Source organism: Camelus dromedarius, chromosome 34 (genome assembly GCF_036321535.1).
Source record: "Camelus dromedarius isolate mCamDro1 chromosome 34, mCamDro1.pat, whole genome shotgun sequence".
In the NCBI taxonomy this organism is placed as follows: Eukaryota; Metazoa; Chordata; class Mammalia; order Artiodactyla; family Camelidae; genus Camelus; species Camelus dromedarius.
The window spans coordinates 3033214-3321571 of NC_087469.1; the positions used below are offsets into that span (position 1 = coordinate 3033214).

Here is a 288358-nt window from a genome sequence, read left to right on the forward strand (position 1 = left end):
ACACACACACACACACACACACACACACACACACACACACACACACACACACACATACAGTCTTGCTCACCAGCAAGGAAAGAAGGATGTTTTACTCCAGTTCCCAGTTTTTCTACCTCCAAGCTTCATATCTGCAAAGGTTTAAAACCCCCGAACAAACAGTTCTGGAGCCCTCACTATAGTTTTTACACCAAACAACTGAGTTTCTAGAGGGTGGACTACAAGGAGGTCAAGCACTTAAGCTCTGGAGGCTGGCTATTGAACTTGAATGCTAGCTTTGCTGTTTACTAGCTAGTTAACTATTGGCAAGTAACTCATCCACTTTGTCCCTTAGTTTCCCCATCTGGAATATGGGGAGAAATAGTACCAACTACTTTTATGGCTATTGTGACAGTTAATTAATACCTTTAAAGCACAGAGTAGGGGTCCTGGTACATTGTAAGTCCTCGGGAAATTTCAGCCACCGTTATTATTACCACTGTACAGATCTCCTGAATAGATACAATTTTAAAAAGCAATGGCGGGTGTAATGGTCTTAGCAGTAGGATTGGAGCTAAAATGTAGAGGTTATTTAATGGTAACTCCAATGCTCCAATGAACTTAATGGACTGTGAAAAGGGATTCTTACTTGAAGTGCTGAGTGTGATTCTGTTGCAGGGTACAGGAACCGCCCAACATCCCCGCCACCTTTTGTATTTGTGTTAGCATTCACCTGTCCAGGAAAGTACCCGCCAAAGTTATTTCTGTTTATGACTAGTTTTCCAATTCAACAAGCTCACTTTGAATTCAGATTCCATCTAACGTGGGGTTGGCCTAGTCTATGCTTAGTGTCAACTGGGCATGCATGTTGTGGACTATATCATCATCCAGGACCCTGATTAAAATGTGGATGTGAGAGATTCCAAGAATATCTGTTGCAAAAGACCTAATAACCAGTCTTATGGGATAGATCAGGTCTTCCAAAACATATCCTAAAACATCCGTCATCAGAGCTAAAACTCAGATGAGAAGTTTCACTTTGCTTAGCATGAGTAGATGCTAAAGCAGTAGCATTAATAACACTGCTGAGCATGTTCCAATACAAATGTACCAACCAAAAGGTGAAAGACAGGCACTTAACAGCGCAGAATCGGTGTGATTTCTCATTATAACAGTGACTGTAAATATGCAAACGTATATGGAGTCAGGCTTCCCAATGGAAAAGAACAAATATGCATGTGAGAATTTCTTTGAATCATTTACCCATCACTTCCTTCTCCACTTTTCCCCTTCAAAAACACACGCTCTTTCCCAGAGCATCCGCACAGAACTTTTGGTTACAAAGGTTATAGCTTTTTCTCCCTCCGAAACCACCTTATCCACCACTGTCCCAAGGAAGGGTATTCAACTGATCTAAAAGGACTTTTTTTTTTCTTTCGATTTTTATTTCTCTTTTTTCTTCTTTCCTTCCTTTTAATACACCTATGGATTTTAGGGTGAAAATATTCAATCTTTCACCATTAAGTATCATATTAGCTGTAGGTAACTCTAAATATTGGAGGTTTTCTAAATTTCTTCCTGTTGTTGACTTGTAATTTGATTACATTTAGGTCAGAGAACATAGTTTGTATGATTTTAATCATTTTTAACCTATTGCAACTTGCCTTAGACCCTCGCAAATGGTCTCTACTAGAGAATGCTCCCTGTGTGTTTGAAAAAAACATGTATTCTGCTGTTTGAGAGCAGAGAGGTCTCCATGTATCAGTAAGACCAAGTGAACAGTTGGTGATTCTGTTCTTGTCTTCTGTCTACTAATTTTTTGTCTACTTGCTCTATCAATTACTTTGAAAAGAGTATTGAAATCTCCAATTACAATTGTTGAATTGCCTATCTCTTCTTTTGATTCTGTCAGTTTTTGCTTCATGTATTTTGAGGTTGTCTTAATGTGTTACACATTTTTAACTGTTAAATCTTCTTGGTGTATTGAGCCTTTTACCATTACAAAATGTCCCTCTTGGTCTGAGAAATATTTCTCTGAATTACATAGATACATACCTATGCACCAGCTACCATATAGTTTCTGTTTGCATTGTGTACATTTTTCCATATTTTATTTTTCCTTTGGAGCTTTTGAATCTACAGCGTGTCACAAAGACACATAGACAAAGAAAATGTTATTCATTTTTTTCTTTAATTTTCAAGATTTTCTCTGTGTAGGTGTGGATATCTTTGTGTTCATCTTACTTAAGATTATTTGAGCTTCTTGGATCTATAACTATATTTTGTCATCAAATTTGAGTTTTTGGCCACTATTTCTTCAGATAGATTTTTCTGTATTTTCTATCTTTCCTCTCTTTCTGGGATTCCTATTATATGTTTGATGCTATCCCAAAGGTCTTTAAGACTCTGTTCCACTGTTGAGTCCACTTAGTAATTAAAAAAAAATTTTTTTAGTGTGGTATTTTTCAACTTTAGCATCTCATTTTTAAAAATAGTTTTTGTTTTTCCATTGGTATCCTTTGTTTGCTGAATAATTGTCATAATATTTTTCTTTAATTATTTGAACTTATTTGTAATAGTTTCTTTGAAGTCTTTTTGTGATAAATCCAACATCTGGGCTCACTAAGAGTTCCTATTGATTACTTTTTTCTCCCATGTGTGGGTCACACTTTCCTGTTTCTTTGTGTATCTCATATTTTTTGTAGAAAATTGCACATTTTAGCTAGTATGTGGTAGCAAATATGGATTTTGAGGGATTTTTATTTACTTATTTATTTTTGGCAGCTCTCCTGGACTTGAGTTGCAGATTTTGTCTAACCCACAGTCTGCAGCTTTTGATATATCTGCTGAAATTCTAAGTGCAATTCTTATTCCTTCAGCCTAACCTCTTAGGGTTTACTTTTGTATCTGCATGGCCTAGAGATTTGGACAAAATTTGTTTTTAAACACCCCAAGCCTATAAGAGTTCCACACTCGGTTGATCCATTTATGTGATGATTGGGTAGCACATTCAAAGCTTGGCCAGTTGTCAAGTGTCCCTTGGCTTTTTTTTTTTTTTTTTTTTCTGTTTGATGTTCTTTTTTTTTTATTTTTTTTTATTGAGTTATAGTCAGTTTACAATGTTGTGTCAATTTCCACTGTAGAGCACAATTTTTCAGTCATAAATGAACATACATATATTCATTGTCACATTCTTTTTCACCATGAGCTACCACAAGATCTTGTATATGTTTCCCTCTGCTGTACAGTATAAACTTGTTTACCTATTCTATATATACCTGTCAGTATCTACAAATTTCGAACTCCCAGTCTATTCCTTCCCACCCTCCTCCCTCCTGGCAACCACAAGTTTGTATTCTATGTCTATGAGTCTGTTTCTGTTTTATATTTAAGTTCATTTGTCTTCTTCCTTTTTTTTTATTTTTTAGATTCCACACATGAGCGATCTCATATGGTATTTTTCTTTCTCTTTCTGGCTTACTTCACTTAGAATGACATCCTCCAGGAGCATCCATGTTGCTGCAAATGATGTTATGTTGTCATTTTTATGGATGAATAGTATTCCATTGTATAAATATACCACATCTTCTTTATCCAGTCATCTGTTGATGGACATTTAGGCTGTTTCCATGTCTTGGCTATTGTAAATAATGCTGCTATGAATGTAGGGGTGCAGGTATCTTTTTGAAGTAGGGTTCCTTCTGGATATATGCCCAGGAGCGGGATTCCTGGGTCATATGGTAAGTCTACTTGTAGTCTTTTGAGGAATCTCCATACTGTTTTCCACAGCAGCTGCACCAAACTGCATTCCCACCAGCAGTGTAGGAGGGTTCTCTCTTCTCCACAGCCTCTCCAGCATTTGTCATTTGTCCTTTGGCTTTTGCTTTCTACTGAGTTCTCTTGGATCTCCTTGGTGTGTATGTAAAATTCCCCAGTCATCCAGGGATGTGTGAAGAATTTATTTAGCATATATGTGATGAGTAGCTTTTCAGCGATGTCACATTCAAATCAGAAAGAAGTAGAAACCATAGAGATGGAAGGCATTGACAGAATTATAAAGAAGTATGTTTGGGAGAATAGAAGTTGTAAAAAATTACCTGTCAGATATAACTGGAAAGGGGGCTACCATGAGGTCACTTAATCAAATGGAATTGAGATGGTTTGTGTATGTCTCTTAAAAGATAAGCTTAGCTTATCATATTAGGACCTAGGGGTCCTACACCTAAAGTTCAAGTTTTTAATGTGGTATAAGTTGCCCTTTAAGATCTGGCCTGGTGTCTTCTTATCAGCCTCATTATTCACTTCCCATTCATTTTCATTTCTCCTTGCATCCCACACATCATTTCATATGCCTCAGCTATTTCCCACCACACATCTCTACTTGTCCAATCATGTAAGACCCAGAGAAAATGTTATAAATTTGTGATGCAATTTCTGATTTCTGAAAGCCAACTATACTCCTCCCTTGTGCATTACAAACAAGAGAAAAGGAAAAGATGTTCAATAAATGATGGAGGAGTTTTGGCTAGCTCTGGTACGGCTTATATCCCCATCTCCCTTCACACAGCAAAATAAATATTTGATAGACCAAAGATGACTTATTTTTCCTTTGAGGGGCAATTTAATGTTTTTGTTTTTTTTTTTAATTTTTAAAACTTTTATACAATGTTTAAATGTTACTTTCCATTTACAGTTGTTCCAAGATATTGGCTATATTCCCCATTTTGTACAATACATCCTTGAGCTTACCTTATACTCAACAGTCTGTACCTCCCACACCCCTACTTATAATGCCCCCACGATGGTAACCACTAGTTTGTTCTCTATATATGTGAGTCAGCATCACTAGTTTGTTCCAGTTTTTAGATTCCACACATAAATGAGATCATGCAGTATTTGTTTTTCACTGTCTAATTTATGCCCTCCAAGTCCATCCATGTTGCTGCAAATGGCAAAATTTTTTTCATTTTTTTATGGCTGAGTTGTATTCCTGTTTGTGTGTGTGTGTGTGTGTGTGTGTGTGTGTGTGTGTGTGTGTACTTTATCCATTCATCTGTTGATGGATATCTGGGTGGCTTCCATATCTTGGCTAGTGTAAATAATGCTGCTATGAACATTGGGGTGCATGTATCTTTCTGAATTAGTGTTTTCGTTTTTTCAGATAGATACCTAGGAGTGGAATGGCTGAATCATATGGTAGTTCTATTTTTAGTTTTTTGAGAAACCTCCGTACTGTTCTCTACAGTGGCTGCACCAACTTACATTCCTAACAACAGTGTACAAGGATCCCCTTTTCTCCATATCCTCGCTGACATTTTTATTTGTGTTCTTTTTGAGAATAGCCATTCTGACAGATGTGAGGTGATATCTCTTTGTGGTTTTGATTTGCATTTCCCTGGTGATTAACCTTGTTGAGCTTCTTTTTGTGTGCCTGTTGGCCATCTGCATTTCCTCTTTGGAAAAATGTTTATTTAGTTTTTCTGCCAGTGTTTTAATCCGGCTGTTTGTTTTTGTTTTTGTTTGTTTTTTTTTTGATGTTGAGTTGTATGAGTTGTTTATATATGTTGGATATTAATCCCTTGTCAGTCACAGCATTTGCAAATATTTTCTCCCATTCAGTAACTTAACTTTTCATGTTGTAGATGGTTTCCTTTGCTGTGTAAAAGCCTTGAAGTTTAATTAGGTCCCAATTGTTTATTTTTGCATTTATTTCTTTTACTTTAGTAGATGGACCCCCAAAATATTGCTGCAACATATGTCAAAGTGTGTTCTGCCTATGTTTTTTTCTAGAAGTTTTACAGTATCCAATCTTACATTTAGGTCTTTGATCCATTTTTGATTTATTTTTGTATATGGTGCTAGAGAATGTTCTAATTTCATTCTTTTACAGGTACCTGTCCAGTTTTCCCAGCACCACTTATTGAATAGACTGTCTTTTCCCCATTGTATATTCTTGACTCCTTTGTCATAGATTAATTGACCACAGATGTATGGGTTTATTTCTGGACTCTCTATCATGTTCTGCTGACCCATGTGTCTGTTTTGTGCCAGTACCATACTTTTTTGATTACTGTAGCTTTGTAGTATAGTCTGAAGTCAGGGAGCATGATTCCTTCAGTTCTTTTCTTATTTCTCAAGATTGTTTTGGCTATTCGAGGTCTTTTGTGTTTCCACACAAATTTTAAAATTATGTGTTCTAGTTCTGTGAAAAATACCACAAGTATTTTGATAGGGATTGCATTGAATCTGTAGATTGCCTTTGGTAGTATGGTCATTTTAACAACATTGATCTTCCAATCCAAGAACAAAGTACATCTTTCCATCTGTTTGTGTCATGTTCAATTTCTTTCATCAGTGTCTTATAGTTTCCCAAGTACAGGTCTTTTGCCTCCTTATGTAGGTATATTCCTAAATATTTTATTCTTTTTGATGCAGTGGTAAATAGGATTGTTTCCTTAATTTCTTTTTATTATATTTCATTGTTAGTATATATAAATGCAACAGATTTCTGTATATTGATTTTATATCCTGTAACTGTCAGATTCATTGACGAGCTCTTGTAGTTTTCTGATGTCATCTTCAGGATTTTCTATGTGTAGTACCATGTCATCTGCAAACAGTGAGAGTTTACTTCTTTTCCAGTTTGGATTCCTTTTATTTCATTTTCTTCTCTGATTGCTGTGGCTAGGACTTTCCAAACTATGATGAATAATGTGGTGAGAGAGGGTATCCTTGTATTGTTCCTGACCTTAGAGGAAATTCTTTCAGCTTTCCACTGTTGAGTATGATGTTAGCTGTGGCCTTGTCAAATGTGGCCTTTATTATATTGAGGTATGTTCCTTCTTTGCCCACTTTCTGGAGAGTTTTTATTATAAATGGATGTTGACTTTTTTCAAAAGATTTTTTTTGCATGTACTGAGTTGGTCATATAGCTTTTATTCTTCAATCTGTTAAGGTGGTGTATCACATTGATTGGTTTATGAATATTGAGTGATCCTTGCATCCCTGGGATAAATCCTACTTGATCATGGTGTATGATCCTTTCAATGTATTGTTGAATTGGGTTTGCTAGTATTTTGCTGAGAATTTTTGCATGTATGTTCATTAGTGATATAGACCTGTAATTTTCATTTTTTGTGATATCTTTGTCTGGTTTTAGTATCAGGGTGATGCTGGTCTCACAGAATGAGTTTAGATGTGCTCCTTCTTCTGAAATTTTTTGGAATAGTTTCAGAAGGATAGGTGTTAAGATCAGGAGCAAGATAAGCATGCCCATTCTTGCCACTTTTATTCAACATAGTATTAGAAGTCCTAGCCACAGCAATCAGACAATAAAATGAAGTAAAAGGAATCCAAATTAGAAAGAAAGATGTAGAACTGTTACTGTTTGCAGATGACGTGATGTTAACATAGAAAATCTTAAAGATACCACCAAAAAACTAGCAGAACTCATCAATCAATCTGGTAAAGTTGCAGGATGCAAAATTGATATACAGAAATCTATTGCGTTTCTGTGCACTAACATAAACTGTCAGAATAAGAAATTAGGAAAACCATTCCATTCACAATCTTATCAAAAAAAGAATATAATACCTAGGAATAAATCTAACTAAGGAGGTAAAAGACTTAACACAAGAAAACTGTAAGACACTGATGAAAGAAATTGAAAATAACACAAACAAATGGAAAAATACACTATGCTCATGGATTGGAAAAATTAATATTGTTAAAATGACCATAATACACAAGACAAACTATAGAATCAATGCAATCTCTATCAAAATATCAATGGCATTTTTCACAGGACTGTTAACAAATAATTCTAACAATTCTAACAAATAATTTTGTATGGAAAAGACTCCAAATAGCTAAACCATCTTAAGAAAGAACAAAACAGGAGGTATCATGCTCCCTGACCTCCAACTATACTGCAAATCTATGGTAATCAGAAGAGTATGGTACTGGCACAAAATAGACACATAGATCAATGGAACAGAATAGAGAGCCCAGAAATGAACCTACACTTATATGGGCAGTTAATCTATGACAAAAGAGGCAAGAATATACAATGGGGAAAAGACAGCCTAGTGGTGTTGGGAAAACTGGACAGCTACATGTAAAAGAATCAAACAGGACTACTTTCTCATCCCATATGCAAAAATAAACTCCAAATGAATTAAGGACATAGCTGAAGACTTGAAACCATAAAACTTCTAGAAGAAAGCATTGGCAGTATGCTTTTTGACATCAATTTTAGCAATACTTTTTTGGATATGTTTTTTCAGGCAAGGGAAACAAGAGCAAAAATAAGCAAATAGGTCTACATCAAACTAAGACGCTTTTGCACATCCACCATCCACAGTTAGGTTGCACAAAAATCTAACAGCCTGTGAGTAAACAGGAGGTCTGGTCCTTATGAGATCGGTCATATGTGGAATCTAAAAAAACAAAACAGAACAAAACAAAAGATAAATACAAAACAGAAATAGACTCATAGACATAGAATACAAACTTGTGGTTGCCAAGGGGGCAGAGGGGTGGGAAGGGATAGACTGGGATTTCAAAATGTAGAATAGATAAACAAGATTATACTGTATAGCACAGGGAAATATATACAAGATCTTGTGGTAGCTCACAGGGAAAAAAATGTGACAATGAATATACATATGTTCATGTATAACTGAAAAATTGTGCTCTACACTGGAATTTGACACAATGTTGTAAAATGACTATAACTCAATAAAAAATGTTTAAAAAAATAAAGAGAAAGCTCTGGGTTCTCTCTTTAAAGGAAGCCATGTTGTGGTGAGGAAATTGCTATGTATGCTTTCATCTGCAAATAACAGGAAAACCACCTACAGTTGCTGGAAATACAGAGGTTCATTTTTCTCACTTATCAAGAAGTTAAAGGTTGGTCCTGGTTCTCTGATTCAGAGACATCAGTGTTGATGCATCCATGATTCTCTTGACTTTTCTCTCATGGTTAGAATATGGCACTGCAGATCCAGCCATCAATTCTGCATTCAAGAGAGAAAGAATGGGGTAGAGGGAAAAAGGCAACACTATTCTCATCTGTTTTATTTTATTTTATTTTATTTTTCAGGAAAGCAGAATCTTTCTCTGAATCCCCTCTCTCTTGATCAGCAGGCTCCAGTTTTGTCCCATGGCCCAGACCTGGGTCCTTTGGCCAACTCTAGATGCAAGGAAAAATGGAAAAGCAAGTATTGTGCTTTTTCAGGTTGCGTAGTGGAAGGTATAAATGGACATGAGGTTTGGGGATGGCTCTTTTAGGAGCCATTTAACATGATCTTCCACAACCCCACATTCTTTCCTACTGAGTAGGAAGCGAGGCAGAGTTAATTTCTCAAGCACAATATGCTGGCACTTGTGCCATGGCAGTTTATTACATAAACGTGATGTCCAGACACAGCAGACAGGAGCCACTGTACTCCACGAGGTCACAGAAAAGAAAGAGCACAGCATATTGTGCACCAGAAATGGGGGGAAAAAGTGGCCAGAGGACAGTGAGTGTTGAAAGAGTTAAGAGTGAAATGGGGAAGAGTCACAGAGACGTTGACACAGAGCAGCATGCAGAAGACAGCAGCCTGAGGACCCACGTCGGGAGCAGAAAGGGAAGAAACGCAGATGCTGTAGCCAGGGCATCACATTTGAGAATATGCAGAAGAGCATCCTCTGTGCAATGCCTACACCTGGTTGGAAGGGATTAAGGAAGTCTGAGGGTGGAGTCAAGTTGATACTGTGTATCACTGTCATTTTGATCTTACCATACACCTGGACTGGTGTGGGAAACCAATCTGATGTATCATTAAAGCTGTACTTGACAAATACAGTTCTTTTATAATTTTGAAGAAAAAGATACTTTGACATAAGTAAGAATCATCTGGTAGTTGAGAGATCACTTAAGAGTAAAAACATAGAAGCCAGAGCAATGGAGATAAATTCTCCACTCAATTCTATGTTCCAATTCCCTAAATTTCAATTCTTTTTATGCTATTAATTAAATTAATTTTCTTCATGGGCCCAGATCATTGCAAATCATACCTGTGTGTGTATACATACAACAAAGCTTTCTTTCTTGTTCTCTTTTATTTTACTAATTTATCAATCCAAAAACTACTTACAGAGCACCCACTCTTTCCTTCTACACCTTTCCTACTTCCCGCCCTACAAACCTTAAGGGAGTCATGATGGGAATTACAGGTGGCGGTGTGGGTTGAGAAGATACAACAGAAAACACATCCAGTCTGGATTGATACGCAGAAACTTCTCTTCTCCCCTCCTCCCTCCGAGAACCCCGTCTCAGGTCCAGGAAGCGGATCTCAGTAATAAGTCAGAAGGATTAATTACATGTCTAGCTCTACCCCTGCCATGCTGGGTAGATCACAAGACTTCTCTCTGTTTATTGCCTTTTTTTTAACTAAGACAAAACTAGTATTATTCTTTTCTTTTTCCTTCTCCTTTCATCTCTCTTGTCTGACTACCTAACAGATTTGTTACACAGATAAATGAGATATTGCCGGTCACATTTCTCTGGGAAAAAGCAAAACCAAACTATACATGAAAATCTTTTCCCTTCAATTGAGCTTTTATGCCTACCACCAATGGGTCCGCTCGGAAGCAAGGATGTGCAACTGTCTTGAGAGTATCAGAGAACTCCGTCATCTGCGTTCTCAGGCTGCCTTTTCTATTGATAGATGGTAACTGAATGCATATTTGCTTTCTTCACTGTCTTCACTGATACCTCAGTCTAAGGCACGTCTATGTATGACATCACATTGTTCTCTGTAATTTTCCTTTTTACTATCATTGCATTCATTTGCATAACCTATGTTTGTAGAGTACTTACACTGCACCCAACACTCATTGTTCTAAGCTTTGGGATACAAGAGTGAATGGGACAAAATTCTATGTGCTCTTAAATCTTGAATCCCTTGGAGAAACACACAATAAACCACACACACACACACATACACACATACACAATGTCGGGGGTGATAAAAACTAAAAAGAAAATAAAGCAGGACAAGAGAAAGAGATGGGTAGGCTGTGATGCTTTCGTGGGTTAATAGTTTATTTTAGCAGTCAGGGAGGTCCTCTCTGAAAAAGTTACCATTTGAACAGAGACATGTATGAGTGAAGAAAGAGCCATTGTAATATCCAGGTGAACAACATTCTAGGCAGAGGGACTCAAATGCCAAGGTCCCAAAGTGGAACGTACAGGGCAAATGCAAGGAATAGCAAGAAGAGTAAGGGGGAAGGTGAGCAGAGAGGCAGACAAGCATCGGGTGTAGGAAGCCTTGTATGTCATGGCAAAGAATTTACTCTAGGTGTATGGGAAGCCATTGAAGGGATATGAACAAGGAAATGACATGATCCGACCTATGTTTCAAAAAGTTCCCTCTGGCTGCTGTGGGGGAGAATAGAACAAAAGGGTAGAACCAAAAAGGTGAGTTTGGAATCTCAACAGATGATAGAAAATGATGTCTCGAACTAAGATGGTACTGACGAAGGTGGTGAGAGACTGTAAAATTGTGAGGTAACTTGAAAATAAATCCAATGAGATTTTTTGGTCAGTTGAATGAGGGCTATGAAAGAAAGAAAAATTATGGCCAGTTCCAAGATTTTTGTACTCATGAACTGAATGAATAGGGGTTCCATTTAATAAAAGAGTGAACACTCGGGGAGAAGCAGAATTGTGGAGAGTGGAGAAAGGAACTCAGAGTTCAGTTCAGGATGTGTTTAGTTTGAGATGCTATTAGAAATATGAGAGGGGATGTCGAGTAGGCAGATAGATACAGAAGTGTCAAATTCAGAAAAATGGTTGGGCTGCAGATATGAATTTAGGAGTCATATCATGAAATTGGAAATCAATTGAAGAAAAGGAGGGTGTGATCAACTGTATCAAATGCTTCTGAGAAGCTAAGAAAGATTGACTGAGAACTGTCCATTGGATTTAGCCATATGAAGATCAGCAGTGACCTTGACCAGATGGACATTGCTGATCTTGACCAGATCAGTACATTATCGGGATCAAAATCCTTAGAGTTTTGACTAGACAATTATTATATAAAGATCTGTTACATCAATCTCTGCAGCCAAGTTGTAAATTTCATGGAAGTAAGGATGCTGTCTCTTTTAGTCACTATTTTATCTCTGTTGTTTGGCCCAGTGCCTGGTGCCTCGTAAACCCTCTGCAAATATTTGTGGAATATTCCATTCTGTTCAGATTATTTCAAAAGAATTTATTGTCAGCAATTCTCTTGAGGTTGTACAGTGTTTGGGGACTTAGCAGCGGTTACAACGGATTGGAAAGGGTAATTTACAAAGTTGTTAAAGGACCAGTCTTTTCTTTTGATAAATATTGACTTTCTAAGTTTACAGTGGTGAATGTGTCTCAAGACTGCATGGTAAGCAAGAAATGCCTGATATTTGGTAACCTGAGGTTTAAAAATACATGCATGTTTTAACTACTAGTTGGTGTATAAAGTAAAAAATTAACTTTGAGAGAAGTCATGAGAAAGAAACAGAATTTCTCCTATGGTTATTATCTTGCAGGAGGAAAGGAACACCCTGCAGTGTTCAGAGGGCTGGACTTCTATCTTTGAGCACATTTTCAGCACTGATTTAGGACAGGTAAGAGCTAAGATTTCCCATTTGTTCATATTAGCTCAGATTATCCCTTTTCCTAAATTCCCAGAAGCAAACTAAATACCATGAAAAACTCAGCAATTTTTTTCTCAGCTCCCCGAGGAACATTCAGTAAATTACTGCTTTAGTGCCTGAAACAGCTCCTTCTATCCCCAAAGCTTTAATGCGGATCCCCATTTGCTCTGAGTTTATGGATTTGGTAGTCTGGCTCAACGAGTCACTACATAGACACAGAAAGCTGGATGTTTCCCCATGACCAGGTGGAATAATAATTAAAATCAGGGCAACCAGATTCAAAGATGATCGAAATACACCCAGGAGGAACTAGAGACCATTTGGAAAGGCTACAAGACTCCCGTCATATAAAATCTACTTTTGACAATGATGGTGGATAAAAATGAGCCTCTTGAAAAAAAAGCATTTTGGAGGAAAACAGAAAGGAAATCGCAATTTCCCAGAATTTCACGTGCTATTAATATACAGTGTGTATTGGTATTAATATACCAAGCAAATGACCAGACCTAGGGAAACGTTAGGGGAAGGGAGAACTCAGTCAGTGAGTGATTGAAGTCTGTAACAAACATGCAAACTGCGAAATACAGCAATAGCGCTGAACTCCTCCCACTCTTAATTACCACTGAAACTGAAAACGCACTGCAGACTACCGTGTGGTGTGTTGTTCGACTTCCTCTTGCCCTTTGACCAGAAAAGAAAGAGGAGACTCACAGGGTCAGGGCCAAAGGTAGAGAAAGGCTCACTGCTTATTGCTATGATGTTTTTGGACCCACAAGCCTGGTAGCTTTCTCCCTTAAGTACTGAATCTGAAAAATAGTTCTATTTTACATGTTCTGGAGGACAGAATTAATTCTGGCTCTAAGTGCCTGTGAGTATAAGCTTTAGTTATTTAGAGCAGACTAAACCTAGAGGAATATGGGTCCCATTGAAAGCCTATGGCTGAAAGTCATATTCTCAGCCTGCTTCTAACACTGGTGATTCATTAGTTCAGTCCACACGGATCACTGAGCACCTACTATGTGCTACTCTCAGTGCCAAGCCTGAGGTTTTAAACATACAAATGATAAGCAGAAACAAACGTGTAAACCTATTACGGCAATGGAGTATTAAAGGGCTCCTCCATAAGGAAGGAGGGAGTGGTCGGTCTTGGTGGGCACATACTTGTGAGGCTTCAGAGAGGACTGTTAGGCGGAATCTCAAATGGTAACAGGTGAGCAGCTGTGGAAGGAGGGGGAGGCTGAGCGCAAGGTGCCAGTGGATGGAGGCAGAAAATAGCCTGATGAATTGAGGGACGAAATCAAAAAAGCAGAGAGAGAATTGGAGAGAGTTCCAAGGGCCAGGAGGTAGGGGATGAGGGGGAGAGAAGGGAGAGCAAGACAAAAAATAGCAGGTGGTACTTACTACTGGTAAGCAAGAAGATGTGTCCTCCTCCTTGAAACTTGAACAGACTTTGTGCTTAAGATGGGGATATATTGCCACGTTAAAGTTAGTCAGTCTGCTTCCTGGGAGTCATAAGCCAAAGTTACATTTATACTATCTTGAGACTGTAAAACTAATTCTTTCCCCTTCACGTGTTCTGGCACTGGTTGGGGTTCTTAATTGGTTGAGGTGACCCAACTTCAAGGCATCTGAGCACACGGTGGTCCTGCTGACTTTCAACACTAACCACAGAGTATGTGGGGGTGCCTTTGGGGATCACCTTGCTGCCCCTATTATGCTGCAATGATGCTCTTTCTTTTTATAGTCAGAGTGAATCACCATTCTACGCTTGAACTGTCTTTTCTGTGTGCCAAGAAATGAACAGGTAAGAGTTGCATTTTCCAATTCTTTGGAATCTTTACTGTGTCCCTTGACTGAAGCCTTTCCGCCTTGGATTCTAAACCCAAGGGCCATGGCTCGTTCCAGGAAGGTGGGCAATGAAATGTACCAGTGTAGTGTAACTAGCGTTTTTGTGTCTCAGGGAAGAGTCCATCTGAAAACCAGTCTTGAAAACCTTCTTTAGTCAGCAAGTCACAGGGAGTTCCCCACGAAGCCATGTGTGTGAGCTGGGGGAGAACTGATCTCCTAGCCCCAAAGGCAAGGCAGTGTCCTCTTTCACACCAAGACCACTCACAGCGGAGAATCCCACCCTTGGGGAGCAGTGCCGGGATCTGATGTTAGAACAGCCAAGTGTCAGGGCTTTAAGCTCTCCATCACTTAAACGTTATACAAATGTTCAACTGAAAGTTTTTAGTTCTCTAAATCTTCATTCCATTTGGAAGTTCAAGGTAGGGATTCAACTTTATTCTTTTCCCAAATGACTAACCAGTTGTCCAAAAAACACAATTCTTTTCACCACTTTGTTACATAATCGAAACTCATTTATATCTACTTCTGTACTCCATATTTTGTTTTATTCATCGCCTGTCTATTCCTACAGCAGTGTATCAGAAGTAAATACTGCAGTTTGAATAACTGGCAAAGTCCTCCCCAATATCCTTCCATATTAGGGTCTTCCTGGCTCTTTTGGCATATTTTTAATTCTCTCAAGTTTTAAAATTGTTTTGCCAGGTTCCAAAAGAATGACATTAAAATTTTATTGGGCTATAATAAATTTATATGCTGGTTTTAGGAGAAACGGACGTCTTTACAACATATATCTTTCAAGCCAAGAATACGAGATGCCTCCTTGTTTATGTAGATCTTCTTCCTCATTGGACACTGATTCTTAGTGATAGCAACTAGTTTATTCTCAAGAGAGTTTTTTTTTTGTTTTTTTTTAATTACTAATCTTGCTGTGAGAAGCAAGTTCAACAGAATGAAGTCATTTCCTGCTGGGTCACCAAGTACTCTTGACAGTTAGCATAAACTCATTCATGTATTGTTGAAAACAGTGTTGTGATGATTAACTATCCAAGATTCCAGGTTGGAGTTTTTGGGGTTTTTTTGAACTGAATATAGGCGGATGGCCAGTTGAAAAAAAACTGCTTGGAAAATTCAAGACATTCAGAAACCACCAATGTATATTTTTGTTATTTGCCTGTGAAGAATTTCTTTTGTTGAAAGATTGTGTCATTATTCCAGAGCAGGAATGGAGGCTATAATGTTAACTTGGCCACAAATTTGTGGCACCTCTGAGAATTGTTTGCGTAAATGCGCTGGCTCAAAGCCGCATCTACTGGTTCAAAACCTATTCCAATATTGACAAGACAATAAAGAAGAACAGTGCATGCCAAGTTATTTATCAAAGCTTGCCAGAGAAGTCACCATGCCTGCTTTCCTTTTCTGTTGCGTATTCAATACTTAACACAGTGCATTGTGTATAATTGGTGCTTAACTATCTGTTGCAGGAATGAGTGGAGTCTTCAGCAAGGGTTATATGCATGCTTTTAAAGGTAAAAATTTGAAGGGTGTAATTTGCTTCCAGCCTGGCTGACTACCGTGCCCTCTGCTTCCAGGTAGCTCAGACTGCTGACATCTCCTGCCTTTGCCTCCCTGATAACCTTCTCACAGCCTGCTTTTGACACTTGGTCAGCAACTCCCAGTCAACCTTCCAGTCCAGTGCTGGGTGTTCCCAAGAAGCTGGCTTCTGTTTTCCTTCCCATCAGCCTTCTGTCACCAAAGGTCCTTTGTGCCTCCTACCCAGCCAAGTCCCAATACCTTTAACAGCCAGTAACATTTTGCTGCTGGCACCAGAATCAGAGAGTACCACATTATAATTTGAGTGTTGGGATGATACCTTCATGAAAGATTTTTGCCTGGTCTCCATGTCTTGAGGAGTAGGCTAGTGGGCTAGAATGAGTCACTCATAGCCAGAATGAGGCAATGAAAATACTTGAGTTTACGAGTAAGAATGATGTTAAGTCAAAGAGAACACACAGTGAAAGAGAAGCGTGTCTACACAAGTAATCAAAGCCAGGAGAGTCTGTGACTGGCGTTAGGAGCAGGAAAATTATGTCAAGGGATGGGAGACTAGAACATATTGAAGGATCTATTCAAGAGAGCTGCAGTCCGAGCTGAGTTTTCCCATACTCTCAGAGACACATGGCACGGGCAGTCTGAATTTATTTAAATTTATTAAAGGATGAAGAAAATATATAAAAGAATGATTGTTAAAGAGGCTATTACATCTAAGTGAGAATTATTAAAAGGCTAGGAGAGTCACAGGGGGAATAGAAAGGCCAGGAATAGATTCCAAAATCATTTCAGAAACAGAGTCAGTGGGAATGAATGGCTATATGGCCAAAAGTTATGAATTCTTGAAGTACTAGTTGAAGTAGGGAGAAAGTGCAAACAGAAAAAATTCAAATGTAAGAATATGGCCCATAAAGATCAATAGACTTTGTAAAAATTCAGAAGGTGCCATCACAACTTCACGGGTCCTTTTAAAATTGGCTATTTAAAATGCATTATCATTTCTGTTTATGAAAATTCTGTAAGACTGACATCCTTTAAAATTATTTCCATTTTAACAATACTGAGAGTGTGACTTACCCAGGTTTACATAGCAGCTTGGAGACACATCTGTAAGGAGAATTTCGGGCTTTTAATCTCCATGGCCTGCTATTGGACCCCTCGCAGTCCCAGGCCAACTCAGACTTACACACACACACACACACACACACACACACACACACACAATCTCCTAAATTTTTAACATGATTTCTGAGACTAAAATTAAAGTGATTTCTCTATTATCAATACTTCTAGATATAAGTAGATAGATAAATAAATGTATAAATAAATATTGTTCAGTGTTTCTGGAACAAGGGAGGCGGCCCCATTTTTACACCTTTTTCAGGAAGTCTAGAGTGACAAGTAAGATCACTGGTACCTCCCTCTCCCCACCTCCTTCTCCCTCCCTTTACCCTTTTCTTCCTTCCTTCTTCCTTTCAGTTTTTTTTTTTTTTCTAGCAAACATTTGTGGAGTGCTAATGAGTGCCAGCTCATGCTGGACTCTGAGAGATATGGAAATAAAAAGACTGAGTCCCCTAACCTCTGGGGCAGTGGGGGTCAAGCTTGCAAGAGCTGTCTCAGAGAACATTTGAGGGTGCTTGAGGGGAATTTGAGTGCTGAAAAGCCTGCTCTCAGATACTGGGGTGAAAAAGGGTAAAGGTTTTTCCCAATCCTGGCAGGAGCCGCCTGAGATGGGGGAGGGAGGGAAGGGGACGTGCCTTCCCATGGGACACAAGGTCACAGTCATATGAGTACAACAGAGGGTTGTGTGACACAGATAGGCGGCCACTCTGTCCCACCCCCTCCCCAGCACACAGGGGCTGTGAACTTGGAAGAGTCAAGTGGCATTCTTTGGCAGAACAGCAGAGATGCAGCCATTTAGAGGCCTTATCATTTGAAATTGGCTGACAGAGCTGTCCTACTTAGGGAGAAAATCTTTCTTTTGGTTGTGGAAAGAGCTGGAACTTTTAGCGAAGCTACATAGATTTCAGTTTTTGCCTCTACCACGTACCAGCTGAGCAATCTTGAGTAAATAATTGCTGTGAGCCCTGGCTTCTCCATCTGTGAACATCCCAGGAGATAACGATGAATGATCCTGTTTCCTGAATTATGTGAATTACTTTTTAATCCTTACAACAGCCCTATGAAATAATTACGCTGATGATTCCCATAATACAGATGAGGAAACTGAGGCTTAGGGAGGTTGTGCATATTTTCAAAATTTACATACCCAGTAAATGGCAGAGCTGGAATTTGAACTTATGTTGTGACTTAAAATGCTATGTCTCTAACCATTTACGTTCTTCTGCCTCTCTTCCAAAGATCTGTATGAGGAACTAAGTGAAATCAAGTTTTACTGAAATGTTGGTAATTAACTTGACTATGAAATGCCTAACTGTTCTGATACTTACAATCTTAGTTTTAGTTAGAGAATAGATTTAAGCCTATGTATTTATACTATTTTTTCAAGCATAATTCCCTTTCTAATTAAAATTTTCCCTTAATTTTCACATTTTTATTTTTTAGTTTGTTTTGTCACATAATTGCCTTTTAAAAAAATTCATTATTTTTACATAATTGCTTCTTTTGTTTTTAATTGAAGTATAGTTTACAATGTTGTGTCAGTTTACATAACTGCTTTTTGAGGAAGGAAAAATCTTTTGAACATTGTAAAAATGGTTAAATAATTAGCATACTCTTATCAGGGTAGTATATACCTTTATTAACTGTGATCAGCCATAAATGGTCATTCTTTTCTTGACTCAGCAGTGACACGGGAAAGGATCGGGTGACTGGGAGCTGGGAACCTGGGTTCTAATCCAAGGTCTGAGTTCACTGGCCTGTGTTTATTTTAGGCCAGCCGCTCTTTTTGGGCTGCTATTGCTTCACATTAAAACAAAGATACTAGATGAGATGACTCAAAAAGTCCTTGTAGCATGAACAGACTGTGATTCCTTGTAATTTTAAAAGAGGATGTAGTTCAGAAGAACAAAATTAAAATCAATTTCTGTTTTAAGACTCTTGACAGTAATATACGAAGTGGCTCTCAGCAAGTGATAGACGAGAAACAGAAACTGAATTTAAGAAATTTGACTTGATAATTTCTAAGTTCTTTCCAGCTTTGAAATTCTATCATCCAAATCATACTAAGTGACCTCAGAGTACTTTGTAATATTTCAAAGGACTTTCAATTCATTTATCCTTTCTGATTCTCATAGGGACAGTATGGAGTAGTGAGGGGCCTTCTGGGCCAAGCTCTGTCCACTACACCACAGCATTCTCCTGACTCAATAAATATCAACTGTTAAAGAAGATTGCTTAATTCAAACTATATTTTATTCTAGTCAGCGAGATGAGTAATCCCCAGTGATGAATTCCTTTTTTTGAAAGTCCAAAGTCCTTAGTTCATCAGTTTTTGAGTCATTTGTCAGGTCAACAAGGTTAGGACAGACAATATTTGCAACTTTCCCCAAATTCAAAATCAGAAAAGCTGCAGAGTGAGTTTTGCTTTTTCTTTTCAACTTAAAAAACTCAAGTAGTGGGGAAGGATATAGCTCAAGGAGTGGAGTGCATGCTTAGCGTGCACGAGGTCTTGGGTTCAATCCCCAGTACCTCCTCTAAAAGTAAATAAATAAACCTAATTACCTGCCCCCCCCAAAAAAAAGATTAAAAAAAAGTCAAGTGAATAATATACTAAACTATCTTATCCTAAAAACCATGAGCCTATGAAGATATTTAGCATCTGTGTCTGAGCAGCTTGTCTTTCAATTACAGATACCTGTATGAAACATTTGGTTGTGTTTGTAGAAAAGATTAATTAAGCATGTTTCCACTCTTTCAAAATATTAATATATTCATTATTGTTGAAGTAGCTTGTTACTTTTTATGGCAGTTTTACACACACATAATAAGAAAAAAATTTTATCCACACAGAGGAGTATACAGTGACTATAATCTCCATACCATGTGGTCCAGGCTGCTCTTCAGAAATAAGCCCTGTTAACAGCTACTGTTGCTCCTTCATGTCGCAGTTGCCATTTTAATTTAAAATTATATGCTTACAGCTCTATTTCTCAATTTTTCAGCTTTAGAAAGTATCTCCTGACTTCCGCCTAGGAAAGATGAGCAAGTTCTTGTGTTTATAGATCCTCACAATTTCTTGTGTTTATAGATCCTCGCAACTTCCCTGTATCCTTCCACCACCTAATTTGTGTTAGTTATATTATTTATAATATAGTTATGTTATAGTTCTAATTTTTCTAACAATTATATTTTAAATTAGTCTTAGTAACTTTAAATAATATACCTAAATTTCTACTTCTGGATTTCTTTATTAAGACAAACTTAAAAATAAAGATAGGTTTTTTTTTTTAAGTATTTGCATTTCTTTTTTTTTTTATGATTTCTTTGTTTTGGGGATACTTAGATTTATTCATTCATTTTTTTTTTTTAATTTAAATGGAGGTACTGGGAATTGAGCATAGAACTTCGTGCATGCTCAGCACGCACTCTACCACTGAGCTATACCCTCCTCTGCTAAGATAGACTTTTTTAAAAATTGAAAAATAGTCAGTTACAATGTATCAATTTCTGGTGTACAGCACAATGTCCCAGTCATACATATACATATATATTTGTTTTCATATTCTTTTTCATTAAAGGTTATTATAAGATACTAAATATAGTTCCCTGTACTATATAGAATAAATTTTTTTAAAATCTATTTTTATATATAGTGTAAGATAGACTTTTGATTTCCAGTTATATAAGAGTGTCCATCTGTCAATACACCTCTCATGTATAGATATATCTGTATCTATATATCTATACGTGCATGATCAAGGTTTAATATATTTACATTTTTCTCTGTAATTATAACTAAAAGTCTTCTGAAGAGTAAAAGAGCCAGTCCGTATAAAGCATTCAGCATGGTGCCAGGAACTTAGGTCCTCTATAACTACCAGCTCTTATTATCGACTGAGTAGTTGGATGATCCTCCTTTGAGAAGGAAATGTAAACTTATTTATGAAACATTTGCAGCTTAAATGAGATTCTTCTAAGCTGGAAGAACAAATAGATCCTCCCTCCCTCCTTCGTTTACTCCTTTTCTTGATTTCTTCACTTCCTCTGGCTCCTACTCAGAAAGCATTGCTTCTTGTTTTCTTTCATGGGCTGCGATTTGTTAGATTGTTTCTTTGAGGTTTGTTTGTTTTGTCTTGTTTTATTTTGTGTAGGAAGTAAGCTTTTGAATTCTTGAATGTCTAAAAATAGGCAACTGGCTACCTGGCTGTAACAAGTTCCCCTTAGAAGTGCCAGGTCCAGACTGGTTCAAGATTGAACTCCGCAGGGAATGAGATTTATTCCAAGGTTTATTAAATTTCTGGTTGTCACTCCCCCTCCTACTTCTGCTTAGGTCTTTTGCACCGAAACAGTGGACCAAAGGGCAAAGATCTTAATCATGCAAGACTCGGACCCAAGACCTGGAACTCAGGAATACTTCCAATTTAGTGTTCATTCCCCAAACTAAGGCAGAACGGTGCCCTGTTTCAACAGGAAGTAGTCAGAACAGTCATCACCCCACTCCCTCAAAGATTTGGTGAAAATTAAAACAGGAGGGGGGACTGAAACAGAGCTCCAAAAAAAAAAAAAAAAAAAAAAAGGAAAAGAAACAAACAAACAGAGTTCTCCTGCTGAGTTTATGATTAACTTCTCCATACAAAACTTTATTCTCTTTCTTGTCCTGCCCTGTTCCTCTCATGATTGAAGAGTATCAAAAAAAAGGTGGGGGGGGGAATGAAACCAAGTAGGACCCTGAGGGGCCCTCCCTGATACATAAGCCTCTCTGTGTCCCCGTTTTTTATTTGTAGAAAAAGGCGTTCGTCTCCTAGGCCTTCCCCAAGTTCCAAAGAGCAGACTCAAGCGGTTACTAATTAGACATGTGAGGATGCAGAAACAAAAGAAAAGCAGTCAAGCAAGAGATGTACTGACAGCTTAAACAGTTCAGCAATAAAACAGTCACAGGGCTCCTCATGTCTCCTCAAGGGGTACACACAACAATCTGATGCTTTAAGTTGTTCTGCAGAAAAGAAGTCAGCCCCCTCTCCCCCCACCGCTAACCTGGTGGAGGATGGTGACGGCAAGCTGACCACAAGCACAGACTCCTGACTGGTTGGAACCAGAAGGTTGATGATTCAGATTCCTCGGGAAACATCACTCTGTTACCGCAGCACCAACTAATCAGAAAAACGCCCGTGAGCCGACCACACTTCCTGTGACCTCCACGTCCCCCCCGCCCCATCTCTAATGTTGCTTTTAAAACCTCTTGCCTGAAAGCCGTCAGGGAGTTTCGGTCTTCCAAGCAAGACCTGCCAGTTCCCCTTGCTTGGTGCCCTGCAATACATGCTGTAAAATGGTCTTTTCTAGCCCTCACATTTGATGGACAGTTTGGCCAGCTTTCGAAGTCTAAGTTTCATTTTATCCCCTTAGAACTTTGAAGACATTTTGCCAATAGAATGCAAGATTCACAAGGGTAGGATTTTGGTCTGTTTGATTCTCTGACATATTCCAAGGACCTAAAATAGTGTCTAGCACACAGTATACACTCAATAAACATATTTGTTTCATTAGTGACTTGTCTTCTGATACTAGTATCGCTGAAAAGAAGTTGCATGATAGTCAGATTGTCATTCTTTTTAACTACTCCCCTCTTTGAAAGCTTTTAGGGTTTTCTTTCTGTTCTTCAGAGTTCTAAAATTTCACCAAGGTGTCTAGATGTGCTTTTGTTTGCTCGTTTTTTCTGCTCTGTAATTGATGGGCTTTGTTAATCCAAAAACTCTTTAGTGTAGGAGATTTATTTCATTATTTTCTTGACTATTTCTTTTTCTCCATAGTCCCTCTACCATCTAGAATCACATTTAGATAAATATTAGATTTTGTAGTACTAAATTCCACGTGTCTTAATTTTTTTCTCATATTCTTTGTTATTTTACTTCCTATCTCCCAGGTAACCAACTTGATCTTTTTGTATGGCTATATTATTATTTAGCAATTCCACTGAAATTTTTATCTGTAGTTTCCAAGAACTCTTTCAGGTTCTCTGACTGTTACTTTTCATCACAAACTGTAATTGTCCTATGCATGCAATAGATTATAAATTCCTCTGATGATGCTAATTAGCATTTTATTGCTTTTATTGGAATTGTTTTAAATATTAATTTTCTTAAGTGGCTAATGTAGGTGTTAGCAATATGATTGATATGTGTGTAGGTGTAGATTAGGTTTTGAAAAATTCTCTTTAACTGCTTGGATTATCTTTTTTCCTTCAGCCTCCGTTATTTGTTTTTCCAAGGCTTTCCTTTAACATTGTTTTTTCTTACAAGTTTGATGTTCCCTGTTGTCCATTTATAGGAGTGAATGAAACAAACACCTTAATTTAGTGTAGGTAGCTTGTGGGTTTCCTTTTTAATTGTTTAGACTTGTTTTTCCAAGAAGCTTCTTCTCGTGAATAGAATGACAGCAGTTTTTGTGTTAGTAGGTGGGGTCTGTGGACAGGAAGGCTTCTCTGTAGGGTTTCCTGTGGGCAGAGAGCAGGCAAGCAGGCCGGGGAACCAGAGGTTTCCAGATGGAGCGGGGGAGGTGCATTTTAAGTCTGATTTAAGCACAGTGAACTCTGAGTTTGTTGTCAAAATCCAGAATTCCTTCATTGTCATGATCTTGTATACCTGAGGCCACAAAATCCTCACCAGGAACCCTCTCTGGCTGAGAGCTTGCTTTCTAGAGGGCAGTGGGGCTGGCTTTTAGCTTGAGGGCAGAAGTCTCAGCTGCCAGGCTCTGTTTGCCCAGGTCAGAGGAAAGGGGCCTGGCTGTCCCTAGGCACTGAGCCTGGGTTTTTAATGAGGCCACTTAGGATTGTCCCACGCCCATCGCTGTATTGTTGACTGTGAGCTCCCCTCTGGGGCCCCCTTAGGAAAACACATGCTCATTTCTTGTGCCCTGGCCTGCAGTGTCTGATACACTTTCTCTCAGTCCATCCATCTGTCTTCTGCCTTTCAGAAATTTCTCAGAACTTCTGGTCTGCTGATGGCACACTTTCTTGTTTCCTATTCCAGTTATTATCTCCTCTTTAAAGAATTTTTTTCTGTCACCCCGATGGCCATATGGGAGGTCGCAGAGGTAAATGCATGTGCTTCCTCCACCATTGTGTGTGTGTGTGTGTGTGTGTGTGTGTGTGTGTGTGTGTGTGTATTAATATGCATTTGAAAAGCAAATACAATAGCACATCTAGTTAATTCTTTTGAGGAAGATGGAGTCCAGTAAATTAACAGACTAGGATCTCTGAATTCCTTCGTTGGTTCAAATGTTTTGCTCAGTGTATGCTTATTAAAAACCTTAATGTGGAACAACATGTCAGAAATTACAGTTATAAAGTCTGAAAATTAAAAAAAAAAGTGGTATTTTAGAATTATTTTACAGAATTCTTTGTACACCAAAATGAGTATTTGGCCATTGTTGCTTTTCCAGTTCCCTCACCTCTGGCTTTAGACTTGAGTACCCCACCTCCACCGTAAGTCTGAAGGACTGCTTGCCAAGGCATTGTTTTAAGTACATTTCTGTAATAAGTGCTGTTCAACTCTTCTGTCCTCTGGCTTATCCACGTTATTTGGATTCTCCTGATTCAGATTGCTATCCTCAGAAATTTCTTAAGTGTTTGGGTTTCTTAAGGTTAGGACAAAATATTAAGACTAAGACAATCAAAAAACTCTTTATTAGAAAAAGCAGAATCCAAATCTGAACAGAGCAATGTGCTTAACAGTAATAAATCTGGCAAACCTAGGCTCTACCATGCACTAACCCTGTACCCCGGGCAAATGATTTAAACTTTCTAAGCGCCACTTTTCTGAACTTGAAAATGACCATAATAAAAGTACTTACCTCAGAAGTTTTGGGAATTAAGACAATATACATAAATCCCTCAGCACAGTCCCTGACTTATTAGATGCCTACAATCATTATTAACATCCACAAATAATTCACATCTCTGTTACAGGGCAGTTCTGGAATAAACATCCAATTTCTTCTTGTTAAGATATTGCTAAAATGTAAGGAAACATTTCTTACTTTCCTGTTCCATCTTTAGGCATTTTTTTTGGTAGCAAAATAAATATAACATAAAATTTACCATTTCAGTCATTTTTGAGTGTACAGTTCAGTAGCCATTGCCACCATCCATCTCCAGAACTCTTTTTATCTTTAAAAATGGAAGCTCTGTACCTATTAAATAATCATTCCTCATTTCCCATTCCCTTCATCCCTTGGCAACCAGCGTTCTGCATTCTGTCTCTATGACTTTGACTACTCCAGACACTGCAAATAAGTAGAATCATACAATATTTGTCCTTTTGGGACTAGCTTATTTCACTTAGTATAATGTCCTCAAGTTTCAGTGTAGCATGTGTTAGAATTTCATTCCTTTTAAAGACTGAATAATATTCCATTATTTGTATACACATTTTGTTTACCTGTTCGTCTGTCGATGGACACAGGTTGCTTTTTGGCTGTTGTGAGTAATGATGCTATGAACACGGGTGTACAAATCTCTTTTCAAATCTCTGCTGTCATTCCTCTTGGGTATAAACCCAGAAGTGAAAGTGTTGGGTCATATGGCCCCTGACTTTTTAATTCTCACTCTTCTCCTTTGGGGTACCATGCCAGTTTGCATTCCCGTATTGGAGGAGTTTATCAGTCAGTCACATACCAGATTTCTTTTCTTCTCTGTTTCATAGATAAAAATGCTGGTACCTCTTTTCATAGAGGGGAGATGGGGTCCTTCTCCTCAGCTGGCACAGAGTCAACCTGTGCTGTTTCACCAGGATGACTCACCTGGCAGATCCACTCACCGGTTCCACAGGCTCCTCCGAGGACCAGGAGTCATTCTGAAGCCCTGTTCATTTATTTTTTCAGTTTTCAGTTTTATTAGGTAGAACTGTTACAATTTGACTGCACATATACAACATATTGCATGTAAATACGTATACAGAATATACTGCACATATCTTTTAAAATTTACATATATGTACTGTTCATTGTTACTGAGAATGTTTAGAGCTTTAGCTTTTTAAACTTACATAGTTATCAAAGGGATAAAGCCAACCACAAAATAAGAATTAATTCAAAAACATGCATACATCCCACTATTAACAGCAACATTCTTTATAATTGCCAAGATATGGGAGCATCCTAAGTGCACATCAACAGATGAATGGATAAAGAAGAGGCAGCATATATACGTAATGGACTTCAACTCAGCCATTTGTGGCCCTGAACCACTGTTTATTTGAGAGGGGAGCATCCTTTCAGCAAGCCACCAGAAACACTTCCACAAGGACTACCCTCAACTACTCTAGGAGTAAGGAAGTAACTAGGAGGCCTTCTACCTCTCCCTGAAAACTCACTGCCATTTAACAGTGCTACCAACGGTATCCGGGTACCGGAAATGCACCAGTTGTGTGCTAGGCAACAGGGGTGCAAGGGTTCGTGAGGGTTGGCCTCTCTGTTTAGCGGGGAGCTTGTAAGTCTTCCTCCACATCCCCTCAGAATAGAGTATAACCAGACTGTCTCACCCAAGGATGTTAAAAAAGTTGTCAAAGAGTATTTTCATGTGCTTTGACAATGGTGGATCTTGGTATAGCAGGTTCTGTAATTGGACATGTTATAGCCCCTGTAAGGAAAAGAACACAAAGTTACAGATTCAAAATGAGATATAACGTTTTAGAAAGGATCAGAGCAAATGAAGGGGGCTCTCCTGAAACATAAAAACATAAGCTTTATTAACTTCACAGTAAGTCTGCTTCTGGATTTGAGTTATATTAAGAAGATCCTTTATCCTCGCCGTCTCTCCTTTAATAGTCCTACAATGTGCCTAAAGTTTCTGCCATGATTCTCATTCCACAGTTAAGAAATGAAAGAGTTTAGTGATATTGGAAATGTTTGGGTACCAGAGAACACTTAAGCCTATCAGGCTTGGAGGATAAACAAGGTTTTTGTTTTTTTAAATGTTCATTGCAGAAAATTTGGAAAGGCACAAAGAGAAAAACAGATTCATCTATTAATTTTTCTACTGCCCAAGGATAATCATTCCCATCATTTTGGTATCTTCCCAGTCTATTTTATATTTCCTCAAATTTGTAACCTGCTCTTAAATTGATGATGATGATGATGATGATGGTGATGATGTTGCACAACAATACTCAGTAACATTTCCAAGTCATGCATTTCATCAATATATACTTAAACATTTAAAGAAATTTTTTCTTAAGAAAAGGAAAAATAAGACTTCCAAACACTATTGTTGAACTGATCCTCAAAGCTAGACAGATGGCTAGCACCAAAAAAAAAAAAAAAGAAAAAAAAAAAAAAGGCAGCTGCTGCCACCTAGAGGAAAATGCTAAAAAAGTACTGAAATGAGATTTTAAGATGATGTTTATTAAGCTGAGATTTCAAGGGGGCCAATTCTGTTGCTGTTTTTCTTCCTTTTGCCAATTTGGCTTTTCTCTCCTTTTAAAAAATTATTTATTTGAATAGGCAATAGCTTTACTAGCTTAACATTTTAAGTAACGAAATGGTGGACAGTGAAAAGTAGGTATTTTCCCATTCCTGCTGGCCTGACCATAGTTCCCGTCCATAGAAGTAGTCACTGTTGGCAATTCTTTGTGTATCGTTCTAGAAATTGTACATACATAAGATTCAGTGTCTGTGCATGTGAACATATGGATTCATATATTTATTCCACTCCCCAAAGTAGTAGTGTATTGAACTCACTTCTCTCCACTTTGTTTCATTTTCATTATCTGGTTATTCATGTCAGCATATATTGTTTAGCTTTTTTTAGTGCTTGCATTGTTCTCCATTTGACCATGATCTCTTTCACCAGCCTTCAGCTGACAGATATTTAAATTGTCTCTGTTTTTCCTATTTCTTGTCTGGTGATGTAGTGAGGTTCTTTGTGCATAAATCCTTGTACATGTGTCAAAAATATGTATAGATTATAATCCTGGAAAGGAAATTATTGAGGCTTTTGATTTCTTATCCAGCTCTCTCTCCCCTTCCCTTCCTCCCCTTTTCCCAATATAATTATATCAGAATGTCTAGTTAAGTCGAAAGTCAGTGTTTACATAACTGACTGTCAAGTATTATTCACCACTGAACCAAGTAGTGTATTTCAATCATATCTTCTTGCTTAACCTTCTGCTTTTCCTGGCATTAACACTTGCTAATCACCCCTGGCCAAATTGCTTAGTTTTCTACATCCCATCACTATATTTTGACTTGGCAGACTTTTAGTAATAATTTTTGCCCAAGTTCTCAAACACATTAAATAATCTATCAGTTCTGTTTTTCTCCTTAAATGTCTCCCTTCCACACTTGCACAGGCCTCTGTTCTAGGGATGGTTGCTTGCCAGGTGCGATAAACATCTATCATCTGAGGACTTCCCCTCTGCCACTCTCCTGGGTGCATCTTCTGTTTTTTTCTGGTTCTAATGTCCTCCTCTGTCTTGTTTACTCCACATTGTGTTGTATTACTCTCTTTGGTAGTTTCCTCCTAAATGATGCAAGGTAGGCAGATTATTCAAGACTTGCATGTCTGAAAATGTCTGAAATGCCTTCTTTTCCCCTTACTTTTGGTGGGAGTTTGGCTGGATATAAAGTTTTCAGTTATGAGAAGTTTTATCTCAGAATTTTGAGGGTGTTGCCCTATTGTCTTCTAATAGTCTGTGTTGCTGTTTTAAAGGCTGAAGCCAGGCAGATTGCTGATCCAAGTACAAGGGGTAGCCTGGTTTTTCATTCAGGAAGCTTTTAGGATCTTTATTCCGGTGTTCTGAAATTTTAGCATGATGTGCCTTAGAGAGTGTGGCAGGGCCAAAAAGTATGCCTGCCTTCTACTGTGCAGAGGGCTTGTGAGAAAGCCCTTGCCTGGCCCTGTGGGACATCCCCCAGCCCCCTTGCCTCCAGGAAGAACCTTGTGACCAGTTCTCTCCAACAGAAGGAATGTGGGTAGAAAGGATCACATGGTGGTGAGATCAGAGGAACTGACTGAGGTCAGGGAGGAGAGAAACACGGATACACCTCACTCTTGGCTGACCATTATGGAGCAAGTGTGGGGAGGGGGACCCAATGTCGCTTCTTACTTCCACTCAGCCTCCAGTTTCAGCCCCACTCCGCACTCCTGCCCCTGCGCGGTGCTTGGCGACCCTGTGCTGTCCTCTCTGGGAGAAATCACTCAATTATTTCTTTCACAACCTTTTCTCCAGGCTCCTATGTTTGCAATTTTCTCTACTCTGATAAGTAAATTGGCTCTCATTCATTCATTTTTTCCACCTTCTAAAAATTCATCAAAATTCTTTCCTGCTGTTCTCTTTGTCTTGATGAGTTATATCATTTTCTCTCCTTTAACTATAGCTTTGGTGCTGTTTGGGTGGATCCACAAGTGTTATTAGTTTCCTAGGGCTGCTAAGCCAATTACCATGAAATTGGTGACTAAAAACAACAAAAATATATTCTCTCACATTTCTGGAGGCCAGAAATCTGAAAATGGTTTCACTGGACTGAAATCAAGGTGAGTGAGGGAGGGCAGGGCCGCGTTGCCCTGTAGACTCTGGGGGAGAATCTGCCCCTGGCTCGTCCAGCTTTTGGTGGCTGCAAGCATTCCCTGGCTCATGGCTGCGTCACTCTGATCTGCACCCCTGCAGTCACACTGCGTTCCCTTGTGTCTGTGACACATCTCCCTATATCTCTCTCCAATGAAGACGCTTGTTGTTGCATTTAGGGCCCACTCAGACAATTTAGGGTAATCCCCTTATTTCATGGGGCTTAACTTAATCACATCTGCAAAGTCTTTGTCATTTACAGTAACATTCATAGGTTCTGGGGATTAGGATGGGGACATATCTTTGGGAGCCATTATTTATCCTACCACAGGGAGGGAAGATAAAAGCATATGATCAGTCTATTGTTTTTAATGGAGATCCTTTCCATGTTTTCTTCTAGTACTTTTATTTCTATTTTGGGGGGCATGGGGGGAGGTAATTAGCTTTCTTTCTTTCTTTCTTTCTTTCTTTCTTTCTTTCTTTCTTTCTTTCTTTCTTTCTGTACTGGGGATCAAACCCAGGATGCCATGCATGCTGAGCTTGCACTCTGCCACTGAGCTATATACCCTCCCCACCCTCTTCTAGTACTTTTAGATTTTCTTTTATACATTTAGATCTTTGATCCAGTTGGAATTTGTTTCAAAATGGAGCGGCTCTATTATCCCAAACAGTAATTATTAAATGTTTATTCTTTCCGTTTTAGAGAGAAAACAAAGGTAGCTCACTCTTAAGAGGAATAAAAAATTAAAACGCTAACATTTATTTTACTGGAATCAGTTCAAGAGCATAAAAAAAAGAAAGCTAAAAAATAGATATAATTTTGGAGAAATTACCTCTGCTCACTTTGGATTCTGGAGAATGTGAGTGATGTGCGCCCACCCCCTAGGCATGGAGAACAGAAAGCCCCCTTCTGCAGTATCATTCCTCAGCTGATGGGAACACCCCAGCCTCAGGCAGCAGGATGGAATATTACAGGCATTAGCATTACTCCTACAGACTAACAGTGGGAGAATGGTGTGGGGCGGGGATGGATGTCCTCAGCTTCCTTCTGGCTTTTCAGCTTCACAAAGAACAACACACTTTGAGGCCTGCAAAGCCTGTCACTGCAGAGCATGTAGCTGGTGGTAAGAAGACAGAGCAAGCCTGGTCCCCAGTCAGACTTCCCAGGGACCACAGGCCTGGCTGTGCCCCCACCTAACCTGAACAAGTACAAAATATTCAAGCTTCACCCCATTTCAGACACACCCTGGGGCAAATAGCCCGTTGCCTCCTCTGGGCTTTCTGTGCAGGCTGCGAAGAAAGATTTTTCTATCTTGGCCTTCTTTTCACTTATTTAAGGACAATTTAGAGTAGACCAGGAATAATTGTTTTCTTGTTAAGCACTATAATTTAGCTCCTTTCTGGACTTTGTGTGTGTGAGTCACTTTTTGCGGCCGTGCCAGGAGATGCAAATAAAAGAATATTATTTCTGAAAACTTGAGATTTCAAGCTGAGTCTTTCATTTCTATTGGCTTGTTAGTTTTTGTCTTCATTGTGACATTCATTTCATTGAAGAATGACAGAATCTGAATCATGTTTTTGTTCCAAGTGCTAATGCAACAAGCTCCTTCTCAGCTTCACATTATGTCTTTTGTATATGGGTCATTAGCTGTTGGCTTTCTTCTTCTCCACGTCCTCTTTCTTACTTACACATCTATTTCTGGGGTCCTAGATCTGTCTCTATGGGTGATATAAATTTTTGTGTGCGTTTTACATATATATATTTCTTTTACTTTTCTTACCTCTCAGTAACCCTCTTTATCAAAGTTTGACTATTTTTACTTGTCCAACACCTGATCTTCCTCCTTGTAATAGTACAAAAACTCCATCTAATTCTGTATCTTTCTTTTCAATGTGCTCAGTGAGTGAAGAAAGGAGGTAGTGAGTTGGAAGGGAGAATGAGCTGTGGACAAAGAAAGAAGAAAAGAAGAGGGAGGTATATAATAAGAGCTGGTGGCTCTTAAAGAAGATCTTGGGAAGAAATTTGAACCCAATATCAGAAAGCACATTTAATTTTGAACTGTATGGAATGCCTGGCACATGAACAAATGTCAGAACAGTAATAAAAAGTTAGGACCAGCAGGAATAAAAAGTTTCCTCACATCTCCTATTTTTAACCTTGGCTTTTTGTGAAAATCTTAGCAGAAAGCACAATTGCCTGGTTTACAAACTACTTATCTGTTTGTAAAAGTTGTTAAGGTGGGAGCAGAGATTTTAGAATCAAAAAGACTTGGTTTTAATTTTCAGCTTTGGTATGTGATCTTGGTCAAATTACGTAAAAGCTTTAGCTTTTTCGTAGTAACTTCATCTCCGGAGTGATAAAGGAGAAAATGTATGTAAAAACCTTAGTGCAGTGCTTGGCACTTTAACTGACCCAGAATGTCGATTAATTCATCTTACAAATATTTATAATATGTTTGCTGTGTCTGCCGGGTCCTAAGGATGCTGTGGGGAATGGAACAGATAAGATCCCTGCCCTTACAGAGCTTACACTCTAGTGGAAAAGGCAGATAATAAACATGTAAGCAAATAAATAAAATGATTTATTTATTTATGTGGCCGGGAGCAGCAGAGAGGACCTATGTTAGCTGAGGAAGTCACAGAGGCTTCACCACAGCCTGAAAGATGAGAATGAGCCAGTGGACCCAAGTGTCGTTTCAGGCAGAAGACTCTGGATCCCTGGCTTAGAGACTGGGCTCCACTCGCTGTCAGAGGCCATCAGGGCAAGGTCCCCCCTAGCCTTCTTGTGGCCTTTCTATAGCCCTGCTCTGAGAATAGGCTTTGACTGGGCCTATGACTTTCCATCCTCATCGAGCTCCTTATCCAACTGAAATTCAGTGGTCAAACATTATAATCATCTCCTTAAACATACTCTAAACTGCCTGGTCCATCTCGTGGAACTTTACTCTCTTGGCTCAACCTAACCTTGTTAAATCCAGCTGTCCACCCTCCACTGCGTCTGCACCCACTGAGTGTAGCCAAAGAGCAGCGTGCAACCTCATTGACTCATCTCATTTCACATTCCTGGAGGTCCTTGTGCAGCCTAGCCAATCATATGAGATTTCCCGGGACCTTCTCTTCCCCACTCTTGATGAAGAGAGGGGATGGCGCATATGATCCCTGCCCTCCCTCACCAGGCGGATAAGAGAGGGGCAGCCCTGGGAGTCCCAGCTCACTGAGTCCTGGGCCCCTTCCTGCCACTCTCTCTCCACCAACACCATGTCATCCCACTCCCCAAAGCCCAGCTCCCTTCTCTCTAGAAATGTATCCTTATTCAGTTAAACCCACAAATCCTGTTCAAAGAATCAAGGGGGCAGGTGACTCTTGGTAACTGACAGGAGCTTACATCAGAGGAGTAGGGGTACATAAGGTCATTTTAAATCAGTTGTTGCATTAATCTTGGGGTAATCATCAACTTCTGTCTCTGAGGTTTGCTATGATGATGATGTGTGGCGACCGTCTTAGACGTGGTAGAGTATTAGCGCATCCGTGAACTCTAATCCAATATTTGTAATTCAGTCAATTTTATGAACATCACAATGGTCAAATTTTTCAGAAATTTTATGAGTCTGGTTATTAATTCGTCAATTAATTAGAATCCCAAGCCTTCTTTTTACACGTCTTTTGCTTTCTCTGCCTCTAGTGCATGCGTATTCACCATAAAACCACACCCTTACGGCTTTAATTAGAATATAAAGGCTAGTTTTATAATTTTAAAATAACTATTAATCTTTTACTTCTAATCCAAAGAGTATCACAAATCCACCTCCATCCCATCTTGGTTCCTAAAGTTCAAAGTTTTGCACACTTGCAAAAATAAACCCTTGGTGTTCAAATTAAAATCAGACCGGTTTTCTTCCCATTTCACGTTGCTTTTCTCTGCTGTATAATCTATGAGTTCATCGTGGGGTTCATCACCTCCCCTCACTCCAGGTGACTAGAGACACAGCCCTGGCTGCTTGCCGAATGGGCTCTCAGGGGCTGGAATCCACAGTGGATTCCCAATTCAAATCCCCTCTTTGTGAGATTTCACAATCTGTCTAAGACTGTTTCCTTCCTACTCTGGCTCCATCTACTGGACAAAAATGACCAAAGCTGCCTACGTTTCTCCATTATGGCTTTGTTCACAATCTTCATATTAAGCAGAACTCTAATACATCTTCCCTTAACATTGTACGTGAATTTGACTCTGTCAAGTTCTATTCCTGGACAGAAGGAGTTTAAGTGGTTTTTGATCATACCTGCTGGACACATTTTCTTCCTTGGAGGAAAGTTGCAGTGTTCTTAAGAGCAACTAATGACTTTGGTTAGTGGGGGCTTATGGAAGCTAGAATCTTCCATTCATTTTCACTGATCCTCAGGTACTGCTTTCAATGTGCAAAAGTTCCCTTTCTGGAAGATCTTCCATTGATCATTGTCACCTCTACTAGAACCACAGGGACTGACCTGGGTCTTGGGTTCTGAGGGAACATGTTGCTTATACAGATTTCCAGTCACTTCGCCCTCCTTATCTCAGGGAAATCTGGTCTACCAGGTTATCTACGTATTTCTAACACCACTTGGAACCGCATTTCTGGCTGTTTCACTTTACTTGTACTCTCAAGTCCAAGGATAAATATCTTTAGTTCATTAATTCTTTCAACTAATATTTATTGAATACCTACTATGGTCAAAACATTGATTTACTTAAACTCGAGTGTTTACTATACTCTTATTGGGAGTGTATTAAAGTTGCTACCCTCCTGAAGAGTATATTCTAGGAGGTGGGGGGAGGGTGAGCATGAAGGCAGACAATATAAGTAAGTAAACATAAAGACTGTCAGATGACCAGTAAGTGCTATAAAAAACAATAAAGCAAGGGAAGGAGATGAGGGGTGAGGGGTAGGCGGTTGTTATTTTACGATTTGCCAAGGCCTCACTAAAAATATAACATTTGAAAAGACACCCAAAGAAAGTGAGGGAGTGAGGCATGTGGTTATCAGGGGGAAAAGCATTTCAGATAGAAGAAACAGCAAGTATAAGGCCCTGAGGTAGAAAGCCTGAAACAGGAAATAAGATCAGATGGGAGCAGATCGTGGGGGATCTTGTAAGCCATTGTAAAGCTCTTACTTCTGCATGGAATGAAATGGGAAGCCATCTGAGTATTTTGAGCAGAGGTATGACATGATCTGACTTAAATTTTTAATAAAATTGGTGTTGAAAAGAAACTACAAGGATAGCAAATGCAGAAGCAGAGGAATAAGCTACGGGGATATTGCCACAGTCCAGGCAAGAAGTGATGGTGGCTCGCTACCAGGGAGGTAGCAGCTGAAGCGTAAGAAGTAGGCTAATTTTAACAGATCCTAAGGATAGAGCTGACAAATTTGCTGATGGATTGATTACATGGGGGATGGAAGAGTGATGGCTGTGAGGTTTTTAGCCTAAGAAAACCAGAGGAGAGAGTTTCCATTAGTTGAGTCAGAGAAGACAATGGGAAGAGAAAATTTTTCTCGTGGAGGATGATTCAGAAATCAGTTATCTCATTTAGCATATGTTAATTTGAGAGCCCTTTTAGACAGTCAAGTAAAGATGTCAGGTAGGTAGTTGGAAAATCAGATTTGGAATTCAGGCTACAGGCCTGAGCTGAAGATACAAATGTATACTTCAGCAGCATATAGGTGTAGAGATGTATTTTTACAGCCAAGAGTCTCCATAAGATCCCCCAGCAGAAAGAGGGCAAATAAAAAGTTTGAGGACTGATCCCAAGGGTGCTCCAATATTTAGAGTTGGGGACATGAGGACAAACCAGTAAAGAAGACTGAGAGGGAGTAGAACCAAGAAATGTGTCTTTAACAGCCACATGTAAATCAATGAACTTAAAACACCCCCTCACAGCACACACAAAAATAAACTCAAAATGGTTTAAAAACTTAAGAATAAGACATGACACCATAAAACTCCTAAAAGAGAATATAGGTAAACATTCTCTGACATAAATCATAGCAATGTCTTCTTAGGTCAGTCTCCCAAGGCAAAAGAAATAAAAGAAAAAATGAACAAATGGAACCTAATCAAAGATAAGTTTTTGCTCAGCAAAGGAAACCAGAAACAAACAAAAAGATAACCTACAGAATGGGAGAAAATATTTGCCAATGATGCAACCGACAAGGGCTTAATTTCCAAAATATATAAACAGCTCATACAGCTCAATATCAAAAAACAAACAAACAACCCAATCAAAAAATGGGCAGAAAGATCTAAATAGACATTTCTTCAAAGAAGACATGCAGATGGCCAACAGGCACATGAAAAGATGCTCAACATTGCTAATTATCAGGGGAATGCAAATTGAAACCATAGTGAGACATCACCTCATTCCTGACAGAATAACCATCATCAAAACATCTGTAAGTAATAAATGCTGGAGAGGGTGTGGAGAAAAAGGAATCTTCCTACATTGTTGGTGGGAATGTAGTTTGGTGCAGCCACTATGGAAAACAGTATGGAGGTTCCTTAAAGAACTAAAAACAGACTTACCATGTGATCCAGCAATCCTACTCCTGGGCATGTATCTGGAGAGAACTCTAATTTGAAGAGACACATGCACCTCAATGTTCATAGCAGCACTATTTACAATACTCAAGACATGGAAGCAACTTAAATGTCCATTGACAGATGATTGCATAAAGAAGATGTGACACACACACACACACACACACACACACACACAATGGAATACTACTCTACCATAAAGAAGAATGAAATAATGCCATTTGCAGAAACATGGATGGACCTAGAGATTATCATACTAAGTGAAGTAAGTCAGAGAAAGAATATTATATGATATCACTTATATGTGAAATCTAAAAAATGATACAAATGAACTATTTACAAAATAGAAACAGACTCACAGACATAGAAAACAAACTTATGGTTACCAAAGGGGAAGGGGGTGAATAAATTAGGAGTTTGGGAGTAACAGACACAAACTACTGCAGATAAAGTGGATAAGGAATAAGGATTTACTGTACAGCACAGGGAACTATATTCAATAACTTGTAACAACCTATAATGGAAAAGAATCTGAAAAAGAATATATATGTATAGCTGAATCACTTTGCTATACACCAGCTAATACAACACTGTAAATCGACTATACATCAATTAAAAAAAAATGTGTCCTTAAAGATGAGGGGAAGAAGCATTTGTAGAAGGAAAGAATAGTTGGCATGACAAATGCCACTGATGGATCAAAAAGAGGACTGAAAATTGACCATGACATTCACCATGTGGAAATCATTGATGTCCTTGACTCAGGCAATCTCAGGGAAGTGATGAAGTGGAAGGCTGACTTTAATGGTTTAAAAACAGAATGGGAGGAGACAAATGGAACATAGAATACACATAACTCTCCTGAGGAGTTTTTCTGTAAAGAGGGACAGAGAAATAAAACAGTAGCTGGAAAGGGATGTGTTTTTAAACCAAATCCATAGAGGTATTTTACATACAATAAAATGCTTAAAATTTAAGTATATTTTTCTGTGAGTTTTGACAAATGTCTACAAACTAGTAACCACCATGGCAATCAGCGTACAGGACACTTGCTTCATCCTAGAAAGCATCCTCACACTTCTTGCTATCAGCACTTCCTCATCCTCAAACCCAGGCAACCACTGATCGCGTTTCCATTACTATAGATTCTGCCAGTTCTGGACTTAATATCATGGCATCATACGATATGAAATTGTTACTGAAGGCAGGTTCGTGTACCTGCCACACCATGAGGTCAAAAAAACATTGAAATTGGGAGCAGAGAAAGGTTTATTGCAGATCCGAGCAAGGAGGACAGGGTGGCTCATGTCCAAGAAAATCCCAAACTCCCTGAAGGGTTTCAGCAAAACATATTTAAAGGCCAGTTAAAGGACGGGGCTGTTGCAGGGTGCGTGATCAGCTCAGGCACAATTCTCTGGTTGATGTTGCGGTAACCAGGTCAACACCATCAACCTCCAGGCGCCAGAAGGTCTGGAGGCTACACGCTTTCAATCATCAAGTAGTTCATTTCTTCCCTTTGGTGGTGGCTTTTAGCATCAGAAAAACCCAGAACATATACATGAGATACTATTATCTGGGTACTTCAGAGAGGAGCTACAGCAGAGGATATGGGTGGGGGTGTCCTGATCCTGGAAGGCCTCACAGGTCCTGCTTGGTTACACAATCTTTTGAATCTTGAGACTCATCCTTACTGCTGTGTTTATTAGCAGATTATTCCTTTTTTATTGCTGACTTATATTCTATGGTTGGACATACATGATTTGGTTATCTACTTGCTGATGGGACACTGAAGTTGTTTATAAATTATATAAATATATGTATTTATAATGTATATATGAGTATAGTAGACACAGAGGCAAATAAAAGATTTTTAACCATGTGTGGTGATGGATGTTAACTAATTTAGTGATAATTTTGCAAAATATCTGGTAGCAAGCCTCTGACAGCGAGTGGAGCCCAGTCCTTAAGCCAACTATAGAATCATGTTATATACGTGAATGTTAATTTCTTCACATTTTTGTAATACAAAGATATTTTATTGAATTCTGCATGACCACTTTAAGATGATTTGTGAACATGTAAACATTTATGTATACTATATCATTATATGTAAGTAATATACACCATTTATATGTGGATAATCCATTATATCATTTATGTATAAATAATTTTTATATAATTATATTTACATGTATTATATATATTTAATTTTGTCTGGATTAACTTGGTCTTTTTATGTGAGGAAAATCTTTTCTAAACTACCACTTAGATGTCAAGGAATATAATGTTAGCACACACAAAATAATTAGTAATTATTTATACTCTGTGGTAATAGATAATAGATACTATGATGAAAATGAATTAAAATCTGATTGCATACAAGAAATGTTTTTGCTTTTCTTTCATCCAAATATATCAGGCCATTCTCCTTTCTTTTGTGTACAAAGGCTCATGTTGACTGAGCAAGCCAAAGTAGAAGAACTACTCGAATGAGTTAAAGGAAAACCAAGTGCATTGAATCTCTGGATTATATAGCCATGGAAGGGATATGAGATCTTTAAGTGAGAAAAGTAGATTGAGTTCTTGACTCACCACTTGTAAACTATGTGTCCTTGGGCAAGATACTCAAACATTCCCCTGAATTCCAGTTTTTCATTGTAAAATAAAAGCAGTAACAGCGATAATGTAATAGGGAAGAACACATCTGACTCCATGATAGATCTGTTCCTTTAGCTCTGTTTAACCCTGTGCTCTGTTTCCTGTGCTTAGTCATGCTGGTTCTGCACCTTTTGTGAAAGAATTTTTCCTAGAGCCAGAGACAGACAGGGGAGCCTAAGGCCCTGACCTTTCAGGGTATAACAGTTTTCCATTCATATAGAGATAAAGAGTTGCAGAACAGAGAATAACATTTGTCTTGTTGGAGGTTTACGGAAATATCATGACATGACCTATGTGGACAGCTGCAAGAACAAAGGACTCCTACACCAAGAAGTTTGCAACAACCAGCAACATCCACTCCCCTTTTTTATAAAAGGAGCCTGAATTCTGACTCGGGGAAGATGGATCTCCAGGCCATTAGTCTGCCATCTTCTCGGTCTGCTGGCTTTCCAGATGAAGTCATTATTCTTTGCCCCAACACCTCCTCTCCTGATTTATCGACCTGTTGGGCAGCAAGCAGAATGAGTATGGGCTTGGTAACAATAACATGCACAAGTTAGGTGCCAAGCTGGTCCTGCATGTTCATCACCTTCTTTAGTCTTCACATCAACCTTCTGAGGTGGGAACTGTTATTTTCAACCTACAGATGATGAACCTGAGGCTTGAGAAATTAGGTAATTTGTCCAAGATCTCACAGTAAAGAAGGGATGAGGTAAGGATTCAGTTTGACTCCAGAGCCCACAATGTGAACTATTACACTATATACCTTACCACAGTAATATAATGTGATAATCAGAGTAGCTAATGTAAGTGAAAATGCTTAAATTGCTTTACACATGTTATTTTCACCTCATTAGAGTGGGTATCGTTAATCAAGATACAAAGAAATGAACATTGAGATTGTTGGTCCTGGGTCCTGGAATTCGAGTCCTGAGAGCTCCATAGATTAGCTGAGTGATTGTAGCAAGTCACCTTCAACTTTATTAATCTATAAAAATGATTAAGTATCATTTAGATCCTTCTAGCTAAAAGATTATGTCGTTTTGCTGTTTTATTGACCTTCTGGATGTAGCCATCTCTCCTCTGCTGGCTCGACGGTTTCCTGCAGGAGACTTCGTTGCATTCTCCTTCCTTGTTCCCACCTCCTGAATGCCTTGAGTTCATATACAAGATTATGAAAAAGCACTGCATGCTTAGAAATACCTGTGAACAATTGAATGACACATCTTTTTTCCTTTTGAAAGTTTTGCTTATTCTGTTTTGTCTTGAGGTGATGTATTTACACTGTCCAAAAGTCAAAATGAGTCGTACACTGAGGAGTCTTGTTCCCTGCCCTGCCCCATCTACTGTATTTTCCTTTGCCCCCATTTATTTCTTCCTTATGACTCCTTCTAGAGGATCATCTATGCAAGTTCAAGCAATAGGAATATAAATATTTTTATCTTTTCCCCTTTCTTAACACACAAAAAATGGTGCATTATATTCCCTGTTATAAAATTTGCCTCTTTCATTTAACAATATACTTTGCAAATTACCTTGTAACTGGGCCAAACCCTATGGGGCTTTATCGGGACAGACTCCTCCCCATGTCCTCTGCTGTGGCTCCTCTCTGAAATACCTAGATAATAGCATCTCCTGAGTTGTTTTTCAGATGCTAAAACTCCCACCAAATGGAGGAATTTAACTACCTGATGATCATGAGCCCTTAGACCTACTGGCACCTAAGGACTAATAATGTTGACCACTAATAATGTCAACCAACCAGAGAATTGTGTATGAGCTGATTACCATACCCTGCAAGCCCCCTCCCTCATCTGGCCTCTAAAAATGCTTTGCTGAAACCCTTCACAGAGTTCAGGGCTTTAGGGCACAAGCCACCCATTCTCCTCGTATTGGCACCTTTATAATAAATGCTGCACTTTCCTTCACCACAACTGTGTCAGGAGATTGGCTTTCCTGCACAGGGGCCAGCAGACCCAAGTTTGATTCGGTAACCTTACACCAGTCCACACAAAGAACTTCCTTCACCTTATTATTTTTTTTCCAGCTGTGCATTATTCAGTTGTGGGGCAATGCCATAGTTTGTTTAACTAATCTTCTAACGAAGGACACTTGAAGAGCATTTCTAATGTTTTGCTATTACAGACGATGCCGCAAGTGAGTAACGTGGTACACAAATCACTTCATATTACACACGGCTGTGTCTGTGGGACAGATTCCCACAAGAGAGATTCCTGGGTTTAAGAGTAAATGAATTTATAATTTTTATAAGTATTATAGTTTTAAGACTATTATAGTTACATAACTAAGTTGTATAGAGGTTGGATCATATACACCAACTAGGACTATATCGGAGTGCCTGCTTCCAGTCATGCTTCACCAGTTATGCTGTCAAATGCTGGATTTTTAAGTAATCTGATAAGGAAAATGGGAATATGGAGTGATTTTCATTTGCATGAATATGTAGCTTTTGGAAAAAGAGTTGGGAAGTTGAAATATCCATCAAAATTCAAGGTAAGTTTTGGTACAAGTGGATTCCTCAAAGCAGACCCCAAGTCTGAAGCTTTGCAGCAGACTGATACACAACAACTCACTCTGGAACAAAACAAAAGTATTTTTCTGTAACTCAAAGACTTATGTTAAGCAAGTTCAAGGAAGTTTGGCAATTGCTCTGTAGTTACTCAATCTTAATCCAGAAAGAGCAAATGCTGCATTCCTGGAAACTGGCCTTGAGCTCCCTCTCAGCCCTGTTAACTGAATTTTATTTATAGTTGGGTTCTAGTTGTGCCCACATATTAATAACCCCAAATTAATAACTGCGTATTAATAAACTCCAAAGGCAAAATAATACACAATGTCTTCAACAGATATTGTAGAGCAAAAATGGTACAAACAAGATGGAAACTGGAGGAAATCCCTTCTGATATTGAGTCAGTCTCTCTCTTTCTCTCTCTCTCACATATACATACACACACACACACACACACACCCCGGCAGAAGCATTTCTTTCAGAATTAAATAAATGGAACACTGTTGGTGGGAATGTAAATTGGTGCAGCCACTATGGAGAACAGTATGGAGATTCCTTTAAAAATTAAACATTGATTTACCACATGATCCAGCAATCCCATTTCTGGGCATATACCCTGGAGAAAAATATAATTCAAAAAGACACATGCACCCCAATGTTCATAGCAGCTCTATTTACAATTGCCAAGACATGTAAACAAACCAAATGTCCATCAACAGATGACTGGATAAAGAAGCTGTGATATATATATCTCTCAAATTGTACATTTGAAATATATATATGAATATATGTATATGGTTGTGATATGTAAGTGTGACACACACACACACACACACATACACGCACAATGGAATACTACTCTGCCATAAAGAAGAATGAAATAATGCCATTTGCAGAAACATGGATGGACCTGGAGATCATCATTCGAAGTGAAGCAAGCCAGAAAGAGAAAGAAAAATGCTGTATGACATTACTTATATGTGAAATCTGAAAAAAGGGACGCAAATGAACTTATCTACGAAATAGAAACAGACTCAGAGACATAGAGAACAAACTTATGGTTACCAGAGGGTAAAGGGGGTAGGAAGAGATAAATTGGGAATTCGAAAATTGCACCTCTTGGGGAGTGATGGCAATGTTAACTCTCTTGATTGTGGTGGTGGTTTCAGTGGTGTAGACATCTATCAAAATTCATCAAATTGTACATTTGAAATATGTGTAGTTTTCTATAGAGGAATCATACCACAATAAAGGTGTTAGAAAAAACAAAGAAATGGAAATGTGTAGATTCTGTTCTAGTTTTCCTCTCAACTCCAAGGGTGAATAAATCCACTTTTTGTAAGGATGTAATATAAAATATGTCATGTTTCTATTATGTGTGTATGTTATAAAAACTACTATATTGAAGGCCATCTAGTATCATTTCCTTTGGTAACACTTCACATTTAATTTAAATATAAACTGTGCCTCAGTTTATTCATCAATAGAATGGCAGTAATGCTGAGAGCCACCTCATAGGGTTTTTGTGAAGATTTAAAAAGCCCAAAAATGTAAAGTGAGTGCTTGGCCCAGAGTAAGCATTCAATAAATGTTAGCTATTATCATATGTATTCCTTTGTTAGTAAGAAATTTCATGGAACTACCGAGTCTTTGGACATGGTATCCATGGAAGGCACACATTACTTCCATATATTCAGGAAAGTCTTCAAGCCTTAATTAATGCACAGTGGTCAAAATCAGCACAGAAAGTATGAGTGGTGGTGGAAAAGAGTCCTCTAATGGTTAGTGTTAATGCTAAGCTTGTTTGATATTTAAACCCAAGTGTGGGAGGCAAAATAATGGTGCACATACACGTCCATGCCCTAGTCCTTGGACCCTATGAAAATGTTCACTTGCAGGGCAACAGAATTTTTGCAGATGTTATGAGGAGTAGGAACCTTGAGAATGATTATCCTGTATTATCCAGATGGGCCTAAATAAATTGCATGAGTTCTTAAAAGTGAGGACTTTTCCTGCTGTGGTCAAAGAGAGAGATGTTGATGGAAAAAGCGTCAGAGAGATGTGAATGAGGACTCACCAGCAGACCAGTTGTTGTGGGCTCTGAAAAGGAAAGTGGGCCAAGGAATGCAGGTGGCCCCTAAAACTAGGAAAAGGCAAGGAAGCAGGTTTTCTACTTAAGCATCCAGAAGGGAATGAGGGCCTGCCCACTCCTTGATTTTAGCTCAATTTGGATCCATCCTATACAACCATGAGGTAATCAATTTGTTACAGCAGCAAAATGAACGGATAAACTGTTGACTGAAGAAAACCATGCAATATGAGAGCTGTGAGTCTCAGTGTTATTGGGGGACCTAATGAGGACTACAGTTGGGGAGACGGCCTCTCAGGTAGCTCTGAGGAGCTGCTCTGGAGAGGCTGGGGGTGAGGAGCTCAGGAGATCCATGATTTTGGAGAAGGGGGATGTGCAATCAAGCACATCTTGGTACAAGTTTACTGTTAGTCATGAGGAACAGACACCTCAGTTAATGATTTTAGTGCTTTTCTAAGTATGGGAAAACACAAGAATCTGGGTTCATGAAACTTCTAAAAATATCTAACCATCTAAGGGGTCTGTTCTGTCAATTTTCCTGGAGCATGGAGAGCCTGATCCCCAATCTTCACCCTGAATTCTTTCCAGGGTGTGTTGCAGATCAGTGAGTGCAGTGGCTAATAACTCAATTTCTGTAGAGCTGGGTGGTGAGCGACATTCCTTAGCTGGCAACACCAACGTAGCAACCTTTTGCAAGGACATAGAACTTAAGTCCATTTATTACATGCTTTGTACTAAAAGAATTCAAATGAAACATCATGAACCTACAAATCATATGAAAACTATACATTCCACCGGCTTGAACCACAGATGAATTAGGCACACAAAATGCTGCTTTGCTGTGCTGCAGCATTCTAGATGGCTTAGCTCAGGCCTGAGGATGAAGAAGGCTTCTGAGGTTTCAACAAGAGCATCAAATCATTGGTCCTTCAGGACAACGCTGAATCTGTCTCTTCTGGGAGACTCCCACCTAGAGGTATAAGGGCACTGGGTGATTTTATGGTGTTTGGTGAAACTGGATCTTTTGGAAATTCTTTGGGCAAGAAATAGTTCGGCCCAAATTTCAGAAATTTTCAAGTATAGCATACATCACATTACTAAAATTGTAGTGTGGAAGGAATTCCAACAACTTTATCTGATAAAACTAAATGAAAATAGGTGGATATTTTGCAGTTCACCATTTTTTTTTATTAATAGACTTTATTTATTTTAGAGCAGTGTCAGGTTCACAGCAGAACTGAGCATATCTACAGACAGTTTGCACACAGTCCTCCCCACCCACACATATATACTCCCCTACCCTCAACATCCCCCATCAGTGCGGCGTATTTGGTACAATCGATGAACCAACATGGGCACATTATTATCAACCTAAGTCCATAGCTTACAGTAGGGCTCACTCTTGATGTTGTACATTCTATGGGTTTTGACAAATGCATCATGACATGTAGCCACCACTATAGTATCCTACAGAATACTTTCATTGCCCTAAAAATCCCTTGTGCCCCATCTATTCATTCCTTCTGCCCTCCCTCTCCCCAAGCCCCTGGAAACCACGATCTTTTTATTGTTTCTGTAGCTCTGCCTTTTCCAGAATGTCATTTGGTTGGAAATGTACAGTTTGTAGCCTTTTCAGACTGGCTTCTTTCATTTAGTAGTATGTCTTTTAAGTTTCTTCCATGTCTTTCATGGCTTGATAGCTCATTTCTTTCTTTTTTTTTTTCACTGCCCGTGTAGTTTTAACTTACATATGTGTACTCTTCATTGTTTCTAAGAACGTTTAGAGATTTAGCTTTTTAAACATACATAGTTATCAAAGGACTATAACCACCACAAAATAAGAATTAATTCAAAAAGATATATACACCCTGCTATTGCAGTTGCCAAGACATGGAAGCATCCCAAGTGCATATCAATAGTTGAATAGATAATGAAGATGTAGCATATATATATGTAATGGAATACAACTCACCCGTAAGAAAGAAGGGTATTTTGCCATTTGTAGCCCTTCATTCACTTCAAAAACCAGAATTTTATAACTGGCATAAACATTTCCATTACATCAAAAACATAAAAATACCCAGAAATAAACTTAACCAAGGAGGTTATTTATACTCTGAAAACTGAAATGACACAAAGAAATGGAAAGATTTCTTGTACTCTTGGATTGGAAGAATAAACACTATCAAAATGGCCATACTACCCAAAGCAATCCACAGATCCAATTCAACCTTCATCAGAGTACTCACGACATTCCACGACGGAACTAGAACAAACAATTCCAAAATTTATAAGGCACCACATACACAAAAAAGACCTAAAAAAGATTGCTTTGGCTGTTTGGGGTCTCTTGTAGTTCACTTTTTTCAATAGCAATCATGGAAATAAAGACGGACTAAAGTATGTTACTGACTTGCAGTGCAATATGGTCCAGAAAAAATACACTAATGTTGAAATATCAGAATTTTATAAATATCTCAGGGGCAACTAAGTTATATGTAAATCCATCTGGAAAGTTTCTGTCTTCTGAAGTACTTATATTGTAGAACCAAGATAAGTAAATAACTCTTATTCTAACTTATTTCAATGGCACTGTGGTCTCCATGACATCTTTTTTTTTTTGAGATTTACTGATACTTTATGACCCAGTACGTTGTCAATTTTATGTGTTCTCTTTGAATTTGTTGGAAAATTGGATTAGTCAACAAAGTACAGTTGACTGCCCATGTCAGATTTACTATATTCTTACTGAATGTTTGATCTATTAGTTACTAAGAGAGGCATGTTAAAAAAATCTCACAATATGTTGCATATTTGCCCATTCCCATGAAGCTCTGTCTTATATAATAATGTATACATATATAATCACATATATAAGCTATGTTGTTAGATACTTGTAAGTTTAGAATCATAAGATATTGCAGGCTAATTTAAATGTTTAGCATTATAGAGCGGCCTCATTTATCCTTTATAATGTATTTTTCCCCTGAAAGTCTATTTAATCAAATAGCGACACAGCAAATCAACTTTCTTTGCATTGTATTTGCATATGATTTCTTTTTCTGTCCTTTTTGTCTTTAACCTTTTTGTCTATATAATTTTGATGTGTCTCTTCTAAATGTGGTGAAGTCAGAATTTTTCCTTCCTATATGAAAGTCTGCCTTCTCATAGGTCAATTTAACTCATTTACTTGTGATATACTAGGACTTATTTTCAAGATTTCATTGTATCCTTTTAAAATACATGCTTTTTAAACGCATTCTTCCCTCCTTTTATTTTTTCTTTGGGAGCTTACATGGCGTATTTGTCAGGATAGAGGCTAAACTATAATAATAACAAGGAAACTTTAAAGTAAGTAACTTAAAGTGCATAAATGGTAGCTTCTCAGCACTAATGAATTTATCTACAAAACAGAAACAGACTCACAGACATAGTAAATAATCTTATGGTTACCGAGGTGGGGAAAAGGGATGGGAAGGGATAAATTGGGAGTTGGAGAAGTGCAAATACTAACTACTATATATAAAATAGTTAAAAAACAAGTTTCTTCTGTACAGCATGAGGAAATATATTCAATATCTTATAGTAGCCTATAATGAAAAAGAATATGAAAATGAACATATGTATGTATATATATGACGTAAACATTATGCTGTATAGCAGAAGTCGACATGTTGTAAGTGACTATACTTCATTTAAAAAAATTAATATGCAGATCAAGAAGACTGTAATAAAGATGGAAAATAAAAACAAAACACAGTATCTGTGAATTGCACGAAAGTGCAATATAAATGAATGAATGAATAAGCAAATGCTAACTCCTCACTCATGGAACATTTCAGAAGTGGGCCAGGATGGGGATGGGGTGAGGGGAGACCACAATAACACAGGTAGGCAACTCTGCTACATGAGGTCCTTTAGGAATTGGCCCTGCCATTGTGCTCTCTGAATGCTTAACTTTCCTTTATTTTTGCATCTCACGTGACCACTCTGGTTGTTGTCATTTTCTAGCCAGTGGGAGAGGAAAACAGAGAAGGCTTCCTTATAAAAAGATTATCTGGTTGCACACATCACTCCCACTTGTGTACAACCAGCCGAAACTGTAATAGGGACACGCCCAGCTGAAAAAGAAGCTGAGAAATGTGGCCTCTGGCTGCCAAGTCATGTGCTTAGCTAAGATCCAGGGTACTCTGTTACTAAAAAGAAGGAAGGGAAAAAGGATTCTGCCAATAACACTTTGATCTTATTACTTCTCTCCTGATTTATATGATATATTGGTCCAGCAGTATAGTTCTATCTTGCTTTTATCTTTATTCTCTGATAAGATCAATAATAATGTTATAATCAAGTGTTATTTAGAGTTATCCACACAGTTGCCAGTTTTTTTGCTTATCATCTCTTCTTGGTTTTAGTCCTTCCTTTTGGGCTCCATTTCAGTATTCTCGAAGAATGCTGTTAATTGTCCGCTGTTGCAGAACAAACTGCTCTAAAGTGTAATGAAGTGAAACAACATTTATTGTCTCACAGCTTCTGGCTGTCAGAATTTGGTGCGGCTTTGTTAGGCCCTCTGCTTCGGGGTCGCTCCCAGGCTGTGATCAAGGTGTCACTTGGGGTTGTGGTCCTCTCAAGGCTCAACTGAGGGAGTATCTGTTTCTCACCTCCCTCAAATGGTGGTTGAGAGGGTTCAGTTCTTTGTGAGTGGACATCTGGACTAAGCTCTTGGTTGCCTGCTGACTGTTTGCCCAAAGCCACCCTCTGTTCCTTCCCCTGTGAGCCTCTCCAACATGCCCGCTTCTTCATCAAAGCACATCAGCCAGGAGGGCAATAGAGGAGGAAAGCTGGCAAGACAGAAATCCCAGCCTTTTATAACCTAATCATAGAAGTGACATCCCATCACTTTTGCTGTATTTGTTAGAAGTAAATTGCTAGGTCCAGCCCACACTCAAGAGGAGGGGATTACACCAAGGCATGAATTCCAACAGGTGGCGATTATTGGAGGCCATATCAGAAGCTGCCTACCACAAATGTTCTCCTTAAAAGTTCTTTTAGTGAGAGTCTGAGGGCAATAGTGCTATCAATTCTTGTCCGTTTAAAAATGTCTTTATTTCAGCCTCATCTATTTCCTCTGAGACTTCGAATAGAAGTATGTCAGACCACTCAGTATTGTAACACGGGTCAGTGATGCCTGGTACGTTTTTCCCCCTAGCCTTTCTTATCTTTGGATGTCATTTTGGAAAGTTTCTATTGCTATGTCTTCAGGCTAGCCGATCTTTGCTTCTGCAATACTACTGATCTCTAACCTTTGTACATTTAGACATTTCAAAATATGCTTCCAAATGGCTCATCATCAAAGGGTAAACAGCGTGGAAACTTGAAAATCTTTAAACTCAAAGATAAAGAAAATATTTTGTCTCACGCTCTGGATGCAGCCAAACATACAATTTAGGAAGATTTAAACACTTAGAGAAATTTAAATACTTCTTTTAAGAAACAAAATTGAAAATTAAATAGATAAACGAGTTTATACTGTATAGCACAGGGAACTATATCTGATATGTTGTAGTAGCTTACGGTGAAAAAGAATATGAAAACGAATATATGTACATTCATGTATGACTGAAGAATTGTGCCATACACCAGAAATTGACACGTTGTAAACTGACTATACTTTATTAAAGAAAAGAAAAATTAATGAGCTAAATATCAAAATCAGGAAGTTAGAAAAAGAACAAATAAGTAAATCTAAAGAACTTAGAATGAAGAAAATTACAAAGATGAATGAATAAATAAATTAGAAAACAAAGATACAACAAAAGATCAACGTCCAAAGCTGTTAATTTGAAAAGATGAATAAAGTAAAGTTTTGAAAAGATTATTCAGAGAAAAAAGGGAGAAGACTCAGAAAATAGATATGAAATATAAAAATAATATAGCTATAGATATATCAGAAATTTTTTAAAAAGATAAGTAAATACTAGGAAGATTTTTATGCCAATAAGTATTGCAAATTAGGTAACATACACAATTTGCTAGGAAATTATAACTTTCTAAACCAGCTTTTGGTTTTGGGGGGTGGTAATTAGATCTATCTATTTATTTATTTTAACGGAGGTACTGGGGATGGAACCCAGGACCTCCTGCATGCTAAGCACGCACTACCACTGAGCATACCCTCCCCCCTAAACCAGCTTTTGAATAGAGAACATGAATAAACTTGCAAGTGTGACAGATAAGTAAAGGGAGGTAATCAAGCATTTATCCCACTTTTCCTATACAGCTCTATTTCAGGATATCTGAAGAGGAAATGAGTGCCAGTCTGTCTTTATAGAAGTAGCCTAGGTAATCAAAGAAGAATGATTGGTAGAATTGGAACACCAGCATTTTGCATCCCCAAGTGAACTGTCCTCAGGGTCACAAAAAAGACAACCAACAATTAACATTCAAGGGATGTGTTTACAAGTTTAGAAGTATCTAAAAAGTAAACTTAACAAAGAAATGGGACCCGAAACAAGAGCAAGCCAGTTGCTGTTCTTATTTGCACATAATGATTTAATTGTAAGCAATGACAGAGGAATTTATAGTGTGTAAGGTTCACAAAAGTTGTGTGTGTCAGAGAATGGTTCTTGCAAAGACTGACCTGAGTCCTGGAGGCTGGCTACAAGTTAGCCAGGCGCAGGCAGAGGAGTACACAACATAATGCAGGGGAGAAAGGTAAGAGGCAGGACCAATGGGAGGTGGAAAAGGGCTTGATCAGCATTGAGGGTCCAGCTGAGCACGTTGTTTTATTCTACTACTGGTGATAGAGTATACTTTCAATGGTGATGGAACATTCAAGAATTTCACTGAAAAAGTGAAAATAATGGAAACCTCATTTAAAATGGAGTTGGGGAGCCCTGAATGGGGAGCTCTCACACATCACCACTCATTGCCCTTTGCAGATCCCAGCAGGAAGAAGCATACGTTGAGCTCCCTAACAGGAAGCAGCTTAGTTTACACACCCCAGTAAGAGGAAAGATTTTCTCCTCTCCCAGCAACAGCCCAGCCAATGAGAAACCACTACACTCAGCCAATGAGAAGCTGCCACTACAATGAACTCTCATTCTCCTCTAATGAACTTTTGCTCTAAACAACCCCTCTTAACTTCCTCCTCTTCTCTGTAAAAGCAAGCCCCTTTTCTTTGTTCTCTGACCTTGCCTGTGTTTGCCATAGCTTTCTTGAATTGCAATTTCTGTAAAGTTTCTGAATAAACTCACTTTGCTGGTTATTTTATCTCTAAATTTGACAACAGTAATATGATCAGATCAATATTTTAATAAGATTAGCCTACTGGCAGTATGGAGGATACCTTAGAGCAAGATAAGCTTGCAGGCAGGAAAACCAATAAAGACAAATACAGCAATTTATTTAAATATCAGTTATACCTTTAAATTTAGGAAACTCACCAATATCATCAGCCTTATTAATGAATCACCTGGGGGTGGAGTGAGTAATTTCTTGGAGTGAAATATGCTTAGATTTAATTTCATACTCCTTTTTAAAAATTTAGAGAATGATAATTTCTGACCTTATTCCTAAATTCTACAGGTTGTGTAGAATCTTAGCACCTACTACCGAATATAGAGTTGAAAACCATATGTAATATAAATATATATTTACAATATAACATATATAATATAATATATAATATAATATAATATAATAATAAAGTTTTATGAAAAACATGTGTAAATATATAATAAAAATAATAAAGTGGTCATTTCTTGTGCTTATGCCCTGGACTTGGGACCAGGAATTCAAATTTTGGATTTACAACTCAACAGCAGTATAATTCTAAGTCACAACCACTGTGTACCTCGGTGTCTTCACTGTAAAATAAAAGGGCACCGATTATTTTGTTCACTGCTCTCTCTCCAGCACTAGCATAGTGATTTGCACACTGCTAACATCAATAAATGTTTATTCATTAAAGGCATATTTACTCTACAGAGTTGCTGTGCTAGTGAAATGAGATAAAAATCGTGAACATTGCCAGAACAAATAATCCCAAAATTTATATGGGACCACAAAAGACCCAGAATTGCCAAAACAATCCTGAGGAAAAATGACAAAGGTAGAGGCATAACCGTTCCAGACTTCAGAGAATACTACAAAGTTACAGTAATTAAAACAGCATGGTATTGGCATAAAAACCGACATATAGATCAACGGAGCAGAAGAGAGAGTCCAGAAATAAACCTACACACCTACTTCATTTAATCTATGACAAAGGAGGCAAGAATATACAATGCAGAGAAGACAGTCTTTTCAACAAGTGGTGGCTGGGAAAACAGGACACCTACATGTAAATCAGTGAAGTTAGAACACTTCCTCACAACATACACAAAAATAAACATGAAATGGCTTAAAGACTTAAATATAAAACATGGTACCATAAAATCCCTAGAACAGAACATAAGCAAAACATTTTCTGATATAAATCGTAGCAGTATATTCTTAGATCAGTCTCCCCAGGCAAAGGAAATCAAAGTAAAAATAAACAAATAGAAGCTAATCAAACTTAAAAGCTTTTGCTCTGCAAAGGAAACAATCAAAATGAAAAGACAACCTACTGAATGGGAGAAAATATTTCCAAATGATGCAACTGACAAAATATACAAACAGCTCATATAATTCAATATCAAAAAAAAAAAAAAACAACAAAAAACAAAAACAAAACCCAGTTAAAGAACGAGCAGAATACTTAAATAGACATTTCTCCAAAGAAGACATACGGAGGGCCAAAAAGCACATAAAAAGATGTTCAACATTGCTAATAGTCAGAGAAATGCAAATCAAAACCACAGTGAGATAACAGCTCACTCCTAACAGAATAGCTATCATCAAAAAGCCTACAAATAATAAATGCTGGAGAGGGTGTGGAGAAAAGGGGACCCTCCTACACTGTTGGTGGGAGTGTAAATTGGAGCAGCCACTATGGAAAACAGTATGGAGGTTCCTTAAAAAACTAAAAATAGAGTTACCATGTGATTCTGCAATCCCACTCCTAGGCACATATCTGGAACACCCTTATTCAAAAATATACATGGACCCCAATGTTCATAGCAGCATTATTTACAATAGTCAAGACATGGAAGCCACCCAAGTGCCCATTAACAGATAACTGGTTTAAGAAGATGTGGTATATATATATACATTGGAATATTACTCAATCATAAAAAAGAAGAAAATAATGCCATTTGCAGCAAGATGGATGGACATAGAGATGATCATATTTAGTGATGTAGATCAGACAGAGAAAGATAAATACTGTGTATCACTTATATATAGAATCTAAAAAGTAATACCAATGAATCTATATGCAAAACAGAAACAGACTCACAGACATAGAAAACAAACTTATGGTTATCAAAGGGGAAAGGGGGAGGGAGCTAAATTAAGAGTATGGGATTGACAGATCCAAACTGCCATACATAAAATAGATAAGCAACAAGGATTTACTGTATAGCACAGGGAACTGTATCAAATATCTTATAATTACCCATAATAGAAAATAGTCTGAAAATATATATAACTGAATCATTTTGCTGTACACCTGAAACTAACACAATATTGTAAACCAACTAACTATACTTCAATTTTAAAAAATTGTGAAAGCTCCTAATACAGTTTTTAACAAAGATACTATGAAATGGCTGCTTTGTGCCAGGCACCATGCCAGGTGCTGCGAATATGCAGATGAATAAGACAGCGTTCCCACTCTTGAGAGCATCAGGAGTGGGAGCTACACAAGTACTTGTAATAGAGCATGTGGTACCTTGAAGCTCCGTAGGTGCTCAATAAACATTGAATCTGAATTTTTACAACACTTTACAGTTTACAAAGTACTTTCATGAACATTATCCTATTCGAAACGATGGGTACCGAATGTTTTACAAGAATAAACAAAGGTCTTAGGCATTCCACAGAGGGAGGAGTAGGCATGATGTCATGGGAAAGATAGAATTTGAGATGGATTTCAGAATACAGGTGGATTTTGACAGAAGTGTAAGATGGAAGAGTGGGAGTTTTATAAGACAGAAGAATACTTAAGCAAAAGCTTGTCACAGTTACTTCATATTGCTTTTTTACCCGTGTTCATAAATTATATGTTTATAAATTCCTTCTGGAATACTGCTGAATACTGATATCTGTAATTTTTGGAATCTACTCTAACTGGCCTTTGAAAATCTGGAGAACATTTTCCCCCCATCTTTAATCTTCATGAATTCTGATGATGACTAATGGAAATTACATGAGAGTATTCATTTATTCACACTTACTGAAACCCTGATATGCTCAAGGCCCTGTCCCTGGCAGTGTGGGGGCTACTAAGGTGAACTGTGTATACAACCACCCCACGAGTCGGAAAGCTGTAAGTGCCAGAACAGAGCTGAAGCTAGATTTACACTAGGAGGGCCAAGAGGAGAGCAATCATCTGCAGGTCCACCCCCCTTCCCCCACCCTCTGCCCCCACCTCTTCCTACAAGTTATTCATCTGACTTTGGAGATTTGATTTTTTTTTTCTTTTAAATTAACTGTTCTTTTACAACCTCCTCTTTCAGATTACTTGCAGGGTTTGTTGTGACCTTTCCAACTTGAACACTTTTCTCTTTATGGGAAGATTGAGGCAATTTCAGAGCCAAATGACTACCATCTGTCTACCCTTAGGTTCAATACCTACCATACACTGCCCTGAGGGAGTTGACTCAGGTCTCTACTTTATTGTTCTGAATATTCTTTAAAGTAGCTTTTATCATGTTAGCATATTGCAATCAGCCACTTAACTTTAGCCTTTAAAGAATAACCTTAGGCAGGAAGGCCCAAGAAGAGTTACGGTTCTTTGTGACGCACTATACTTTGTCTAACCCTCAGGATGGCCCTGAAGGATGGAACATTTTATCCCTGTAGAAGTGTTACGGAAATTCTGAGCCTCTACGAGAGTAATTTATCCAAGGCCTCAGAGCTCAAAAGTGGTAGACCTTGGATTTTAGCATCGCTGTTTATGACCTCAAAGCCCACGCTTTTCCCACCACAACATATTAACCACGATAAAGTGTACTTTTAAATTCATCTTTCTGATTTTGTAAAAGTCTTTAAGAAAAATCTTGGTTCATCAAAGTTCAGGCTTACGGATTTCAGGTACTCACTCAACGAGCATTTATTTGCCATGCAAAGACTAGAATCATTCCTGCTTTTTCTAGGATCCCTTGTTTATTCATTACTGTGATCATTTATAACTTTATAGTCACAGTTATTCTTCTGTATATTGGCATTCTGAAATTTCTTAAGTTTCCTACTGTCCTTGTTTGACAATGGCTAGAATTCCCTTTCATCAAAGATGACAATCACCTATAGGTTTTTTTTTCTTTTTCCTAATGGGCAGGAGGAGGAGGGAAGTGCAGAACAAAAGTAAGTGGTTTTACTGTGTCTTCCCGTCAGACGTTCAGCTCTCTTTTATATATTTATTTATTTGTTTTCAGCTATCTTAAGATTTATTATTCCTGCATGGCAATCCCAGACGCAAACAAAGCACCAAGGTTAACACAAGACCTGGTCAGTAGTTAAAACGAAGCGCAGAGCCCCGCCCCTAGAAAGCCCCGCCCCCAAGGCGGGGAGCCGGCGGGGAGTGGGCGGGTCGGGTCGGGGCGGGGCCACACGCCGGGCGCTCCGGGTTTATAGGTCACCCGGAAAGCGAGCGGGCTCTCAGCGGCGCTCGGAGCAGGCCCTCGCCGGGATCCCTTCACGCGCCCCTCGCCGCGTTCCCAGGCGTCAGGCTCCCGTGCAGCGTCCGCCGGCCCGCCCTCGCCGAGCCTCCCTCTCGCGGCCGTTGCCGTGCGGCCTGCGTCGCCTCCCGTAGTTACTTACCCGACAGGCTATGGCCGCCCGGCTCCTGCGCGCCGCCTCCGCCGCCCTCGGCGACGCGGCCGGCCGGTGGGTGCTCCTCGCCGGGCCCCGCGCGGCAGCCGGCGGCCTCCGGGAGAGCCGGGTGCCGGGCCGGGGCGCCGAGCCGGGCCTGGGCAGCGGCGCGGCGGCGACGCGGACCCTGAGCGTGTCGGCGCGCGCTCGGAGCAGGTAAGGCGTGGGCGGGTGGGCCCCTCGGTGGGGCGGCCGGGGTCCCTCAGCGCGCGCTCTCGTGCGGGCGGCTCTGGCTTGGCACTGCCCGCCTCACGCCCCGCCTTCGCCGTGGACCCCGCTGGGCGCTTGGAGCGGTCGCTGTCCCCCTCCGTAACGCGACGAAGTTGCCTTTCAGACCCACCGACGCCTGTCGGGGAACGGGCACCGGGACCCCCGCTCTCCCGTCCCAGCGCGTCCTGTGCCCTCGGGAAAGCCGGGCGCTCCGCTGCCGCTGCTTCTCCGCGTGATTTGGCGCGGGTCTAACCTTTGCTCTGCCCGAAACCCGGGGTGACCTTCGTAAGATGCGCCCGGTTCATGTCCCTGCCGGCAGTTTCATATCGGGCCTTCCTCCTGCTCTGTTAGGACGTTCTGTCCCCAGGTCTTTGTCCACTTAGGTTTATTGATTTATTTTTTTAAACAGAGGTACTGGGAATGGAACCCAGGACCTTGTGCATGCTGAGCATGCACTTACCACTGGGCTATACTTTCTCCTCCCCGCACTTTGTCCATTTAGAATCCACCCGCTCTGTCCCCCGAACTTCCCAGCGTGCTCTCTTCTGCTTGGCGTCGGACTGGCAAGGCAAGCTTTTGAGCTGGGCTTTGCCACTTATTGTCCAATTTGCCATGTTTGTAAGTGAAGGATAGCAATCGTGTCAGTCTCACAGGGTTATTTGAAAAACAAATAAGAAAAAACAGGTACTGCAGGTAGTCTTGTGACTGGCTGATAGCGAGGGCTCAGATGCCACCTGTTAGCATCAGCAGCTTCCTAGGCCCGCGGTGTGGAGTGTTTTGCAATATATGTTGAAAGAGGTGTGAAAAAATTTCCCCGAAATCTGTTGCAGTTTTATATTCTTGAGCATGTTTGTTTTTCAAAGACATAATCCCCTTAGATATAATAGAGATATAGTTGACTCATAATTTCAGAGCACGGCAGCACGGTGGAGCCTTACTGTTCTCTGACCTCTTGCTGTCGTGTAGCAGGAACTGCAGGGAGAAAGTGTTGGATTTATTTTCTTATTTGATTTCTTTTTGGGGGAGAGGGAGATGGGGGGGGTAATTATGTTTATTTAATTTTAGAGGCGATACTGGGGATTGAACTCAGGACCTGAGCATACACTCCACCACTTGAGCAATACTCTCTCCTCTTACCTGGTTTCTTCTTGATGAGGTTTCTGAGAATAGGAATGCTCATCTTCTCCCCCTTAATCCCATAAATGGAGTAGGTGCTCAATAAATTTTTGTTGCATGAACTGTGAGGGAGATAGTGGGGAATGCAAGCCGGGTTTATTTTACTCCCGTTTTCTCTACGCTTTTCCTGTCTTTGACCTCCCTCTACTTGGATGCCTTGTTTTCTTCACTGGATGCTTTCTTGAAAAATTGGGTATAAATTGGGATAGATACTGAGAATCTTTGTGCAACTGCTATTTAAAGGAACATGAAAGCTCTTGTAAATGGGAATTATCTGCCCCAAATTTAGTGTTTGATGTAATATAGCAAGTTGTCTTAAAGGGCAGCACATCTGTTCCCTCATAAACCTGCTCTCCTTGTCATGGGTACAGTTTCTGTTGATGGCCTGTGCTTCCTGTCACAGACTTTGGAGCTACAACGAGATTTTCCAGCTCTTATTAATCTGAGACTTAATGCTGTCCAGTATGGTCACCACTGACCACAGGTAGCTGTTTAAGTTTAAGATAATTAAAGTTAAGTAAAATTAAAGCATCAGTTTCCCAGTCCCATGGGCCACATTTCAAGTACAGGATCCCCTTATGTGGCTAGTGGCTGCTGTCTGGGACATCACAGCCACAGAACATCTCAGTTATTGTGTAAAGTTCAGTAAAGTCAGACAGAGCCGTCTGGAAGCTGTAGTTCTGACTTTGAAGTTTGTTTAGATAAGCTTTCAGTAATTGAGAGTCGAAAAACTCCTTTGACTCCAAAATACCCTGACAGTGCTTTATATTTGGTAGTGATTTAGGTGGCAAAGGACTTTCACATACATTATTTCTTGACTCTGAAGACAATCCTAGGTAGGGTAGATAAATGAGAAGAGGAATTTTATATTAAGTAGCAGACAACTCTAGAACTAGAAGTCACGTGGTTTTTGTCTTCTAAACAGTGTAATAGTTGATAATTCTTTAGCCTGTAGGGTCATGTGTGAGAGTTAAGGTGTCTGTGGAAGTGGGTAGCCAAGACGGGGCCCTTTTCTTGGACCAGTTGCCCAGGGCCACCCCATACAGTGAGAGGGTGGGCACCAGCAGCTATCACTCCTCTTGCCATTAGAAGTCTGTTAAGAGCTTTACCAGGGCAGCCCCTGACAGCTTTGTCAAAAGAGCTGCTGGGGCTGAGCAGAATACAAGACAGTGCATAGTGGGTAACAACTGAAGAAAATAGTTGTGGTGCTGGCTGATTGATTGAAGGTGATAGAGGATTTGGAAGGATCATATTTATTTCCCAGTGCATGAAATCCTGTCCTTCTTGGGAGCAGCTAAAAGCTTTTTGTCAGTTCTTAGAACTGGGGAAGAAAAATCTACAAAACTCAACAACACCAATTAAAAATTTTTTTGTCTTCTTTTTAAAAAACTTTTTTTCTTTTACCAACACCAGTTGTTAATAGTGAATGGATTGAGTTACCTGGGTAAAGTACATGTGTATAATGCTTTAGGGAACAAAAGGTTTCTGCAAACTTTCTCTCCTTTAATCCTCTCAGCAGCTTGGTCAGGTCACTGTTTTCCCCATTGTACCCATATGTGTACCTGGGGTCATTTAACATTTGCATGTGTCAGAACCAGGGCTAGAATCTAAATCTTCTCTTTTTTTTTTTTTTTTTTAAAGTTTTTTTGGTAGGGGGGAGGTGATTAGATTTTTTAATGGAGGTACTGGGGATTGAACCCAGGACCTCATGCATGCTAGCATGTGCTCCACCACTGAGCTATACCCCCCAACATCTTCTGACTCTTAAGTCGTATATTCCGTACTTTCTCAGCTGCAAAATTACTTTTTCTCTCTCATTTCCGTTTCCTCTTCTGTAAACCTGTTACTGCTCTTAGTCTGCAGTTTTTTCTGGGGCTGTGCACCTGTAATGTGTAGCAGCCGCTCAGGCTCCTTAGTAACAAAAGGACTGGGGCTTTAAATAAGTTATTTGTTGAGCCCTACTCTGTGTTAGGAGTTTTGCGTAGGTTGTCAGAACTATAGATACATGTTACCCTGATTTAACAGAAGAGGAGTCTAATGTAAGGGTTGGAATTCCTTTGCCAGAGCCTAGCTGTCGAGTGTTCCAGAAGAGTAACAGCCCCCACACCTCCGGCCTTCAGTGGTGTGTCTAGCCACGGGGTTCCTTCCTCCTGTTGTACTTGTAGCGTTAGCTACCAGACGTTTTTTGATGTCAAATCTCTAGATTTCTGCGGCGCTCAGACCTGTATTTCCATCTGGCCTCTGGACATTTGCACTTGTTTTTTATCATTAAATTAAACAGGTCTAAACTTGAACTCATTTCCAGTCTTCCCCAAAGCTCCTTCTCCTCCTTCACTAACCCTGGGTTAAACTGTACTCTCTAATTGCCCGAGCTGGAAATTTCTACGTTATTTCTTCCACCTTGTAGAGCTGGTCACCAAAACTTTTAAATTCTGCCTCCTGCATGTCTCTTGAATCAGTGTCTCCTACATCCTTGCTTAGTTTATGCCCTTTTAACAACCTCCAACATGGTCTCCCCGTCTCCAGAGTATCTTCATTTCTAGCTGTTCTTCCCTGCAAAAATGTTAGTTGCCTCTTTGAAAATCATGAGTAATGTTTGGGAATACTTGCTTTAAAAGCATTTTTTGCTGTGAAAAATAGTTGGAGAGCACAGGCTGTTTTGAGGGACATTCTCTCCACCCCCCCATCTTTCTCACACACACACACACTTCTGATCAAAATTTTTAATTAATAGAATCCCTTTTTTCAGCATTGAATTATCAGGGAGAACATTATCTGATAGGGGCTTCAGCTGCCATGTTTGTGAAATGAGATGATTGGACTTGATAATTTGCAAGATATTTATGGCTCTGAAATTACGTAATTTCAGGTTTTACTTACATGAAGCATAGTTTTCTTTGATTACCATCTATTGGCAGTAGTGACAATTGCAAATAATTCTTTTAGGCTGAAGTATATCTTTTCAATTGTGAGGTAAACATGAAAATGATCAGTAGTGGAGGATAAGGAATCTAGTTGAAAATATGATTTCTTTTGCCAGAGTTTGGACTGATGTTTGTGAGAAGGGTGGGAAATTTAAGCTAGTCAGCTGACTGATAACTAGTAACTAACTGATAGGTTCCCTGTAATGAAACATGTAAGGAGGCATTATATTTATCTTCCCACAGATTCAAACAACAGCAACAAAAAAACCCTTTTGTAGTCCCTTTGTTTTTGAGTACACAGCATGGACCAAGATAAGATGTTCAAATACTCAGAAAACCATCAGACTGCTGCCTCTCAGTGACCATACTCATCAGACACTTGCATAACAGGTGCCTTATCAGTGTAGCAGAATGATTTCTTTTTAAAGTTCTCCACAACCGGGGTCTAGTCTTTTAGGGACACATTCATAGAGATGCACCACAGGTGACCTTGATAGGGATGAGTGTTAATGATTGCTAAACATGTTCATATAACCGCGACCTGATGGTGACCACTGGGGCAGCACATACCACAGGTGGCCTTGATGGGACGTACTTACTATTTCCTCTGAGGTGCCAGAGCTCCCCTCCTGATAGGTGTGCAGATAGCTAGGCCTCTGATTTGTGGTGTCTCCTTCTCCAGTAAATTTTGGAAAGAAAGGAAAACACTATGGAAGAGGATATTTGTGTGCATAGACACACACACAACATAGTTCTCTGACTTTACCGGTTCTTTTTTTAATTTAATTTTTTTTTATTGAATTATAGTCAGTTTACAATGTTGTGTCAATTTCCAGTGTAGAGCACAACTTTTCAGTTATACATGAACATACATATATTCATTGTCGCATTCTTTTTCACTGTGAGCTACCACCAGATCTTGTATATATTTCCCTGTGCTATACAGTATAATCTTGTTTATCTATTCTGCATATGCCTGTCAGTATCTACAAATTTCGAACTCCCAGTCTGTCCCTCCCCACTCCCTTTCCCCACCAGCAACCACAAGTTTGTATTCTATGTCTATGAGTCTGTTTCTATTTTGTATTTATGTTCTTTTTTTTTTTTTAGATTCTACATCTGAGAGATCTCATATGGTATTTTTCTTTTTCTTTCTGGCTTACTTCACTTAGAATGACATTCTCCAGGGATATCCATGTTGCTGCAAATGGCGTTGTCTTTTTTTTTTTTATGTTGTCATTTTTTAATGGCAGTATTCCATTGTGTAAATATACCACATCGTCTGTATCCAGTCATCTGTCGATGGACGTTTAGGCTGTTTCCATGTCTTGGCTATTGTAAATAGTGCTGCTATGAACATTGGTGTGCAGGTGTCTTTTTGAAGTAGGGTTCCTTCTGGATATATGCCCAGGAGCGGGATTACTGGTCACTCTACCAGTTCTTAAAACAGTTAAAGTACGTTTTGAAATTACTGAAAATAATAAAGGACTGCTTCCTTTTCCAGCTCAGAAGATAAAGTAACAGTCCACTTTATAAACCGCGACGGTGAAACATTAACAACCAAAGGAAAAGTTGGTGACTCTCTACTGGATGTTGTGGTTGAAAATAATCTGGATATTGATGGTTTTGGTGAGTTTGGAACATTCCTTAAAACTTATAAGTGGAACTATCAAATAAATACGTTTCAACTTTTTTTTTTTGAAGAATTTTAACCCATATAGCTTGCTAAGTAAAATATTAAAATTAGGATGTGTTAGTGTTATAGTCTCACTTACAGAGAGTAAGAGTGATACTATGTTTCTATCCTTGGAACATTTAATTAGCTGTGTGCCCAAAATTCCCTTGCCTCATTACTTTATTGATTATGTTTGTGTTGCAAAGCTGGGAGTAGCAGGTGGAGTTGAAAGATAACAGGTTAGTGATAATAAATGTCTTATCACAGTGGAGTAGTTAAATAGTTTTAACTTAAGCCTTTTTTAAAAAAAATTTTTATTTTGAAATAATCTTAGACTTACAGAAAAGTTACTAAAATACTATAGAGAGTTCCTGAAAATCTTCACTCAGTTTCCCCTACTTGTAACAGTTTTTATAACTATAGTACAATAATTAAAACCCAGAAATTAACATTGATTCAACAACTTAAAAACTACAGATTTATAGAATTTTTCTAGCTTTCCTGCTCGTGTCTCTGTTTTGGGATTCAATCCAGGATCCCGCATTGCAGATAGTTACCATATCTTCTTAGTCTCCTTCAGTCTGTGACATTTCCTCAGTCCAGTTTTTCATGGCTTCGATACTTTTGAAAAGTGCTGATAAGTTATTCTGTAAAATGTTCCTCAGTTTGAGTTTGACTGGTTGGTGTTTTGTTTTTTTTTTTTTTTTTTTTTTTTCAGTTTTTGCATATGCGTTTTTTTGTTTTAAGGGAATTTTATTTTGCTTACTACTTTTATTTCATTTTTATTAAGTTATAGTTGACATACTGTATTAGTTTCAGGTGTACAACATAATGGTTTGATATTTCTGTATATTGCAAAGTGATCACCGTGGTAATCACCACGGTTAGCACCATGGTTAGCAGCCATCACCATAAGTAGTCTTAAATGTCATCTCACCTTCGTACCAGGGTAGTTAGTCTACCTCTTACTAGAGAAGGAAGTGTTTTGTTTAGGAAGTTTTCTCTTCTAGGCTTCTCACCATATTCCTTAATCACTCACACAAAGCCTATCTTAGAGCCCAGAGGTACTTTGTATATCAGTTGCCAGTTTTGCTCAAGCACTCTCTCTGTCTAGAATGGTGATTCTCAAAGATGGTTCCATCAGTGTCACTTGGGAAATGCACACTCTCAGGCCCCGTTCCAGACCTACTGAATCCGGAAGTCTGGGGTAGGGCCCAGAAATGTGTGTTTTAACAAGCCCTCCATGCTATTTCGATGCCCGTTGGAGTCTGAGAACCACTGGTCTGCAGTGAGGTCCACGGAGCGTAGCTGACAGTGCTTCTTCCAAGGCGCGGTTCACGGTGCACTTTGAAGGACTGTTTGAGGTCAGAACTATGTCTCCTCCTCTGTTTTCCTATGATATAATAAATATTCTTCTCTATGTTAATGCTCATCTCAGTTTTCCTTTTTAAAGAGAAAATCCCTCTCCTCTGTTAGATTGTGAGATTTTGGAAGGCTCTTATCACTCAGGTAACCTCACAGAGCAGACTTTGTCCAGAGCTGGCGCTCAGTAATATTTGCTGAATTTCTGAATCTAATGTCAGTTTCAGGGATAACTAACACAGCTGCCATTTGAGTGCAGGCTTCATCCCAGCATATGTTACCTGTTACTGTAACAACTCTAAGAGGTAGATTTTTTTTCTTTTAACTTCTATTTTATAGATGAAGAAACTAAGGTCGGAGAAGTTAATGTTCCTTTGGTCATACATATAGCAAATGAGAAGGTTAACATTAAAACCTAAGTCTCACTCCTCAGCCTCTGCTTTTTCCTTTATGCTATATTCTCTAAGAAGCGTCTTTCCTTTGTGGACGCTTGTTACAGAAATTAGGTGATGAAATAGTCAATACAGTTTTAGTTTAAGAGTTTTTTTAGTCTAACGTAGTGCTCACCTGAGTGATAACCCAGAGAGTTTCAGAATCTCTGAAGAATTTTAAAATGAAGATACTTTTAAAAATTCAGACATCTGTGTTACGTCCTTGATGGTTCAGGGAGTGAGGGAAGTTGTGCAGGTATCCTTTTAAGAAGCTCCATGTGATTCAGATCCATGCTGTGTTAAGAATGACTAGGGAAAAGAACCCATTGATAATTTATATATAATGTGTATTCTGTAAAATTTGTATGTAATTGATCTCCCTCACGAGTTCATATTCATAAAGCAACACTTTTAACTAAGCTTCGTTTCTCTGAGTTACTCTCTCACAGATGAAAAGTAATACATTGCACAGTAGTTGAGAATAGACTCTGGAATCAGACAAATTATGGTTCATAACCCAGCATTGAGGGTTATGAGGCCTGGAGCCAGTGACTTTGCCTCTGTATGCCTCAATTTTCTCTTCTATAAAATAGGACAGTAATAGTTCTAACCTCATAAGGTTGTTAAAGATTAAACGGGGTATTGGAAGTGAAGTGCTTAGCACAATGGCCGTGCTGGGAAGAACAGTAGGATTTGTGGCATTTTAACTTGGCCTACTCTCCTCCTCCTCCCCCCAGTTCAGCAGCAGCCTTGAAAACGAGCAGCCTTGTGGCCACTGGAGGGACAGACTGGGTTAGAGTTCCTCGGGAAGTCGCATCTCCAGAATGTCATCACTTGTCTTGCAGCTTCCCAGAAAAGCTGCATTCCAGGGAGTTGTTAGTGGATCCGCCTCAGAGGTTGCTCTGTCTGGAGGCTCTACCCCCAGGACTTGTGTCTGAAATAATTACCTGCAGTTGTTTAACACTGTGCTGCCCGAGGCTGTGACACTGCTTGGGGCAAAAAAGAGCCTGGCCAAAGATCTGGGGAACGAGGTGTCCCTAGTGTGCTTTGAAATACTTCGGGACCTTGAAGGCCATGCACACGTGTAGGACTGTGCTTGTACCCTGAAAAGACCTGACAGGGCCGGGTCTCTCATCTCTGTCTGACTTTGAGGTCTCATGCAGGTGAAGGCCAAGACTGCTTGAGCATGAAGGTGTGCCTAATCACATACTGAGTTCCTCTGCAAGCAGTAGAAGACTTATGGTTCAGAGTACTGAAGGAAACCTCTGTCCTTTCATCTCACTGACCACTAAGCTCAATGAGCAGAGACATTGGTGGCCACACACTGCAGGGAATACAGACTTAAGAGAATTAGTCTGGGAAAGTCACTAGAGAAATAACAGCAACCAAAAGCCAGTAACGACAAACCCAGGGGAGAGGGTGGTGATCCTGATTTCCAGAGTTGCCATACTGTATTATTCAAAATGTCCACTTTGCAATAAAAAAATTCAAGACACCCAGAGAAACAGGAAAGTATGGCCCATACTCAGGAAAAAAAAAAGCAGTCAATAGAAACTGTCTCCAGGGAGGCCCAGGTGTTAGACTTACTGGACAAAGATGTTAAGTCAGCTATTGCAAAAGTCGCGAGAACTGGAGGAGAGTAGGTGGAGATGTTCTTTGGCCTCTGTGCATCAGTGCAGTGGACTCTGTCACCACTCTGAGTGACGACACATGAAAAAAATACTGAACGTTGTTCCTGCCCTTGTGAAGGCTGATCTTGGTGTTCTGGGAAGGCCAGCATGGAGGCTGTGATCTGCTTGACCTGGTTCTATAGTTTTCTCCACAGATTCAATCTCAGTTTTAGGAAAAGACACGTATAGTAGGCTCTTCACTGCAGAGATGCTGGTAATATCAAACGTTTGAAAAGCTAATGCCCGTCAATGGAGGACTGATACAGTCGTACAATGCGGTTCTGTATGGCTGTGTTAAAAAAAAAAAAAAAAAAAAGGAAAAAAGTATCTGGAAGGCATCTTAAAAACAACCATCAGTGGTTACCTGTTGGTAGGAGGTGGGCAGGAGGGAGACCTCCGTTATAAAACTTTCCATCCTTTTTGATTTTTGAACAATGTGAAGGCATTACCCATTTGTAAATGTATTTAAGAAAAAAATTGAAGGAGACAACCTGCATGTCTAACAAATAGGAATTGTTTATCTGTGATGCGTTTTTAAGTTGCAGTATGCATCCCTTACAAAAATCATGTTCACAATGGATTTGTAATAACTTAAGTGGATACCTATAAGTGAAGAACACAGTGTATTTACTTTTAGTTCCTTTCAATTTTTTAGAAAGAATTGAAAAAATATTAGATGTTTGATTTTGATTGTTTCTTCTTGATCTGATTGTGAGTTTTTCATCTTTGTGTTGCTTTTCTCTATATTTTAACTTTGTATAGTGACTTACAACCTTAATACCCTGTGACTTTGAGTAAGTTACTGACCTTCCCTGTGCTTTCATTATCCTGAGATGAAGATAATAATAGTACTTACCTCACTGAGCTTTTATAGGAGTTAAATTACATCTTCAGAACAGTGTCTGACACTAGGAAGCGCTTTAAGTATTTGCATTAGTCTGTTTTATTGTATAAAAATAATTTGCACAGTGATACCACTTTGCACCCATTAGGATGGCTATTGTCCAAAAAAATGGAAAATCACAGATGTTGGCAAGGAGGAGGAGAAACTGGAGCCCTGGGTCATTGCTGCTGGGAATGTAAAATGGTGCAGCTGCTGTGGACACCAGTAAGGCGGTTCCTCCAGAAGTTAAATGTAGATTTGCCATGTGATCCAGCAGTTCCTCTCCTGGGTTTTTACCCAAAGAACTGAAAGCAGGGACTCGGGCAGATACTTGTGTACCCATGTTCACAGCAGCATTGTCCACAGTAGCCAGAAGGGAGACACAACTCAAGTGTCTATCAGTAGTTGAATGGAAAAGCCCAATAGAGTGTACCCACACAATGGAATTTTATTTAGCCATAAAGAGGAATGAAATTCTGACACGTGCTGCGATGTGGATGAATGCTGGAAATGTTATGAAAGTGAAATACACCAAAGGACAGACACTGTTTGCTTCCAGTTACGTGAGGTTCCTAGAAGAGGCAAATTCATAGAAACGGAGAGTAGAAAAGAAGTTACCAGGGATTGGAAGGAGGGAAGAATGGGGAGTTAGTGTTTAAGGGGTACACGGTGTCTGTTTGGGATGATAAATTTCCGGAAATAGATAGTGGTGATGGTTACACAACATTATGAATGTACTTAATGCCACTGAATTGTACACTTAAAAATAGCTGAAGTAGTAGGTTTTATATTATGTATATTTTACTACAATAAAAAGATTAGGATAAAACTATAAATATGGAAAGTAGCATTGTTATCTGATTAAAAATCAGCACATTTATTATAGAAAATTTTGGAAAATTTAAAAAGCATGTAACATAAAAATCATCCATTCTAGTCTGCATAACCACTAATAACATTTCTGTGCTTTTTAAAGCCTATATTGTGGTTACATTTTATGCAAACATGAATTACATTAAATAAGGGCAATATAAAAATGTCAAAGTTTATTATGTACAACTTTTGAAATTGTGTGAAGCTATGCACAGTTTTAAAATGTGAGGAGATTCGCTTAGTTTTAAAGCTGACGGTTGTGAATTATGAACTGTGTTTGCACTAACGCCATATAGTGGAGTTGCTTTAGCTGATAAATAGATTAATATTCCCTGATCTTTGACAGGAGCAGGTGAACCATGTTGTTTGTGTGCATTGAAACTTGTGATTCCTACGCTGCTGAAAAAATTTACATCTTAATATCCCACAACAGCGTCAAATAAACTTTTAAGTGATGGTGTAGTGCTGAAATGCAGCCCCAGGTCGGTCACTTTGGAGTGCAGGTTATAGATGACATAGCCCTCTGCAGGGAGTTACACATCCACCCCGACCCTCGGTGCTGTTAATTCAGGAGTGGCTAGTGTTCAGGCACAAGCGCTTAGAAAATACAGTTTTAAAAAAGAGGAATATTTTTAAGTTCACAAAAGTTTCTTGGGCAAAGGTGTTAAAAACTAAGACTGGTGACATGGTTGGAGGCGCAGCGCTGAGGAGTGGTCTTCAGTCCGCAGGGGCTGACGCTTGGCTGTGCCGGGCTGCTGGGCACGTGAATGTGATCCACGCCTCGGCCCTGCCCCCGTTTGCATTTATTTCTATGAGAAGGTGTTTCAACTTGAGCTCTGCCCAAGCCTGAAGCTGGAGAGTGCCTTTTATTCTCCCTCCTTGCCTGTTCTCTACCTTGTTCCATCAGCAGCCTCGGTTGGTTAGCGTGTCTCCGGTGTGTCCTAGTGTCTCCGTCCTGCAGTCACTACCTGGGGCTGCCGCGCTACTGTGTGCCTGGCCCTGCCCTGCTCTGCTGCTGCTCTTGAGCCCAGCAGCTGGGTGACTCTTGATTAAAAACCACGGATAAACTTCCCCTTTCGTTTGGAATAAAATGTGCATTCCTTACCGAGCCTGAAAGGCTCTGCATTATCTGGCCCCATCTGCCCCTCCCCTCCCCCCATCGCTCATTGTTCTTTCTCGCACTTTAGCCCCACTGGCGTTTTATCAAGAGCTGAACTCATCCAGAGTTTCTGGCTTTGAGACTTTGTACACACTTTGCATTTTTTTCTGCCAGGGACACTTCCCTCACTCCATCCTGACAATCTTGCGCGTGATGCTTGTCATCCGTGTCATCTCGGTGTGCATTCCTTCCTTAGCAGGGCTTTTCCCAACCACCCAGCCCAAACTAGGATTCCTGTCATTGCCCTGAACCTGTTACTCTCTGTCACAGCATCCTGTTCGTTCCTTTCAATGCGTTCGTCAGTCTTACTAATTGTAGATTTCTTTGTTTACTTGTGCATCTTTCTCCCAAGGCCTTGTGATGAAGAATGAAACCATTCTTGTTTTATTCCTCATTGTGTGTGAAGTAAAGGAATGAATGGATAAATGAATAAAAAGGGACAGTTTTAAGTTTTGGAGGCAACAAATGTATAAACATTCCTATTTCCAGCTTTTAGAATTAATATGGATCATTTGGATGATCTTTAGGGTGTATTATAGTATTCTGTCGCTAGGGGGCAGTTACACCTCTCTAATCCAGTTTACCTAACATCTCAGGCTTACTTTGTTTTTTTCCCTAAACACTACCTATTCTCTTCATGTGGTTGTTCTGAGGGCAGTTACTTATGTTGGGTGATCCTGATAATGGTCGTAAAATCTCTGTTTATTCCTGTCATGTTTATTGACTCCCTACTAATACAATGTATATCTCACTCTGCTGGATCAAGCTTTACTCTAGAAAATTAGCTTTTATATTTGTATGTAGTTTCTTATTTTTAATATATAATATTCCCACACAGCTGTGGTCTGGAGTTTTGTTTGGGAAAGGGGTTAGGCAGTCTGTCTTGTAAGCATCATTATAGACCTACAGATTATCTTAGTATAAGTTACACCCATGTGTATGCGTGCACACGCATGGAACAGTTTCTTCCTGATGGAAAACTCTCAAATTATGTGGCAAGAAAGGAGCAATAGTCTGCAGAAGGCTTACTTTCTCTGGAAATTAATTAATTAATACTTTCTAAGCATTTGTGCAAAAGCTTAGTATTAGTCTTGCTTATGAAAAAATACCTCAGTCCAGAAGAGTTTTTTTCATCAACCTTGAAATAAGCCAGTAACCTTGCCTTCCTTATTCTTAATGTAATTTTAAAGTATACAAATTTGAAATCTTGCAGATTAACAGGATTAAGGTTCTTAATCTAGCAAAATCAGAAGTACAGTAAAACCAAAACTTATCAAGAATCCCGTAATTTCAAGGTGGCAGGCTGTGTGAATTATAAATTTTATATTCGTTTCATTACCTTTCACAATTGTAAACAAATACCTGTCAGCCTTTGTCAGTATCGTGTGAGCCGTGCTGTTTAGAGACGTCTGATGTCTATGTGATTTGTTGACTGTAGTGCAGGTATTTTAAACTGTGGTTATAATTTAATATCATTTTAAAAGCCTATAACAGTTTCAGCCAAGCATTCATTAAGTGCTAATGCTGAAAAATACATCTGAAACTGAGTAATTTTGGAAGAGACGTTAAATGTGACAATGCTACAAAGAAAGCCAAAAACCTGTCATGAGTTGTATTACTATTAATTTAGGAGAAAGAACACTGAATTATTAGTCAGAATGCCAGCAAAATTAGGGCAGCACTAAACTGTACGTACCTGTAAGTTCGTGCAATTGTGTAACTAGGCAAGGATGAAGGGGGAAATGCTGGCACTGGGGGCTAGTATCAGTGTGGCTGTAATGTTTCCCCAGGTCGGTCAGGTTGTCATCTGTGCTCAGGTTTGGCATATTTTTGATTATTTGACAGGTAAATAATCTTATAACTACAAATAAAGGTAATAATAATGTCAAAAGTTTTAACTTCAAATGTTTGTCCTACCTAAGTATATGTTACAACAAAAATATGTTTATAGATTTATGAGCTATAGGAACCCATCTTCCTACTTTACATTTTGTCTCATTGAGAAAATAACTCCTGAATTAAGAGATTTCAACAATTTTTAAAATCTTTGAGAGTGCATTCCTGTGTGTATGTGCACATATACACAGATACACATATGTATACATGTATACACATTTGCCCCATTCATTTACTCTTTCATAACCAACCACTTATAAAAACACCGAAAGCTGTTAGTGGTCAGTGTTGCTTTGGGGCTGTGTATAAGCATAAGTCACATAACTTCTGCATTTTCAATCCCCATCTCTCCTACTAGCAGATATAATCTGCTATTATATCAGTGTACCCATATTTTGATTAGCTATCAGTTTTGGATCAAAGGTCCTGTGTTGTTGTTGCTTTTGTGTCCTTTTTCCTTTTTTTAAGTTGCCTCCCCCTGCTTGTGTTGTGTCGCTGTGTATGTGATAAGCCTAAAGACCAGCAGACACTCCTCATTTTGGGGGTAGGTTTTGTTCACCAAATCCATTTTCTGGTCAGCCACTTGGCATTTGGAATTTGTTTCACCAAGGAATACTTGGTGGCTAAATTTTCAGCTCAACCACAGAATCTATTTCTTCAAAACTTAATCACCATTTATAGCCTGATTTCTATGGAAAATGCATTGCAGCTTCTCCCTTCTGGTACCAGATCAAGAACTCCTTAACTCCTGGGCCACCCTGCTGCCCACACACACACCCCACATGCACAGTAGGGTGTGACTCCAGAGGCAGGGCAGGCACAGGGAAATTTGTTTTGAGTGATGAACCTGTTCAGTATCCTGATTGTGGTGGTGGTTATGCAGACCTGCACATGTGTTAGGATTCATAGACTTGTATATCAAAAGGACCAAAGTCAGATAGATGCTTTATAATTGGGGGCTTCCTCTAACTACAAGACCAGGAAACTAATAAGTTGGAGGAAATAGCCATCATGAAATCATGAGAGGAGAGGAAAAAACAGAAAAGGAGTCACTTTTTCTTAAAGCTTTCTTTTTCAGTTTTAGACTCTTTTAAAATCTTTTTTCCTCCTAAATACTTTTCCAGAGACATGTCTTCACTATGTTCTAAAATTCTTCTCTTTTGTATAGACCATACAGTTTAAATGTAAAACAATGCAAAACAAAACAAAACAACAACCTCCCCAAATTGATCAGATTGTCTTCTTATTTTGGAGTTTTGCATGATTGTTTCTTTTTGCAAGTGCTCCCCATAGGATCTTGTAAATCTTTGCTGCAGACTTTTTTCTGTAATGATACTTGTACCACAGTATGACCATATGCTTCTGTGGTTCAGTGATAGCCCTCTTATACAGGCTGAGTTGATGTTATTTTGAGTCTGAAAGTTTCTATTATATGTGAGTTTCTTCATAGTACAAAGAATAAGAAAAGCATACCTGTTGACAACCTGTGGTAGAAAAAGTTTGAAAGGAACTGTTGAAAAACAAGGGATCGTGGTTGTGGTGCATTTATGTAAAGAATAAATATGAGACTAGAATGTATAGGAGGAATTTGCATGTAGGAACCAAAAGTTAATTTTCTGTACATATTCAACATTTGTCAAATGTTTATTAGGATGCTCTCTTCAGCTCTGAGCTTGGCAACTTAAGCAAGATGTGGAAACAGTTGGCAAGGTTCCTGGGAGGAGGAATGGAAAGTATTAGAGACTGACAATAAAGCCTGTAAGGGAGGTTAAAAGAATTGAAATTTCCCAGGGAAGAGAGAGTGTAAGCACGTGAGGGACTGGAACACTGATGCTAACTCTTCATTTAGACTGACCAGGTGGTACAAAAAGGGATGTCCTGAATTTTCTGGAGGGCTTTATTGGCATGTGAACTTTTCTCTTCACTCCAAGACGATTGAGGCCATATCGCACCCATCTCTTCTTCCCGGGGCTTTTCTGACATCGCTCTTTTCTGGTTCTCGCTCTGCCATTCGGGACATTTGTATTTTGACTCCTTTCCTAGGAGGAGGGGGTCTCTCCTTGGCTCTCAGCTTCGTATCCTTTTCCCCTCTTTTCCCCTCCCCGTTGGTGAAATCTCATGGCTTATTGCTTCTGTCTTGTTCATCTCAAATCCATCCTTTACACAAGGCCACCAGCAAGATCCATCCAGAATAAGCCTGCCATGTCACCTTCCTACTCAGTTCTTTAGCAGCTGCCTGTAACTTCAGCAGCGCCCACTGTCTCTCCAGGGGCTGGATCTGGGCGAGGAGGGGTAGTGTGACGGTGCTCATAACCTCCCGCCAGTGTCGTCTCTGCCAACCCACCCACAGTGGGTGTGCGAGTTACCTGCCCAGTGTGTCAGGAAACAGGGAATATGGTTTTAGGACAGCTTCAGGCTCCTGAGGAGAGACCCTCCATGCCTGATCCACTTTCTGCCTCTGTGGCTCCCAGGAGCCTCATGCTGCCCTGGACTGAGTTTTGTTTTTCTTGCTTCTTCTGTTACACATGGCCTGTAGTTCGTAGGATGTGTTCTTTCAATAACAAAAATCCGAAGGAAAGTATAAGCTTTTTAAATTGGGAAGATTGCTGGAATATTTTATAAGGAGGTTTTACTTACATTTTAAGACAAAAGAAGCTGGATTTCCTGAATATTGTCCCACAGGACCTCCAGAGGGATTTGCCGTTTTAGTCTTGAGTGTGTCTGGATTGGGTATTGATGAGATAAAAATAGAGAACAAGGTTAGGATGTATTTACTGAATACTGGTGAACAAATCCATTAAGAACTCTAATGCTTCTTTGTGGAATCATAAAATATTAGGGCCAATAGGCCCACAGGGAGCATCTGTCTCAACCTCTGCTCTCACTGTGCAGATGAGAAGAAAACTGAGGCCCTGGACGCGGCAGCCAGTGTGGTGGATCCATCTGAGCCCCAATGCCTGGTCTCAGGGTTGCACTACACCAGCTCTCCTTCTGCTGCAGGGATTTTCAAACTGTCTGTCTATCTGTCTGTCTGTCTATCTATCTGCCTATCTATTTATCTGTCTATCGACCAGTTGATCTATTGATCTATCTTTTTTTAAAGCAGAGGAAGCCCACTTCCTTTTAAGTAAGATATATCCATTTACCTTTTTGTGTGAAATGCTTCAAATTTACACAAAAATAGAAAAGTAAGCTGCTTGTTCAAATAACTAGTTGGTACGGGTATATATTTCTATATTATGTAAATGTACCATATATGCATTATATGTTTATATACTTAATATTCAAGTAAGGTGACTTAAGACTATTGAGTGGCAGAAATTAGTTGTCTTCAACGTCGGGAAACTTAGCTGAGGTCACGACTCATCTCTAACTAGTTGTATGACCTTAGTATATTCTTTTAACTTCTTAGGTTTAATTCTTTTTAAAAATTATTTTCTATTTTTTAAATTAACTTTTATTTTTTATATTTATTTTTTGGGGGAGGTAATTAGGCTTATTTATTTTTATTTACTTTTTAATGGAGGTACTGGGGATTGAACCCAGGACCTTGTGCATGCTAGATATGTGCTCTACCACTGAGCTATACCCTCCCCTCTCTTAGGTTTAATTCTTACTCTCATGTTTAAAAAAAGTTGAATTACTCTGAAGTTTTATTATACCTCCCAGATAATAATAATTACCAACACTTAAATAGTGCTTACTATCTACCAGTCACAGTCATAAGTAAGTTTGTTAAGTACACCCTGGTAGGTGGTTCTTGCAACTATCATATGAGGTTGTCTAGTTACTGTTGAAGAAACTGAGGCATGGAGGGTAAAGTAGCCCAAAGGAGGTGCCATAGGTAAAGGGTAGAGCTGGGATTGAAGCAGGAAACCTTGCTCCAGAGTCCGTGCTTACGACCCCTGTATGTCACTCTGTGGTCCCACTCGTTCATCCTGTTACTGATTTGAATGAGACTTAATAAAAATGAATGTATAAGGAAGCTTCTTTTTTCTTTCTTAACCTTTTTAGAATAGTAAAATACGAATAATAAATGTTTAAGAAAGAGCAACTCTTGTTAAAATGATAAATTCATTCAGAGGGAAATTAAGAAGGTTATTGTCAATATTGACTGTAGTTCTGTTACATATTTTAAGTGGTATTTATTGACCAAGAGAATCTAAATCAAACTGAAGTTATTCCTAGGACTCTCTCATCTCTACAATTGTATAATGGCTTTAAAAATTATTAAAAAACAAACCAGAATAACTTCTTTTGATAGAATATAATCAGAACATGATTCTGGATGATTCTGTTGTGTCAGATTTTCTTCTGGATGCCATATTTTAAGAAAAGCTCAACCAGACTGAGGGAAGGGATTTAGAACTGTGTTATTAAAGAGGTATGCCCAGCCTGGAGAAGGAAGAACATTCTCAAATATATACAAATTTATTGTTTAGAAAGACTCACTAAATAAACAGTCAAACTCATAGAAACAGAGTAGAGAGTGGTTGCTGGCGGATTAGGGAGGTTGGGGCAATAGGGAGGGTTGTAAAAGGGCACAGAATTTCAGCTATAAGATGATTAAGGTCTGAGGGTCTAATGTAAATCATGGGGACTATAGTTGATAGCACTGTATTGCTAAGAGAATGGAATGTAAATGTTCTCACCAAAAATACCTACATACCTACATACATACATACATAAATGTATGCATGTTACATGTGTTAATTAGAAAGGTATCAAATCATCATGAAGGGTGCTTTAAATATCTTACAATTTTATATGTCAGTCATACCTCTAAAAAGCTGGAAAGAAAAAAAGGATTTGACTCCATGGGATAGAGTAGGTAGACAGTTACAGAGGAACAGACTTGAACTCAGTAGAAGCTGCACGTGAACTTAACCTCTGGGAAGGGGTGTTGCAGAACAGAGTAAGGTGTAGTTTGGTTGGACTAGATGACTTTTCAGTTCCCTCTTCACAGTACCCAGCATGTGACATGTGCTCAATAAGTTAACGGTTCAACTGATGACTTTTATTTTTTTTTAATTTTTTTGTTTTGTTTTGTTTTTTAACATTTTTTTTATTGAGTTCTGGTCATTTTATAATGTTGTGTCAAATTCCAGTGTAGAGCACAATTTTTCAGTTATACATGAACGTATATATATTCATTGTCAAATTTTTTTTCGCTGTGAGCTACCATAAGATCTTGTATATAGTTCCCTGTGCTATACAGTATAATCTTGTTTATCTATTCTACATTCTGAAATCACAGTCTGTCCTTTCCTACCCTCTGCCCCCTTGGCAACCACAAGTTTGTATTCTGTGTCTATGAGTCTGTTTCTGTTTTGTATTTGTACTTTTTTTTTTTTTTTTCAGATTTCACATATGACTGATCTCATATGGTATTTTTCTTTCTCTTTCTGGCTTACTTCACTTAGAATGACATTCTCCAGGAACATCCATGTTGCTGCAATTGGCGTTATGTTGTCGGTTTTTGTGGCTGAATAGTATTCCATTGTATAAATATACCACTTCTTCTTTATCCAGTCTTCTGTTGATGGACATTTAAGCTGTTTCCATGTCTTGGCTATTGTAAATAGTGCTGCTATGAACACTGGTGTGCAGGTGTCATTTTGAAGTAAGTTTCCTTCTGGATATATGCCCAGGAGTGGGATTCCTGGTTCATATGGTAAGTCTATTCCTAGTCTTCTGAGGAATCTCCATACTGTTTTTCACAGTGGCTGCACCAAGCTGCATTCCCACCAGCAGTGTAGGAGGGTTCCCTTTTCTCCACAGCCTCTCCAGCATTTGTCATTTGTGGACTTTTGAATGATGGCCATTCTGACTGGTGTGAGGTGATACCTCATTGTAGTTTTGATTTGCATTTCTTTGATAATTAATGATACTGAGCATTTTTTCATGTGCCCATTGATCATTTGTATGCCTTCCTTGGAGAATTGCTTGTTTAGGTCTTTTGCCCATTTTTGGATTGGGTTGTTTGTTTCTTTCTTATTAAGTTGTATGAGCTGCTTATATTTTCTAGAGATCAAGCCTTTATCGATTTCATTTGCAAAAATCTTCTCCCATTCCGTAGGTTGTCTTTTTGTTTTACTTACGGTTTCCTTTGCTGTGCAGAAGCTTGTTAAGTTTCATTAGTTTCCATTTGTTTATTCTTTCTTTTATTTCTATTGCTTGAGTATAGACTGTTCTAGAAGAACATTTTTGAGATGTATGTTAGATAATGTTTTGCCTATATTTTCTTCTAGGAGGTTTGTTGTATCTTATCTTATGTTTAAGTCTTTGATCCATTTTGAGTTTATTTTTGTGTGTGATGTAAGGGAGTGTTCTAGCTTCATTGATTTATACGCTGCTGTCCAGTTTTCCCAACACCATTTGCTGAAGAGACTGTCTTTATTCCGTTGTATATTCTTGCCTCCTTTGTCGAAGATTAGTTGACCAGAAGTTTGTGGGTTCATTTCTGGGCTCTCTATTCTGTTCCATTGGTCCATATGTCTGTTTTTGTACCAATACCATGCTGTTTTGATTACTGTAGCTCTATAGTATTGTCTGAAGTCTGGGAGAGTTATTCCTCCAGCCTCTTTCTTTTTCTTCAGTAATGTTTTGGCAATTCTAGGTCTTTTGTGGTTCCATATAAATTTTATTATGATTTGTTCTAATTCTGTGAAATATGTCCTGGGTAATTTGATAGGGATTGCATTAAATCTGTAGATTGCCTTGGGCAGTATAACCATTTTAACAATATTGATTTTTCCAATCCAGGAGCATGGGATATCTTTCCATTTTTTAAAGTCGTCTTTAATTTCCTTCATCAGTTTTATAGTTCTCTGTGTATAAGTCTTTCACCTCCTTGGTTAGATTTATTCCTAGGTATTTTATTACTTTGGGTGCTATTTTAAAGGGGATTGTTTCTTTACTTTCTTTTTCTGTTAATTCATCATTAGTGTAAAGAAATGCAACTGATTTTTGAACGTTAATCTTGTAACATGCTACCTTGCTGAATTCTTGGATTATTTCTAGTAGTTTTTGTGTGGACACCTTTTAGGGTTTTCTATATATATGTATATATATATAAAAATATGTCATCTGCATATAGTGACACTTTTACCTCTTCTTTTCCAGTTTGGATCCCTTTTATTTCTCTCTCTTGCCTGATTGCTGTGGCTAGGACTTATAAGACTGTTGAATAGGAGTGGTGATAGTGGGCATCCTTGTCTTGTCCCAGATTTTAGTGGGAAGCTTTTGAGTTTTTCACCATTGAGTACTATGCTGGCTGTAGGTTTATCATATATAGCTTTTATTATGTTGAGATATGGTCCCTCTGTACCCACTTTGGTGAGAGTTTTTATCATAAATGGGTGTTGAATTTTATCAAATGCTTTTTCTGCATCTATTGAGATGATCATGTGGTTTTTGCCCTTTCTCTTGTTGATGTGATACATTACATTAATTGATTCGCTTATGTTGAAGCACCCTTGTGTCCCTGGGATGAACCCTACTTGATCATGATGTATAATCTTTTTTATGTGCTGTTGGATTCATTTGCTAATATTTTGGTAAGGATTTTTGCATCTGTGTTCATCAGTGATGTTGGTCTGTAATTCTCTTTTTTGGTGGTGTCTTTACCTGGTTTTGGTATCAGGGTGATGGTGGCTTCATAGAATGAATTTGGGAGTATTCCCTCCTTTTCAATCTTCTGGAAGAGTTTGAGAAGGACAATTATTCTTTGCATGTTTGGTAGAATTACCTGGTGAAGCCATCTGGTCCTGGACTTTTATTTGTAGGTAGGGAGGTTTTTTATTGCTAATTCGATTTCATTTCTAGTGATCGGTTTGTTCAGGTGGTCAGTTTCTTCTTGGTTCAGTCTTGGTGGACTGTATGTTTCCAGAAACTTGCCCATCTCCTCTAGGTTATCCATTTTGGTTCCATATAGTTTTTCATAATATTCTCGTATGATATTCTGTATTTCAATGTTATTTGTTGTAATTTCTCCATTTTCCTTTCTTATTTTGCTTATTTGTGCTCTTTTTTATTCTTCGTAAGTTTGGCCAGAGGTTTGTTGATTTTATGTACTCTTTCAAAAAACCAGCATTTGGTCTGATTAATTTTTCTATTTTTTTTTTAATCTCTATATTATTTATTTCCTCCCTGATCTTTATTATTTCTTTTCTTCTTTTGACTTTTGGACTTTTTGCTCTTCTTTTTCTAGCTCTTTTAGCTGGTGGGTCAGATTGTTTATTTGAGATTGTTACTCTGAACTGATGACATTTAGAAATGTGGAGCAGGAGAAATATTCTTCTCTCTTTATTTTAAACCAGTGTGACTCTTAAAGTGACTTATTTGATTCTGTCCTGATTACAAGGAGAGGTTGAGAAGAAATATTTAACTTTATTTAGATGTTTGGTTGCTTTCTAATTCCTCTTATATATCATGAGGCTTCATAGATCGTATTGAGTTCTCCAGGAGAAGATAAGTAACTAGCATAGCTGCTGTATAAATTATTACTGTATATGTTTTAAATGCATTCATTTTTATGTGTATGCATGTCTCAGTTTATTAACTTGTAAGCTCTTTGATAGTAGGCTTTATTATTTTTGTGTCTCCCCTCACAGCACCTAGCCCACAATCTTTTTACAATAATAAAGTGATTTCAAACTGTGTGTATGTGTGTGTGTGTGTGTGTGTGTGTGTCCTTAATTCTCATTATTATTCAGAAAGAGTTCTGTCATTTATGTATGCTAATGTTGACTTTTAAATTTAGAAATTATGTAATGTAATTGAAACCGGCCTTGCATTGTGTCCGCTGTGGAGGGGAATGTGCTTAGTGTTTCGCTTTTGCAGGTGCGTGTGAGGGAACCTTAGCTTGCTCGACCTGTCACCTCATCTTTGAACAGCACATATTTGAGAAGTTAGAAGCAATCAGTGATGAGGAGAATGACATGCTTGATCTGGCATATGGACTAACAGACAGGTAAGATTTTAGGGCCACTTTGCCGTAATAATAATCTGGGAGGATAAAAGTTGTCTGAGTTCAGGTCTATCTGTGACCAGGACCATGTGGATAATAGTGTTATCCCAGTGTGGATGGATAGTAGTTACAAGTTTTAAATATCAAATATGTGACATTTCTCTATGTATTCTACAGTTTAACTCGTATGCAACTTTCCTTTTAACAAAAGTTGAAAAAAATTAATTGAAAGTAGTAGAAGTATAAGTTTTAGATCCTAATAATCTACTTTAGTCTATTTTTATTCCAGGAATCAATATTTATCACAGTTTAATGAGTTAGGTTTAAATTGAATGTTTTTTATGGTATTCTTGGAAGACAGATTTGATAATTGAAAGGAATTATAATGGAAAGTTTTACCTACTTGGAAGAACAGAATTTTCAAAAACAAACAGGTAATAGTACTTATGTTAGAATGAATAGCTCTATTTCTGCATGTACGTTAGAGTAAATTAATCAGAAGTTATTCTTATTAATTAATAGGTAGTCTTAAAAGTGGTAAGATTGATAGTAGCAAGTGGTATCAAGTGATAACTTATTTTTTTTAAAACTTATCTAGTCCTTTGGTTGGCGTTAGGGAAGATAGCTAGTTGATTTACTGTCTCAAGTGATAAGATAATTCGAGCTTACTTAATTAAGGTTATCTTTGGTGTTTAACTGTAATTTGATGACCTTAATGAAAAATAATTTTTTAAATTAAAAATACTAGTAATAATAATAGCTTTATTTCATGTGTATTATGGGACCACAATTTTGTTAGAACCTGAACATAAACTATCTCATCTAAGCGTCACAAAAGTTGTAAGATCCTTGGTATTTATTGTGTCTGTCATCTGCCTGTCTCCCCTTACATCTTCAGGTGTCACATTCTCTATCAACACTTCCTTTTTCTCTAAATGATTATGCACAGAATACACTCAATGGTTGTGTTAATTTGGTTCTGAGAATTGTTTCTCTCTTAATGGAAGGGGTAAATCACAGCTAACTGTTTGCCCTTTTATTCAGATGAAATTTTTAGATGCATGTAACAGATAATATTCTAAGTGGAAAGAAAGAAAAATGAGAAGGAAGGGAGAGATACATTTAGGAAAGATACTTGAATGTGAGAAGATAGAAAAGACCTATTGTAAATGTAGACTAGCCAAGAATTTTGATAATAAAATTCAGAATCTTAGAATGAGACAGTGGAAAGCAGGAAATAGCTTTTATGGTGTTTTATAGCTGGTGTTCTTAAGGAGAGACAATTTTAATAGAAATGCTTTGTGCAGAAAGAGTATGATGCTTTTCACAGGTAGGATTTAGAAAACACTGACATACTTGGGAGTGGACATAATTTTGTTCAAAAATAGTAACTGCATGTAAACTTCTATTTCTAGGGTACCTTATACTTCCAGAGAAAGAAACAAGAAAACTCAGTCTTTAGTTCATAGGTTTACTTTATTTTATCTATTTAATTTTTTAAAGTTTTAAACTTTTTTTATTGAGTTATAGTCATTTTACAATGTTGTGTCAAATTCCAGTGCAGAGCACAATTTTTCAGTTATACATGAACATATGTATATTCATTGTCACATTTTTTTTCGCTGTGAGCTACCACAAGATCTTGTATATATTTCCCTGTGCTATACATTATAATCTTGTTCATAGGTTTATTTTAAAATTATGTGCTGTGTATTAAGTGTCCTTTAATTTTTGAGATAGAAGAGCATCCTTTTAATATTTGCTGTAGGGTGTCCTTAACCTTGACTGTTGGTGGCCTGATGATACGCGGGCTCATCTGGCACTTACCGTGCTGGTTACTTGTCTCCTTTTCCCATTAGGGCAAGGGCTATGTCATATTTCCTCATAGTATCTCCAGTGTCTGACTTACAGAGGGTGTCACCAGCTCTTTTTGGAGTGAATGGTTAATAGATTCAGGAACTATCTGTGAGTCTACTTTTGATGGCTGTCATTGCTTCCTGCCATCAGAGTTTCCATGGGTAATCTTCACAGAGGCCTCAGTTTTCACATCTGTGAAATAAGGATACTAATAGCACCTACTTCCTAGGGTGGTTGTGTCGAGTCAGTGAATAAATACACGTGAAGCTCCTTGAGTAGTGCCTGGTGGAGAAAGCATTTACTAAATGGCTGTAGTTGGCCTTCCAACTATAATATCAGTTTAAATGCTGGGACTTGCTATGTGCCTAGGAACTTAACAAAGTTGACTTCTAACATGCAGGGTTAGGCAGTGTTATCACCATTTTATAGAACAAGACAGTTCTCAGAGACTCACTCAAGGCCACACAGCTGGAAAATGACAGAGCCTTGGTTTGAATTGTTACACTGGATCCCAAAGCCCTTTTTTTTTTTTTTTTTCACTGTTTTAAGCTGCTTCTCTGCATTGAAAACCAAACCTTAGAAGTAAAGTTAACACAACACCTAGTGTATTTCTTCCGTCAGGTATGTGCGGCAGTGGTGACTGGAGAAAATGTCTTCAGGGTTTGCACAGGTGTGAGATTTTGTGAACTAGTAGTGAAATCAAGGAAGACTTGCTGTCCCCTCAAGATGTGAGACCCTTTCTACACCTGTAGATCTTCAGGCTGGAGGCCTTCCATGCGGAAGGCGGGCCGTGAAACAGCCACGGCACCACTGCCTCATCTGGGTCACAAAACCAGCAAGGACTCCCAGTGCCCCACCTCCCTGTGTCCCCACACACTTGTGGTTCCTCGGTTACTACCCTGACTAGTCTGCCCTGTGTCATTGCTAGCTGTTTCCAGCCCACTTCCCTTACTAAATCAGAAGTCCCCTGAAGACTAGCATTGCCTTTGTGTGAACTCTAGGACACACCCTAGGGCTCACCACAGCCCTAATGAATTCATCTGAACTGGCTTGCCTCGTTTTCCCTCTTGCAGACAGAGCTTAATGCATAATTGAGTGTTGTCAAGGCTGTTTCTGGTTCAACGAATAGGAATTACTGGAGGAAGAGGGTGTTTTCTGTCAGCAGTCAGTATTCCCCTCACTCAGAAACCTCCCCGCAGCCCCTCGTTGCTCACCAGTTAGAACCGGGACCCCTTCTCTGCGTTCAGAGCTGTCGCGGCCGGGCCGCCTTCCCAGCGCGTCACGCTCCTGTCCTCATCCGGCCTGCACAGCACCCGGCTGCACACCCGTGCTGCCTCACATGTGCCTTGGATCCCTGCTACCTTTGCCTCAGATGCCTTTCTCCCTTGTCTTTTATTAAATGTTAAATCTTACCCGTCCTTCAAAGCCCTTTCTAAACTCTGTCTCCCCTGGCCAGAGTAAGTGCTTCCTCCTCAGCCCTTCTAGCTTCCTCTCTCTGCCATTTGTCACAATCTCACACATTAATTATCTGCAAATATGTCTCAGCTCTTCTATTTGACTGAAAGTTCACTCCTTAGTACTGATGTTAGCGACTGATCCTCGCCGCAGGCCTGTGAGGAACCCGCTTGTTATCCATCTTTGGGACGAGATTAGGAAACGGATGTTTGACAGGCTTGAGAAAGTTGCCTGGGAACACACCATGTTCAGTGCTGAGTTCTGGACCCCTGGTCTGTTTGCCTCTGGCCCCCATGCTGCCTCCTTGTAGCATTCCCGGTGCCCAGCATGTAAGAGGTGTTCAGTAAGGATTGGAATGAGTTGCTGTTCTTTGCCTAGGCACTGATGTGTGGTACTGTGCCTTTAAATGCTCAGTAAGTGCTTGAAGAACATGTTGATGAAACTGAGACCTGCAGATCACAGTCCATCAAATTTAAAGCAATTTGATTATAATATTAATACAGTATTTTTACGTGCCACTCAGAAAAAGCACTGCTGATTAAAATATGGTGCAGTTATCACTTAAAATTTTATGCATATTGGAAGAGCTATTTATATTTAGAGCTATTAAGACATAGATTTGTACATCACTGTTAAAAGAAGAAAATATAAATAAAATTAGTCATAATTCTGAAAAAAAGAAAAGAAAATGAAATTATATTTATTTTTACAATGAGTTATTTGCTTTCCTAATACCAAATTTATGCTGTGTTTCTGCACTCTTAATTTTTGTTTTGTAATCTTCTCGGACTTATTTTGACTGGTAATGAAATTCAACACTTGTAGTGTTAACATACTTCCTATAACTCAGCTGAAGGGACACCTATATAAATATTGTAGCCAAGCTTGCAGCTCTGATGTGACTGCCGCCTCACAGTGGCAGTCATTCTAAGATGCATTTATTTTCAGAGATGCCAAAAACGTTGGAAAAATAAATGCATCTGGTAATTGATGGACTTATGTCTGTATGTTTATTCCACGTTTCTTATTTTAAAGGCTTTAGAAAGTCTAACTTTCCTTTATAGTCTGTGTGGTTTTAATTATCTGGGAATTGACCATTCTCTAGGTGTTGCTAAAACCTTAGTTCTCTCTCCACTGTGTCTTGCCTTCTCATTATTTCATTGCCTGTTGGTCCTGTCATCAAAGAGCAGAAGTTCTGATAAAACCATTAGTAGGTGATAGAAACTAAAGATTAAAATGAAGCTTTGGCACATCTCACTTTTCATTTTTCACAGTTATGTTCTGTTATCCTCTAGATGAAAGGGTTAGGTATGTCTTTTTCGACTAAATGGAAATATAAAAGGTAAATAAATCCCTAATTGCTTAGGGGTAAGAAAATGTCCTACTAACTTCATTGTTTTGTGAATAATATATACTTAACACTAAATCCTATCTCCTCCCTTTTTTATGAAGATCCCGGTTGGGCTGCCAGATCTGTTTGACAAAGTCCATGGACAACATGACTGTTAGAGTGCCGGAGGCCGTGGCCGATGCCAGAGAGTCCATTGATATGGGCAAGAACTCCTCCACGCTAGAATAAGTAGGACTATTTTCACAAAATTTTACCTATTTTTATAATTATTATTTCTTAATGTAATTAAGTGAGAACATGGGTGAATGAGTTTATTATTATGACTAGATGTACTGCTTTAATTCACTGTGGGTAACTGTTGGATTTTGTAGTTCTGAAAGTAAGCGGTCTTTATTTTGAATAAGTTATAAAAGCAAATCAAATATTAGAAAGTAGTTAATATGATAAAACCTTACATATTTTACCTGTGTTTGGTCAGCAGTGTTAGCAAATGTTTTCACATAAATCTTATACCTATTTACTTATAACATAGGTTAAAAAAATTTTATTATCTCTATTAAATGTGGTGGAGGTAGAGATCTGAAACCGTCTGTCTAGGGCCACACAACAAATTAGAAGACCTGTTCTAGAGCCGTATCTTGTTACTGCAAGTTACGTGTTCAAATTGAAACTGGAGAAATTAGGAATACCCTCCTTATAGCAGTACTTAACTGTGACTGTGTATGGACAGTTTAATCATTCAGTAAGCTACATAATTTCAGAGACGGTTAAGACCTTATAAATAAATATTTAAAATTTTGATTCAGTGAAAAGTCCAAGGCTGAACACAGGTGATAGAGCACTGTCAAAGAAATTTGGTTTACTTCTGGCCCCAACTGGAGGAGTAAACTAAAACTGAGGTGTATTTTTTTTTATCCCAATCAGAATGGTCTGTCTTTGTAACCTTTTAGAAATAATACTGATTTATAAATCTCTGCCTGTAACCGAAGGGACATCTTACAGCTTAGATTTTCTCTGTCCTGAGCTGCTGCACTGCACAGCCTGGGGTGCTGTCCCCTTGGCAAGGACAGAGCCACACTGTGTGGTGAGCACAGCGGGGCAGGGCCCAGGGTTGGGGGAGGGCTGGAGCGCCGCGGATCCATGAGCACGGCAAACCTTTGTACTTTATCTTCACTGTGAATAAACTGTTCAGTGATAATAAAGGGGTACAAAGTATGCTCTTGGAAGTGTAATAAAATATCAAGTAGTTTGGACTATTGGTGGGGAAGGGCAGAGCTTAGTAAAAAGTGAATTATAAGGCGCTCGTTAGCCTCAGATGCACCTGTGCAGCTTGAATGTTTACACAAATATTTGTCAAGGATGGTATTTGACCTACAATATTTTGTCATGTCCATTGAGGATACAGAGATGAACAAGATTAGGAGCTCACCTTTTATTAGGAAAAGATAAAATACATGTATGCTTCAACTGAACTAAATGCCAAGTAGGATACTTTTATTAAACTAATTATCATGTAAAAGTGATGAAGGAAGAACTCAGGGCGTCTGATGTTCGTCTGACACTCAATAACTGTCGAGTGCTTTCCATGTGGAGCGCAGTCTACTTTTAAAGCACTTCAAAACAATGTGTTCTCTTAATTAGACTCCATATCCCCTTGTATTCTTGCGTGGATTTCCTAAATTCTCCTTTCCAGAGCACTTAAATGATGACATTCAGCCCAAGCCCTCTGAAATTTAGTCTAATTATGTCAGATTTTAAGAGAGAGCTTCATATTAATGAAATTTAATTGTATTACTTAAATAAAACCTACAAAACTTATTAATTAATGATACATCCTATAATTGATTTATATAAATGTTATTTTTTCAGTTTGAAAAAAATCCTTTCATATTCAGTGAGTGTGTATTCGAGATAACAGCATTAGTTATCTCTTGCTGCAAAACACATTACCCCCAAACTTAGTGGCTTGAAACAATGTTTCATTGTCTCAGTTTCTGTGGGTCAGGAACTCAGAGTGCAGAGCAGGGATGCTCATCTCTGCTTCACGATGTCTCTGGCCTGAGCTAGAAGACTTAAAAGGCCAGGTGCTGGCATAATCTGAAGACTTGGGATTCCCTCATGTGTCTGGTAAATTGATGCTGGCGTCAGCTGAGGGTCCAGCAGTGGCTGTTGACTGAAACACCCACATATGGCCCTTCGGGTGTCCTGGGCTTCCTCACAGCATAGGGTTGGATTCTGAGAAGCCAGTGCCCTGAGAGAGAGAGCATGTCAGCATGCCAGGCAGAAGCTGTGTCTTTTTAATGACCTTGTCATTTAAGTCACACAGTGTCACTTCTGCCTGGTTTTTTGTTTTTGTTTTTGTTTTTGGTTTTTTTTTCACTAGAACTGAGACACTGGTCTGGCTCATCATTTGAAGGGAGAGATGTCAAAGAATTTGCAGACATGTTTTAAAGCCATCACAGTAACCATTATTTTCAGATTAACTTACTGGCACGTTATTGCCTGTGAAAATTGGCCTTTTAACTAACAGTGTTCTAAACTTTTTAAGAAGGACTAGATTTTACTCTTGTGCTTTGAAAGATTCTCATGTCTTTATTATGATGGTTCATTTGTTTTATTCCGTAACTCTGAACAGTTTTCTTCTTGATAGTTGATTTCAATTAGAGGGAAGAGAGGCAGGCTTCCTCTCAATGCTGTGTAATTTCAGTTTACATTTCTCTGTCATTCTGCCACCAAGAAAGGCATCTCCCCTTGGCATAGTGCTCTAAATAATCTTTGGTTATGTGCTGATATGTAATATCGTATTTGGTCTTCACAGGTGAAACCAACCTGTAATTATGTAAGTAATTCAGAACTGCTGAATTCACTTTTACAATGAACCATTCTAAAAATTTTCAAGATCTTTTAAAAGTAACTATTTAAATATATGGTGATCCATGTGGTTTTTATAATGGTCATTCAGCATTTATTAGAACAATTACATTTCACTTGGAAAAATGTTTTCTAAGGGAAACTTAGTTCATCATGTGTTTTTGCATCTTTTCTTTTTCTTCCTTTTTACGACTACCTGAAATTTTGTGGTAAGTCACATTTTAGATCACAATTTCTTAGATGGCTTTCATATTTATAGGCTAACATCATTCTATAAGTAAAAAATAGAAATAATTGTATGTACATTTCTAAAAATAGTCTGAAACTTTAGTCTTAAAGTATAAACCATTCAAGGACATAACAACATTACATATGAACTCTGTTTCCTATTTGAGAAATATTTAAGAACAGAAGCATGATCTTGGTTAAGCAACAACAGGACTCCTTTTGTATGTCAACATGTCACATGATACCAGGTTAATTTTATCAGATTATTGTCTATTTAAAAGTTTCTAGCAACTGATAAATTAGAAAACAAGCTGGCAGGAGGAAGGCATGATCACTTGCAGACACAAATAAATGTGGCAATAATAGAACAGAAACAGGACGTTGAAAGATAATTTAAATCGACCAGAAGCAACTTAAGAGAAATTTATGGGAAAGATCTCAACAGTGAGAGGCACTCCTTCTGCAAAAACTGTTAGTAATAAATCGCCTAATCAATGTCTTATTCCTCTTTCCTTTTGACTTCCATTTGCTTATCTTAGTATCTCAATGTGTTGTTTGTCATGTAACTTTTAGGCTTGATTTGGTAGTGATTTATATAATTAAGCAGAGCCACTGTGCCTCTCTGGCTCCCGTTGCCTGCCAGCCACTGCTGAAGCCGTTAAACCCCCGGCTTGACGGCACAGTCTTTGTTGCTCCCTCATCTTTGTCCTGGCCTGCCTCTCAGACTGTCCTTCACAGCAGCTCCTGCGTGTGGCACTTAACTACATTTTTCTCCTGATAGATTAAGCTTTTAGGAGGAAGGACTGGGTTGTGTTCACCTTTGTAACTGCAGTTTCTATTGTAGTAGTCAGCCCACAGTAGGCGTAAAATACATTGTTGAATTAATCAAAACTTGGTCTGATAAGGAATATGCTTCTAGCATTTTGCTCTTTGGCAAAAGAGCAGTAGCAGTCACCTGTTCCTGATGAGATTAGTGAGCTCAAGACAGGCCTGTATTCTGTGCCTGCATCCCAACTCCGGCTTTTATTTTTAACTGAAGTGCAGTCAGTTACAGTGTGTCAGTCTCTGGTGTTCAGCACAATGTCCCAGTCATGCATATACACACATAGATTCGTTTTCATACTTTTTTTCCATTAAAGGTTATCACAAGGTACCGAACATAGTTCCCTGTGCTGTACAGCTCCACCTTAACAGGAGTCAGGATACAGAGGGGTGTTTCCTTGGGAGATCAGATAATCTTCACTATATTTAAAAGGATTGTGTTCAACTTATGTTTTTATTTTTTTAATGTTTTATTGAAGTATAATTGGTGTACAATATTATGTAATTTATAGATGTACAGTACAGTAATTCAAAATTTTAAAGGTTATACTCCATTCATAGTTATAAAATATTGCTCATATCCCTTGTGTTGTGTAATATATCCCTGTAGCTTATTTTATACATAATAGTTTGTACCTCTTAATTCCCTGCTGCTATACGGTCCCTTCCCCCTTCTCTCTCCCCACCAGTAATCACTAGTTTGTTCTCTGTATCTGTGAGTTTCTTTTTTGTTATATTCACTAGTTTGCAGTATTTTTTAGAGTCCACACATAAGTGTTAACATAACAGTATTTGTCTTTCACTGACTTATTTCACTTAATACCTTCCAAGTCTATCTGTGTTGTTGCAAATGGCAAAATTTGGCATAAATCATAGCAATATTTTTTTGATGTTTCATAAAGCAAAGGAAATAAAAGCAAAAATAAACAAATGGGACTTAATTAAACTTAAAAGTTTTTGCACAGCAAAGGAAACCATTGACAAAATAAGACAACCTGAATGGGAGAAAATTGCAAATGATATGACCATTAAGGGGTTAGTATCCAACATATATAAATAGCTCATATAATTCAACATCAGGGAACCAAACAGTCCAATTAAGAATGAGCAGAAGACCTGAATAGACATTTTTCCAAAGAGGACATGCAGATGGCCAGTGGGCAATGAAAAGATGCTCAAACATGCTAATCATCAGGGAAATGTCAAAACCATGAAGAGAGATCACCTCATACTTGTCACAATGTCTGTCATCAGAAAGAACACAAATAACGAATGTCGGCGAGGAGGTGGAGAAAAGGGAACCCTTGTAAACTGGTGCAGCCACTGTGTAAAACTATTTGAAGATTCCTCAAAAAACGAGAAAAGGGAACTCTCTTACACTGGTGGTGTGAATGCAGAACCAGAAAACAGTATGGAGATTCCTCAAAATCCTGAAAATAAAACTCCTATATGACCCAGTAATTCCACTCCTGGGTATATATCCAAAGACCAGAAACATAAATTTGAAAAGATAACACACCCCAATGTTCATAGCAGCATTACTTAAAATAGCCAAGATACAGAAGCAACCTAAGTGTCCATTGAAAGATGAATGGATAAAGATGTGTATATAAACAATGAAATACTACTCAGTCATAAGAGAGAATGGAGTTTTGTCATCTTTTTTTTTTAAACTTACCTTAGCTGAAAAAGTTTTTGAATGAGCTGAATGCAGGTGCTTCTGCTAGCCTTAGATCTTGTAGGTCATTGATTCTTGCCATCTGAGTGCTGAAGACCGATAAGTGGTACATGAGCTCCATCCCCTTGAATCACGTGACACTATTAGGACCACACTTGCTAACGGGTGCTGCTTCACCTTGGACGTGTCTAGCATCCTGTGTTTCTGACAGCCCTCAACAAGTTCCTATCAGCACTAGCTTCCCATTGGTCCTGAAGACGACTCTTCAGGGCAGTGGAAAGGGGATGGGGAGTTCACAGAATCATTTCCCAAAGTAAGTCAAAGACAGGTATTGAGAAACACTCTTCGTAGTTTTGTTTTAATGTTCTTCTTTAATTGACTCTTCATTTTGTAACTGAAGTCTGAAGTCTGAGAGAGCCTTCGAGAGACAGCAAAGTAAGCTCTCTCCCATAATGGGGGAAAAGTCTGGGATTTATCATTTGAAGACTTGGGTACTGTTGAAAAAATTATCTGAAACTTGGAAATAAAGCAAAAAGATTACTGAAGCTCTCTTCAGAATAGGGCTTAGAGGATTGTCTGACGGGGCCACCTAGGGATCATCTGAAATTTAGGGCAGGGGAGTGGGCAGACTGTGTCCTGTGGGTCAAATCAAGCCCAGCACCTGTTTCATGTAAATGACGTCTTAGGGCAACACAGCCATGCTCGTTACTTACTGCTTCTGGCTGCTTTCCCACTGCAGCAGCAGGGCAGAGTAGTTGTGACGGGGATCAAATGGCCTGTTACGCCTGAAGTACTTGCTCTCTGGTCCTGTACAGAAAAGGCTTGCTCAGCCCCGCTCCAGCAGAGGTGACTCTGACTTGGTACTTACTGTTGCTCAGGACCCAGCCCCTCTAGAGTTAGATGTTGAATAACTTGGAAAAGATGCATACGTTGCCAAGGATTTGGTAGAAAATATGACTCCAAGAGTTAGTTTCCTTGCCTTGTAAGGCATGATCCAGTTTTGTATCTGTTTCTGCAGTTGTACTACAGCATTCTTTGCCTCTTCTGCGTGTGTGTGTGTTTGTGTGTCAGTTTCTCATGTCTTTCTTTGAACCAGCTTTGTCATTCTGCTGGTCCCCTGGCTAATGAGTTAAATTGTCAACACGTGCTCACCATATATTTGCATGAGAGTGCTTGCTTTATAATTTATGGAAAATTACACAGTGACTGACTGAGGCCTGGCTGGGCCTCCTTGTCAGGGTTCCATGATGAGATAGTCGCTTAACTCTGCTGAGGCTCTGGTTGCATATCTGGTGAGTGGAGATAATTTTACCATACCTCAGCCAAACTCCTCTCTCATCCATAGAGTAATAGCCACTGGACAGAGTTTAGTAATTATTTAAATTAAAAGATGACGTGTATGAACACTTTTGTTAACTGCAAATCACTATGTGATTGTTGGTGGCTGCTTGTTGACAAGGTTTAAATCTTAGGTATGAAAGCATAGGTAGAATTCCTGTTACGTATGAATTACAAACTGAGATTTTTGGGGGAGGGTAGTCAGGTTTATTTATTTATTCATTTTTAATGGAGCTAATGGGGATTGAACCCATGACCTTAGCAGGCTGAGCAGGCACTCTACCACTGAGCTATACCCTCCCACCTCAGAATAGTTATTTTTAAAAGCAAATGTATAAAGAGATTAATCTTAAGCCTAACTACCCATCTGATGAATGCACTGAAAATGGAAATGTTTTATTATATTTTCTGAAAATGGATATGCTTTATTATATTTTATGTTAGAGATGTTCTGTTGATAACCACATATATTCAGTCCTTAAGAAGTAGTTACAAGCTGAAATTTTCTAAGCTGTAATAACTACAAAAGGAAGCAAATAAAAGAACACAGCTGTGTTACATGGACTGGCAATCACCCTGCCTTTTTAATTGAAAGGAAGAATAAGCAGCAACTTCCAGTAAGGGTAAAAGAAGAGAAGGACCTGTTGCTGAAAATGGAAGCATACAACTTGTTTACTTTTTAGAGCAACATGAGTTCTTTCAAACCACACAGTTCCTTGTAATGCTCAGATACAAACTGCTGTGTGGATAATAGCTTACTCCCCACCCACTAAATTCAGACATACATAGAGTTTTAATACAGTTTTTCAATCAAGTTCAAAATTTTTTTACACATTTCTTGACAGCCCAATTGATTTTTTAAAGTATGATCACTGGATGGAGCTTGCATGATAGATAAGCCATTCCTTGATCATAAGCTGAAGCACGTTGGGGAAAGTTTTGTGCTTCCGCTGTGGGAGTAACGTAGTGGGCTGCGGCTGGCTGCTCAGTTGTGAGCCGGAAGGGGTCCCGTACAACCACGTGACCCCGCCAGTCCGATTCTCATGGATACAGTAATTTCAAGTTGATGAGATCAGATTTGAAGACCACAGCTCCACAACTCCTGTGATTTTTTTTTTTTTAAAGTTCAGTCCCTTTTACTCATTGTTCTATTCCAAATTCCTCCAAGGGAGTATCTGGCACATATAGGTGGTCAGTAAATATTGGCTGAATTTATTGAATGATGCTCTTTTGAAAAGACCTACATCCTTTGCCCACCAGTGTGCTCTGAAAGATGTCTGGGGTAAAATAACAGAGGCTTGAGAGGAGAAAATCTCCAGTTAGTCTTTGGATTAAATGAGTATGATTATGTTAAATGAGTCCACTGAAGCAAACAAAAGAAAAGCAAAAAGTTTACATACCATTAACAGCTTTGGAGGTTAAAGTCTTGGGTTATATCTCTTATCAGGATGATGAGGAGACAAACTTGCAAGTGTTTTAAAATCTTTATTTCTTTTGCCAGATAGTTGAACTCCTAGAGGGACACAATGATTGTTTCTTTTAAGAACGGTGCCAGAATCTACTAAGCTGAAAGTGAAGTGTTCATATACCCAGCAGGGGAGTGGGCATACTTTGACCTGACACCCTGTGCCTGGCCATCACACCCTTAAGGGTATGGAGGCTTCTTTTATTGGGAGGATGAAGAGAGCGTAGCATCAGGAAGCTGACTTCTGTGGCTTTTTCTTTCTCCACCACGGACTAAAACATTCCTCTAACCATTGCACCAGCTCTCAGCCAGCCTGGCGGTTACGTTTGTGTGTGATCCTGTGCAGTCTTGGAACTCTTCCACAGCCCCAGTGAGAACCCATCTTGTGTGGGTGAGAGCCTTGTCTTGATGTGGTTAACATGCATACCTCAAAGTACCCATCATCAAGCCCAGAGTTCATGCCGAGCAGTGGGATAGTAGAACATCACACGACATTAGATTGTGAAACCACCTGTTGGCACTCACGCTCCATTATTGCACAACTTTTTTATGCCACAAGTCCAATTTTGTGGACTGACTATAGCCTTCCAAACCAAAAGTTGTTTGGAGAGAGAGCAAAAGAAAAACTAAACAGGAAATAAGAAACCAGCAGTCATCACCTAATGCAACTGTGCAGAAAAATATTTTAAGTGTTTTCAAAATGTTTGTAGATATCAAAGAGCCAAACCATCTGGGTGAAACATTCCCATACTCTCTATTTTTTTGCAGGAGCATTCATTTTGAGCTGGAAAAAGCTCACCACTGCCCAAGTTAACATACTTTGCACTCAACACCTCATCCCAAACTCCCAAGCATGTTAAATTCTAATTAATAATAAAACTTAGAAGTGCATGGCTATTCTATTAATGCTTTTCTTTTAAACGTTTGACCATGAAGCTTGAGAAGGAGAGGAATCCCTCCTTGTCCCACTCACACTTCTTGCCAAGATACTAATTCCATTCTAGCTCTTTCCCCTAACCCACCCCCCCATTCCCCCTCCACCCCACTCCTTCCACCCCTCCCCCTCCCCCTCCATGTCTTCTTTTTTTTTAAACTCCGCTCCTTCAAGCCTTCTGATCTGATTCTTTGGGGTCACTCTGCCTACCCCCACTCCTCACCTGACCTTGTCTCTTTCCTCCCCTTTGCGTGGTACCTGTTATGTCCCCCTTCACCATCCATGTCTAACCTAGTACCAGCCCCAAGTAGTTGGCAGGAGGGAGCAATTGATACTTTCACAGGGGGGTGAAGGGGTAATTAGGTTTACGTTTTTACTTATTTCAATGGAGGTACTGGGGATTGAACCCAGGACCCCATGAATGCTAGGCATGCACTCAGCCACTGAGCTCTACCTTCCCTGCAGGACTTGTTAGTCTTAAAAGAAATTTTCAGTTTGATCACCCGATAAACCCAGACTGCAGGTGAGGGGCTATGATTTTGACGAAGGTGGAGACACCTAAGAATGTCTAGGCTAAATTTCTGAAGACGCAGAAGTCACCCAAGCAGGGACCAGCACTTGGGGCCATGGCCATCCACAGGGGGAGGACAGGAGGGTGGCAGCAGCTGCGATGTCCCTCCAGCCACTTGGTGCCAGTAGGAGGGCAGGCCTGTATTTGCAAATTTTTTTTTTCCTAAGAGCAGGTGGGGCCCATATTTTTATGTGAAATCTCTTGACTGTTGTATGTTTGCAAGGATCTAAGTTGTGTTAGGGTTAGCTTTTGTTTTTAATATTATGTGAGATGAATAAAACAGCCATAAGCAGATAAAGTGGGCTGCCACCCTACAGCCTCTGGTCTAGAGAACCCCCTGAGAAGCGGGTCAGTTGAATCCTAGTTACTAGGACTTCCGTTATACTCAGAAGGCTCTGAAATGTCAACACGGGTCTCTTAGTCAATCTGATTTTCAAGGAGCCTCAAAATTAATTCACTTGCTACAGGTTCTCTAGTCCTAGGAGGCTGAAGCAAGCCTGTAGGTTGACCACGGACTGCAGTGGATCACCTGGCCTCTCTAGGCAATTCTGCCTGATTCTAAGATGCCCTCTAGGCCACAGGGGTTTCTGAACAGTCCTTATCCTCTCCTGTCTCCATGTGGAAAGGGCCAGGTGTGTCATCCAAGATCGCACCAAGTCTTGTTTTAATAGGCCTAAGAAAACTTGAACAAGCCTGGAGTAAAACTATGCTCTATTAGGATAATCGGTCTGAAAATTAACTGTCATTCCACCATCCACAAGTGAAGTCTGTGCTCCTGCAAACAGCATGTAAGAGACTCTGAGTCTCCTATCTTAGGCTCTAGAAACACAAAACCCTGTTGGTTCCCTGGATACATCATACAGTTTCATAATTCTGCATTTAGACTGATCCCTGGAGCACCCTCCTGCCCTTCTCGGCTTGGCGAACCCTTGATCCTCTTCTAGACGTCTCGGGAAGTCTTCTCTGAATTCCCCCTTTCTGGGTCGCCCACAATATGCTTTCATCTGAGCATCTCCCATGTTAGACTGTACTGAGATGGGCTGTTGTGGGTATCTTCCACTGAGCTGCATCCTGCCTGTGGTGCTGCCCAGAGCACAGTGCTTGACGCACACCGGTCAGTCAGTAGATGCTTGTGCTAAAATGTTGGAGAGCAGAGGGTGGGTGCCTTCCTGCTACGGGGACAAGCCATGTGAGCGCTAAACACAAACCCCCAAACCAAAAGGGCTAAATATCCCAAGCCCGACAAGAAGTCAAAGTGTGAATAAAGAGGTACCAGTAACAGTATTGGACCCTGGTTTGGGCATGTTTTTTGGCTTGCCTTTGAAATGTGTTACATAGTTACGGTTAAGGTGTTTTTTCCCTGTCTTTCTCATATTTTGGAAGGGCAGAGATGTCTGATCTAATAAGGTGTGTGACCTTGGAAGAGGAAGGAAGGGAGGGAGAAAGGAAGATCATATCCATTTATTCATTTAGCAGATATTTACTGAGCGTCTATGAGGTGCTGGAAATTCAACAAGGATAAAAACCAAACCAAACCAAACCCCACAAATTCCTGTCCTCACAGCTTACTTCCCAGGGTGAGGGTGAGGATAGAAATAAAAATATAGGATATTTCTTATGATGATAACTGCTTTGGAGAATAACAGAGCAGAGAGAAAGGCATTGAGGTGGGGAGAGTGAGGAGCTGCGTTTTAAGTGATGTGGTCTCGGGTGGACGGGGAGCCCGGGGGTGGGGCAGCAGTGGCTGGAGGTGGGGGCCAGGACGGGGGTTAAAAGGTCAGTGAGTGAAGGGCTTTCAGATGGAGCCACCCCCACCCCCACCCACCCAGGAGGCCACAGCAGGGACTCACCTTTATTCCTGGGGGATGGAAGCCACTGGAGGGCTTCGGTTTAGGGAAAAGCAGATGTGATGCTCTGACTGATGTATGCCCGCCTTTCTGTGCTGGGCGTTCACATATGTTACCCCATTGAATCTTGTAAAGGACCCCGCAAGGTGTGTGGCATCAACATCATTTTTGCAGGTGAGAACTTGTATGACTTTTTCCAAAGTCACACATGCAGGAAGTGGGGGAGCCAGGGAGGCTTAACCTCTGTACGAGCCCTGGCTTCGTCTTCCTTAAGACGGGAATGACACCTGTCAACCCTACGCAGTTACTGTGAAAATCAAACACCACTATATATAAAGGGCCCAGCAAAGTGCTTCAGGAACATAACACATGTCAATTAGTTTCCTTCTTTGTCCCAAGGTCACACTCACAATTAAGAACAAGGTCAACAGCAGCTAGGAGGCCTCCACAATCAGCCTAAATTGGACACATCCATGTGCTTCTGAGATCTTAGTTTCCTTGTCTCTCCTTTCCCCCTCCTGTCTCGGGGTTCAGTTCCCTTGTCTTCCTAAGGTGATTTCCAGTTAGAAAGCTCTTTATTGGTTCTCCATTGTCTTGGGGGAGTATTACACCCTCTTGACCACCAGTGGAGGCTGGTGCAGGCAGTGGGAGCTCCATCCGCCCCCACGGATTGTTTGGGAGATGTGACGATAGGATGGGCAGGTTAAATGCCAACGTCGTGGTCAAGTTTGATTGGGTCAGCGGTCTTGCCAGAGGGCTGTGCCTGAATGCCCCAAGGAGGATCTTAGAGTTTCTGAAAATGAATGCAAAATACAAAATGTCACTGCTCCTCAAGCGGTGCTGGAGTGATTCTGCCTCTTGTATGTCATCCTTATTACTTTATAATTACCTTCTGACCTTTACTGACTCTGACAGTTGTGAGTCTTTAAAAAAAGATGCAAGAATATTGCCATTATGCAGTTGCCTGGAAACAGGGCCCAAAATACATCTGGCTTTAATAGAAGAGCTAAAATGAGTTTTCAGTTTTTGGCTTTGTCTCTCTTTTCTCTCTTCTCTCCTCCCTTCAACCCCATCCCCCCCCCCTTTTTTTATTGTATCAACCATGAATTGCAAGAGAATTTCAAACTAATCCTTTCTGAACTGTCTGAAGCCAAGATGCTTAATGTGGAGAGCGTTTTTCCATCCTGAGAAGCTGTAACAACACTAACTGGGAATTAGGAAACCCAAAGCCGGGGTCACTTACGCCCAGCATGTGTAGAATCTGGATTGTCAAGTCACTCGCCACTCTCTCTGAGGAGGCTTTGGCCAGCTGTCCTTGAGAAAGCCAGAAGGACGAGATGTCAGTTGTCTCTCCATCAAGGCATGTCCTAGTACAGTTTGCCAAAGGGCTACAAACATCATTTTCTGACCCATAAAAATGTCTCTTCACCACTCCAACCCCTCTTCCAGGATTCATCCTCTCTCCCATCTACCCTTTTTATGACGGCAATAGCCAGTCAGTCCATAGCTCGTGCCCATTGCAAACACAAGAACTCACAACCTAAGAAAAAGAGAAGAAGAAAGAGTGGAAACAAGAAACAGAATATATTCCATTGCTACTGTGCCCGCTGTTTGGTGTCTGCCTATGGGAATACACTCGTCTGCAAAGGTCACACACAGCCTTGCTAGGTCATGAGGGCCAGAGGTCTGCAGGCCGGGCCAGCGTGCCAAGCCCTGCTTCTCCTGTGACACATGGGGAGGTTCAGGGACACGGACTTCTGCAAGGGGAGGGACGAGGATGCCTTTAGTTAAGAACTGGTCTCTAATTAGCTCTTATTGCCCAACATCACTCCCAGGCTGTTTCCAAACCTTCCTGGTCATAACCACTGGAGGGCTTGTTTAAAGGACTCATTTGAAGCTTCACTTCTGAAGATTCTGATGCACCGGGGTGATTCTTATCAGGCAAGTTTGGGAAACACAGGGGTCAACAGGGTGGCGTCTAGGCACCTTGGAGCGGCAGACAAGGCCTTCTGTGAACTGGCTGCAGACTCTACCATCTCTTGTGCACACTTGTGGCTCCAGCCATCCCACCCACGTGTACCACCCCGTGCCACAGCACCTGCCCGCACTTACTACGGTTTACCTGCCGCTACCCCATGTTCTGCTTTCTTTAGTTCACCTCTCCCTCATGCTCCTCGTTTTGAATCAAGAGACTTGACTGGTTTCATATACCTGTGTGCTCCATCCCACACTTCTGCAAGAGGACCTGGCACCTGGTGGGCACTCGACAACTCCATCCGTTAACCTCTGTTTGCAACTCTAGACTGTGAGCTCCTGGGAGCCAGGCCTTCGTCTCTGCTACTCTAGCACCTCGTTCAGTGCCAGTCGCTCGAATGTTAATTGAATGGATCATTGAGAAACCTGACTTTATAACCAGGCGTGGGTCCACTCAGGACTCTTAGTGGAGGAGGGGTGAAGCAAATGTAACTTTTAAGGGGGAGAAAGGAGCCAAGTGGTTGGAAACCATGGAAACCTGAAGAAAGGTAGAGAAAAGAGAGACACAGAGGACAGTGGCTCAGAGCCCGGGCTTTGGAATGCGATATGTGTGGTTTACAGACCTTGCCCCACCGCCTCCTGGATTTGTGCCCTCAGGCAAGTTACCTAACTTCTTGGAGCTTCACCGTCTCATGTACAAAGTGGGGGTAATCACTTCTGTTTGTTGAGCACTATGTGCTGAGCGCTTTGCATCTATTCACTTGCATGAGCCAAACAACATCCAGTAAGAAGAATATTACTCCCATATACCCATCACCCAGCTTCAGCAAGTATCAGCTCTCAGTGACTGCTGTCCAGCTGTGACCTCAGCCCCTCCAACTCCCACCCTCCATCCTTCTGTCAACTGAAATAAAAGCACGTAGTGTGAGAGCTGTGAGTTTCAGTGTTGTTGGGGGACTTACTGAGGACCACAGCTGGGGAGACAGCCTCTCAGATAGCTCTGAGAGGCTGCTCCGGAGAGGCTAGGGGTGAGGAGGTCAGGAGAAGGGGTATGTGCAATCAAGCACATCTTGGTACAAGTTTACTGTTAGTCACAAGGAACAGATACCTCAGTGTTTTTAATGCTTTTCTAAGTATGGGAAGATGCAAGAATCCGGGTCCATGAAATTTCTCCTGAAAATACCCGACTATCTGAGGGCCTGTTCTGCCAGATTTCCCAGAGCACGGAGAGCCTGATCCCTAATCTTCACCCCGAATTCTTTGCAGGGTGTGTTGCAGGTCAGTGAGTGCAGTGGCTAATGACTCAATTCCTGTAGAGCTGGGTGGTGAGCGACTTTCCTTAGCTGACACCCCTCCCGCCCACCCTCACACCCTAGTTATTTCCAAGCTGGCCCCAGAAAGAATATCGATATGTTTCATACTGCTTTGATAGCTTCACCACGCCAGGAGTTACTCTAATCTAAGTAAACACACTCAGTTCTGGATAGGAAACACAGTTGGACGGCTTGCCTGTTCTTGCCATTCTTGTCTTTCAGCTTCTGAACCTCCCTTCTCAGCCCACTGATGAGCCGATATGGCTCAGGCTGCAGGTGGCCCTGGAGTTCGAGAATGAATGAGGCTTAGCGCCCCGCTTGCCCAGGGAGAAGGTGGCTGATGGAGAGCACAATGGGAAACGATCTCTCTGGGCTCAGCTGTATGAAGATGGCAGATGACTGGTCCAGGCCACAGCCAAGCCAGGCTGTCCCTGTATAATAGGCCTCCAGTCCCAAAACCCCAGCCAGGTGGCACACTGCCACCATTGCTAGGAAGACACTAGGGTTCTCTTCTGGGGATGGTTCCGAGGCCACCGAGGCCTCATTAGAACCAGTGTCCTTCAACAGCAATGAGATTTAGCAGCTGGACCAGCAGAACAGCAAAAAGAAAAGGTGCTTTTGACTAAATTGTCACTTGGTCCTATCACATCAGGCTGTCATTTTGGCCAATTTTTTAAAGTTCTTCGTGCCCCAAATCTGAAAATTCTAAAATCCCTGAGCTCTTTGGTGAGCAGAAAACTGTCCTGAGTATTTTTTCTTCTTTCAGACCTAGATGTCTCTGCCATTTTGAGACCAATGTGCTGTTTAAAATTTCCTTCTCTTCTGTTTCTCCCAGCGCTTACTTTGCTACTTAAGCAATTAGCTCTAAGTTGACTGGTTCACCACTGCTCCAGAAGGAAAAAAAACCAAGTAATCCTTGTGTAAAAGGACATATGATCAAGCTGCCACCTCCTAATTCTCTCTAAAGGTTAATATCAGTTCCTCTCGAATGAGACTCCAACCTGATGAGACTCCAACCTGATGGAATCCCCTAATGTATTCTCTGTGATCTAAGGTGAGCCTGGAGCCAGAGAGAGAACTTTGTATATTTACTTATTTTTGGTAGTGCTACCAATATTCCTACTGCAATGTAATTTCTGAGGGAGGCAGTATTATGTGATCAGATAACAACCACCCCAAGTCCTTCCACTGGGTCAGAGCTCCTCTTTCCTCCTAATAATGAGCTGGAGATTGTCAGCGGTGGGGAGGCAAGTATCACACTGCTTTCTATTTGTTGCAGGAAAATTTTGATGTCAGCCGCTGGCTTGCAGGGGAAACTGGTAGGTCTCTGGGAGGAAAGCCTGCTTATCTGGGCTCTGCCTAAGGGCTAGCAGAGGTGTCTACACCTCCATGTCTGCAATTCAAAGCACAGCAAACAAGTAGGTGATGCGGGCCTCACTGGGGGGGTTACTGAAATTCCTGTTCCGAGACGTCATTTAATCAACCTGCAGAAGGGCTGCCTCCACCGTCTCTGGTCCTCGTTCTCTGCGTGGTGTCTGTGAGCCCACTTTCAATTGCTATTTCAGGAAAACCTAAGACAAAAAGGTGGCTCTACTGACTCCCTCCAGCACCTGATGCCTGAAAGCTCGACTCACCCTGACCCACATCTTGTCTGGACACTGTTTTCTCTACCGCGTTAAGAAGCATGGCTACATTCACTGACGTGTGACAGTAGCTGCCTTACCAGACAAGACCGCAAACCTCAGTGACAATACAAACAGGCTTATTTCTCATTTACAGGGGTTCCAGTGTGGGTCTGGCTGCCCCCTCTATCCCGAAGCAGGGCCATCTGGAACACAGGGGCCCAAGGTCTCTGCGGCAAGGGAAGAGAAAGATGAGGAAGGTGCCTGGCTCACAGCCCATTGGCCAGAATTAGCCACGTGACCCCAACCCAACTTGCAGGGAGGCTGGGAAATGTAGGCTGGGGAATGTGAGATACCTGGTGGGCACTGATTTTCTCTGTCACATTCGCTGCCATGATTCCATGATTTTCTGTATTTTCCAGCAAGTCGCTGACAAAAATGTTGAATAAATCAAAGTCAGGACAAAAGCCCGCCATGAAGTGCCTTCCTTCGCATGTTTTGGCTCAGTGAGAGCCGTTCTTCACACTCCAAATATTCAGCTCCCCTGTGGGGTTCAGGGTAGGCTCTGTGTCCCGGCAGGGGGACTTTCAGGGAACTCCAGGGCCCTAGTCCTAAAGGAATGTTACTCTGCACAAGGCTCACGCCAAGAAGGATGCTTTTCCTTTGCAAGAAACCAAGATCATTCCTAGAAGGAAGAGACTAGGAAAGTAAGTTCAAACAGTTCTCTTTTGGGTGGCTGAAGCTCATACGCTCAAACTCCTCTGTTGGAGTAGGATTCCAAGTCCCAGCTGGAAGGTGATGCGTTTTGTCATCCTGTTGCTCAGTTCCTAATGAACACAAAGAAGGCAGTAGCTAGAGAAAAATGTTGCAGGCAGCAAAGGAACTACTGAACAATAAAATAGAATCCTTGTTCAACTTTTACCCTGGCAGATCCAGAGACCGTGAGATGGAGACTAGCCGCATGATAAGAGTACAGACAGGGAAAAATTGAGCACAGGTCAGAAGTCAACAGTCTTCTGCAGCTTGGGAAACACATAGAGATGGGTGAACCTTCAACGGGGTGCATCAGCTTTGCGTGGGTGGTAAGCGAGAAGTCGAGTGAGAGAAACACACTCCAAGGGCACACTGGAATCTTAAGAGAGGACGGTGAGGGGCAGGTAGGATTTTCTTATTTATTAATTTGTCAGAAGAGAACTTAAATTGAAGAAGGAAAGACAAATGAGGGGGAGAAAGAATGGAAAGAAGGAAGAGCGAGAAAGGAAGAAAGACTTCCTTAACTGATAGTTCGCAGCCTTCCAAACCTAAGTAGGACTATAAGATGGCTGGGTGCACACGCATAGTTACTCGCTGGGAAAGCAAGTTGGGATCCAATGCTACAGACGTCATATCATGTGCCGTAGAGATGAAGAGATTTTCTGGAGTGCTGTGGTTGGACTTTTATCACTGGAAGGAGGGACCAAATCCAAGGTGCCATGATGAGGGGGCTTCTTTCTCCTTCAAGGAGTTTTCAGTCTATGACCTAGGTGTCACCAGAAGCCCTTCTGGCTCCTAACATCTAGGTAATATCTTCCCATAACATATTAACATAACACAATAACATCAGTTTTACTGCTTGTGGAGGCCCACTGCCAAATTTCTATCAATTCTTTGGGACTAACCCTCCCACAGCCCTACGCTCTTGGCTTCACACAGGCTGCTTTGGCCTTTACCATGTTGATCAAACCATGAAACTTCACCTTTTCAACAGTTTTCAAACACATACACGCACCCCACACAGCATTTATGAGCATATATTTATCACTTTGTGACTTTACTGAAGTTAGAACACAGCAGTTAACATTTAAAAAATCCCTTTTAGGATAAATTGGGAGTTCAAGATTTGCAGATGCTGACTGGTACATATAAAATAGATAAACAACTTTATACTGTATAGCACAGGGAGCTATATTTGATATCTTGTAGTAGCTTACAGTGAAAAAGAATATGAAAACAAATATATGTATATTCATGTATGATGGAAACATTGTGCTGTACACCAGAAATTGACACAACATTATAAACTGACTATACTTCAATTAAAAAAAAAGGCCAAAACAAATCCCTTTTATGGAGATGTTTACCAATTTTGTCAGTGGAAGACTCAATAGTGTTAAAATGCTGACTCTCCCTAAATTGATCTGTGGATTCAACACATTGCCAGTTAGATTCCAGGAGGCTTTTATGTAGAAATTGACAAGTTGATTCTAACATGTGTATAGAAATACAGAGGACTTAGAATAGCCAAAACAATGTGAAGAGGAAAAGTTTGAGAACTTACATTACCTAGTTTAAGACGTATTATAAATCTGTAGTAATCAAAATGATGTGATATTAGATAGATACATACAGATCAATGGAGCAGAATAGAGGGTTCAGAGATAGACTCACACATATATGTTCAATTGACTTTGACAAAGTTACAAAAGCAATTCAGTGGAAGAATGATAGCTCTTCAACAAATGGTGCTGGAGAGATAGATGTCCATAAGCAAAAATATGATCTGTGATCCATTTGGAGCAAGTATGGATCACAGATCTAAATGTATGACCTAGAAATATAAAACTGCTAGAAGAAAAGATAGGAAAATATCTTTGTCACCTTGAGTTAGGCAAAGGTTTTTTAGCTATGACACCAAAAGCATGATCCAGAAAAGAAAAAGAATGGATCCATTGGACTTCATTAAAATTAAGAATGTCTGCTTCAAAAGACACTTTTAATAGAATGAAAGGTCAAGCCACAGACTGGAAGAAAACATTTGCAAATCACATACCTGATAAAGGATTTGTATCCAAAACACAAATAACTCTCAAAACTCAGTAAAACAACTCAATAAGAAAAATGGGGTCATAATTTTAATGGACATTTCATAAAGGAAGATATGTGGATGGAAAATAAGCACATGGAGTGATGCTCAACATCGTTTGCCATCAGAGAAATGTGAATTACAATCACAGTGAGATACGACTACACATCTTTAGAATGTTTAAAATTAAAAAAGACCGATGACACTAAGCATTGCTGAGGATGTAGAGGAACTGAAATTATCATACACTGCTGGTACAACCACTTTGGAAAACAATTTCTTAAGAAGTTAAACATAAATCTAAAATATGATCCAGCCATTTCCCTCCTGGTAGAATGAAAACATATGTTTATGCAAAAACTTGGATGGGAATGTTCAGAGCAGCCTTATCTGTCATAGCCCTGGACTGGAAACAATCCAAAGGCCCATTAACAGGTGAATGGATAAACAAAGTTTGATATATCCATATAATAGAGTACTTCTTAGAAATAAAAGAGAATAAACTATTGATATACATGAAAATATCAGTGAATCTTAAAATATTACACTGAGTTAAAGACACTAGACTGTAAAAGAGTACATACTGTATGATTTCATTTATATAAAGTTCTACAAAATGCAAGTTAATCTATAAAGACTGAAAGAAGATCATTGGTTACTGGGGTGGGCAGGGGGATGGGGCACGGGGGAACTCTAGGTGTGATGGATGTGTTCACTGTCTTGATCGTGGTGATGGTTTCAAGTTATCAAATTGTATACTTTAAATGTGTACAGTTTACATCAATTACACTGCAATAAAGCTGTTGTTAAAAAAAATGTAAACATTCCTGTTCTCCAAAGTCCTATGTCAGGCTTCCCCGCCATGAGGAGTTCCTCTCCTGGCCCTTTCCCACATCATCCTTTGACCCTCTCTGCTTCCTTCATCTTTCCTCCCTGCCCACCTTCTCATGCTTCAACAACAAATTTCTTTCCTCATCTTATGTTGAACAATGTACCTCGTCCCTCTGCACTCTGAACTTTTGACTCTAGCTCAAACCTTGACCCTTACTGTCCATCTCATGGTGGTTCAGTCCCCAAGTTCCAGAGCCAAAGTGGATTCAGAAGCCCTGCTCTCTCCTTCTAGCCCAGAGCTTCAGCAAGTTACTCACCTCTTCTCGGCCCAAGTCTCCTAATCTATAAAATGGCTGTGAAACCAACAGTATTCTTTCAAGATTTGCTGTGAGGGTCAAATGAGTTAATAAATATAGCACATTGAGAATGTGCTGGCATGTCACCATTTAATACATGTTAACTGTTGTTATTTCTTCTAGGACTTAAAAGCATTTGTTTAAGATTAGATCACTCTTTCTTAAGGAGTTTGATTAAAAATGGGCAGAGGAGCTGAACAGACATTCTTCCAAAGAAGCCATACAGATGGCCAATAGGTACCAGAAAAGGTGCTCAACATCACTAATCCTCAGGGAAATGCAAATCAAAAAGGTGCTCAGCATCACTGATCAGATCAGGAAAAGCACAATGAGCTATCACCTCACACCTGTTAGAATGGCTATTATCAAAAAGACAAGAAATGACAAGTGTTGGCGAGGATGTGGAGAGGGAAGCCTCATACACGTTGGTGGGAATGTAAATTGGTGCATCTACTCTGGGAAGCAGTGTGGAGATTTCTCAAAAAAAAAAAAAAAAAAAGAACTACCATATTATCCAGAATTTCCACTTCTGGGCATTTATTTGAAAACAAAAACAAAAACAAAAACACTAACTCAAAAAGATGAATGCACCCCTCATATTTGTTGCAGGATTATTACAATAGCCAAGCTATTGGAAACAACCTGTGTATCCATCAGTGGGCGAGTGGTTAAAGACTGTTGTATATATACACAATGGAATGCTATTTAGCCGTAAAAAGAATAACATCTTGCCATTTGTGGTAACATGGATGGACCTTGAGGGCATTCTGCTAAGAGAAATAATTCAGACAGAGAAAGACAAATACCATACGATCTCACTTATATGTGGAATTTTAAAACAAACAAACAAAACCCCAAGCTGACAGATACAGAGAACAGATTGGTAGTTGCCAGAGGGAGGGGATGGGAAGTAGAGAAATGTGTGAACGGAGTCAAAGGAACAAACAGACTCCTAGCTATAAAATAAATAAGTCACGGGAATGTAATGTACAGCATAGTGACTACAGGTAATAATACTGGAATGCGCATTTCAAAGTTGCTGAGAGAGTAAATCTTAAAATTTCTCTTAAAAATTTTTTGTAACTATGTCTAGGGATGGATGTTAACCAGACTTGTTGGGGTAATCATTCTGCAATGTATACAGATGTCAAATCAGTATGTTATACACACCTGAAACTGATAGGTTATATGCCAATTATACCTCAAAAAAATTTCTTAATTAAAAAAGAGGAATTATGACAATAGAAAAAGAGTTAAGTAAAATATGGCAATGGAATATTATAAGAATGTGAAAAATGGTTCCTCTTATGAATCTATAATTTGGGGGAAATGCTTGTTAAATGAAAATAAAGCAAGCTTCATCGTCATGTACACAGTGTCATCTCAATCATGCTCAAAAGCTCAAATGAAAATTATGCACAAGGTAAAGAATGGAGGGAATTATATCAAACAATTGAGTGTTATTGTTCATAATGGAAAAAAATTTTTTTTTCCACAGAATCCTCTAATTACTAGTGCATACCTCTGCAGGGGCTCTGAGGCCAGTCTGCTCTTTTATTAACGACCTCTTATTTAGCCAAGCCCTTGCAGGAAGCAGCACAGTGCAACCCAGGGTGGAGGGACATGTTGGAAAGGGAGGGGAGAGGATAAAAGCAGAGATGTGTGAAAGAGGAAGAGGACACTCTAGGGAAGGTGGGAAATGCCAAGGGGATGTTTGCTTTCCCATTGCACCTGGAGCCGGACGGGTTCACTCGCATGCCCACCCTCCTGTGGGCACGGCCAGCCAGTCTATGGCTGAAGATCACTCTAGCACCATCCTCTGCGGCGACCCCTAATGTGGAGACCTGGTGATGCCACGGTGGCCATGCACATGTTTCTCTTTGGCTCCGGGTCTTGCCTGTGGGAAATGACACATTCATGTTGATAACTACAGAGACCAGGATTTAATTATTCATTTTCTGCACAAATCGTTTCCTGGTTTTCCATCCCCAGCAGAAAGTCAGCTTTGGTCACGCTGACAGAATTCTGAGCCTCGTGTATGCTTTAGTTATATGTATTTAGTTGCAGGGAGAAGACAACATTTTTCTTTTGTCCTTTCCTAATCTTCTCTTAATTTTGATTTCTGTGGGGAGTAGTCTGTTTTCCTGATCACATGAGCCTGTGAGGTGAGGCAAGGCAAGGAGTTATCTCAGGTCTTGGGTGCTGGTTGGTCAGCCAAGACTTTGTGGCCTGGAGCAGTTGGTAATTTTAGCTGGACATCTCTCTTCCTCATACTGATTAGGCCCCCAGCACTGTGGACGGAGCCCATAGGCCACAGGGACATGAGTTTTTCCAGGGACTCTGGGTGTCAGACTTTCGTTTGCTACCTGCGCCTCCAAGCTGGGGAACTGGAGACAGTCCTAATGCCTGTGGACCCCTTTTTACTTTTTCTCAAGAAATCAAGAAAATGGATCTACTATAATACAGTGGCAGAGCAGGAAGTGGGGCCTTATTCCTCAAGTGAGCCAAATGATGAAAAAACATTTGGACCATTTCCATGGGGCAGCCTGGCTGTAAACCATCCAAAGAACCCTGGCGGCCAGACTGCCATGTGCCTACCTTGTCTGTCCAGGGGAGGCTTGGGGCCAGCTAGAGGGAGAAGGTCCAGGCTAGGAGAGAGTGTTCCTGGTTGCCATTCTGCTACCACACCAAGGAGAATTCAGCACCGAGGGCAATCTGCAGCTACAGGTTTTTAAAACAAAATTACTTTAATTTTCATGAAAGTTAATTATTATTACTATTAAGACATGAAATTACTATTAAAACACAAAAGCTCATTCATTGTTGAGTTAGAAAATACAGAAATAAAGACGAAATCGTTACCCTTAATATTTTGATGTATTTTAAAAAATAATACTTCATTGTCTTTTTTTACATCACATACAAGGTATACAATTTTTGTTTCCTGCCTTTATTACTTTATATAACATGACTATTTTGCTGTAGTGTTGAGGATACTTTGCAGTCATCTATTTTTTTTTTTAACTGATCTTTTTTTGTTTTTTGGGGGAGGTAATTAGGTTTACTTATTTATTTTTAAATAGAGGGCCTGGGGATTGAACCCAGGACCTTGTACATGCTAAGTATGCACTCTGCAACTGAGCCATATCCTCCCTCTGCAATTATCTGTCTTAATGGTTGCTTAATATTCTTTCCTACTATAGCTTCTTTAGCCGTTCTTTGATGGGTGGATATTTAGAGTATTTCCTATTTTTTCAGTGTTATAACCAGTACAGCAATAAACACCTTTGATGATAAAACTTTTTTTATATTTCAGATTATTTGCCTAGTATAGAGCACCCAAAGAGGAGTCTATGAGTAAAGATAATAAAAATGGCTACCATTTATTAAGCACTTACTCTATACCAGGCACTTTTTTCTTTTTGCATTCTCTTTTATTGAAGTATAGCCAGTTCACAATGTTGTGTCAATTCTGGTGTACAGCACAATGCTTCAGTCACACATATAAATACATATATTCATTTTCATATTCTTTTTCATTACAACATATTGAGCATAGTTCCTTGTGCTGTACAGTAACAAGTGCTTTATATTCATTATATGATTTAATTATCATAATCCCAATAGATTTATATTATTATTTATATTTTACAGATACAGGAAGGCTCAGACAGTCATGCAGATATTAAGTGGCAAAATTGGGATTAAAATGCTGTTGGGTCTAACTGTGAAATACATCTGTGATGGTTAATTTTATGTGTCAAATGGGCTGGGCCAGAGTGCTCAGATATTTGGTCAAACATGATTCTGGATGTTTCTGTGAAGGTATTTTTGTATGGGATTTAAACTTATTTATTATATTTATTTATTTATTTATTTAAACATTTTCATTGAGTTATAGTCATTTTACGATGTTGTGTCAAATTCCAGTGTAGAGCACAATTTTTCAGTTATACATGAACATATATATATATTCATTGCCACATTTTCTTTGTGAGCTACCACAAGATCTTGTATATATTTCCCTGTGCTATACAGTATAATTTTGTTTATCTATTCTACATATGCCTGTCAGTATCTACAAATTTTGAACTCCCAGTCTATCCCTTCCCACCACCCTCCCCCTTGGCAACCACAAGTTTGTATTCTATGTCTATGAGTCTGTTTCTGTTTTGTATTTATGTTATTTTTGTTTTTTTAGATTCCACATATGAGCAATCTCATATGGTATTTTTTTCTTTCTCTTTCTGGCTTACTTTACTTAGAATGACATTCTCTAGGAACATCCATGTTGCTGCAAATGGCATTATGTTGTCAGTTTTTGTGGCTGAATAGTATTCCATCATATAAGTATACCACATCTTCTTTATCCAGTCATCTGTTGATGGACATTTAGGCTGTTTCCATGTCTTGGCTATTGTAACTAGTGCTGCTATGAACATTGGGGTGCAGGTGTCTTTCTGAAGTAGGGTTCCTTCTAGACATATGCCCAGGAGCGGGATTCCTGGGTCATATGGTAAGTCTATTCCTAGTCTATTGAGGAATCTCCATACTGTTTTCCACAGTGGCTGCACCAAACTGCATTCCCACCAGCAGTGTAGGAGGGTTCCCTTTTCTCCGCAGCCTCCCCAGCATTTGTCACTTGTGAACTTTTGAATGATGGCCATTCTGACTGGTGTGAGGTGATACCTCATTGTAGTTTTGATTTGCATTTCTCTGATAATTAGTGATATTAAATTTGAATTGGAGGACTTGAGTAAAGCAAGAATGCCCTTCATGATGTAGGTGGCCCTCACCCAATCAGTTGAAGGCCTCGGAGGGACTGGGGGAGACTGACCCTCCACCAAGCAAGAGGGAATTTTGCAGTGGATGAGTTTAGACTTGAACTGCAACCCCTGGCTTTTTCCTGGGCCTCCAACTTAATGACCTTTGAGCTTGAACTACAGCATTGACTCTCTTCTGTGTCTCCAGTCTGTGTCTCTAGCTCACCCTGTAGATTTTGGACTGTCAGTCCCCATAACTGCATGAGCCAAGTCCTTAAAATACATCTCTTTCTCTCTATATATACACATTGTATCAATTGTGTTTCTCTGGAAAATCCTGACTAATAGAACTTTCTCTCACTAGGATATTTTCAAAGTTTTTGATAGCTATTTTCAAATTGCTTCTCAAAAGGCTTAACAATGAATATCGCTCCCAGCAGTGGGTGAGCGGACATTCAGCAGAGAGGAGAAAGGCACCGTGTCCGCCTCACCCACATCATTCAGCATTCGGCTTTCAAAAATCCTATTTATATTCTCTGTGGAAAAGGACATTTCAGTGTTGCTTGAATTTACATTTCTTTTTCTAACTAAAGAAGTTGAGCGTTTCTTTACCTTTTTTTTTTTAGCAGATAAATATGCACATATACTTCTTTCTATCTTTCTTTTTTAAGGATTGAGTTTTTTACATTTACGTTTCTGGAATATGTGTCAGTGCATAAGGCAGGATGAGGAACTGACCTGATTTCTCCCCAAATGGCTCATAGACGGCCCAGTATCCTTTATGGTCTAAACCCCTGGGCTGTGGTTTCCTCATCTACCAAATGAGAGTGTTGGATTAGAAGTGATTCTCAACTCTTACCACACATTAGAATCACCTGGGGGTACTTTTTAAAAACATAGTTGCTTGGGTTTCCCTCCATAGTTTTTGGTTCAGTTGGTATGGAGTGGGAACTGGGATTTTTTTTTTTTCTCTCTCTCTTTCTCGGGTCTTTTACATTTTAATGTGCCCCCAGGCTTGGGAATGACTGAGCTACCTGACCACTGAGATCATTCCACCTGTTTACTCCAAACTTGAGGAGAAACCATTGGTGACAGCTGTGAGCCACGATTCTCCAGGTTAAAACCCCCACCCAGCTGTGTGGCTGGGGGGCCGTGGGTCAGGGGATTCCCTTCCCCTCTTCCCTGCTCCTTGGGGCACCTCCTGAAGCTTCCCGGTCCATGAGGATGCCAGCCCAGCTCTGCTCCCCATGAGGACTTCAAAGTGGAGAACTCAGTGATTCTCTGCCAGACTTGGATCTCTACAGAAACTTTGCCAACAAGAAATCTAGTAGCAGAGCAAAGCGGTGCATGTGTCCTGTAAGGAAAACCCAGCTCTGGCTGACTTTGCTGGCTGACTGTTGGCCTGCTGCCTGTCTTTACCCAACCTCGTAATCCACGCATTCTCCCTGGTCCTGCATTCCTGCCAACCACCACACTTCACTCAGCTCAACTGGGACACCATCTTGGAAAGTTGTTCTCAAGCCTGGCTGCACATTAAATCCCCTGGGGAGCTTTTAAAAATGCTGATGGCTTGGTCCTACCCTCAGCGATTCTCAATTCATGAGTCTGGATGGGATAAAAATATCGTATCATTATCCTATTTCCCCAGGTAACTATGTGTGGTCAGATTTGTGATCCATTGCCTGGTAGATGATGGTTGGATTCAAGCTGCATTTAGAGAGAGAAATACTGTTACAAAAGAAAATCCTAGTCAAATTAATTTTTTTTTTTCAGAGAGGTGGGCAACCAAAGGGAAAAGAAAATGAAATTGATGGCCCAGTATGGGAAACCACATTCAATGGCCAGGACTATTGTAATGTGAACTCAAGCAGGAAGCACAGTGGGGTGTGAACTTCATTATAGCTCCAAAGACACTGGCAGGATGGAGGAAGGAGAGCCTGGACAAGCTCGCAAGGCAACCAGGGGGCCAAGGGCTTGGAAAACCCAGAAAGAATCCCGGCTAGGATTGGAACTCAGGGAGGCACAGTGGAGGGAGAGGCTGGAGGCAAGTCAATGACCCAGTCGGTGTTTGGGCACTTGTGGATCAGGTTACAACACCCAGGGTGAGTCAGAGAAGAGCATGGTGTGGTGGCTCCATCTGTGGGAGAAGTGGAGTTGAGAACAGGGGCTGCTGCAAGAGCCTTCATTCCTGGGGAACTTACTCGTCTCCTGTTCCTCTTCTGGAACGTAAGTGCTATGAGGGCAGACGCACAGATGTTGTCAGCCCCTCTATCTCAGCACAAACCACAAAAACTGGTGCATAAAAATAGGTTCTCTGGTGCTGGTCTGTTTTAGCGCATCCTAAGTCTGCTGACTGCAAGGCTCCCATCCCCTCCTGACAGTGAGGAACATCTGCTCTGCTCTGGGATCCAGCGGGCAGGTCCAGGCTGCCAGGTAGAGCCTGTTGACCGATACCTACATGTCGGTCTGGGAGCAGGGTCTGCAAGTGGGGAGTGGCAGGATGATTTCTGCCAGGTTCCCACTACCCCTAATCCTTGGGGTGGGCAGACCGCCCACCTCACTCCTCACTTCCCCCAGCCCCTTACCGTCTGCCAGTGACGGAGGACCCTGAAGAGAGTTCCTGAAAAGGAAATGCCTGGGGCTACCTGTTTTGACTTTCTGGGGAAAGAGTCAGTAAGTCTTCAAAAGGGGCGGGTTTTTCCTCCAAACACACATGAAAAGCTTTCCCAGCGCCTGGGTAACAGTTGGCAGTTTAGCCAAACACTTTCAAGGACTGCTTTTCCGACTTGGAAGAGGATGTCCTCAACTTTAGAAAAGCTGGAATGAGCTATTGCCAAGGCAACCAATAGAACCCATAATATTTGGCCTCACCCACTTCCAGCAGCCTCCAGTCAGCTGGAGGGGTCAGCGGCAGGAGGGAGCAAGCCCTTCTAAGTGGCTGATCCCTGCTTCCCTCCAGCCCCTTCCCTGATTCTCTTCAGGTAAATGCAGTTTATTACATCTGACAGCAGACTCTGCAGCAGTGGTACACACAGGCCATGTCATCTTTCATCTCAGTCTGAGGCTGCTCCCTTATTCAATCCACATCCTGATTCAGAGAAATGGAGTTTTAAAACAGGCTTTCAGGGAAGTTCAGAGAAATCAATCTTTCCCGTTGGCTTTTCCTGGATTAAGGCAACAGCCTCTTAAAACCTGCCTCTCTGCTTCCATTTTCACTCTCCTACAGGCCAGCCTCTTCACAGCTCAGCCAGAGTAATCCTTTAAATGATAATCTTGTCATGTCACTCCCCGGCTTAATTTCCATTAGTGGGTTGAAAAATCTTGATCAGAATAAAATCCAAGCTCCTTCTGAAGGAGGCCCAGGGCCCAATGACACTGGGCATCACTGGCCCCCAGCCCTGGCCCGCAGTCCCTCACCTCACCCCCTCAGACTAGCCCACTCCTGCATTCTTCTCTGTTCCCAGTTACTTCATGAACAAAATCCAGCGTTAATAGATATGCTCAAGTCCGTAAGATGGGGCTAAAATCTGGTCTTACTATTAGATCATCAGGTCCTGGAAAAGATGGCAAAAATATGGGGGGAGAAAATGGGAGGCTTGGGGGAGAGACTCTAGAAACTGTTTACACAAAAGATGAGAGTGGAGTTCACGAAGTAATATTATTCTAAGATTTATTCATTACATGTGAAATGCTATAATGTTATGTGGTAAGAATTCCTAGAACAACCACTTAAATATATATACATAAAAGAAAGAACTAGAGATAAAAAACCAAGGGGAAATAAAATGGAATACTAAAAATTATTATATCACTAAATCACTATATTCATTAAAAATAAAAAAGACAAAAGAGGAAAAAGCAAAAGATGGGAAAGAGAAAAACAAAAAGCAAGATGGTAGTTACAAACTGAACCATGTTGATAACTACAATAAATGTATTAGTTTCCTAGTGCTGCTGTAATGAATTACCACAAATTAGGTGATTTACAGCAACAGAAATTTTTGTTTCTGTGGAATCTAAAGAAAAAAAAAAAGAAGACACTAATAAACTTACCTACAAAACAGAAACAGACTCACAGATATAGTAAACAAACTTATGGTTACTGGGGGGAAAAGGGGTGTGAAGGGATAAACTGGGAGTTCAGGATTTGCAAATATTAACTACTATATATAAAATAGATGAAAAAAACATATTTCTTCTGTAGAGCACAGGGAGCTATATTTAATATCTTGGAGTAACCTATAATGAAAACGAATACAAAAATGAATATATGTTTATGTATATGTATGCCTGAAACAGTATACTGTACACTGGAAATTGACACATTGTAACTGACTATACTTCAATTAAAAAAACAAAACAAAACAGAAATCTATTCTCTTACAGTTCAGGTGGCCAGAGATACAAAATCAAGGGGCCAGGCAACATTGGTGTCTTGCAGGGCTTCTGAGGGAGAATCTGCTCCCTGCCTCTCCCCTCGCTTCTGGGGATTGCTAGCAATCCTTTGTTTCTTGTCTTGTACCTACATCGCTACATCATGTGTCTTTGTCTTCACATGGCCTTCGTCTCTCTGTGTCCTGTTCTTTTCTTATAAGGACACTAGTCATTGGATTTAGGCTCTCTCCTAATTCAGAATGACCTTGGCAAATTACCATCCCCAAAGACCCAATTTCCGGATGATGTCACATTCTGAGGTTCTGGGTAGACACAAATTTGGGGGTGACACTATAATATTACAAATAGTGAGTCATTGAATATTAATAAATTAAATACTCTGATTAAAAGGCAGAGATTATCTAGATTTTTTAAAAAGCAAGACTCTACTAGTATATGCTGTTTATAAGAGATGTATTTTTTCCCAGCTTTATTGAAATATAATTGACATACAGCGCTGCATGAGCATAAGATGTGCAGCAAAATGATCTGGCCTACAGATACTGTGAAATGATTGCAACAAAAAATTTAGTTAACATTCATCATCTCATTCAGATCCAAAAAAAACAAAAAACAAAAACAAAATAGAGTGAGAAAGATTTTTTTTGCTTGTGATGAGAACTCAGAATTTACTCTCAACAATTTTCAAATATACCAGACAGCAGTGTTAACAGTAGTTATCATGGTGTACATTACATTCCCAGTACTTATTTACCTCATAACTGGAAGTTTGTGCCTTTCGACAACCTTCATTGAATTTCAGGCCCTACCCGCCGCACCCACACTCTGCTAACAACAAATCTGAGCTCTTTTTCTATGAGTCTGGTTTCCCTTTCTCTCTCTTTTTCTTTTTCTACTTATAAGTGAGATCATATATTTGTCTTTTTCTCGCTGACTTATTTCACTTAGCATAAGGCCCTTAGGGGCCAACCATGTTGTCAAAAATGGCAAAATTTCCTTCCTTTTTTATGGCGGAATAATATTCCATTGTATAGAAAACCACAACTTCTTTATCCATTCATCCATTAATAGACAACTTAGGTTGCTTCCATGTTTTAGCTGCTGTAGATAATCCTGCTATGAACATGCGGGTACAGATATCTCCCCAACACAGTGGGGTATTTTTTAGTATTTTTTTTAAATTGAGGTAGAGTTGATGTACAATATTTATAAGTTTCAGGTGTACAATATAATAATAATTCATAAATTTTAAGTATTATATTCCATTTATAGTTATTATAAAAAATTGGCTATATTCCCTGTGCTGTGCTAAACATCCCTGCAGCTTATTGATTTTATATGTAGTACTTTGCGTCTCCTAATCTCCTGGCCCTATTTTGTCCCTCCCCCTTTGTCTCCCCCCTGGCAACCACTAGTTTGTTTTCTATATTTGTGAGTCTGTTTCCTTTTTGTTGTATTCAATTGTTTGCTTTATTTTTTGGATTCTACATGTAAGTGATGTCACACAATATGTCTTTTGCTGTCTGACTCATTTCACTTAGCATAATACCCTCTAAGTCTATCCATGTTGTTGCAAGTGGCAAAATTTCATTTTTTTTGTCTGAGTAGTATTCCTACACACACACACACACACACACACACACACACACCCCTTTATTCATCATCTGTTGGTCAACACTTAAGTTGCTTCCGTATCTTTGCTATTGTAAATAATGCTGCTGTGAACATTGGGGTGCATGTATCTTTTCAAATTACAGTTTTCATTTTTTTCAGATAATTACCCAGAAGTGGAGTTGCTCAATCATATGGTAGTTCTATTTTTAGTTTTTTGAGAAACCTCCCTACTGTTTTCCACAGTGACTGCACCAATTTGCATTTCCACTGACAGTATACAAGGGTTCCACATCCTCTCCAGTGTTTGTTACTTGTGGTCTTTTTCTTAAGAGGCATTCTGAGAGGTGTGAGGTGATATCTCACTGTGGTTTTAATTGCATTTCTCTGGTGATTAACGAAGCTGAGCATCTTTTCATGCATGTTTTGATTATCTGTATGACCTTTTTGGGAAAAATGTTTATTCAGGTCTTCTGCCCATTTTTTAATCAGGTTATTATTTTTTGTTGCTTTGATTTTCTTCAGATATAGTCCCAAAAGTAGAATTGTTGGATCATATGGTAATTCTATTTTTAGAAAAACCTTCATACTGTTTTTTCCTTAGTGGCTGCACCAATTTACAATCTCACTAACAGTGTGCAAGGGTTCCCTTTAGATATAAACTTTAAACAAAAGACAGATAGGTTAAAAGTAAGAGAGTGGAAAAAATGTCTACAGTGAAAATTGGTGTGACTATAATAATATAAAAAAAGCAGACTTCAAAATAAGGAATATACCTAGAGATAAAAAGGGACATTCCATAATGATAAAAGGGTCATCAAGAAGACATAAAAATACTAAAAGGGTATGCATCTACCAAAATAATACAAAAATAGATGAAATTGGAGAAAATAGACAAGACCATAATTATACTTCACGATTTCTTAGCAAATTATAGAAGTACATTTGAAAAATCAGTAATTATATGGACAACTTGAAAACCAGTATCAATCAACTTGTCCTAAGTGTCATTGACAGAACACTACACTCAACAACAGAAAAATACAAATTATTTTCAAGTGCACATGAAACATTTACCAAAATAAACCACTAAAGAAGTCTCTTGTTAATATGAATTTTGTGATGACTAATAAGATTTAACAGTTATTCATAATACCTTTGACTGTATTCTCTGGAAAATTATATTTTTGTGTCCTTTTCCAAGATTTTTTACTGGGCTCAAACTGCAGTAGCTTTTTGACTTTGAGCACATCACTTTGTCTGTCTGAACCTTCTTTTTATGTAATTTTTGATCATTCATTCATTCCTGCATCTGGCTAATATTCATTGAGTATCAATATTTGTCAAGCACTGTCTAGAAACACAACAGTGAGGAAAATGTAAAATTCTTTTTCTCCTGGAGCTGACATTCTGATAAGAGGAATAACTATGTATCTGACAATGTGATGTCATATATATATGACATATATGAAGGCAGTTTTACACTATAGAGCAAAAACATGAGTGGTTATAATTGTTATTATTTTGCATTTTCAACAAGGGTGTGATTAGTAGGACACTAAAATGTTCTCTATGTCTCTACATAGCAAACCCCATGTCCCTGCCTTGGACTTTATATGACCGATTTCTTTGGGCTCAATAATTTTATCTAAGAAGAATGACAAAGAAAATTCAGTAAACTTCCTAGTTTACCAAGTGAACCAGCCACCTAACAAAGAACAGACGGTCCTAAGTATTGGTCAAGGTTAATTTTTGTGTCATGAGAAGGGACAAAAAAGGGCAAGAGCATGGGGAACTCCCAGAGAGGACCAAGCTGAGAACTGAAGTTAACACCAAGCTCCCATCCTGGGAACTGAACGGAGAAGAGAAAAAGAAACAGGCATCTTTTTTTTTTTTTTTTTTAAATTGAAGTATATAGTTAGTTACAATGTGTCAGTTTCTGGTGTGCAGCATAATGTCCCCATCTTACATACCCATATGTGTATTTGTTTTCATATTCTTTTTCATTGAAGGTTATTGCAAGATACTGAATATAGTTCCCTGTGCTATACAGAAAAAAACTTTTTAAAAATCCATTTTTATATACAGCAGTTAGTATTTGCAAATCTTGAACTCCTAAATTTATCCCTTCCCATCGCCTTTTCCCCCAGTAACCATAAGACTGTTTACTATGTCTGGGAGTCTGTTTCTGTTTTGTAGATGAATTCATTAGTGTCGTCTTTTTTCTATTTTTAGATTCCACATATAAGCAATATCATTCCAGGTGGAGACAGGCATCTTTATCCTCCAAAACCAAAGCCTCCACTGAAGTCTCCAATGAGACTGCAAGCTTGAAGAGGGTGGGGAACAAGATGGAAGCAGGGATATCACTGTATTCCCAATACCGGCCACAGTGCCTGGCATAGAGTCACTCAATAAATACCTGAGGCATGAGGTAAAACCTCCATTCCAGGTATTATATTTCAGATTTAGCAGAAATCCCTATGAGGGGACATGAGACAGGATTTTTTTTTTTTTAAATCAGACTAAAGAAAACTGCTTATCTGAACCACATAATCAGTCTTTCTGGAAAATCACAGAATCTACAAACTATCTTTAAAAGGTCATTCTTTTTCAGGGTCAAGCATTTGAAAAGGAAATAAATTCCCAGAGACCCAGTCACATCAGAGATAGAATTGAGTTTAAGGAAGGATGTCAGAGGGTTATATAGTTTTGTTTTTTGTTGTTAGTTTAATTCATTTAGGTTCCACTCACCATTATAAATACATGCATCAAGAGCACTCAGTAAGAGAGAACTCAAGTTTTTGTTTTCCTCGCTTTACTGAGAAAAGTTGCTATTCAAAAGTTGCCAGCACTCAGTAAGAGAGAACTCAAGTTTTTGTTTTCCTTGCTTTACTGAGAAAAGTTGCTATTCAAAAGTTGCCAGCACTCAGTAAGAGAGAACTCAAGTTTTTGTTTTCCTCGCTTTACTGAGAAAAGTTGCTATTCAAAAGTTGCCAGCTGCTTCTCTGTATCGGTAGAGATAAGTCATCTTGGAAAGGACAACTTGAACACTCCCTCCACCCTTTTTTTTTTTTTTTTGAGGTTGATGAAGCATTTCATTTTATTTTATTAATTTGTTTTAATTGAAGTACATTTCATTTAAAAAGTTCTTTTCAGGTGCACAGCAAAATGTTTCAGTTATATTGAACACTCCCTTTATTCAGTTACAAATTGTAACGAATAAAGGGCAAACTTTTCTTGTTTAGTTGAGGAAGGCTATCCCTGAAGGATCTCTAGGGAGTGAGCGGACAAATTTGCATCAGAGCCAACGAGCCCTCTGGGAGGAAACAATTTGAAAGTCTCACCCTCCTCTTTTTCACATAACAGCTTTATTGAGATCTACTTCACATATCATAGCCTTCATGCTCTTAAAGTATAAAACTCAGTGGCCTTTTGTATATTTACAGAGTTGTGTGATGACCACCATCATCTCCTTTTAGATTATTTTCAGCACCCCACAAAGAAGCTCCTGCCCTCTGGCAGTCACTCCTCACTCGCCCGGCCCCAGCACCAGGCAGCCACTAATCTATTGTCTGTCTCTATAGACTTTGCCTATTCCAAACATTTCATATAAACAGAATCACACAAAATATGGCCTTTTGTTTTGTAGTTTTTTCATTTAGTATGTTTTTAAAGTTCATCCATGTTGTAGCAGTATTTCATTTCTTTTTGTTTTTTTACTCTTTTTTTTTTTAAACATTTTATTGAGTTATAGTCAATATATACAAGATCTTGTGGTAGCTCACAGTGAAAAAAAATGTGACAATGAATATACGCATGTTCATGTATAACTGAAAAATTGTGCTCTACACTGGAATTTGACACAACGTTGTAAAATGACTATAACTCATTTCTTTTTTTAAAACAATAATTTCTTTGTTTTTATTCATAGTTTTATCAACTGAAGATGATAGAAACTAAGTTTCCTAATCAACATTGTTTTATTTTGCCTTTTAAGTAAATTTAAAAAATTGTGGTGAAATATACAGAACATGCAGTTTTTAACCATTTTAACCATTTTAAGTTCAGTGGCATTAAGAACGCTCACATTATAACACAAACCATCACCACTGTCCACTTCCAGAACTTGTTCATGATCCCATGCTGAAACTCTGTACCCACTTACTGTATTTAACTATTCTGGGTACTTCGTATAAGTGGGATCATACACTATCTGTCCTTTTGTGTTTGCCTTATTTAATTTAGTGTAATGCCTTCAAGATTCATCCATGTTGCAGCATAGATCAGAATTTCCTTCCTTTTTAAGGCTAGATAAACTTGCCTTCCATAAATATACCATATTCTGTTTATCCATTCATCCATTGGTGGGCATTTGGATTGCCTCCACCTTTTGGCTATTGTGCACAGTGTTGTTATGAACATTGGTGAACACTGGTGTATGAGTATCTGTTTGAGTCCCTGCTTTCTGTTCTTTTGGGTATTTATCTACAAGTGGAATTGCTGGATCATATGGCAATTTTATGCTTTTTTTTTTTTTTTGAAGAACAACCATACTGTTTTCCACAACTTCTATATATACCATTTTACATTTTCACTAGCAATGCACCAGGGTTCCAGTTCCTCCATGTCCTAACCAACACTTGTTATTTCCTGATTTTTTGATATATAGCCATCCAAATGGGTATGAAGTGGTATCTTATTGTAATTTTGATTTGCATTCACCCAGTGACTATTGATGTTGAGTGTATTTTCATGTGTTTATCAGCCATTTGTATATCTTCTTTGGAAAAATGTCTGTTTAAGTCCTTTGCCCATTTTTGAATGAGTTGGATTTTTTTTGTTGTTGAATTGTAGAATTTCTTTATATATTCTGGATAGTAATCCCTTATCAGAAATATGATTTGCAAATATTTTCTCACATTCTGCGTTTCCTTTTTGCTTTGTTGATAGTGTCCTTTGATGCACAAAAGTTTTTGATTTTGATAAAATCCAGTTTGTTAATTTTTTCTTTGGTTACATACGCCTTTGGTGTCATATCCAGGAAATCATTGCCAAATCCAATGTCATGAAGATTTTCCTCTGTTTTCTTCTAGGGGTTTTATAATTTTAGCTCTTACTTTTGGTCTTTGATCTATTTTGAATTAATTTTTATATATGGTATTAGGCACTGGTCTGTTGGAGAAGAAAATGTTTTCCTCTACCCTTCTAGGTTTTCAGCTCATCTAATCAGATTGACCTAAGGGATTAATAGGAGGGGGAAAAAAACTAATTGTGCATGTATGGGGGTCCCACAAGGACAATGAGATGCAAAGAAAGTTGGGCAGTTGACTTACACACTCCTCTGAGCAAAGGAATGGGGTAGGGGCCTGGGGCTTCACTGGGGGGGAGGGTCATTCACAGGATGATAAGATGAACAGATGTGTAGGAGTCAGGTGTTTGTTCTGCCATGCAGATATTTCATTCAGCTAAAAAGTTGCTTATCTTTATGGGCCAGGCTCCCATCTAAATTCTTTAAGGTAATTAAGAGAGGGGTAAAAGTTTTTTTTGCATCTGCTGGGTCTTGATTGCCTTCAGCTCAAAATAGTCTATGTGCCAAAGTGACATTTGGGGGAGGCTCATTCTGAACCCCTTCAGGTCTAACTTTATTATTTTGAGTATGGATATCCAGTTTTTTCCATTGCTATTTGTTGAAAGGCTGTCCTTTTTTCATTTCATGATCTTGGCACTCCTGTTAAAAATAATTTGACCATATATGTGAGGGTTTATTTCTGGGCTCTTAGTTTTATTCCATTGGTCTATATGTCTTTTCTTATATCAGTGCCACACTGTTTTGTTTACTATAGCTTTGTAGTAAAATTTGAAATCAGGAAGTGTGAGTCCTTCAACTGTGTTCTTCTTTTTCAAGATTATTTTGGCTCTTTGAGGTCCCCTGAGATTCCATACAAGTTTTAGGATGCAGTTTTCTATTTCCACACACACACACACACACACACACAAAAGTAATTTAACTAGGGATTGCACTGAATTGTAGGTCACTTTGGATTGTGTTGACTCTTAATATTAAGACTTTAAATCTGTGAACATGAGATATCTTTTCAATTATTTAAGTCTTCTATAATTTCTTTCAGCAATATTTTGTAGTTTTCAGTATTTGAGTTTTTCACTTCTTTGGTTGTGTGAATTCTTCAGTATTTTCTTCTTTTTAATGTTATTGTAAATTGGATTTTTCCTAATTTTCTTTCCAGATTGTTCATTATTCATGGATAGAAATATGATTGACCTTTGAGTGTTGATTTTTTATCTTGTAACTTTGTTGAATTTGTTTATTAGTAACAACAGGGTTTTTTTTGTGTGTGTGTAATCTTTAGGGTTTTATACATAAAAGGTCATGTCATCTGCGAAAAGAGATAATTTTATTCTTCTTTTTCAATATGGATCTCTTTTATTTCTCTTTCTTGTGTAATTTCTCTACCTAGAACTTCCAAAACTCTGATAAATAGATCTGGGGGAAACAGGCATCCTTTTCTCATTCCTGATCTTAGAGGGAAAATTTTCAATCTTTCATTATTATATTGAAGGTGTTTCCTTCTATTCCTAGTTTGTTGAGTGTTTAATCATAAAAATGTTGAATTTTGTCAAATGCTTTTGCTGTATGATTGAGATGATCATGTGATTTCCCCCTTTAAATATGTTAATGTAGTGTATTATAATCAATTGATTTTTGTATGTTGTAACTATCCTTGCATTCCAGGAATAAATCCCATTTGTCATGGTGTATAATCCTTTTAGTATGCTGTTGAATTCAGTTTGCTAGTATTTTCTTTTTTTTTCTTTTTTTTGAGGATCTTTGCATCAATATTGATAGAGATATAGGTCTATAGTTTTCTTTTATTGTAATATCTTTATCTGGCTTGGTATCAGGGCAATGATGGCCTCATTGAATGAGTAAGGGCGTATTCTCTTCTCTTCAATTTTTGGTAAAAACCTGAAATGGATTGGTGTTAATTCTTGTTCAAGTGTTTGGTAGAGTTCACTAGTGAAGCAATCTGGCCCAGGCTTTTCTGTGTTGAGATATTTTTGATATTAATTAAATTTCCTTACTAGTTATAAGTTTATTAGATTTTTCTATTTCTTCATAATTCAGCATAGAGCACAGCCAGGTGTGTTTATTCTTTGCTATTTGTTGAGTGGATGAATAAACAAAGATGTTGTATGTTAGGGATGGAGGCAGGCTAAAGGGCTAAGTCTGGAGGCTGAGGCACTGCCTACAGGAGAAACAGTAATAATAATGATAATGGTGACCATTTATCGAGTCTTTACTCGTGTTGTGTTATACACATTGCATGCATTAATTCATTTAATCCTCATGAAGAGCTGTGAGGTGGATGTTATATTTCCCCGCTGAGGAAACTGAAGCTCAGAAAGGGCACCTAGCTTGCCCATGGTTACACAGCCAGCAAGACACAAGGACTTGCAGGCAGCGTTTCCAGCCTCTTGTAGTAGGAAGGTGCAAGCAACGGATTTTTCCTTCTATCACAGCTGTGCTCAGGGTCAGTCACTGCCTTAGGCACTGTGTACTGAAGTTCAAAGCATAAAAAACCTGACTGTCCTTGAAAGTGTAAAAGATGGGAAGGATCTGGTGGCTGATCGAGGAACAAGATATGACCATGAGGCAGCAGTAGCACACAGTCTTTATTTGGCTGATGCTTTAACACATTTGCATGTAGGGGAGCTCCCTTACGATAGGAGACCCTCCAGGCTACAGTGTGGGGACCTCCACTCAGACAAGGAGAAGAGAAAGGGGACTCCCAGGGGAGAGGGGGTCAGAGAAGGGGTTTACATGTCTAGGTGATGTCACTCAAGTGGAGCCTCTGGGTCAGAGAACTTGGAAGGGCGGTGACGGCTTGGGGTCTTTTTAGCCACAGGGTCCATCTTATCTGTGGCTAGTTAATGTTGGGCAAGTGTCATAGGTTATGCAAAGCAGACAGGCTCTAAATCTGCTTATTTGGGGTTGAGGATTAACAGACACCCTCACTATATATAAAATAGATAAACAACAAAGACCTACTGTACAGCACAAGGAAGTATATTCAATTTCTTATAAATAACATTCAATGGGAAAGACTATGAAAAGAAAAAAAATATATGTATGTATATGTATAACTGAATCACTTTGCTGTACACCTGGAACTAACCCTATATATCAACTACAGTTCAGTTAAAAAAAAAAAATCTACATATTTGGGCTATGTTTAAGACAATTGGAAGGGTACAAATTTGAGTTCGGTGTTATCAGGATTTTGAGTTAATGGGTCCTAGCCTTCTTTGCAGATGTAAACAACCCAGGAACCAATATACAAAGGCCATGTTTTGGCTCATTAGTATAACCCTCAGGGAGTTCTTAAGCCCTAAGAGAGAATCAGACCAACATTACAGGCCCCTAGAAGCCCATCCAGAGCTGCAGCAGCCCTGTTACACAGGGCGCTTCAGGAAAGGAAATGATTCGCTTAAGATGACCACTAAACATGTAGAAATTAAATAAACATTCTAAATAGAAATGTCAATAAATTTAAGCAACAAATTTTAATCAGAGCCCTCTGAATAAAAAGTAAATAAATAATATTACTTAGAAGACTTTTTTTTTTCCCTCTCAGTGCATTTGCTTGATGAGACTTTAGAAAGTCCAGGCGCCTCTCTAGAGTTGACCAGCGCCATGTATGTGCAAAAGTGGGCCTGAGCTTGGGGAGCATCGGAGGGGACTCATAATCATAGCAGCTGACAGTCACTCACCCTTACTCTGTGCCAGACTCTGCTTTTCAGAGTGTGGTCTGTGGATCAGTGCTGATCCATGATCTGTTTGTTAATGGTCTATGACAATGAGTCTAGAAGTGGAGAATAAGCACTTAGATCTAACATTGCTCCAGCTTCCAAGCATTGTTCTAGCATTTCATCTTCCTTGCATTTTATAAAAGCACCCGCCCAAGTCTGAAAAAAGAAACAACCAGAAACAAAAACAGGTTGTTTACATCAGATAGTTTGAGAAGCACTGTTTTGCAACATTGTTATTTCCGAAGGACTGATGAGGAAACAGAGGCTCAGAGGGATGAACTATTGCCCCAGTTTATACACTTGGCAAGAAGGTGCTGGGATTTGAATTCAGGTGAATGAACTTCTGTCTGCGGTCTCGAGGACCATGCTGTGAGCCCTGAGATGCTGTACCTCCCCCCATCGCGATCATGTGGCTGCAGCGACTCTGAGCAGAGTCCTTCCATTTAATGGCTCCAAAGCCCTTTCTAGAACTTGAGCTGAACTGTCACCAGGCAGGAGGTAGGCAGGGAGCTGCTGGTGGGGTCTGGCCACTGGGGTTGGGAAGGCGAGGGCAGAGGTATTTGGGTTATTCATCACTTGAGGCCAGGAAGCCAGGGGTTCCAGCCGCAGAAACGAGGGCTTCAGCACTTCGCACTAATTACTGCGGTTTCACAGCTGTGATCAATTCACATTTTCTCACTTTCTGCTCAAGTCTGGTCTACAGGGACCGATGTGAAGAGGTGTAAAAATAAGTTCTGTTTCCAGCCAGATTAATGACGGGCTCTGCCGAGGCCGCCGTGCGCCTGCCTGGCCTGCAAGATGGATTGGCTCAGGCCCCCCCAGGGCCAGCTGCAGGAAGGCCACGCTGGCCGGCACAGGGCTGCCCGAGGGGGCACAACTGAAGCCAAGAGGCGGCCACCCTGTCCAGAGCCCGGTCATGACTTGGTCTGCAGCCCCCACTTGAAGGCCCTTCCTCCCTTTCCCCACCCACCCAGCTCAGTGATGTGCTGGGAAGATGCAAATGAGACAAGTCTGTAAAACACCCAGGACAGGAAGCAGGAGGTTGGTGATGCCCAGCCAAGGTAGCTGTTACTATTGTTAGTGGTATTATTAGCGCTGCTTACTTTTATTACTAATTTTTGTAAACACCTCTCTCCTCCTACTAAACGTTGAGCTCTTTGGGAGTGGGGACTGTTCCTAATTTCCTTTTATCTCTGGGACCTCGCCTGGTGCCGGGCACACCATAGATGCTCTGTAAATGCTTGTTGACTGAATACATCAGTTGATTAAATCAACTCCAGTTCCCATTACTTCTTCCTTCTAACGCCTTCATTTCACTTGTTGCTGGCTTTCTTCCCCCATCATATCCATGTCCTATAAATAACTCACTCGTCCCCAGGCGGGCTTGCCCCACTATTCCTGGGAACCTGGCCTCCAGTCCCTTTGTTAAGCAAAACAGCTTTCAGTCAGGGATGCCCCTACCCTTTCTGTTCGTTCACACGCATCGATTCAGTCCATCATGAGTGTGTTTGGATCAGGCACTGAGTTAACAGCTGGAGGACACAGTCCCTGCCTTCATGTTGTGTTCTGATTTGGGTGAGCACACAGCAGGGCCCCGATCCCAGGCTTGAGGGGCTGGGGAAGAGGTCCCAGAGCGGGGAGGGTGGCTCGGCGGAGGGGCTGTGGGATGAACTGGAGGAGGGGAGAGGGGGGCTGGGGAGGTGAGCAGGAGCCAGACAACAAAGGCCTTGTGAGTCCCAGCAGGAAATTCAAACTTTATCCTGGAACCGGTGAGGAAAGTCAGGTTGGGTGGGGGCGACACACTCGAGAAAGAGTCTGGAGGCTGACTCTACTGGATTTGCAGGGTAGACAGCTCACATTCACTGCAGAGTGGGGGATGGGCTGGAAGAGAGAAAGTCTGGGGGACAGAGATAGAGGTTAGATTTTGGTAGATTGGGTTTGCTTCTACGAACAGCCTGAAAATCCAGCACCCTCTTGGCTGCCACAGCCAGAATCCTGACAGGCTTTTTTTTTTTTTTTTTTTTAACTGAACAAACAGCTGCACAAACTCTGATCTAATCCACAAACTACTTAAATAAATTATGTGTGTCAATACTCCAAAGGCAGGCAATATGACACAATGTATTTCATAAGGTGGTGAGTGAGGGGGCTGTGGGCATCACCCACTGCATGTGTGTGTGTGTGTGTGTGTGTGTGTGTGTGTGTGTGTGTGTGTGTGTGTGTGTGTGTTGGGGCAGAGCCCAAGTCAGTGTGCAGTCCTTGCATGAATGATTTTCAAGCTGCTCACTGAATTATGAAGTCCAGAAATGACACTTCTGAGAAACAGCTATGGAGATTGGCTCACTCCGCCTCAAGTCAAGAAGTCGCAGGTGGTGGGGCAGAGGGGAGGCCGGGGGCTACTTACAGCCTCCTGTGTGTAAAGAGACAGATTTGCCGGTGACAGAGGTAAACCAGGTTTCCTATTCCTGCTGACAACAGGGGATCAATACACTTAAAATTCAATTGTTGGAATGAAATATTTTGGCTGAAACAAAGTTTTCCTGGGAATTTGTGAGGTCTCCTTTTGGGGTGTCCTGGAGGAGAGGACAGGGAGTGGCTTCCTGAGAGCAGGAGTCCCTGCCCCTGCTGGGAAGGCAACTCAGAGCCTGAAAGTGGCCAGAACGATCCAGGTCGTCCTGCAACAACCAGAATGGTCCAGAATGACCCAGAGCTTGCAGAGAAGCCGCTGCCATGGCCAGACAAAGGATAGGGGCGGATGGGGGGGGGGTGACACCTCGAGACAAAGGTTTGGGTCATCCCAGAATGGGCTGAAGTGCACTGAGCACCAGCTGTGTGCCGGGCGCCGGCTGAGGTATCTGCCCTGCCTGGTTTTACTGATGCCTCCGAGCAACGTCTTGTGATCAAACTATGAATAACCCCAGTTTACAGAGGAGCAAACTGAGGCTGAGATAAGCTAAGTAGCTATTCTACGTCCCCAGGGTAAGTCCGTTCTGGGGTTCTGTAGCCTTCAGCCTCAGTCTGCTTCTTCCTTCTGGGGAAACACGTGGATGGGGGAAGGGGACAGGGCGGACTGGACTCTCTCCAGCAGCAGCTCTGGGACAAGATGGCCTAGATGTCAGGGGCCATCCTGGCTCCTGTCCTGGTTCCCGAGCCACTATCCAGCACCCATCTAATGAATTTCCTTTGGGCTGATGTTAGCCAGGATTCTGTCCCTTGTAGCCGGTGAGCGCTGGCTGACAAAATTGCAGGTTGGCCAGCAGAAGCACCCGGGTTTGGATCCAGGCGACCTGACTCCGAAGCCTCTTGATGGCTCCAGACTGTGCCGGGGGCAGAGCTGCCTCTGTGCTCCCCTCATGTGGAAGAAAGAGACCCTGCAAGAGCCCAGGAGACTCACTGGGAGTTGCCCAAGAGCCACGGCTGCTCTGCCCATCAGTGCGTATTGACAGCTAAGATTCCAAGTTTCCAAGTTACGTGCTCGCCTTCCCGCTTACATCTTCGGAGTGTTTATATCTTATGAGTGAAGCACAGGGGTGGTGACCTCGGTCCCATCTCCTAATGGCTATGCCCCTGCTCAGGCCAAGAGTTCAGCCCTTAGAGTGGTCCCCGGAAGCCACAGCCAGAGCCCACCTTACCCTCAGCACTTTGCTGGGACTTGCCTTCCCCACAGAGTCCATTGGCTTCTTTGCTCCCTCCCTCTGGCTCCTAAGCTGTGGTGTGATGCCATGCACGGTCAGCAGCTTCCTGCCTGCCCTCTTTCCTGGAAGGAAGGCTTAGTTCCGAGGTGAAGGAACGTGGTGTTTCAGGAAGCCCGTGGGAGACAGAGAGTGGTTGGGGCTGCACTTGAACTTGCCTGTGAGATGTTGGTCTCACTCTGCTGCCTCCATGCAATGGTTTTCCACTTGTGTCAGCGTCTCTGGTTCCCCTAAAGATTGTCCTGCCCAGTTGGCCAGATCTGCTCACAGGCAAGCCGATTTGGTCAGGAAAATGCCAGTTTGATCATTTTCTAGCCTGGTGTGTTTCCTTTGCCCAACCTGAGTTTCTTCCGTCTGGCTCTGAATTTTTTCCTATTTTTCCTGGCTTGTTGCACGGCTCGCTGGCCCATCTCTTGGGCATGAGGCTTCCTCGAGTCCAGCATACTGTGTCCTGGGAAGCCAGCAGGGAGGCCTGAGGTAGAAAATGGGACTTTAAAAAAAAAAAAAAAAAAACCATTTACTTCAAGAGCAAGCAGGCTCTTGAATTTGTGATTCAGCGAACTCATCCAGCAATGTGGAAGAGATTAGCTCTCCATTACTCCAAACTTGAAAAGCAAAATAAATACTAATGGACCGAAGCAATCAGTTCATTAATCTTACGATGCCGTTTCTTTTCTTTGATACCCTGTATAATTGATTACATTCTATTTACTTTTATTTCATTTTTGAATAAGTGATATATGCACATGGTTTACGAATCTGTAAGTATAAAAACTTTGTGTAGTGATAAATTTCCCTCCCAACTTTGTTCCTCATCTGCCCTGCCCCACACAGTCACAAATTTTAATGTTTTAAAATGACTAAAGTCTATCTTTCAGACTTATGTTTGTTCTCTCTTAGGCTTAGTTTTAACTTAATTTTATCTGACAGATTTAAAAAAGACTCTGTTTTCTCACATTATCTGCTGAGATGATCAGTGCTTTGAAAATAAAGAAAGTTACATAACAGAGAGCCTGCAATCTTTGAAATTCTTGTCTCGGGTGTTTTTACAAAGCAGAGTCTCCACTGATTTCAGATGACCTGATAGGAAGTTTTGTGTCTCGAAATCCCAGAAAGATGCATTGAGTGTCCACTTGAATCTTAAGGAACACAGATCAATGGCCGATACCATGGAAAAGTTATCCGCAGTGGCGCTCACATGGTAAAAGCCCTAAGGAGAATCTCTGGCCAGTCATGCCCTTTGTCCACTCAGGGTTTCAAACTGTCAGCAGCAGCATGTGACCAGAGAGATGTCAGGGGCGACTGTCTCCTTGGGAAATGCCTTCAGTTGGGATCAACAAATATGTCCTTCGCATCATCACTTACCACATGCTGCCCAGGTCAGTGAAGGGCAGAAAATGGCTGAAAGGTAGTTCGAAAGTTGGATGTTTTGGCTGGAAGTGGGTGTGGAGAGGAGGAGAGAGAAAGAGAGAGGATGGGAGAGAGAAAGAACAGCAGGAAGCAGAGACTTTCCACGCTGGCAACACAGGAGAAGCAGCTAGGGAACCTTGAAAAGCTCTCGGTCCCCAAGTCTCACATCCTAGAATCCTGATTTAGGTGATTTGGAGTGGAGTCCAGGTATGACTATGTTTTTAGAGCTTCTCTAGATGATTCTACTGGGTCGCCAGATGACAAGCCACTATGCTGAGGTCATCAGAGTCCAAAATATTTACCTTGAGTGGCACCGAGATACAAAGGCAGGTTATTCCAACTTGTGTGGTGTGGGTTTCATAGACATCAACTTGCTTTGCTACCAGAGAGTAAAGTGAACAGTAAAAATGCTTTTTCCCCTCATGGATCTAGATAAAGTCATCTGCTATTTATTTGACTTTGAGTGTGTACCCCAGAGCCAAGGACAAAACTAAAAGACGCAGCACAGGACTCAGCTCCCTTGCAGTTTGGCATAACGTGGATAGTCTGAACCTTCATGGTTTGGTGTCTTGCTCTTCTCCTCTGGGTTTCCCTCCCTGCCCTTCTCTGTAAGATGGTCATTACCTTCTTTTCTTCCTACCTGTAAAGAAATCTGTTCGGAGCTCCCTGCACCCCAGGGAGAACCTTCCAAACTGGTCCCTGCTCTTGGAGAATCAGCGTGCATGGCTCCGAGAAGATGAATAAAGGGTGTAACTTTATTTCATCCAGTGTTTCCCAAGCTTATTTGACTTCAGATCACTGTTTTGTGTTCATGGGAGAGAAATGAGATGCTCCAAAGACCGAAGCTCACATCTTTTTTTTTTTTTTTCTTTGAAGTGCAGTCAGTTACAATGTGTCAATTTCTGATGTACAGCACAATGTCCCAGACATGCATATACATACATATGTTTGTTTTAATATCCTTTTCCATTAAAGGTTATTACAAGATATTGAATATAGTTTCCTGTGCTATACAGACGAAACTTTTTAAAATCTGTTTTTATGTATATATTGGCTAACATTTGCAAATCTCCAACTCCCAAATTTATCCTTTCCCACCCGCTTTCCCCCAGTAATCATAAGATTGTTTACTATGTCTGTGAGTCTGTTTCTGTTTTGTAGATGAGTTCATTAGTGCCCTCTTCTTTTCTTTTTTTCAGATTGCACATATGAGTGATATATGGTATTTTTCTTTTTCTTTCTGGCTTACTTCACTTAGAGTGATGATATATAGGTCCATCCATGTTGCTGCAAATGGCATTATTTTTATTCTTTTTATGGCTAAGTAGTATTCCATTGTATAAATATACTACAGCTTCTTTAGCCAGTCACGTCGATGGACATTTATGTCACTTCCATGTCTTGGCGATTGTATACGATGCTGCTATGAACTTTGGGGTCCAAGCTTACATTCTGAATGAAGCACTTACTAGCGTGTTAGCTGGTTTCTAAGATGGCCCTCAAGGACTGTCACTTGTGATGTTTATGCCCCTGTCTGGTCCCCTTCTATGTTGAATCAGGGCTGACCTGTGTGGCCAGTGTAACACTGTATAAGTGATGGTGCATGATTTTCAAAGTTAGCTAACAAAGGCAGTTGTGGCTTCTGCCTTGTCTTCTGGGTTTGCTCACTCTGGGGGAAGGCAGCCACCAGGATGTGAGGGCACTCAAGCAGCTCTGGGATGAGGTCTACATGGGAGGGGAAGCGAGGACTCCCATCAACGGCCAGATCTTCCCTGATTGATGTCTTGACTGCAACCTCATGAGAGATTCTGAGCCAGAAGTGCCATCTAAGCTGCTCACATATTCCTGACTCACAAAGATTGTGAGAGATGGTAAATGTCTATTGTTGTTCTAAGCCATGATGTTTCGGAATAATTTGTTATTCAGCGATAGATAACCAACATAATGAGAGATTTTACCTTTGGGTCTCAGTTTCCTCACCTGTAAAGTGGGTACTACAGTACCTTTCTCATGAAGTTATTGTGCCAAATTTTAAAGGAGAAAATACCATTCACTGGTGGGGACCCTCCAAAGTTTAATAGGTATTTCCTCCTGTTAGGTGGCAGAAAACTGACGTGGGGTGAGTGGACGGGGCTTGGAGAGTTCCACACCAGTTTCTAGGCATTAAAGACCTTATTGTCCACATGAGTCCCACAACCATTCCAACTCACTGGGAACTGTGGCAGATTGGGGTTTGTGGGTAAGAATAGTGAGAATGAAGAGAAAAAATGCCAGGTTAGAGTTCTGGATCCAGGGACCCACACATGGACCACCACCTGGCCTCCACCCATCTTCTGAACTCCAGGCCTGGAAAGCCAACCACCAATTGGACAGCTCCATAACCAATTCATCGCAGGCTCTTCTAAACTTTCTCCTCCTCTGGTGTTTCCTGTTTCGGTGAATTAATGAGCCATTAACCACCCAGTCCCTGAGCCAGAAACTCGAGGGTTACCCTGTACCCAGCTCTAAACCTCAGTCACCCACCATGTCCTGTACATTCTCATGTTAAATATCTCTTCTTAGTCGGTCCCCCTTTTCTATCCCCACTGCTCCTGCCTTGGTTCTGAGGATCCTCCTCTCTTTCCTAAGCTACCAAGAGCTTCCCCAGAGTTTCTCTGCATACACTCCCCTAATGAGCTTTGGAAAATGCAAATCTCTCCGGGCTAAAATTCCTCAGTGACTCCTGATCCCATAAGACTGAGTCATAGATCCATACCATTGCACACAGGGACCTGGCGATGGGCCCCTGCCGCCTTCTGTGGCTTCACCTTTGACCTGCACCCAGCTCACATCCTTCAATTCAGCCACGATGAACTCCACGCTATTCTACTGTGAGGTTTCATGCCTGCCCAGGGCCCTTCTCCCACCATCCTCCCTGCCTAGGAAGTTCTTTCTTACTCACTGTTCCACCCACCCTACAAACACCCCCTCAAAAGCACCTTGAAGTCTTCAAAGAAAGTCTTGAAAGGTCTTTTAAGATGCAGTGCAAGCACCAGAGGCTTGTCGAAGCCTTTCCCGACCACCCCCCGTCCTCTCTGGGTTGGATGAGTGTCTCCATGGTGGGTGTTCCCCATTTCAGCAGTAACTGGCTGACTGGGGGCGGGTGTAGGGGGATGGAGTTTGAGTCTGTTAGGAGATGGTATGAAAAATTTGCTCAGCGGAAACTGTCAGTGGGAGGGAGGGTGATCCAGGATTAACTCTATTTTGGATTTGGCACCAGTACTTTGGCCCCTGGCCTACGTGAAACTAGAGGGAGCCTGGAGGGGGTGAGGCCGCTGGCTGGGAGAACTCTGTCTGTGAGACAGCAAAGGCTGACAGACACCCGCTCTGGCCCCTACAACCCTCCATGCTCTGGCCCCTCCAACCCTCCATGCTCTGGCTTTGGGGTTTGTGGAAATTTCAATGTGAATGTGGGAGAAGGGAGTATGGAGGCAGCAGAGAGAAAAGGAGGAAGAAGACAGATTCTTGAGCAATGCAACCAGCGGCTGGGAGCAGGCAGCCCTCAGAGGGGAGTGCAGGGACAGGACTCTGGGTGGGAAAGGGGTGGGAGAGCATCACCCCATTTAAAGACCCTTTTCCAGGCTACTGGACATTCAGGTTTGCCCCTCCTTGCACCACCGGTCAGAATCCTATGTCCAGGTTGCCTTGAAAAAGCAAAGGTGTGCCTGGAGCACATTCACCTCCTGACTCCAGTCACTTATCCGAGACACTCTGAGGCCCCTTTCTCCACAGCGGACACACTTATCTTGCAAACGAGAGAAAATTGGACATCAGAAAAGGAACCTGCCGCGTGTGCTCTCTGCTGGCTTGGAGAGGGTCCAGCGCAGGCATTGGCTGGGAGGCCCTGGCTCCGTTCTGCTGGGATGCGCTCGTGCGCTGATGGAGGTGCCTGCCCGAACATAACCAATTCAAAAAGAAGTTAACTTCTCCTGAAGAGTTTCACGTAATTGGAAACATGCATCCTGGCAAGGAGGGATGGAGAAATTCTTGGTACGGCTCCAGCCTAAAGGCCAATCTATCAACGGCAGGGTCCTGACAACGGCTGGTGCACTGCAGCCTGGCGGGTCTGCAGGGAGATGCAGCCTAGTCTCAGCCCGCCCGGAGGCAGCGCGGGAGCAGGGCTGCAGCTCCTCACAGAAAGGCAGAAGAGAGAGCTCCATAAAGGAAAAAGGGAGGATGGAAAATATGGAATTGTTTTCCCTACAGTGATGGCAAACTCTTTTCCAACGAGAAATGTGGCTTAGACTGGTGACAGGTCAATATCATGCTGTGGTACGTGGGTGACAAGGATGTTTGTTGTCCATATCGTGTGGCATAGGAGAAAGCAGTGGGGTTCTCTGCTACTTGTTAATGAGTCTCTCTAAGCCTGCTTCCTCAGAGATAATTGAGGCACTGGTGCTGTCCCTGGGTTAAAAAAATGACTTAACACAACATGCCTAGTGCAATTACTGGCATTCCAGAGTAATGATAACCTTGCAAGTTGATGACTTGACTCCCTCCCACTAGTTGTAAGATCTCATCAGCCAGCTAATGGGGGGAGAGGAGACACCACTGGACCAAGCCGGAAGGTCCCTGGGCCACGTTGGTGCCCTGGGGCTCTGCGCTGCTCACACACTTTCCAGGCCTCTGGGCTCCCTCCTGAGGGCTCTGTGATGCTTCTGCTGGGCTGGGCTCTCCGCTGCTCCTGGCCTCACTCTCAGGGCTCCGGCTCAGCCTCCCCCGGATCCTGACGGCCACACCTCTGTTCTCTGTGCTTCTCACCTGACACTAACCAGGCTGCTCTGACCTCCCAAAGCTGCGGGGGTCTTCACTCACCCCTTCTCCAGCTGCTCCCTTCCCCCAATTTCAAGAAGTTTCCAGGAACCATTATAGGGACCAACTTCCTAAGGAAATAGAAAGTTCTCCTGAGGCAGCCTGCCCTTTCAGGCCTGACGACATTCCTGGATTGGAGAGAAAGAGTGAAGTCCTAATCTTTGGGACGCCCAGGCCTGGGTTTGAATTCTGCTCACTTACGGGCCAGCTGTGTGACTTTGGGCAAGTCATGTCTCTGGACTTTGGTTTCTTCAATTGTAAAATAAGAGTAAAAACAACCTCATGGTGATAGTGTGAAGATTTAATTAGGATCCAACACTGGGGAGATGTTCAGTAAGTGTACTCCAGGAAGCCTGGGTGAACAGCAGCATGGCGGGTGGGAGTGGGGTCCTCATGGCAACACGCTGTCCAGGATGAGCTGTGGGAGAGGATGGAGAGGTGTGCTGTGCTCTGAGCCTGTCTCCCCTCCAGCTTCTTCCCAGGCCCTGCTCTGGCCATGGCACCTGTGTGGATGGAGGGACAGGGGCCTCTGCAGCTGCCACAGCCTTTCCCTCTCTGAGCTGGAGCCAGGCTGGCTGTTTCCTCAGAGCCCCGGTGCTCCTGCCCACGTGGCAGCGACCTCCCGGGTAACAGCAGATCCTCCAGCCCCGGCAGCCCACCATGAAAGGGGCTGTGACGGGGCTTTTATCACTTGGCTGAGGCCCTGGGGCTGTGGTGCCCCTGGTGTCTAAGTTAGTTATTGGGACCCTGGTTCTGACACAGGGACACAAAGCTTGGAAACCAGGCCCGGGAAAACCAGCAGTCAGATAAAGTTGAGATGCAGGGAGTGGGTCCAGAAGAATGTGAACTAAGAGAAAGGGGAAAGGGCCCGTGTGTATAAGGCCCCCTTGCTCCTGGCACTGCACGAGCATTTTATACATATTTGCATCTCATTTATGTTTCTACACCAATTCTATAAAGTAAGCACTCTCACCAGTCCCATTTTAAAGATGAAGTTAAGGCTGAGAACTTATGTGACTTGCTCAAGGTCACCCAACTCTAATTCCTAGGGTCAAGATTTGAATCTAGGTCCTTCACAGCTTAAGCACGAACCCACTAGGCCATATGGGGCGTCAATTCTCTCAATAGCCTTGCAACGTGTGGGCATCACCCTCTTCTTACTCTTGTGAGAACTAAGACCCAGACTTACCCAGGGATTCCCAGCAGGACTTTGAAGCCAGGTCCGGCTCATGCCGGAGCCTGAGTGAGAGCAGTACCCTCATCCTTCTCCCGGGTTCCCTCAGGACAGGGCACGCACAAGTGGAATTTTGTGGTCCCTGATTACTGAAGACTTTGAATCATTTTCAATAATACTGACCACTTCTGTCCACTTAGTAAAATAAATTTAACATCAAGAGGAAGCCTAGAATTTATGAGGGATTTGTTTAATCTGGTACCTTATTACAAGAGCCATTTCAACTCACTGAAAGTATGTAAAGTATTTTGCATTTAAGCAAATAAAAGTCTTATGAGTCCACTGATAATTATGCAACCTCAAATTTATGGTTCCTAGGTTTCATTAGATGAAATGTGAAGTATAACAACAAACTTGTAAGATTATGACACATTGAAAGAGGAATGTGAAATGTTTATTAAAGCAACAGGCATTGTTGAAAGCGCTTGGGGAATCTTAATACTTGAGGATGAGAATGAAGAATTTTGAGCAAACACCAGCATTACTTTCTCCTCTGTTGCCATATTCATTAACGTCTGTCACAAAAGGTCAAGAGACCCAGACAATTTGCATAAAAATATAATTAACAACCAGAAGAAGGTGAGTCGGGGAACCAGGCCCAGGGGAGGTACGAAATACCTTTAGAACGTCCAGAAGTCTCCCTCTTCATTTGTGTGGGCCAGGAGCTCAGAGTCAGTCTGGGGCTATTTCTCAGGTCAACGTTAGAATATGCCTCTATGAAGGCCCTGAAAAGGTGAGTTTTCACCAATGTCCCCCTCTGAAGGTGGTGGTGAATGAAGTCTTTTACAAATCCATATGTTGCCATCACTGTGTCCCCTCATCTCAAAAATCATACAATTTTGGACCTTTTCTTCAGCGAATATTATCTTTTAATAGGTACATTTTAGCGAAACTGGGGCCCACCTAGACTAGTCTTTGGAAGGCAGGTGATGGGATTACTTGGAGCAGCGCCCCTTAGCTCTTCAAGTCACTCCTGCTGTTTGAGTTTTCCCCACTGAGGTCCATCTGGCAGGGCCCAGAGATCAGCCCCACCACTCACTCCCCATCCTTGAGCTGTGCCCTGTCCAAGTGCCTGCCCTGCACGATCAGAACCCATGATTGTGTTTTATGCCACTAAGTTTGGGTGGTTTGTTAAGGAGCCACAGATAACCAGAACACGGTAAAGTCTCCTCAGTTTTCAATGCAACAGCTAATTCAAGATTTTAAGACAACAGTCATGCAACCCTGCCGCTCAATGCAGCTGCCCAATCTGTCCCCTAGGACACCAGTGTGAGCCTTCAGCTTGGAGAAATTATAAATGGTGGGCAGTCGATGACAAATGGGACTGCAAGAGAACCAGCAGGGAATGCAGACAGGTCTTGCAGAGAGGTGGCAGGCCCAGTGGGGTACCCAGAATTACAACAGGTTTTTAAAGAGTGATGTTAAATAAATGAGGGCTCTCACTGGGAGGCTGGAGAACACTGACCATTCTGCAATACACTGGGTCTCAGGCATCAGATACTTAGGCCCTCAGGAATCCATGCCAGCAAACCACTAATAGCTGTTTTTTACTCCACAAATACCAAATATTTGTTCCCTGCAGGGAACTTCAGTCTGGAGGGTCTCATTTGTGTCTCCTTTGCCAGGGAGTAGCCAACTGCTCAGTTTTCCCAGGTTTAGTTGTGCAAAAGCGCTGTGTTGGACAAGATAGGGACCAGTGTCCTAAGGACACTGAGTCATTGCAGTAGAATCTGTGTCAACAAAGCTGCATGGACTCAGGGAGGCATTTGTCACACATTCCTGCCTGGGCAGGCCTGGTTCATCTTATGGTTAGCTTGTTTCCAGTCACCCTTAGGATTGTGAAATCCGTTTACAGAAGATCGCACATCAGCTACAGTTAACAAAGTGTGAGGGCCATTCCTAAAGAGCTAAGTCTTGGAACAAGGAGAGAGCTGCTCATTCAGCCTCTTTTGTTTTATAGGCTGAGAGATCCAGACCCACGGTGGAGAAGGAGCTGCCCCAAGGCCGCACAGCCAGTTGCTGAGCAATTGGCCCCGGAGCTTAGCTGGCCCGACTTTTGTTGTGCAGCCAGCTCATTCTTCTGTGCCTTCACCAGCTTGATGTGTGACTTCATCTTAAAGGTCTTCAGAGAAGACTTTGTAGCCTTCTTCAAGATTTCAATAACATGTGAAGATAGCAGAGTTTTCTAAGAAGCCTGATTTTTTCTAAACCACTCTTTCATATTTCACTATCTGTACAGGACTGTTGTGGAAATATTTTATGTTGCCTTCCCAGCTCTGACGGCCACTGCTGATGCGGTGGGCTTATGTGGCTATATTTGTTCCATAAGACCTAGCTTTCTACTCCCCTCCAATTCATAACTTATTGGACCCAGGAGAGCTAGTCCATCAACTGGGCGGAAACCAATGCTTCTCTCCCTCAAAACTTGTTGCTTGAGTTGGAAACCATGGATCGGTAGTAAGGAGCATCTGATTGGAAAGGCCATACAGAATAATAGCCATTATTTTCTGCCACATGCCAACTGCAGGGCAAGCAGTAAGATCTGCAGACGTGCACTGAAAAGTGATGGTGGCAAAGGGGGATGGAAACCCGCAGAAAGAAGTGGAGGCAGGGATCTTGGGGGCTAGCGGGGGTGAAGGAGAGCACAGTTGTCTGGGGCCCTGGGGCTCCCAGTGCCAATTCTGTACCCAGGGGTCCAGATGGCCCCACTCTGCTTGACCCAGCTCTTTCTCACAGCCAGCTGACCCATCCCACATTGCACCTTCCCTGAGTAGGCTCACAACCTAACAGTGGAGATAAATTATGTAATTGAATACCTGTAGATCCTAATTTGGCAAGTCTGGAAAGGAACTGAATGGTGTATTTTAAGACTCCTCTTCCCAATTCTGAAGACCAGCCAAGATCAAAAACGTTGCCCTCTACACAGTGGAATACTACTCACCCATAAAAAAGAATGAAATAACACCATTTGCAGCAACATGGATGTCCCTGGAGAATGTCATTCTAAGTGAAGCAAGCCAGAAAGAGAAAGAAAAATACCATATGATATCACTTCTATGTGGAATCTAAAAAACTGACACAAATGAACTTATTTACAAAACAGAAAAAGACTCAGACATAAAGAACAAACTTATGGTTACCAGGGTGGGAAGGGAGTGGGAAGGGATAAATTAGGAGTTCTGGATTTGCAGCTACTAACTACTATATATAAAATAGATAACAAGTTTCTACCATATAGCACATGGAACTTTATTCAATATCCTGTAATAAGCTATAATGAAAAAGAATATGAAAAGGAATATATGTATGTATATGTATGACCAGAATATTATGCTGTATACCAGAAATGGACACAACATTATAAACCAACTAAACTTTAATTAAAACAGCAATAACATGTTAATACACATCCCACAGCCCCCCCTCAATTGCCCTGAGGAACAAAGTCCTGGCCTCTTGTAAGCCCAACTTCGATACACTTACCTCTCCACCAGTCCTGCCTCAGAATTTATGGTTTTGAAACTCAGATACTATCACTGAAAAAACTTTCCCCTTTCAGAGAGAGACTGTCTCTGACACCCAGCAGCATGGAGTCCCCTCAGGAGTGTCCTCCGGGGGAGTCTCTATCCCTTGCCACCAGCTGCATGTGCCCCTCCCCCTCCCCTCCTCCCACCATTAAGTGTGGTTTCTCCCCCTGCCCCAACCCCTCCCCCTCCCATTTACAACTGAGCCTTTCTGTGCCCCAGGACCACCTCTGTTAGTTAACAAGAGTTTTTCTTGAGAAGCTGGGGCAAAACAGAAGACATTCTAGCCTAAAGGGGGAAGAAGTAATGATCTGATTTTTCACTCTCTGGACTTTCCTTGTGTCCTAAAGGGCTTGTGTTTCCTTGTGTTTCTCAGGGGCTACCCCAGGTCCTCCCCTGCCGCTTGCCCTGTGTTTCCTGCATCAAGCTGATTCCCAAAGAAGTTCCACCCACTCCTTCTGGAATCCTTGTTCTTTCCCACAGGGAGGACCCCACTCCCCACCTCTCCACATGTCTCCCCCCATCTGAGTCATTTAGGCTGGAAGAGCATCCTGCTGTCACAGGACAGAGGAGTCTGTTGACAGGGCTGTGCCTGGCAGTGGGGCAGGGGAGACTGGTGTTCCTGGATGCATCCCTCACGTCTAATTTTTTTTGAAGCTGCAGGCTCACTTTTATTTTTTTTGAGCCTCATAGTTAATGAAAACACCTGTCTTTTCAGGGAAGCTGTTTAGTACCATCTTAAGCCAAAATGAGAAAGAACATATTTCCTTAATTAGCAAGACACCTTCTAATTCCTCAGAGCCCTGAGCACCTGTTAGGGTGTGAAAGCATTCAGCATGTGGCTTCTGTCCTAGCCCCAGGTGGCTCCTTTAACAACACAGAAGCTATCGTATCCTCTCGGGTTGCTCTGTGACACCGGGAGGGTGTCCCACTCACACTTTTTAAAAAAAATTTTTTTTGGGGGGTTAATTAGGTTTATTTATTCATTTATTTATTTTTAATGGGGATTGAACTCAGGACAGCATGCATGCTAAGCACGCACTCTACCACTGAGCTAAAGCTGCCCCTGCCCCCGCTCTCACTTCTGATTCCTGGGTTATCCCACCTTTCCAAACGTGCTTCTTGCAGCAGCTTCCCTCCATCCTGCCTCTGTTCTAGCTGTCCCTGCTACCTTGGATACTCTTGCTCTCGTAACTTTCTACCATGCGGACTCCTGTCTCTTCTCCTGGACAGAACTAAGCATTTTATTTCCCATACAGAACCCTGCTAGGTCACTTAGTAAAAGAAAATTCTAATGTGTGATCTAGCACCGCCCCATGGAGCATTCCCTGCTGTTCCCCCTCCTCCATGAGTTTCCCCTCTGCTCCCGTAGACTCCACAACCACCTCCATGGTGCATGGATTAGAGGCAAGTTCAAGGGCTTGATGATGGAGGGGCCATGCCTTAGCAGAAGCTTAGAGCGGAAAGAATGGCAATGATACTGGGGAGACCACAGCATGATTCTAGGTGGCCCAGAGGAGCACATGGGAAGGGATAGAGCGACAGAGAGGCAGAGGAAGATGGATGGCATCAGAGCAGAGGGGGAGGGGCCGCAGCCTGGGAAGGAGAATGCTGTCCTCTAGGGACAGAGCTGGGTTCTGACACAGGGACACCTTGGAGAGAAGGGAAGATCTGAAGAGGGTGCCACATGGGTGTCTTTGGTTCTATAGATCCATGAGTTGCAAATGTTTTTGAACCGGAACTCATAACAAGAAAAACACTTTACGACCCAGCAAACACACATCAAACTCTCCCTTAAAACAATTTTCACAAAACGTGCTTATGAAGCATGGATATGTTCCTTTCTAATCTGCTCCACTCCACGTGACTCCAACTCCACTCCATCCCATTGTCTTCCATTAAAAAACTGCTGACTAGGCTCTCTGAGTTGATTGTACAACCCACTAACACGCCACAAGTCACCATTCGTGTGTGTGTACCTATGGTCTATTCCAGTATTTTTTTTTTTCTGAAACAGGCAAAGGCACAGAAAAATAAAAGACTATACTCTTCACCTAGACTCACCAGCTGTTAACCTTCCACTACATTAGCGCACACTGTGTGTCAATGTAACACACAGATATATGTGCACATATGCACATCGTCAATTGCCATTAATCCTAGTAGTCGTGGTCTACAACGTGGCAGCGAAGCCTGAATTAGCAAATGCTGAATAATTGTTTCTAAGGGAAATAAACAGTTCGGTTCCTGTGAGCCTCTGGGTACATCTTTATTACCCTTGTTTTAGGCATGTTGCTGTGTAAAGATACCATATTTACTCAGTGTAGTTGATTTATTGACACTGAACTCACAGCCAACAGCACTGTAATTTATGCCTGAACACAGCTTATCTAACCCATGTATTTCTCTGTAAAGCACATCACAGCCTTGCTGCACTCGGGAGCACCGGACAGCACTTCAGCTCTAAGCTTGAGGCCATTTTAAAAAGCAAAATCTACCCCCACCCCCCAAAAAAGGTGAAAACCGTGGCACTAAACAGCCCTTGAGGGGGACACTTGTTTACAGCCTGAAACACGTGTGAAAAGGAGGCAGAACATCGCCTTGTTCAGGAACGTGTGCCCTGGGTGATCCCAGTCCTCCCCTGCCCTGCACACAGCTATAGGTGGCCACAAAGTCACCGTAAGAATCGATTTTGAGCTTAAAAATAAATTTTAGCAAGTAGGCAAATTTGCAAGTATGGAATCTGTGAATAATGAGGATGGACTGTATATATGTTTGAAAGTTGTCGACATGATATCGCTTTACCCTTGAATGCACTTTTTCAGAGTAAGGACACCCCCGCACAGAACTCCCCTACCATTTAACCACCCAGGAAAACTAACCTTCACCCAGTAATACCATCTAATAGTCCAACTTGGCCAAGGTTCCTCAAGAATTTTAAGAGCAATTTTTGGGAGGACCAGGATCCAATCAAGGTTCATCCACACGTGGCATTTAGTTCTGTCTCTTTAGTCTCCTTTAATCTGAAACAATCTCCTACCTTTTTTTTTTTTTAATGACATTGACACTTTTGCAGAGTCCAAGCCAATTATCTCTTGGGAATGTTCCACATTCTAGATTTGTCTGATTGCTTCCTCGTGATGTGAGCTGGTGAAACCTTTTTGCAGGATTACCACCGAGGGGATTTGGGTATTTCTTTTGCTTCCCAGAAGAGGGCTCATGACGTCAGCTTCTCCCTCCACTGATGAGGCTAACTTGGATTCCTTGGTGAAGGTGATGACCCATGATTTGGAAAGCACAGCTCTAGGTAAGGTAAGTAGCCCTGTCCGCTGCCAGAGAGGGGAGACAGAGGGCCCGGGGAGGGGAGACAGGGCGGGGGTTACTGCTGGGGTGAATGGGACAGGGAGGCCTGGGGCTGAGTCCCAGCTCTGAAGAGCCACAGCCTTTCCCTGAGGGCAGAGCCCTGCACTGTCAGGGAGACTTTCGCTTGCCAAGATCGTGAAGAAACAGTGTCTGTGCCTGGGGGCTGAGTTTTAATTTCCAGCGAAATTGAGACAAAGTTCCTTTAGGCTGGATATAATTTATTTTTAAGCTTTGGGCTTGAAGTTGGAGCATGCTAAATACTTAGGAAATTGTTATGGATAGTAACAAAAGACAGAATAGCTGACACTTGACATAGTGTTTTTCCTATGCCAGGGTCACTGGATGATTTAATATTTAATATGATTGTGGTCAAACCAAGTCTGGAGCGGAGCAAGCCTGAAGCATTTCTAGCACCGCGGCCAAGTGGCCGGGAGCCCAAAGTGATATAACCGTGGTTTACTCACCAGCCTTGAGAGTCACCTCTGGGGCTGGTTGAACTCTCAGACACTGCTTGGTATTTCCCAGCAGTGATCTGTAATGCATTTGGGAAGCCTGTTTGAATCATCCAATTAGATCATGTTTTCCAAGGGGCCTGGATGGAGGAATGTGGCCCACGGCTCTGGCAGAGTTGAGCAGAGCCCCCTTCCCTCTACAAGGCGGCATCCACTCTCATTTGAATGTGGTTCATTTTGAAATCTCACAACAGCCCCATGCAGAATCTGGGGGCCGATGTTACTACTCCAGTTTGCAGATGAGGAAACTGAGGATCACAGAGGTTAAGTGACTTGGGAAAAGTCACAAAAATCCTTGAATGGCTGCCATGAACCCAGGCCTTAACTTCCTACTGTGTTTCTGGGTGTTGAGCAGGAGTGAGAGGTCATTACCTGCTTGGGAGATCCCCTCCACGAGCTGGCGTCAGCCTGTGGTCTGTGCTGGACTCCAGCAGGCCTTGTCTGGTCAGGGAGGGGGGCTGTGTAATCCGGTCAGAGGGCATCCACTAACGGTCTCTAACGACTTTCCACAGGGTCAGGAGGGCTCGCTCCAGGGGTCCCAGGAAGTTATTTAACCTTCCTCAGGATAAGTCTTCTCATCTGGGAAATGTGGCTTAAGACTGGACCTAGCTCTGGGCTCTATTATTGATGAAGATTGAGTCATTAAATGTAGAGTGCTTGCAAGATATCGAATATAGTTTCCTGTGCCATACAGAAGAAATTTGTTGTTTATCTGTTTTATATATACTAGTTAATATTTGCAGATCCTGAACTCCGAATTCATCCCTTCCCACCTCCATTCCCCCTAGTAATCATAAGATTGTTTACTATGTCTGTGAGTCTGTTTCTGTTTTGTAGTTAAGTTCATTAGTGTCGTCTTTCTTTTTTTGATCTCTTATAATGAAAAAGATGAAAATGAATATATGTATGTATATGTATGACTGAAACATTATGCTGTGCACCAGAAATTGACACATTGTAACTGATTATACTTCAATAAATGAAAGGACAGAGCTTACATCTTTATTGAGCACTCTATTGTTGTGAATCGTTATTGTGTAATGTGTTTAGTAAACACTCAGTAAGTAGCCATCGTGGAGGTGCTGGGACATTTTCACGAACCGTGGTTGTTATTTGAGGATGGTGTCATTGAACAGTCCTTGGAGAGGTTGAACACGCTTCCCCAAGGATAGAAGCCCGCGATTGGTACTTGTACATCTGTGATATGCTCCATGAGATAGTTTTCCATCTTGGTGTCAATGTGCATTGAGGTAAGTGCTGGACAGACAGTGGTAAGAGACTTATCCCTTGCCTTCAGGGCACCTGCAATCTAGCTGGGGTGACAGGTGGGGAAGGAGTGCAAAATCCCATGCATAAAAGCTAAAAATCATCCATCTGTCCTTCTTTTCACATTTCTATTTCCCATTTCATTCTACAAAAGATTTGCAGAAAACACACACCATGATAAAAACAAGCAGACACCTGCACAGAGGATTAGGAGGGTGTAGGAAGCCAAAAAGTTGAGAATGGGAATAGGGAACTCAAACTCCAAATATGTTGGAAGGACGTAACTGGTTGCTGCTATGGTTGAGCCATCAATTTGTCTCCCAGTTATTTTTACGGTTATCTTCACTGAAGTGGAGACAATCTACCATGTGTTCAGGGGAATGAAATCTTTTTCTTGTTCTAAGTTCAAAAAGGACTTGATCCCATGAGGCTTCCCCCAGTTTCCGGGAAAGGCAGCAGCCTGGTGCTTCCAAATGCTGGCTTCTAAATCAGACAGGCCAGAGGTCAAGTCCATCACTCAACAACTGTGTGACCTTGGGCAGGTGACTGAGTCTCTCTGAGCCTTACTTCCCTCATCTATAAAATGGGATAAGCATGGTGTTCATCCTCAAAGGGCTGCAAGATGGATTAAATAAGATGGTGTGCATCGGGTTTAACAAGGTTCAGGACATGAGAGTAGCAGTTGCTACTACTGAAGTCTGGTGAACGGGGTTGGGTGTTGGCATTCACTTAGCTTCTGTGCGCAGAGACCCTGGGGAGAGTCAATGCCGAGGGCCTGTTCCCAGGACGGGGCCTGCTAGCCCTGGATGAGGAGCCTCACAGTCTTCCCTGCAGACTGGCAAGCTGCTTTCCCCATCTTCCAAGGTCTAGGCAACGGGGAGGTCTTGGCCAAACTGCTCGGACCGCATGGCCCCAGCTGGAAAGCAGAGATGTAGCAAGCTGCAGAGACTCACCTGATGTCCCAGTGGCTATCCCTTTGCACTGACAGATGATTAATTGCATAGGAGAGCAAGTCTGCCTCCCTCTCCTTGGCTGGGATTCCTCCCTATCCCTCAGGCCCCTTAGAGCAGACAGTAACTCATCTTAAACCTGCGGTCTGCCCGGGCCTGATTTGCATCACAAAGTCTGTATGCTCCAGATACGAGTTGAACACATCTCTCCTTAGAGGTGTGGTCAGGGGAGGCAGGGGCAAGCAGGAGGCAGTGCGCTGCTTCTGTCTGAGAGCAAGAGCCCATGAATTGGAGGTGAGAGTGTATATTTGTGTGTGAGGGAGGCTAGGGTTAGAGTAGAACCATTTCATTTTGTTTTCACTTTGAGAATCATACAAATCGTCTCTGGAATCCTCTGACAGCTGGTGGACTTTGATTCAGCAAGCGATGAATTATATCCTCCAGTTGTGAGTAAAATTACAAATATCTTCAAGATGTTTAGTGCTCTGGGAAAGGGTAGCCAACTCCTGTTGGCTCTGTGGGCTGCTTCCTGTCCACGGCAGAACACAGCCCCTCTCTCTTTTAAAAGGGAAAATGGGGAGCAGGGAGAAGATGTGGGAAGAAGGCACCCACAATGGGGAGACCAGAGAAGAGTACGATTTAGGGACACATTCTGAGCCATATATGGGGAGACAGGAAGGGGAAGGCAGAGTGAAGCACCATCGTCCCCTCTCAGGTTCTGCAGGTGAAATCTACAAAATTCGAGTCTGGGGAGCGGCTGTGTGCCCACCAGCACTCAGTAGCGTGGACCCTACTTGACAAAGCCGCCTTCATCTCAGCAGCAAATACTTACCAAGTCCCTCCATGTGGGAAACAGAGAGCCTAGAATTTGTAGAGCAAGACAATAGAGGATCCCCAAGGATCATTTATTTGACAAAGATTCATTTAAAGAAGGACACAATGATATATGTTAATACTGAACAATGCTTTCAATTTCTGTTATTTGAAAAACCAATGCAGTCAAGGCACGTGGCACCCAGGCCCGCAGAGCACCCCTTTGCACCGCTGCTGAGGACTCACCATGTTATTTCTGGGCTATCTGCGGTCTGACTGTTGAGGGCTGGTGTCCCCTTCCAGCCCAGGAACAACACGCGGGAAAAGACTGGATTTGGTTTGTCTGGCATTACAGTGGCCTCGCCTCTCTTCAAGGCTTTTCCAGCCTTGGTGACTAGTAGCGTTTAGTACAGTTTGCCAAAGGAGTGAGCTGAAGATAACTGGTCTCTGTTGATGGGGTCAAGCGAAAGCAAAGATGAAGTACAAGTGAGCAGCTCCCAGGCATTGTGACTGACTTTGTGGCCCCACCCAGCTGGATTCTACCTCTGGCCTCTTGGCATCCTTTTGGGCAGAGACAAGAGGGGGTCATGAACACACATTTGATGATGATGTCGATCCAGCAAGTGTTTACTGAACAAGACCACGGGCCCGACACTGTGCTGGGCTGTTGGGGCAGGGAGAGGAGAAGTATATTAAAACGAACGCTCCCTGTTCTCGGACGGTGAGCTTGGAAGCTGGGTCTAGCAGCCCGATAAGTGCCTGGTGTGTATTTGATCCTCACAGCAGTTTTGAAGTCTATTTGTTCAGTATTTTCAAAAAGCTCTGATCCTCTTGGTTCAACTAAGTGTATTGGAAAAGGGGTTGAAGGCAAAATGTTGCGTTTGGAAAGTCAAGCAAAGGGAAATGCGGGGGACGGTGCCTTCAGGTCCTCCATGTTTCAATATTCTCCTCCATAAGGAGGTAGAAACTGACTTTTATTAACAGAACAAATATAAACAAAGATGCCAGTCCTGTACACACTAGCCTTCTGCCCTCTCGGGGAGCAGAGTGAAGACGAGTCAGTTTTATTTTGGGTTATGCTCACTACTCTTCTGTCACCTTAGTGTTTAACAGCACCTCATGTGTGAGCTGTGTTTTTCCCCTGGGGTCCTTTACGCCAGCGACACTGCTGGTTTTATTTTTGATGAGAAAGGCGGTACATTGGATAATAGTTCTAATTCTCCATTCCCTGGTCATAGGATTAGACACCCACACTCACTGCCCCGCAGCTGCTTGGCCTCTGGCTGCGGGCAGCTCCTCCCTCCCCATCCATGTTGAGCTTGGCCACTTGACGGGACACAGCAAAGGCTTGAAATGCATTTGTGTCCTTTGCCTTGGTCTTGTTTCCTTACCTGAAAATCAGGTACCAATTCATTTCTGAGGAATAAAGTGATGTTTGCAAGTAACCTACCACAGTGCCTGCCCCGTAACTCTTGGGAAGATGCAGTTTTTATCATTATTTTTGTTATTTGTAGGCCTGGGTTCATTCAGAGAGCAGCATCTGGCATGGTTTTTTCCTCAAAACCTTTGCCACCAGCCCTGGGGGACACCCAGCCCTGGGACCCCTGGGTGATGCCTGATCTGTTGGAAGCCTCTTCCCACGATGAGCCCCTTTCCTGGTCTGTTCTTGGAATTCTCAGCTCTTCTGACCTGCTTGCTTCAAGTCTTGAGCAAGGCTTTACACTTGAAAAAAAAATAAAAGGTGTATCGGTGTGGTTTTGAATGGAATGTCCTGTAATGTCTCTTAAGACCAACTGGTCTATTGTATCATTTAAGACAACTGCTGTTTTAATGATTTTCTGTCTGGATGGCATGTCCATTCATTTAAGTGGAGGTGTTAAAATCCCCTGTTATTATTATATTATTGTCAATTCTTCCTTTATGTCTGTTAGTATTTGCTTTTATATTTATTTAGATGCTACTGTTTTGGGTGCATATGTTGAGGGATGTAATACTTTTTTTTCTTGTATTGGTCCCTTCTTTGTCTTTTGTTATAACCTTTGTTTTAAAGTTTATTTTGTCTGATAGGAATACTGCTTTCCCTGCTTTCTTGTTTCTGTTAGCATGAAATACCTTTTCCATCCTCTCCCTTTCAGTCTGTGTGTGTCTGTAGCTTTGAAGTGAGTCTCTTTTAGGAAGCATAGTGATGACTCGTTTTTTTATCCAAACAGCCACCCTTGTCTTTTGATCAAGAGCATTTAGTTCATTGAAATTATTGATAGAGATGAACCTATTGCCATTTCATTGTTTGTTTCCCAGTTGGTTTTGTAGTTCTCCTATGTTCATTTCTTCTTTCTGTTCCTTTCCTTGTGGTTTGATGATTTCCCTTAGCAGAATGTTTGTGTTCCTTTCTTCCTAGTTTTTATGTTTTATTGTAGATTTTTTGTTTTGTGGTTACCATGGGTTTCATATATGTTGACTTATAATTATATCTACTTGTTTTAAACAAGATAGTCATTTAAGTTCAAACATACGCTAAGTGAGCTACATTTTTAACTGCTCGCCCCCACATTTGTTTTTGATGTTATAGTTTACATCTTCATGCTTATCTTTTATCTGTTTATTATAGTTATAGTAGTTGCTTTTGCCATTTTTTGTCTTTAAACTATGTACTGGCTTATTTAAGCAGTTGACCCTCAGTCCTTACTACGTATTTGCCTTTCCTAGTGGGCTTTTCCTTTTCCTGTAGATTCTCATTTCTTTTCTAAATTTTTAATATACTTTTCCACCAACCCCCCCCAAACCCCCCACAAAAACCAACCAACACACTTACGTGACTGCAGATAATTTCTTTTGTCAGGACACAGACCTTATTTTCCCCCAAAGTTAACATACTAAGTTCAGGAATTAGATCTAAAAGTAAAGGATGCTGCTGCTGCTAATATTGTCATTAGCCTGTGCAGTTTGATAATTGGCTTTTTCACTGTTGAGATTATGTGGGTGCCTCCATTTCTGCTTCTGAGAGGCCCAGGCAGTTGGGGACCCCTGACAGGGAACTCCTGCTCATCAGTGTCTTTGAGAAAACCTATGCAGAGGGCATTTTTTTTTCTTCAAAGCACAGTTCTCCTTTTTAGAAGGAGCAAAAAAGGCAGGCAGAGAATCTCTTTATAAAGTAATCTGTTTATTTTGATGGGAATGATCTGTTTCCAAACTTGGGACACTTGGAAAACACTCTCATTACATTCTCACTGAGCCAGCAGCTTAGGAGTCCTCAGACCCAGAAGTGTTGACCTGGGCCGGCCCTGTTATAGCTCGTCACCAAGCCACCTGCTCCCAAATCCCCACCACCACCAGCTGTGCAGCCCCGGGAGATGCCGTCTCTCTTGGGCTCAGCCTGATGGCACAGGGGTCTTTGTTATCCTCCAAGCATCAGTCTAAGAAAGTCAGCAGTCTTGTTTTTCATCTCCTGAGTTTATGTAGGAGTGGAAAAACTTGAAACAAAATATTCAAATCTAGGCTCTATTCTGGCCCCGAGATGGGTCCTCCTGGCTTACGGGGGCATGTGACCTGCCTGAATAAGTAACCTTAGACTAAGGTTGGAGGCAGGAAGAATGGTCCTCAACTGGCTACAGTATCACTAAACAACGAGTCCAGCAAACAGAGGGATGGTAAGGGAACTGGTGTGATCCTCCAGGCTTCAAAACAGGAGGGGTCTCTGTTCTCTGTGCGAGTCTGAGGAGGAGATTTGGGAGGTGGGGGCAGGTAGCAGAGATAAGAAGCCAGCAGCTGGGTGTCATGTTACAAAGTTGAAAGGAAGTAGAGAAACCACGAACAGGCAGAAGAAAGATCAGAGAAAGCTATCATTACGCAATATGCCCATTGCAGACAGACAGGCGGCCCCTGCCCTTCATCTTTCTTAACCTCAGATTCTGAGAAAGCCTTTGTTACAGCCTGGTCAGTCACACACAGGAACATGCTGGGGTGATGTCAAGGTCTCTGCCAACCCCACTCTGGACAGGAGGGTAACTAAACTTGGGAAACCCCTGAGACCTTCTCAGGTTAGCCCCATCCTAGTTGTCAGTTTCCCAGTCTTAGCTTCCTTCTGTTGCCCCCAACTCCAAACCAAACCCCTCTGAGGGCAGTGGGAAAGCGGGGCTGCCTCCAGCATGGCAAACAGCAACATGTTTGGGGCCCCAATTTGCCCACATACTTGGCAGGCATTCATGCTGACTTGAGCTGAGGGAAGTGAAAAACTCACTCATCAAAGACTTGTTTTTTCCACATGACACCAGCCCAACCACTGGTTGATCTAGTGTGACAGGGCGCGGAGAGCTGCCTTGACTGAAATCAGCTCCTCTGACTTTGTCCGTCGCCTGTGGCCTGTGTTGGACGCCAGGTCGGGGATAGGTAGAGCCTTAGGTCAGAGCATCCCTCAGACCCAGCCCGGCTGAGAGGGGCTCTGTTTGCTTGTCCCCCTCTTACAGCTCCAATTGCTGCTCTGTCCGCTGCCACAGCTCTGAGTGCGTGTGTGGCATCAGCAGGTGTCCCTGTTGGAAGGCGCATGGAGGGGAGGGCATTTTCTTAGAGTTATTTAGCTGAGACACAATAACTTAGTAAGGCTTGGATGGGTCCTCATGTACACGCCTTGTGTCTGCTTTATTATGGAAGAAGTATTATCATGCCTATTTTAAGAAAGGGTGAAAAAAAGAGGCTGGAGTCAGAGTGAGGTTCTGAAGGTACCCACCACATAGGGTATTGTGAACATTAAGTGAAATAAAACAATGCACTGATCACCAGTGCACAGAGGCAACAGTAAGTGCCCAGTGGTTGTTTACTGCTCCCCTTCTTCTCTGCAGCCTAATTTTCCCAAGTTGTTTTAAAGTCCTCAAGGACAGAAACAATCTATCCTTTTTTACCTTGTATCCTAGGGTCTAGAATAGTACCTGGCAATAAAAATTACACTGTCTGACTGGCATTTATATCATTTGTAACACTTCTATCTCCTTCTGGCCATATTCTTTCCCTTTTCTCAATTTTCTTTTAACTCCTTGTGATTCAGTTTCTTGCTTGGATTAGCTCATCTCCGGCTTTCCTCCCCCTCTATTCATTTGCTGTGCCTTCAAACAGTAAGCTTCTCTGTGTTCATGTATTTTGAAGATTCTCTGCTTCTTAGTCATCTCATTCTTGGGGCAAAGATAGAATGTTTCTTTTCCTTCTGAAAATTTTAGGCAGTAATAATCACCATCCCTATGACCTGGGAAAGATGGGGTATTTCTTTAAAATATCTATTTTACTTGCTCAAAGTAATGGGCCTGCCTCACAAGTATAGGTTTTTAGCTAATTTATTCACTCCTCACAGCAGATGAAGAGGCTGTGAGGAGTTCTAAATTGAATTCCAAGTTGCTGTAATCTAAAAATCAAACCTAGATAAAACAACTAGCATTTAAATCTCAACATCTCCCAAACCTGCATCTCACGTTGTCGTATATTATCAAACTCCAGAAAACATTTACTTTGCCTTAACAAATTAAAATAGGTTAGAGAAGCACTTTGAACTATCTACCTACGTACGTACGTGCACTCTGGCACTGCACAATGAGCACACATGCTGTACAAATTAAATAACAATATATATCTAATACCATCCTGTGTATATTTTTTGGAGGATTTGGAAGCAAAACTTTCCAAATCACACCCCAGAGCCTCCTGCCAATTCTATCACACACCTGACATCATGCAAAACGGAAGCTTAAGGAGTTTACTTAAAACAAAACAAAACAAAACAAAACAAAACATGAAGGGCTTATACCCATAAGTGGCTCAGAGATAAGAGAGATTCATGATTGGTGTAGAAAACCCAGAACTCAAGAGTACTCTTCCTTTAAGCAGGAAAGTTAGCTTATGAGATATCCTCATAACCAGAACAGATGATTTTTTTAAAAAGTCAACATTTTACCCAACTTTATGGTTCAATTTTTTTTCTTTGTATTGAAATAAACACTTTCCAAAGACTTCCTCTCAAGTGATTAAAACATGACCAGGGATGAAAAGATCAGTTAAACATTTACTACCATAAGTTGGACTAAGATACATAATAGTCTCAGTTACCTTTCAACAGACAAAATATGCTACTGGTTCAAGGATACATTAGACGCTTTCAATTCAATATCACACCATGAAAAGCAGAAAAATACAATGTGAGATAGTTTATTCAATCCAATGGTTTCACAGTAGATTGAGATTCTTCTTTAAAAGCAAACAAATACATTATTTGTTTAACATTAAGGAGAAATCAACATCAGTATATGTGTACATTGCCCAAATTTAATCAGTGACATTTCTGACAGTGGGTTGTAGGCCTTTACTGCTCAAAGCAAATCAGTTTTTTTTTTCTGGACTAAGGTAGTATATATATTTTTGAATCTCTTTGAAATGGTGCTTAGACTCACACAGAGTGAACTCTGTGAACTTTGAGGGGGCAAAAATGCAGCAGTCACAAGAAACCAGTAATACTGCTTAAGTTTACATGACCTTAGAAGTACTGATGTCTTGTAGTATCTAGATCCAGACATCCTGGGATGCCTGGATGTGTCTGGAATCAAGTGGACACTCTGGTCAGAATGGTTCAAATTTAGATAAGAAAATCTTATACAATCAAACCGAGTGTTTTTGGTTTTTTTTTTGGGTTTTTTTTTTTTTTTTTTTGCTATAAGAATGTAGACTATATGTGCATCTGATTCTAGGAGCACCGTGAGAATGTAATACCTAAGAAAATGAAGACTTTGTGTCTCAAGCATGACTTGTTTGGTAAATGATAAGATTAGAAAAATATCTTTTTCTGGAAAGACTGACCATGGCCTATGACGAAAAGTTCAAAGTTCCAATTCATCATTAATTACATTTTATGAAATCCTCAATGTTAAGCAGAAATTGAGTTCATTAGCTAAAACAATTGCACAAAGGGCAGTATTACTCTGGAGGGATTGTTAACTTTTGAAAAATGGTGTTTCATTTAATACATTGCATGGACTTCATACATATCTATTATCAGTGCCTTGAAAAATCAAACAACTTTAAAATTTAGCAGCGGTTTCTGCAAATACAAAAATACACATTTCTTACATAACATATGTAGTAAAATTTGTCAAGATATATTATACAAACTCAAAAGCATCTTAGATAAAGCATCAGTCTGATATATTATAGATTGACAAGAGTGTAATAAAATGACATGTAGTCTGTCTTCAAATCATACAATATAATACTTTACAGCAATATTAAGTATTCACATTAAGTATGTAAGGAGTATCTAAGGGAACACAGAGTAGAAATGGTTATTAAAGAACTCGAGTGTCTATTCTTTTCTCTGCTTCAAACTGGGCGTATGATTTTTCTCTCGCCACTACAAAAGAAAAAAAAATGACTAGAACTATTATTTTGTTAAGTAGAGAAGCAGTTTGCTTCTGGAAAAGACACTCCAAGCCATAGAGCTTCATTCACATATTGCAGTTCTGACAGTAGTGTGCCCGCAGGGTGAGGGGAATCCCTGCTGCTCTCATATATCGTATCACGTGAGATGCATATGGACACTTAGATTAGTCTAAATATAGGAGTGGTTGGTGATAAGGTAAAATCTACTTCACATCTGTGACTGAGATGGCCAGTGTCATAAAGGAGCTCTTTGGACAGAATTCTAAAGGTTTATTATACTGCTAAGGACAAAAAGGGCCATGTCCCCAAGAGGTAGGTAGCACCTATGGCTAATACTGAAAGGACTTCTAGCTTACAGAAAAAATATTTTTTTTTTACAATGAAAAAATGCAATCGTTAGGACAACAGGGAAAGCATATTTGGCATGAAAGTTTCTGGGTGGCTAAGAAAAGTGATTTGGAATAAGCAAGTTTGTGGGAGAAAGGGCCATCGGAATTTGAATTAAAGAGGTCAAATGGGTTCTAAGCAATTTCTAATAAGTAAGTGTTTAAAATGAAGGAAGGTGCACAGCCATTCCTGCTTGTCCCTTCGTACTGTCTGGCAAGGCCTAATAATCCATGGAGGTAATCCAGGAGAGGTGTAACCTTTGAGAGAGAGGGGCTGGCAGGTTGTAAAGAGTCACAGAACAGAAGAGCCACCACAGTGGCTGTCGGGCCTTCTTTCAGACAGTCCTCGACGCTGGATTTTCTGACCTCCAGAAGTTTTTACATCTTTTTGTCCCAAGATGATTCACAGTGTATACCCCACTGGAATAAACCAATGGGGTATACACCACCGTGTATGCCCCGCTGGAATAAACCAATGGGGTATACACCACCGTGTATGCCCCGCTGGAATAAACCAATGGGGTATACACCACCGTGTATGCCCCGCTGGAATAAACCAGTGGGGTACGTACGGTGGTGCATACCCCACTGGAATAAACCAGTGGGGTACGCACGGTGGTGTGTACCCCACTGGAATAAACCAGTGGGGTATACACCGTGAATCATTTTGGGACAAAATGATGTAAAAACTTCTGGAGGTGAGAAAATCCAGCGTCAAGGAGTATCTGAAAGAAGGCCAGACAGCCACTGTGGTGGCTCTTCTGTTTTGTGACTCTTTACAACCTGCCAGCTCTCAAAACTGCTCTCTCGGCTGTTAAATGGCCATCAGAAAAGGGAGGATTTATCAGCAATTTTTTTTCTGGCTGATTAATCCAAGAGGCAAGGCTGCAGAAAAACATTTCAGCAAAGAGGAGTCCTGCTTTGATCACCTGTTGGCAACAGTGACCGTGTAACAAAGGAAGGACTGTTGTTGCAGACTCTTCCTCCTCACTAAGAACAGCCAATGCTGTCAGGAGGGCACCTCCTAGGAGGAAAAAGTACATTTCTGGAGAATGTTCCTGGCTCAGGCACCTCTGGGAAGAACACTGAAATGAGCACCCATTTCCTTCTTTCTCCCCATAGCTGTGTCCAGGGGCCTCTGCAGAGCAGTGAAACGCTCATGGAAAAACAAACTGACCAACAAAAACTATGATGTCATGGTACTCGTGGCTCGAATCCCTCGAGTTTCTTCCACACTAGCTGCCTTAATGGGCTGGTACCTGGAATGATTCTGTGAGGGCACATGATTGACTATGAGATGTCTCAGAACTGGCCACTCGCTTGGTTTCGGGGAAAAGTCTGACGTGATTTCCTTGATCATCTGACATGCTTTCCTTCTTAATGCTTTGATTGGTGGCATTTTTCTTGCTACTTATTACAAACATTTCATGGAATGTGGATGGTTTCTTTGCAGACTTCCCCCTCTGTCCATGGCTTTTATTCTTCACTTTTGATATCCTGGCCTTCTTAGCGTCATCGAAGGCATGTTTCCTCTAGAGAAGATGATGCATCTTTAGCCCTCTGCTGGGATCTCTTAAAATGCATGACAGGATCAATCCATGCTCCAAAAAGGAAAAGCCTCCCAGTTAGGTGATAAAATCTTTTAGCCTTGACTTTTTGCCAAATAGTCTCAACAAAGAGGATTCTTTTGTTGTTCTAAGTATCAGCAGAGATAACCCCGATGCTACCTGTCTCGGTTATTCTATACACAGGGGTCATAGTAATTATTATCTTTATGTTATTAGTAGCCCAGTTTCTGTCCTTGCAGATATTAGATTCTGATTGTGGTTAAATGTCTTTGGTTACAGGCGTGTCCTCAGCATCAGAAACCACTGTTGGCCCTGAGTCTGGGCTGGACACGTCATCCACTGGCAAAGAGCTGGGTGAGGATCCTTCTAGAGGCAGAGTACCAGGAGAGCACTGCCCATCCTTCTCTCCTTCCTCAGGCGACTTCATACAAAGCTCAAGTCCGTCTTCTGCCAGGCTGGATGGAGAGCTACCATCCTTCTCTGAGTCCTGGCTGGGGTAAGAACTACAGGACTGGGCTGTTTGCACAGCTCCAAGCCCTTCGGCTGCCCTTTGGGGAATGTCTGTCTGTCTCTCTTGCAGTGCGCTGGCTTCTGGAATGCCAGGAGCGCGTGGACGTGGCTCCGTGGGTCCTTTTAGAGAACCTGTTTTATTGTTTTCTGGTCTTGGTGCCTTTGCCTTCTTTTTGAGAGACCAATTTTTCAAACTGGCTATACCATTTCTCAACCATGTGCTGGGGTGAAGACTTACAGAACGCATTTGTGAATGCCCCTCTAGGCTGTCCTTTTTTGTATGAGCCTGGTGGCTGCTGGCCTGCCCTGATGAGGGACCGGGAATTCCAGAAATGAGGCTGGAACTGCTAAAGTCAGAAGAAAGCTCTTCCTGTTTTCCTTGAGCTTGAAAAGTGCAATCTATTGGAGAGGATGTTTCAGTGGGTGTAAACACCGATTGTTCAGAAATCTGAGAAAATGCGCTGTCTTGGGAGCTTACTGGTGAGCCAGATGTGGACGTGTCCGGGGAGGACAAGCTGGAACAGCTACTCCTCGGGCAAATGTTTAATCTTGGAGGGAAGACCTTCTCAGTGTTCTGGTTTGCGGCACCACTCTTGCCAACCTCGATCCCCATGACCAAGCTCTGATTGATAAGCTTTTGCCCCTCCATCTGCAAAGACTTGTGCCGCTTGAGATAATCCTCCTCTCTGTGCAAGAGACTGGTGTCACAGCTCGTGTTGTGCTGCTTCTTTTTTGAATAAAGTCCCCTGAGATAGGTCAGTTTGCAGCGTCGGTCATCAGTGCTGGGCTCTGAGCAGCGCCGCTGCCTCCTTGAGCCCTTGAGGGGCTCTGCTGTGCATGGTGGGGAGTACCCAGCCGTGTCCACAGTGAAGGGCTGGTTCCTGGGACGATCGTGTGAAGACAGGTGGCTGTGAGAAATGGTCACTGGCTTGGATTTAGGAAAAAGGTTTACATGATTTCCTTCGCTATCACACCAGCTTTTCTTCTTATCATTTTTATCAGTGGCATTTTTCTTGACATCAGTGTCTGTGACTAAACTTGTTTTAAAACCTGTCTTACCCTCTTCCTGGAGGGGTGGATTCTGACTCAGATGGTTCTCATCTTTTTTCAGGAGAATCGCATCACAGCTCGACTTGCGTATCCTTTTCGGATAAAACGCCCTGAGAAAGGAAAGCTTTGAGCCCAGGTAGCCGATGCTGGGCTCCGAGCAGCGCCGCTGTTGCCTTGGGGTTTTTGGAGCATCTTCCATAGCTGCGGACAGGTGGCTGGGGGTGCTCATGCCAGAGGGGGCACTGGCCTGGTCCTGCAGCGAGGACTTTCTGTACACTGCCGCCACGGTCACCGGCTCGGGCTCACCGGGCTGTTCCACCTGAACGTCTTCATCTTCAGGATGGTCTAAGTCAAAGTCGCTCAGGGTTAAAATGCTTTCCACCTCAGGCTGCTCGAGGTCATAGTCACTGAGGGTTAACATGGAGTCCATGCTTCTGCTGCCCAGACTGAGTTTCTTTACCAAGTCACTGCACGGAGCATCGACTTCTTCGTTCAGCTCATTTTCCAGGCTGTCATAGGAGGAGTCATTCAGTTGGAAGAAAGAGTTATCTGTCGAAAAAAATCAAACCATGATTAACATTTGCACTTGCCTCAAATACACGCTGCCTTAAAAAAAAAAAAAAAACTAAACAACTATGCTGTTCAGTTTAATTCTGTTTTCATGCAGATTTTTTAAATTCCTACTCTCAAGAAAGAAAGCATCTTTCATAATCTTTCTAGTTGTTAGTGCAGAAACTAAAAGTAAATTCTTGGGGTATACTAGATTTACCTCAGTCCCTGAAGAAATAGCCTTTCTTTAAGTAAGATTTCCTCAAAGCAATGAAGACATGTCATAATACCAGGTAATGGTAAAAAATATGAAGAAATTAATGCAGATACACTCAGGTTCTGAATAAGACTGTCTTTTAAATGGATTAGCTGGTGGATACACCTAATTAACTCTATTAGTCTCAGAGAAACCATTTACCAACCTTATCAATTTCCCTTTGACAAAGTTCTTTAATATCTATTACTTTGTTTATTCTTTACAGCAATCATACCAGTTAGATGTTATGGTTTCCCACAATTACAGGAGAAGATACTAATGTTATGGTGGCACAGAATAATTGTTCAAAGATAACCAAGAATTGGTGGTACAGGCATTCATATTTTGGAAGGCTGAATGTCTTCAAGCCCCACACACCCTGCCCCGCCCCATGAAGCTAGCTGTTTTCTCAAGTGTTTTGCAGGGTGCTGGATTTCTGAGAGGTGTCAGGGACCTCGGAGAGGAAGATGAGGAGGAACCAGACCAGGCCTGCTTCTGGGTCTCCTACTCCAGTTTCAACCACAGCAGTTCTGTTATATTGTAAGATATTGTAACAATATGTTGTAACAATATTGTTATATTGTAAGTCTGTTAATTGTTCTATTGTATATCCTTGTAAGGTTTTATTTAAAAAAAAAAAAAGTTAAAATTCTGCCACTAACAACTTCTTGGAGTTTGGGAACCTTGTCTTATACACTAGATAACCCGACCACAGTGTTAACACAGCCTGACCTACGAGCAGGCCTTCTAAGGAAGGGGCAGAAGCCCTCAGCCCCTGACTCAGGTGAGAGGCCCCTTCACCCGAGTTGCTCTGGGCTGCAGGGTAACCGGTGCCCTCGCTGACCTTCACATGTGTGTCTATTTCTCACACACAAAAACAACCCCATTATTCACAATACCTGAGACTTTCTCTTTCGTATCACATGTCACTGAAACCTCTTCCAAAAGGGAAGTGATTTCTTCTCCAAATATTATACAGCAATTTTCAATCAGAAATTGTATAAGCAGAGAAACCTGCACAAAAAAGGAACAAAAATGAAGGGCTACTTTTCACATAGTGCACCTATAAATCACACTTCATATACGAATCCTGGTTCAAACCCCCCCCCCCCCCAAAAAAGCGAAAGAATCCTGAGAAAAATTCAAAGTTCATGTCTGCTTGGAAACTAAACAGAACCATTTCCCCTAAAAAAACAAGAGTAGTTTGAGTATAGAAATCAATTTTAACCAGTGGCTTAAAGTTATTATTTGTGGCCTTGGTTTAATGCTAACATTTTGATACTAATGTTCCTGTCTTTAAAATTAGGGTAATTTAAATATTCTCTGTACAGGGCATTTGGGATGAAGAAATATACTTTCTTATTAAAATTCATGAAGCATCGTTAGATAAAGACTTATAAAATATGTTTCTTATGTAAAAGGCAGGTGTCATAAGTGTGGGAGGTGGGCATCCTCTGTGGATTTACTGTGAAGGAGAGAGACGGCTGGAGAGAAAAGCGTACATGTTCCCTGACCAGCCTCTTCCTATGCATTTCCCTCCCTGAGGAGACAGAACTGGAGATGCTTGGAGAAGAGCTCACTGGGGAGCGCTGTGCCTCCACTGAGATATACTGGAACCTTTCCATAGTCTTCTTGCCCCAGTAGCTGAGGCAAAGGAGCAGGCAGAACTTTGAGAGGAAGAGGAATCAGTGCCCCATCCTTGTACTAACCACCAGGTACTGCAGGAGTGTGATTTCAAGTACGTACTGAGTGAATGAGGTACCATCCCCACCTCCATTGTGTTAGATGAGGAAACTGTGGATCAGTGTAACTAATTCTGCCCTAGACTGTACATCTGGCAAGTGGGGAGGGTTGAGATTTCCACCTGCGCCTGTTCAATTTCAAAGTCTTTTGTTTCTTTTTAAAATCTTATCAACTGCTCTTCCCCCTCTATGGTTTCAGTCAGTCACAGCTGTTTTGCCTCCTTAAAGGGAAAACAGAAGTAACCCAATTACTATCACTTTCTTTGCTTAAGAAATCACCTTTCTGCAGTCTACCAGGAGAGGACAGAACAGTCGATGAACTCAAACTTATAAGAAGATGTACTTAAGGACATGTCTTTCAGAATTAATACCCCAAACTTTAGGTTCAAAACGGGGACTCAGTCCCCCAGGGCAGAAAAATGAAAAACTTCATTACCTTGTTTGTAAATTCACTTTCTAGTTCGGGGCTGGAGGAAGCAGGAGGCCAAAGGATGCTTGGAGCGATGCACACTGCTAAGTTAAATGAATTCATCTGATTCGATGACGCGTGTTTTTCAATCTTGTGCAATAACCCAAAAAGATACTTTAGCAGAACAACATTCGCTCTTGGGAGCCGGTCTAATAGCCTAAAGACAGACAAAGGTGCTCTTTAAGCAAGACATTTCATGGAAAACTTGTAGACAGGGCAACCTTTCTTCGCTTTTCATGGGGAACCACGCGAAGCAGAAACACAGTTCAGGTATGCAGGAGTGTCAGCTCATACAGTACGTGCAAAGCGAGGACTGTCTTACAGAGGGGAGAGAGTAAGACTCAGGGGGATTATTCATTTATTTTGTATATTCTGTCTCTGGGTGAGAACCTTTCAAGCCTCAGCCACAAAGACACCCAGTTCCATCCTGAGAGCTTACACTCTGCTCTACCAGCTTCTAAGGTCAATTCTGTCCCATGTCTCTTTATCTCAGTGGTCCCACTTTCACACGTCAGTCAAACTTATAACAGTATATTTCCTACTGTTCCGATTTTGTACTTGATAAGGGATTTTTAAATTATCATTCACCATCATTTACTACCATCCAGGAAATATATATATATATATATATATACATATATATGTGTGTGTGTGTACATATATATATTCATGGTTGTTGCTTTTTTCCAACAAGAACCTGTAACTGAGACGGGAGGGAAGGGGGCAGGATACAGCCATGAAAGGAATGACACAGCAGTTAGCACCAAGGTGGAGGAAAAGTCAACTCCTGATGGACCTTGAGGACCAGGATGGATGGAGAGCTGACCTCCAGCGGACCCTGAGCTCCCTCACACACACTGTAATGTACTAGCACCGCAAACGGCACACCCACAGGTGCCATGACAGCTCTGAGGCTGATCATGAAAGTCAAGGAGAAGGTAGTGGCCCAATTCCTGGGGATCCCCGCCCCTTCCTCAAAGCAGTTGGAGTAATCCTCTCACTTGTTAACGTATAAAAACTCGCAACACCGCGCCTCGTGGACTCTCTTGCTCCCTCACCTTCCCAGATGCCCGGTACTCTGTCTATGGACTGTGTGTCTACTTCTCCTTTAAACTAAACACCCAACCCTGCTCCCCTCTGCCCTTCTCCTGCATTCTGAGACGGCCTGCACTCTGTCTACAGAGTGTACATCTCTCTAAACAAATCTACTTTTACTCAACTAGGGCTTGCTCTTGAATTCTTTCCTGCGTGAAGCCAACAACCCTCACTTGGCGGGGCGCATCCCAGGGACTCAAGTGAGACCTGGGACACAGCCCTCCTCTCGTGCCCCGTTTTCCTGTATCACAACCTGGGGAAGAAAATCAGGTAATCTGACTCTTGTTGCATAAATACCAGAGAGGTGCTTCTTCAGCACCACAGACTGACAATGAGTATGGTTTTCTAGGGACAAATTATGACAGATTACAACGGGCCAAAAGATTACTGAATGTATTCAGTGGAGATTAAGGCCTTGCCTAGTGTGCTCTTTTGGGGTGTCAGATTCTGAGGGGGCCCTGAGCCTTTGAGTTATTTTACACCTCTGTAAACTATAGAATATTGACAGCAATACACATAATACTTGTCCATAGACCTGAAAATTCTCTCTGGTGAAGAGACACGTGATTTACTTGCACTGCCTCATGCCCCAGCAGAAAAAGCCAGTTTTGGTTTTTATATCTATTTATAAGTTCATTTCAGCATTTCTGATTCAACTATTATAACTTGTGGTAGTTAACCACCTTCTCTGAACCGGCAGCAGTAACGTCTTAGTACTTCTCTTTATTAATTCATGTTTTAAATAAAATTTCTTTTATGTGTGCATATTTATATGAGAGCCATAATTCTGGCCTTTTAAAAATCATCCTTTAATAGCTTCTAGAATATAAAGTTTTAGACAATGAGCAACAACATACAGAATCTCAGGTTCCCTGTCTCTGAACGGTTCCCACCAAGCTGTCACGAAAGCAGAGACAGCATTTTGTTCATGGCTCTGAGTCTGGTGTCTTCAACACTTACACCATCAGTAGCTGCATGTAGATAATGATTTACATTTGAAAGTTGCTCAAGATAACACTGCACTAAACAAGCGTTTGCAAATAAATGATACTGGGATTCTTGGGTTTCACAGAAATGCAAGCATTGCTTTTCATTAATGGACACTTCTCTCCTATTCTCTTATGATGTGGGATTTTATACTCAGGAATGGGGGTGCTGGGTTCTGCCGGCCACTTCCCTTTCCATGAGGACAGACAATGCAATCTCTGTGATCAGGCTGAGGCTTTGCAACTCCCTTTTCCCTTGACACTTTTCAATTAATTGACTGTCTCTCTGGACTGTCCTTACGTCCCCTCCTCCACATACCCCTGTCACGGCACTGACTGTGCCGCACTGGAATTCTAGGTTTTATCTGTCTATTTCTACTAGACTGTGAGCTCCTTGAGGGGAAGGAATTTTCTGTATGAATTCGGCTCCTAAATGAAGTGTATAAGGAATCATCTGGTTAGTTATATATTTACCAAAATTAAGGTCATAAATTGTAGATTGGGTCTACAGTATTAGCTATTAGTCTAATGGGTTTCAGTGCCTATCAGATTAGAATATACAGAAGGTGTACAATGGTTGAGTATTCCATATTAATAAGATTAGGAAAAAAACCAATAATAACAACAACAGTTGCTAGCATAAGTCTATTTTTAAACTGGCCCCTATGGATATGACTTTGATAGTTATTATTACATTAACAGACAAGCTTATAAAATAAGTTTTTTTAAAAAGTATTTTTGAGAAATGACCAAATTGGAATAATTACCTTTGAACTGCATTTATTTTTTCCTCGTCACTTCCTTTGTCCATTACACAGACCCAATGATTATAGAGATCTGATGATAATAAGCTTCCCGGAATGTGCCGTAGAAAATCCTTACATAGAGGGAAAAAAATTTAAACTGTTATTCTAATAATTTGTATTGGAGAAATTAGAAAGAAGACACTTTATTGGAAAGTTCAGTCCTCCCTTCTTTGGAACACACAGAGCTCTGCGCCAGCCCTCCAGTGATGTGCACACAGAGAAAAATATGCTTTGATTTTTTTTCTAACAGAAAACCAGAGGGAAATTGGGGTCTGGAGTACAGTGGGAAAGATAAAGGACAACCTGTTTGGGCTGAAACCTCCTGTTTGTATACATCTTAGCAAACTAGTATAACATGTCAGGGTCTGGCAAACCATCCTAATCTTTTTTTTTTCTCTCTCTCTCAAATCACTAGTTAAAAGGAATGCACGAAGGTATCTGTGAGATTCATAATGTGGTAGTCAGTCATCCAGTCATTCTACACATATTTACTCATCTGTGCCAGGCACTGTTTGAGGTGCCAGGAACAGGGTAGTAAATAACACAAAGTCCCTGGTAATTTAGAACTTTAGATTCCAGCGGCATTGGTGACTAATTCCATCCAGAGGTGTCTGGAGTGTCTCCCTGTATTCTTCATAGGAGGGGAGACGGCATTCCAGGCTATGGCTGGCTCTGGGAGCCTGGGGCAGCACCCTCATCCCTAATGTATATTAAATAACATGTCCCTGGTACATTATGCTTCTCGGCCTTCGAGACTCCTGCTGAGAGCACTTGTGGGGCTGGGTGTGGGTGAAACCAGACTATGACACAAGTAGGATCTGACCAAGGGAGGTTGTTGTTTGACATTTGTTTATAAAAAAGCTTAAAAGTAAACACACTTTGGTCCTGGTCCTATGTTCCTTTCCTTTCTAGGCCAACACTCTCTGTTGCTTTTGGCACGATCCTAACAAGCCAAGCTTGCGAAGTCTGATCTCCACCTTAGGAAACTTCAGGCAGAGAAAACCCAATTCTATGTCTAAGTGCTGGACCCATGGCTGACCACCCTCTTGCAAGTTCCTGCTTACAACACGGAGACAGGTGTGCAATGGAGTAATTTTAATTCTTGCTGGAAAATCAAATAGCCTTACATATGTGCCTTACCAAAGGCGACACACAACTTATGACAGAAAACATGTCGTGTTTCTGTGACTAACATGGAAGCCTTGGGCCTCGGTGCTGCAGTCAGCTGATTAGGTGAGCATGTCTCCCACGAGCCTACGAGCTCCTTCAGGGCAGGACCAGACCAGACCCTTGCCTTTCACTGCATACACTCAACGCCAAGCACAGTCGCAGACGTAGCAGGGGTCATTACTGAAATGTTGCTGTATGTCCTATGGCCAAATATTAGTGAGGGACAAGGGAAGGCCAGCTAACTATAGCTGAGGCTCTCAAATAATTTAAAAGCCTCTTCGTGGTCATGTTACCTATTATCAGACAATTTTTTGGAGTGGTTAGTAAGCAGGAAAGTGACTGATTTAAAGTCTATCTCTGTTCTATTGTATTTTCCAGGAGAGATGTACCTGGATACTCGTGATTCAGATGTGTCATCACAAAAGTTACCTTTTTTGGGGGGGAAAGCTATCGAATTTTCATAATTCCTAACTAATTTTAGTGCTGCACCTACTTGACAAGTCAGATTCAGAAGAGCCAAAATCAGTTATTTCAAAGTGGGGCAGTGACAATAGCTCTCTTTTTAAACCTCAGTGGAAAACATATTTATGATCTGTCTTGAAGAAAAACATCATTAAATCTTAAAACCTACACTTGAAAGATAAGTCGTAACATCGCAATGAACTCTCCACAGCTGGAATAACAAGTTACGAAATAACAACCATCACAGCTGAGAAGGATGTGAAAGCTGGTTCTGAATTACAATTGCCAGCACCCAGTGCTCGACTCAAAGTCTCCTCCCCTCCAAAGGCAGAGCCCCGGCCATCAGCAGAGCTCCCAGATTAATCTGAGATGAGATTCCTACAGGATTAAAAAATGAACTTTTCCTCAAAGGTCTGATGGGTCAAAGTTATGCTTTCTCAAGCAATTTTATTCCAATTATAGTTCAGAGTGAAGCTTATATTTAAATAAAACCAGCCTAAGTGAAAAATTAAGGGAAAACTTAAGTACCACTCCCAAATAGTCTCAAAAACAAGAAACAAAACTAAAGCTCAATAACTTTTGGCAAAAAGTATTTCCTTTCCTGCAACCACTTGGAAAAAAATTGAGAGTAAAGCACAGTTCCATGATCACAAAGCTTTAATTAGTTGGAACCCATCTAACCAGACTTTCCAATCATTTGAATTATTTTTTGCCCTTTGCTTATTCTTGTACAATTACTTTCTCTGCAATGTGAAATGCAGCTTAACTCTTTTACATCCAAACTTCTTTGTTAACAGCCTCAACAATTTAGTTCAAAATTTTGAGGAGTATGGTGCTGTGAAGAATAGCAGAATTAGGAAAATCTTCTAAAACATAGCCTTTAACTTCTTAAATTAAGAGATGGGAGAAAGCCTAATTATATGATAAAAAAAAAAAAGCAAAGAAAAATCCACCATGCATACACATCCCTGACATGGGTCTCGCTCAGCTAGCGCACCACACATATCTCTACTGAGCTCCACGACTGAAAGGCAAGTGCAAACCCTGTGTAAAACAGCCAAGATGCTCCCCGCTTCCGCTCTCCAGCTCTTCTGAGTGATACTTTATTGTCAAAGTCTGTGGCAGGGATTGTTTTAAGAGCAGACATGGCCCTTTTACCGAGAGACATCTGACTGTTCCTAAATTCATAAAGCACGGTTCTGTAAGCAATTGCCTGGGAGTAGGGACACGTAAGAGCCTTCTTCACCAAGTTTTCCGGAATTTGGGTTTTATGCTCCAGGCCCTGGGATGCAGGCTGGGGCCCTGTCCCTACCCCTGGAGCAGGCGCACACCAAGCCTGCTGAGAGGCGGCAGCCTGACACTGGGCTGCAGAAGCCATTGCTGTGGTCAAGAGTGCTGCTGAAAGCTCGTTTTGACTTTAGGTTTTGCAAAGACGTGAGGCATTTTCAAGAATGTGGGGAGGAAAACACTTTAGAAGAAGTCTAACTCAACTATGGATGTGAGTTAAGTGACCATGGGGCTGGGTTCCAGGTTTTTTTTTTTTCCCGTAAGTAAACCTATTTGCCATAGACATCTTTGCCACAAGAATTTCTGCTACAAATACTTTTACCACATAGCTAATTGGCTGTGAGACTCTAACTAAAACGCTTCTTCGTTATAATGAGGGACCCCAGCTGTCTTCCCCCAGAGCTCCACTGTGGGGGGGGCGAAGGGCATGCGTTCCCCACCTTTAAGACAGAGGCTATCACGAAAGCTGATTCATAGTCTAGGTATACTTCAACTCCGGAATTCAGTTTCTCTCTCAGCTCTCTGCAGGATTTCATGTTGGCCGACTGTCTGAAGATCCCTCTTGTGAGGGGTCCTTTCTTATTAAGGAAGAAAAGCATATCCTACGGGGAAACAAAGGAAACAAAAATCAAAATGGCACTTGACGCAGAAGGAGCCGGAGAACACACCGCTGCCCTCCCCGGCTGCCAGGGGCCGGGGCTGCCCGGTGGGAGGCACTGAAGGGCTGGGGCTGGACAGGCTGCCAGAGGATTAAAGTCACTTTGTGTGTGTGTGTGTGTGTGTGTGTGTGTGTGTGTGTGTGTGTGTGTCTAAATCTATTTTCTCCCATTTGTTCTTGCTACATTTCAACACTTGCTTTCATGTGACTGTCCTTTTTCAGCGATCCAATAGTCACTTCAAGGTACCTGTTACCTCGTCTCCCTCCTGTCTCACTATTCTTTGCCCACTGTTCTCTAACATGAAATCTTGTCCCCAGACATGGAAATGTTCTTGCCTAACTCATCCTCCACTTGCTTGTCTTGCTTTTCATGCGACTTTACACTTCATCCTACTTCCTGTGTTGACTTCTTTTAAAATCAGCCTCCAAAATCATCGCCTCCAGGAAGCTTTCTCTGTCCCATTCCATTCCAATCAGTCTTTCATTTTGCTTCCTTTCCAGCTGCACATCCTATGCTTGCAGAGGAGGAACAAGTGGGTGTTGGAGACATGCAACCCACAGGACCTGAGACCTAGTTACAGCTCAGGCTTGCTGTGTGTGACTTTCAGTAACTTTGAGGGGTTTTTTTGGGGGGGGAGTGGGGCTTTAATTTGTAAAGTAGGAATGATGGAGATGGTGATGGTGATGATGACGATGGTGACAACTACCCTCTAAATCTGTTGTGAAAGACAAGCGATAAAGTGACTAGACTAGCATCTGGTACTCACAGACACACAGCAGAGCATGAAGTGCCAGGCATCCGGGACGGTGCCTGAAGGGTACTGGACACTCAAAAAATGCTGCTTGACAGGGTTCATTTACTACCTTCACTGAAGACCATACACACTCAGTGGCTTTCACCTGATCTGTTGTACATAAAAAGGTAACTAAATGCCAGAGGATGTATCTTCATGCCTAAACACTTAGAATACTAATAAAAAGTATGAGGTTTAGTTCCTGCTGCTAAGGTGACTAAAAGAGTCATGTTCTGAACAACACAGGGTTCAAGAAAGGATGTGAGAGGAATGTGGGGATAAAGTGCGATCTCCGTTCATGGAGCAGACAGACTCTAGTTGATCTGAGCAGGTTCACGCTGCTCCTTCCTGCCGCCAGCAGACGAGACCATCTCTCCCCATCACATCTGCCTTATGATGCTGCAATAGTTTAGTCAAGATTTGTATTCTTTGAAGTAATAGTAAAGGTTCTTAGCCAAAGCCATGAGTGTCCACAAATTTTCCATTTGGGGTATATTTTCCCTCCGGAGCTCACCTTTCCTGTTAAGTGTTACAGACCAAAACAAGACTTACCAAGATAGGTTTGGGTAGATTGTCGTTCTCACAGATATCTGGCAAAGACACTCCGAAGAGCAGTCCCGGCATCGGAGACGTTGGTGACACGGGCTGGTTGTCCAGGTGGGTGCTCGAGCCCCGCCAGAAGGCCCAGTTAATGATAGATCTTCTTCTTTTAAACGTCTTCTGACCTGAATCAAGGAAGAAGTGAGATTATTAGCAAAACTAATTTAATTCACTTAATCTTATTTCTATAGTTTCCATTTTATAGTATGCTCAGCACCACGGCTCAGCAATTTATAAGGTAAGGAAACATTAAACGCTTGGGTTATTCCCCCCCCCCCCCCATTTTGGGGACATCACTGATCTATGTGCTTGAATTCTGGTACCAAATTTTCAAAGGTGAAAGAAGGGCTCCCCCTTTACTGAACTTACAGCACAAAGCATTTCATACCAACACACAGGCCATTTTAAAGAGGAGACTAAGTGAACAAAAAAGCTGAAGATCAAATTAGACCACAACTCAATAATGAGAAAAAGAAAGGAAGAAGGAGGAGGAAAAGGAGAGAGAAGGAGAGGGGAAAGGGGAGAAGGGAGAGGAGGAGGAGGAGGAAAAGGGGAGGGAGGAGACCTGGGGGAAGGGGAGGAGGCGTCGCTATGAAGGTGCTCTCTGAGAACAAGAACGCTCCGCTACCTGATGCCCCACTCTGCTGTCGAGCACAGAGGCAGGAAGCTAATGCTCTGCGTTCCCCCCGTTTCTCTCCAACTGCAGACTTTTCATGTATCTTTTTGGTTTCTGACTTTAAAAAGTATGTTTAAGGCAGCATGGATGGATGAAAACATGAGTGAGACTCACCCTTGCCACGGTAAAGTTTATAATCTTACGGGGGGACAAGACTGGTGATGGGTGGGTGGGTGGGGAGCAAGTATATTAATAAATAAAACGTCCTAAGGGAGGAACAAGGCACCAGAGGCGTTCAGAAGAACCATGAAGCACATCCGCCTCCCCGTCAGGAGAGAGGGAGCGGTCCTGCAGGCACCTGCATTGGATGGGAATTTTGAATCAACACGATTTCAACAGGTAGAGGATCCAGCATCATCCCTCATGTCTAGTAAGTAATCAATAAATCATTCTCGAACAGTAATTGAACTGAGCAGACATTTAGGTGGAAAAAGACAGCAGGAACAAAAGAGGCAGGAGAAAGGTCAGCAGTGAATCACGGTTTTGTGAGATCATAGTTCTAAAACAGTTCTGATGTCATCTGCATCTAATTTTAAGACAAAAAATGGATGGATCTGCACAGGACCTGAAACCTAAAAAGACAGCTCTTTAGGGTCCTTTTTGACCTTTCTGCCACCTACACCCCCTGGCCTAAACAAATACACACAGGTAACAGCTATAAACTCCAGGCAACACTTAAAGATACAAGAGCTGACCTGAAGACACTAAAGAGTGACCAAAGGAAGGCACAGAGTGGAGGTAACAGTTTTACACCTGGGAAGAAGGGAATGGCATGGCGCTGGGTGAGTTCCCCCTTTTTACAGCTTCTTCCATGAGCACAGGCCCCAGGGTGGCAGGGGTGACTAAAATTTGGAGAGAAACCTGTTCTCTTGCTGGTTTGAAAAAACTAGAGAGAATGGAGATGGAGGTGACCACAGCAGCTGGTGGGTGAAGGGGGAGCCCCAGGAAGGAGCAGACAGACTAGTGGGAGCCCCAACCCAAATAATGGGCATGAATTCTGCCCAAGCCTCTGGCTGACCCCCGAAGCCTGCGTTGCGTGGGGCAGATGCGAAACAGCTCTTGAGGGGAATGGGCCCCCAGGTGGCGCCCACATAGAGTCTGACTACATTTTTCACCAGGGACAGTGCATGAAACTGGTCGTCACGCTCTGGCTGTGAGGCCCTGACAGCCAACCATGCTGCCAGAGATGGTGCTTTACCCCTCAGCTCTCTCTGACCACGGGGCACGAAGGGGACGATCTCGGGCCAGGGCACCGAGGAGACGATTCCGGGGGGGGACACCTAGGAGAACATTCAGGGGGGGACACGAAGGAGATGATTCCGGGGGTGGGGGGGGCATGGTCGGCAGTGCCCGGTGCTCATTTCAATCAAGTGTTTCATACTGTTTATTTCCTCAGCATAACCAACATAAACCAAATACTGAAAAAGCCACATCATGGGAAGATAATCAAATAGGAAACATTTTACTGAACAGCATCTAGACCATCATCCACCCATGGCTTCCTCAGGATACAGGAAGTGCATCATAAATGCTCATACACCCAGGTGTAGAGGTCTTTGTTTCAGGAGTCAGGAGCCCAGCTAGACTCCCGCTTCAGACATTTATTTGTGTAAGTTACTTATCCTGCTTCTTCATTTTAAAATGAGAACACCACCTACAGCTCACAGCCTCACTGAATTAAGTAGGATAATGTTTGAAAAGTGTTACTTTGCCTGGGGCATAGGCCCACAGCAGCCTTGAACAGAGCTGCCAAGACACTAATCTCCTCCCCAGAAAGAGGACCTCCTCCCCACATCCATTCTCCACTTGTTTAACAGCCTTCGGGAAGTGTGCGGACAGGAAGGAATACCAGATTCTGGTTAACTAAAGCACTTTCTTCCTGTCCTGACATCCCCAACTCGCACCATCTTAAAGAACAGGAAAGGAAGCTGAACCCATTCTTAAATACAGGACAGGGTTCCTGGGTGCCAGCAATGCCAATCTGTGCAAATGTTTGTTGAGTATGTATGTTTACAAATGATGAGTAGTTGTACTCAGTCCAGTTTCCTCACATTTAATCTGGTTTCATTATTTCTAAAACTATCGGATTTATTTGATTTTTTTTTTTTAGCTTTCATACACTTCTTAGGAAGAATGCTCTATCATAAAGTTATATGCCCAGCTATCCTATGAGTGCAGACAGAGGATAAAGCAGAAATTGAGTCCTGAACTTTATTATAAATACTTTCAGCTGCAGCCATGTCTTTTACTACGTACAACACTCAATTTTAGAGCTCACGTTCCCTCTGGGACTGAGAGAAAAAAAATCTCATTAAAGTTTACTTTCTTGCAGAGCTTTAATGCACAGCTCTTACTTTCCAAATGTCAAAGACTGATGAAAAGACATGCAATTGCTATAAAAACTGTAAGGGAGATGTAAATGCAGGGCCGGTGGGATTCAGGAAAGCCTAGCATCCCAGACAGCCCCGACAAGGTCCAAGCTGGCGTTTCTCCATGCTTCAATTAGGGAGCTGAATATTAAAAAGTATAATTCTCAGAAGTCTGTCCTCATAGATTGTTAAAGAATAATCACAACAAAAAACCCTTTAATGAGAGATTTTAGCAAGATGGTGACATAGGAAGATCCTGAACTCACCTCCTCCCACGCACACACCATATCTACAGCTACCTATGCGACAGTTTTCTCTGGAAGAAAACCTAAAAACTGGCAGAGAGACTGTCACATTGGGCAAATGAGAGGGAAGTGGCTAGAAAAGGCTGAGACAATCTCACCATAAACCCCACCCCTGGTGCAACAACCTACAGTTGTGAGGGAACTTAAAATCTCCTCAAAACCTGGACCTTCTCCAGAAGGAGTGAAAGGTTTGTACCCCACATAGGTCACCCCAACTTTTAAGGTCTGGCACCTGAGAGACAAGCCCCTAAAACATCTCACTTTGAAGGCCAAGAGAGCTCACGCCCAGGAGATCTGTGGTCCGTGGTGGACTGGGGAACAGTTCTTAGAGCACTTGTGTGCACGCTACCCACCCCAGGGCTCAGGGCAGAAGCAGTTCTTTCCAAATCACTGACTTTATGTTAAAAAGACATTTCCTAATTTTAAGGCACTGGTCTGAGGGGCAGGGCCGCTGGGATACCCCCCGGAATATACAATGGAAAAAGGACAGTCTCTTCAAAAGTGATGTGGGTTCATTTCTGGGCTCTCTATTCTGTTCCACTGATCCAGATGTCTGTTCTTGTACCAATACCATGCTGTTTTGATTACTGTAGCTCTGGAGTATTGTCTGAAGTCTGGGAGGGTTATTCCTCCAGCCTCCTTCTTTTTCTTCAGTAATGCTTTGACAATTCTAGGTCTTTTGTGATTCTGTATAAATTTTATTATGATTTGTTCTAGTGGAAAAATTGGACAGTAGTAAGTGAAAAATGAAGCTGGACCACACCATAACACAAAAATTAATTGAAAATGGATCAGATGTGACTATAAGACCTGCAATCATAAAACTCCTAGAAGGAAACATGGGGGTAAATTACTTGACACTGGTCTTAGCAATAAGTTTTTTTTTTTTTTTTGCATTTGACACCAAAAATGAAAAGCAGCAAAAGAAAAAAATGAAGGAGTACATCAAACTAAAAAGCTTCTGCACAGCAAAGGAACCCATCAACAAAATGAAAAATCAACCTACTTCAGTAAGTTGACGGGAGAAAGTATTTGCAAATCACATATCTGATAAGGGGTTAACGTCTAAAATGTATAAAGAACTCATATAACTCAATAGCAAAAACAAAACAAAACAAAACAAAACAAAAAACCAATTAAAAATAGGCAGAGGATTTGAAGTGACTTTTTCCAAGAAACATATAAAGATGGCAACCAGGCACATGAAAAGATGCTCAACATCACTAATTCTCAGGGAAATGCAAATCAAAACCACAATGAGATAGAAACTCACACCTGTTAGAATGGCTATTATCAGCAGGACACAAATGACAAGTGTTGGTGAGGATGTGGAGAAAGGGGACCCTCACGCACTGTTGGTGGGAATGCAACTTGGGGCAGCCGCTATGGGAAACAGCATGGGGGCTTCTCCAAAAAGTAAAAATAGTGCAGCCATATGACACAGCAATTCCACTGCTGGGTATTTATCAAAAGAAAACAAAAACACTACTTTGACATTTAATGACATTTAGTGATCAAGTAATGTCAAGCTACTTTCACACTTTTCTCACCGTCTAAAGTCAAAACAAGAAGCAAGATCTCCATTCCCATAAAAAAAACTGCAGCAGTTGTATTTTCTGAGCTCAAACTACACGTCTAGCAGTATTTACCTGCCTCAATGTAAGTGCAAAGGATATTTCTACATTTGAAAATCCTTTAACCTGTGCAAAGAGGAATTTCATGTTTCAAAAGCCTTTCACTTCTACCTAACTTTCAAGTGGAAGTGATTACTATGCAATGAAACGACATGCCAAAAGGCAAATATCAAAAGAAGAATCTAACAAAATTCTACAAATGTCTCTGAAGAGAGAAACATGCTCCATTAAAATTGTACACTTGTAGCATGGTATCTCAGTATTTGGCAGTACCTACTTGTGTGAAAAGGTATTTTCAAAGATGATGAAATACATAAAACCTAATTATGTATCAGAACACTTTCCAATCAATGGTGACAATTGGAATACTAACTTTGCACTTCAATTAAGCGAAATGTTATTCCCCCAAAACAATCCAATTCCTCTCATTAGTAGATCTGTACTACACAAAATTGTACTCTATTACTATGTGTCGAATGTCCTCGATAAAAAAATTTGTTAAAATTTGCTTTTCCTCTTGTTATTTAAGTACCTGTGTAATACCGTCAATTCTGTCTCTTGATCTGCGAATTTTACTATCTGGCCCTTTACAGAAAAAGTCTATTGAGCCCTGGTCTAAGTCAGTGGTTTCCAAAGCAGTTGTTCATCAAAATCTTGGGTATTAAAAAAATACAAAACTGGTTCGCTTGTTAAATTTTCAGTTTCACAGGTAGGTTGCCACCATGGGTCTGTAGTCACTCCATTCCCTTAGCGTGAATCATCTTACAGCTGCAACCAATATCATCCTAACTTCCAACAGAGAGACACAGAGGACTAACACAAAGAGGATGCCTACAGTCTAATTAAGCAAGCTGTTGACAAAGTTGGGTAAAACTCTTAGGATTCTTGACCCCTGATTGTTTTGGTCAAGTCAGTTAAAATAAATTTATTTTACTGACAAGGGACCCAGAGAAATCATTTTGAACAACATGGGTATAAAGATAGAAGAGTAAAACACCATTTTCCTCAGCTTAGTTATAAAGGCGACATTCCCTTTGTGTCTTCAATGAGTACCAGCAACAGACCTGTCAATAAAATAATTCATTCAACAAATATTTATTGAGTTCAATTTATATATGCAGACACTGTTTCAGGTGCTGAAAACATAGCAGTGAACAAAACAGACTCAACTCTTTGCCTTCATGGAGCTCATGTTTCAGGGGATGGAAAACTGTAATATCTCCATAACACCCCAAAGATGTGAGTAAACAGCCTTAGAGTTCAAAAACTCACTTTAACTCTGTGGGAGAGAGAAGGACTGGTGCAAATGCAGGGTCAGTTTTTATCGCTGGTGTTGGCAGGATGAAGGAGTCCTGACCAGTGATTTCAATAAAGTATAAAGTTTGAGGCTAGTTCATCAACCGAAAGAGACAGGGCTGGACATGCATGTGTGTGGAGATGAGCATAAAACAGTGGCCACTGTCCATGGGGTATCCCAGTTTGTTCAGGTTTACAGAAGCAGCTCCAAACATTCAGCATCAATTTTCGGCTTTCCCCCCGCCCCCAACTCACACTTTTTGATATGATACATATGCTTTTATTTCTATACAATCTTACTTTCAGACTGAGGGTTTAAAGCTCAAACACGGGTTAGGGTAATTAATGATGGTCCTCCTATGTTGAACACCACTTTTTATCACTCTGGAGTCTTTATTATGGGGAGGGTAACAGATGGCTATGTTCCCAGGGAATTCAGATTAGCTTAGCAGGCTAAGGAGAGATTTCTGTGGAAGTTACCTTCATCTTCACATAATTATCAGTACCAGGATCCAGGTAGGGCACCAGTGTCTCCTGACACCCATCATTGACGGCCTTCTTTTAATAATGTGATCATTTAGGGGGAACACACAATGCAATGCATTACAGTACAAAGAAGGCATTGAAGCACCTGCCGCACTGCCTGGTGCCTTTGACTCTGCAGTGGGCATAAGGTTAAAGGGGGAAGGACAGTGAAGAAAGAAAGAACAGACTGTACCACAACCAGCCGCTGATTACCCATCAGTCACTCCTACCACTGATTTATTAACCCATCTTCTAAAGCTCCATCTTTCCTTTCAAAACACAGAAAACTCAAAAGAAAAAAAATACCTCATCTGGCTGGAAGTTTGGGTCTTTGCCTGTATAAAGGCAAAGAACTTTGAAAACTTTGTTTTCAGGAATGAAAAGTTTTGCTAAAAAAAGGCTCTCATGAAAGAGGGAGAAAACTCACCACCCAGTTGTTGGGCCACAGCCACCTGGCTGGGCTTCAAGATGAAGTGGCACTGCATCTCTTGGGGCAGCTGTTCCATGAAGAAGGGCTCTTGGAGGTTGGAAGTTGTGGGGGAGTCCTCTGACTCCTGCATCAGGAATGCCATGTCTCGGAGGTGACTCATTGTAATCCCGTAGGGGAATTCATGTCCTACACAGAGAAAAATCTAAATGTAGACTTCAGGCTGACTGGCACTGTGTCAGTATGAGCATGTGTGCTACAGACTGGAATGTCCTGCAATTTGCTCCTGGGACTTTTGGTATAAAGAATCCTTTTGTTGACTGAGCGATCGCCATGCACACTCTTACAGTTGGAGACCACTGTGTAATGCAGGTGGCCCCACCAAAGTAGTTTTTTTTGGGGGTGGGTAGAGAGGAGAAACAAAGGGAAAAAAGTCTTTAAAGAATATCTTGTTTGGGAATGCACAGCTTAGTTTGTGAGTTGCATCATGTTGACTTTTCCTATGATCACATCTGAGAATACCGAAAGGCATTCTAGTTTCTCCTTTGACACTTCCTACCTCTGTAAATCTTCAGCAAATCCCTGACCTCTCTCAGCCTTAAATCCATGATTTAAAATATTTATCCTACCCATCACACACTATTATAAGGATCAAATAAGTAAAATTCAGTGGTTAATAGTATTTAAATACAAAGGGCAAATAACTATATATTTCAAAGATCACTATTATTACTATTATTCAGTACAAGATATCTGCCTGAAAGAAGACATTTTATACTCTTTATTAGTTATACACAATTGAGTTACTCAAGGGCTGGCTTGTCTGACTTACGCTTCCCTCCCACCACGCCACTCTGAGGCCGTTATTCACAGGCAATAGTTAGAAGGAAGACTGCAGGGTATGAGAGACACAAAAACAAGATTCAAAGAGGAATTTCCAAACTAGAAAAACTAAACCCTGGACACCTGACTGCAATATCAGTTTTTGCTCTTTAGTACGCTGAGTAATTTCATTTTCTCAATTCTTAAGTACCATTGTGCTGTAGATTTGTTTACTTTTTAAGTACAGAGAGTAAGGTCTCTTCCATTCCAGACTTATCACTGAATCTAATTCAGTGAACTTTTCCTTTTCATCTGGCATAGGCATACAGTGTCAATGTTTCATTGATATTAAGTACTATAGCAACTTTCAGGGACTAAGGCAGAAAAATAAAAAAGACTTCTATGACAGCAATAAAACAAAATTGATTTACCAAAATAGCCAGTAGCTAATCCACAACTGAAATTTGCAAGGTGCAGTAAAATATATAATGGAGAATTGCTGCTAAGTAACAACCATGTCCCATATCCTATGGTTTTTTTGTTTTTTGTTTTTTTTAAAGTGAGAGTTAGAAATGAAGCTTCATGTTGTTTTAAGCCTGAAAGTTACTATCTACATAATTTTAATTAAATTAATGTATTTTATTAAAACAACTATTTTAAGTACTTATTTGACTTTTCATCACAGCTTTAATTGTTGCTCATTGACTTTTACACAAATGACAACATTAAGAAATAAACAGGAAATGCAGGGAATTTTGTCCTCAGCTATGTGCATGATGGCTTGCTTTAAAGCTTGAGAATATACATTTCATAGAAAAGTTTGGATTTAGATTATTCAGATCACTTGAAACCTGAATTACACTGTAGTGATCTCACAGGTAAATGAAAGGATTACATGAGATAACTCATGTGATATGCTTTGCATAATTCTAGGCAGATAGCAAGCATTTAAAAATTATTATCAGAAATTGTCATATCATCAATATCATCATCTCAAGATTTGCTCCAGATGCCGTCCCTTATTTTAATTGCCCTATTTCCATTAACTATACTGAAGGACTTCACTGATCAAGAAATTTTTTTTACCTAAGTGATTTAAATAAGGTGAGATGTGACCTATTTACCAGTAATTCCTCAAAACAGATGCTGGGAAATTTGGCTGGAGAAACAGCAAAGTAGTTAGTTGGTAAGGTAGTACTTATTGCTAAATAAGTCAATAAAGATTTTTAGGAATCTAAATGGCTTAATTTCATTTTCTTTTTTGATGCCTAGCAAAGATCTGGGTACAGGGCAGGTGTTAAATACTCACTGATAGGTTAAGAGGCATTACTGGATCATAGAAGGTTTTCTATAGAGGCAAATGGTAGGAAAAGGAAAGGAGATTCAAGAACTAAATATGAAAAATAAATATACAGGGAAAACGGAATTCCAGCACATCTTGCTTTCTCTTAGAAAGAAAGTTTTAAAAGGTTTGACAAAACAGTTCTGTTTGCAAAGTGAAAAAAAAAAAAAAGGAAAATTAACATTTCGCTTCCCCTCTACACCACTAGTTGCTTGAATGAAGAGCTATCATTTATCTGCACATAGGACATACTTGATATATGTATTTATTAAATGAATATTACACGGGATTTATTATTTAATAGTATTTAAATTTAGGACCATATGACCAATTCTCTGAGACATTTACAACTATAATTAAAACACAATCCATCTTATATTTTCACAGAAACTTACCAATAAGTTGGTATGGTGCCTCCTCTCTGCCCGAATACACCCATAAGCGGTATTCTCTCTCAGAGCCCTTGGAGATAAAAGAATTAACAATCATTCTCTCACATTTGGTAACTGAACAAAGACATATATTTTGACAAATCTATGTTTTGCAAAAACATAGGGCCAATATAAATACTTTCATGGTTCATGGGGGTGATATGGTTTTTGAAGGTGGCAATGCTGATTCCTACAACCCATCTCTCCTCTAGCCCCTAACAGAGGATTCAGAAATCTTGCCCTTTTCCCCTAGTGATGACGAGGGATCCATGAACTTCAGTGGAATCAGGCTCTCAGTATTATAAATAGGGTAGCCCACAGAATGTGAAATCACATACATGCCCTTTTGTAAAGCAAAAAGACAAAAAAACAAACAAACAAAAAAACCCCCAAACCCTTCCTGGTTTACTAAAAGATCAATCTATCTTACTTAGAGTCCTGACTTCTGTTAGGTCTCTGCACTATTAGCAAATACTAGAATTAATCTCCAATGTGCCCCTGCAAAGACAGCCTTGTTACCCAGAAAACCACAACACTGCTGTGTCTGTGATGAAAAAGTAAAATCTCAAAGGCTGATTATTAACTCAGCTGCTTCTGAGTGGAAAGAAAAGACTGACCAAGGGGCTTTGAGGAGACAGGTAGTTGGCACAGTGTACACTGGCTTTATTTTGGGCAAGTCCAGTCCTGGGGACAGAAAGGACAAGAATTCTGTCTAGAGAATAGGCCCAGTTATGGGAAACAATGAAACCGTTCACTGGCAGAATTACAACCCAGTAATACTAAAAATCCCATTTGAAAGAAATAATACCAAATTATACAGACTTTGCTGTATCCTCTAGAACAGGATAAAGCAAAAATGTTTAAAATGAAGCCAGAACAGAATGGCAATATTTAATATTCTTGCCTTCATCTTCTGATTAAAAATCATGACCCTGACCTTATAATGAAGGGAACTGGCTAGGAGATTATCCTGCCAAGTCCCCTCCCCTACTTTGTCACTTCCTTTTCTATTCTCTAGTCAAACATTTTTATTGCAAACAGGAAGAGCAATCTAGTAAAAATCCTTTCTTTTCATGTAGGGTAGTGTACACATTAATAATTCCTTAGAGCAGTATAACCAGAGAGACTCAATTCCTAATTATACACTGAATAGAAATACTTTTGGTGTGATGAGACTGATCACTTATCCAAAAGAAAAGCATAAATAAGAAAGTGAGTCATGTCATTAATTAACCTCCCTTCCTTCCCCTCAAACTACTCACTCTCTTCCAATGTATAACTCTATAGGCTTAGAAATCAATGCAGAGGGGTCTGCTTTACTCAGCGCATATATACTTAATTGTATCTTAAATATATTACTAAGTTGAATTAAAATAAATCAGATATCTTATTCTAAATTTTGGTTCTTTCTTAAGGGCTTAATGATAGCAATGTGTACAAGCAAATCAAAATACTTAAGACTATGACATATCTTAAATACATGTCATGTCACATCATAGTAACACCATGTCTTCATATTTATAGAGAATCTCATGCAAGAAATGGTATTGTCCAAGTGTTTCCTTTAGCATCCATCCTTTTGAAAGGCATTCCCTTCAATACGAGGACCCACTGTGTGGTGTTGATACACCGGTAAGGAGGAGATGGGACTCTCCAATGCTCTTTCCCTACCTCATCCACAAACATTCCAATCTTCTCCGCTAATAAAATTTTTAAAAACTCACCATTGAACATGAAAAGCAATAAGTGGAAGCTAAAAGCTGAACAGGGAAAGTGTGGTGTGCATACTAAAGATCTTTAAATCCATGATCTAATTCAAAGCTTATTTTTTAATTTACCAGTTCATCAGAGGTACCATCCTTCTCATCCTCTGAACCTGTAGCCAGTGAATGTGGTTTCTAGCTATATATTCTTTTTACTAAAAGTATTTATTCTTAGCATAGGGAACATAATTTTAAGATTGCATATATTTGTTTTACAAAGAATATTTATATCCAAGACTGTGAAAGTGGAATCAAAAGTGGAGAAAGGATCAAAAGAAAAAAAAAGGTGATAAAGAGAATTCAGAAACAACTTAGTTCCATTTAAGTTGCAGTGGGTTTTAAAATAAGGCAGTGATAAGTCCACAAAAACTTTCTGGGAGGAGAACAAAACTTCCATATCCTTGCAAAGATTAAGGCAGTCAAAGGAGTCTGAAGAACATCTGGATCAATGACCAAGTGTGCCTGCTTTCCTGGATTTACATTGTATTTCAGTGTAGAAACACAACCAGTGTTGGTGATAAAGTTACATTAGATACTCCATGATAACTCTGGTGGGAGGAAAGTCTCTGTTTTGTAAAATACAGATGGAGTCAGAAGACTCAGGAAAAATTTTGGTCAATAAGTGGTGAAGACTCTAGAAAAAAATCATTCACCAGAGATAAAGAAGAAAACCAGGAGGATTCTGTCATCCTAAGGAGGTCATCAGTCTGCTGCTGCTCAGGCGGTAAATAAAAGAAAGATGAAACTGCATCCAAACACCTAATTTTGAGCTCTGTTGAGGCATTCTTTGCTTGATATCCCATTCTCATGAGCAAGCGTTCAAAGCGAGTTCCTGTTTTCTGTAAAACCTGTTTTCCTTCAACATTGGATCCCAGAATTCCAATCGTGTCCACTGCTACACCAGTCATGGTGGGGTCCTGACTTTATATCATTTCAAAGACTTTTTCCACAAAAAAGGATAACGTTCACAGACCTGTTGAGGGCTATCTATCCATGATAGCCAGGTTTCCAAAAAACTTCACTAATCCTGGCAAATAGAAGCTAGCGAAAGGGTCTGTATCGGCCCCCACAATTATGTTAGAAATCTGATCAATTACTCCTTCCTGAGCAAGGTACTGTCGTCCATGATGAGTACATGCCAGTGATGTCACCATCTCTATACAGGTGGCTCTGACCAGCACATCCTCACCAGTCAGTTCCTTAAGGAGCTGGGTTACCAAGCCACTAGTGGTACAGTAGTTTAAAGATTCTGGGGACACAGAAGAAATCTCCACAATTAGCTCATACACCCTGTATCGAACAATGTCATTTGTTTTCATTACACTTTTCAAATCATCCAGCAGATTACTTTCAAAGAAAGCCTCCAGGCCAGCTCGGGTCAGTGACATTCTTGACAGGGATTTAATGGCCGCTTTAGCTACAGATAGATTCTCTCCACCAATACAACAAACGATTTGTTTTAGCAATTCAGCATTATTTAGAATCTCAGTAACAGCATCAGAATTTTCAACAATTCTTCCAACCTGGGACAGAGTAAGGAGTTTTACAGAATCATTGGGATGAGTCAGTCCCCTCTGCAGGTCACTCCTGAAGTTCCGGGCCACGTGAACTGGCTCCAAAGCTTGGAGCAACCTCTCCAGGATGGATACACACAAAGCAGTCTGTTCCCAGGGGTTCTCGCTGAGCAGGCGGAAAAGCGGGCCTAGGCGCAGTTCCGCCGCTTGCTCGCGGAGCTCGCTGAGCGGCACCGACTGCAGCGGTGGCTGCAGAGCGCGGAGCTCCTCCAGCGGCGCTTCCAGCCGCGAGACCTCCCTCAGCAGCGGCAGCGCCTGCGCTGCCATCATGTCCCCTCCCGCCGGGGCTCGCCTGTCTGCCCGCCCTGCTCGCGGCTCCCGGCGCGCTTCTCTGAGCATCGCGAGTAGCTATATATTCTTTATGTAAAAATCCTAGAGTAAATCCTTCAGAATTCAGCATCCTAAGACTGAATTGAATTTTGGGATAATAAAGAGAATAATAGATACCAAAGAAGAACTAAGAGAGGAAACAGGGAAAGAATAGTCATACAATGACAAGAGGGGAATGGGGAAGGAGGTTGAAATTTTCTTATTAAGAATCTTATACAAAAAAAAAAAAATCCCCTAACTGTACAAGAATAGAGCATATAAAACACCATATAAAAAATAAACTCAAAATGGATTAAGACCTAAATGTGAGACCAGATACCATAAACTCCTAGAAGAGAACATAGGCAGAACACTCTTTGACATAAATCACAGCAATATTTTTTTGATCCATCTCCTAAAATGAAGGAAATAAAAGCAAAAATGAACAAATGGGACCAATTAAATTTAAAAGCTTTTGTGCAGTAAAGGAAAACATTGAGAAAACAAAAAATCAACCTACAGAATAGGAGAAGATATTTGCAAATGATATGATTGACAAGGGGTTAAATCAAAATATGTAAACAGCTCATACAACATAGTATCAAAAAAACAAAAACAAAAATAAAAACAAACAGTCCAATCCAACAATGGGCAGAAGACCTGAAAAGACATATTTCCAAAGAAGACATACAGATGGCTAGCTAATAGGCAGATGTAAAGATGTTCAGCATTACTAATTATTAGAGAAATGCAAATAAAAACAATAATGAGAAATTACCTAATACTTGTCAGAATGGCTATGATCAAAAAGTCAACATTGTGAAATGACTATAACTCAATAAAAACTATTTTTAAAAAAAGTCTATGAATAAAAAATGTTCTTGAGGTGTGGAGGAAAGGGAATACTTGCACACTGTTGGTGGGGATGTAAATTAGTGCAGCCACTGTGGAAAACAGTTTAGCGGTTCCTCAAAAAACTAATATGATCCAGCAGTTCCACTCCTGGGATATATAGATATCCAAAGAAAACAAAAACACTAATTTTAAAAGATACATGCACCCCAATGTTCATAGCAGCATTACTTATGGTAGAAAGGTATTGAAGCAATCCAAGTGTCTATCAACAGATAAAATGAATAGAGTACGTGGGGTGTGTGTGTGTGTGTGTGTGTGTGTGTGTGTGTGTATAATGAGATATTATTCAGCCATAAAATAAGAATGAAAGCTTTGCTATTTGCGACAACATGGATAGACCTGGGGGATATTATGCCTATGAAATAAGTCAGAGAGAGAAAGACAAAACTGTACAATATCACTTATATGTGGAAATTTAGAAAATAAAACAAACATATGGGTCTAACAAAATAGAAACACAGGTACAGAGACAAACTAATGTTGCTAATGAGGAGATGGGCAGGGAGAAGGGCAAGACAGGTGAAGGCAATCAAGAGGTGCAAATACTGGGCATAAAATGAGCAAGACACATGGGTGCAGCGTACAGCACAGGGAGTGCGGCCAGTATTTTATAGTAACACCAAATGGGATATAATCCGCAAAAACATCAAATCATCATATTTTATACCTGAAACTAATATAATGTTGTAAGTCAACTATAGCTCAATTTACAACAAACAAAACCCTCAAAAAGAATAAAAAAAATCTACTGTCCCTATTTTCTACATTTTTGGGGACAAAACAGGACTTTAGTATCTCTAGTAATCAGCTGTCTTATGATGGAAGGGATAATATTTACATGAATCTAAAGTATCAAAGTTTGTTTTTAATTAAGAATGTCTAGCAGAGTAACTTACAGTTATCCCTAGCATTGGTAGGGCCGCGTTGATAACGTCATTTGTAGTATCTGTATTTGTTACTGTTACAGTTTTAGACTGTAGGAAAAAAAAAACAAATAAAAAACACAGCTATAAATACAGAATTTTAAAACAGGTGCACAAATAATTATCATCAAATGGTTATCTACAGGCAAATCTTAATTTAAAGTGTTTAAAGAGTAGAGCACATGGCCTAAGTAGAACACAAACCCTTGATTATAATTTATTTTCATTCTATTATATATGATGCCTTTTAATACAGCATCTCTTTCTCTTAAAATAAAGAATATGTGGCTCACAGAATATAAGACCTTAAGCCAGACAGAAAAAGGATAAAATATTTCAGAGAGATTACATGAATCACCCTCCCAACCAAAAGAAAAAAAAATCAGTGAGGCTGATCATCCAGCCCATGACTATTTCCATAATGCAGCATGTTAGTAAAGAAGGGACTGAGCTGGATTAATTCCTATTTCTTCTTGTGTACCATTTTCAGTGTGGGTTTTTATTTCTTTGCATGGTAAAAAGTCAGTTTATGTAAAATCAGAATTAGAACTGGTTACAAAAGACATTTCACATTTAGACTTAAAAAGCCCCACTGTTTATTGAGCACTTTCTCTATGTCAGGCACTGCGGCTACCGGGATCTTCATTTCTGAAATCTGGAGCGGCCTTAAAATCAATGAGTCTAGCGAAGAGACTGAACATTTCAGAAAGCTCAGTCCTGTTACCAGCTTTGCCATTAAACAGGGTATCTGTAACAGCTCTGTGCTAAACCACAGTGAGAAATGACTATTTAAAAATCCAGTTCACAACAAAGAGAATAAGATTCTGAAATATCTATAGAGTTCACTGAATTCCAAGGCATTATTTAAATATAAGACAATGGTATGCTATAAAAAATAAGTATTTACTATAGGTAGGTTCTACATGTTACAATGATCAGATAAATCAGCAATTAGGGCTGTGTCCCCGACGGGGCTTAAATGGCACAGATAAGGCAGCATAAATGGAAACAAAATGATGTATAAATATGAAGCTAAGTGAAAGCCACTAATAACTCATCACTCATCCCTCTGTTATAGAGCATTTCTTCTCTATGAGCCAATTACTTGACATGACAAATTGCTTAAATTTGTTAACTGATTTCAAATTGTGTTCCTTGCAGCTCCACGGTTGGTGCAGAAGTGTCTCAGAACCCAGCAGGGAGGGCTCAGTGTTCATCTTGTACCAGAATGTCAGAGATGTTTTTGCAAACTTGAGATAGACTCTCATGAAAGGCTTCTGCTTTTTTACTTTAAAGTCTGAACAACCTCTCCATTTCATATAAAGAAACACTCAATATAAAATATTTTGTAAAGTGAAGCATCTATCCTGTAATACTAATAATCACCTGCAATCTATCTGGTTTCTAAGATGATGATTTTTCTTAATATTAGAGACATCTGCTCAAAACAGTAATTATAGGATGTGTATTTTTCCCTGCATGCCTCTTTGGTAGACAAAACAAATGAATTTTAGCAGACAAGTTTTCTTTGGCTAGTACACAAAATAAAGAGACAAAACTGAAAATGTGGCTGTTTTTCCCATATTAGCAGAAGTCACTAGCAGGTGGCACATAACTGAAGGCCAAGGATAAAGAACACTCTCGTACATGTACTCCTGTTTGGGGGAATCACTCTTTCTGGCAGCAGGGCTCCCCGAAAGGAGACTATTGCCATGAAACAACTTCAGAGAGCAAAGGACAGTGTGTCGCATCATTGTGGACTTCACCAGGGTCTAGTGATAGAACAGAGCACCCAACCCGACCACAAACAATATGATATAAAAATAAAGCTAAGTGAAGTCCACTAGTAACTCAACCACTCAAATTTTTATGGTGTGAGACTGCAGAGACCTTCTGTAGCAAAGTAAGGGGGAGAAAAATCACCACCATTTTCCTGCTGGCTTTCGTTCAGTGGTTATGGCAGCTGGTTACATTCAGGATTTTCATGGAAAAATACCTTGAAAAATTTTTTTAAACACTTGCAGTGTATGGAAAGTGTGTACTTGAGAAAGAACTGGTTTTAGAAGAGAAGATGAAAGAAGAGAAAAATTTGAGTATTTCCCTCAAGCAGTGACATCTGGCACTCGTTATCAGACCTTTGCATAACTTTTGCCCAAAATGTATCTGTTTTGTACTACATATTTGTCCACACACAAAACTACCCTGTGTGATCTGGAGCTCCTGTGATGTGTGACAATCCACAGTATTACAGAAATATTCATGTTTCCGTTTTGCTCACATCATGGCACATTGATATAACATCATGGCACTTTGCTGTATTTCAGTCATCACATTCCACATAATGACTAGGGCTAAATAGACTTTTTCTTGACCAATATGATAATAACTGTGAGGAAGAAACATGCTGATCCATAAAAATACCATCTCTCCCAGCTCATCCATTTATTAATAACCCGAGGGATTCAATCCCTAAAAACTCAAAGAATGGAGAACTTTCCAAAACCACTCTCTCCTTATCTCTGACAAGTTGGAAAAAAGTTGCTTAATACTAATAGGAAATATCTCTTTATGGAAATGGCTTTACTACAAGCCTCTGCAGCGGCTTTTGGAAGGACCCAGAGAAGCACGGATGCCAGAGGAAGGCAAGAGACACCTGACAGGCAATATCCTTTCCAAGTGTCAATGTTCAACACTGTAGTTAACAAGGATTTCTCTTGTTTCATTTTCTCTAGGGTTGCTTTTCACTTATACAAAGATATACATACACCCAGGAAAATGCACTTCCCCACATTATATTTCTAAACGCCTACCTTCCGTAGAATGCACACAGTCTGTCTGTCTTTCTGTCTACCTGCCTGTCTCTCTTTTCATCCATGGCATTCTGCCTTATGTAGGGACCTGGAACTTAATTTTTTCTGGCTTAGAAACACTTACATAGGCACAATTCCCAATGTCCTTGGCGATGATTTTGAGCGGAATGCTCTTCGGGTAGTCCTTTTCTTTCTCTAGATTGATGTATCTAATCAAATGCAACAACAACCCAAAACAACACTGAGTCAGATGGATTTTGCTAACAGCTTATTTTTAAATCAATCTATTTTTGCTAATATTTTTCAATATACTTATATGCTATTTTTTAAAAGACAGGTGGAAAGACTCAGCAAAGTCAGATTACATTATGGGTTGGAAGATCACTTTAAAAATTCTCAGGACATTAGGCATGGGCACAAAAAAGAACAGAGAAGATCCATTCCAAGCGAGGCTTGAGAAGCAGAGTCAGGTTAAGGCACCTCTGGGTGATGTTTTATCGTCAAAGCTTCCCTGCCTTCCCTGGACAGGCCCAGAACCTGGCTCATCGGCGCAGGAGCATTTATAACACTTTATTAGACCAAACCAAAGCAGTGGCCTTTCCCTTCTCACTGAGCTCTCCAGGGGAGTGTGCATCTTGGTTATCTCCAGTGCTTGGAAAGGGGGAGCAGGGAGGAAGGGGGAAGGCCCACAGGAATCAGAGATGGACCTAAATTGACCATTTTAGTCTGTATGCTCAGAGGTAGGGGTAATAATTGAATTCTGAGGTGCTCAGCAGAAAACCCTCCATGTGTGGAAACTTAATACATGCTTTGAGGAAACTGTTAGCTGCAAGTAACAGGTTGGAGACAAAGAAAGAGATGGGAGAGATTACTAACTAAATTCTGTCTAATATGATCCAGGCCTCAATGTTCTCCTTCCTAGAAAGTAAGAAATACATGTAATGAGAGAACATTAATTGCAGCACATAGCTTGGCATACAGTCTAAACCTCAGATTATTCTGAGGACAAATGAACAATTTCCACTAAGAGGAAGGGGAATAGTTTGGGGCACATCCCTGCAGAGAAGAATTTAATCATTTAACTACACCTGAAAGATTAAAAATATGTATACTGAAAAAATACCTCTGAAAGAGATAGAACCATCTGCCCGTTTGTTCTGGGGAACTGCAATGAAAGAAAATGGGAGAGAACAATTAAACCGTGTAGAATACTTATCCTAACAAATTAAGAGCATCAATCCAGACAAAATATCAACAGCCCATTGTTGCTGATGGGGGTGCACGGTACTGCTGCAACCCTGGGCAAACCTGTGCTCTGGAGAACCCAGAAGTGAAAATCCCTGTTAGGAAAAACTACACAGTCAGGTTTTAGTTTCTTGGAAGGATCCAAGAAAGATCCACTTTCTTACTTTATGGCTCTCTTACAAGTAATATCCTTATAGTGGAGAAAGTACTTGATTTGGAATTCCAACACCTGGCTTCAAAAATATATGCAAGACATATTTTCATGGGCGAATCACTTATTATCTCTAAGCTTTGGTTTCCACATCTGTAAAACTGGGCTAATTATCTCGAGTGTTTTTGTAGCTTTAAGTGCCATGCAAACAGAAAATATGCTTAATTTGAGATTAAAGAGATTAAGGAGAAATTTGGCATACTGATGGCAATATCTTGGCTCAGAAACCAGTTTGTTGTCAGGAAAGGAAACATTTATTTCTCTATACATATGGCAGAACTATAATTCAGTTATTTAGTTCATAGAAAATTTATTCTTAATTACTGTAATCCTCTGATTAAGATCAACTTATTTACAACTAAATTACTACTGATTAATAATTTTTCTGGAGTCACTGCTGCATTTAATTCTTAAAGTTAAAAATAATTTAAAGTTTATTTCTACATAGTCTTGTTACTCAGTAGCTTTTAAAATCATATTTCTAATCTTCGAGAAGTTGGAAACCTCAGTTACTTTCTTGCTCCAGGAAAATACACTTAACAGATATTTGTAACTGGTTTCTAACTCTGTTGTTTAACAATTTTCTCCATGAGCAATCTCCCAGGATTGGTCATCAGAAAGTTCATTACATCTCTTTGCCACTGACCAATTTTCATCTTTCATAGTCCCTTACAATCTTTGACGCCTTCTCCTTTCCTGAACAGGAGATTTTCTAGGTTCATTTATGTCAAATACTGCATTTATTTGGCAAAAAAAATCTATGTTGAAAAAATTAGGTAAGTTTTTCTTTAGACTTGTACCTTTTTCAAAGCAATTAAATAAAACTGTCCCTTTAAACAATCAGTATTGTAAACTTTTAACTTGTTATTGATATATAAGATACACAGAGAGAACTTGTACAATGCTTAATTGTACAGCTTGAAGAATTTTCACAAATTGAACACACCCCGTTTGACAGGCTCCCAGATTAAGAAACAGAAAACCACCTTGGAAGATTTCTTTGTGTTCCTTTTCAGGCACTAGTTCCTACTATCCTGACTTCTAATAAAACACAATAGTTTTGTTTATTTGGGCACTTTATATAAATATAACCATATAGCATGCAATATTTTATACCCGACTTCTTTTATTTAACATTGTGTTTGTGAGACTTATCCATTTTACTGCACGTGGTTTTAGCTCATTCATCCTCAGTGCTGCTTCGTGTTCCATTGTTTGAATATATAGCATACTTTACTTTAAAATAAACAAATTATGAACAAACAAATTAATTCACTGAGATTACTTTGGTAATCTTCTTGCATTTTCCCCTAGCTCTTGCTCTAAGCAAGAATTCAGGGCTCCTCCTTCCCTAGTAATTCCTAATCTCAGGCATTTTTGTAGAACTAAAAACAGAAGTACTCCCAAATCAAGGTTATTTCAGTGTTTCATAAACACCTAAGATAAGAGCCAGGAGAGAAGCCAGCAGTGTATCTTAGAGAAAGAAAAAGGGGAAGATAGTTTGGGAAGATCCCCTCAAATTTGGGAGGTGATTAAGAGTTAGCTGGAAACCACATGTCATTCAGTTGAGATACCTAAGGAAACAGAAGACCCTAGAGGAAATGGTTATAAGGAGCAGGTGCAGAGGCTTCTTCCTAAGCACCAAGGCATTAAAAAAATCTTTGTTTTCTCTATTCCTCAGATTGGACAATTTCTATCAATGTACCTTCAAATTGACTGACTCATTTCTCTTTCATTTCCATTCTGCAACTAAGGCCACAGGGGGGATTTTTTTTTTAAATTTAAGATATTACAGCTTTAGATCTAGATTATTCATTTGGATTTTACAAATACTTCCTATTTCTCTGCTTCGATTTCCCATCTTTTCATTCATTTTAATTGGCTTCTCCCTTTACCCACTGAGCATAGTCATAAGAGCTGCTTGAAAGTTCTTTTATGGTAATTCCAACATATGAGTTATCTGAGGACTGGCTTTTATTATCTTTTCCTTTCTAGGTTTTTCCTATGTTAAGAAATTTTAGATTGCATTCTGGACATTAGGAATGCTTTGTTTTGGAGACTCTGAGCTATGTTATATTTGCTAAATACTGTTGATGCTTTTGTTTTAACAGACAACTAACTTTATTAGACTCAAGCTGAAAACTTTATCTCACCTGTGTTGAGCAGCACCTTGGTTCGATTTTTTTAGCCTTAGCTCCAGACTGCTTTAAGTCTGTTCCATGCATGTGCGGTTCAGCCTTCAGCCAGAGGCTGGGGCACAGTCTAAACAAAAATTCTGGAGCTTCTCTTCTCTGATACTCCCCTTTCTGAGATTTCCTCCCTCACGTTCCTATGGTGGTGGCTGACCCAGACTCTGTACTTCGGTTTGAGCCCAGAAAGACTGTGGCTTTTTGTCGGTTTGGTTTTCCTGCACCACCATGTGACTGCAGCCTGCCCTCAAGCTAATGCCTTAAAAACAGGAAACTCACCCAGAGTTGCTGCCTCATTCCAAGGTTCATTTCTTCTCCAAAATGTGCCAATTTTTGCTCACTTTTCAGGACCCTCAGGTGGTTTGTTGCTGTTTGTATTTTGCTTAGAGTTTACAACTGTTATCTGTAGAGTGGTCAGTCTGTTGAGACCTCACTCTGCCAAACCAGAGTCTGAACTCTTCAACACTACTTTTTTTTTTTAAACAAAAGTAATCTTTTAATTTGGAAATAATTTAAAATTTTCAGAAACACTGCAAAGATAGTACAGAAAGTCTCTGTATACCTCATGCCTAGCTTTCGTTTCCTCTACAGGAATCCTGACTGTTCAGATTTCACCAGTTTTCCCATTAATGTCCTTTTTCTGTTCTAGGATCCACTCCAGGATACCACATTGCATTCAGTTACCATGTCCCCTTAGTGACTGTTTCTATGTCTTTTCCTGTTTTTGTTGTTGTTGACCTTGACAGTTTTGAGGCTTACTGGTTAGGTAACCCTACAGAACATCCCTCAATTTGAGCTTCTCTGATTCTGTTCTCATGATTAGACTGAGGTTACGGTTTGGGGGAGAGATGCTGCAGGAGTGAATTGCTCTTCGAGGGGCAGATATTCACACAACATCACTAGTAATGTTAACTTAACCATTTGGTTAAACTGCTGTACTTTCCCAGGAATTATAAGGTATTGTATAACTTGTTTCTACATTTTCCATTCTTCTTAAGAAAAGTTTCATGAAAAAACTCCTTGATTAAAGATGCCATGTAGTCCCAGCCCTCACTTGAAATCGCTTCCTTTCAGCTGTAAACTCCAAGGAGATTAAACAATAGGAAATGATAATATCTAGAGAAATCTGTCATGGAAAAGAAGATACGCTGAGAATGATAAAAACACATGCTTTCTTCCAAATAAGTTCTTAAAATCTTTTGGTGGGCCAGTTGTGCCTAACAGAACTTCATGGCATGCTCTTCCTTTATCAAACAATGAATAGCTTAAAAATTTTTAGTTCTCCAGCTTTAAGATAATGTCTGAGGGGTTTGATGGTAGTGAGGAGAGAAGCAGCAGAAAGGAAAACATTGTGTGCATGAGATGAAAACCAGCTCTTTCAAGCTTTCAACATTACACTGCACTTGAGGATGCAGTTGTTCAAAATCACAAGTTAGAGTCCTGGTCGGCTCACCTTGATGTGAAAAGTGCCAACTTAGCATGTTCAGAATGAGAGCACAAAGATTCTCTGTTCATACATTCTCTGACTCCATCCCCACCAAGGAGTGAGTCTTAGGAAACTGACTTTCACTCCTTGTATCATGTATTTGCTTTTGATTGTCACATCTCTATAGACGCTAAATCAGAACATGATTTACAATTCAGGAACCACATTATTTCATGACACTAAATTCATTTCTATAGTTAATTTTTTTTTTTTTAGAAAATTTGGGAGTATAAACCAGTTATTCAAACTTAATTGGAGTATTTTATAAAATTTTTTTCAGTAAAGGTCTGCTTCAGTGGTTTGAAAAGCCAAGTTGAAAGCTCAATATATAAAGCAATACCTGACCACGAGGGAAGGGATGTTGGAGAGGGGGTCCTAGAGCTCTGACACCCCCTTCCTCTTCCACAATGCTTGAGATGTTTCGGTAGCCCCTTTAGAAATCACCACTCAAACCAAGATAATGATTCCAGGAGTTCTCAGTATTTACCAATGTATTTCACATATTTTAATAAAAAGCTCTTTGGGAAAAAATATAAGGCATACGGGAGCCTTCAGTAGGGTGTGTCTAAAGATGAGTCACTGGCTTCAGAACAGATCAATCAGAAGAAAATATTTCCTTTAAAAACTCAGAAGAACAAAACTGGAACAAAATTTGATTACTTTTTTTTCCTCCACCCTGGACATTCCATAGCTGACGGGATTTCACAGCAGCCGGCCCATGGACCGGCCGCGGCACTCACCTGAAAGAGACCGCAAAGTTGATGGTGGGCCAGCCCAGGATAAAGGATTCCATGGCGCTGGTTCTGCCTTCTTCCACTTCATCCATGTGGCTTGCTACCCACATGTCACTTAATTTTATTGTTTTTTTAATCTTAAGATTATTGTTGTATCTAGAAAGATAAAAACCAGACAGGGACTTCTTGTAATTTGGCTTGTTAAATTTTATGACAACTTCTGCACTTGTGATAAGAGGACAGTTCTCACTAATCACGGGCAAAGAATGTCTTATTTGCTGTTTTTATCTTCGGTGCCTACCACGGTAAATGGTAACATGGTTGGCTACCTTGGCCCAAAAGGGCCTTTGAGACGTTTGGTGTATTAGTCCTAATGTCTGCATTTATGACAGCAAATAGTCATACACTTGTGACTTTATTCTTCTATATTGAGCATTGCATTTGGATCAAACCCCCTAATTTTAAACTTGCTGCTGTTACAAAAAATTAATTCATTTACTATTTACAACTTGCTTACTTCCAAAAATATTTTAGTGGTTGAACAAAAGAGTTAAAAAAATTATTCAAAAAATATTTATAAAGTTTTCACCCTTAAGAGCAATAGATACACTAAAAAATATAACCTGGAATTAATTACAGAAATTTATAATGCATTACCAACTGGGCAGCTATATGATTTTCTAGTCTTTAGAAACAAAGATTATTTTAAATTTCCTTTCTTAAGATTTTGTCCATACCATTTCCCCATATATTTTTACTAAAATTGAAAAACTGTAGCCTAAAAATAGACTCTAAATTAAACTAAAAGAAAAAAAATACCAAGAAGTTGTTGATACAATTAATATTTATCCCTGGAGACCCAGAAGTTGATCTTCTTTAAGATGGCAATGAAATTGCTTTCAGACAATTTCTACCTAATCCTCCTTAGAATCTTGGTATTGAAACCGTTATATCTCTTGGCATAGTTCACAGATTTAATGCTCGTAATGAACCCGAGACTTAAATGGAAGGCATTGGGAAGGATAAAAAGAACATTCTGGAAACCTGGGTACTTCCTATCATTCAGAGCCATTTGTGGAAACACCAGAAGCTAAAGCAAAATCCCAGATACTTCACAGGAAAGTAACCCTAAAACTCCTCATGGAATATTTAAAAGCTAAAATTCTTCAGCAGGATTTATAAAATGAAAGGGGATTTTGCAGGAACTATATACACAAAGGACAGTCTAGATTCAAAGCCTCATCTACGCTTCCTGTAGGGCACACCACTTAAGTGTAACAGTAAAGTGCTTTGTGGCACAATGGCTTCATTCTACATGAGTGGACTCTCGGTTTCTTACAGCCCTCCTACTGGTTTTCAAAGGGACTTGTTGGTATTGGCTAGGGTGCCCAATATATGGTTCAAACTGCTCACTCCCCAGGTAAGATCTGCAAGCCCATGAGATCCCCGTCTTCTTCTGTGTCCCCTCCAAGGGGTGGAGGCCCCAACCTGATTGCTTCTCCTCCCTTTCTACCTGACTCCTTGCAGATCTTTCTTTGCAGCCTTGGTTGTAGAAAAGTCTTTCTGCCAGTCTCCAGCTTTTTAGTGAGAATTGCTTCACATGTAGCTGTACTTTTGACATGTTCCCAGGGGTAGATGAGCTCACGGTCCTCCTACTCCACTGTCTGGATCTCCTCCCCACCCATGTCTTATCTATGACACTGCGTAACTTAAGTGTGAGGATGTGGATAGTAGAAAAGAGTGTTTACTATTCTTTAGTGACTAAAAATCTCTTTGATGAGATTGGATTTGCTAAACGACTCTTACCTTTTATGATGTTTCATAAACAATGAGAATGGGGGATGCAGCAAGTTGCAACCACCGTTTTCTAGGCTGGATGTTAACTGCATTGGCATTTAGTGTTGTGTGAAAAGTGAATTCTTTTGGTTACCTCTACAGTATATTCCAAATATGTCGGTATCCTTCATGTAACTGCCATTTCCCCAGTTAAGGCCCTCACTATCTCTTATCAGGTCTAGGCCAATAACCTCCTGTCAAGTCTCCCTGCTTCTACTCTTGCCAACCCTCTAATCCATTATCTGTCATAGCCAGAACAATATTTTAAAACTATGAACTAATTAAAACCCTTTGGAATAAAATCCAAACTCCCATCATAGCCTTTGTGGTACCCGGGCCCCAAGATGGTCCCCAATGACACCTGTTTCCTGATATTCATACCCTTGTGTAGTTCCCTCCCAACTGCACCAAGGGTGGTCTCTGTGGCCAACAGCAGACGCTGGAAATGATGGTACGCCACTGCCGAAACAGGTTATAAGGCTGCAGCTTCTGTTTCGGGTGGTCTTTCCCTTATGTACTCTCTTCCTCACCTTCTTGGATCTTTCACTTTGAGGAGACCTAACTGGAGAAGACCTACAGCCCTGGGCCAACAGCCTCTGAGGACCTGAGGCCTGCCAGCCCCCACGAGTGAGACGGGAAGGGGATTCTCTAGCTCCATTTAAGCTCTGACCTAACTATAACCACAGTCAACAGTTTGACTGCAACCTCATGAGAGCCTTTGAGCCAGAACCACCAGCTAAGCCACGCTCAGATTCTTGACTCAGAGAAAATGTACAAAGACATTCATACTCATTAGCTGTTGTGTTTTGGGATAATTTGTTATATGATAATAGACAATTAAAGCAGCCCCCAAAGGTCCTGATAAGCTGATCCTTGCCTATTTCCCCTGCTTATCATGCTCCAGTGACAGGCTTTCTTTTAACTCTTCCAAAGGGCAAAGCTTTCCCCACCACCTTTGTACTTGCTGTCTCCTCTGCCCATCTTCCTAATATCTTAATGGTTGGTTGTTTTTTATCCTTCACTGATTTTTTTTTCCCTTGACTAAACCTACCTAACATATATCCCAGATTTCACTTCAACTAGCATCCTATTTTCTTCTCAACACTAAGTACAATTTGTAATGTCTGCCCCCACACATTAGAATGAAAGTATCAAGGAAGCAGAGACTGAGAGAGACTCTTCTGACCCCAAGAAATCACTTCGGGTACTGGGCAGCTGATTCCTCCTGCCATGCAGACCTGCAGAGCTGTGGACTAGGCCTCCAGTAAATGGGATACTGGCCAGTCGGCTCTCACTGCTCTGTGTTATTGCAGCAAATTGTGCTGGACCTGAACCCAGGCTACCACACTGACACTACACACTCAGTCCAGAGTGCTGGGCGACTGGAAGTAGGCAGAGTGAATGTTTCACAAGCCAGTTGGACAGCATCTTGATTATGGAGTAACAGTGACAGGTGTCATGTAAAATGGTTGGCCAATCAGGCTGAGTTCTACATCATGTGTTCGAAGCACAGTATTCGTTTCCACCTCTGCACAACGACTCAGAGAAAGGAGTCCTTGTTGATGTGTAAGAATTTAGAGGCCCACAGTGTATAAAAGGAAAGGGAAAGGACATTCGGGCAATCGAGGCTTACCTCAGTGTCTTGGGAGAAAATGTCTGGAGTCCAAACTGTTAACGCTTAGGATTCTAAAAAGTGTTTAAAAGAATAAACTGCTAAAAGTAACAATGAAGACAATGTCTACACATAAAAATACAAAAGCAGGGATCATGTCCATCACAGTCTTCTTTGCATCCCATATTTATAGAGAACATGGCACAGAGTGGGGTCTAAATGAACACCTGTTGAATGAATGAATAATTGAAACACTCTGTTCAAAACCAAACCAAACGAAACGTAAAACTCACTTCAGATATTAGTTATGGTAACAGAGTCCAGACAGTCTCATAGTAAGCAAAGAACAGAAAGGTTGCCTTTGTCAGTGGAAATGCAATTTTATAACAATAACCAGGGGAGAGTGTATAGAGTATACTCACTTGACTTTGGCCACAACAAACATGTCACTGAAAAGAAAAAGATGACGCTCCTGCCTGTGCAGGCCTCTTCTGATGTCTACCCGTTCGTCAATTAGCAGGGTCCTACTGGAGCACATGGATAACAGAAATGTACATGTGTCCACGGTAGCAGACGGGCCTTCCCTGCAGCAGATCAAACGCCACAGATCTTTGGTCAGGTGATCAAATATAGACTTTCTACAAAATTTCTACAAAAATCACAGCTTTCTACTAGTCTTTTTATGACCTGTGTTTTCATTTTTCTTGGGTAAACACCTCATGGCAAAATTGTTGGGGCACAAAGTAGGTGTATGTTTAATCTTATAAAAAACTACCAGATAATTTTCTAAAGTGGTTGTATCAATTTACATATTCAACAAGGCTGCTGGAGAATTTTAGTTGCTTCCCAACCTTGCAAACTTCTTTTTGCTGTGGTTAGCAGAGACCAAAGGTTAATTAAGTTATTTTAAAAATGTTCTGCATTTAAAAGCAATCCCAAAGGATTTTAATACATAACAACTCATTTCCCACCTTACAATAATAGTTTTAAATAAGTAGATTTGATGGCAGTGTCTGGGGAGAATCCACAATGAAGTTAAAATCTTTTTTTTCCAGTGTGGATTTATCAATGTACATGTTTTACAGTCTGTCATTTTTAAAGATCTACATATAATAAGCATGGCAAGAGATGCCTCATGATTTTAGCAATCTAAGTATTGATCAAAAAAAAAAAAAAACAAAAACTCCAACACTTAGCACTCCACAGTAAAAATAGACATCTCAGCTCTCGCATAATTTTAAAAGAAAAACATCTTTTACAGAAGGAAACAAAAACACAAATAACCTTTGTATTTTTTAAAATGACAATCTTTTTTTAACATTTTTTATTGATTTATAATCATTTTACAATGTTGTGTCAAATTCCAGTGTTCAGCACAATTTTTCAGTCATACATGGACATATACACACTCATTTAAAATGACAATCTTAATCAGCGTTTCCTACTTAAAAATGTATTTCTCAATCATGTGACTCTTAAGTGTTTATTTTTATTGAGTGCAATGCAGATATATGTGTTTTATTTTAGTCTCTTGGATATGGAAATAGGGAGGAGGGTAAGAGTACAACCTTCTATTTAGCCTCTCAATACAGCCTGATTATGATTTACAACTTATACTTAAGAGCGCTCTAAAACAAGCTAACAAGTACAAGGGGAGTCTAAGAGTCAGCCTGCTGCCTGCTTCTTATGTATTAACATTCCATCTTCAAATACATTTGTGAAGCCATTTCTGAAAGGCAAAAAGCTGTTTTAGGACCTTAATCATTTTTCACTAAAACTAGATGACAGCCTTCATGAAGCTGGGCCACACTACTATCCCGATATTTATCCCTGAAGCTCACTGTAACAGTGAGTACACAGTCAGGTACAGTTTTAGAGGCAGTGTTGCTTCATCTTAAATCACGAAAGAAAATAAACTAAAATTCAGAATGCTTCCTGGAAATGTCTGTGTTTATAAGGGGGAATCAACTAATGGCTACTGATGGCTGGGTAGTACCAGGCCCCAGTACTAGGTAGGGTCCTGATAACCTCAAAGCCTAACATGTGGTCCCTGCTCATTACAAACACCATCTATTTCACAAAAAATTTCTCTCAGTTGAATTCTTGATCAGCATCTCTTACATACCTAACACTTACATCCTACCTTGAACCTCTTAAAAGTATTCTCACTTAAAATACACTGAGTGTGTGATCACCATATAATAAATTAGTTGTTCGTAATAGTGATCAGTGTTGCCTTTGCTGGGTGGCTGCCATGTGCCAGGCACTGGAGATAGATGTGGTTTCTAGCCTCAGGGAGTTAGCAATGTGACAAGGGAATCAGACCAGTAAACATCATGATACACCAGAGAGGTAAGTGACATAAAAGAAATGCAGGGCACTGTGGGCACAGAGAAAAGCCAAAATAGGAGGCCCTCTCTGAGACTCAATTGGTTAGGAAAGTTTCTTGGAGGAACCAAAGTCTTAAATGATGGAAGGACAACGAAGGCTGAAGGGCATTCTATGGAAAAAGAAGAGCGTGTCAAAGACAGGAGGGTGTGCATCAGTAACCCTGGGAAGTTAACAGATGCTGGAGTGACAAAAGTCTGAAGAGGAGGAGCAGCAGACGAGGAATGGGCTGTGTATTACAGGTGTTTTCCCCACCACCTTCAGACTCCATCTGAAAGCACTGCAGGATTTTAAGCAGGACACTGTGGTTTACAATATGTTGAAGAGAATAAATGAGGGCAAGCTTAGAGGAAGGGAGACCTTTAGGAATTTGTTGCAGTAATCTCAGGAAAGAAATGTCATGGACCTGAGTTGGCAGTGAGAAAAGGATAGAGGATATAGGAAAAAAAAAAACATATTCAAGAGATATTAAAAATATAGATCCTTAAAATTTGCAAACTGACTAGTTGGGGGTGGGGTAAATGGAGATCGACTTGGCTGAGAAAAGGAATACAATAGACTTACTGCCCAGTCTTTATTTATTTAATTATTTTTAATTTATTTTTCATCCAACAAATGCCTTCTGAGCATCTGTGTGTGTTGGCTAGACACCATGTTAAACAAGTTAGACTTACCCTCTACTCTTACGCAACTGCTGAGTCTGATTCTGCCACAAAGCACCTACCTGACATCACGTCACTGTTGCTCAGCTCACTCTGTAACAGAGGCTGAGAACCACAGCCCACAGTCATGTTTTATTTGGCCTACATTCTGATTGCCTGGTTCACCACATTCCCTCACTTGCAAATTCCTTACTCTGTATTCTACACCTCCCAGGGACCTGATTTGTGGGAACAAGCGGGATTCTCAGTCCTCCTGACCTGTCTCAATTTTAGGCAGAGTCTACGCACCTGGGCCTCTGAGGTAGGGTCTTCTCATAGTCCTGCCCTTCCTCAATCCCCATGGCAGCCTAATTCTGCCTTGAATTCGTGATAGCTCTTTGGGAAAAAAAAAAGTTTCTAGCTTCTCCCTCAATGGCAGCAGACCTCTGGTTTGTATTGGTGCAGAATCCTGAGACCAAGAGGTTTTTCTGCCTTTCCCACATGGGTAGATGGTCCAGAAGCAGTGGATATTTGCCTGTGTCCTACAGGCGAAGGAGAAACCCAACTCCAACAGGCAGGTAGGCCTTGCTTCTGCCCCTTCCCAGGGAGCAACGGGACTCCACCTGAGCCCTGAGGGTGAGAGGGTTTGCTGTCTCTCCCTTGGTGGTTTAAGGCTTCTGCTTAGTACAAAAAAAGGTCCTTAGGAAGAAGGCAGTGTTTCATGCCTATTTCCCAGAGGCAACCAATGTTTGCATACCTGTGACACTAACGTGGGCTCTTTTCTGCCTCCTGACTACCTCGCCTCTTTCTTGTGCAAAAACTAGTGGCGGCCCATGAAAGAGCCTACCGGTGAATGTTCACTCCCTTCGTCTCCTGGGGCTTTCAGTTACTTTAAATTGATACTTTAGAACACACTTGGCCTTTAAGAAATGCATTAAACTTTTTGTGGATTTCTTCTTACCCACTTTGACGATGGTCAACATCTTCATCTTACGCTATTTCAAAAATGAAGTAATTTGTGAGTCCTATCTCTTTTTAGAGGGTCTTGTCACTCTTTGGAATTTAGTTCACTTGGTTGTCTTACAAACTCAGCTCACTAAAGGGTACAAGAAAAGTTACACTTTTGAAGATTATGTGGCTTTTACTCATTGTTATAATGGCAATGATGGTCTCTTGAGGATTTATTTTATTAATGAAAGCAGCAGTTATTAGTCATGTAGTGTTTTTCAACCTTTGGTCCTTGAAGATGTAAATTAAATCTTCCTTCTTTGTATTAAGTCCTTTACAGTTCTAAATTTCTAAGATTCTGAGATTATCAAAGATGGGAAATAAATATAAATTTAGGCTGGAGCTATAAGAGAAAAGAATAAAAAACTAAATTTGGCTGTGAGGTAGTCACTGGCCTTTGAGAGAGACAGACAAGACAAAATTAAGTTACAATGTGTGGTGAGAGAGATATAACAGCCTAAGTGAAAAAACATGAGAATTTAGTGTGAGGAATCAGGGGAGCCTGGAAAAGGAAGACAGGAAAATCTGCCCAGGAGGCATATCACAAACCATAAACTTAACTAAGCCTTGACGTAGTTCTCCAAGTGAAGAAGAAGAAAGGGAGTATATTTAAGACAAAGAGAGGTAAATAAACCATAGAAGTGTTTAGGGATGACGGTGTGGCAGGGGGTTGGGGGAGTGACAGGGGATGGCAATGAAGTGCATAAACTTTGGCACAAATAGACCTAGGTTTGAAACCCGGTCAGCACTTCCTTAAGACAATAGTCTGAAGGCTCTCAATAACAGTAACAATTATTCCTCTGCTTCCTTTACATGTCCTTTTTCTGGGTTCTGAAGGAAAGCCAATCATGGAATTCTAAAGCTCCCTTGATAAATCTCTCAAGCTGTACAAGGGAAGGGAGTAACTAGCCTAAAACAGTTAAGAACGACTTAGGGCAGCCTGCTGACCCCATGGAGAGGGGTGAGGAAAAGTGAATAAACATCACCAATGAGGCAGTGCTTTCCCAGTGCTGAAATTAAAGATAAAACTGAGTCATAACTGCAGTGAGCAAATTAGGCTATAGTTGGAATGAAGAAGTTAAATGGATGTACCAATCTCCAAGTACAAAAATAAATTACTTTGACCCTGTGAAAGCTCACTAGGATGTGGAGAGACTTAATATAATCTTCTACAGTTTCCTCTCAGAATCATACCATAGGAAAAAGAGCATACTACACCAGGAACAAATGTATCTGATCATTTTGAAAGCACATGAAAAGTTGTTTGAAAAAGAATAAAGTGATATGTGGGTCTGTGGAAGTCTTTTGCTCAACAAAGCAATGAATTCCGCTTGGTAAAAATTTACCAATTTTGCCACCATACAAAGCAGCTGTTATCTCTTTCCTTTGAATCTGAATTTTACAACTTTGGAAAATGTTCCCTGCGCGGAAAGAAGGGCTCCTGTAGGATGCTCACCATCTTCGTGTATTAAATTTCTACTTTGTGTTCTGCTCATCACATACCTTGAATCATCTATCAGTTTCTCAATTAAAACCTCAGAACACATTGTCCAGAACTGTAGGAATAGGCCTTATGCACAGCCAACTAGCATGTAATGCAAGGCAGCACAATGACTAGTGTTTGGCACAGGTGTTTTTTTCTAACATAACATGTCAGTATAGTTCATTGCAATTTTGAAACTGTCTTAAAAGATTTTTTTAAATTCCTTTAAAATTCAAAAGGAATTTTAAATTCTCTGTACCAAGAAATTGTACCTAGGTACAAAAGGTTTATAGAATTCCAAAAGGAAAGTCTAGTGACATCTCTTTTAAATTGACTTTTCCTTTAAATTGTGTCAAAAGGTTACAGAACTATCTTAGAGACTCATCATGAAAGGGGCCTTTGTGAGGTCATTCAGCTCATTTCAGGGATGGTATCTGCCAGGTTCACAATCTATTGCAGGTAGAAGCAGTGTTTCACTGTGCTGTGAAAGCAGGTCTGAACATAATCCTCAGTAAACCATTTGAGAGTATAAATGTACTCCTTGCATTTCAAAGTATGGTTAAGTTATCATCCACTTTAGACTAATTAGATGTTAGATGCTAGACAAAGAAACAGTAAATGGAATAATGAAGAATCTGTAGAACACAATGTGGGACAGCCTGAGTAGGACAACGTTAGCCAGTGTGTGTGTAGCCACGCACAAGAGGACTGAACTGGCCAGGAGGAAGAAGTCAGTTAGCAAATGGCTGCTTTCCTCCTTCCCCAATGCCTTCTGCTGTGGTCCTCTCATCCAAGCATCCTTACCCCAGACCAGCCAATTTGATAACCCTGACTCACAGCTCTGGCACATATGAGTCCCCTGGAGTCTGCTCATCTCAATTGGCCAAGCAAACCAGGTCAATCCTCCATGTCTCAGGCCCTAACTTCCCAGAATTATTCCAGGCACATTTTCAACTTCTGCCTAGGGAGACCTTAAGAATTGTCAGGGTCTACCGAGAATAAATTTCAAATATTCTGAACTAATCTCACTTCAGGTGTGACCTAGAAATATAACTGTTTTGCTAAAATGAATTTTAATGTTAGAGTCGAGCTGGCTTCCAGACTGCATCTTTCATCTTTTTAAATTTTGCATCTACCATGGTCCTGAAAGTGTCTCTATTCCAGGATAACTGTACTTCAATGCTGCTGCTACTATGACTACTACTAATAGCCTTCAGACTGGCACTTTATTCCAGCACTGATTACGTGCTAGAAGCTACATTAAGAGCTTTACATACAGAAGAGCCATTCAGTTTTTCTTACAGCCTTATAAAGTAGGTTTTATTACTACCCCTGGCTTAAAAACATGCCCAAGATCACACAATCACAGTACTGGGATTCAAAACTGGCCATTTGGCTCCAGAATCCATTATCTTAGACATTGTATCATCCTCCTTGTCTTTATGCAATGCAAAGAACATTCCATCAAAATCAGAGACCTGGGTTTTCATTCCCCTCTCTAATGCTATAACCAACTGTGTGACCCAGGGCAAGTCATCCTCGAGTCATGACTCAGCTTCCACTACATACTGAGCCAGGCTCGAAGTGTTTCCAGTCATACGATGCTGTGATGATAAAGTAGTGGATTTTCCTTAACAAACTTGACTTTGCCGGAGAATTCAAGAGATTTAAACCTTGCAAATGAAATATACCCAAGGGAAGGAAAAAGGCAACTAATAATAACTATGTAAATTTCTAAGCATTTTCACTTATTTTCTCATTTCATATTCTATGACGCAAGCATTAGATTCATATTTTACAGAGGAAAACATTGAGACTCAGAGATTAGGTAATTTACCTAAAGTGACACAGAAAATCAGGATGGAGAGCCAGCATTTGGACGCAGCCGAAGCCCAAGCCCTTTCTGCTGTGCCACAGTGCTTCCTTGGCACTGCCTTTCCTCGCAGCAGCAGAAAGCAGAGGTGAAAGGTAATATATGTAAAGTACTTATTACGATGTCTTGCAAACAGCACACACACAATAAATGAGTTTGGATGGTGAGGATGGATAGGTGAATACCAAAGTCAAAGTGCTAACAGACTGTAATGTAAAACCAAACTGGTACATTTTGGTGTAACTTTTACAAGGTGGGCTGAATACCATATTAAAACAGGTGACTTTCTGGAAGAAAAGTTTGTGTGACTTGAGTTTATCCCTACGTACACAACGAAGTACAACAAGAACGCCAATATATGTGGCATTTCCAGACCAATACATGCGTTCCTGTGGTATTTTGCTGCATGAAATAACTTCTTAACAGAAACTCAGAATCATTTTGTTAAAACGAATCTACATTTTTCCCTAGGCAGAATTTCACAAATAACACCAACAAACAAGGAAAGTCTCTTGTGTATTGGCTACTCAAAGGAGGGCAGAAAAGTCAAAAACTACTGTGCTAACTTACTAAATTCCTATTTTAATTTGGAAATGGAGTCACTTGCTCATTCACTAATTCATCCAACAAATAATGATTGAATACCAGGTACCTACAAGCCACTAATTACTAAATAACACCTTAACTAGGGGACAAAAGTAGAAATAGTAATGTTCTACCACAAAGCCAAAATCAAATACGGGTTTAATTCAAGAAATAGAAAATGCTATGATGACTCTATTTATTTCAAGAAATATGCAATGCTAATAAGTAAAACACTTCAATTTCTTTGCGCTCTGTCCCCACACTGTATACAAATCTTTTACAGGTTAGTTCCCATGATATTACCTGTAAACAGACAGTAAAGTTTCTTTTTATTTTATTTTTAATTTTTTTGTTATTCAGTGTTTATTAAGTAGATTCAGTCTTATATATGATATACAGATTCAAAAGAAAAAGGATTCCACATACTTATGAAATCAGTGCATTTAGCAAGTAATACCATAGAGATAACAGCTCGATTAACAGCTCATTGGTCTTTTTGTTAAGTGAGGGGAGAGGGAGTTGGCCTGTGCTAGTCATTCCACAAACAAAACAGAATTTAGTTGCATCACATAGAGAAGACACATTCTAAGAATTAAAATATTAAGCCACATTTACTGGAAAAACTCACTATATAGAACACAAATAATTTTTATAGAGCATTGAGGAGGAAGTCCTCATCTGCTTAGAAGAGCCACGTTAAGTTGCATAGGTGCATATCTGTAAAAATATAATTTAGAGGTGAAGCTATTGATTAAGTAATAAAGAGTCACCTTTAAAAGTTGGTGCCATCCTGTTTGCCTTAAGTGCCATATGCTTACTGTCTGGAGCCCCCTGCCCCTCCTCAGAAGTGATGCCTCATGAACGAGCTGCCTCCAGGGGGCCCTGGAAAGTCTTAAAGGCTCATCTCAGGTTAGGGGATTTGCACTCTTCCCAAACATGTCTTAAATTATGCCAGAGGATTGGCAACCTCTTGGGTTGTCCTTACATCCTAGGTGGCTGGACCCTGAAGGTCCCATGAGTCAATGTGACCTTCCCACTCCCAGGCTGCTGGGAAAGAGTGCCCTCCAGCCCCAGCTCTGCAGCCAAGTCCTGCTTTCACTTTTCACGAGTCCATGCAGTCACCCACTTGTGGCCCACAGGAAGTCTCCGTTCTGAGCCTTGCTCCCAAATGGACCACATGACAGAGGCGTGTGGGCCATCTGCTGCATGCAGATTTTTCTGAACTTATCAAAGTGCTTTTCAGCAAATCTGAGTTCTGTGTGGTGTAGATTTTTTGTTTTTGTTTTTAGGTGGAAACAGGTAAAAAGTGAGAGGTTTGGTTTTGTGGCTTTGCTAAGCAGATGAGCTTAGTGAGGTGCACCTTCCTCCTCAAGGGCGAGTCTTGCAGGACACACAGGGACCGGGGCATCTGTACATGAAAAACAGTACATTTTCACTAAGTCCAAAATTAGGAGCAAAAATACAAAGTTCACACTGGTCTTAGGTAGATACAGGCAAAAAAGGACTGAGCTGTTTAGCTCATAACAGAAACAAAGTTACTAAAGCACCACTAAATTATATAAAAATCAGACCATGGTCAGATTGAAACTGGTATTCTGGTGAAATACTTTACTATCTTGTAAAAAGTTTTACAAAAAATTACAAGTTAAAAGTTTCAACCCTCTGAGTTCAAAGCAGTATTCTGAAAATGAACTGGTAGTTAATCCTGTAACCACCCCTGGAGTTGTAAGTGGCCCTTGGGTATAGGGATGGCTGGGTTCCACCTGTTTGCAATCCTCTAAAACCCTTCTAGCCCCCTGCCTGCCCTCCTCCCCCTCCACACTGTCCTTGGGTATAAACTGTCTGAGTGGTGACGGTAAGATGAATCTTAGATGGGGTCACCCTTACTGGTCTACCAGATGATCCACCACTACTAAGACCAGGGTCCCATTTCTCCTCTGTTCCGACCCTTCTCGTGGGATTCACCCCCTGTGAAGACTTGGGAATTGCTGTATTCTTCTCTTGCATTACCTTTTAAACCTAGGATCCCACATGATTAATTTGTGCCCTGAGGCCCTCCATAAAAACTTTAAATGGCTGTGGGGCAGGGCTCTGGACACTCCCTTTGGGAGAAGGCAGTCCCCTAGGGCAACCGGGGATGGCAGCAAGCTAGGTTCAGCAGAACCAGCTCTTTGGTGCTCTCCAAGTCAGGAGAAGAGGGACAGGGTTGAAGCTGCATCTCTTAAAACAAAAGCAAAACTGAACAACTTCCCTGACCAAACTAGGTAATGGAATCCTGTTTCCACACCGTGACTTGCTCCTGATTCTGCCACCACCAGGGCTTCACATGCAGCTTCACTAGGAAGAAGCCCCCCTCCCCAAGGGGTGGGGCTGACGGGATGGGATCCACCCTCCTGGAGAGGCTCCGGGAGCCCCCATGGACCTTCACCACTAGCATTCACTTCCTTTCTCTTGGAAACACACCGAACCTACACCCTTACCGTGGTGCTAAGGCCGGGTGAAGGTGGTCACTTAGGACAAGCTTGACTCAGAAAAACGTGACTTCAAACTGTAGCTTATGGTGATCTTCAGGTCTAATCCCTTGTGGGGGTGGGTGGCAGGAGCCCCTTCCCCAGTCTTTCTTACTACTGTCTGTTAGAAAAGCAAACCGTTTGTGCCTGGCCTGGGTACTGCCTCCAGGAGGAGAAATGACTTTTTAAGCATTTGGTATCCAGAATTCTAAGGCGATGATTGTCTCTGCCAGCTTTCAACATTAAGATTTTCACAAAGTGCCTGGGGTAACACTTTGCAAAAGATCTATTGATTACTTTGTAGTATTGTTCACACACAAAAATAAACATTTACACAAATTCAAACATCTGGGAGTAGTACTGATCAGGTGGGGGCCGGACACGTGGACGGCAGGGGTGGGGAGAGGCCTCGGGCATTGGAGCTTGTGCTGTGCTAAGGGTGGGTCTTGGGGTCCTGGCCCCGGCTGGAGGCCTGGGGACTGGTCAGATGGAAGGCAGAGGTGGTGTGGCGGGGTAGGGTGGGTCTTTGAGAGAGAAAAGACCACCCTCCACCTCTAGCGCCTGGAAGCAAGCAGGGGGCAGGGCACCCCACCCTTCAGAGCTTCTGGATCCGAGGCGGTGAGGCGTCCACCCTGGAGGCCACCCCCTCCCCGCCCCTCCTGAGGGCGGTCTGCCTCAGTGCCAGGAGGCAGCTGGCCGCAGAAAAGCTGGCTTGGGAAGAGGTGCCTGCTTTGCGGTCAAGTGGCTCTCAAGCTAAGGGCCGCCTGGCTCCCCTGGGACCTCTCTGCTCTGAGGGAGGACAGGCAACAGAGGGCGTCTGCCAGCTCTGGGCAGGGGCGGGCAGCAGAGGGCTGCTGTCATGGCTACGGAGCGTTGCATGGAGAGGCCCCGTGGGCCTTGTGAGGTCTGGGCAAGTCCCTGGTTTTAGCAGCACTGGTAGGTATTGCACTGAGCAAGAGGAAGTGCCCACTGGGGGGGGGGAGGAAACCAGGCCAGCCTTTCCTTTTTGCCCTTTTTCACACTCCAGGGTTTATGGGTTTCTTCCAGGACTGGCCCCTTCAGAAGGGCTGGTCCTAGGAGAACCCCAGTGGCTTCTCCACTTCTGCTAATGATCCCTTTACTCCAACCACAGCGGGAGGGGACCAGGAGCTGCAGTCCACTGGGAGCTCACAGCTGCCTTTCCTGCTCCATGCTTGCCTGATAGCCAGGGCTCACCCTGGAAGAAACGGGCCCTTCCCGGCAGGTGTCCGAGGGGCCTGGACATGGCTCCCTGGGGACAAGGCAAGGGCGAGGGCCCTGCTGACCGGCTGCCATCTCCCAGCACTCTGTCCTGTCAAACGCCGAGGCCAGGGGAGGGCAAGCTGCTGCTCACGAGGGCCAAGGTCCTCTCTGGGCTCCAGCTCCTGGCCTCCCACCTGGACTTACCTCCCAGGAGACACACAGTGTGAGGGAGCTGGGAGACAGCCGCTCACAACAGGCTCAGGACACATCCTGGAGAAAGCCCACACTGTAGTGTGAGGTGGAATACAGGTGACCATGTGACTGGGGCGTCTGGAATGGGGGTGGGGGAGCCGTTTGTCTTTGCTCTGCAGTGGGTGTGGGTGAGGCCCTCCTGCCTGGCGGTGCTGGGCATTCAGAGGGACAGCCAGCCCGGTGACCCCCAGCCCCCCGCCCTGCCGGCCCCCAGCCCGTGCCAGTGTAGTGAACGGAATGTTAGGTCACAGGGACACATCCTTCTGATCAGACACAGACTGGCAATGTATACAAACACAAAAGAATCCATCTTCAGAAAAATAAATTACTAAGGGGAGAGGAAGAAAGGGTCCACTTTGTTTTTCTCTATAAATATTCAATTCTGCTCACCTAAGACTTGAAAGGTAATTATCTGGGGGTGGGATTCTAACATCAGGGTCCACGAAGATGATTCTAAATAGAGCTGCGGCCCCAACGCCTTGTTGGGGGAGCCCCAGCCCTTCCAAAGCTGCCCCGTTGGCCTCTTCCAAGCAGGTCAGAGTCCCATGTGGTGAGACTCCAAAAAACAGTGTCCTTGTGCCCAGAGTCTCAGGCGCTTGGAGTGTGGCTAGAAACAGCTCTTCTGGATCCACTTCTTTCAAAACACAAAAGGTACCAACTGGTGAGGCGGGAAGCCGGTCCGGGGCTGGGAGGGCCTCCTTCCCTAGGGTAGTGCACTCCAGGTGCCGCAGGGTCAGTTCTGCTGTAAAATGAGGTTTTCCAGTTCATCTGCCGAGCTCAGCAGAAAGGCAGCAGACTCCCGGTAGCCAGCGATGAGCTGCCGCACAGCACTGATCTCCGTGGGGCTGAGCTGGGCGGTGGGCATGGCCCGGCTGGTGCTGTTGCTGGAAGGTGGGCATGGGCGTGGTGGAGGTGGTGGAGGCCCCGCCTTTCATGCTGAGGTCTGTGGGCCCGTTACTGTGATTTCCCGTTTGGAGGGAGGCAGGTTGCTGCCCAAGGCCCCATAACTGCAGTAACTGTAGTTGAGGCCACCGTTCATGTAGACAGGGTCCTGGGAGTAGGAGGAGGCTGCCAGTGAGTAGGTGGAGTGGATGATGGCTGCGGAGTCCCAGGAGTGCTGCTTGTCCAGGGCTATGGGCTAGTCCTAAAAGGACTGGTAGATCTCCAGGTGCAACCTTTTGGCTGCTTTTCTTGTCTCGCTGTCACAGGCAGCTGCCAGGATGTTTTCTGCCATGGCCGAGGTCAGGTGGGGTGGGGTGGGGTGGGTCTGGTCATCTCCATGTCGTTCTTCTTCATGCGCTGGCAGGAGTTGAGGTACGTGCGGATGCGCTGGCGGGCCCGCTCCTGGAACTCAGGGAACTGCCGGCTGCATGACTCGATGATGGCCTGGATCTTCTCCTTGAGCTGCTTGGAGATGGGCACCATGCAGTCCAAGTTCTCGTCCACGAAGAGACGCACGAACATACTGAAGGCCTTGAGGCACTCTGGGCCCATGCCTTCAGAGTCATTCATTTTGTCATTGTCCTCATGGTCATCGTGGTCATCATCGTCATCTGAGGTGGGGGCCCGGCCCACTGTCAGGTCCTCAGGGCAGCCACTGACTTCGGTTTTGATGGAGTCGTAGCTCCCCGAGCTGTACGGTGGGGACTCGGGGGCCGTCTTCACCCCGGACTTGACGCGGCTCGGCAGTCCATCGGCACCCACATGGACTCCCGCGCCCACAGTATTCTTTTAAGAAAGGATTCTTCTGTAGTTTGCGGGGGTGGTTCTCTGCCCAAAGTGTATCAGAATTAACTACGAAGAGTTTTTAAACAAATATGCAGATGTCTGGGTCTCACTGCAGAGAATGGACTTAGAAAAGTTTGGAAACCTCCAGACTAGATGTCCTTTAAGGTCTTCTCCAATCCTACTAGATTACGCTACTTACAAATACTTGTGCACCTTCAACACCCAAGATACCTTTTTTTTTGTACAAATATTAACCACCCGATACTACATAGAGTAAAAGCATTATTCCTGTAAGTGAAAGTCCTGTTCTCTGGCACTATGTACTCATCTTACTGACCTAGAGAAACTCATAGGAAATAAGCTGAAGACTGAGACATATACAATTTCAACTTAAAACCTTTTCCTGTGGTTATTTTGACACAAAACCCATCATATTTCACTATCTGTGAGGCAGGAATTTGGGGAACCAGCTCCAATGTGAGCACCGATTATTGCAGAGGTGATGGGGAGGCTGGAGTGGGGGGGATCATGGTTGCAATTTTGTCATATTGGTTCTCTTAACTCAAAACCACCCCACTAAGTCACATGTTGGCTTCTTCCCTAACCCGGCACTTCACCTCTCTTAGTCACTTTCAACTCTATTAGGCCCAATGTCCCTTTGTTATGTATGTGTCTACGCTTATCCATTCATTTCAATTCCTCCTTTTCTTTCCTGAGACAAAATTCACAGCTACTTAACAGAATTTCAAAAGTGTCTGAATATATGTACGTGCATGTGTAATCGAAGCTCTGTGCTGTACACCAGAAAATGACACAACATTGTAAACTGACTATACCTCAATTTAAAAAAATACGAACAGGTGTCAATAAAATAGCCTAACAGTAACATAAAGGAAAATGCAAGGAATTAATTATGTATATCATTATGTTTATGTTTCACATAAAGAATAGGCCTTATTAAATTACCTCAGAACAGAAGTCCTACTTTCAGTTAGTTAACAGAGAATCCTGGTCTTGATTAAAAACAAACCTCACACATTTAGCAAAACAATGCAGCACATGCCGAATGTGAGGCACAGAGCTCCGCACTTACTTGGTACTCAGCCGTTTCTGCAGGGCTTTATCCAGGATGAGAGATGGGGCACTCCTTCTCCTTTCTGCTAGTGTTTTCATTTTCTGTTGAGGGGGGAAAAAATCACAATGAAGACCACGTGGCTATAAAGCAAGTAAATGCCAGTTTTCAATACCAGTTCGCAATCTTACCATGGACATAAAATAATAACATCTAAACCAGGAGAGCTAAGTGCCAAAAAGCGGTACAAGCATTAAGTCTTTTTCAGGGAGCTTAAATGTTGACCAGCATATTCGGGAAAGAGCATCCCGACCATTAGCATCAACTGCGGCCTCACGGCTTACGGCCCTACGCCGAGGACAGGACCAGACTGTCTCATTTCCTCTCCGGAATCTCATCGGAGTGATTCTGCTAGCTCTGCTTCACAGGCAGGGTGGGCCCCAAAGTGGGCTTCAAGGGAAAACAGAATTCAAAGAGATCAAGAAAAGGGAGAAAGGACGTAGTTAAAGCCAAAGATGGAGACTAGATTCATACACACTTAATAGACTTTTAAATTTAAATGTTTACACATTTGCGAATCTATTCTTCCAAATAGATATTTACCTGTAACTTAAAAAAAGTAACGCTTTTTTCTTTTCTAAGTGGTATATAAATATAGGATTAATTGGATAATTCAGATACCCTGTGCTTCAGAGGACCTAAAATTTGTGATAAATGCGGTTTTATTCAACTTGAATTATCCAGATAATTACTCCCTAAATTTTTAATGTTACATATCTAACACCTCTAGACAGTCTGAGGGCCTGCCACTGGAGTTGGATGTATAAAATTTACAATATAGTCACAAACAGCTGTGAGTGAAGTTCAGGCTGGGTCATGGAAGCTTTCTTCCTGTTCCACCCTCTCTCCTTATCCTGGTGAGGTCTCACCCACCCACCACCTGAGGGCCTAGGCCAGCCATGCCTGGGACTGGATACTGCTCTTAAAACACACACACACACACAAGACCAACTGGCTCAGTAGTAGGATCTCCTTACATGATTTATAAGGAAACTGCTTCTTACCTAGTAAAATAAAACCTAGATCCTAAGGAAGAGAGGAAGAACCATCCAGTGAGAAGGGGATACTGGACTTCCTCGGCCCATTTCATTGCCTCCAGATTTACCGTGCCCCGGGGATCTCACACAAGTTACTGTTGTCACCAGTGCCATGGTCTCAGTGTTACTCTTTCCCCCATTTGTCTTTTGGCTCATGTGTAGAAACTAAATGCCCAAACCTTCTTCGTACAGCTCAGATAGCAACTGAAACAATTATATAAAACATTAATAACGGGCAGGAAACATACGGGTGAGAAATGCAGAACACCATACTCAATCAGGACTTATTAACCATGAATTCGTTTCAGGGCAGGTTAGATTGTGTAATTTTTTTTTTTTTTACATGATACATATTTGGTGCCTCCCTTCTGAAGGGAAAGCCCGCAGTTTTTGTCAGATTCCCAAGAGAATCTGTAATCCCTTTCAAGCCCAGTGATCCTGATAAACTGTTTTATATATTACAGCTTATAAGCCCCACTGCACTGCTTCCATTAGTCACATCTCTAGGGAATGTACCACTCAGGGATCTGATACCCTGTGGCCACTCTGGGTGCAGAGGTTGCAGGATCCAGGGAAATATGGGAGACTAGTATTTGTACTGCAAGGTCCAGCAGCCTGTCTCCACATAAAGGGTCTCAACTTCGGAAGATCAGGTTGATTTTACTAAAAAAGGTGGCAGTTCGTTCATATGCAGATTTTCTGCAGGATTCTGTTCCACCTTCAGGTCTGGGTTTGATTCCTGCTCCTTATCCTGACTCCCTTTACTCAGGATCTATTTACCAGGCTTTGAACTTTGAAATGTGCCCAATCCTTTAAGCTTGCCCTGGGCCTCCTGCCCACTGTCTGTTCTAATCATGAGGGTCTGCCTAGCTACCTGAGCACGGGCCACAATCCCGGGCCTATCTCAGTAGTCTTAACTTCTGCTGCTCTAACCCTCTGACACTGTCAGCAGATCCAAGCTCCTAAACTAGGTCTTCATCAATATGTGATTTCTAATTCTGAGCTCCTTGACTTTCAGGTTTATAAAGATTTTGGAAAAGGTTCAAAAGATTACCATCAAAATGATTTCAAATGAGAGAAGTTAAAATGACCTGAAATTCTTCACTTAGAAACATAATCATATACAAATTAATGCAGAGTTATAATACAGAGGATAGAAAGCATCTTTCAAAGAAAATAAGGCAAAAAGAAATGTGGCCAAACTGTAGACTGAGAATCCAGGTTGATCTTGGGTAGTGGCTCTCAGAGAAGTTCACAAAAGCTGTGAACAAAATTATGCACATTAACTTCAAGGGCTTCAGAAACCCCTAACATGGATTCTTCAGGGATCCGTGGATCCCAAGAATTGAAACCTTCTGCTATAAGGAAAACTTTCTGAGAGTAATGGTTGTTAAGCATGAGAATAGATAAATCAAAGAAGGGTGGCAAATTTTCTTCTGTAAAGATGCTTTTAAGACAGGCGTTTCCATGGAGACCTAGTGCAGAGGACCATTTGTGCATATATACACACAGGGATTAGACGGTTTTCTTAGGTATAAAATTGTCAGATGTGTGAGGAGTCAAATGTGGAGTATGCCTACCTCATCTAGTGGACTCACACTCAAGAGAATGCCATCAAACTACGGGGAGAATATTGTTCTTATTTAAGGTCCTATTGTTGGTAGAGACGTACTCTACTGCCATGTTACCAATGAGATGAGCAAATCAAGGCAATCCAGACACTTCCCTGGGCCCCTCGCTCCTTATCTAGAAATTGAGAAAATTTGGACCACATAGTCCCTCAGGTTCCTTCTGCTTCTGACATCATCATGTCACGTGCCCACCAAATGCAAGAAAATAAACATTATGTACATCATGAATTTAAAAGACACAGGATTCAGTTCTCCTGCAAGTAATAAAAGAGTCTTAACAGCTGCCAATATGACAAGGACTTTATAAGTAGATTTAGGTATTAATTCATTCAAAATATGCATCTCTTTCTTTTGCTCAAAAGTGTAGCAAAACAAAGAGCCATTGGTGACTTCAGAAAAAATTTTCACTTTTCTATCTATCTAAGAATCTGTTCCTCTGCACTGAATACTGGGATTTTCTTTTTGTTTATAACAACTGTGTGAAACACAATACACAGAGCCTGAAGGAGACTACTGATTCCCTTATAAATGTATAATAGTACAAACTTGTCAGGACAGGTTGAGGCTGTGCTTACACCCAGCACTAACAAGTTTCCCAGTTGTTCAGAGACGAGGAAAACTATGACTCTGTGCCTCACAGGACACAGAAGATAGATTGAAAACAGGGTATGTGTTCTTTGTAAGCTCAAAAGTCACAAGCCTGAGTGTGGCTTTTCAGAATGCCCAAGTGCTTGATGCTTCTACTGAGATGACCTCATAAAGATTAGATGACATTCTGAAACTAAGTATATTTAAAAAGGTAACCTTTTTTTTCTAAATTGATAAACTACACATTAGGCAAAAAAAAAAAAATCAACTGCATTAATTTTTTGGAAATGATTTTCTTGATATTGTACCACTTACCTGGGCTTAAGCAGCCCCCCCCAAAACTAAAGAAGATCCTTACATGAGCTAAAAAAGCAAACAAATATGAAGCAGATTTACTTACCTTTCTGCTCACAAATGGGAAAGATAGCAGGAGCTTGGAAGAAGTTGTAATAGGGAATAAATAGTGATTAAATTTTAAAAACTGACATCTTTGTACTAATAGCCATTTGTTAGGAAAGTGCAGCACAAATTCTAGAGAGAAGTTGGATCTTCGGTTTTCTAAGCTGTCTCCTCTGTGGCTATATGCAGTATTAAAGGCAAGAGTAAATGAATAGAGGCCATAACTGAAGATGTGAACCAAAGGACTAGAATTCATTTTTCTTTTATGTTTCACTAATAACATAAATCTGTAGTAACATTACCAGCTAATCTGCAAGGTGCTTTCTGTGTCAACTCTTCTTTAATCGGTTGAATGAATTAAATGTTGAATTCCCTGTGTTCCTGGCTTGCCTCACTGATACGCCTCAGTTACAGCATTTCATATTGTATCAATCATCTTTCTGCTCCTTTCTGGAGGGCAGAGATTATATCCTCTTTTCAAACTTTCTCCTGTCCTTCAACAATTACTTACTGAAACTCACTCTGTAGCAGGCCTATTTTTGCATCCCTAAAGCCTAGTACAATGCCTGGTACAAACAATATGCTCAATAAATGAAGGTTTTATGTGAGTTTTAAAATTCACTCATTCTCCACATCTATACCACTGTCTCCAAACACATATATGCAGAAACACAAATAAACCTATAAGGGAATCTCCTGGTACGCGGTCGCTAAAAAAATGTAAATGCCTGCTATGAAGCTGGACGGCAAGAGTCACCCTTATTCTCTGCAAACAGCCTCTTTTGACACAGTGCTGACATTTACATGACCAGTGAGCTGCACAGTAAACACCTGTCTGATGCTAAAATTTAACTACTTGCCAACAAATGGCGCTGGGACAACTGGGTATCCACATGCAAAAGAATGAAGCTGGACTCCTGTCTCATGCCATCTACAAAAATTAACTCAAAATGGATCCAAGACCCAAAAGTAATAGCCAAAACTATAAAAAATTTAGAAGAAAACATAGACATAAGTATGTGTGACCATGGATTAGGCAATGGTTTCTTAGCTATGACACCAAAAACACAAACAACAAAAGAAAAACAGATAAATTGGACATCATCAAGATGAAGACTCCTTTGCTTCAAAGGACACTATTAAGAAAGTGGAAAGAAAGCCCACAGAATGGGAGGACATTTTTGCAAGTCATGTATCTGACATGGGATTTATATCTAGAATACTTAAAAAATGGTTACAATTCAATAATGACAAATAAATCAGTTTTAAAATAGGCAAATAGACAGTTCTTCCAAGGAGGTATACAAATGGCCAGTAAGGACATGAAAAGGTACTCACCATCACTAGCCATCAAGGACACGTAAATCTAAACTATGAAATACCAGTTTGTACTACACATCAGGATGGGCAAACAAAAAAGACAAATAACCAGTGCTGGGGTGAGGATGTGGATAAACTGAACTCTTACTCACTGGCCGGTGGGGATGTAAAATGGTGCTGTCACTTTGGAAAACAGTTTGGAAGTTCTGCAAATGGCTAAACACAGAGTGACCATATGGTCTCACAACTTCTCTTAGGTACGTAACCAAGAAAAATGAAAACTTACATCCACAAAGAAACATGCACGTGAAGTTTACAGCAGCATTATTCTTAATGGTCAAAAAGTGGAAACAACCCCAATGTCCATCGACTGATGAATGTATAAACAAAATGTGGTACATCCATAAAATAGAGTATTATTTGCCAATAAAAGAAAAGAAGTAATGTACGTGTAACAATATGGATGAATCTTGAAAACATTATTGCTAATTAAAATAAATCAGACTCAAAGGACAACATACTATATGATGCCATTTAAATAAAAGATCCAGAACGGACAAATCTGTAGAAACTTAAAGTAGATGAGTGCTTGCCTGGGGCTTGGCAAGGATCAGGGAATTGGGATGTTACGGCTAAGGGGACAGCAGAGTTTCTTCTGTGGTAATGAAAATGTTCTAAAATTGCCTGTAGTGATGGGTGCACAATTCTATGAATACACAAAAAGCCACTGAATTAGATACTTGAAGTGGATAAATTGTATGACATGGAAATTATATTGCAACAAAGCTGTTAAGATGAAAAAACAAAAACAACAACAAAAAACTAACTACCGAGCTACTGATACACTGGGCTCCATCCCAGCAAACTGGTTCATAGCCAGAAGCTGTAATTTTCCTTATTCATCTAACAGTCATCTGAAGTATAATACATGAAAATGGAAATTACTTATTTGCTTTCTGTCCAACATGTTTTTGTACAAAATGTTTGAGTGGCTCCCCGAGAGCTCAGAAAGATGCCCATCTGCCTCCACGCCTCCCTACTCCTCCAGGGCCGCACTCAGCATTTCCAGCTGCAAATTCTTAACAGCTGTGCATTAAATCAATGAACTGATGCAACCTATATCTGTGAGTTTAAGGTGGTAACACAGGTGTGCCTATGGACGTTGTAAACAGGTAACTGAAGAACAAAGTTTTGTTTTGTTTTCAACAACTTGGAAAACACTGTTTACATAAAAACCTGTATGTAGTCTCTCACTTTATGTGGACCAGGAGATACAATACTATTTTTAGAAGCTCTAAATCTCTCTGAATCTGGTCATTCTTAATTTTCACAGAGACTTAAAGGGGGAAAAGCCTATCAAAAGAGAGAAACAGGATGAAAGTTAAGTCAGATGAACTGCAGTTTTTCATACTTTGTTTTGTTCCAGTGACTTTATGAAGGAAAAAAATTCAAGCCTTTCAGTTGAATTTAAGTCAGATGTGCTGAAGTCACTTTCAAACATTTAAAATTAGTACAGCATTGAAATAAGGGCTTCGAGGAAAGCTTTTAAGAGCTCTAAAGTTTCAAGGATATAAAAAAAAGCTTAATCAAATTTACAAATTATCTTAACTCAAATCTGACTATTAATACTTTGTAGCTAATCTGTACAATTTGTTGAACAATAAACTATTTCTTTCTTGACTATTAGTTTCTCGACTTCCCTATGTGCCTACATTTATTTTGAAGACACACCTCAAAGACAGTGGCCCTACAAGGGCACAAGAAAATTATTTCTACCCCTGCCCCTTGCTGCCAGGCCCTGTTGTCACAACAAGGCTCTGAGCACCAGGAGAGCTGAGGCTCCCACCGCTGTCTGTCTGGACTGTGACGGGTATGATTTTCTATTCACTCATAATCATCCCATCCAGAATCAGTCTGAGCATTTAATTAAAACGTCATCACAGCACAGACTACTGCAAATGGTTATAATTTCTTTTCTGAGGTTAAGGAACAAATGTTTTTACTCTTGGCTATCTTTCCTCTTTCTTTGTTATTTATTTATTTTTTAATTGGGTTAGAGTCAGTTTACAATGTTGTGTCAGATTTAGATATGCTGGAACCTAGAAAATGCCCATTAATAGGTGAATGGATAAGCAAACTGTGGTTTATCCACATGATGGAATACTACTCAGCAATGAAATGAGCTACTGATTCACATAAAAACATGGAAGGATCTCAAGATAATTGAAGAAGTTAGACCAAAAAGAGAATACATAGTATAATTCCATTTAGATAAGATTCTTAAAAATGCAAATTAACCTATAGTGATAGGAAGCAGACCAGTGGCTGCCTAGGAATGAGGAGGGAACAAAGGGACTAGAAAAGGGCACGAGGAAACTTGGGGAATGTACGATCATTGTCCTGGTCATGGTCTCATAGCTGTATACACATGTCAAAACTTACTGATTTATACACTTTAAATATGTGCAGTTTATTGTATGCCAGTTATACCCCCAGAAGCTCTTAAAAAATGTTTAGTTTCTCAGTTGTACCAGCCACATTTCAAGTGCTCAACAGCCACATGGAGCTCGTGGCTATCAAATTGGACACTGCAGATAAAGAGCAGTCCTGTCACCCCAGAAAGCTCTAGTCAACTGTGATGCTCAATGACCGGGGTCGGCAAACTGTGTACCAGGAGTTCACTGCAGGTTTTTCTAAATAAAGTTTTATTGGAAAACAGCTATGCTCATTCATTTACACATTGTCTATGGCTGCTTTAGCACTACAATGGCATAGAGGGCAGCTGCAATGGAGATGTTATGGTCTACAAACCTGAATTATTCAGTACCTGGCCCTCTCAGAAAAGGATTGCTGACCCTGCCCTAAGTCACAAAGTCTGAACACAGGGGCGTATCTGTCCCTGTTCGCTGCTGTACACAACCCAGCTAATATTTAATGAATATGTTAAATGCAGTGTCCTAGGCACTGAGGAGGCTGCCTTGAACACTATAATGTCCCTCTTCTCATGGTTTTCACAATTTGGTGAGTGGTTCAGATAACACAGCAAAGAAATAAATAAGAATATATCAGGCCAGGATGAATGCTAAGATGAAAATAAAACAGAAGGCACAGAGCATGACTGAGGAGCAACTCCTACTTAGGCAGTCAGGACGGGTCTCGGGGAGGACCCAAGATCTGAACAATACGGAAGTGTCCACACGGCAAAGACCTGTGGCAGAAGCCCAGGGCACAGCAACACCAAGGCCTCGGGACACAATGAATCTGATGACGTGACGTGTGAAAAAGAAGGCCCATGTGGCTGGAGCATCCACAAACAAGGCAGAGAAGGCAGGTGAGGTGGGTGAAGTAAAGGGGGGCCAAGAAGAGGAGTCTGAATTTTATCCTAAGTATGACGGAAAGCCACTACAAGATTTTAAGCAGGTGAGCAACAGCATCAATTTACATTTTTTAAAGATCACTCTGGTGCTTCTGAATGGAGACTGGGTCAGGGAAGAGCAAGAAAAAAGGTGTCAGGCAAGTTAAGGGCTTTCTGCAAAGGTACAAGAGAGACGGTGGTGGTTTGGACTACAGCGACAACAGTGGAGATGAAGTGGAGAAATTCAAGACATGTTTTGAAGTGATAGTCAGCTGGCCTTTCTGATGGTTGCTATAGAGTGAGGAAATGCCAGGAGCTGAAAATGAATCCTAGATTTTTGGCTTGAACCACTGGGACATAGTACTATGAATTACAGAAAACATGAACGTTAAGTACAAACAATAAGAGCTAACACCTATTGAGTGCTTATTATATGTCAATATTCACTCAGTTTCACATTCAGTTTTTCCCCCAAATCTCGAGGCGTTAGGTACTTTTGTTATTTTCATTTTACACATAGGAAACTGAAAGGTTCAGTAGGTCAGTAGGCTAGGACAGATACAATGTAGAATTGAACCTAGGTCATCACACTCCAAATTTCATCACAGTGTACAAAGCCGCGTCCTTGGCAACCACATTCAAGGCACTGGTAACACCACTGAATTCACAGACTCTCAGGATGACTAGCTTGAAAGACCCTACTGCTTTACTGCTTAGCGTGTTCCTTTAAGGCCTATTATTTAAGAGCATCTTATTTTCATAGAGTAAAAGATGTATTTGTCCACTGTGTATACTTTTCAAAGCACTTGCTCCAGCATTATCTCTTTGATTCCCATTTTACAGATGAGGAAACAAACATGTTAAGTGATTTTTCTCAAGATTACTGAGACAGTGATAGAGCTAGAACTAAAAGCCAAGTGAACTCATCCCATGCAGTGGTCTGGCCAATAAACCTATCTTTAAAAATTCTGATCATTCAGTAAGAAATACATTTTACATCCCTACCCAAAATACATATACATATGTGAAACAGAGAAAAAGAAGTTACACAAAACAGTCTTTACCCTTACTACCCTGCTAATATTTTCTTTTCTATTTCATTTTTAAATGTTGATTATAACTGGTGATTTAAACAACATTGATCCAAGTCCTAGTAATTAACACTACAACCACATAGTAGACTTTTTAGAAATAAATCCCATGACTTAGTCGGACAACCAAGCACTAGAATGGTGGGGTGAAATCTAAAAAAGATCAGTCTGTTTAGTATTTGGGATACATGAAGATTGTGGTCCATGAGTGTAAATGGCAGTGTTCTCTGAGCTATGCTTTTGTAAATAATCTTTTATTAGTATTACTTCCTATTGCTCTGGGGGTCTGAAATCAAATAGACATGCCTACTAATATTTGAACAGGCGGAGACACACTTTTCTGGAAAAAAAAATGTTAAAAGCAAAATGAAACAGTTCTTCAACCTTACTCCTGCTCTATAGGCAGTAAAATGCTGTCAAAAGACCAGACTGGCAACATCCATTTACTTTTTTTTTAAAAAGGAAAAGGAAAAGACTGGATTGGTAACGAGACAACCCATTATGTTTTATAATGAAGGACAGCATTTTAGGACAATGGCTTAAGATGCAAAGCAACCTATCATTTATTGGACAAGTACTATTGATACATGAGCAAGCTCCTCTAATGCGTTCTCCCCTCACCAGTATGCCTAATTACCATTAGTAAAAAAGGAAGAGATCTGTTTACGAATAGAAATATTTGATTTTTCCCAATTCCTTAAGTTTACAAGAATAAAAATGCTTTAAAATGCTAATTACTGAACATTCAAGTACCTTCCCAAATATAGCTCTAACCTAGTGAGTCCCTCCTCCTCTCCATCCCTGCATCTCTGAAGCGGACAAGCAAGAAGGACAAACCTCAGCCTCAATACATCAAAGGCTGAGCCTGCACTACAGCGATACCGAGTTCACCGACACCTAGATGACTTGCTGACATGGTGATGGTCCTTGGGAGCTCACACACACTTCTGAACTCGGCGCACGGACGCACGGATCTCACCGCTCTGCCACTGACCTGGAGCCCACCTGGATCCTGGTCAGAGGAATCATGAAAGGCTCTAAGATTCTGACATCAGGGAGCCTCCACGGTCCCTTAGGGCTCCAAAGATATAAATACAATGCCTCAAGACATTTCTTAAGGAAGAGTTAGGTTATCCCTTGAATCCCAGTTTGGTTCCACAGAAGCTGGAAGGGCACCACCAGGACACAGAGTAAAAATGACCAAATAGCAGAAGGTCTTGGGGGAGGGGAGGAGCGAGAGCAGGCAAGGCTAGAAACACCCAAATCAATCACTCAGAGAGAAAGCCAAGCGGCAGAGGCCACCGCTCGTGGCCACGTGCACTTGCGGAGGGAACGGTTCCAAGGAAACCTGACCCGATCGGAATGGACACGCCGCACGGCGGCTGTGTTGATCGGCATGGTACTCTGCAAGTTGTGGCCCGCATCCCTCCTCCCAGCTTTCACAGGGACCAAGCGCGCTGTCCGCACGCCCACACTACACCCGGCCCCTCCCCAGCCCGGCCGAGCCCCGGAGCCGGGACCGAGTGAAGGGCCAAGGCCCTTCACCGCGGACCTCACGAACCCCCCGCTGCAGCCCACCGGCCCCACCCAGCACGGTCCCAGGCTCCTCCGTGGCGCTGACCGTTAGCATCCCCAGCACACCTAGGAGGCTGCCCACCGCCTCGAAGACCCTGAGTCCTTCCCGGAGCGCAGTGCGGGGCGCGGACCCCCTCCCCGACCCCCTCAAATCCCGCGGAGCGGCCGCGCCGCGGGGTCCAGGTTGGGCCCCGCGGGCGCCGCAGCGCGGCCGCCTACCTTACTACGCGCGGTAGCCGCGCCCGGCCAGACGCGGCCGGCCTGAACGACATCGGAGCTGACCCGGTCAAGAAGCGGTGAGTGCCCGGGGGACTTCGGGCGGGGCGCCGAGATCCGGCGCCAGGAGGTGACGGGGAAAGGCATTGCCCGGCTCCCGGCCCTCACCCCCGCCGGGGGCGGGAGCGGGGCCGCCGGGGTCGCGGTGGATGGGCTGCCGCGGGGTCCTGTGTGGAGCGAGTATAAGACTAGACGCGAAGGGGCCAGGAGGTGCTGGGGGCGCCGCCGGGCGTGAGGGCGGGTAAGGCGGGAATGGCCTGGAACAAACGGTTCCGAACGCGAGCTTGGAACGTTGGAGGCGGCGGGCGCAGAGGGCTCGCGCCGGGAATGGGGCCGCCGCCGCGGCGGCGGCGGCGGCGGCGGCGGCGGCGGCGGCGTCGGCGGCGGGCGCGGGGTTCTGCTCTGGGTCCTTACCTTAGTGCTGCAGCCGCCCGCGATCAGAGACACTCCTGTCAGGGAAGAGGAGCGCCCCGGCTGCCCCCTTAGTGTCTCCTGTTGGGGGGACATCGCTTCCATGAAGAAGACTTTCAGCAAGTTCCAGTCCAAGGGGAGGCTACGCAGTCCTGTCCGCGGGAGGGCTGCCGGATAGCCGAGGAAGCGCAGCGCCGAGGCGGCCGCAGCGCTCAGGAGGCGCGCGGAGCTCCGGGTGCGGGCCGCGCACCTCCGATCGGGGCCATGCACCGCAGCCCGCCTTCCTCAGCGCGGCTGCAGGCGATTGCGGCGGCGGCCGGACGGCCGAGGCGGCCGCAGCGCTCAGGAGGCGCGCGGAGCTCCGGGTGCGGGCCGCGCACCTCCGATCGGGGCCATGCACCGCAGCCCGCCTTCCTCAGCGCGGCTGCAGGCGATTGCGGCGGCGGCCGCAGCGCTCAGGAGGCGCGCGGAGCTCCGGGTGCGGGCCGCGCACCTCCGATCGGGGCCATGCACCGCAGCCCGCCTTCCTCAGCGCGGCTGCAGGCGATTGCGGCGGCGGCCGGACGGCCGAGGCGGCCGCAGCGCTCAGGAGGCGCGCGGAGCTCCGGGTGCGGGCCGCGCACCTCCGATCGGGGCCATGCACCGCAGCCCGCCTTCCTCAGCGCGGCTGCAGGCGATTGCAGCGGCGGCCGGACGGCCGAGGACGCGCAGCGCCGAGGCAGCCGCCGCGCTCAGGAGGCTCGCGGAGCTCAGGGTGCGGGCTGCGCACCTCCCGTCGGGGCCATGCACCGCAGCCCGCCTTCCGCAGCGCGGCTGCAGGCGATTGCGGCGGCGGCCGCCCCGCCTCGGGTCCGCCCCTCCGAGCCGGGCGCCCCGCGCCGGGCCCGCCCCCGGCCGCCCTCCTCCGGCCGCGGCCCTCCCCGCGGCGGCCCGGCCTGCCGCGTGCCTTTCCAGATATAAATTAGGACACCGGCCACCGACTGATCTTCTCAGTCTGCGATGCCAAGTGGGTCCAGTCCGAAGGGACTCACCGGCCGGTGTCACTAACCGGGCCTCTAGCGCGCGGGTGCGCGTCTCTCCCGCCGCCCAGCCCACTCGCGCCCGACCCCATCCCTTCCCGCGCTGCGCCCGCGGGAAAGGCGCCGCGGCAGCCCGTGCATCGGCGCGGCCGTGGCGACCTCAGACCGAACGGAGGAGCGCAGGTGATGCCTGTCAGGCTTTCTCCGTGCCGCAGAGGGGTCCCCCGCCACCCGCCCCGCCCGGGAGGCCCGGGACGGAGTCGCGCGTCGCAGAGGGGTTTGGAAGCACCGGCTGACCTCCTGTGCAGTCCCGCACGTTAGCCTCCCCGGGGGACCCGCGCCGGCTTCTGCAGCCGCAGGGCCGGGCAGCAGCCACTGCGCAATTTGCACCGGCGGTTTCCGCTGTCTGCGGGCTGCAGAGACCTGGGCATTCCAAACGTGCAAGCGCGATTAAGGAAAACGCAGGCAGAGAGAGGACTCCGAAATTTGGCTTTGCTGTTGAGAAGGCTACAATATGTGGAAGTGTTTATCAGATATGTGCGCTGACAGCATAACTTCCTGTCAGCTCAAATAGTGGCAAATTTTTTAAAGGCCAAAGAATAATCAAAGGGAGGGGATTTGGAGCGGACCCGGGCTGAGTTGAGCGTTGCTGCACTTTGCAGGACTGGCTGACTGGTGCGGATGGTTCGGTAGGTGGCATTCTTCCCTTGGAGTCAAGACTACAGAAAGGGCGGATTAGTGATGAAGGACGCCACTCTATGATACTGGCTTGTTGAAGGGGTTTGTTTGTTTTTCTGATAAGAAAAAACAGATCGAGGTTCCTGCCGGGTTGGACTGTTATCAGGACAGGTTGTGGAAGAACAAGGTTCTGGCCCTCCTGTTCCAAACAGGAGTTGCTGTCCAAAACACACCCACACGTACACACACCCACCCACCACCACCACACCAAACCCCGGAATTGTTTATTGTGGAAGTAATGGGGGGAAAATGTTCCAGCCCGTTTTAAGCCTTGTGCATATCATGTGGTTTAAAGTAGGCTTACACAGGCTTTATAAATCATGCACGCACACACATATAATTATATGTCATGCTAATAGATATGTATGTGCATATATGTGTGTATGTGTGTATGTATGTGTATATCTATATATACACACATATATACAGACAGTTTTTCAGGGTGATTCTCTTTCTGCTGCTTAGACCGGTGTCCTGAGATAAGACTTTGCACCCATCCTAGAGTTTATCATGAATTTCACACTTCATACTGCAGAGGGCTTTTCCAGTTCCTTTCATTGTTGAAATTGTGCTATGATGATTCCTACCATGAATGTATGATTTCAGTTTTTTTTTACTCTGCTTCATTTTTAAATTTCAATAATTCTTAATCTCCTTTTAATATTTCATGTGATTTACTTACTCCATTTAAATTTTATTATTGTTGTCTTCCAGAGGGCAGGAACCTTTGTTGTTGTTCCTCCCGAGTGCCTTAGAGCAGTGTCTGGCACAACAAATATTTGTTTAATTAAATGAATGAATGAGACACAAAAAAGATATGAGATAGATCCAGAACGGCCCGGCTAGAGTTGGTAATTTCACTCGTACTATCAGGTATTTCTTTTTGAGATAAATACCTCATGCTCCCAATTGAAGTGTTATTTATACTGCATGTATGGAAAACTCACATTTACTTCTTAATTTGTAAGTGCTTTTATTTCAAAATTTGTTAGTTTTGATTTGCATAGAATGGTATCTGTTGTGAATAATACTATAAAAACTGTTAACATCATAGGCATATGTCCTTTAGATTCAATCAGATCTGGTTCAGATTTGGCTCTATCACATTTTGGCTGTGTGACCTCAGAAAGCTGCTTAGCTTCTCTGTGCCTCATTTTCACATTTAACGTGAGTAGAATGATGCCCACATCTCTGGTGATAGTCAAAGTTAAATGAGATAATGTATGTAAGGTATATCTAACACACAGCAGGCCCTCAATAGATGCCAGTACCCTTTCTACCACTTTCCCTAAAAAATAACCATATTTTTACCATGGAATCCTTCATAGTTTGGCCCCTACCTCTTTTTTCAGCCTAAGCTCCTAACATCCTCCATTTTTTCCCTCCTCCTTTCCCGAATTCCTGTGTCTTCCAGTTCATGAGCTCCCACTCTTAGAGCTGGGATTCTGTTCTTTAAGGAAGTAGCCTCTTTTGAGATTCCAACCAAGGATAAGAAAGCAAGCCCCACGTCTGACCTTGATAATTGAGTAAAGTCAAATCTCTCCTACGTCAAGAGTTAACTTTGTGGAAACATGGATTAGGTAGTCAAATGCTGTGCTAAGCATTTTACGCACTATTAAAATATTCAAAACAACTCTAATGGCTTGTAGTTTTATGCCCACTATGCAAAGGCCTTGTACTCAGAGATACTAAGCTATTTGTCAGAAATTATATGGCTACTGAGTCCAAGAGCCAGGATCAAACCCAGGACACCATAGCCTATGTCCTTAACCCCTGCACTTGATGGTATTGTCTTATTTTAGTTCCTTATGAGTGCATAAATTGTGCTGCATCCATTTCATGTGAGATAAAACTTGTTATGATCCCTTCTGCTCTGTCCACATAAGCTTGCTTGCTGGTCAGAGGCTCAGCTTAATCATTTTAAAAAAATGTATTTTACAAAGCAACTTGATATTTTAATAAGAAACAGCAAAAAGGACGAGGAATGTCTGTTTTCCATCGAAGTTTAGGTTGCTCTGTTGAGCCAGACCTAATTAATTAACTAATTATCATTTATTGTCTACCACATGCCTCATGCTCGTGCCCATTCTTCAAGGGTAAGCGCAATGTTTGACACTTCTCTCCCCAACAAGTCACTTTGGGTTTTTAAAAACTTCTTCCTCTTTGTTTTTTTTTTTAGGCATTTCAATTGACTGCATTTTTTTTTTTTTTAGCTCTGCCTACATGTTTATGTTATAATCCTCTCCAGAGATCTCTGGAAACTTGCTCTTTTAATTATACTCCTATTTCCCTGCTAGATCTGCTGCACAGTTGATTACTGTCTGTGCTGATGTGGCAGAGTTATTAGGGAGCTCAGTCTGTGAGTAGATTCGGTGAGCTGTGCAAGATTGCTCAGCTAATAAGTGGTGGAACAGCACTCTAGTCCAGTTGTTACTCTCAAAACTGTGTGACTTAAATTCTTTCCCTTAAATCCTATTTGAATTATCAATGAAAATCACCTGTTGCATATTTGTAGTATACAATAACAGAAAACGGTACTGGTAATTAAAGAGACATATGGCTTATTTTTTTTAATAGTGCTTGTGTCAAATAAGAAGTTAGAGATAAACATTCTGAAAGAAGTTTTACTTTAAAACATAGTTTCCAAAGCATGTCATATGCAACACTAGTTTCTTAAGATGCTTTTAGAAAAAGAAGGGTTCCACAGTCGAGGGTTCCATGGGAAATACTGCTGATGTCCTAGTGTACATTATGAAATGTGTATATTAAATCTTTGAAATATTCTGCAGTTAAAAAAAAAACCCTCCTTAATCTCTGATTAACCTTTTCTTCTGCCTCTATATAGTTAACATGTTAATATAGTTTTATAAGAACATTACTGGGTATGTAATAAGACAAGAAAAGGATATAAGAGGTAGGTAGGAAGGAAGGAAGGAAGGAAGGAAGGAAGACATAAAACTTTCTTTTTTGGCAAATGGCATGATCATCTATGTGGAACATCAAAAGAATCAATGAAATAACCCCTTGACCTAATAGGTGACATAGCAAGGTTATAGGATACCAGGTTAATATAAAAAAATCAATGGCTTTCCTATATACCAGTAATGACCAAGTGAAATTTGAAATTAAATACACAATAACATTTACATTAGCACCCCCAAATGAAATACTTAGGCATAAATCTAGCAAAAGTTCCACTTGCAGAATGGAATTTAAGATGAATTTTGCCCTATATTCCTAAATATTAATAGTGGAGAGTTTGATAAAAGTTAACTTGTTAGAATGTTTAATAAGAATAATTACAAGAAGGAAAGTTACATTTGGAAACTAAAGGAAAGGGGAAAAGAGAATGACCATTTCACGAATGCCTACTTTGGGCTTGGCACTGAACGGAGTCCTTTATATATTATCTCAGTCTTTACAATAAAGCTATCAAAGAGGCACTGTTTTTCTTCCTGTTTTAAAAAATGAGGAGTCTGAGGTCCTACAACATACAGTCACTTGCTAGGATTGTGTGAGCCAGGAACATAACCCAGCTAGTATGACTTCAAAGTCTTTTATATTCATTTAATTCTCGTAATATTTTTGTGGATGATTTTTCCCCCTCAGATAAGAAAACTAAAGTATAAAAGCAGAAATAATTTTCCCAACACATGGTAGGGCTGGGATTTAATTCAGGCCTATATGATTGCATCAATCATGGGCTTTTCAATGTACCAACCTTTAATATTGTGGGTGTGTGTGTGTGTGTGCGCGTGTACGTACACGCATGCTTAGGTTTAATAATTAACTTGATTTGTTCTGTCCATTCTTCTCACCTATTCACCTTGTCTTGACATGCGATACAGAGAAATATAGCATTATTGATTCCTAAGACTTTCACTTAATCCAGTTTTATGATCTAGTAGACATACCGTAGGCAATTCTCATTCAAGATCAGAACTGAACTTTATGGCAGCAGAGCTTATGGTTCTAGATGTGCTTCAGAAACCAAAGAAGCGGGGGAAGCGCAGACAGTGGTGAGATTCTTGCAATAGAACTAAACACTGTTGTTCTACTTAATCCCGTTATAATTTTTCCTATGGAAAACAAAGCAAACCTAATAAGCTCTGGTTTCACTGCCTGTTGAGATACTTCTTATTCTTTGTTCTGTTGTGTTTTTGAGGAAAAAAAATGTATTTATTTAATATTTAGAATGGAAGGTTTCTAGTTACTGTAAGGTGGCCAGATCGGGAGGCATTTTACAGTATGATTCTATGAAGAAATAGCCAAATGCTCGTATTTGTGAATTAGAAAACAGAAAACTTTGGAGGAGCGATTACTTTGCAGTGGGTTATGTGGAAATAAGAATATTTGATATGTGTACAGTAGTATGTAGTACAGACAGGTTGCTTCAGGGATGAGCAAATCAATGACTATAGGTTTTATTTTTTAAATGAGACCAATACATCAGCTACTAATACTATATGCTCTGATTTTATTTTACTGTGTTATGAACCCACATTCTAAGGTAATGGGCCATGGAAAGAAACTCTCACCATGCTTTGAACTGTGTCTTTAGTTTCTTGGCAGGAATGGTATATGCTGTAAGAATTATAGAGTCATAGACGAAAAAATATCATGGGTGCACCTTTGAAATTTTAGAAACACAAGACATTTTTTTTTAAAGTTCTTCAAGTAAGATAGTAAATTTTAGATTATCCAGTAGTGGATCCAAAGTGTAGAGAATCCCAAACCACAGAGAATGTGTTCATTTTGCTTGCTAATGCTAGTGGAGGTTTTTTGTTTGTTTGTTTGCTATTGTTGTTCATTGTGCCATATTTAGATTAAAGTTAAAATTGATCCAATTTCCTAGAATAGTAAATGTTGACTATTTGTTGATTCAGGGAGGCAACTGCTCTAGGATTATAGCTTTGCAAATAGATCTGTCTTTGGGTAAGGAACACTTAAATAGCAATGAACCTTGAATCTGTTGGCTTCATTCCTCTCATAGCTAGGTTGGAATTACAAAACCATTTTATGAAGTGGCCATTTGAAGAGAGATTTTATAGTTGAAGTATGAATCCTAAAAACTGTTTTATTCCAAAACAATCAAGAAGAAAAACTGCAGTGTTTGTTGAATAATGTAAATAGCTACACAAGTCGTATTTATTGTCATCTTCAGTTTAGCACAGATGTGAATTTCCTGAACCTGAGCTCTAGGGTGGGTGCCTCAGGTTAATTCTGCAGTCTCTCAACTCTCTAATCTTGTGGCAGTTACTGGCCATGTTCCTGAGATGAGAGGATGGAGCGGGTGGTGAGGGGGGAGAGAAATGACCCATCCATTCGTCTTTCCCAAACCACACCAAAAGGCCTTACAAAACCAGAGTGTATGCAAATAAGAGTGAAACAATAGGAAATCACTCTCCTGTAAATTACACTTGAGGAGACTTTTCTATGTGAGCTGATCATTAAGGTATGGAAGGTTGTCTCCACAGGTCCAGTGATAAAATACACTGATGTTAAATTACTGAGTGACACCATAGCTCAAAGAACAGAAAAGGAAGAGGAGAATGATGAGAAAAGAAAATACTTATGTCGACATACAGAAATGCTTTGGCAATCACCGAGTGATGGAAGGAAATAAAGTATACATGTATGTTTAATGGGGTTTTTAGCAAATTGAATTTTGCAGAAATGTGCTTAAGCACGTAGCATTGCTTAAGGGCTAGCCCCATCAGGTCAAGGCGATCAGACAGCCTTTTGTTTGCACACTGTATGTGGCAGGAAGAGGAGAGAAATACACATTCATTTTCCAAGGAACATACAATGTCTGCATTACAGCAGTAATACATCTTCTTTTAAGTCTTTTGCTTAGGAAGACACATTAGGCACCATTGAATACAAGGATAAGATGAGAAAATAATGCTTTCTAGAAAGAAAACACTAAGTGATGATAGCTTCAGTTTATCACACACTGTGTTGCTGCAGGCATACGGTTGCTCTGCAGGGGGACATGAAGAGGGGACAAGATACAATTACAGCTGATACTGCGTTTTTATGTTACCATGAGAAGAAAAGCAGTGGGGCTTAGCTTAACTGAATACTAACACTATTTCCAAATGCTAATGAAATACATGTAGAGAAATTGGGGGATTCAGAATGTAAGTATTTTATTGGCTAATGGCTTACACATCTATTTTGTGTCTTTTTACACAGACACAGAATTGGAGACAAGCGTCCCCCCACCTACACAGTCACACTCCATTAACTGTCATAGTCAACTTGCTGACCTTCAAGCGTCCAAATCATGTTTAGGAAAGAGCCCAAGAAAGGGGAAGGAAGGAAAGGAGAGGAGGGGAGGCAGGGAGGGAAGGAGGAAGAGGAGGAAGGGAAGGGAAGGGACAGGAAGCAGAAAGAAAAGAAGTTGTATACAAATAAGCATTAGTTTGCCAAACCTCTAAGAAGTATGTGAAGGACTAACCTATGATTGGAAGGTAGAAAAAGATTAGGCCTAACTGCATTAGTTAGACATAGCCTGTGGTGCCCTTTTCTCCAGGAAACAAGGGAACCCTCCTACATTGTTGGTAGGAATGTAGTTTGGCACAGCCATTGTGGAGAACAGTATGGAGATCCCTCAAAAGACTAAAAATAGACTTAGCCATATGATCCAGCAATCCCACTTCTGGGCATATATCCAGAGGGAACTTTAATTCAAAAGGATACATGCACCCCAATGTTCACAGCAGCACTATATACAATAGCCAAGACATGGAAACAATCTCAATGTCCATTGATAGATAACTGGATAAAGAAGTGGTATATTCATGCAATGGAATACTACTCAGCCACAAAAATAATAAAATAATGTCATTTTCAGCAACATGGATGGACCTGGAGGTTGTCATTCTAAGTGAAGTAAGCTAGAAAGAGAAAAGTACCATATGATATCACTTATATGTGGAATCTAAAAAAAAAAAAAAAAAGACAAACAAACTTATTTACAAAACAGAAACAGACTTATAGATGTAGAAAACAAACTTATGGTTACCGTGGCAGGGGGGAAGGGATAAATTAGGAGTTTGAGATTTGTAGATACTAATATGTACATAATAGATAAACAAGTTCATACTGTGTAGCACAGGGAACTATATTCAAAATCTTGTAGTAACTTACGGTGAAAAAAATATGAAAACAAATATGTGTATGATCATGTATGACAGAAGCATTATCCTGTATACCAGAAATTGCCACAACATTGTAAGCTGAGTATACTTCGATAAAAATGTATATAAACAACAAAAAAAGCTCAATTCTTTCTGCTGATAAACATGGTGCCTTTACCTTTTATTACATCTTATTTAATTTTCTAAGAACATTTTAATAATTTTTATTCAACATGTCTATATTTTCTTAAACTTCTCTCTAAGCATTTCATGTTTTTGTAATTTTTAAATGGTATAATTTTAATTTTTAAAAATTGATTGTTGCTAGTATACAGAAATGGAATTAATTTGTGTGTTTTGACCTTATATACTGTGGCCTTGCTAAACCTGCTTATGGGATCTGGTAGATAGTTTGTAGATTTCTCTGATTGTCTATATAGTCAATAATTTTAATTAAATTAAAACAGTTATATCCCTTTCTTTCCAACATTTATACCTTTTCTTTATTTTTTTTTACTGGCTGTTTTACTGACTAGGATCTCCAAAATAATATTGAATAAAAGTGATGAGAGCAAACATTCTTTACTTCCCTCTGGTCAGGAAAGGGTTCAATATTTCACCATTTAGTATAATGTTATTTGCAGTTTTTTGGTGGATGCCTCTTATCAGATTGAGATAATTACTTTCTGTTTCTAGTTTTATTTAATAAGAGTTTTATTTTTGAATTATAAATAGATATTGAACTTTCTCAAACACTTTAAAAAAATCTTTTGAGATGACTGCATAATTTTCTCCTTTATTGTTTTGTTATATTTTTTCAATTAAAATTTGTTTTTGTTTTACTTTTGGTGGGGAGGGGTAATTAGGTTTGTTTTATTCATTTTTCATGGACATACTGGGGACTGAACCCAGGACCTCATGCATGCTAAGCAGCTCACTCTACCACTGACCTATATGTTTCCCCACTTTATTCTTTAATGTGGTGAATTACAGTTACTAGTTCTACCAGTAGTGAATTAGTCTCGTTTTCCTAGAATAAATCCCACTTTATCATGATTTATTATCTTACATACTACTAGATTTGGTTTTTATTGAAATTTAATATTTACGTCCATTATGATTATAGATAACAAACCACAGTAATATCATCAATACTTGTGATATATTCACTGGGAAAACTGAGATGTTTTCATATTTCATTACAGTTAAAGTAGAAATCTTGAATGTTGTTTATATTCACTACTGCATTAATGTTACAGATATTATAGACTACTGTATCAGATTACTCAATGAGTTAAAAAGGACTTTTTATTAAATGTCAGAAGTCTGTTTTCTTATGTTTGATGACTGCATTTCTACACAGCTTATTTCTTTGACAATGCTTCGTATTTCACGTCATACATTTAAAAACATCATCCTGTGGTGGGATCCCTAGGCTTGATCAGATTACTGAAAGTGTTCATGGCACCAAACTTTAAGAGTCTCTGGACTAGAGCTGCACATTTCAGAGTCTTTATCTTAAAACATATGGGACTGGATGGGATCACCTAGAGAGTGTAGACAGAGAGGATTAGAGAATGGAGGACAGAGCCCCATATTTCTTCAACATTTAAAATTTGATGGAAGAAGGGAATCCTATCAGGTAGAGGAGAAAAACTAAGCACCTGTGGCATGAAAAATGCTTAGAAAAAGATATTCAGAGACCACATCAAATGCTACTGAGAGGTCACAGAAAATGAAGATGGAGAATTGGGTACTGACTAGGTTAGGTCACTGATGAGTGGCAGGAACAAAAGCACAATTAGAAGAGGTTGAGAAATGGCCCTGAGGCAGGTAAGAAGAGACAGGAGCACAGATAATTCTTTTGAGTAGTTTTGTTGCGAAGGAAAGCTGAGAAACAGTGGAGCTAGAGAAATGTAGAATGAAGGGAGTCCAGTTTGTTTGTATTTTCTTAAGATGGGCGACCTCAATTAAGGCATGTTTGCATGTCAGTGAGAATGATCCATTAGAAACAGAGACATTTATGCAGAAGGGAAAAGGATGAAGGTGTAAGGAAGTTGGCAGAAGGATCATTAGGAAATGAGGTGGTTCTTTTTTCTACTGCATTTATATTTTTCTATGAAATATGAGGTGAGAAGTATGAAATCCTTAGGTGTGAGGAGGAAAAATTAGAGATTTGAAGAGAGAAGAGAAGATTTGAAATAGACACCTGAGGGAGTAGAAGGGTGTATTTCTTAAGGAAATATAACAGGATAGTTTTCAGGATAAGTGGTTTAATTATCGGGTCTTCTGACACTTTCTAAGTAACTCTTATTAGGTATAATGACTGTCCTCAGCTACTCTTGTCAAGATAAATATTATAAATTAGTTTTATTGGCAAAACACAGTCCTGGAACCCTTTGTAGTCTTCCTCTTGTTAAGGATTGTGTGACTGTTTTGGGGGAAACACAGGGGCAGGATTGTCCCACAATGGATGGTAAATAGCCCTATTCTAATCCTGCAAAGTCAGAATCTGTAGGCATGAGCTTTGTCCTCCAGATTATTTAAAAATACTAGAAATGTTTAAATGCTTAACACTAGTTTTGTTTCACAAAATCTCTCTAAACCGAACTCCATCATGCCCTCTTCGCACCACCTCCCCACTTACTGGTTACCTAACCTTTTGGCCAAAGTTCCCATTCATATCTGGCTATTTAACATCAGCCAGTTTCAGTGTGTGCACCATCACTCCCATGTGATGGGCTGAAATATCATGAACACTGGCTTTGGACAGTTCTAAAGTAACAAGAAAGTGAGAGAAATATCTGACTACTGAGCCAATTTTATTAAAATGCATCTTGCTTGGTAGGAGTGATGGGAAAGGAAATAGTAGAAAAGCACATGATGACTTAATAATGTTCTGGGAAAAGAAGTCAGTCTTTGTGGCAGCAGTTCTTCTAGAGAATGGCTGATTAAGGCTTTGGTTGTTTTGCCTAAATTTCATTTTTGGAAAATGAAATTGACCTAACAGCTGTGGCTTATTGTAGCTTGCAGAGGTATCTACTTTACCAGCATGCCTGTTATCTTAGGACCCCATAGGCTTCCATGCTTGGCTCATCCTTATGAAATGCAGTCTCCCGGTGACAAGGAAGCTTGAGTTTAATGTTGTGAGTGAGTGAGTTTCCAAAGATCTATCACAGGCCTCAAATCATTAAGGCATGACCTAAGCTTAATAGAAGCTGGTGGGATGAGTCTGGGGAGTCATCTCTCAGTTTTCTGAAATGGGCCAATGTGTGTTTAGATGTTATTTCTAGAGGACACAATTCTGTATCACAATCAGAATATTAGGATTGAAATATCCTGAACTTTTCACCTGCTTTTGGGTTTTTGGTTTCCCTGATGAGTAAAAAATTTTAACTGTGGAATGCTGGGATATGTGGAACAGAAAAGTTGCCAGTTGTTTTATTTTGTCAGTTAAGAATAGTAAACTGAACCAAACTAGCACTCTCCACTCCTTAAATATTCATCTACTATCATCTTCTCCTTACTTTCTCATAGAAAACAATTTAACACAAAAGGGTATAATAACATTGTCTCAGAATAGTTTCCCAAGAAAGAATGCTTGGAAAATGTATGTCCTAGTACCATGCCTGCCACACCCTCACACACTTGGCAACAATGAATCTAATCCAGCCATGCAGATAATATTATGCAAGCTCCTGTCCCAAAGGCCAAAGAGTTTATGTGTAAAAAAATTTAAAGACAGAGAACACACTATTTCTATTCATACCTCTGAAGATTATATTAGATCTTTTAGTAGCCATTTCACATTGTTCTTTATGATTATGTGATGAGCACTACTGAATGCCTGGGATATAAAGTTACAAGACAGTATCTACCCTCAAAGAGTCCACAATCTCGTGTGAGAAATACATCCATAGGTAATTAAAGTGCATGTGGTAGGAGCAATTATAGAGCTCAGCATATTCGGAGTTCACTAGGGACTGGGGTGTGGGATGCCTAGGTCAGTAAGGTTTTCCAGGTGTCACTTTTTAAGCCAGGGTAAGTGTGGACAGGAGCAAACTTTTTGGATATAAAGAACACCATGTGCAAATAATAATCAACACTATTTATGGAGCTTACTATGGGCCAAGCACTTCATATGCACTCTCTCAACTTCTGCTTATAACAATCCCAAGAGGTAGACGTTAAACGCTTATAACTTACCAAAACTCAGAGAGCTAAAGTAATTGCTCACAGAGCCACTCAGCTAGGAAGGGGTAAGAGTCTGGGTGGAAAAGTAAACCAATTTGACTTGTCCAAAGTCCATGTTTTTAGTAGCTACATTATATGGTCTAAGAGCTGTGTGTTAAGGTTTTATGGAGTTTATGAAACCCCTAAAGCTGTTAATTTAAATTTCTCCTTCCTGTAGGGGTAGTTGGTCCTCAATCTGAAAAGCAGAACTCTGCGCTAATCACCAGCAAATGCATTTTGTTCATAGAGGTCCAGGTAAATAGTATTAGAGTAGATGGTCCAGCATTTTATTAGCTTCCCACACAGTGGAAATGAAACTTCAAAGTCGTGTATTTGCCTTGTCTTCAACATTGAGTATAGTTTTCTTCCCTTTCAGTTTTTAACAAAATTATGGTAGAAGTCACATAATGTAAAATTTATCAGCTTACCCATTTTAAGTGTATAGTTCAGTGTTATTAAGCATTTATATCACTGTGCAGCCATTACCACTATCCATCTCCAGAACACTTCTCAATTTGCAAAACTGAGAAACTATTAAGCAATAACTCCCCATTCCTTCCTCCTCCAGCCCCGGTATAGTTTTCAAGTAACAAATTATTTCTAAAAATAAGCCAACCAAAAAAACTAGTGTAAAGGTGACATAATCAAATATTAAACAGTTTTACGCTTGCCTTGTGGACAGCTGACTATGTTATTTTGTTATATTGGGATTTGGGGACTGGATTCTAACTGTGTCACTTCACATATTTGCTCTCTCTTCCAAATGCAACCCACCTACACATTATCATGGGTGGTGGCGATGGTGGTGGTAGTGGTGGTGGTGTGTGTGTTTTTTGGTCATCCATATTTTGGTAAAAAACACTGAAGAAATGCCCCAGGGACTACTGCTCCCTCACTATACTGAGGTCCTTTGCCATGAGAATCTTGCCAGCTTGAGGTCCTCAGAAAAGCCAACGCTCACAAGCTGGGTTTGGGAGGGGTACCTCCAGGATCGCTGGCCCCTGCAGGCAGGAAGAAGCATCAGCTAGCTTGAAGGCAGGGTGGCTGTTTTGTTCTCTTCATGTCCCCGGAGGCACTTTGCACACTGCCTGGCGTATACTAGATGTTCAGAAGTGTGCTTGTTAAATCAAAATGAATTAAATACCAACTAGGGACCATAGTAGTTCTTTGGAAAAGCATGATAACTTTCTCAGATTTGTCTTGTGACTATTTCCTTGTAGTGACAATACCCCCAAATGCTTAAAACAGGAAGGTTTGTGTACTGGTTCTTAGAAATAGCAAGAGAAGAGGTGACTACTGCATTTCACTCTGTCATCAGTCTGGAGTGAAGAACAGTTTCAAGGAGAAGTGAGTGGGGTTTGAGTTTAAATATGTAGACCAAGAAAGTGAAACACACAGAAAACTAGTCAGATTAGAGAAGTTGCTCTCAGAGTTTATTCTTGAACTGTTCTTATTCATATCACAACAAGGGGGCAGGGCTAAGGGCCGAGCTGGAGAGCCAGCCACTGGAAGACCCCTCTGTGTAAGATGGCGACCCTTTAATCAACCCCCTTTGACTAGGATTGTTTAAAGGTTACCTGTGGGCCTCCTTAATCTTATCCCAAAAGTTATAAGAGACTTTATAAAATAGCTCACTATTTTTCACATTCATCATGTTTTTGACACTATGGTCACATCTTCCTTTTAAAAAATTTAATAGGTATGTTTAGAAATTCTTACCCAGCAATTATAGTGTTTATGTGGTTGGTTGTTATTATTCCTGGTAGTTATAAAGTCCCAGCAACACTTTAAATTAGTGAATACTGAATCACTAGTCCTAAGAGAAACACAAGATGAAGTTCCTGAGAACCTCTTATCATGGCATTTTAATCTACTGACTACTAAAATACGTAACCTTGTTTTATGTGTGTTTCTGTTTAAAGACACTGTGTTTCATATAAACTGTTGATTCATTGACATTGAACTCAACGCCAAAGCCCTATAACTCATACCTGAACAAAGCTTATCTAACACATGTGTTTTCTCCATAAGGCACATTACAGCTGTCTCATCCTTAGGACACCAGACAGCACTTTACCACCACACTTGGAGGCTTGTTTTAGGTAACAAAAAAATCACCACCAAAAAGTATTAAAATGCAAAAACACTGACACTACATAGATGGTGAAAAGGACACTTGTTCAGAGCAAGGGAGCTGAAACAACAAGGCAAAGTGTTACCTAGTTTGACCTCGGTTGGAAGCGAGCATGTTGTGCAATTCAAAGTTTTCCCTCCTCTGCGCATGTCCACAAATGGCTGCAAAAGCACCCTGAGTATTGCTTTTGGCATTACAAACATATTTTAGTGAGGAGGTGAATTCACAGATATGGAATCTGCAAACAATGAGGATCAACTGTGTTTTTCTCAAGTACACACGGAGCATTTACAAATACTGACCACACTTTAGGCAAAAAATACCTCCTCAACTATCAAAGGATCAGTGTCATACAGATTGTATTATGCGTCTACAGTGCAAAGTACAAACTAGCCTTAGTCCTCCACCCAAAAAGCTTAGAAAATACTTTGAGCTGAATAATAATAAAAATAATATAATTAAAAGTGTGTGGGATATAGTTAAAAGGTGGGCATAGAGAATTTTATAGCTTTAAATACTTTCATTAAAAACAGAATGAAATTGGATTGAGCTAAGGGTAAAACATTTTAGAAAAGGAACAGCAGAACTAAAGAAAGCAAAAGTAATAAGATAATAAAAGCAGAAACTAGAAAAACAGAGCATAAATATATAATAATTTAGATCAACATAGCCAAAAATTAATAAGCCCATCTCTGCTGAAACTAATCTTAGAAAAAAAGCTAAAACACACAAAATCTTAGGAAAGAAGAGCAGTTATAATACAGTATAGCAGACTTAGTTGGAGAATAATATGTTTATATTTTGGCCATAAAATTTAAACATATACAAAATGAACATATTCGTCAGGGAGAAATAGAAAACCTAAACAGTCCTATATTTTAAAAAATCCCATCAGTAATCAACAACCTTCCTCGAATGAAAACATCTTATCAGGTGATTTTATAGGTGAGTTCTACAAAACTCTAAAGAACAAATCATTGCATCTTATTCAAAGTCTTCAAGATAATAGAAAAAAGAGAAAAAATTCTCAGCTCATTTTATGGTATTTAATAGCGTTGATACCAAATTCGGACAAAGAGAGTAAATTAAAAACAAATAAAATGCCAATCCACTTTATTTCCCCTTTAGAAAACTAGAATGCTACTTGCCTTTACTTATTATGTCTTCTAAAACCCCTACTCTGCTTCTCTTTAGAACTCACTGGTATGGGTACAGTGATTTTGCTTGCAAGATTTCTGAGTTCCCTGGCTTTAATTCACTGAGGAACTTGAACTCACAGGGAGCAGGTGGATGACTTCTCACAGTTTCAGTATCTACCTCAGGCATTTTATTCTATCTTTTTTCAACATGGAGATAATTTTCCTTGAAAAGGCCGAAATAAAATAGAAGTTGAGTTCTATTTTCTCTTTGTTATCCATTAACATTACACTATTCTTATTAACATTAGATACCCTAAATGCCTAAAACTATTATTGTTATTATTAATAATAACCCATAACTTAATAAATTGAGAAAAGAGTGACCACATACTTGTCCTGAAATAGTAATTGCAATTTAGCAAAGGAATATCCTGGATAAAACTTGAACTATAACCAAATAGGACAGAAGGTTTCATTCATTTATTCAACAACTATTGATCATCTGTCATATATCAGGAATTATGCTAGGCATCATGGACAAAGAGTTTGGTGTTGACCTGGAGAAGCTCACAATTTAGGAGGTGGGAAGGGGTGGGATGGGGAACTAGAGAGGTATGATAATTAGGTAGTTTAATACTAGAAAAGAGCGTGATGATTGTCAAGAGTCAGAATGAATCATGAAAAAGGATTTTTCCTTTTTTTGATAGGGTTATTGCACTAGTAGACCAGGGCCTATATCTTGATTTTAGCAAAACACCTTAGTTTCTTATTACCTAACATGGTACCTCAGTAAAATATTCTGGTGAGCGAAACTGAAAAACATGGTTTGAATGATAACACAGTAGATAAAATTTACTGCTGGTTGCATATCAAAAGGGTGATTTATAACTCAGTACTACTGCGAAGGGAAGTCTTTCATGGCACCATGGGGCTCTGTCCACGACTGTCCTCTTCAGTAAACCTGATAAAGATGTGGAAAGCACACTCATCAAATCTACAGATGACAGAAACCTGGGAGAGAGAACTAGGGCAGGGATGACACAGATAAAGCATTCCTACAAAGTCAAAATGACAGGCTTAAAGCAAATGAGATGTAATACAGAAAAAAATATATGAGTATAGAAATTTTTGATTGCATGGTACAGGGAGGAGAAGGCTTGAATAAGCAATACTTCCTATGACAATATCTAGAAGTTTTGGTTGACCTCAAGCTCAATTTTAGCCAATAGTTTGATATGACTAGTAAAAAGTTAATGTATTCTGTGCTACCCTAGTAAAAGCATAATATGAAGATATGCTTATGCATACTGCTAATTTAGCAAATACCAAACTCTATTAAAATTATTTAGTGTTCCTCCCACTAGATTGTGAAATCCTTGAATGTAGGGGCTGTTTATTTACATATTCCCAAGATTTAGCTCAGTTCTTGAAATACAGTGAATGGTCATGAAATAATTGTTGAATGACTAATGAATAATAATTTTGTGTAGAGGCTGCCGTAAGCACTTTGATGTAATTAATGCATTTAATCCTCTTAATACACCCATTGAGGAGAGTACAATTATTATTTCCATCTTCTAGATGAGGAAACTGAGGCTTCAATATGTGGTTTATGAAGTGATTGGCACAGAAAAGCAAAATACACAGAAACATTCAAAATCTTTGTATAGAAATAGTTTCAGACCTCTCTCTTCAAGACTTTAAAAATACAAGTAACTTGTCCAAGGTCACACACCTGTAAGTGGCAGAGCTAAGAGTGGAACCCCTGAAGTCCAGCTCATAAGCTTAGGTTCTTACTCACTTTGCTTTACTCTGCTCTTTTCATAATAATATGCTATTGGACTGCATGGCTTGGGGCATAATAAGGTTCAACGGTTAATGGAGACACTTTTCCTTCCCTCTTCACTTCCTTCTTTCCTCCCTCCCCTTCTGTCATTCCTCCTTCCTTATCCTTTTATCAAAAAATGATTTAAACTGGCTTATAAAAATAAATGTAACAAAATGAAAAAAAGTTCCAGCTAAGAGGAGCTAAGGATAGGTAAATGAGGTGGAGTCATTGTAAGGTTAGTACACAAAACACGTAGACTGAGGTCCTATTTCCATGAAATTCTTTGTGACTGCCTAACTCCGTTATTTGTAGCTCCCTCCTCTCATCTCCTGTTGCATTTCTCGTCTACATGATGCATTTGGAACTTTATCATAGACTTCTTAAAACGTTATGGGTGTAGTCTGTGTTCCATATCTGCAGTTCTACATCCCTGGATTCAACCAACCGTGGATGGAAAATTACAGATACAAAGTGCTGATTGTACTATATCATTTTACATAAGGCACTTAAGCATCTTGCAGATTTTGGTATCTGTTGGGGGGGGGGTGGTCCTGGAACCAATTCCTGCAGATACTGAGGGATGACTGTATAACTTTTATCCCTGCAAGAAGACTGTATATGTCTTGAGGTAGGGACCTTGTCATATTAGCCTTCAAATTCTTTTCACCTCTAGTATAATGCTAGAATCATAGAAGTTTCTGTGCAAACACCTGTTGAATTGAAAGGACTTTGAGTTATTTGGAGTTAATCCACATCTCCTTCTAAACTCTCAAATCTTCATTTCTTTTTTTTATTATTATTTATTTATTTATTTTAACATTTTTTATTGATTTATAATCATTTTACAATGTTGTGTCAAATTCCAGTGCAGAGCACAATTTTTCAGTTACACATGAACATGTATATATTCATTGTCACATTTTTTTCTCTGTGAGCTATCATAAGGTCTTGTATATATTTCCCTGTGCTATACAGTATAATCTTGTTTATCTATTCTACAATTTTGAAATCCCAGTCTATCTCTTCCCACCCCCACCCCCTTGGCAACCATAAGTTTATATTCTGAGTCTGTTTCTGTTTTGTATTTATGCTTTGTTTGTTTGTTTTTTTAGATTCCACATATGAGTGATCTCATATGGTATTTTTCTTTCTCTTTCTGGCTTACTTCACTTAGAATGACATTCTCCAGGAGCATCCATGTTGCTGCAAATGGCGTTACGTTGTTGGTTTTTATGGCTGAGTAGTATTCCATTGTATAAATATACCACATCTTCTTTATCTAGCTACATGTTGATGGACATTTAGGCTGTTTCCATGTCTTGGCTATTGTAAATAATGCTGCTATGAACATTGGGGTGCAGGTGTCATCATGAATTAGGGTTCCTTCTGGATATATGCCCAGGAGTGGGATTCCTGGGTCATATGGTAAGTCTATTCCTAGTCTTCAAATCTTCATTTCTTCTCTTTCTCTTTCTGACTTCCTGGGCCTCCAGGCAAAATTAACAATTCTTCTTCAGTGTTCCTGCAAAGAACAATTTTCTTTATATTTCTACTCTAATACATTGACCTACTATTTATATGTCTGTTTCCCCTTATACGTTGTGAATTATTTGTGAACATAATTTGTTTATGCTCATATTCCACTATGAGGTCAATTCCTGGCAAATACTGGGCTTCAGTAGAAACATACGATTGCTGATCATTATCATAAAGATGTTAGGAGAAAAAAATTTACGTGACAAAACTTTACATCTTGGAAGAGTTTAATGAGGGGAAAATTGTTAAAATTACTTGCTGTGATGAGATTTTGGGATTTGTGTCTTTTGCTTTTCTATGCTCCCTTCCAATGAATAGCCTAGTAAATAAGAGTCTAGAACCTTATTGTCTGGGTTCAGATGCAACCAGTACTAGCGCAGAGCTGTATAACCATGAGCAAGGTGTTTATTTCTCTGTGTCCTTGACTCGTGGTAAAGCTGGGTTACTAAAAATGCCTCCCTCACAGGGCCATAGTATGAATTAACTAAATACATATGACAGAAATAATTTAGAATGTTTCTTGGCACATGGAAAGTACTATAAGGTGTTTGATATTATTATGACCCCTGTTTTTGAAAGATTGAATTTCTTGTATTGCAAAGTCTTGAATGCCAGATACTACTCAAACATCAACTTCTCTTTCAGAAGAACTGGAAACACTCCAGGACTCACTTTTAGCCAGGGTGCTCTACACTTCCTGGAGTGATGCTGGCCCCAGAAGCAATGCTCATAGAAGATAATGAAGTACCACATGATTTCAAAGTCAAGAATGTCTAACCCCTAGAAACACCCAAAGGAACTTGGTTTAGATTTATCCTATGCTTGAGGGCATAATTAGTATGAGGCAGGCAAAAGTCCAACTAATGGGTGGCCCAGGCAATGGAGAGGAGATCCTGGGGTGGCAAGGATGGCCCCACAGCTGTGACATTCCTGACAGCTGGACACAGGAGCTGGCTCCAGGACATGGATCCAAGTTTACAAATTCCTTAAGTTAAAAGTGATGGAACAGAGGCAACTGAAGCCGTGTTCCATTTTTATTCTTATAACAGCAACTTAATTCGGCAAAATCTTTTGAAGTTTACAAATACTCTTTCCAATATAAAATGTCAGTAATTCGCCTGTGAAAGATCAAGGGCAGATATAGTCTTTAAAAATGCATAAAATCAAAATAAGTATTAAGAGGATGATGCAAATTCACTTACCACCCCCAAAGTCATTTCCCATCTTTCTTGTCTTAGCCATGGATACAGTTTTTCTTAGAGACAACATCCTGGATCTAGAAATGGAGAAACAAATTAGGGAAAGTGGAGCTACTGAAAGGGTCATCTCAGCTAGGTAAGAAGAACTCATGGCACCAGAAGCATGGCTCCAATGTTTGGATTTGACTCTACACCCTCAGCCTGTGCAGAAAGTCATGGCAGACACAACTCCTCCAGTGCCATGGTTTGCTGCTTCAACCCCATCCCAAGCTCAGATTAGAATCCACTCCAGAGTCCCCGTTGCCCAAGCTGCCCAGCACTGCCTACTGCCCAGTCCACATACTCCCAGTAGGAAGTGGTAGCTGAGGGGCAAATTGGACAACAAGTTCAATTCAACTCAACTTACTTGAATTAAATTCGGCTAAACATGTATTTATTGAGTGCTTTGTAATATAAGTTACATAAATGTGCTAATTCATATAAGTGAGCTATGTTCAGGATCGGGGATGTGAAGAAATCGGTATAAGGTATTATTTCTGCCTTCAAAGAGCTCGCAGTTCAATGCGTTGGGCTTACATATGAGTGTTAAGGGCCAAACTGTAAGGTGCCTTATAAGAGACATAAATAAAATGGGCTATGTGGGCACAGAGGAAAGTGATGCCTTCTGATGGGGCAAGACAAGTGTCCTGGGATGCAGTATCTCATTTAATCCTCTGAGCACATCAACAGGAAGTAAGTGAGGGAGCTTATACTTGAACTCAGGTCTTCCAAAGCTAAAGCTGGTGTTCTGTTCCACACGTCTTGCTGTTGGTCCTAATCTGACTGGGGATCTGTAAACTTCCATTGTAGGGCCCCTGAAACCCCACCTGTTCTATGGGAAAGCAGTGCCTTGTCTTTTGATGGGTCTGGACCTACCCTGATATGACTTGCAGTGCGAATTACATTATCAGTGGACTTGTGCAGCTGGATTACAATAAAGGCCATACTAGGGATGTGTAAATCCTTAATTGGGATACACTAAGAAAGAGGCCCCAAATCTCAGAAATCAGTCCAGGGATAGGTGCTGCTCCCTGCTCTCACATAATGCTCCTGTATCTGCAACCCCTGGTGCAGCCCCCTGCGGCATGGCCACCGGGAAGTGGTTTTCTCAGGGAGAACAAATGAATGCTGCTGCCCCGGGTGCCTGCTGCACACCCGTCATCCTGAAGACTCTTTATGTGCGGGACTTACCTCAGGAAGCTAATGCTTCTAAGTGATGTCTAGGCAGGCGGCCAATTGTTTTTTGCTTATCATTAGTATGTGCTTCTGATTTGGTTCCTATGGTTCCAGGACACTCCAGAATTGGCTTTCACTCAAATCAAAGGTCCCATCTTTTAGCCACAGTGAATGCTGCCCTCTGACCCAGCATTCCAAGCTGGTCCTATCCAAGCAGGGACCCATAACTTTATGGTGTAGTCTTCAAGGGCCGGGGGTTGGGTAAGGATGCCCTATTAAAAAAAAATGTTTTAGGATATACTTTTATAATTAAGTGAAATGCCACCTCCTGAAAGGAAAACGGGATATTCATTCCTAACAGGAGCTCGGGACCCACTTCCAGCGAGGGCCATTTTCCTCAAACGGTGAGCCCATCCCCTCCAAGGGGAAAATTAGTTTTCTTTGCACTGTGCCTCCAAAGTTATCAGAATTCAACAGAATTACTCTCCTTCATCACGCCACAGTGGAGGATCCCAAACATCTTTGTTGGTCTCGACTTTGTCTACCATAACCCAAGGCAGAATCACCACCAGCCTGTGAAATTACTTCCCACACTGTAGCAGGATGACCTTCAGAATGGCCAGCCTTCAGAAAAGTGCCTGGGGAAGTCTTAGCCCATCCTTCTGATCAGATGCCTTGCTGCCTCTGCCTTTGATAAATTAAGCATTCAGAGGGCACCGGCTCAGATGCTGTGAGCTTTCAAACAGGCATAAGCTTTACACATCCACAGTCGGCTACCCCTCCACTCATGCTACTCAGACAGGGGTTGAAGATTGTTGGTAGGGCTGATATGTACTCCCTGTCCCCTTTCAAATATGCCCTTGGCTTTTTTTTTTTTTTTTGAACTAGTTTAATCTGCATACAAGTGTTAGGGCAGGTGAGGGACCCACTTAGAATTCTTGATCTCAGGCCCTACCACTCACTTTTTGCTCACCATAAATAATGCTGTTTTTCATCCTACATATTATTTTGATTCATTCCTGTTTGCTGTGGCTTCATTTTGTTCTTTCTGGGACGGATTACAGAGAATTCTTTTACTCTGGGTCTTTAAAATAGGAACCCTTTATTCTGCTCCCCTAAAACCCAGGCAGCAGGCTGCTCTGGCAGTCCCCCAGAGCAAATAATGACTCGGTATTTCAATATTCATTCTGAGCACTGTCTATTCCCCTGGGCGGCCAGGCACATGGCCCTCTGGAAATCAAACAGCAATCCAACCCAGTCTGAGCTGGTCGAAGTTAAGACATATGTCAGAGAACACGGGCTTGTTTTCTTTTCTGCGAGCATAAATCTGACTACACCGCTGTCACGCTGACTGTAGCCTTTCCTCGAGGACAGTAGGTATTGTTGGCCATATTCAGGAAGGGATCTGACTTAGGGATCCAATTAGCCATTGGCTTGCTTGACAGCCAAACTGTTCTCCGGAGCCAGAGTCACAGTAAGGACACCTAATGAGGAAAGAATAGGTAACAATTCTAATTTGCCTGCAGCCTGATCTCACTTGGGGAAAGTTTGATTTAGTGCTTGTGTGGGTGGACATGTGCAAATTTGCAGAAGAACTCGCATTAACTGTTTATTTAGTTGTCCTTTTGGAATTTGGCTTGCAGCCTGCCAGCCAGTCACTGGCCAACATTTAGAGAAAGTGGGGAGTAAGGAAAGTTTATTTTAGACAACCCTACTGCCTCTTTCTGCTCCTTCTCTCCACATCTGTGGCATCCCCTCCCCCCAGATGCCCGGAGCTATTATATTCACTCTCTCTCTCTCTCAAAATTTGTTCTGGAAAGAATCTGAATAACTCATTTGTTCTAAGTTCTGAGACATCATCCCAGTGGGACAATAATGTCTTTTTTATTCAGCAGTATTATATGATGAGGCATTCTACATAAATAAAATTTCCAGATAAATGACAATTATACTGTTAAGCACCAATTATAAATTAATTGGCTTGGATAGATGCATTTAAAATGTTGTGTTCCACTATCTTCCTATGCTGAGGATATTAAAAAATAATTGACCAATTGTGTCGCATTTTACACATTACAAAGCGCTTTCATTCACATTTTCTCATTGATTTTGACATTTTTAAAGGGAAGATACTGGGTTCCTGTTTCGAATATAGGAATCATTTTTTCAAGTACAAGCTGCCACACTGTAATTCATACTGCGCTGTAATGCAGTGATATCTTTCATGCCCACTCACGAGTGTAAGTCATTTGTCCTTCCCCAGAGTCCTTGTTTGTTTGTGATGCTTTCTGGGTCTTTGTGCCTGCCACCTCTGTAGAGTCAGCTCCTGTTCCTCATCTCTGGAGAACAATCCTGCAGTTTGGACCGTCCAACCTGGTTTACTATTCCTCCTTCAACTAGCTGCTTCTAACCTTCCGTGGGTTGTGAAACCAGATGAATTAGCTTATTAAAATGATGTCTTAAAATAAGACCAAATAAGCTATCCATTTATTTCAGCTTGGCATTCAGAGTGATTTTATTTCCAAGGCATAAAGCTTTAAAATTCTCTCTGACCACATTTTCTCAGACCATGACCCTATTCTGCTTTAATATGCTTCCCTACCCAGACTGGACCTCATGGTGAGCCAAGCTTATGATTCTTTAATTAGGATCCCCCCAGTTTCTTCACTTCTGAGGAAGCCTGACCATCAGGTTCCTCTGATCCTGCCCCTGCTGAACATTCCTAGGGAAGTTCAGAAATCCATGTTGAATAACACATTATAATTTTAAAACTTTTGTAAAAGTAATACATTATTTATAGAAATGTAGAAGTTGAATTGTGAAATGGTGTCTTCCCCAGTAAAGGAAATGTCACTAAAAACCTATGTTTTGATTGGCAGTTTGGTGTGGTTCCCTTCAGTCCTTTCCTCTGTGTGCACATGCATGTATGTTTGTGTGCATTTAGATAATACTTTTAATTTTACATTCTTCCTTTTTCACTTATTTTTATATCAGTGGCATGTTCCCTTGTCATTGTGTAGTTTTTATACTCATTATATCTAATGAGTGCATAATATTTTGTCAAGTAGTTATGAATATTTTCAATGTTAATCATGTCTCTATTATTAGATATTTAGCTTCATTATTATGGTTTGTGATATTGTAAATAGCCCTGCAAAAAAAAAAAACCCTTTTATATTTACATGCTTTCTCTAATTAGGATTATTTCCTAATTAACTCCTAGAGTTAGAATTACTGAATCAAATGGCAAGAACATTTAAAAAACTTGAAGTCTCTAGAATCTCAAATCTTTCCTTCACTTAAATTTTTATCTTTTCCTATTTAATATGCCCACCAATTGAACATTTATCTTGTGTCTACTTTGTGTCAGGCACTAGAGAGGCCAAGATGAATAAAACATGGTCCCCACCCTCAAGGGCTCCTCAGTTCAAAGTTATCCTGTGATTGGTGCCACGATGAAGTATGACTTGGTGATGACACAGAGGACAGAATGACTAACTTGACAGAGGAGACCAGATGTTTGGATTAAATTTTAAAGAATGAGCAGGAATTCACCCACCTGGCAAAGGCACAGATCCTGGAGAAGCACATTGTGCCCAGAAAACTATAAGCACATTTGAGCACAATGGCCAATCAAATAGGAACAGCTCATACAATGTATTGCAAACTAGGTATCGAGTACTTGCTAAATGTTTTGTAGACATCATCTCCATCAAGCTTCACAACAGCCTGTGAGGTAGGTATAATTAGTCCCACTTTACAGATGAAGATTGCTTAGTTACTGAATACTGATAAGCAGCAGAATGTGTATTTGAACCCAGGTCCACCTTGACTGCATAGCTGGTGCCCCTAATCATGATATTTTACTACCAGGTGGATGCAAAGTAGGGGAGTATTATAGGAGCTAAGGTATGGCGGGACCAGCTCATGGAGTTCTTTGTAATTCCTGCTAGAAAGTATGGCTTTTTAAAAAATTGAAGTATAGTCAGTTACAGTGTGTCAGATTTCTGGTGTACAGCACAATGTCCCAGTCAAGCATATATGTACGTGTATTTGTTTTCATATTCTTTTTCATTAAAGGTTATTACAAGATACTGAATATAGTCCCCTGTGCTATATAGAAGAAATTTGTTTTTTAATCTACTTTTATATATAGTGGTTATCATTTGCAAATCTCAAATTCCCAAATTTATCCCTTCCCACCCCCTTTCCCTCAGTAACCATAAGATTGTTTACTTTGTCTGTGAGTCTGTGCCCATCACATACATGCCTGAGACTAGCACCACCCTCTCCTTGTAACCATTTCGACTTCTGTGATCATATTGATGGCAACGTCTTCATTTTATTTACTTGCCTGGGCATGAATGCTTAATGTCATCTTTGTTTCCTCCCCTCATTCCCCCTGACGTCTTCCTTCAAATCCCTGTCTAATAGTAGTCTTCCTTATGTTCCCTTTCCTACTTAATATTGTACTGAGGAGGCAGCTTGACCACATTTTGCCATGTAATGCAGTTACTTATGCTCTTGTTGTATGCTTCTTAGCTAGCAAGTCTTTTAAAAGGCAGAAGCTAATTTTTAGACTTCTTGGTATTCCTTAGAGCATCTAGTAATATTATATATAGTAAATGGTTTATCTTTATTCATTGAACTTAATTGAGTGAAAGCCTGAGGGAGCTCTCTTATGATTAAGTTGTATGGACTTTATATTTTGGTGTCTTAAAGGCTTCCTTTGAACTAATTTCAAGTTCTTGGCTAGGGCTTGCATAATTGAGATCGTCGGATAAATAACTTCAAAATAAGAGTCTGAAAGCAGAAGCTGAATAATGGTCCCCAAAGATGTCCGTGCTCTAATCCCCAGAGCCTAGGAATATGTTATCTCACATGGCAAAAGAGACTTTACAGATGCGCTGCTCATCATCTTGAGATGTGGAGATTATCCTGGATTTTCCAGTTGGAGTGTGTCCAGTGTAATTGCAAGGGTCCTAGAAGAAGAAGCAGGAGGGTCAAAATCAGAGAAGGAGATACGACAACAAAGCAGCAGCTGGAGAATATGCAGCCAGAAGCCAAGGAATGCAGGGTCTTCTAGGAGCCACAAAACACAAAGAAATGGATTCCAGAAGAAACACAGCCTGGCTGACACCTTGATTTTAGCACACTGAGACTAATTTTGGACTTTTGACCTCTAGAACTGTAAGGTAATAAAGGTGGGTACTTTTAAGCCTCTAAGTTTGTGATAATTTGTTACAGTATTCTGTTCAGTAAAGGGATCTTGCTGGAATGTACATTTTAATATTAGACAAAGCCAAGGAATCAATTCTTGGTTGTGGAATTTCAAGTGTATCTGTAAGCTGGTTGGAGGAAGTAGACCTTGGTCAATACATTGACAGGTTATAAGACAAGAAAGTACTAGAAGGATTTGGATGCAACCTGTTCACGTGTGCACATGGTATTCTGATCAGAAAATGGCTTATCTTAACCCCAGGAGTCAAATTAGCCTTCCGAGAATGAGAAATCAGAGAGCTAGAAGCGTCCCAGAAAGTATCCTTCTATTAGAGATGAAGAGACTGGAGATGAAAATGTGAAGTTGCCTTTAGCACCATTACCTCATGGCTGCGCTGGGACCAGAATCCATACCACTTTGGTTCTCACTCAGTGTTCTTTCCTCTCTACTTCACTTTCATCACCCATGTATTCAAGCTACTGTTGAAAAATGTCACACCTCATTCTTTAACAAGACTTTGGCTGATGTGATCATGTACATTAATCATCTCTTGCTGTGTAACAAGTTACCCCCAAACCTAGTGACTTAAAACACATTGATGATTTCTCTCAGTTTCTGTCAATCAGGAGCTCAGAGGCTTCTTGACTGATTATTTCTGGCTCACGGGTCTCTCAGGTTGTAGCCAAGATGTTGGCTGGACTTACAATCATCTGGTGGCTGAATGGGGCTGGAGTAACCACTTCCAAGGTTGAAGCTGGTGCTGGCTGTTGGTGTGAGGCCTCTGTTCTCTCCATGTGGGTCTCTCCATAGGGCTGCTTAAGTATCCTAATCACATGGTGGCAGGTTTCTCCCAAACCATGAAAAATAAGAAACAGGTAGAATCCCTCCTTTATACGATCTAGACTTAGAACTCACATAGAGCCACTTCCATTGTATTTGATTTATTAGAAGTGATTCACTAAATCTGGCACACATGCAAGGAGGGGAGGACTAGATTCAACCTTTTGAAGAAAGAATGTTAAAGAATTTTTGGACATATTTGAAAACCATCATTTCATGTCTTCAAAACATAATAAGCAGAGAAATTTCTAAAAAGCACATAGTTGGCATTTTATATTGCCTAATGTATTTTATATACAATCTCTCAATTGAGCTTCATCAGTGCTTTGCCAAGTAGATATTACTATTCTTACCCCCATTTTTAAAGAAGGAAAGTGAGGTTTAGAGACCTTAAGAGACTTGCCAAATCTAATTTCTCTGACTCCAAACCTAGTGCTCTGTATTATCCTCCAGTGTTACTTTCTGTTTTCCAACCTCATTATCCTTATGGAACAAACACAAGAATATGAAATATGTTCCCTTTTTCCTACACACTTCTGTGGCTCCTTAAGAAGAAACATATATTAAAATGAAATGTTTTCTGTGAACAGATCAGCAAGCATTTTGACCTTCAATCCATTTCCCACCATCACCTCATCTTGTTCTTCTGCCCTGCAATGAATGGATGCTCCAGTGAGATGGCCAAGCAGTCTTGAGATGGCTGTCAACTACTGGGCTGCCTAAGACAAAGAGCATGACTCTTAACAAGGCACACAGGCTTTCTTCCCCCAAAGCACAGATATGCCCCAGGAGGAATAGATGTCATTTTACTTGTATTGTTTGTTTTCTGAAAGGGAGGTAATTAGGTTTGTTCATTGATTTCCGCTTGGAGGAGGTACTGGGTATTGAACCCAGGACCTCCTGGATGCTGAGTATGCGCTCTAACACTTGAGCTATACCCTTCTCTCTAGGTGTTGTCATTTTAATTCACATGGTTACCTGCCTCTCCTTAAAGTCCAGTGACTCTATCAAAGGTAAAGAAAGGAAAACCAATGTGTATTGATCCTCTGATACGTCCCAGATACGGCGCTAGTTCCTTTATATACTGGCGAGCTCCTTGAGGGTGAGACTTACTCATCTTTGTCTCTTTCTTCTCTTCTCCCAAATTCTAAACAGTGGAGTTACCTAGGGCTTGATTTTTTGCATTTCTTTCCTTCTCCATCTGTACTAACTTTTGGTGAGCTCATGGTTTTAAATGCCGTCTGTATTCTGCTGGTTCCCATATTTATGTCACGGGCCAAGATCTCTCCCCAGAACTCCACACTCACATATCCAGACACCTACCAGACATCTCTACTTGGTCTTAATCCCACCCTGTACAAAACTGAACTTTTGACTTCCTTTCCCTTGAAATCTTTTTCTTGCCAATCATAATGAATGATGCTAATGTTCATCCAATTGCTCATATCAAAAATCTTGGGAGTCCCTTCTGACTTTTATGGAGTCCTCTTGTACCCACATCCAATACATCAGAAAATTAATTTTATCTTAAAATTTTATCTACTACCTCCCCTATCACTACCTCCCAGTCCTAGTCATCATTCTCTCTCCTAGCCTGTCTTAACTTTTCCTTCTTCCATTCTCATCTGCCATCCTCACGTATATCCTCTTAGCAATAGTCAGTTATGCTTTGAAAATATAAATCCATATCTTGTTATTCCCCTGGTCAATATTCTCTGGTAGATTCCCAGGACACTCAGAACTTCTTCCCAATGCCCCCAAGGCTCAACACAGTCTGGCCTTTTTACAACTCCTCACCCCCTCTATGGGAATGCTCTTCCCCCAGGTAGCCACTTGGCTTGCCCCGTTACATCATTCCAGCTTCTGCTTAAATGTCACCGCCTGGGAGAGGCCTTCCCTAAGCACTCTGTTTAGAATAGTCCTACTCTCTACCTGCCTCCCCATCAGTCTCTGTCCCCTTATTCTGCTCTGTTTTTCCTTATAGCACTAATTAATTGTGCTTCAGGCACATTATGCATCTATAAGGTTCTGTGTTTTTGCTTATGTCTTGCAGTAGAACATAAGCTGGAGCTTCATTTTATTCACGAGGCTGATAGTAGGTGCTCAGTAAACATTTTCAGAATGAGTGAAAGAGTAAATGGATGAATGAATAAATCTTCGCATCCTCAGTGTCTAATTCCAAATCTGTAACATAAAAGCTGCTCTGTAATGTTTACTTGAATTATTTCAGTTAATTCTCCTAACTTCAAATGTAAATAATTTCCTCACTTTACAGAGACATTATGTAATTTGCCTAAGGGCACTCAGCTAAGCAGAAACTTTATTTCCGGCCTCTGAACTTTAGCGCCTCTGTCATTTCCATTTCCCCCTGAGGTTTCCATTTCCCTATGCTGCCTCCAAAGTCTTGGGATGGCTCAGATGACAATGAAAAGGCTCCTCTATGTTGTGTTCATATGAGAATGCTAGGGAGAAGGCGGGTGGATGGGATTTGGGTCTCCATTGTAACCCAAAGAAACCCCTGGCAAATTCCGAGTGCCAGGTCTTCTCATGGGTGAGGGAAATAGCATTCTTGTCACTTTCCTCCTCAAAGAGCTGTTCCAGAGTGCATCCTTAGAGTCTTTCCTGGGCAATCAATGGAACACCCCAAAGTAGTGATCTAAGGCCAAATCTAGAAGTCTTCAGAGCCCACATCCCACTGCAGTTCTCCTCAGATCTCAGGGGAGGAGACGATGGAGAGACAGGGTATGTATTAAATGACACTTTGCATATTTAGGAACCTGCGGGTGGGAACGACTGTGGTCCTTCATATTCGTAGGAAACATTAATGAGCCAAGTCAATTACTTTTCCAAAGGTCTTCAAGTCAATAAGCCTTGCAAATAAGGCTGTTTAGTGTAACCATCATGTGCTTTGCACCTTTTGCTTCCAAGACTGCCCAGCCTAACGGGCTGTGTTCTCCTTGAAGCCACTGCCAGTTACTCCAGCTCAGAGTAATCACTTTCTCACTTGCTGTTCAATTTTGTCCTTCAATTACAGAGTTCTTTGAAACTGTTCTTGACTCTTTAATGGAGGTGTAGCTTGGCTCCTTAACAGGAATACCAACTCCATGAGGGCAGGGACCACAGCGTATATTCCTCTGTTGTCCTCACAAAGCTCTTTCCTTCCCCCATCCCATTCACCATAAGCAACATACCAGCTCATCTCCATGGAGATTCCTGAAATGACCTAGGCCAAAGTAGAGAGTAGTTTAGGAGGCTTCCTGCCCCCACTGCCCTACATCCCATCTCAATCAAGTTTTATATTCTAGAATTCATTGTGCTACATTGACCCATCGACATCAACCCATCGACCCCCGGATATGCCTGGAGGGGACTCTGGACACTTGCCCACCTGGCCATACTCTTCCTTGAAGTCCTCCTCCATCAGAAAAATTAAGTATATGCTTTGATTTCTTGTCCAACAGTCCACTTGACTACTGAGCAAGGGCTGAATCCCCTTCCTGAAATCTAGTTTTGACGGCCTGTGGAATCCATGCCAGGCTGGACTCTGATCTACACCTCACCCAGCTTCTGAATGCAAGTCTGTGTTGACTTGAGCCATGTTGCCCCTTTCCAGTTGAGTGTGATATTAGTTCTACCCAGACCCCCTCAGCACTGGGTCCATCCACTGGTTTGTTCTGGAATATCCTGTAGTTCTGGACACTGGCACTGAGACAGCCAGCTCCAAGGGTCAGGGGCCTGTTGCCTCAGTCCTGACTCCAGCGTCTCACTTTTTTCACTGACTCACGTGACCGAGCATCTTGCTTGCCTTGCAGCTGAGCTCACCAGCATTACAACGGTGGCAGAGTGGGTACGCGATCGTACTAAGAAGAAAGGACAAGCATTTCTCTCTTAAATCTTCTCACATAGCAAGAAACATTGGTAACAGAGGTTGATGACACCAGCCTTGCTTCACGGAAGAGAAACTAGAGCTTTTCTTAGAAGAAAAAGGAGAATGCCTGAACAATCGGGAGCTGCCAAGTTCACCCACATTCCCAAACCTGTCAATGCCTCTGACTGCAGGCCCTCAGAGTTGACCAAGACGCCTTCCACCTCCATAGCCTTCCTGAGTGTTAACAGTGAAAATCAGACTACTATGCTCTGTGTCCGCTTCGTCTCTTTCCTCAGAACTCTGCCGTTCAAGCCCTTTCTGGGGGTGTTAAGGGATGACCATTCTCTCATATAAAAAAGACAGCTTAAAAAGTTCACATTTTTTATACAGAGATGGTACTCCTGACCCTAAGAGAAGGACATGCACTTAGAGTCACTTTGCCATGAACGGAGAGAAGTCAGCTCTCAACCCCATACTTTGTCTCACCCAGCAGTCTGGGGGTGTGGGAAAAGCTCAGAATCTGTTGTTAAAAAAGACTATGGCTTAAGGTCCAGTTCTCTTACTGACACTGTAACTCTGACAAGTCTTTTAACCTTGTCCAGCCTTTTCTCTATCTCTTAGGGCTGTGCGTGAAGATAAATGACGCAGTGCATGTTAAAGATGCAGACTCACACATGTAGAGAACAAAGTAGTCGTTACCAGCAGGGAGGGAGGAGGAACGGTATGGTGTGGAGGTAAGGGTTATAAACTGCTGGATGTAAGACCAGCTCAGAGATGTATTGTACAACATGGGGAATGTGGCCAATATTTTGTAATAACTGTAAATGGAAAGCAGGCTTTAAAAATCGTATAAAAATAAAAAAAATTTTTAAGTTAAAAAAACTTATAAAAATATAAATTTTCTTACTATATTTTAGATATCTATAAGGTAACAACAATAACCAAGATGAATAAGGTAGTTAGATGTGTAATAAAGTGGAGTTTTTATTTTATACAAAGCTATCTGGCTTGTCTGGGCCTTATAAGCATAACTTTGTAAGGAAGAAAACTACCTCAGTGTGGTTTTTTCTCTGGAAGTAATTCCTAAGACAAGGATTCAAATGCAGATACTCTGTTTGGGAGGTGATTCCATGAAGCACCAGCAGGTGGAAAGGAATTGATAAAGGAATAGGGAAGGCAGTGAGGAAGGGGTGTGTTACCATACCAGCCACCAAAGTGGGGGACAGGAGCTTATTCCCATGGGGAAATGCCAGGAAACGGTGGCACAGGCGACAACCTGGACTTGCGGTTGGCATTTGAAGTGGGGGTTGTGGGGACAGACTTGCAGGACTAAGCCCTTAAGCTGTGGGGCTCAATGCTCTCTCCTGGCAGATGGTGCGAGAATTGAGTTGACTTGTAGGACACACAACTGGTGCCCGAGAATTGCTTGGTGGTGTGGGAACCATTTCCCCTCAATGGATGAATTAGAAGTCATATTTTTATATCCATTATTTAATTAATTATACCTGAGTTTCATAATCACTTTCTGAGTTATTTATGGGCAAATGCTACTGTTATAAGCCAAATTCTACAGATGAGAAGCCTGGCACTAAGTTATGGGGTAGAATGGCTTCTTTAAAAGGCAGGAAATAAAGAATTAATTTTTCCGATCTGAAATGCATGTCATAGAAAACTTAATAATGATAAAAACTAATAGGTGGTTATTGAAAAACTAGTATAGTCAACAATGCCTGGAAATTAGAAGAAAAATTCTTTTTTGTTTAGTAAAGAGTCTTTAATATAAACTTTTAAAAGGTTGTACATGCATTAATTGTTCTTAAATTGTTTTTGTAAAATTTTTGCCATGTTTCCAGCATTTTTATGGAAGCTTAAGAGGAAAAAGTTACTCTGTGAAATTTTTCTCTCACTAAGGCAAATAAATAAATAGAGATGAAACTCTGTGCATGCCTCTGAAACCCTGATAAGGGTTCCTTTGTGATGTTCACCAATATAGAAAAATCTATTTAAATTTTCTCACTTCCCCTTTCCATTCAAACTCGGTCCAATTAGCCTTGGCTCCCACCTCCTCCTTCCCCAATTATAACACCAAACGGAATGTTTGTACTGAAGGGACAAGTCTGTGCAGTGACTCAGAGGAAACAAGCATTTATAAACCCTGTTTCCCTGAAGCCTCAGCACAAACATGGCTGTGGCCCAATTCCAGATGGAATGGGGCAAAGCTCAGTCATGTGGCCCTAGTGAAGTGGATTGTTGGAGGGGGCCTAGCCAGAAACAAGACCTGGGCTGCGGGAGGCCTTGAGGCAACACCACACCTTGGGGATGTTTCATCTCCAAGAGTCAAAACAAAAGTGACTGAAATGAAATCAGGTAAAGAAATGTTTGGGCTTTGCTGGGATGGAGTTTTCTCTTTGAATTTGCAGTGTAGCTGGGCCTAGCTGCAGCCTCCTTGCTGGTAAAGCTCTTTTGTTACCTGTGTCCATGGAGCTGTCTTCTTTATATAATATTTTGCCTGAGGGCCTAGGCTGCCCACATCTGCCTGGAATTCAAAGGGTTACAAAGACAGCTTGGTTTTAGCTCTGGAGTCAATCGGAGCTAGTTTTGAATCCCAATTCACTACTATACTTTCACTTGACAGATATTTACCAAAGACTTATTTTGTGCCAAGCATGGTTCTAAGTGCTGAGAACAAGTGGGTCAGCAGGATGGACAGGCCCCTGCTCCCAGGTCTTCCATTCTAATGAGAGGAGATGGGGGCGAGAAAAGCAAAAAGTCAGAGAGATTATTTCATAGCTATGGCAGTAATGCCATGAAAGTGAATCGGGAAGCTGGACTGGGTGACCACGGAAGGCTACACAAAATGGTGAGGAGGAGGCCGCTATGAAGAAGTGGCATTTAAGCTGAGAACTGATCGACAAGAAGAAAGCAGGAGGACAGGAGCCCTCCCAGCACAGGCGTGCAAGGTGCTGGGACAGGAATAAACTTGGCCCATTTGAGGAGCAGCAAGACAGCCCGTGTGGCTAGAGCACTGTGAGTGAGGGAAGAGGAGGAAGAGGTGAGATTGGAGAATATGGCAGATGAAGGATGACCACCCAGACTGTGAGATGCACCCCCTGCATAGAGAACTGGATCTGTTTCTCCTCCCCTTGAATCTGGGCTGGACTCTGACTGTTTTGAACTCCAGAGTGTGGCCGAAGTGATGCTGGGCAAGTTCTGAGCTAGACTTTAGGATGACTGACACTCCATCTTAGATCTTCCGTGGCCCTAAACTGACATGTAAGAAGGCTGACCACCTCCTAGACAGATCACGTGGAGAGGCTCTAAGAATACAGGGAAAGGATGGGGCCCAGCAGAACCCAACCTCCAGCTGTTGTCTCTGCCAAGGTGCCAGACAAATGAGGGAAAGCATCTCAGATCAGCTTAGCTGCCAGCTCAATGCCACTGAGTGACTCCAGTCAATGCCTCATGAGACGGAAGAACCATCTGGCTGAGCCTTGCCCAAGGTCCTGACATACAAAATCGTGAGATAGGATTCAATGGTGGTTGTTTTAAACCACTACATTTGGGGATATTTTGTATCTCAGCAAATGATATCCAGAACAGAGAGACAGGCTGGAGCCAGGTGACTCTGACCTTGACCCAGGATAAGGAGTTTGACTTGAGATGAAAGAGGTACCATGGGGGGGTTTAAGCAAGAGCTGTAGGGGCTACATTTTAAACTTGGCTATTTGGTCCTGGTTTCCTAGCTCTCTGCTTTGTACAAGCAAACTGAACTCTGCCTTGGTTTCTTTAACTGTAAAGTGAGAATAATAATAGTACCTACATCATAGGGTTGTTTGAGGATTAAATAAAGTGAAATTATTAACAATAGTGCCCAGCACCTGGTTAAGGGTTCAACGACTAGTATCTACAATTATTACCATTTTTCTGGCTCAGCTTCAGAACTGAGGAGACTCCAGCCACACTCACATTCCTCTGAACCAGTTCAGGAAGCCCTCAGGAGAGTTCTGTATATATATTCACATTCCAGTTGGTACCTCTCATATCCACCAGAAATGGCAGCAATCCTCCTGTTTTGCCTCCTCACCTCCTCTGATGTTGGTCCCATGGATCCTTTGAAACAGCAAGCCTAACTGGATAGTGGTCTCTGCCTTTGCAGTCCTCTGCTGTGGCTGATCTGTCCCCTCCAGCACGGAAGGTACCAGGCTGCTGTCTCTTTGGCTGTCAGTAGGTAGACGCATGTCATCATCATGCTCAAGTGGGTAAACAGCCTCCCTCCCTCCCCCTTAGAGAAGAAACTGCCAAAAGAGTGACTCCTTGACCTCCTGGATTCCTACAGAGCTTTCAGTGATGTTATGTTATGTTACATTACATTATGTTACGTTACGTTACATTACATTACATTATGTAATGTATGTTATGTTATGTTACGCATTTCAGTAATACCTATTGTTCAGTCCACCCATAAATTGACTGTGACTGAGCTCCCCTGCTGACCCTCCATTAAACTCTCTACTTGGCATATACTGCCCTTCCCCTCACCCAGCCTCTGCTTCCCTAGTTTCTCTATCAGATCAATTTTTCTCAAACCTGAGTTGGAAAACTTCAGTGCAATTCTTCAGACATGCCCCATTTAAAAAAAAAAAATGTTCTCGATTAAATGACTTCTCCCTTCCATCTCTCCATTTCAGAGATTCTCAGTGTATATCTGCTTATTTAGACTCTGAGACACACTCTAGCAAGAAACATTGTTTCACTTGGCTTAATCCAGTATTTCACAACTTATCAAATCATGGAACTGTTTTGAGTTTTTCCTATGAAGCAATGTTTGAGAGATGCTACATTTAGTTCTTTCCTCACCTCCAGGTACTGTAAGCTCTCTTTAACTTAGTTTTTACCCTGCCTCTTTCAATTATAATAAATGTTATAGTAGTACCAGAATTTTTTGTTCTTCTGGGTGTTTGTTTTGTTGCATAGTGAAAATAGACTGCCTGGGTTTGAGTCCTGAATCCATTACTTACTAGCTGCATAACTTTGGACAAATGACTTATATGTAAAATGAAGACAATGGTAGTATTTTCCTCAGTAGGGTTGCTGTGCTTATTAAATGATCTCATGCGTAGAACGTGAGGTGTATATTTTCTGCTCACAAATGTTAGCTGCTATTGCTATATTTATATTACATTATATGATATTATTACTACATACCACTACTATTATTATTTTTAAGGAGTCAGTTGTTAGGGTCTATAAATCTTTCTTTTATGTAAAGATTTGTCCAGCTTTATCTGAAGTGAGTCATCCTGTTCTCTTTTGAATCAGCACTGCTCTACAATGTTTGACTTTAGGACAGGTGTAAACAGGTCATGCATCTTTGATATCAGTATGAGAAATGTGTTAACTAAATGCATTTTTTTTCTCCAATTCCTGTGTAACACTTTATGACAAATACATTTGCTAACTTACTAGTGCTAATGCTGAAATAGGAAAATCCCATGTTGATAGTTAAAAATATAGCTGTAGGTGTTTGGTATATTTCAGCATTTCACATCAAATAAGCAGACTCACAGATACAGAAACAAGCTAGTGGTCACCAGTGTGGGGGAGGGGCGATAGATGGTGGGGACACAGGAGGTACAAACTATCGGGTATATGATAGGCTCAGGGATGTATTGTACAACACGGGAATACAGCCAACGTTTTGTAATAACTCTAAATGAAAAGTAACCTTTAAAAATTATATAGAGAAATATCCCCCTGAAAAAAAAGTTATTGGAGAGGTGTAAGCCAACCTTTTACTCCAAGTACATAAGAATTTTCTAGTTCACCAGTACTTACTATGTTTAGGAGAGCCACACATGGTGCAGTAGGAATCCGCATTAATCCCATTTTCTAAATGAGGCTTTCAAGGCACAGGGAAATTTTCTTTTCATGTTTCTGCCGTTGGAAGCAAAAAGACACAGGCTAATTACCAGGCTGGAAGAAATCGTGATGAGGACAGAGACTGGAGACACAGTTGGCAGTCACTAGTAAGCTTCTTTCGTGTGGGCGGTCAGAGCCAGCCTCACAAAGGGAGCAGCAGCCCTCGGATTGCAGACTCCAGGGGGTGGGTACAAACAGGATTTTTTTGGACTTCGTAAGGAAAAGTTAAGGCCAGCATTTTCTCTTTGAAACAGGGAAGACTGGGATTGAATTGAATAGAGATAAACTACAATTTACCATCAATTACAGCTTAGTGATAAAAGAGAAACGTTACATAGGTTGCCTCGATCTTGCGCTGTATGGCAGTCTTTCTTAAGTGATACATATATTCTGAATCAAGAAAAGCAGGTTAGATGCTCTGCTCGGCTTCCCATGCCTTGCCTTGCAGGCAGCTGCCCCAGTAGGAAGGATTCTGTCTACAAGAAAATATTCTATAAGGCTCTCCTTGGAAACTTGAACTGATGCTAATGGTGACTGTACTTAGTACAATCATTTAATAAAAAGCTTTATTGACTTTGAAGTCTCCTGATTTAGAAGCAATAAACTTTCAGGCTTATTTAATAGTAATGTAATTATGGAAGTGATTTTAGAACGTAAAGCACAAGCACGCCTTACAGAACTGTTACTATTATTATCTTTTTTTTGGCTGGCTTTCTGGCTTGTCTTTTCCCCATCCTTGAATGGAACATGATGTTCTTATGACTGGGAAGAGCGAAAGTCCTAACAGAAACATTTAACACCCAGAGGGCAGGGCTGTGCCCATCTTGTTCTCACTGTGTCTCTGAGGCTGATATCACTTGCCTGGTATTGGCGAGTCTCAGGGAACATTTGCAGGATGAATGAATGGAAGAGTGAGTAAATGAAGTGTCTTCTTCTTGGATTATCCAAGCCAACTATTTGGAGTTCAAATTACTGGATACTTTTTCAGTCCTCCACTCTGTGCTGGCACTGAAGATTGCTTTTTAGAAAGTCAAAAATCAGTTCTGAGTCAATTCTAGAATCCAACATATGATGCAAATATGAAAAGATGTCATCTTTCCTAGCCATTGCAATCTTTTTAAAGACAATTTCATATGTTGCCAAAAGCAAGAAGGCAAGTATCTCTTAAATGTGATGCAGACAAATTGCCTACTGCTATTTAATGAAAAGGAAACAAAATTGATCTTACTTTGTACTTTTATACAAATAAAAATATTTTTAAACCCTCAGGCCAGAAAACTTTCCTAGAGTAATATTGGATAACCACTTGGCTTTTTTTTTTTTCTTTGCAAAAATATCAATGCCAACTCTCCGATATGTGGGTTTTACCCTCTTTTGTGCAAAATCAAAGCATATAATAATTGTTAGCATCTATCATATACATATAGCCCTTGTTTTGCTGGAGGTCTTCTCAAAAACTTGTACTCTGAGATATATCTCAAAGTGAATAAAAATAAAGTTACAAAAATATTTCTATTGGCAATATATTTTTTTCCTGCTGTTTCACTGAACCAAAAGAGTGACAAAGATTCACTGGGAATGCATTTGTTAGTAATTTACACATACAGTACTTGGAATATTTTTCCTACAAATGACTTTATATTGGGGATAAAATCTTCCTACGGCTTCTAATTCAAACCATGTGTTCTGGATTTAATGTTACGATTTACTCTCAACTTTCTTGCTTAGAGGACATGGACTAGATCAAAGATCTAATAATAATGCAGTGTAATTATGAAAAGAACCAAAACCAAGAGAAAGATGCTGTCATAAACTTCAATATCTGCGAAATTGGCATTAGGTTTATTGCTCTGGGTATCTATGAATTCAGTTTAAAAAGTTCTTGATGAGAAAGAAAGAATCTTTAAAACCCTGAACAAAACTTTGTTTCTGTTTTTTCTGTTCTGGCAATTACTGGCATCCAGAGCACTAGTCACACATCAGCTTTTGAGATTAAGTCTTGCTCTCTCATTCTTGGGTGGAGTATGTGTGTGTGTGTTCTTACCAAATTAAAATAATTATTGCTTCACAAAATACAAAACACAGGATTTATGGGAAAATGGCAAAGTTTGTGGGAAAACATACTGGCTACCATGTACCAATAATCTTGTTAATTTAAAGCAATTTTCTATGCAGATATTTGTCTATTCCCACCCTCTCATGTGGAAAGCACACATGAGCCATCCTTCAAAATATGCCAGCAACTCATTTACCGAATCCCCATTGCCGTGGACTCTCAGATATCCTGGCACTCAAAGAACTCATGGTCTATTTGGGATAAGTGGACTTACAAGGGAGAATGCTGGTGAATCCAGGAGGCTCCTTGTTACAGCACTTCTGTTGTGTGTCACAGTTCTCCAGCATCCATCAGAACAACAACACTTGTGCACCCCTCACAGTTCAAGTTTTTGGTTCTCTTATAGCCAACTGGCTGCAAAGTAATAATATTTATCTGCTTAAAAATGGTCTGATAGAATGAAAAATGGCTTAACTTGGAGTCAGAAGACATGAGTCAACGATCCTTTCTTCCATTTAAACTAGCTATGTGATGCTGGGCAAATCCCTAATATGTGTCGGTCTTAGTTTCTTCATCTGTGAAATGAAGAGATTAGAAAGGCTGACCTCTAAGCTGCTTCCAGCTGTATCATTCTAGGATTCATTTGGTCATTTATTCAACAAGAAAGCCTTATACTTCTTAATGGTTACAAGAAGACTAATGTCATACCATTAAGACACCTCTACCATTGACGAGCTATGTGAAACTAAACAAATTACTTAAGCTCTCTCTTGGTTTACTCACTTGTAAGGTAGGGACAATAATTACTACTGTACAAGATTTTTAAAAGACGATTAATGGGGAAGACCTTTGTGAATTTCAATGTACTGTACAAATATCCTTGGACCTCTGCTACTCAAACATAAAATGCTACTTGGTGATATGAACAATCTGAAATTATCAAGAATGACATAATTCTCAGTATTCTTCCTGTACCAGGAAGATTATTTTTCATGGTCAATTATTATATAAATTTTGATAGATATGTAATATATATAACATATACATAAATTTTAAAGCATAATAATAAAAATAAACGTCTACAAATCCACCATCTATCCTAAGTGCTAGAACATTCTCAACATAATTCATAATGGGAACAGCCTTGTATGTTTTTCTCTGATTCAACCCTCTGCTTTCTCATTAGAGTTTGTGTTTTTAACTTTCAAAAATCGCTTTACCACCTATGTATGCCTGCCCTGAACAAAATGTTCATTTTTGCTTGTTTATTGGTTTTATAAAAATGACATCATACTGTGTGTAGTGTGAAACTTCCTGTTTTACCCATTTAATATTATATTTTTATTATTAAAATTAAAAATTTAATTATTAGTATTACTAGCTTACAACATTAATCACAATGTTATATATTAATTACATATTTAAATGTTAATATATCTCAATTTATATGATAGTTACATGATTTATGGGTAATATATTTTATATTTGCATATAATTATATTCATATATAATTGCATGTAAATTATAATATAAAATTATATACTAATTATGATATAAATATTGTAGCTTAGGGATAGATCACTCATTTTTGCTACTGTATAGTATTTCATTCTCTGAATATGCTACACAGTATCTATTTTCATGAAAACAAACATTAAAACCATAAAATCAAAGCAGACATGAGCAGCCTTTTATCCTCCTGGTGCACATGAGTAAGAATTTGTCCCTCTTATATACACGCCTAATTTTTCTCCTTGGTATTCATCACTGTTTAGCATTATGCACACACACACAAACACACACACAAACCCCTGGATAATTATTTGTATCCACAACTGGAAAATGAGATTCTATTTTATCAATGCCATACCCCAGTTCCTAGAAAAGAGCATATAGCAAGGACTCAAAATATTTGTTGAATGAATGAATTAATGGATTAATAAGTGAATAGGGTTTTGTTGCTTGTTTGTTAATAAGTTATCCTGTCTGGATTTCCTACCGATGCAGAAATTGGCATGAATATTGGACAGACACTATTCTGGGTTCTGATCCCAAATCTGCCAATAACTTTGGGCAAGTTTTTCAACCTTCCTAATTCTGAGTATCAACAATTAGAAAGGAAGTAATACTTTCTGGGTATTTTAAAAATGTTTTATAAACCCTGAATTTATAAATATATGCTAGTTGTCATTCTTTTTGAAAAAAAATCCCACATACTTTTATGGAGATTCCAAAAAAAAAAAAATGAGCACAAGATACATTTATTTGTTTTGTATCAAGAATTTCTGCAGTTGGGTAGAGATTCAGAAAGAAAATACCAGACTGGGGAAAGAGAGAACTCAGTTCCAGGGACCTAATCCGATGCACTTTCTACATTGGATGTGCTGCATCAAGCTTTAGCTGCAAAATCAAGCTATTTTTAACCTAAAGAAAGCATAAAAAAATTCACTTTTAAAGTAGGGCAACCAAGATAGTGCATTACTCTTTTCAATCATCCTACCTAAGTGAAATATTCATCTTTCATGTCAAAATAAGAATCGATATATATAGTCAGGCACTAAGAAGGGATGGAGTTTTCTGAGGGCAAGTCCTTAAAAGGTCCTGGATGTTAAGTGCCTGCAGCAGAAATATCCATCTACATTGAATTAAGGTTCTATATCCAGAGAAATGAGATTTCCATTTTTTTTTTTCTTGTCTTGATCTCAGACAGGCAAAGGCAGAGGTGATGACATCTAGGGGAGGCTTTTCAACCTCCTGGGTCCAGAGTGGCATCATGGAAAAGGTCCCAGGATGTGGAGTTGGCTCAACCCTGTGCTGTCCAAAGTTAATAGTGGGGGCCTCTGTTTCACCGTCTGTAAAATGGAGTTGATAGCAATATGATCCCACTTTGCAGGTTGTAAGAATTAAGTATGATCGTGTGTGAGTGAAAGTTGTTTGTAAAGTATGATATTGTTGTTATAAGATCTGAGTTCTGAGATTGTGTCAGGAGACTGAAACTGAAGGCAAAGGTGTATATTTGTGCTATGAGTACCAGACAAAAATGTGAAGGATCAGTTTCAATTTCCCTGCTTCCTGTTGGAGGCAAACAGCTTTTACTAGGCATTTCTTTGTCCTTCCTAACCTTGTCTTTCTCACGGATGTCCAGTGCTTGTGCTTAGCCACGGCTGAGGGTCTCCTGCACCCAGACCTGGAACCAGATACCCCTGTGTCCTGCATGTCCATCCTGTGTTCCCTTCCCGCCAGTACTGGCTCTGTCCTCTCCTTCCTAAAATAATACCAAAGAGGTCTAGCAGAGTGGGAAACCAAAAGATTATTTGGCTTCCTGTTCACTCAGAGCCCCAAGTCCTGAGTTTTGCTGTGATCTCTGGATGGGGTTTGTATGGTCACAGAGAGCCACTGACAAGCCTGAGGAAGAAAAAGTCCAGTGGGAAGCGTTAACTTTTCTGCAACTTGCCCAAAAGTGTTTTGACATTTTTTATATATACCAGGAACCTCTGGAAAAAACACAGGCCTCTCTCAACCTTTGACAAAGTCTGGGTGACACAGTTAATATGAGATCATTGTTAATAAATACTTATGGGGTAGTGTTTATGGTTTTAATTCCGTGTTTCGTAGCCACAGTGAGAATTTCAGTGGATTGGTTAGGAGAAGAAACTTAGTAAATCCCTTAAGGGAAAAAAAGTATTAAAAAATTTATTTTTAAATTAAACATGGATAAGTGCATGGACTGGAGGTGGAACCGAAAACCAGCTCTTAAAATTACAATTACAATTACAATTACGGCTCTTTGGTCTCAGCTTCTCTCCACATTCTTCTCCATTCTCTTCTCTGTTCTTTGCAGGTCAAATCCTGTAGGAGCTTAGCTTGGCGGGTTTAGCTAACCATTACTACCCCAGGTGAGGCTCTGTGAATTAATCCACCTAGTGAGTTACTGGTCCAGCCCACCTACCCTTGAGTCAACTAGCAGCCAGTACTTTGCAGAGAACAGCCTGGCTCTTCCTCTCTTGGCAGCACTGAGGGTCTGCAGGTTTCCAGGAGAAGAGGAATGACTAACAGATTCTGAACACTTAAGTGTCAAGGTGTTATGAGCATGAGGGAGGGAGATTGCTTTGAGCAGATCGATGTCTTAGCTTGAGAACACCTCTCCAAGTCTCACAGCTCATCCTCCCACCTCTACACAAACAAAATTATTCCTTTAGATAAGACACAACTCTCTCTCTCAAATATATAATTCAATTTCTCAAGATTCAAAAAAGGGATAGGGGAAAAGTTCTGGTTCTGGGGGTGGGGTGGGAAGGCTCTTTTATAAGCACAAATCATCTCAAAGGAGTTCACCTAAGACTGTTAGAATTTAAAGCCAGTGTTGAATTTCATTTCCTGTTTCAAATCCCAGATCTCATTCTGCCACTTACCAGCTGTGAGACCTTGAGTTATTTCATCTGTATAATGGGCATAATGCTAGTATCTACCTCCATGATTTATGAAGATTAGATGAGATAACACATGTAAAGTGCTTAACCCAGCTCCTGGCCCACAGCAAGCGCTTAATATGCTTTAGTGGATTTTTAATGTTATTTCTTGACTATTAATTTTCCAAACATACCATTTAATCAACATTTTCTGAAAGCTTACTTTGTGTGAGATATTTCATTAAGGTACTTGAGGCACCCCAAAAATAATTTATAATTCTCAAAATTAAAGTTTTAGTTATCTAATTTACACAGCTAATTTTTTTTTAATTGAAATTTTTCCCCACAAATGCAGAATCTTACAGTATCAGTGAGTTTTGGTGCTGTTGTAAGCTATAGGCTAAGGAAATTTTTTAAAAAGTTCATGATGGTGAATCTGTGTAACTTAGGTGGAATTACTTGAAAATAATTTTCTAAACAATGGTAAAAGTTCATGGTATTTAAATAGACTGGGAAATTATGCCAAAAGAGACATTGTCAAGTTTCAGGAAGCATACACTGCTTAAACGTTTTGAATCTGTTTAATTTTTATGTGACATTTCTTCTCAAAACAAACAGATTTTTTTTCCCTTGAATGAAAAATTCTATGCTAACTCACATCCTCCCCCAAACACTCCTTGCCCTGCAATGACTTATCAGTGTGTGCACAGGATGGGGGAAAAAAAGCTAAGGAAGTAGTTTTCAGCTTTGTGTTTCCAAAGGGTTATTATAAATAACAGCCAGTATGTTTGAACAATGGTGTTTTCTAGTTAATTTTTTGCTTACCTGAGAATTAACTTGAATACCTTTTTTATTTTGATCTATGTTAAAATTCACTATAAGATGGTGAACTTAAATGAATCTTGAGATAATTCGAATCATGAGCAAGAATGTCAATTCTCATGCAGGCATGAAGAAATACTTACTGACTGTACTAAACTGTGGACGTACACAGGACAGGGGAATGGGCGGGAGATGCGTTAATTCCAGGACAGGCTCTAGGAGCTTTCAAACACTTTTACAGCAACCCACAGTCAAGAATACATTTTGTACTACAGCCCATTACCAATAAACACGCATATCCACGTAAATAGTTGAAAGAAAAATTTTGCAGAACAATACTTACCAGCTGTAATGCATTCTGATTGTTTTTATCCTGTTCTATTCTAGTTCCTTTTTAAGAAAGAATGCTGTCTGTGACCTGCTAAATTGATTTCATGACCTATCAATGGACTGTGACCTATAGTTTGAAAAATCCTGTTTTGAAAAACAAATGTCTTATATCACCGTGTTTTGCTGTCGTTTGCATAATTCACTGAAATATAGAATTCAGAAAAAAAGTTTTTCTAGTTATTTTCTTTAACTTTAGAAAAATTAAGTCAGATTTTCTAGTTAACCCTTATTTTTAAAATTTGGATTCAATAAATTAGATTTTGGTTCCTATTACTTAAACAATAGCCTATCTCTGAAGCCCTAACCTTTAAAAATTTGCTAAATTGGACTTAGCAAAGTCTCCACACATGAGAGAATTAAATAGTTTAGTGAACATATTTGAAAAATAAATTCTCAGTTAAAGATTACAGCAAAATTGTAACTTTGATGTGCCTGGCATGAAATTAAGATTTTAAAATAATATAGGAAAGGACACCTCATCAAGCCGATGAGTAACTTGCACATATTCTGCGGAACGGGCTTTCTTCTCTGGCTTATTCATTTTTGCTTTTTACTGACATCAGGAATTATTCCTGTCGTATCCTAGGATGTTTCCTTGCCGTGGGGTATGCAGTGTACACATTCTTTAAAACAATGTCTTACCACAAAGAAACAGTATGTCAGATCCCTCAGATCTGGAGAACTTAAAACCTCACATTAAGATAAAAACACAAAACAAAACAAAAAAGATAAAAATGGCTTCTTCACTGTCTCAGGCTCTTTGATTAAGAGCTCAATTTGCCGTGGGTGGGGATGAAGATGGCAGGGGAACAGAGGTGGTGTTTAAAAGCAATGCTGTGGGTAGTGGTCAAATTCAGGAGTGTTCTATCACATAGGCAAACTCCCTGGTATTTATTGAGTGCCTACTAGATTTTTAGCCAGCCCCACAGTTCTTTTTTTTTTTTTCTTTTTCTTTTTTTTTTTTGTAGTCAATTTACAATGTGTCAATTTTTGGTGTACAGCATAATAGTTCAGTCATGCATATACATACATATTTTCATTTTCATATTCTTCTTCATTATAGGTTACTACAAGATATTGAATATAATTCCCTGTGCTATACAGTATAAACTTGTTGTTTATCTATTTTGTTTATAGTAGTTAGTATCTGCAAATCTCCAACTCCCAATTTATCCCTTCCTCCCACTACCCACCCTGGTAACCATAAGTTTGTTTTCTATGTCTTTGAGTCTGTTTCTGTTTTGTAAATAAGTTCATTTGTCTTTTGTTTTCAGTCTTTTCCAGTCTTTCAGTCTTCTGTCAGATATCATATGGTATTTTTCTTTCTCTTTCTGGCTTACTTCACTTAGAATGATGATCTCCAGGTCCATCCATGTTGCTGTAAATGGAATTATTTTATTCCTTTTTATGGCTGAGTAGTATTCCATTGTATAAATATAACACAGTTTCTGTGTCCAGTTATCTGTCAGTGGACATTTGAGTTGTTTCCATGTCTTGGCTATTGTAAATAGTGCTTCTATGAAAACATTGGGTGTGTATATATTTTCAAATTACAGTTCCCTCTGGATATATGCCCAGGAGTGGGGTTGCTGGTTCATATACCCATGCTTCTTAAATGATTAAATATCAGGCTGTCCTGTTAGCATTGCAAAACCTCAAATTTCTTTTCCTGTGGCTGCCACATGGTTCTTTATATAGCCCAAGAAGCTGTGTTGTGCAACCAGATCCAGACACTCCAGGCACAGCGTGTTTCTGGTGCCAGAGGAAGTGGTGGGGCAGAGCCGAAGGCTTGTGGGAAGCAAATACTCAGTCCATATTCATTTCCAGGCCTGACTCAAAAGGGCTGTGTGATTTAAGGAATTACCCCACCCGTGCTTCCCTATTCCCAGAGAGCAAAACCACAAGGTCATGTGGGCTGATGTGTTTGCCCCTGTCTGGTGTCTGGACTGTTGTTACTGTCACCCTGAATCCCAGGGTGCTAGTGGCTTCCCTGTGGGCTGCAACAGTGGAGGGAGGGGTCTGTAGCTCTGGGACAGGAGTGGGCTGATTTCTGTTCAAATTTCAGCTGTGCTGTGCTGACTCTATCTGGCCACACTGCTGAGTCCTTCCAAGCACATGTTTCCTTCTGTATAAACTGGAGACAACAGTGCCACCAAGTAAGTCTGTTGAGAAGATCAAAGAAAAAATTTAAAAAAGCTAAAATTAGGGGTTGGGGATTAACAGACACACACGACTATATGTAAAATAGATAAACAACAAGGACCTACTGTATAGAACAGGGAACTATATTCAATTTCTTGTAATAGCATATAATGGAAAAGAATCTGAAAAGAAAACATTTATACGTATGTATGTGTATAACTGAGTCACCTTGCTGTACACCTGAAACTAACATTGTAAATCAACTACATTTCAATAAAAAAATTTTTTTAAAAAGAACTCAACTATCAAATGCTTATTATGTACCAGACACTGTTCTGAGCACTTTTTATGTCTTACATACTAACTAATTATTTTTACGTTGAACGTATAAACTCAGTGGATTCTCATGGTAACCCAGGGGTAAGAGTTATCATCATTTCCATTTTCCAGATGAGACTGAGGCTGATTTGTACAAGAAGACAAGAAGGGGGCACAGCGGGGATTTGAAAACAGCCAGCCTGAGTCTAAAACTCATCCTCATAACACGAAGTATTCACGTTGGATTTTAGGAACATAAAAGTTGTTTAAAAATGGTTCTGCTGCATCCAAAATTCATTCAATGAATTAACAAGCTTTCCTTGGTTCCAGGTGGATGTGAAGCCCTGTGTTAGTTGCTACAGGAAAGCGAAAATAAGACATTGTTGTCACATGTAATAGGGAAGAAAAATTCGCTGGCTTCCCTATAATGGGGAGTTTACTGAGACTGCTGTGGGAACTGCGTGCCTGGACAGGGACTGGGAGGTCGTGATGTTGGCTGCTGATTGGCTGAGCATGAGACATAATGAGGGGAGAGGTCAAAGATGCTGCTAGGATGTCAAGCCCAGCCCGGGAGATCAAGAGAATAGTGGTCCCATCAACAGCATGGGGGGATACAGAGGAGCTGGGATGGGGTGGGAGGTGGTACTGGTCACCATGAGCTTCCCTATAGATACCCCGAATTATGTCATACAGGGAGTGTTAGCTATCAAACTGAACACACAATGCACATGTTTTTTCCTTAATAACTTATTCCACTGATGTTTAATGAGCGTATGTCTTATGTCACGGGCTCTTAGGCAGGCTCTGAGATCCTTCTTATCCCAGAGGTCACATTTATTGTGAATTTGGAGGGGAAAAGCTTTAAATCTGTTAAATCCTTAAATCTTTTAGGTGTTATCTTCTTCTCTCTGTTTTACTTACTGACTTCTGTCTTTACTGACTCCTAATATGAGTAGTACTTGGGGCAGGAGTCTAAATAGAGGTCTAGTTACTAAAAAAATGCCTTACTTTTTAAGTTATAAATCAGGATAACAAACTATTAAATTAAAGATGCTCCATCTTCCTACTTTAACAAAAATACCCGCTAAGTACTTGGAAGGACAAGGCTGAGTTCACAGCTGTTAGTCAGCCTGGGTTCCGCCCTAGAATGTGGCAGTTTGGACAAAGAGCACTGGTCTGTGGCTTATCTGCCTCCCTGCCTCAGGCCACTCAGTAAGGGACCTCAGGAGCAGGTGTGGGACGTCTTGCCCACGTGTTTAAGCTTTGTGCACCTGCCACACATTAGTAGTCACTGCTTGTCCATCCTTGAGCCTAGCCCAGTCTGGTCTCAGGAGGGCTGATCCAGCAAAGAGACTGCAGTTGGTCCCAGAAGGAGAACTGAGGTCATCTGTGTAGATAATTCCAGAGGCATAATCCAGAAGTGGGGACCCAGGCTCTGGGTGGACAGGACCTCTTGCTCTGTGGACATTTTTGCCTGGGGGAGAGGAGCGAACGGAGGAGGTCAGAATGCAGCCTGTACATGTGGAGCCAAGGGCAGCACCCCACTCGCCTTGTGTCCAGGAGCACTGCTGACTGACTGGCGTCTTGTTATTTGTGTCTTTGTATTTCTCCACTGAACAGCACATATATTTTCCTACCAGATCAGCATGATCCCTGATCTACCCTTGGATACCTGTCATAAACCGAAGTTTTCAAATATTTATTTTTGTAGACCTTGCCCCCAAAAAATAATAATAAGAAAAGGCAAAAATGCATTCAGGACTCTGATCTTAATGAGGGCAGCCACTAAAAAAGTTGACAGGCATTTAACAATCAGACCAAACCAAGGCAGATGCTGCTCACTGTGCTGGAAATTCTGCAGATGTTGTCTTTTTAGCTAAACCCAGGGAAGTCCCTAATTTGCATTATTGCAATTTTTAGTTTTACTGCAATTTATTTCTCTCATAATTTCTCCTAATACTTAATTTCCTGTATCTGTCATTTGTTCTCATTTTTTTAAGAGCTGCATCACAGCACCTTATCGTTTGCAGTGGATCTCAGTCTGAAAGTCAGAAAATACCAAATTAAAAAATAATAATGCTACCAATGAGGACGGTGCTAATTCAACTCAGTTCAAAACTATGTACCTCACCCTTTATTCCAGGCACCATGTTTACCCCTAGAAAGATCTCAGTGAGTAGGACCTGGTTACTACCCTTAAAGAGCTCCAGACTGGTTGAGACAGACATATAAGCACCACCATTATTATAAAATACAATAAATGTCACTACAGGGCCGTGTGAGGAGAGAGGACTGCCAGGTTTTGACACTCAGACCTAAGGGGGTCTGAGAAGATTTCCCAAGGAGCTGGCACTTCACCTGGGTCTTAAAGATGAGTAAGAGTTTGTTAGATAAGTGAGATGACTATTATTATCCATTTTCCTTTTGAATTATTTATTTTTTCTACTTATACACAACTCATGAGATGTCTGGATTTTCTATGCCATTGCTCACAGAATTTAGATTTTTCTTTTTTTTCTTATTATGGGACACAGTTTTGTGTATAAGTCTCAGTGCTGTCATCTCTAAAATGAGAATTTATACTACCTACTTAATAGAATTGTTTTGAGGATTCGAATAAACAGTGCATCTGAATGTTTAGCACCATGCCTGGCTTTAAGTTAGCATTGAGTTTGGCTGCATGTCAAAGAATTCAAACTCTCATGGCTTAACCAAGTGGGGTTTCTTTTCCTGGGTGTGTTCTAAGGGAGGCAGCACTGGGCAGATGTAGAGACTGTAGGATGGTGCCAGTGTCCCAGGTCCCTGGTACTTTCTGCTCTGCCTTTCTTAGCACATGGTTTTCTCTTTTACGCTTGTTAAGTCATGAACACAAGGTGGCCGTTCTATCTCCAGCCTCACGTCCGTTTCAGGAAGAGGAAAGAAGGAAGTAGGAAGGAAAGGGTGACACCTTCATCAGGAAGGCAGAAACTCACCCAGAAATCTCTCTTAGACCTCTCTTCGTGTGTCATAGGCGAGAACCGTTCTCGTGGTCTCCTCTGACTGTAAGAGACTCTAAGAGGGCAGATGCTTCAGTTGAGCATTTTGGCATCATAAGCAAGACTGGGGTGCTCACAGTAAAGAGAAGGAGCACAGATATTGTGGAAGCAACCAGCAGCCTCTGCGACGGGCAGCACACAATAGACACTCAACAGTTGGTAGTCCCATGGAGAAGACACTCAGTAAATGTTCTGCTGGCTTGAATCTTCTCCATACTGCCATTCTGGCCCAAGTTACCATCATCCCTTGCTACAGGGGGAGCCTTCTAATTGATCTCTCTGCTTCATTCTTGCCTCTCTATAATCTATTTCTTACCAGGAGTCAAAGTGATCTTTTGAGAATGTAAGTTGACATAGCTAAAACTATGAAACTCCTAGAAGAAAACATAAGGCAAACCTCATGACTTTGGATTTGGCAATGATTTATTGAATATAATACCAAAAAATAGAAGGCAAAAGGAAAAAAAAAGATAAATTAAACTACATAAAATTAAAAACTGTACATCAAAGGATATAATCAACAGAGTGAAAAGGCAATTACAAAATGGGAGAAAATATTTGCAAATTATATGTCTGATAAAGGGTTCATATCCAGAATATATAAAGAACACCTGATACTCAACAACAACAACAACAACAAAAATGGCCCAAACAAAAAAATGGGCAAAGGATTTGAATAGACATTTCTCCAAAGATGATATACAGATGATCAACAAGCACATAAAAAGATGCTCGATTTCACTAATCACTAGGGAAATGCAAATAAAAACCACAGTGAGATACTGCCTTACATCCCTTAGGATGGGTGTGAAAAAACAGAAAATAGCAAGTGTTGGTAAGAATGTGAAGAAGCTGGAACCCTTAGGCACTGTTTGTGGAAATGTAAAATGGTGCAACCATTGTGAAAAACAGTATGTCAGACCTCAAAAACTTAAAAATAGAAATACCTATGATTTCAGAATTGAAATACATACTCAAAATAATTTTATTTTATTTTATTTTATTTTATTTTTGTGATTTTTGTACATTACTCTTCTTTTTTATGAAGTATAGTCAGTTTACAATGTTGTGTTAATTTCTGGTGTACAGCATATTGATTCAGTTATACATATATCTGTATATTCCTTTTCATATTCTTTTTCATCATAGGCTATTACAAGACATTGAATATAGTTCCTTGTGCTATATAGTAGGACCTTGTTGTTTATCTATTTTATATATAGTAGTTAGTATCTGCAAATCCCAAACTCCCGATTTATCTCTCCACCCACCCTTTCCCCTTTGGTAACCATAAATTTGTTTTCTATGTCTGTGAGTCTGCTTCTGTTTTGTAAATAAGTTCATTTGTGTCATTTTTTCAGATTCCACATGAGTGATATCATATGGTATTTTTCTTTCTTTTTTTCTGTCTTATTTCACTTAGTATATGATCTCCAGGTCAATCCATGTTGCTGCAAGTGGCATTATTTTATTCTTTTTTATGGCTGAGTATATTCCACTGTATATATTGTCCAGTCATCTGTTGATGGACATTTAAGTTGCTTCCATGTTTTGGCTGTTGTATATTGTGCTGCTATGAACATTAGCGTGCATGCATCTTTTCAAATTAGAGTTCCCTCCAGATACATGCCCAGGAGTGGGATTGCTGGATCATAGGGTAAGTCTATTTTCAGTTTTTTAAGGAATCTCCAAACTGTTTTCCACAATGGCTGCACCAAACTACATTCCCACCAGCAGTGTAGAAGCATTCCCTTTTCGACACACCCTCTCCAGCATTTATCGTTTGTAGACTTTTTCAATGATGGCCATTCTGACTGGTGTGAGGTTTTGATTTGAAACCAAGGTTTTGACGAGATATCCATACACTCATGTTCATAGCAGCATTATTCACAATAGCTAAAAGGTGGAAGAAACTCAAATGTCCACAGATGGATGACTATATAAACAAAATGGATGAATATATAAACAAAATATAAATACATAGAATGGAATATTATTCAGCCTTAAAAAAGAAAAATTCTTACACATGCTACAACATGGATGTAACTTGAGAACATTATAAGTGAAATAAGTCAGTCACAAAATGATAAATGCTGTATGATTCTACTTATATGAGTTTTTTCTTAAGTAGTCAAATTCACAGAGACAGGAGAGTGGTAGTTGCCAGGGGCTAGGGGAAGGGGAAATGAGGAATTGTTGTTTAATGAATACAAAGTTTAGTTTTGCAAGATAAAAATGTTCTTGGAGCTTGGTTGCACAACAATGTGAATTATACACTTAAAAATTGTTAAGATGGCAAATTTTATGTTCTGGGTGTTTTACCATAATAAAAAAAAATAAGCAGATCATATTATTCTTGTGTACCATCTTCTGGTAGCTTTTCATTGCACCAGAATAAAATTCAGATGATCTCTACGACCTATAGTTTGTCGATGGCTTGTCGATGGTTTGTTGATGGCTGACCTCCCTGACCTCCTGTGATATAGCAATCTCCTTGTTCATTATGTTCCAACGTCACTGATCTCATGTATTACACCTGCTAAACTCATTCCTGCTGTAAGGCTTTTGCTCTGTTTTTCTCTTTGCTTGGAACATTCTTCTCTAATTTCACACAGTTGGCTCTTTCTTATCATTCAGATCTAACCTCAAATATTTCCTCTTCGAAGAGATCCTTCCCTGACCTTGTGTACCCTGTGCCCTCTGCCACCCCTTAGTCACCATCTATCACATTGCCTAGTCTAATTTATTCAGAGCCCTTTTCACTATGTGAAATTCTCTAATTTGTTTATTACCTGTCTCCTTCAGCAGAATCCATGCTGAATGAGAGCAGAGACTTTGTTTGGTTTGCTACTGTATTCTCAAGGCTGACCCATATACACACTTAATAAATATCAGTTAAACAAATAGTTGGGTTCAGCGAATATTTATTGGGTTCTCGTTATGTTCCAGGCAATGTACTAGGCACCAAGCATAGACAAACACGTGATCAACTTCATAATGATCAAGCTGTCGGCTATAGCTTTTTCCAAGACTGGGGTCTTAAGTGCCACCACCTACAGAGAACTTGCCTTAGAGGGAGAGCAGAGTTGAGTGACAGAGGGAGGCCCTGATGACTCAGTTAAGTGCTGTATCAAGCTTCACGTGAGGTTAGTGTAGGTGAAGCCCGTAGGTTCCCTTGCATGTTTAAACCAGTTTGAGCTTGGTTTCTGTCCCTTGCAAACCAGAGTCCTGGCCCATCAATACATCAGAGAGTAGCAAGGAGCCATGGACTCTTCATACACTGTTGATGGATCACATGTTCACATGTAAGAAGACAGAGGCAATTTTATTTTCCAGTTCCTCCTAGGAAGGACACAGCATTTATTTGAGAGGAAAAGAACTGAGACAGCTGGGTAGAAGTGAATCTTCTCCACATGTGAAAGGGAAAAATCTCCTTATTAACCTAGTGAGAGAAGAAGGAGGAAGAAGAAAGGAGGGAAGAGATGATGTTGGAGGCACAAGATGCAAACTCAATCTCATAATCCTCAAATCATTAGTAAAGTTATTAAACTTACAAAATGCTTAGGTGCAGGTGGATTTGTGTGTTGGGGTTGGGGGAAGGGGCAGACGTGGGATGTGGTCCAGGGGTTGGGATTTGTGCCTGAAAGGACATGCTATGGAACTGAGGCAGTAGAATGGAGAGACAGAGAATGTCCCAGAAATTACAGAAAATGTGGGGAGGTGGGGTGAGCCAGACTCTCCCCAAGCTGTGGATTTGGGCTCAGATCATGTTGGCCCAGATCTTCCAGAAGCAAGGGGTTCAAGATGATATCAGGTCTTTGCACATGTATTTTCTTCTACTAAAGCAAATATATTCTCGGTATACTAAATTTCATTCGTGTGTCAATATGAATGAATAGTTATATATATACACACATTATAGCCTTTGACTTTATATATAATTTTTAACTTATACTTTACACAAAACTTTTCTTCTAAAGCCTTTCAGGCTGTTTTTGAAATTTCAATGTATTTTATACATCTCAACCTATTTTAGTGGCTCCATCCTCATGTTCTATAATTGTCACAGGGTTGTTATGATTATACCCACTTCCAATGCTTTCCCAGGAAATTGTTTTCCTCCTAAAAATATGGACCAGTGCCAGAACCTGATACAGATATCTGAGCCAATGGTCAGTGTCAACTCCAGAAAGAAATGTTATGAATTTCTAACATATTGTATAATCCAACCTTTCTGAAATGACTTATGCTGTTTTAAAAGAAAGAAGTAATCACAGTGCATTCTGTGCTCCATGGCTTGTCACCACTGTGGATCAGAAGACAGACACTGGCCAGATCTTGGACACCAGACTGAGTCACACAGGACTTGGGTACAGGGTTGCTGTGCTCCAAGGGAAGTGGCTCAAAGACCGCGGGCTGGAGGACAACAGTACCTAAGGATACTGGTCATAGCAGTCTTACAGCCTTATTATTCAGTCCTTTAGCATTAACTGGGTGCTACAGAGCATAAAAAGATGGAGGAAATATATTTTCCATGGAGGTGATAGAAAGCAGTTAAAGACACAGGCTTTCGTTCAGTCCTACTTTCCTCCACTGTAAGCCTTTTTCCTCTTTAAGCCTCAGTTTCTTCATCTATAAAACTGTGGTACAGTCATCCCTCGGTATCTGCAGGGGGTTGCAGAAGCCCACACAGATATCAAGATACGAGGATGCTCAAGTTTGTTGTCTAAAATGGTATAGTGCCACCTGCCTTTCGTATCTGCAGGCATTGCATCTGCGGATTCAATCAATCATGGATGGAAATTTCAAAATTTCAGTTGCTTGAATCCATGCATGCAAAACTTGCAGAAACAGAGGGTCGGCTGTTAATTAATACCTACCCTATAGAGTTGTTGTGAGGATTAAATGCCGATAAAGCATTTAGAACGGGGTTAGTATAAGGGGCCCCTCGATAAGAAAAGCTGTTACATGCTAATATTGTTATCATCAGTACATCAGTGATACTATTCGTTGGTGTGAAAAGGCAAATATATGGAAATAATGAGAGGTTACAGTAAAAACAAAGAAGATGTAGCAGAGTCACTTGTACAAAATCTACCTGCATCGTGCAGATGATTCTAGGTGAATGTTTTGCTTTTTATCTCATTGCTAAAGCTACAGTGATTCAACTGTCTAGTAGGTAAAAGGAAAATTATTTGAAAAATCAAATTCTCACACTTACTTAGCTAAGCTCTAAGAAACTGCCATGATATTGATATGCTAACATAACGACACATCATAATTTTACACACCACCGTCCTCCACTCCTCACCTGCTCTCTCCCCCTGTTTTATTCTCTCTGCCTCATGGGAGGCGGTATATGTTGTGTTGATAGTATGGGCTTTAGGAAGATCACTGTTGAAATACAGGCAAACACTAAACTTCTGGATCCCTTTCCTCATTAAAAATGGGATAATCTAACTCACAATGTTGTAGGAATTTAGTTAAAAAAAAGTCCTGAGCAAAGGGTCTACTACTGTGTGCAAAGTTGTTAGTAAATGGTTGCTTCTTTAATTATTGAAAATGTTTGCTTCATGCTAATGAATGACAGCATTCCAGCTTTTCAGATGGCTTACTGAATAATGTACTCAAACATCTTGGAAGTATTGCTATTATCAAGACGCAGCTTATAAACAGTACAAATGTGCAAAAATTGGTTAGATTAGCATTTCTCAAAACATGGTTCAGGGATTGCTGAGGGTCTCAAAGACTCTTTTTAGGAGGGTCCCCAGGACACTTTCATGGGATCTAGAAGATCAAATTCTCATCTTAATTATATAGCATCATTTGTCCTTTGTGCTTTCATACTTACATGACCTTTTCAAGAGGTTATATATCGCTAGAGATTAAACGGAGAAGCAGATATGGGAAATTAGCTGTTTTCTTTTAAGACAAACTTCAGAAACATTGGCAAAAATGTAAAATAATGTCACTCTTCCCACTAAATTTTTGGAAATAGTTTTTTTTTTTTGTAAAAAATATTATTTATGTTAACATGTGATTGGTTTATTATTGATTTTTTAATAAATTAATAAAATATTTGAGAATTTCTCAGTTAATTTCTGATATGCAAATTTGTAACTTGTATTATGCTCTAATGGTATCAAGTATTTTTTTTCTTTTTTTATTGAAGTATAATGAGTTACAATGTGTCAGTTTCTGGTGTATAGCACAATGTACCAGCCATGCATATACATACATGTATTTGTTTTCATATTCTATTTCATTAAAGATTATTATAAAATATTGAATATAGTTCCCTGTGCTATACAGAAGACACTTTTAAAATCTTTTTGTATATAGTAGCTAATATTTACAAATCTCAAACTCCCAAATTTATCCCTTTCCACTGCCTTTTCCCAGTAATCATAAGATTGTTTACTGTGTCTGTGAGTCTATTTCTGTTTTGTAGATGAGTGCATAGTGTCCTTTTTTTTCTTTTTCTTTTTCTTTTTAGATTCCACATACGAGTGATATTATATGGTATTTTTCTTTCTCTTTCTGGTCTACTTCATTTAGAATGATGACCTCTAGGTCCATCCATGTTGCTGCAAATGGAATTATTTTATTCTTTTTATGGCTGAGTAGTATTCCATTATATAAATATACCACAACTTCTTTATCCAGTCATCTTTGGATGGACATTAGGTTGCTGCCATGTCTTGACTATTGTATATACTGCTGCTATGAACATTGGGATGCATGTGCCTTTTTGAATTAGAGTTTCCTCTGGGGAAGTGGGATTGCTGGGTCATATGGTAAGTCTATTTTTAGTTTTTTGGGGGAATCTCCATACTGTTTTCCATAATGGCTGCACCAAACTACATCCCACCAGCAGTGTAGAAGTGTTCCCTTTTCTCCACACCCTCTCCAGCATTTATTGTTTGTGGACTTTTGAATGATGGCCATTCTGACTGGTGTGTTTTGAGTTGCATTTCTCTGATAATTAGTGATATTGACCATTTTTTCACATGCCTATTGGCCATTTGTATGTCTTCATTGGAGAATTGCTTATTTAGGTTTTCTGCCCATTTTTGGATTGGCTTGTTTGTGTTTTATTTTTTGTTGTTTTTATTGAATTGTATGAGCTGTTTATATGTATATTCTGGAAATTAAGCCTTTGTCAGTCATATCATTTGCAAATATTGTCTCCCATTCCATAGGTTGTCATTTTGTTTTGCTTATGGTTTCCTTTGCTGTGTAAAAACTTTTAAGTTTAATTAGGTCTCATTTGTTTATTTTTGCTTTTATTTTTATTGCCTGGTAGACTGCCCTAGGAGAACATTGCTAAGATTTATGTCAGAGAATGTTTTGCCTATGTTTTCTCTCTAGGATGTTTATCATGTCTTGTCTTATATTTAATCTTTAAGATATTTTGAGTTTTTGTGTGTGTGTGGTATGAGGGAGTGTTCTAACTTCATTGATTTACATGCTGCTATCCAGTTTTCCCAACACCACTTGCTGAAGAGACTGTCTTTTCTCCATTGTATATTCTTGCCTCCTTTGTCAAAGATAAACTGATCAAAAGTTTGTGGGTTTACTTCTGAGCTCTCTATTCTGTTCCATTGATCCATATGTCTATTTTTATGCCAATACCATACTGTTTTAATTACTGTAGCTCTGTAGTATTGTCTGAAATCTGGGGGTTATTCCTCCAGCTTCATTCTTTTTCTTCAATATTACTTTGGCAGTTCTGTGTCTTTTGTGATTCCATATAAATTTTAGGATGTTTTGCTCTAGTTCTGTGAAAAATGTCCTGGATGATTTGATAGGGATCACATTAAATCTGTAGATTGCCTTGGCCAGTATGGCTGTTTTAATTATATTGATTCTTCCAATCCAAGAGCATAGACTATTTTTCCATTTCTTTAGGTCATATTTAATTTTCTTAATCAATGTTTTGTAGTTCTCCATGTATAAGCCTTTCACCTCCTTGGTCAGATTTATTCCTAAGTATTTTATTATTTTGAATGCAATTTTAAAAGGACTGTATCTTTATTTTCTTTTCTTGCTAATTCATTGTTGGCGTAAAGAAATGCAACTGATTTTTTTATGTTAATCTCATATCCTGCTACCTTGCCAAATTCTTTTATCAGCTCTAGTAGGTTTTGTGTGGCGCTTTTAGGATTTTCTATGTATAGTATCATGTCATCTGCATATAACGACAGTTTTACCTCTTCTCTTCCAATTTGGATCCTTTTTTTTCTTTTTTTTTTTGCCTGATTGCTGTGGCTAGGACTTCCAAGACTATGTTGAATAGGAGTGGTGAAAGAGTGCATCCTTCCTTGTCTTATTCCAGATTTTAGTGGGAAGGCTTTTGGTTTCATGGCATTATAGTCAGAAAAGATGCTTGAAATAATTTCTATCTTCTTAAATTGTTGAGGCTTCTCTTGTGCCTGAGCACATGATCTATCCTAGAAAATGTTCCATGTGCACTTGAAAAGAATGTATATTCTATTCTAGGGGGATGTAATGTTCTGAAAATATCAACCAAGTCTAATTGTCCTATTGTATCATTTAGCTTCTCTGTTGCCTTATTAATTTTCTGTCTGGAAGATCTGTCCAGTGATATTAATGAGGTGTTAACGTCTCCTATTATGACTGTATTCCCATCAATTTCTCCCCTTATATCTGTTAGTATTTGCTTTATGTATTTGGGTGCTCCTATATTGGGTGCATATATGTTAATGAGTATAATATCCTCATCTTGTATTGCTCCTTTAATCATTATATAGTTTCCTTCTTTATTTTTCTTTATAGCCTTTGTTTTAAAGTCTATTTTGTCTGAAGTCAGTATTGCTACTCCTGCTTTCTTGTCATTTCCATTTGCATGGAATATCTTTTTCAATCCTCTCACTTTCAATCTTGTGTGTCCTTCTCCCTAAAGTGGGTCTCTTGTATGCAGCGTATTATAGATTCTTGTTTTATTATCCAGTCTGCCACTCTGTGTCTTTTGATTGGAGCATCTAATCCACTGACATTTATGGTAATTATTGGTAGATGTGTGTTTATTGCCATTTTGAACTTAGTTTTCCAGTTGATTTGGTATTTCCTCTTTGTTCCTTTCTTTTTCTTTTTGCAGTTTGATAATTTTCCTTTGTATTAGCTTGATTTCTTTTTAGTTTTTGTGACTCTATTGTAAGCTTTTGGCTTGTGGTTACCATGGCTTTTATGTATATTAACCCATTACTATATCTGTTCATTTTAAACTGATAGTGATACAAGCTCAAATACATCCTATAAAGAACAACAAAAGCCAAAAAAGTCTATATTTCCTTGCTACCCTCTCCCACCCTTAATGATTTTGATGTCCTATTTTACATCTTCATGTTTATTCTGTTATAACTCACTGTAGTTATCTCCTTTCCACATATGGCTTTCTTCTTTCTGTAGCATCCTGCTTCTTTTCTATTTGAAGCAGAACTTTCAATATTTCTTTTAGCACATAGGTTTAGTGTTGCTACATTCTTTCAGTTTTTACTTGTCTGTGAAGTACTTTATCTCTCCTTCTATTCTAAAGGAGAGCCTTGCTGGATAAAATATCCTAGGTTGCATCTTTTTCTCATTTAGGACTTTGAATATATCTTGCCAGTCCCTTCTGGCCTGCAGTGTTTGTGTAGAGAAGTCAGCTTAAAGCCTTATGGGTATTCCCTTACACTAACTCTTTGTTTTCCTCTTGCTGCGTTTAGAATCATTTCTTTATCTTTACCTTTGATTATATTGATTATAATATGTCTTGGTGTGAGTCTGTTTGGGTTCTTCCTGTTTGGGACCCTCCATGCTTCCTGTACTTGGATATATAATTCCTTCTTTAGGAAAACTTCTTTGGGAAGTTTTCAGTTATGATTTCTTCAAATACCTTTTCAGTCCCCTTTGCTCTTTCTTCTCCTTCTGGGACCCCTATTATGTGTAGGTTGTCACACTTGATTTTATTCCATAGGTCCCTTTTATTTTTTTCATTGGTTTTTATTTGTTTTTCTCTCAGCTGTTCTGATTGGGTGCCTTCTGTTATCCTGTCTTCTAGGTTATTTATTCATTTCTCTGCATTATCTAACCTGCTTTTTACAGCCATTAGCTCAGCTTTTATCTTAGCAAATGAGTTTTCCAATTTTAATTGGCTCCTCTTATAGTTTCAATTTCATTTTTGATGTATTCTCTGTCTCTATTCACAGTCTCTATTATTTCCTTCAGTACTTTGATCACTCCTTTTTTGAAATCATGATCTAATTGACTATCAAAATCTATTTCATTGATCATTCTTTCAGGGAATTTCTCTTCTTTAAATTGAGAGTGGTTCCTCTGCTTCTTCACTTTACTTATATCTCTGTGGCTCTATGGATTATGGAGTATCAGTTATCTGTGTGGTCCTAAAGGAGTTTTGTTTATTTGTTTGTTTAAGTGGATGTGGAAATAAAACTAAAAAAAAAATTTAAAAGAATTGAAAACAGACTATAGTCAATAACAGAAGAAAGCAAAGAAAATTTTAAAAAGGATTAAGAAAAATAAAAACAATAAAAAATTTTTAAAAATTATGGATGTAATTGTGTTAAGGATCTCAAGATGAGATCATCCTGGATTACCTGAGTGGGCTCTAAATCCAGTGACAAGTGTCCTCATAAGAGACAGAAGAGGAGAACAACACATAAAGAGGAGGAGACATATAGCCAAAGATGCCAATAGCCACCTGAAGCTGGAAGAGGTGAGGAAGAACTTCCCCCCAAGCCTCCAGAGGGACTGAGGTCCTGCTCACACCTTGATTTTGATCTTCTGGTCTTCAGAACTTGAGATCATAAATTTCCATTGTTTTGAGCCACCAGGTTTATGGTAGTTTGTAGCTGTTGGAAACGTATACACAGGGTAAACAATGTTTGCAAAAATCCTGTAGAAAAATCCTCTATATGTTGATTGCTGAGGCTAGGTGTGTTGAGAACCATTTGGACCATGAAAAGTGACAGTGTGACATCGTAAGGGCTCCAGAAACTTAAGACCATTACTGCTTCTCTCAGTCTTTTGGACAAACAAGAGAAAGAAATCAACTCTTCTTCTCTCAGAGTGGAAGAATAGCAAAATAGTACAAAGGCTGTGGGGAATAGAGAATATATCAAACCCCACCGCCAGAGGTGTTTGGAGAAATGACAGTCCTTTCATTCAATAAAGGTGGCTTTACAAGCCATACTTTGAATATGTTTAGTTGTAAAATAAATAGGCTTCAGACCTAAATGGCCCTGCTGAAAAGAGCTGGAACTGCTGAGGAATGCCTGGGGTGAGGGGCCAAAAAGAAACTGTCCTTAAGGAATCCATGGAAGAAAGCTGCAGAAAACTCAGGGAAGTGATATTCAAGGGCAGGAAGTGTTAAAATAGTGCCTCAGAAGAGCTGGAGCCAGGTGGACTTGGCAATTCATCATTTGTGTGGGAAAAAATATTCCCAAACACATTCCATGTGAACGTCTTTATGAAGGAGTTTTGTGGCTTGGAATCACTGTTTCTGTGCACTAGTTCTTATTTCCTATGGAAAGCTAGAAAACTGTCCATCATTTACACCTCCTCAGTCTTCCTCTCACAAACCAAAGATAATGCCTAAGGGAATTAATTTTATTTCCCCCTACAATAATTTATCTTTAGAAAACCTCTGCTTTTTTTTTTTTTTTTGACTGAATAGCAACACTCTGTAACCAATTTTCTGCATCAGCCCAAGCCTCTTCTATTAAGACTTCTCTTGGTGGGGAGGGTATAGCTCTGTGGTAGTGTGTGCTTAGCATGCAAGAGGTCCTGGATTCAATCCCCAGTGCCCCTATTAAAAAAGTAAAAAAATAAACCTAATTACCTCGCCCCCAATAAATAAATAAAAATAAAATAGTTGGACAAAATTTTTTTAATTAAAAACAAAAGGCTTCTCTGTGTCGATTGATTCATGAACAGAAGCCTTTACCCTCTTCCTTTCCTTCTCTTCAAAATCCCTGTCTTCTGACTTCATAATCACAGTATCATTTTTTTTATTTAAACACACTGAACAAAATTTACAACTTCTAGGGGATGTTGGGAGTGGGGTCAGTTAAGTCTCCTCCCCTTGTAGGGGACTAGACCAGGTGAAGTCCCAGAGATCAAGACTGGCTTTACGTACAGTGGTCACCCAGGAGTGGTCACCCAGTCAATATGAAGACTGACAGCCAGAAACACCATCTTGAGCATCTTATCTGAAAGCTTAGAGCAGAGCAAGGGTTCAGGGGCAAAGCGAAGGCCTGGGAAGGCTGGGAGCTTGAAGCAAGTTGGGAGTGGGGCACCCAGGACTCATTTTATTTGGTGGTAGCCGTGTGGTACTGGTAGGTCAGCTCAACTTAAATGAGCAAAGTCGGGCCAAATAAAAACAGATGTAGGCAGTTGTTCTGTCCTGCCTGTGTCCGAGCCCACCCAGTGAGAAATGGTGTTCTCTTTAAACTCACTGGAGCACCTATTGTATTAAAGATTGATAAAATAACATTAATTAATTAACTTTTAAACCTTAAACAATAAGTGATGCCTGGTTTGGGGGCTAAGATAATCGAATTGGTTTTAATTGATTATTAATAATCCATATGATAAAATTCAGTTAAGGACATCTAACTAATCAGAACCACTCAAGTCACACCATTTACTTTCCATGTTAGATCATAGGTGCCTATTGATTGTAATTGTTACAACAGTATCCTTTAAAATTCTTCTCATTTCACTTTTTACATTGACCCCTTTTAAATTTTGACATATCTAAGTAATGGTCAGTGAGTCTTAGCTGATTTTAGAAAAGAGCAAAATCTCTCTCAAACCCCTGGACAAAACTGCTTCGTGTAATACTAAAGGATTCCTTTATTACTACTGCTGTTACCTTCGCCGTATGTTCTGACCAGGATTTCTGAGTACCTTTGAAATATGGTCACCTCTGACATGTCAGAAAAATCAAGAGTCAAGAGACATCTTGTCTACCTAGCCTAATTCCCACTAGGTTCTCATGAAGATGCTGTGCATGACTGGATCCAGTTGAGGGTGTATAATCTGAACTGCTGGTGAGGCCAGGAATTAATAGATCAAGCAGCAAAGAGAAAGCAGTTAAGCAAAACGTTGTGTGACACACAGCAGAGAGAAGGTGAGTGGCAGCTGGAGTGCAGTGGAACACCGCACCGTTACTGCTGGGCACTGTTAAGCAGATGGCAGCTAAAAATACGTAGCAAGTGTTAGATCAGATTGACTTCTGTGCCCTGAATTACACTACAAGCACAAACGAAAGACAAACACAGGACCCCGTTCCAGGGTAGGGGTGAGTGGATAACACTTGGAATTACAGAACTATCTTGGGAAAAGAAATTTCATGAAAGAGAAACCTTCTGGAGCTGAGTCATATTTGGGAGGATTTCACAAAGAGCCATCTACAGCAAAAAGCTTCCACACATTTCTCCAGGTTTTGTATGCCAGGGGTCCCAATGCCTTTCATTTGCGTTTGGTCCCAAGTCTCAAGAAATCTGTTTAATAGCAGACCCATTACTTGGGGGAAGGCACCCTCATAGCACCCCTTAAAACATTGGCAGGGGGAGTGACTCCTTTGTGTGCAGTGGAGACTGTGTGGAATTCCAACATTCTTTAAAAAAATTCAATAAGCATCATCGGACACTCACTACACACCACACCCTGGTCCCGGCACTGGGGGTGGAACTGTGAGTAAGACATGGTCTCCACCTTGGAGGAACTTGCAGACTGGAGCAGGAGACAGACCGAACCGGCTGACAGGGAGATTTACCTACCTTAAAAGGAGGCGCAGCGTGGATAATAAGAAAGCAGATCCTTCAGCTGTACTCCTGGCTTTGTATCCTGGCATTTTCATTTCTTGATGTGAGTTATTTAACTTCTTTGGACCAGAGTCTCCTCACCTGTGATTTGAGTATAACAATAATGATTCATAAGCTGGTGAAGAAGATGCATGAGTTAATACATGTAAAGCCCCCTGGATGCATAGGGAGCATGTAAGGGTGAGTCTGATGGAGAGAACCCAACATTATGGAAATACACAGAAGTGAGTATTTGTCATGCGGGAGTCAGAGAGGGCTTCCTCTCAGAAAGTGACATCTCGGTGGAGAGCCAAGGGGAGTAGTGCTGAGTGGGCGGGGGTGGGGGCATTTGGAGACTGAGGAAAGAGGGGGACGCGTGCAGAGACTGAAGCAGGAATGGCTGGCACACATCCCTGCCGATAATTTACTGTGCTCGTACCGCGTGCTTCATTTGGCAAGAAAAACAGGTTCACAAGTTTGCTGCCTTCACCAGATGACATATTATCATTTCTCCAACACCTCCTCTGTGAATTCGTCCCTGACGGATTGCGTTAGCTGCCTCCTTGCTGTGTTCCACACCCTTTAATGATGCTAGTCACGTGACACCCTCATTTGTTTCCTTGTCTATCTCCTCAACAAGGCTATCAGCCCAGCTCCTTACAAACATCCTGGCATTCCCAGCATGTAGAACAAGTCTGGTTTGTAATCTCATCAGGGAAAACATACTGAATAAATGATACAGCTTTGTAACAGAACAGGGACTCACTTCAGGGTTCCACTTTTTCTAATTTTGTAGTCCTTCACCAGAACCCAAGCTCCATTTACCCGTTTCTAAATATTCTATCTTTTTCACATAGAACATTTCATCATTGCATTATTCCAGGGGCAAAGCTGTGGTCATGATTTTTCCCTCTGAAATTAAGCAGCAAGTATTTTGCGGCTATGAGATAAACGTTATGAAAGTAAAGCAATTAACAGGATATATTTAATACCAACAAGTCTCAAAACACTGGGAAGCTCGGAATTCATGAGGAGACCCTCCCTCACGGTATGGCCACAGGGCAAAAGTCTGCCTCACACTGAGGCCCCCTGCCTGGCTCTGAGCCATGCTGTGGGATCCTCCTCTCATCATTCCATAGGTTGCCTTGGTTAATTCCCATTCATGCATTTTCCAAAAGTCTGGGCAAGGGGTCTATGGGCAACTCACTCATGAACTTTTTCTGGGGCCTTCTCTTGGCTGGAGGTTGGGAATTTAGACATGCATAGCACTGCTGGCCAAGGGACATTTTTCCCTCGCTCAGAATCATTCAGCACCTTTACACAGCTCCCCGAGAGAACATCTGAAGTCTAGGGACATCCCCCATGCATAACTGCAAGTCCTTTTCCACATGATAAATACCAGGTCTTGTGGAATGGGAGGGAGGTGCATATTTGGCTTGGTAACTTATTGCGCACGCACGATGACTGAGACCAGAAGAGACCCTCTAAGGTCTTTGAATGGCGGGGGCAGGGGGTTGGATTCAGGGAAGTTTAATTGTTGTTGCACACGTGGATATGCCTAAGATCTGGTCCCAAAGGCCATGCATGGCCCTAGAGGATGCTTTGAGCTCCATGGAATGTACCAGAATTATGGATTCATTTATTTATTCAGCAAAAAGTCTGGCACGGACTAGGCACTCTGTGCCAGGCACTGAGGAGACAGCATGCATGAGACAGATAAGGGCTGTCTTCCTAGGGTTTACAGTATTGAGGGGAGAGACAAACAATGAATACATATGGAGATAAACAAGATCCTTCCAGATACTGACTACTGCTCTGAGGCACGCCGTGCAGGGAAGTAATGTAGAAGATATTGGGCCAGGGTAGCACCTAGCTGGGGTGGTCAGGAAACACTTCTCTGCGGAGGTGACACTTCAGTAGAGATGGAAGGTGGAGGAGGATCCAGCCATATGGAGACCTGGGCAAGAGGGGACGTTCCAGGCAGAAGTCAGTGACAGAACAGGGACCAGCTCCATGGTTTCCCGATTCCTGCAGGACTCACTGGTCACACCAAAAAAATTCTCCACTTGACCTTTCCCAGAGGACGTAGGACCTCTGTGTGACAACTCAGATGGCATCACACACACACGGCATTCTGATGCTCCTTTGTCCTTTCAGTGGGGTGTCAGAGTAAATAGTCTGAGACACGATGGCCGCCTTGTTGGGGGATAGAAAAGAAGGCTTTGTCACTGGAGCAGAGC

General features: G+C 40.7%; 2 protein-coding genes, 1 long non-coding RNA gene and 2 pseudogenes across 11 annotated transcripts; 1 reads left to right on the plus strand and 4 right to left on the minus strand.

Annotated features, from left to right (window-relative positions):
• Positions 1–3322: 3322 nt before the first annotated feature.
• Positions 3323–22326, minus strand: LOC135319903 (uncharacterized). 3 transcript variants are annotated; one of them, XR_010378894.1, is made up of 4 exons: positions 22216–22326; positions 17137–17166; positions 8839–8996; positions 3323–8417 (listed from the first exon to the last, which is right to left on the minus strand). It is a non-coding gene; the product is annotated as an uncharacterized LOC135319903 (long non-coding RNA). The 3 variants fall into 3 exon arrangements; XR_010378892.1 differs by lacking the exon at positions 17137–17166; XR_010378893.1 differs by lacking the exons at positions 17137–17166; positions 22216–22326 and adding an exon at positions 14065–14317.
• Positions 12556–143320, plus strand: FDX1 (ferredoxin 1). 7 transcript variants are annotated; one of them, XM_064482027.1, is made up of 5 exons: positions 12556–12633; positions 14408–14467; positions 61358–61482; positions 78647–78776; positions 141608–143320. In XM_064482027.1, the coding sequence occupies exons 2-5, from the start codon at positions 14460–14462 to the stop codon at positions 141870–141872; spliced, it is 528 nt and encodes a 175-aa protein (XP_064338097.1). In that variant the 5' UTR covers positions 12556–12633; positions 14408–14459; the 3' UTR covers positions 141873–143320. The 7 variants fall into 7 exon arrangements, with proteins under 7 accessions (XP_064338097.1, XP_064338091.1, XP_064338092.1 ...); XM_064482022.1 differs by lacking the exons at positions 12556–12633; positions 14408–14467 and adding an exon at positions 55310–55699 and having other exon boundaries at positions 141608–141752; positions 142828–143320; XM_064482024.1 differs by lacking the exons at positions 12556–12633; positions 14408–14467 and adding exons at positions 55319–55699; positions 83538–83664 and having other exon boundaries at positions 141608–141659.
• Positions 143321–151514: 8194 nt separating this feature from the next.
• On the minus strand, positions 151515–221855 carry ARHGAP20 (Rho GTPase activating protein 20). The gene is made up of 15 exons (XM_064482029.1): positions 221084–221855; positions 209359–209441; positions 194999–195160; positions 191135–191284; positions 186387–186428; positions 185388–185472; positions 182427–182504; positions 176934–177000; positions 174375–174563; positions 167095–167267; positions 165531–165692; positions 162133–162242; positions 159252–159441; positions 157973–158087; positions 151515–156817 (listed from the first exon to the last, which is right to left on the minus strand). Exons 1-15 carry the CDS (start codon positions 221183–221185, stop codon positions 154968–154970), a joined length of 3558 nt encoding a protein of 1185 aa, XP_064338099.1. The 5' UTR covers positions 221186–221855; the 3' UTR covers positions 151515–154967.
• Positions 178756–180956, minus strand: LOC116150234 (26S proteasome non-ATPase regulatory subunit 5-like; annotated as a pseudogene).
• LOC116150138 (nucleolar protein 4-like) lies at positions 206895–209304 on the minus strand (annotated as a pseudogene).
• Positions 221856–288358: the final 66503 nt, after the last annotated feature.

What these genes read in the sequence shown, in the direction of transcription:
- FDX1 (XM_064482021.1), top strand. Translation starts at nt 55,503, where the DNA reads ATGGCCGCCCGGCTCCTGCGCGCCGCCTCCGCCGCCCTCGGCGACGCG. An exon ending in TCGGCGCGCGCTCGGAGCAG is followed by an intron (nt 55,700 to 61,357) that starts GTAAGGCGTGGG and finishes TTCCTTTTCCAG; the next exon opens with CTCAGAAGATAAAGTAACAG. An exon ending in TCTGGATATTGATGGTTTTG is followed by an intron (nt 61,483 to 78,646) that starts GTGAGTTTGGAA and finishes TCGCTTTTGCAG; the next exon opens with GTGCGTGTGAGGGAACCTTA.
- ARHGAP20 (XM_064482029.1), bottom strand. Translation starts at nt 221,185, where the DNA reads ATGGAAGCGATGTCCCCCCAACAGGAGACACTAAGGGGGCAGCCGGGG. An exon ending in ACATTGGGAATTGTGCCTAT is followed by an intron (nt 182,505 to 185,387) that starts GTAAGTGTTTCT and finishes TTTTTCCTACAG; the next exon opens with TCTAAAACTGTAACAGTAAC. An exon ending in TGATAGCCTCTGTCTTAAAG is followed by an intron (nt 162,243 to 165,530) that starts GTGGGGAACGCA and finishes CCTCTATGTAAG; the next exon opens with GATTTTCTACGGCACATTCC.